This window comes from Panthera tigris, chromosome B3 (genome assembly GCF_018350195.1).
Source record: "Panthera tigris isolate Pti1 chromosome B3, P.tigris_Pti1_mat1.1, whole genome shotgun sequence".
Lineage (NCBI taxonomy): Eukaryota > Metazoa > Chordata > Mammalia > Carnivora > Felidae > Panthera > Panthera tigris.
Genome location: NC_056665.1, coordinates 62,950,104 through 63,238,461, shown reverse-complemented (window position 1 = coordinate 63,238,461; position 288,358 = coordinate 62,950,104). Strand labels below are relative to the sequence as shown.

At 41.1% G+C, this 288,358-nt stretch overlaps 2 protein-coding genes and 3 pseudogenes across 8 annotated transcripts; 2 read left to right on the top strand and 3 right to left on the bottom strand.

Moving 5' to 3' along the window:
• Positions 1–68,923: 68,923 nt before the first annotated feature.
• Positions 68,924–84,693, top strand: THBS1 (thrombospondin 1). The gene is made up of 22 exons (XM_007081643.2): positions 68,924–69,086; positions 69,680–69,775; positions 70,032–70,591; positions 71,517–71,592; positions 71,892–72,091; positions 72,204–72,326; positions 73,239–73,332; positions 74,783–74,956; positions 75,253–75,429; positions 75,727–75,900; positions 76,154–76,281; positions 76,393–76,545; positions 76,913–77,131; positions 77,586–77,693; positions 78,211–78,370; positions 78,484–78,602; positions 79,882–80,116; positions 80,298–80,525; positions 80,696–80,967; positions 81,401–81,498; positions 81,603–81,742; positions 82,579–84,693. The coding sequence occupies exons 2-22, from the start codon at positions 69,709–69,711 to the stop codon at positions 82,584–82,586; spliced, it is 3,513 nt and encodes a 1,170-aa protein (XP_007081705.2). The 5' UTR covers positions 68,924–69,086; positions 69,680–69,708; the 3' UTR covers positions 82,587–84,693.
• On the bottom strand, positions 72,339–280,231 carry FSIP1 (fibrous sheath interacting protein 1). Of its 7 annotated transcripts, none has more exons than XR_006218675.1 (14): positions 280,052–280,231; positions 274,665–274,797; positions 267,730–267,913; positions 263,441–263,595; positions 261,995–262,088; positions 239,927–240,025; positions 237,494–237,618; positions 234,657–234,767; positions 227,596–227,754; positions 211,269–211,409; positions 98,013–98,523; positions 83,670–83,755; positions 72,726–72,840; positions 72,341–72,508 (listed from the first exon to the last, which is right to left on the bottom strand). XR_006218675.1 is itself a non-coding variant. In XM_042989175.1 (13 exons), exons 2-13 carry the CDS (start codon positions 274,788–274,790, stop codon positions 72,823–72,825), a joined length of 1,809 nt encoding a protein of 602 aa, XP_042845109.1. In that variant the 5' UTR covers positions 274,791–274,797; positions 280,052–280,231; the 3' UTR covers positions 72,339–72,822. The 7 variants fall into 7 exon arrangements, 4 of the variants coding, with proteins under 4 accessions (XP_042845109.1, XP_042845113.1, XP_042845112.1 ...); XR_006218676.1 differs by lacking the exons at positions 72,341–72,508; positions 72,726–72,840 and adding exons at positions 84,707–84,766; positions 88,767–88,852 and having other exon boundaries at positions 83,728–83,755; XM_042989175.1 differs by having other exon boundaries at positions 72,339–72,840.
• On the top strand, positions 89,669–90,541 carry LOC102958361 (annotated as a pseudogene).
• Positions 164,289–164,421, bottom strand: LOC122240014 (annotated as a pseudogene).
• Positions 236,015–236,333, bottom strand: LOC107179583 (annotated as a pseudogene).
• Positions 280,232–288,358: the final 8,127 nt, after the last annotated feature.

Genomic DNA, 288,358 nt, shown 5'->3' with positions numbered 1-288,358 from the left:
CCAGATGGAAAAGACAAACCAATAGCTCTTACAATCTCACAGGGGGCTGGATTTTAAAAGAACAGGAGATATGCACCTAGGTGATTCAGTTGGTTAAGAGTCTGACTTCCACTCAGGTCATGATCTAGCAGTTCGTGAGTTCAAGCCCTGTGTCAGGCTCTGTGCTGACAGCCCAGAGCCTGGAGCTTGCTTGCTTCAGATTCTGTGTCTCCCTCTCTCTCTCTGTGACCCTCCCCCACTTGTACTCTCTTTCTCTCAAGAATAAACATTAAAAAAAATTTTTTTAATAAAAAAAAGGGGGAGGGGGCACCTGAGTGGCTCAGTTGGTTACGTCTGGCTTCAGCGCAGGCCATGATCTCGCAGTTGGTGGTCTCGAGCCCCACATCAGGCTCTGTGCTGACAGCTTGGAGCCTGGAACCTGCTTCGGATTCTGTGTCTCCCTCTCTCTCTCTGCCCCTTCCCTGCTCACACTCTGTCTCTCTGCCTCCCAAAAATGAATAAACATTAAAAAAATTTTGTAATAAAAAAATATAAAATAATAATAATAATAATAAAGGGCAAGAGATACAAGGACTCCAAAATCCTGGCGTGGGGCTCTTACATAAAAGTCCCTCTCAGAAGCTCAAAACTCCATTTAGCTAGATGCAGTGATCGCCTGAGGAGACCCAGAAGGGCTTAGACCCATTATGAGCGGTAAAAGCAAAGGAAGACATGATAAGCCAGTCAAGGCCGCGTCTATCAGCCTAGCAGGTTTTCTTTTCACTCAGGCTCATGAACAGAGTTGTAAATGCCATTGCAACTTTTCTCCTCCAAGGTTTTTCAAGAGTCCTTGGTGTTACAGGAGTATAAATATGCCAATTTTATAAAGACATTGAGACAAAGTGACAGGCTCACTTGAGAATTTTCTCAGGAAATTAGGAAAAGAACTTATGTTGAACCACGCCATTTGCTCTGGAGTCAGGAACTCATATTGGAATCTGAGGACTACTACTTAGACCTTAGTTTACTCTTCTGTAAAATAGTATGATTGAGAATATCGGTTTCATATAGACATTGTTAGGATTAAATGAGATGATGTGGTAAAAGGGTATGGCAGTCAGGGTCCCGTCAGGGGACAGAAACCAGACAATATGGTTCTAAGAATAAAGGAGGTTGTTTTGTTTTGTTAACGTTTATTTATAAATAAATTTATAAATAAATAAACGAGCAGGGACGGGGCAGAGATAGAGGGAAAGAGAGAATCCCAAGCCACAAGCACAGAGTCCAACACTAGGTTCAAATGTGGGACCCAAGGAATTTAACAAAAAACCCCTACCCCTGGACAAGCAGAGCAAGACTAACTCCATTTTGTGCTACACCCATCTCATGTATAACCCCCACCCTAGTCAAGCCATTGAGCACACCCTTACTGGAAACTGGCTCATATAGGAGTGCAGAACCCCTAACCGCCAAAGAATGTAAACCCCACCTTTTGCCCGCCAAACTTGCACGCCAGTTCTGACCAGAGTGATAGGCTAGTTCAAATAGTTACTATAGGGTAAATTGTAATTCAGTTGGCCACCTGCCTGAGTGTGGACTGGCATGACTATGCAACTTTCTGTGTGTGTTACAATCTCATTGGCCACTGGCCCCTATAAAACTGCTACGCCTCTTAACCTAGGGGTCCAAGTCCCTGCTCCGCTGTGTTGGGTATACTTGGGCCCAAGCTCGAGCTTGCAAATAAACCCTCGTGCGTTTGCATCGGTATCGGCTCCTTGGTGGTCTCTCGGATTCGAAATCGGGAGCATTACAAAAACTCACAGACCCTGAGATCATGACCCAAGCCAAATATCAAGAGTCAGACACTTAACCAACTGAGTGACCCACGCGCCCCTAAGAAGTTTTAATACAAAGAATTAACTATAGTTAACATAGGGGTCCCCAGGGTGGCTCAGGCGGTTAAGCGTGGACTTTGGCTCAGGTCATGATCTCATGGTTCTTTCGTTAAAGTCCCACGTGGCGCTCTGTGCTGACAGCTCCAAGCCTGCTTCAGATTCTCTGTCTCTCTCTCTCTCTCTCTCTCACACTCTCTCTCTCTGCCCCTCCCCCACTCGTGCTGTCACTCTTTCAAAAAAAATTAACTTAAAAAAAATTAACTATTTACAGGAGATTACTAAAAGAGAACTCTAAAGAACACCCTAGGTCTGAATGAAAGAACCTACAGGGCTTGAGACCCAATTCCAATGTGGAGTAGAGAGGCATTCCTCTACACAAAAAGCAATTATTTTTTCATTTTTAATTTTTTTTATTTCAGAGAGAGACAGCACAGGGGGGCGGGGGGAAGAGAGAGAGAAAATCCCGAGCAAGCTCCAAGCACAGCACAGAGCCAGAAACTGGGCTCAATTCCACAATCCTAGGATCATGACCTGAGCCAAAATCAGGAGTTTCAGTCAACCGACCGCACCACCCAGGCACCCTGAAAAGCAACTCTTCTTAATTAATCCTACAATTCAAGTCAAATCTGACATTATCTACCTGGTGATAGCCTAAGAATCCACAGCTTAAGGGCTCAGTCCCACAAGACTACCCCTCCCTGACTTCACACACCAGTCACAAGCCCAGGTTGAGCTTCAGACCCACTGGCTATAAATCAGAAGTTCTCACAACCCCCTCCTTGGGTTTGATTCATTTGCAACTCCTAGAACTCAAAGCAACAATTTACTTACTAGATCTCCGGTTCATTATAAAGGGACAGAACTCGGGAGCAGCCAGATCGAAGAGGTGCCTCGGGCAGGGTATGAGGAAAAGGGATGGAGTTGCCACGAGCACTGCAGGCACACCACTCTCCCCCTCTACATGTGCACCGAGGCGGAGGTTCTGTGAACCCCGTCCTTTCCGGGTCTTACGGAGGCCTCGTTCAGTAGGCACAATTGATTAAATCAGTGGCCCTTGGCTGTGGCTTCGACTTCCGGCCCCTCCCCCCCACCCCAGAAACAGAGTGGGACTGAAAGTTCCACACCTGTATTCAATGTTGCACTTCCCCCGTCCCCCTCCCCCGCAGCCATCCCCCTTATGTGCTTACCAAAAGTCGCCTCATTAACATAAACCCAGCTGTGGTGGAAAGGGGCTTTTCTTTTTAACACTAAATTTATTGTCAAATTGGTTTCCATAAACACCCAGTGCTCATCCCAACGGGTGCCCTCCTCAATGGAAAGGGGCTTGTTATGAATAATAAGGCTCCCATTTCACTTTTGTGGTTCCAAATGAAGCGTTTTCAGGAACTGAGGACAAGAGACCAAACATTATAACAGAAGATGCTTCACTGCTCTTATCACTCAGGAAATTCCAAGAGTTTTGGGAGCTGTGAACCAGGAACCATGGGCGATGACAAAATACAAACAAGAAACAGGTTTTGATCATCTGAATCACCAAATATATATTTCTGATAAACCACAGTACAGCAGAACGTGAGGAAAGAACAATCTTGGAAGAGACAACACTTTCCCCAGGCTGGGATTCCGGCCACACTGGGGAGGACGTGACTGCAGCCCATGGAGGGCGGAGAGGCTGTTAGCCAGAACTGGTCAGCAGGCGGCAAGGCAGCCAACCACAAGAAGAAAACCTCCCTCCCCACGAAACGCTACCAGTCGGGGAACCGCAAACTGGAAAGTGAGCACCAGGGCGGTGTCCAGGTGCTACTGGCCACTGCATACACTTGGGAGCAAGCCAAAATTAGCACCCCAGAGCCAGGGGGAAAGCCCTCCCGGGTTCCTCCAGGGCTCTCTGACAGGTGGAAGTGAAAGAAGGTTCCAATATCACAAGCAGTCCCATGAAGAATGGATTTGGAATTGAGGGGCAATAAATTGATAACTGAACTAGGGGCTTCGTTCGCATCCCCCATCATTATGTCACTTTCCTGTAGAGTCATTTGCCAGAGTAAGTGGGAAGTGCAGGTGGGGCACTGAGTGCAACAGTCCGTGCCTCCCCTAAACTCGTGGTGAATTGGGTTCACGTGCTAACCTTGGAGCCAGGTGCAGATGGTTTGCAAAATGGCACCAGGTGCTAATGGGAGGCTGGAACTTTGTGCTCTAGGTGCCAGGATCTGTGGGGCTCCTGGCTGAGCTCACACACATTCTGGGGGAAAGATCCACAGCAGCATGAATCACCAGATGCAGAGCTATATAAAGCAACGCCGCTTTTAATCACAGACCCCGAAAAGCGTTGGCGGAAAAGTCTCAGCTAAAATGAAATCCACTCTAACTCCCACCTTCCCATCATTAGCCCCTGGAGATAGTGCGGGAAGATGAGGAAAGGCAGCTTGGCACCGTCATTCCTGAGCACAGAGTAACAGGACATTGACTCGCTTTGCAGCTAGACAGAAAGGAAAATGTTCATGATTGTGCGAGGATCATATTACGTTTGATAACATCTTAGGACAGCTGCAAAGATTTCTTTTTAAAGTAAGATGAATTCTTATCTTATATCTTAATCATTCTACAGTCTCAGAGTACCAAAGCCAGCATGCATCTGTTATCTATGGCTGTGTCACAAACTACCCCAAAGTGCTTAAAATAAGAACCATATGATCGCATGCCCTTGCACATAGGTCAGGAGCTTAGGCAAGACTCAGCAGGTTCAACTTATCTCTACTCCCCGTGGTACCGGTTGGGGCAAATCAGCTGGAGCTGGAGGGTCTATGATGGTCTCACTCACATGTCTGGGGTCTTGGTCTGGCTGTTAGCTGGGGTGATGAATTCTTGGTGCCTCTCTCCACCACCCCTCCTCTTTAGTAAGATAGCGAGAACTTCTTTACATGTTGGCCGGGTTCTGATAGGAAAAGTAGAAGCTGCGAAACGCTTTAAGGTCTCAATTTGGAAGCCCCCTGGAACATCATTTCCTTCATGTTCCATTGGTCAAAGCAAGTCCCAAGGCCAGCTGGAGTCAGAGGGCGGGAGAGAAGCCCTGCTCTTGATAAGAGAGCAGCAAAGGCATGTTGCAAAGGGCATGAAGCTAGGGAAGGGGGTCCCTCGCGGGGCCACTTTTTACAGTTTGCTCCAGACTGCTTGTCACAGGAAAGAACAATCTGACATAATGGAGAGGGAAGTGGGACAGACAGCTGATGGTGAGATCCAAGCCTACTCTCTGCCTCTTGCTATTAGTGAATGGCCTCAAGCAAGTGACCTCCCAAGTTTCTTAAAATAAGAACTTTTATAACAGGGATGCGCAGTGATTTAGTTGGAAAGAATGACATGAGACAAATAAAATTAAACCACATTGAAATGGTGGGGTGTGATACACTTTTAACAATTTTGAATCCATATACTAATTCTGTATTATTTGTACCCTTCCTCCTCCTTTTAAAAAAAAAATTTTTTTATGTTTATTTATTTCAGAGACAGAGAGACAGAGCACAAGCAGGGGAGGGGCAGAGAAAGCCAGAGATAGACTCTGAAGCAGGCTGCAGGCTCTGAGTTGTCAGCACAGAGCCAGATGCAGGGCTCAAACCCACAAACCATGAGATCGTGACCTGAGCTGAAGTCAGACACTTAACGGACTGAGCCACCCAGGTGCCCCTATCCTTCCTCCTTCTAAAGGTGTTCAGTGCAAATGGCAGGTGACAGCAGAGGGAACTTCCGCATCCCAAAAAGAACGGTCTCAGCTAACAGGCCTAGGTTTCAAGCCCTGCTCTGCCTCTAACTTGGGAAATCACCTACCTTCTCCGACTTGGAGTGTCTGCATCAGTGAAAGTACATTTTTGCGAGGATTACTGGCATTTTTTTCTTGGATTTGTGAAGATTATCATGAAAGACCTAGCACAATCAGCACCACGCCTTTTACCATTTTTCAAGCATTTAGATTGTGACTCCCAAAAACGAAACTCCTAACTTGAGCCATCAGTTTCACAAAAATGCCAGTTTATCCTGAGCCTGTGTAGCTTTTTAGGCTTAGCTCTATTTTTTAAACAAAACCAAAAAAAAAAAAAAACAAACAAAAAACCTTTATTACCTAAATTGGTTTCTGTGGCTGGGAACTCTGGCTGGGGGCGAGAGATCCCATCGCGAGGATCAGAGCAGTGGAGGCTGCCCTCAGCTCAGGCTTCAGTGTGGCCTTGCTGAGGCCTGGGTTGGTCTTCTCTCTCTAGGCCTATGGGTGGGGCAGTCACCCAGACGCCATGCCTGACCTCACTTATTCTACCCCAAGAACCGGTCTTTCTAGGCTCCATATTCCAGCCAGTGCCGAACACGACTCGTATGTGCAGAAGCGTCATATCAGGGTATTTAAGCCACACTGTCTGTCAACCCGACTGGAAAAGGTGACATCGCAGTGCTGCTGCTCCCATCGCTTGACCTGGACGTAGCTGGCCTGTTCTACTTTGTGTAGTTTTCTGTCTTCCCGGCTCACACTGTGTTCAAATCCCCACTCCTCATCCAGCCGAGTACTCTTTTCCTGTGAGTGGACCCAGCTTGGCCTTGTGACCAGCACTCAAGTCAGCTGGACTCGGCTGCTCACACAAATCGATGTGGATGGCCCTGAGCACTAGGGTCCTGGGAAAGGGAGAGAGGTCGAGGAGATGACTAATGAGAAAGGAGGGATCGTGACACGCTTGGCCTCCTCCAGCCAAGAAGAACCTAATCCTGAATGGAACTGAGGGGATGGGCCCCTAGATAAAACACGCACCAGATGTAGGCGGTTTCTGTCTGGGCTGGATATCCCACTGGAGTCCGTGGTAATGGAGCCACACGGAGGTGGAGGGGTGCCGGCTTCCCAGGGCAGGGCTTGGCAGAAAGGACCTAGGAGTTCTAAGAATTGGATTCTCATTCTGGCTCTAACGACCTATGTCTTTATCTGTACAGCAAGCCACTGACAGATCAGAGGTTCTTAATCTGGCATATGTGGACCAACAGTGTGGGTCTGTGAGTCCCCTGAAATGAGGTTCCAAATTCCTATGGGCATCCTCCATATAACTAAATCCAGTCCAAATGGTCTATGTGAACTCAATCTGTAGTATTTCAGGAGCTTTTGCCATCCTACTCTACAGACATGTTCTGAGTTTTTTCACCTCTGGGTGGGGCCTTCCTCCCACCTACAAGCTTTCATCCTATATATATACATATATGTATATATGTATATATATATATATATATATATATATATATATATGTATATATATGTATGTGTGTATATATATACATATATGTATGTATATATATGTTTATATATATGTTTATATGTATATATACATACTGTATGTATAAACATATATATGTATAAATATATACATATATACATACATATAAGATAAACTATATATAAACATATGTATATATAAACATATATATATACACACACACATGTTTTTTTAAATGTTTATTTTTGAGAGAGAGAGAGAATACAAGTGGGTTGGGGCAGAGAGAGAGGGAGGCACAGAATCCGAAGCAGGCTCCAGGCTCCGAGCTGTCAGCACAGAGTCTGACACGGGGCTCAAACTCACGAGCTGTGAGATCATGACCTGAGCCAAAGTCGGATGCTCAACCGACTGAGCCACCCAGGCGCCCCAACTTTCATCCTATATTAATCATCCAACATCCAAGCTCAAAAAGGAGGGTGTAAGGGTATCATCATGGAGAAAAACATAAGGTCAGCATTAAGTTACTGCCAGGATTGTAGAGAATTCCAATAAAATGACATAGCATGAAGATCTGGCTCAAGTCGTCACAAATATATGGTTCTTGCTAAGATCAGTTGTGCCTGCAGAATTCCTATTTGGGAAACAGAATGTTCCTGTCAGACAATTTAGCTATTCCTTCCTCAGAGAAAGCTGAAACTAAATAACCACCCACAAGAAGGTATTATAAATAAGACAGTAACATCATTAGCTTAATCCAGTACAGGGCCCTTCTAGACCCAAGCCCCAGTCAGTACTTGCTTAAGGAGAGCAACATTTTTCCAGGAAAAAAAAAAATGAGTCATGCTGATGTCACGGGACAGAATGTAATGCCGCCAGGATGTAATGTCTGTAGTGATAGGAGACCAGGGGTAGACGGCTGGGAAAAGAAAGCTCTAGAGTCCACCTGGCAAAAAAAAAAAAAAAAAAAATCCACACTGGGGTCTAGAAGCAAGCAGGCAGGTTTGCCAGAGCTTCTTTCACAACTTACTGGCAATGAGCTGAGGAAGCCGGGAGACTGGGTGTTACTGGTTTTCCCTCATTGTCAAAATCCTTGCTTTGGGGAGGAAAAGGAATGCTGAGCAAGCACAGAACCTGTCTCCACTCCAGACCAGAGCAGTTCATGCCCCCTCAGTAGAATTCGTTTTGGGATGCCCTGAATGTGCATTCATTCACCGATTCATTCCAGAAACATTCTCTGATTTTATCCACCATGTGCCATTACTGTCCAGACATGGGGGTTACAGAGATAAACTAATGTTGTCCGTCCTCAGGAACTCAGAGTCCAGGACCAGAAAAGACGACTGACCACTTGGTAGGCCTGAAACAGGTGCACTTCACCTACATGAGAAGCTGAAAATTAGCCACCGGGTTTTTCAAAATGGAGGTTTGAAAGAAAGAGAGAGGAAGGGGAGAAAGAGAAGAAAAAGTCTTCCTGGAAATTACCGAGCCCTATCATCTGCTGGCAAGAATAAAGAAAAGCAAGCTAATTTTGTGTGTGTGGCGAGGGGGGATGGTATTATGAAAATTAAACACTAGTGGGAAAGAAAATTCACCACAAAACCGTTACAAAATCCTGCATTCAGAAAACAAAGAGTCTGTGATTAACTAGGCCACAGCTCCCTTGAAAGTTGATTGTACTCAAGAACAAAATGTTTCTCTTGTGTTTTCAGCCTAGAAAAATGGGCCTTGTGCAGCAGAAGAGTGGGAGCTTAGAGGAAATGGGCAGAGAACTTCAAGGCAATAAATAATAGTTAATTTTTAGGGGCTTGTGTGCCTGGGACTATTCCAGGCAGTTTATATATACATTTGTGTGTGTGTGTGTGTGTGTGTGTGTGTGTACACACATACATTTACATATATACACACATGTGTATATATAAACTGTATATATAAACATATGTATATATAAACATGTATATATAAACATGTATGTATACATATATACATATACATACATATTGTATATATAAACATATATATGTATAAATATATACATATATACATACATATTGTATATATAAACATATATATGTATAAATATATACATATATACATACATATTAAATAAACTATATATATAAACATATGTATATATAAACATATATATGTATAAATATACACATATATACATACATATAGATGAACTATATATATAAACATATGTATATATAAACTCATGTAGTCTTCACAGTCCATAAAGTGGGTACTATTATTAGCCTCATTCTGCAGCAGGAAGAACAAGCACAGAAAGGTTAGGTAGCATGTCCAAGGTCGCATAGCTGGTCGAAAGCAGAGCTAGGAATTGAACTGAGCTTGCGCCGTGGGTCTTGGTAGCCCTGCTTTCCTGAAGCTGCAAACACGGGGAGGAGGTCTCTGCTTCTTGGCAGCATAGCCTAGTGAGGGGCCAGAAAGCCTGAGCTCGAATCCTGATGGTGTCACTCGGTGGTGTGTGATTTGGGGTAAGTTATTTAACTTCTCAAGTCACAGGAGGTTCTCATTTGTCAAAAGGCACTGGCCGTCTTCTTTAAGATTATTGGGAGGTTGTGAGGATTAAGTGATATGAAAATAAACCCTCTACCAAATTCCTTGCTTACAGGAGAGCACTTTTGCCTGACTGTGGTATACGTTCCATCAGTCGGTTGAGTGTCTGACCTTTGGCTCAGGTCATGATCTCGCAGTCTGTGAGTTCAAGCCCCGCGTCGGGCTCTGTGCTGACAGCTCAGAGCCTGGAGCCTGCTTCGGATTCTGTGTCTCCCTCTCTCTCTGTCCCTCCCCCATTCATGCCCTGTCTCTCTCTCTCTCTCTGTCAAAAATAAATAAACATTAAAAAAAATTTTTTTGTAAAAAGAAAAGGTTATTACTTAGCATTTTCCCAGAACTTTAGAACCAGAAATAACTAGATCAACATCCCAGAGATCACCTAGTCCAACACTCAGATAGTGACATTAAATCAGATCTGAGGGCCCTTTCCCTTTAATAGTCTATAATTCTTTAATACAGCATACTATTACAGACATTTTCAGTGCTCAATCTTATACCCTGCTAGATGCTTAGTGTTCGGTCAATACCCACGCAATGAATTCTGAGACTTTCCAAAGAGGCTAGGGGTACTTAACTTGGGTGCTGCACAGTCCAGAGAAGTGGGACTCTGAAATAATATGAAAAATCAGTGTGTGTCTTTTACTGGAAAACAGGCACACAGCTTGCATTATCTCCTCAAGAGTTCTGTATACATGCCTATATACATATACATATACATATATATATATATATATATATATATATATATATATTATAAGAACCATGTTTTCTATAGGTACAATGATCAAAACATACTGGTGTAGGTCCCCTTTTTGGAATCAGAATATGATGCCTATGTGGAAAATAAAAGCTTTAAGAGACTTGCAAATAATAAACTTCACCAGCCTAGCGCAGAAAAATGTGGAGTTTACTGCTGAGTTGGTCACCTGAACACAGATGTGCAAAATGCATGCACCAACGTGAAAAGGTTGTGTGAAAAGACGCGAAAAGACCAGTGTTCCAGATATTTCCTGGTTTTTGTGTTTCTAATGTGGATGTTAATAGCTCACTCTTTATGGCTGCCCTTTCATCCATTCAGAGCACATTACTTTATGCCTAACTATGGAAAAATTTGGATCCACCATTTCTTACCTAGATGCCTTAGACAAGTCACGTAACCTCTGTGACCTTCAGTTTCCTCACCTGTGCGGTGCCAGGTATTCATGACAACCACATACAGTTGCTCTGAAAACCAACAAAATAATGTAAGGAGCACACCTAACACATTGCCAAGGGTGTATTAGACACTCAACAGATGCTGAAATGAAGGCAGGAAAGAAATGTTCTTATCTTATTCTAAACCATTGAGACCAACTTAAGATTTGCAAAGTGTATTCCACAACAACTACAATGATCTCTTGAAATCTGAGGGGAATCCTCACCCACTTTCAGAGCCACTCCTAAAAGAGCCATCAGCCACTGCGTTGAAGTTCTGGTGCAGATTTTAATACATCTCATTGTATACACATATTCCCACAAGGCCAAATTTGGTGCCAGGCTTTATGTGCAAGTCACCACGATTTGTATTACATCCCCAGATTCAGTGAAGTTTCTCTTTAAAGTTGCTAATTTGAAAAGGAAGGAAGGAAGGAAGGAAGGAAGGAAGGAAGGAAGGAAGGAAGGAAGGAAAGAGGGAGAGTGGGTAGAGTAGGGTAGGGTTAAAAAAAGTTTTGTTGTCTAGCAGAATCAGGATTCAACCCAGATCTGTCTGATTTTATGCTCCATGCTCTTAAACACCAAACCATTCAGCTTCTAGAGTCATATTCCCAAACAATTTACACATTTGTTTATACTTTGTGAACAAAAGTTTCCTCCCAACTACTCACTCACTGCCACCTCCCCCTCCCCGCCATCATCCCTTTACCTCCCTCCCCACCACACACACACACACACACACACACACACACACACAGATACACAATGAGTCCTCCTCTCTCTCCCTGCCCAGGGAGGTAATTGAATGCCTCACCATGTTGCTCAGAGCCCAGACTGGCTCTAAAGGTGAGGATGCTTCCTTCTACCCTCTGACTCATGAACTCTTCTCCTTTTCTCCAGTCCTTAGTATGACTGGTTCCTGGGATTCCATCCTTCACCCAGTCTTCTTCCCACCTTACATGTTGTGCCGTGGCTCACATCTCTTTGCTCACACCTCCCAGATCTACGGACCGGGCAAGATCTCTCTCCTGGGCCTCAGGTTCCATGTCTGCAGCTGCTTTATCTCCAGTGTTTGCCTTAGTTTATTCACTGGATTGTTAGGTCCTCAAAAATAAGAACCACGTCTCATTTGCCATCATGTATCGCTCAAGGCTCACCACTACAGGAGGTATTTCATATATTTTTTAATATAATGTATGGATCAGTGAATGAATGAATAAATGTATTCAGGTAATGCCTGTTTAATGATTAACAAATTAAGGTGAAAAATATATTCAAGAGGAGAAGCTATGCATGGTTTTTTCTTCTCTTCTAGAATAGAATATGCTGGAGAATAGCCTAAGGAAACGTGTATTCCATAATATAAAACAGAGGTGCTGGAAAGTGGCATAGTCAGCTATATTTGACAGACACTTGATTTTAAAAACTTAAGCAGGTCATTTGGATCCTCTAATATGCTCACTCTAGTTCAAATGTCCAAAAGGAAATAATTTTCAGCATTTGTTAAATGTACTTGTGTAGATTTGTGTTTTGGTTTGTTTAATGCTCACCAACTGTTCTGCACACTGAGATTGCATGGATATCCAACTGGGAGACATGATGCTCCAAAATATCAGATCTTTGACTTAGTCACTACTTGTAAGAAAAGAATTTTAAAAACAAAAACAAAAGCAAAAACACTTTAACCTTAACCCAGTCCTAGTATTCAAGAGCTTTTGACCTTTTCTAAGAACCACTCACTTGATCTATGTAGACCATTGGATACAAAAGAGAATTCAGCATTGGCCTGCCGTGAGTCACACCCCAGAGGATCAGGGAGGAGATGTGGGTATGTCTCAAGGTCGCATGGGTTCTCTATCAACCCACTTGTCATGTGCGATATGGTTTTTTTTCCCTACCTCCCCAACCAGAGTGACATTTTGGTCATGAAGCCCACACGCACTGGCTCTCAACTGCAGCTCCTCTCTGGGGCCCGCCTTGGGGTGGGAGCTGCTCCTCATGCTCCAGCAGCTGCAGGAAGCACTGAGTGACATCACCTCCCCACTAAGCCAAGAAGCCTCCACAAGGTCAAGCCTGGAGCATCCATCTTTAGACAGAAAACACACAAATAATCTACCTCTTTCCGCCCTGCGGAATGAGCTCACAACTCCAGGGATCCTAGCTCTATGTGTGTGCCAGGTGAGGTCAGAATTAGCGTCCTGGCACTTCTGACACTCTGCAGGTGTTTCATTCATGGGACACCACTCAGCCCGTACCAGATGGCAGCGTGGGAGATGGACGTCCAGCTCTAGACCTTCCCTCACTTCAAGTTATAAAAGGCCTTTGGGGGACAGACTCGCCCATTTTCTTGGACTGGGTTGTATGGATGTTGCGCCAATCAGAATGGAATAGATACTGGAATAGGGTGGGGATGGAGAAGAGCTCCTCTAGAGAGTTCCCTACCAATAAAAATTCCTGGCAATTGCCTCTCTCTTCTATCATCAACTGCTATCCTCCGGATCATGGAAAATCCTGCACTGTCGGTCATATATGAGGACACAGTTGAAGAGCTCAAGGAAAGCTCATTGGCTCACTGTAATGTAAGCGGAATTCTGTTGAACAGGACAAAAGGCCCCGCAATGAGTTTGACCAGCTGGGCTCCCCGCTCCCTACCCTGCTTTTTTCCAAAGCCAAGAGACAAAGAGGGTTCAAAATCAGTGCGTATTTGAGTTCCACATGCACAAAAAAGCTCCTTCAGGAGCTTTTCTGCTAGCATTGCTGTTCAATTGCTGATACAGTTGGCCTGACTGTACCCCACTTGCTCATCACAGATAGAAAGTGGGTGTGAATGAAACCCATGTGTCTCTTTGGACTCCTCAGAAGGTTCTAGTTCGATGCTCATGTTTCAATTCCCCAGACTTTCCTCATTTGAATCTTTTTAGGGTTGAGCTTTTTCTATGTCAAGAGCCATGTGTTTATCTGCCTGATTCGGTGACTTCTCAGGGACACTCACGTGGGTACGATAGAAAGATGTAAATGAAGGAATCCCATCACACACTGAATAGCAGCACCTCATCTGATGACTGAGGCTGAGGTGGCTTTCTCAGGAAAGTAAGAGACAGAGAAAGAAAGCCAAGTGGAAGAAAGGGAAGGAAGGAGGAAAAGAAAGGAGAAAGCCCGGGCTAGTCAGGAGTCCCTTGGATTTTACTAGAAAGTCTAAAGATATGAAACCTGGTTCCTCTGAAAATGAAAGAGAATGAAAAAAGCCTCCCTGCTTCCCCCGATTTGTGTCCTGATCCCGCCAGCCTCAAGACTGAGGAGAACCAGGCAGCCACCTGGTTCTCAGCCTACAGGCCTGAATGTCTGTGAGGCAGGAGCCTCACTCCCCGTGTGGCTGCTCAGAGGGGCCCTTGGAGGATCTGCTGTGGGCGTTCAGTCCATTCCTGCCTCTGGTCAGGACTGGCCCTCAGGAAGCTGGTTCACTCCCAGGTCATTCTCTTCCGAATTTGATGAGCAATCCTCAGAAAAATGGAGGGGGATCCAAAGTTTGAGTCCTGACTTCAAAAACATGCCAACAATTTATTTTCCTCTTGGGACTTAATATGTCCTTCAGGAAACTCCAAAGGAACATGAACTCGTGAAGATTCCTGCACATGTGAGACCCCGTCTCTTCATGGCACACAAAAGCCTATACCGGGGCAGAGGGAAATGCCTAGACCTGAACAAAAGACCTATCTCTAGCTGCTGTCAACAACAGCCGGCTCATGGCAAACTGGGAAGGGCCAGAGTGAGAGTCTGAATGCCTCACTCCCAGCCTACTTGGGGCCAGCATTGTCACATCTGTTCAGCACCCATCATATCCGGCCCTCCACCGGCCCATCCATGACGCAGACGTCCCTAAGCAAGTTCATGAAGCCTCCAGACTTCTCCTGAATTTTTCTCATCCCCAAACAGAACTAAACATGCCCATTCCCAGGAATTCACCTAGCTGCTGACTTGAGAGGGCACTTGAGCAACCGTTGTTGCAATGGAGCATGTAGGGCATGGGCTTTGGAATCAGATGGCCAAGGTTCAAATCCTGGCTCTGCATTTAGTTGCTGGTAACCTTGGCAAAGTAACTTAATCTATCTGAAACTCAGCTTACCCGTGTTTGAAGTAGTGATAACAATAACAACATTGTTATGAGAATTAAATTGTGCTATCTCTTTGAGAGCAGAATCCGCTTCATCTGAGTACTCAGCCTGTAGTAAGCACTAAATAAATATTTACTGGAGGCATGCAAAATGCTTTGCCGGCATTGAGTACATAGAAGGCTGCAGTAAGTGGAGAGCAGTATCTTCCTTATTATTTTCTGCCTCTCCTCACTCGGAGGAACTTAGTTTGGCCATTGAATCAATCAGGGTCCTGACAGGAAACAGATGGTGCATTCCAGTTGAGGAGAGCTTAATGAAGCAACCATTTGGAGGGGTAGGGGCAGGATTAAGGGACCCAACCGGGAATGATCCAACATTTCAGAACTAGCAGCAACAGAAAGAATGCCACCTCCCCTAAACCTGAAGGGGAAATGCTACCAGAACCCTGAGAGAGAGCCATAGTTGAGGGGGCAGCTCCAGAGAAATTAAATGCTTCAGTGGGGGAGTGGAGCCCAAAGGGAGATGAGAGAATGAAAACCCCACCCTCTGCTCTCCCGCTGATGCCTCCCAATGGCCAAACCCAGTGCTCCCTGATGATGTCCACGCAGGTCACAGAGCTGAGTGGAGAAGGCAGGACTGCATCCAGTGGTGTAAAAGGAGAACATCTAGGACACCCATGAAATCTCCAACGGGTTTCGTTCACGTCCGTCTTTCCTAATCTACATAGGTTCTTGCGCAGATTTGTACTACAGAAGACAAGATCTTTTTCCCAAAAACAGGGGCCAACAGGAGAGTTTGAAATTTCACCTTGTATCCCTTCCTATTGGGGGAGTCTAGACATCTGGGGCCCACCTGTTCCGTGAAATCGGCTCCACAGCTGTACCGTGCCTTTGCTGCCCTTCCTCATACTATAAATGTCTGCATGTAAAATCTAGCAATGGGCTCGCTGTGCTTCAAAAAAAATGAAAGGTGAATCCAGGCATAAATAACCCACAGGTGAATTTATTTGTTAATGTTTGCAACACTTGGGTGATTCTTTAAAAATTACCTCCGCTAATATATGCAACGTTTTTAATCTACCCACATTTGCATGCCATCCATTGTATTTGTAACCTTAAATACAGCGTCACTTTTGAGACGCTGATACATCTATGGAAGGGGATATACCATGTGAGCTATGTGAGCCACCAGAAGGTCTCTGCAGAGACCACCGGGCCTTTGAAGATTAGCCGCATCTACTCTCCCAAAACTGCAGAGTGAGGGGGGTGGAGGACATCTTGCTAACTGGCATCCAGCCCGTCCACCCAACATTGGCCAGGGGACCAAGGCCTTCCGACTGGACATGGAACACATTGCTGGTATCCGGAACACATGCTAGCCCACTTCAGGGTCACTTCATCTGTTAAGTATACGCAGAGATGCATCCAGTGAGGCGATAACCATGTTAAAATGAAAGCACGCCCATGGAGAGACTGGGCTGGTTCTTCATGGGCCCTGTTTCAATCTGCTTACCTGGTCCTAAGAACGAGCAGGGTTTAGACACGAATGGTGGCAACGAAGGTAAGGATGGGGATAACCAAGAATTATGTGGCACTTATTGTGTTCTAGAGACTACAAGAAGTGCCTCACATTATCTCAAGCCACCAAACAAGCATGTGTTGTAGATTTTATTTTATAGATGTGGGAAACAAAGCCAAGCGATATTAAGTTACTTGCCCAAGATAACAGAGCTAGTGAGTAGAAGAGTCAGGATTGGAATCTGAGTAATCTAACTCCGATTGTATTTTGAACCATTGAGCAATTCTGCCTCTGATTCCGTCCCTTAAATATTCACAGAAGGGGGAAAAAGCTGGAAGAATATGCGCTTTTCAAGTTAAGAGTGGCTTTCCTCAGAGATTGAAATAATGAGTGGATTTTTCCCTCTACTTTCTACGTGTTTGCTCTTTTCCTGATTTTATTTTGGAATCAATACTTTACTTTCACACTGGTAAATATAAACTTTTTGTCAAAAAGCCATTTTAAGGGTCTGGTACCCTTATGAAAGGCTGAGTCCCATAGAGGCCATTTTCCCCTCACTACTGCAAACCCTGTGCAGAAGAGAGGCCAAGAAAAAGCCCACATATACATGGTCAACTGATTTTCAACACAAGTGCAAGTCGGTGAAGGAAGAGCAGCCTTTCCAACAAATGGTCCTGCCTCCAGCGGATAGCCGTGGAGGAAAAAGTGAAGCCTGGTCCTTGGCTCTCACTGTACATCAATAGTACCTTGGGATGAGTCACAGGCTTTCATGTAAGACCAAAAATTATAAACCTTCCAAGAGATGATAAAGGAGAAAAACTTTGTGACCTTAGGGTAGGCAAACTTTTCCTAGATGGACAACAAAAAGAATGGACCCTTCTTTAGAAATGTTTTTGGATCAATGCTACTTCATCACCGTTAAAAATTGGTATTCTTTTTTTAATGTTTATTTATTTATTTTGAGGGAGAGAGAGAGAGCGTGCCGGGCAGGGGCAGAGAGAGGGAGAGAGAATCCAAAGTAGGCTCCATGCTGCCAGCACAGAGCCCGACGTGGGGCTTGAACCCACAAACTGTGAGATCATGACCTCAGCCAAAATCACCTGGCTTAACCAGGTGAGCCACTCAGGCACCCCAAAATGGGTATTCTTAAGGCACCCGGGTGGCTCAGTTAAACATGCGACTCTTGATTTCGGCTCAGGTCATGATCTCACAGCTGTGAGATCAAGCCCCAGGTGGAGCCCCGAGTTCTAGTCCACAATGGGTGTGGAGCCTGCTTAAGATTTTCTCTCCCTCTCTGTCTCAAAAAATAAAAATTAAAATTAAAAAAAGGTTGTGGAAAAAAAAAAAAAACTTCTATTCTTTGAAAAACACCACTAAGAAACCATACCGGCAAGCCATGAGGCCAGAGAAAATTTTCAAAGCACTTGTACCCAGAATATATAAAGGACACTCAGAGCTCAATAAAAAGAAGACAATCCATTTTCTTTCGTAGGGAAAAAAAAAATTGAACAGACACTTCAAAAAAGAGGAAACATGAAGGGCCGAAAACACTTAAAAATAATGCTTAGCGTCTTTGATCAATGGAGAATTCTGAATTAAAACCACAATGAGGGGTGCCTGGGTGGTTCATTTGGTTGAACATACGACTTCGGCTCAGGTCATGATCTCGCAGTTCGTGGGTTCGAGCCCCGCGTCAGGCTCTGTGCTGACAGCTCACAGTCTGGAGCCTGCTTCGGATTCTGTGTCTCCCTTTCTCTCTGCCCTGCCCTGGCTTGTGCTGTGTCTTTCTGTTTCTCTCTCACAAATAAACAAACATTAAACAAATAAACAAAATAAAAGCTAATAAATAAATAAATAAAACAAACCACAGTGAGATGTCAGTACATATCCACTGGGATGGCTTACATGAAAAAGATCAACCATACCAAGTATTGGTGAGGATGCAGACTAACTGGAACTCAAACTACAGGTGGAAATATAAAATGACACAATGCTTTTCCGAAAACAATCTGGCTGTTTCTTCAAGGATTAAACGTGAAGCTACGACACAACCCAGCCTTTCCTCACCTAGGTATTTACCAAGGTAAATGAAAACACACGTCCACATGAAGACTTGTATGTGAATGTTCATAGCCGCTTTATGTGGAATGACCAAAACTGGAAATGTCCATCACCATGCGGCCTCTCTCTCCAATGAGATACTACTCGGCAATAAAATGGAGCAAAATACGTATACGCGCAAAACACGGACAAATCTCAAAATCGTTATGCGGCATAAAAGATGACAAACCCCCCTCAAAGAAGAATACGTACCCTATTGTTCCATTTATATGAATTCTAGAAAACCCAAAAGCACATGCAGTGACACAAAGCAGAGCGCCGGTTGCTTGAGAACGAGGAAGGAGGGAGGGATGGCAGAGGGGCCTGAGAGAACTTTTGGGGCTGACGGAAATGTCGGTTGTCTTGTCTGTGGTGATGGTTTCATGAGCATATGCATTTGTCAGTTGTTACCAAATTGTACACTAAACACATCTGCAAAGTTGCTTAAAAAAAACCAAAAAACACCATTTTGCTGAGCTCCTGGTCTTGGGACCCATTCAGCAACGGCAGCCCCCGCAGCACCCTACTTTGCCCTTCGTCCACAGCGGCCCTCGAATTCACACAGCCTCCCTGGCCCACCCTGCCACACAGCCCCTTTTATCTTGCTCTTTGCCTTACAGTCCTTTCATCCCTAGAGCCCTTTGATTTTTCCAGAGGTTTTACTACAGTGAAGGCACATGCGTGCATTTAACCTATAAGAATTCCGCTCTAGACCTGAGGTAATAAAGAAAAGCAATTATAGGCTCAAGGGATGGGGGATGGGCCAAATGGGTGGTGGGCATTAAGGAGGGCACTGGGATGAGCACTGGGTGTTTTATGTTAGTGACGAATCACTGGTTTCTACTCCTGAAACCAATACTACACTGTATGTTAACTAACTTGAACTTAAACAAGTTACAAAAAAGTAAAATCAAATCAAATCAAATTCCAAGAGAAAGAAAAAAATAAGAAAAGCAATTACAGTTTTTACAAGTAGAGAAACTGTGCACACAGCGAGTGATTCCCTGCACCTTTCCAGCCCACGAGAGTCTGAGGGGGGTGAAGGGGCTGTACTCTTCCTCCAGATTGTCCACTTGTCTCTCATTCTAGGAGAGTCTCATCACTTGAAGTGGAATTCTCGGGTTTAAAACACACGTTTCCGTATGACACAGCCTCTAAGTGCAAACCAACCATTCTGGCTTACACTCAGATGAGGCAACATTAGCCTGTCCCAGAACTAGAATCAGAGAGAGTTCTATTTTTTTTTTTTACCTTTTTAAAAAAAAAAAATTTAATGTTTATTTACTGAGAGAGAGAAAGAGAGAGAGTGCAAGCTGGGGAGGGGCAGAGGGAGAGGGAGACACAGAATCCAAAGCAGGCTCCAGCCTCAGAGCTGTCAGCACAGAGCCCAACACAGGGCTGGAACTCACCAACTGCGAGATCGTGACCTAAGCCGAAGTCGGATGCTCGACCGACTGAGCCACCCAGGTGCCCCAAATCAGAGAGAATTGTAATTGAGCTGGAATCTCCCCAGTCACAAGGTTAATTGTGCTAGACTTGATTTGCATCACAGGTGCCAGCTTTTGAACCACACGTAAGATGAAGCTTTTCTTTATCTTTTCCAATTTTCAGAACTACCCCAAGAAGTGCCTGGGGCGAGTGTTATTCCCCACACATGACAGATGAGGAAGCAGAACCTGAGTGAGATTATGACTCGCTACCTACACAGCTAATAAGGAACAGCCTCATTCCAAGAACCCACATCTTTAGACAGCAAGTGGAGGGCTCCTTGAACCCTATCACCCCTCCACAGGTTGCCACTTTTCTTATTAGGCAAGATCATCACTTAGGGCCTGGATTTGTCCTGAGTGTCAAGGAGAATCCCCCCAGTGACACTAAAGTTATTTTCACAAAGCAAACAGAAGCTCCCACTAGTAACAACTTCCAACAACTGAGTAGTGTCTTCTCTCTTAATTAAAAAGGAAATTCTGTGAATCCAAACATGGTAGCCTTGTGACTCTTAAACCTACCAGTCACGGTCAAAATTTAATTCACAACCAAGCTGTCAGTTATCCAAGCTTTGGGAGGAAGTTCATAAACCCAGAGGAGCCATCATCCTGGGGGAGTCCCGAGTGTGCCCAGAGGTCAAGAGATGGGTCTGAGCCCACTTACCACATGCCAGGCACTCCCAAATCTCCACTGACGGGGACCTGGCACCAAACAAATCATATTGAATTCCCAGGTGTGACCCAGATGAGAAACTCAAAGAATGGTTCCCTACTACAGGATGCATACACTGGAGGGGAGAGACATATGCCCTGATAGTGCTACCTACATCAGGGACATGTTTCCTGCCACAAATGAGTTTCCGTCCCATATGAAAACGCACGAGCTTAGCATGGCCAATTCATACACATAGCTTCGCAGATTTGGTAGCAATCTCCTGGTCTGAGGCTGGAGAGTTTCCATGAACTCCGATGTTTGGGCTGCACGGCTTATGCTCTTACCTTCTCTCACTAAACTCAGCCGTAGCATAGAGAGAGGCTCCAAGAATCAGGGGAAATCAGGGTGCCTGAGCTCTCCCAGCTCGTCGGGCAGAACCAGGAGGATATGTGACGGTTAAAAGAGATGCCAAGCACAGAACGCTAATTTCCCTCGTCTGCTGGTCCATGCCTCTCAGAGGGAGAGAGGAGCTCAGGAACCTTGGGGTGCAAGCACTTTGGGTCCTCATTTACAGAGTCCTGCCCAATAGACACCGGGCCTGTGGCTTCGGCTGTGGATTCGGTTTGGCCACATTATTGTCTTTTTAGGTCAAGGCATCTTTCTGCCTATACCTCCAATTTCCTCCCTTCTGGCCCAGTAGCAAACCAGGACCATAACAAACAGACCACTAATGCTCTGCAGATGAAGGAATGTCAGGAAAGTAAACAAATTTGCTTTCCCCTATTGCGTTCCTTCCCTTAAGGGAAGAAAGAGAGGCAGACTTAGAACTAAACTCAGAAATTTCCCAACAACACATATCTCACCAGCTCCTGCCAAGGATCACCGGCTTTAAAAACGCTCTGCAGGCCGGAGTTCGGACAGCTGTACGCAACTCTGTCCGGAGCTGCCGTTGAATTTTTTCAGCTGTTTTCCAGCTGCTGGAGAGGGGCATGGAATAAAACACAGAGCCCTCACTCCTTGGCCAGGTGGGAGAAGCAGAGAAAAGGAGCAGGAAAAGCACTGTGGTTTCTTTCTCAAATGTACTTAAAAAAACAAACAAATAAGGCTTTCCCTAGAGCACACACTGCTGGATTTCTCACCGAGCCTTGGACGCAGAAACTTCGGGGATGGTTCTCTGAATAGGGGGGATCGGCACCAGATCTGAACTACTGAAGGCCCCGCATCACGAAGAACTCCAGCCACCGGTAGAGGCAGCTCAAGGTCAACTTCATTTTAACAAAGGCACTGCATTCTCCAAAGCCTAAAATACTCAGTGCATGGAAGGAGAAAGTGAGGCACCTAACAGAGCTCAGTGGCTGCCCGGGGTATTCCTTCTGGTGCACTCCTAGAGCCAAGAACGAGACTCCATGCCTTTCGGACAGCCCAGCCAGGCCAACTCCTGGGCATCCTGCCCCAGAATCAGACTGACAGGGAAAATATTCTATATGGGACTTCTCAGTATTTGAGAGGTAAACTATTCACGATCCAGTTCCATGATCCATTTTTAGTCCTTCGTCATTTGCTAAGGCACACAGTCCCAGCCTGCTTGCTGCTTGGGGACACATCAAAACGATCTCTCGGTAGACAGAGACGATCCCACCAACGGCAGCCCTACCTCAGCATTGCTTCATTAATCTCCATCCACCCTCACCTGTTAGATCGCCTTGGAGTCAAATGCTCTACCACTGAGCTATACCCCCTGTAGATCGCCTTGGAAATGCGGCTCATGAATGTTGAAGAGCTGCCGGGTCAAATACAATCATTAGGTTTCATTACATGCTAGTTGGGAGTTCACGTCTTCCTCAGGTCTGGGTCTGGACTAGACCACTTTGCCACTTAGAAGGTAGGAGAGCCCTCGGGTGTCTCTCTGTAGCGCTTCCTACTAGCCCACAGCAGCGGTCGGAATTCCAATCCCGGTGTCCATCTATCACTAGTGGCAGGGGTAATGAGCAGCTGCGTCGTCCATGGTGGCATCGTTCTCTATCTTTCGTCTGTCTGCTGTCTCATGATACTCATTTGAAATAAGGGATGCTGGGTGGCTCAGTCGGTTGAGCATCCGAATTCAGCTCAGGTCATGATCTCGCAGTTCGTGAATTTGAGACCCACATCGGGTTTGCTGCTGTCAGCGCTGAGCCTGCTTCACATCCTGTCTTTCTCTCTCTGCCTCTCCCCTACTCATGAGCACATGCTCGTTCACTCTCTCTCTTTTGATCTCTCTCTCAAAAATAAATAAAACAAATAATTTTTTTAAATATAGAGGATAGCTGGGCGGCATTACCGTGTGTGCATGCATGTGTGTGTTCAGTCTAATTTAGATCTCTAATGTCTTGAGAAAAAAGATAAGTTTTTGGTAATAGTAATCCATAATTTAAAAAGTGTAAAGTTGCACTTGGATTGTGAAAGGGCTATGTATAGAAATTCATGCCATTAGTACATTTATATCTGAGTTCCTGAGCCCCAAATACCTGAAAAACTTGGCCTCCCTTGGCAAATTCACCACAGCACCAGGCTAAGTGCCTGGAGTTTGTCTCATAAGAAAATTCCTTGATATGATGAAATTATTTAAATGTGGCTATGGTACAAGCCCGGATGGCATCAGACTTCTAAATGTGACTATGGTCACCTTGGTAAAAACAAACAAACAAACAAACAAACAAAACCACTTACAAATTCTCTTTGTGAAACAGACAAGTCTACTGCCTTTGAAGGAATATCATTTCTTGCTGGATTAAAATACAGCTTTTTGGCAAAAGAGCCGCTGTTCCAAATTCTGTTAGACGGGTGCAATATTTGCCTGTATGTTTCCAATGCCTACATGAAAAGACATTTTGGTTCATGAGCCAGTGAACGTGATAACTTGAATGCTAAGTCAGGAAGGAAAAAAATGGTATTATTAGAGAGGTGGGGTTTCTGACATTTTCATGTCTTTAATTAATGCTTACACATGTTTGGAAGCAATAAATGGGCTCACAGTCAGATTCCAGAGCCCAAGCACAGTAGCCATTCCCCCTCGCACATTCTTGTCCCACATCAGGTTGCTCTCCAAAAGTTAGTGTTCATTCCTGTTTACTTGTTCTCATCAAAGGAGACTATTATTTCAGAACCTTTATCAACAATGATAAATAATGATTGTGTTCCCCTGTTTACAGGACCCGCGCTAGATTCTGGGATGCAGAGGGAAAAATACAGGCATGAGGGCATTATAGTCTTTAGAACAGCTGTCCAAATAGACAACATGCAGAAGCACAAGGCAGCCTAAGCCCAGGGCACATGCGTGGTTCAGGCAGCGTTCCTCAAAAGAGGGCTGAGGCTTCTGGAAAGCTTGCTGGAGGAAGCCTGTGCCCTTAAAGCAGAGAGAGGTACCTCCAATGACAGCACAGCAGAAGAGACTTATGGCTGGGGTTGGTAGTTTGACGATTCACATAAAGCTGGTGGTTGGAAAGTGCACAATGGATGGCAGAACTAAAGCAGCCCCTCACATGTAGGAGGAAAGAATTTACAAAGGACAGACCTAGGAGGTGAAGGCAAGAGGGTAAGTGAAGCCCCAGACCACAGAAGTCTCGTAAGCCAGGCTTGTGTGCCTCAAGTATAAATCAGATGCCACTTTATGAAGCTTCCATCAACCATCTATGAGAATTAATCCAGGAAATCTTAGTAGACTGTTTCACTTCTTTGTGTTTTTGCCTTGTTTTGTTTTTGGTGCTTTTTATTTCCCATAAGCTTTACCTTCAGGTCCCTACAGTTTGAGTTTGATAGAGTTGTCAGAAAGGAAACATAGAAGAGATTACAGGTTGTGTAGTTGCTACTAAAGATTAAAATAGGAATTCCAAAGCCTTACTCACGATAGAGCAACACCACCACTCCCAGAAACAAGCAAATTAAGGGGCAAAAACTGAATACTTTTCTTGACCAGATGAGGCACGGATCCAACTCTGGTTCTATCTTTGGTCAGTGTTTTTCCTGAAAATCTGCTTTGTAATTGGGCCCTTTATTCTCATCCTGAGAGAAATATCTAATGGATGAGGCAGCTGCATCTTTGATGTGAAAAGAGCGTACATGTATTTCCAAAGAAGCTATAATTCACAAAACGCTCAGGGGTATCCCGTTTGATCTGCACCACAGTCTCCGAGGGCAGTAAGGACAGGCATTATTATCATTCCCATTTTACAGGTGAAGCAACTGAGCTTCAGACAGAGCACTGTGACTTGCCTTAGGTCACGTAGCTGGGGACAGGCTTGCATCTCAGCCCCCTGGATCTACGGGGACTGTGCAGAAGTCTCGATCAAAATCCCACCCTCTTCTCTATGTAGCCTCTTGCTTAATATTTTGATATTAATTTCTTTTAACGTTGAGAACTCTGTGGTCTTCTCCAGACCACTTTTTAGACCATACCTATGCAAAAAGAAGAAAATTTTATGCCCGAGTCTGCAACTACCATGGTCAGAACTCCTGTTTACTACTCTAAACGCTGTGTTTTTAATCTTCCACAACACCCGTAGAATATAGGGACTGGTATCCAGATTTGGCAGATGCGAAATCAGCTTGAACAAATGTTCAATGACCAAGCTCAAATGAGCTAGTAATTGGCAAGGTAGGAATTCCCAAGACGTCAATTACACAAGCAAAAAATACCCCAGTAGAGGTGGGGGATTATGAGGTAGTGATTGTTAAGGTGTGATTTCTGGCTCCCCTGCATCAGAATCACAGAGGATTCCTATTAAGACTTCATATTCCTGATCCAGAATGTCTGAAGGCTGAGACGCAGGCCAGGGAATCTACGTCTTCACAGGCTTTCTGGAAAATCTTGGCCAATGCTCAAAGCTGGGAAATACCAGCAGGAGGCATGGTCGGAACTGTGTCCCATGACTCAAAGAACCTGGGAGAATGGAATACATGGAGGAGGTGGAGGGGACTCTGAAAGAGGCAGGAAGGAGAGAAGGAGCCTCGAGGTTTTCACCTATCAGGAAAAAAGACTAGTTTGGGTACAGGAAAAAGATCACAAAATTGAGAGGCTACTGAGCTTTCGATCAACAATCTCCATGCTTCATCTCATTTCTTCTGTCGAGGAAGGAGCCTCAGCTGGGGATGCAGATCTGCCTCTAACCCACTGTGTGGCTCTGGGCTATTCACTTGACACCTCATTTTGGCATCAGTAGAATTGAATGTGGGGCCACATGATTGCTAATACATCGTCTACTGCCAAATTTGTTTTTCTAGAGTTCCATCCTCTCCCTGTTTCAAGTCTCCATCCGTGGTTTGGTTTTAGCATTACCTTCTTTCTCCTCCAGCAAGATTCGGCAGGAATATTTTGCAAGGCTCAAGGGCCACAGAAGTCCTGTGAAGAAAACTAGCTTAAGGCCAGGTCTTGGTAGAAGGAGCTGCGCTCCAGCAGAATAAGCACTACCCTGGATGGCAAGATGCTGCCACACAGCTGTCACATCTGAGGGCACCCACTGTCCCGCAGCCACTCCTGGGAGAGTATTTCCCAAGTCCACATTTCAGTGATCCCCTGACTTTGATAAAGCCTGAACACTCATTATGATAGGGAGGCTGATGTATATCACATTGTCACTTAGTACCCCTTTGGCCAGCTGCAGAAAGCTGGAGAAACACTGCTTCAGCCATGCAGGCAAGCTGAGACAGGGGGCCCGTGGTCCTGCCATTCTGGGAGAGGCCTGATCTGATCAAGCAGAACCTGGATTAAGTGTAATGCATTCTAAGCCAAAACAATGATAAATAGTTTTCATTTTCATGGAGGGGCCTGGAACCATACATCCTCCTTGAAATGGAAAGGGAAATTTCCTTCCTAATCCCTTTTAAATTACTTTGTTCAACACATATGAAAGACATCAATCCCAACCAGCAAAGTTTCCAAGGAGTTTTGGGATTCAGCATCCTCAGCACCCAGTACTGACAGGAGAGCTGACTACTAGAATTTGAAGAACGATTTTACTCACTCGGGGTCAAAAGAAGAAAAAGGGGCACCTGGGTGTCTCAGTCAGTTAAGCATCTGACTCTTGATTTCGATTCAGGTCATGATCCTACAGTTCATGGGTTTGAGTCCCACATCAGGCTCTGCACTATCAGTGCAGAGCCTGCTTGGGATTCTCTCTCTCTCCCTCTCTCTCTGTCCCTCCCCTGCTTGCTCTCTCTCTCTCTCTCTCTCTCTTAAAAAAAATAAACTAAAAAAAAACTTTTTTGAGGAAAAAGAAAAAAAAGTCAATTCCCCTGTCTGAGTTCCCCTAGGCCATCATAACAAAACACCACAAACTGCGTGGGTTGGACAACAAAAATAGATTTTCCCCAGTCTGGAAGCTCGAAGTCTGAGAACAAGATGTCAGTAGATTGGCTCCTTCTGAGGGAGGGGCCATGAGGGAAAGATCTGTCCCAGGCCCCTCTCCTTGACTTCCAGATGGCTGCCATGCCCTTTTAACTTCACACCATCTCCCCTCTAGCTGTATTTCTGTTCCAAATTTCCCACTTTTTCCCCCTTTTCATCAGGACACCAGTCATGGACCATTAGGGTCCATCCCAATGACCTCATTTTAACTTGATTACCTCTAAGACCCAATCTCCAAATAAGGTCACATTCTGAGGTACTGGGGATTAGGACCCCAACATATCTTTTTTGGAGGTAGATACAACTAAACCCATAACACCTCTCTCCTCATAAAAGACAGCTCTAAAGGGGCGCCTGGGTGGCGCAGTCGGTTAAGCGTTCGACTTCAGCCAGGTCACGATCTCGCGGTCCGTGAGTTCGAGCCCCGCGTCAGGCTCTGGGCTGATGGCTCGGAGCCTGGAGCCTGTTTCCGATTCTGTGTCTCCCTCTCTCTCTGCCCCTCCCCCGTTCATGCTCTGTCTCTCTCTGTCCCAAAAATAAATAAAAAACGTTGAAAAAAAATTTTTTTAATTAAAAAAAAAAAAAAAAAAAGACAGCTCTATGGTTCCAAAAGAAGGAGAAGGGCAGCAGGATTGATGTGTTTTTATGGACACAGCACCCTGAGTTTGGGGTGCTGAAAGAAGGGAATAAGTCAGAGAGAATAGGATAAGCTCCAGAAAAAAATCCGGTCAGAGAAGAAGGTCCTATATAACCTACTGAGGGAATAGAAGTTCTGGGTTCCAACAGAGCATGATTTAGGTTAGCAAATTGCCAGAGCAATGGACTTCATCAATGGGTGGCCCTAAAATTCTGGAAGAGTCAGCTGTGGTGCAGGCTGTGCACAAGGACCGGGGGACCAGACCCATCTACCACCTGGCTGCAGATGGCAGAGAGGACCCAGGGCTCAATGCAAGCCCACATGCAGCTGAGGCCTTCTCCTGACCCCTGGGAGGCCCCACAACCACCTTCCTGGAGAGGAGAAAAGATAGGAGTCGAAATCTGAAAGACTGAGTATTTACCCAAAAGCAATGTTTCCCCAAAGGTGACTGTTTTAAACTAAGAGACACTTTTAAACCAGAAGAGTCTTGGATGCTTTAACTGGTAAGTTGAACATCCAAGAAAGTTTTTCTTTCCTACCCAGCTGGGTGAAGGTGCTGGATCAAGATTAGATCCATTACCAAAAAATTACAAACTATGTTTTCTTTGCACATCCAATTCATAATATGCAATTGCCAACTCCCATTGTTCCTCCAGAGGGGAAAGCAGTTACAGACTAAGCAAGGAAACTTTTTTTTAATATGAAATGTATTGTCAAATTGGTTTCCATATGACACCCAGTGCTCATCCCAACAGGTGCCCTCCTCAATACCCATCACCCCCCTTCCCCTCCCTCCCTCCCACCCCCCATCAACCCTCAGTTTGTTCTCAGTTTTTAAGAGTCTCTTATGTTTTGGCTCCCTCCCTCGCTAACCTTTTTTTTTTCCTTCCCCTCCCCCATGGTCTTCTGTTAAGTTTCTCAGGATCCACATAAGAGTGAAAACATATGGTATCTGTCTTTCTCTGTATGACTTATTTCACTTAGCATAACACTCTCCAGTTCCATCTGAGGAAACTTTTGAGGTGCAGTTGAAAATCTAGTCCCTGAGCAGAGGCGAAGATAAAATCAAGAGTGAGAGGAGCACCCATGATAGGTGGGTGAGTGTTTAGAGCCTGGGAGCATCTGTGCAGATGTTACAAGACATTGTTTCAGTGCACATGAGACCACACCTTCACCCTGACCAGTTTCCTACATACTGTCTCAACTACTTGGCTGTGACAATACCAGCCAATTTCCCCCATCCCACCTCTCCTGTGAAATCCCAAGTCCACTGTGGTCTTCCTCCTGAACCTCTCCTCCTGCCTCCCAACCTGCCTCTGGATTTTTGTCATTCCCCATTAATCTGCATTCACTCTTTTAAGAGTTCAATCCTCATTCACTTAAAACAACTGCATATTGAAAGCTTTCTCCAAACGACTTCTTTGAACCAGTCCATTGCTCTGGAAGGGAGCTTTCTTTCAGCACAAAAGCTAAGCAGGCAATAGCTTTGGGGGAAATGATGATATCAGGATTTGATGATGGAGATCATGCCAAATTTCAGCAGAGAGCCCCAGGGGGCTGAAGCGACTATGTGTTTGCTTTGGCACTGGTGTTCTCAAGCCACAGAGCACCATTTATGGAAAAGCAAATGGAAGCCAGTGGGCGAGTGAGCAGGAGAACAAGGAGGCAGTTGTGGGTATCTGACCTCAGTTCTGAAGACGGTGCCCAGGGGCACCCACCTCCATGGGCACTCACCTCCGTGAGCACTCACCTCCAAGGCAATGGAGCACAAATAAGCTCCAACTTTCTACCTTGTTCATGCCTGATGTTTTTTCCTCCCATTCTAACAGAGGACTTAAAATAACACTTAACTAATTCTGTGTCTGTGTTGGCTTATACCTTGCATGTTTGGGCCTTCCCTACTTACAGATGTGGAACCTGTGGACTGGGAGGTGTATAGCCCCAGCCTGTTGCTCCCACCTCTTCCAGAGCACATGAGCCTTCTCCCTTCAGACAGGGTTCCTCCTGCTGGGCCCCTTGTGGCAATGGCTGTGACAGCCTGCAGCTGCGGAGTCTTCTCTCCCTGCCAAAGCCCCAGTGGTCTCTCTGGTAAACAGCACTGGGGACTGAGGGGCAGGAGGACACTTCTGTGGAATCCACATATATCTGGCCCTGAGAGTCAATGTCTAATGCTCACCATCTCCCACTAGGCCTGAACACAGGGAACGAAAGGGGAGGAAACAAGAGCGACAGAGAACCAGAGGACTAGAAGAGAGGAAACCAAGAAGGGGCCCGTTGACATTTGGCAGACTTCACTCTTGTGCCCACAGACAGCCTAGCCTCCAGTGTTGTATCTCCATTTAGATGCTGTTGTATGCATCCATCTCCTCTCTAGCACAGAGGAGCAACTCAAAGGTGGAGAGGGCGATTTGTTCATCTCTGATCTCAGAGGCTTAGCATTGTGTGGTTCGCAGGTGTTCCTCATTGGCCTAGGCAGCTGACACATCACATAGCCTTCTATATGACAAATGTGCTCTGGGGTCCAAACAGCCAGCTCAGATGCCTCTGCTACTATGTGACCCCTCTCTACCTCCCCCACCCCACCACTACCACCTGTCATACATTTCACCTTGATTGGTGGGCTCTATGGCTGAGGCCACATAGTCTGAGGGACCCCAGTGTTCTCATCTGCAATGAAAGGATGGGGTTGAACCAGATCATCATCCCAGGGCCTTCCAACACCAAAGTCCTGAGGGTGTAGTACTGCAGAAACAGATTTGTCCTCATCAATCAGCTTTCTTCAGGGTTTCTACTGAGTAAGCCAATGTGTTTTATATTCCAGGGCCTCAAACACCCAGACCTGAGCAGCAGCAGAGAAACTTCCTCTCTCCCTCTCTCTCTAGGGTTTGCCTTTCCTTCAGGGCTCAGCAGAGGGACTGAGTCCTTCCAGAAGCTATTATAGCTCTTTCCACCTCTGCTTCTCCTTTGTCACTTAGCAGCAAGCACCTCAGCTTATTGTTCAAGCCTTAGCACCTTGCTACTCAAGTTGTAGACCAGCAGCCTCAGTAAAACCTGGGAGTTTGTTAGAAATACAGGCTGTACCTCAGAACTGCTGAATCAGAATCTACATTTCAATAAGATCCCCATGCTATTGTTCCATACAGGAAAGTTTGAGAAGGACTAATTTATCAGATGATTGTCAAAGCAGGTGTGATTGGAATCACCGAGGGAGTTTTAACCAAAAATATGACCCTAGGTCCCACTTCTCAAAATTCTGACTTAATTGGTTATGGGTGTGAGGTGGGCACTGAGGGTCTCAAAAGCTCCCCTAGATGACTCTAATAGAAAGCACAGCTTGAGAACCACCCCTCTCCAATTGGGTCTTCTATTCTTTCATCCAATATCCAGCTATTGAACAAAACAATTATCCCTGTTTATAATTAAGTTATAAGTAGATTTTAAATCAATGTTTGGCACTGCTAATTCTAATGAGTCCCAAGTTTATATCTTACGTCTTCCCTGGGCATGGAGGGCTAGGGAAGGGGGCTCAGACACAAGTTCAGCCTGGTAACTGACAGCTTTCCAACCACAACCTGAAATTCTCTCAGAAGACAGAGTAAGGACTTGTCCTTTCATATTTAGACAGAAACAGAATCCAGGGACGAATCAGGCAGATGACTAGCCTAATGGGCTCATTGTTGTTCCTGGTTAGAATCTATAACTCTTGAAAGGAGGATCTGAGCTCTTTCCCTCCCTTTGGATCTAGGCCCAGTAGGTAATGCACTTTGGATGAACACCCTTACCACCAGGAAGCTCTAATCACATGAGCATAGTCCAACCTGGGTCCTCTCCAAGAATGACAACACCAACTGGCAGGAGGCAGAGATAGCCAGCCACCATCTATGAAGGAATAAGCCTGGGGAAGCTGGCCAAATGAACTCTGCTTACATCACAGAAAAGTGTAAGGAAGAAGACAGTAAGACCCAGCTCAAGGTTTTCTGATTCCGAGTCCATACTAGGCCAGAGGATTCCTCTCCTTTCTCAGGGAATGGGCTGCCTGACTAGGGCCTTCCCAGATTTTTGAAGCTTGGTAGGCTTAATCCTTTATATGGAAAACTGGCTTACATTGCAATCGGAGTAGTTCATTTATAAAAAGAATTTTATAGTCCTGAAATGGGTATCCAGTGGAAATGGTAGAAAGAAGAGATCTGTCCCCAGTAATCTTTTTTAAAAGTAGAGACATTCATTTGCCAGGTACAGTTGGGTGGAAGAAGAGAGGCAACTGTGTGACCCAGAGCAGCTGTGTGACCTTAGATAAGTCACCTCCCTGATTGGGGCCTCAATTTCCCCATATGTAAAAATAGGGCTCAATTTGGATGATCTCTAACTTCCTATGTAAATATTTTATGTCCTTCTAAAGGCTGAAGCTTTCATTCCAAAGCCTTGTATTAACTGCTACAATCTCAAAATTTGATAACATGGTTCCTGATGGCTGGAGCTTGGTCCGTATTCCCATCAACTAGGAATGTGGAGAAAATTCCCGATAAGATGTAAAAGGAGATAATACAGGCAGCATGAGTTACTATCTGCCCTGACCACATGTTTTTGAAGTTCTTGACTTATTCCATTTTATTAAGCAGCAAAGACGAATGAACTCTTTGAGCTCACTCCAATCAAGCTGTCACCTCTACCTCTCCACCAAAAACGCCCTTTCAGAGGTCCCAATAACTTCACATTGTAGACTGAGTGGCGGCACAGCTTATCTTTTTTCTACACCTCCCAGTGGTATTCCTTGAAGTTGACCACTCCCTTATCCTTGAAATATATTCTTCCTCTGACTTCCAGGACAACCCCCAACACACATGCCTCATTTTACTCCTGCCTCTCTGGCTGCTCCTACTTGGTCTTCTCCACTTGTTCTCCCTGTCTTCCCAACCACTTAATGTTACAGTGCCTCTGGTCTTTCAATCTCTTCTCTTTTCTTCTACATCCACTCCTCTGCTGATCTCACCAGTCTTGTGACTTTAATACTACTAATGATTCCCAACATTACGTCTTCAGCCCTGACCTCTCCCTGCTACAGGATGCCAAGTAAGCCTGAATGGCCAGAAATGCTCTAGATGCAGGGATTTGTTTTCCTAGTATAAGAGGGATAGAAACCATCTTGAGGCTAGCTGGTTTTTTTAAGGCTTTCTTTGTAGAGAAAGATGGATATTTGCTACTTACTAAATAAGTAACATGTTTTTCAAAATTCATAGAAACTTATGAGGAACAAGACAATACTCTAGAGAAAACTGGTTTTTGTCTCAGGCACATTAACTCATTCATTCACTTGGTGCACAGGAAAAACATGCTCATGAACCTGAGGGAAACATCCTTTTGGGGAGAGGCCAGGAGACCTTGTCCTTGGGGTACCTCTGACTCAGCAATACAAGGAGGAAAGAGTAGGATGCCTACCAACTAATATTTCACGTTTGCCAAATGAGTGAATGAATGAAACAAAGAGGGCATAGTTCTGTGCTGGCAAATGAACCAAAAAGCCCATTAAAAGACAGATATTCAGCGATTATACTTTGAGCACCAAACAAATGTAAGAACCATGGTAGATTTGCAGGAGATGCAAGCTAAGGTCTCATCCTTCCTCAGGCTGTGTCACAGAGGCCCTAAAATCCTTGCCCAACAGTCTAAGTTTCTAGGATCAATGAGCCAGGCTATCACACCCTGAGAGGCCAGAGCCAGCCCTCGTTTTGTGCTACCTTCCCACCCTTTGAGCTCCTTCACCATCAGTAGCCCTCCAACGTCACAGGCCGATTTGTCCCTTCTTGCCTGAATGTATATGATTTTTTTTTCTTTTTAATTTGCAGCCTTTGAAAAATGAGTACATGAGTGAGCACAGAGCAAAGATTCTGGGAACTCTTTCTCAGAAGCCCCTTTTGAGGAAAGACTTCTAGTTCTTCTCTGCTTTCACAAGACTGGATAAAGATAGGCAAAGAGATATGAAGGAGGGGCCACATTCTCAACAAAGTTAACCTTAGATTTGATGACACTCCAATAGATCCACAAAGCTCCACCTTTGGGTGGGTTTCTGAAACATGGAATTCTACCAGGATTTCAATCCTGGCCTTGGCTTGCCTGCCAAGCCGCCCTGTACACAAAGGTGAAGAACACCTTGTGCATTGAGCCATGTGTTCCCTCCAGTCAGTGCATGAACAATGTCTGCCCACACAGATTGCCTTATTACCAGCAGGAACTCACAGAGGGGTATGTTTTCCCTTCTCCAAGTAGACAGCACAGGGGAGCTTCCCACCTCTGACCTGGAGGCTGAGCCAGGCCTTCCTCACGTTCTGTTTCCTGTGCTGAGATCCCATCAGAATAAAACACTGTAAAGGCTCTTTTATAATGGGACTGGCAAGGTTTGCCTTTATTTTTTTATAATCACTATATTTTATGGTCCTTTTAAAATCACAAAACTGAGCAGGAAAAAGGAGATTTCTTGTTTATCTACTCTATTCAACAACTGGGCTGCTGCATCTCTAGTTTTCCCCACTCTTTATTAGGAAGTGGACACTAGACATTTTTCCCGCTGTGACCAAAGCTGCAGAAAGCTCAACCTGTTTTCAATTACCCTGTTGAATGCTGCATGGTTACCTCCCTTTTTGCATGGAAGGAAACAATAGCTAATGCTTTCCAATTCTAGTGTGGCTCTTAGTCCCTCTGAAAGCAGCTGACATACATTCCAGCATAGGGTGGGTCCCCCCAAAGGGTGATTGAGGATAGAGTGTGGGACCAGAGACAAGGGAGCAAACTAAATAGGCACCCACAGTGTTAGGATCCCTTCTTACAGGTGGGGATCAGGGATGTCTGGCATATCATGATGAGGGCATTCCAACGCTGGGTCTCTAGTAGCTAAAGAACAAGATAAGCCTGTGGAGCAAAGACTTTGAGCCATACCAAAATGGCAGGGCTGAACAGGTGGTTATTTAAACTTTTAGTACCTACAAAAACCTACCTGGAGGCTATTCAAATCCATATTCCTGGACTCAACCCCTGTACTGCCTGCCTAGAAAAGGAAGTTAGTATTTGACTATAATCCAGAGTACAAAGGGGTCCAGTGAGGCCAAGAAGAAGCTCATAGAGCAGGCAGAGCATCAGGACTAAGTGATTTAATTACCTTTCCTGTTTGACTGCTACTTCCAGCAGGCCTGACCCTGTTTATGCAGTTGAACCTGTATGAAAATAGACCTCAGCTCCCTATTTTCCTTATCACATTAGCTATTGCACATTTTGGGACCCACACTTGGCTTCTTGCCCCGTTCCAACTCTTCTTAACATCTAACAATCCATCCTCCTTGTTAAGGTCTTGCCATGCTCTTGAATCTGACATTAGATGCCACGCCAGTTTTGACTTTTGCTTCCCTCTCTTCCCATTCTCAATACAGTGATGAGTTGCAAATTCCCTCCAGCCACCCAGCCTTTTGCCAACCTGTACAGGTAAACATGCCTACCCTGGTCCAAGTCAGCTCCAGATCTTCTCATTCTTGTACCTTGGCATAAGCTACATGTGCAGAAGTCCCGTGGGATTTTTCCAGCTCCAGAGGAGAATCCACATACTTACGAAGGTAAAGAGTAAGTGGGGTGTGTTTAGAAGGAGAAAGGATAGATGGCAGATAAGGAGTAGTAGCCAGAGAGAAAAGTCCACATTTTAAGGTCAGTGATAACATCCTCCTTCCAATCAGAACATTTCCAAATCCCAAATACTGTTGGGAAATGAGAGACTGATTTTTTCTGGAATCAAATAAAAGCTTTGGCATTAAGCAATAGCCAAGCATACTCTCTAACATCTTGATGGAACTACCTGGGAAGGTGGAGTCTGCAGCATAACTAAAATGTAAAAGAAAGTCTTACAAAGTTGACCATTAGTGGAAGAACTTCATTTCCTTGGAGTGGGCCAGAAATGGGCTGTGGAGGTCATACTATTGCTTAGCTTCACCTGTAATTCGAAAGCTTTGGCGTTTAGAACCAGTAGGAATTCTGAAGTCTAGTCTCCACTAGGCTCCACATGATCCCCCAACTGGCTTTGTGATCAAAGAACAAATTATGTCCCATGCAAAAACCCATCTACTAAGTACCCCACTGCAATATGACTGATAGAAAACAAATTTGATGCTCTAGGGAATTTATTTACTCTCATTCTCTCTCTCTCTCTCTCTCTCTCTCTCTCTCTCTCTCTCTCACACACACACACACAAACACATACACACACACACACACACACACACATGCACGCACACACAACTTTGAACTGCCTAAGAACAAGAACTGTTCTTTATTCAACATACTCTATGTTCCATAATTCCTGGGGAATACTTTGTACATAGTAAGCCTTTAAAAACCATGCTAATAAGCAGGATTCACTATATTAAAATAAGCAGTAATCTTGATAATCTGACCATGGGAGGATCCATGAAGGATGCCAACTACAATTATCTCCAGGGTCCCTCTCATAAGAATGTCATCCCACAGATGCCCATCTGTCCTCATAGGCCCAAATCAATCAAGCAAAAGGACTAAAAGAGACTTTTCAGGCCTTGTATCTCCTTAACCTCTTGCCAAGTTTACATGGTAGTGAGCATCTATGGCCAAGCAGTAGTCCCTGTCCATAGTCCAACCGTTGAAGATTTAGGGATTTGTAGCCTAGACCTATAACTTGCTTGGAGAGAGTGGCAGTAGTTAGGCAAGTAAGGATAGACAAGAATTATTAGTTTTACTCATTCTATCAAACTGTAGAAAAGCCATTATTTGGGGTGCCTGGGTGGCTCAGTCGGTTAAGCAGCCAACTTCGGCTCAGGTCATGATCTCACTGTCCGTGAGTTCGAGCCCGGCATCGGGCTCTGTGCTGACAGCTCAGAGCCTGAAGCCTTTTTCAGATTCTGTGTCTCCCTCTCTCTCTGACCCTCCCCTGTTCATGCTCTCTCTCTGTCTCAAAAATAAATAAATGCTAAAAAATAAAAAATAAAAAAAGAAAAAAGAAAAGCCATTATTTATCTCCCCCAAGAACCCCTTGTTGGTAAAGATTTGCAAGTGTAGGTTTGGGGTCCCTGCTGTTTTCTTCACTTTTCATAATGAGTCAACCATAGCAGATTCCCCTTCTTGGATATCAGCAAAGACTTTGGGAGAAGACTCATAGGTTTATGGGTCTGCCTCCTTTACATAAGGATGAGAGATCCCTGGAGACATTTTTCATCAGGGCTTGTCCAGGGTTCGGGCCAATCCCACTGCATTCCAGATTCCTAAGGTTTAGCTGAAAACCTTATGGGAACAGAAAGCCCTCTAAGTAGGAGAGAACCAACATCCTCACCCTAAAATATTATTGTCTTTCCTGGTAAATTTTTCTCTGATAGTTTGTCTTTTGTGAATACAGAAATAGATGACTTCCCCCAGAAAAACATTTATGCAAAATGTGTTGGGGAAAAAAAAAAAGGTTGTAAAGCCAGTCTTCTGATTCCCTAGTTTTTTGTGTCCCATAAACAATTTGAGGAAACCAAATATCACATTTTCACAAGGAGAAAAGCACCTGCCATTTTGGCAAATCAGGTGTGATACGATCTCAGAGAGCAGAGAAAGTTGCCTTGTCTTGGGTTAAAGGCCATAAGGTCAAACATAAAAGAAACAAAGATTCTGCATTGTTGAGCTGAATGGCCACCCAAAAATCCCCAAGAATGAACTTTTAACTTTCTCAATGGAAAGACAACCACAAGAAGTTTGGCAGCTCATGGAGAAAGTTCCTTCATGAATGTGTGACCTTTACAGCATTTTTATACTTCATCCTTATACAGAATTGACCCAGGGCCTGAAAGATGTGTGTCTTTTCCTGTTTTGTTTTAATTGCAGACTCAGAACACAGGGTACAGTTTTGCTTTTGTCTTTAGAGCTGTCCTTGCCTTGCCCTCCAAAGCCTGAAGCCAGCTGAGCATTTTTGGCCAGACAGAAACATTCTCCAATCCCAAGAATGCCCAGGAACCAACAGACCTAGGTGGTTCCTAAGCTTATTTCCTGTGTTCAGATTCTGGAGTGGAATCCCAGTTTGGCCTTGCTACAGAGGCTGGAAGGTAGGAAAGGTGAGAAATTCTCTAAAATGTTTCCAAGTTTTCTATTTACTGGATAGACAACAAACCAATAACTTAGGAGGAGCTAGACTGCTGGCAGCTATTTTCCAAGAATTTCCAAATAACTATGCATGGCCTAAGGGAGGGAGGTAGTAGAAATAGAGTAAGAAGGAAGGCAAAGTAAAATAAAATGATTTATTGGTGCCCTTGGCAATTTAAGGTCAGAGTGGACAGCACAGCTAAAATATATCTTGCTACTGCACTAGGGAAATGAGCTGAGGGAGGTGTCAAGGAGAGCTGCAAAGGATAGGAATTTCACTAGAAAAGCCGACTCTAGGTAACGGTGGTGCTGAGAAACTACTCCAGCAACTTGCCAGGTTATATGCTGTTTGTTTTAACTAGGACTATGAGAGAGAGAGAGAGAGAGAGAGAGAGAGAGAGAGAGAGCATGTGTGTGTGTGACAGAGAGAGAGAGAGACATATGGAGATAGGCTATACGATTGGAGGAGAAGTTAAAGGGTTGAGAAAGTCCTCTGTTCTCTGTAATTTAATTAGAGGAGGAAGAATCACTATCTGCAGTGGATAAAATAATACATCAGGAACATGAGAAGTCAAACTTTTGAGAAGTCAAGGGGGATTCAAAACCAGAGACGGGACAATGATCAATGAAAGAAACTGGCATAGAAGTGAAGTTCTTTCTTAGAGATACACAACAGACATGAGCCTCATTCCTGCTAAAGCTAATGTTCCTCCTTACTTCAAGACAATGCAGGAGTCTCTGCCTGGCAAGATAACATGGTCTCTCTCAGGATCTAGCTCATTTCTCCCACTGGCCACCAGAGAGTCAAGTTACAACCTAACCTGGCCAGGAAAGTGCTAAATCTGCAATGAGAGGAAAGCCACCATACCCTAAAGGAGCTGCAGGTCCCAGACAACATGTACCAGCAGGAGTCAGTTAACTTTAACTGGGACGGGATCCTGAGATAGTAGCATCAAAGAGAGTGGAATGCAAATTTGAATAAGGGAGAGATCATTGCTATGAAAGCACTCCCTTTGACGTAGGATTTATCAACCCTGGTAAGCACCCAAGCTGATGGTGTTAACATTCTACTAGAATGGCACTTGCAAACTAGGTAAAAGCAATGGCTCACAGTAAGTAAAACAGAAAAGTCAGACTACCATGATACATTATGGAAGAGATCTCAGATTCAAAGAAGTGGGCATGAGGTGGGGTATACAATGGACGCTGGAAAACCTAGGAGGAGATTATGTTCTGCAGGTGGCCAGGAGGACACTGCATTTACCAGAGTGATGAGAAATGTACTGTGGAGAGCAGAAGCAGTGGTGAGAAGCTTCGCAGTGACTGTCCTCTGTAGGTTGGGCTGACCAGAGCAGATGCAGACGCTGTTACAGAACTGGGCTCCCTGAAAGCAATGGAGATGAAAGGAAACAATAAACACAATACAAGGCAAATAATGGCACTTAACTGTCAGGAACAAGAAGAACTCAGTAATTGTCTTGAGCAGCAAAACTGGAGTGACAGCCAGGATGCCCAACACAGAGGGAGCTATGGAATAGTTAATAGAATGTGGAATCCCTAAGGGCAAGAAAGAGGAGTTGTCAATGCAAATATTTCTCAACTTGTATTGTCCAAAGAAACCAAGACTGGATGATCAGGAGGCTAAGGGCAAAAAGTTGTGATCTCTTGCCCAGTTTCCGGAGCTAAACCAGTTTTCAGATCTATTTTTTGGCTATAGGAGAAGCCAGGTACCCAAACAGAATGATTCTGCAATGCCACAGCAAGTGTGTGAGGTGCTTATTACCTCAGTCTTCTCTAAAGGATCTTATGGCCGTTTACTCAAGTAACCACAACCTGAGGAAAAGGGAATCTCCTAACACTTTGAAGACTGATTGATGCAGAGACATTCACCACTGTTACTATGGCAGCATGGGGGTCCTGGATGTATAGCTGATGGAGGAGAAAAAAAAAAGCCAAGCTTTGTTCAGAGATGGGTCAGCCTTATGACAAATGCAAGCCAGAAATGGACTTTAGTGTTCTCAGCCCACCCGAGATTGACCCTGACACATAGTAGTGAGAGGACATCCTCCCAATGGACTTCTGGAGATGCACTTGGTCACTCACTTTGTGAAACACATATAAACATATAAGCAATGGTAAGCAACTTGGCTGGTTGGTTAGTGACCTGAGAGGAGGAAAATTAAAAGATGAGGAACAAGTCATTCTGGGGAAGAGGAATATGGAACCAGGCATGAAGTGCAGAGATTTCTGTATCCCATGTTAATGCCCACCAAAAAGCACTCACCATGAGTGAGGCACTTTACAGTCAAGTAGACAGAATGACTTGGCTAGTTGATGTCAGACAGCCTCCCTCATTAGCCACCCCAGAGCTGATAAAACAGACATGTGAACAAGGTAGTTCATGGTGGCAAGGATACAGGCTATGCATAAATCCAGCTTACAATAAAAGCTGACATATCTACTGTTGCTGCTGAATGTCCAGACTATAAGCAACAGAGACCATTGCCAAGTCCCTGGTATACAGAACCATTTTTCAAAGACACCAACCAGCTGCTCTGGGGTGCACTAATTACATTGAACCCTTTCCTACATGAGAGGGTCAGCAATCTAATTTGAATGAAATCAGAACATATTCGGGGTATAGGTTTGCCTTCCCTGCCCAAAGACCCTCATCTAGCATCACTATCTGAGGGCTTACCTCATGTTTAGTTCACTAACACAAGATCCCACACAATATCCCATCACACCAAGGAACTCACTTAAAACAAAGGAAGAATAGTAGTGAGCACACGATCATGGGATCCACTGGTCTTGTCACATACACAGTAGCTTTTGATTCTACAGGGTGAAGAAACAGTCTTCTTAGGGTGTTACTGAAGCATATTACAGTTCATGCTTCAGGATGGGGCATCATCCTTTAGGATGCAGTGAGCCCTTTTAATCCATGAGTATTACATGGGACCATGTCTTCTCTATATAGAGTACATGGTTCCAGGTAAAAGTATGGTAGTTCCACCTACCATACCACCCAATGATCTACCCGGGGAATTCCCTCCATAAATTCCTGGCTCTGAGGATATAGAAATTCTGGCTCCAAGAACATAAATACTTCCACCAGGGGCACTGCAAGAATCCCATTAAACTTAAAACTCGGGTTGCTACCCAGGCACTTTGGACTTCTTGTGCCAAGAAATCAACAGGAAAGGAAAGACATTATCAGCCTTGCAGAGGCAACTGACCATGGTCATCAGAAGGAAGTTGGACTGTTTTTGCACAATGAGAGTAGAGAAGACTATGTTTGGCAATGAGAAGGACCTCTGGGGCCTCTCTTGGTAATCCCCTAACCAACTTCAATGATAAATGGATAAAAGCAGGAGTCATGGCTAGAGAAGAGCTTGATGACCAGAGCTTGATGATCATCTCTTTCAAGGATGAAGATCTGGGTCACCCACCAGGTAACCCTCTGGATCAGCCAAAGTTCTAGCTAAGGGGGGAGTAAATCTACAATGGGTTGTAGAGGAAGGATTTGATGAGTGTCAGGTATGCCTGAGAACAGATGCATCAATGAGCACTATAATTTCTCCCATTAAATTTCCTTTTGCATGTCTCCCTAGGAAAAGAGGTTGACCATAATTCTAGAGGACCTGTTCCCAGATAGAATGGATTTTTTATAAGAAACCAGCGACTTCAGGAGATGCAAGGGTTATCCACTTCAGTGGATGCTGTGATACATTACCTGATTCTTCTCTTCAGCTCTGAGCAATTATTCCCCCAGTTGCCAGGACCATTAGCTGCTGAATGTTAGTACTTGAGTCCTTCTCTAGGAATTGCCCTTGGCTAAAATGAGATACTTCATCTAAGGTTGTACCAGCTCCCTCTTTACAAGAGGCACCTGCAACCAATGAGTGGTCAGGCCTCAAAGGCTCAGCCCCTTTGCCTCAGTTTGGGACAATTCTAAAGGGACCTCTAAACTCCAGATCTCCCCAGGATCAGCTGAAGTCATTATTATAATACACCATAGTTCAACTTCTTCCTCTACCCAACTTCTCCCCTCACTGTCTCACAGATGTTGAGGGCACTCCCTAGTAAATTTCCTACACACAAATCTCTAGCTCAGAGTCTATTTATTTGGAGCATGATCCGAAACACAATACGCACAAAAATCCTTAAAAGCATTCACACACGTTGACCCCATAGTCTCACATTCAAGATAGTCTAAGTAAATAATGAGAGGTGAAATCAGAGTTCTGAGTTTGCTGTTGTGACATTATAAAAACTATAAAACACCTAAACATTCAATAAGAGGGGATAACTAAAATAATGATAGAGAATCCTTTGTAGCCATTACAATTCATATTTTTGAAACACATGTAGTGATGTGGGAAAATGTTCACAATATAATTTAAGTGAAAACAGTGGAATATAGAACTATAAAATTATAAATTGTTCATAAACATATCCCTTAAAGAACTATAAAGTAAGAGAAATTAGATGACCCCATGGTGCATGTATGAGGAAAATCCAAGAACACAGTCAAATTTTGTTTGGGTAGAATTCTATCTCACAGCCAGACTGACTTTTAGATAAAATAAAATACAGTGAGATCTCCAGCACTGGATATTCAAGAATGGCATAAATGACTGCTTGGCAAGCTTGATGTAGAGTGGAATTTAGTATTAATTTAAAATTTGAAGGTACCTTACGGCCATCTGGAATGCCATTCCACGGTGGGGAAGTGTCTTGGAAATGGGTGGTTTTAGTCTGCTTTCCTTTGCTTTCCCTGGGTTTGCTTTGCTTTGCTTAGTTTTTCTTAGTTAACAACATAACTCTTGAAGATGTCTGGTTTCTTTGGCTTACTTCGACAATTCAGGGAGAAGGAATTTGCTTGATCATTCCCACCTCAAAACCTTATAATCCTCAGGCCTTTATCACAAGCATTAGAGGAAAAGAATTCCAGTAAAAGAAATTCACTTAGATGACAGCACCAAGAATTTCTAGGCAATAGGAAGGAGTGACCCAGCCCTAATACTAAGGGGGGAGGGAATGCTTTTTAAAAATAAGATTTTATATTTGGATCAACTAACAGTGATGGGAAGTTATGTTTCATGTTCAAATCATCCGCTGGGCATAGTGTCTCACTTTGTAGAGCCCATCCACAACAGGGCCGTTCAGAGAATCTGACCCCATTCCACTGCCAATCCCCTGACATTTTCTAGGTCTGAATAAAAATCAAACATTCTCATTTTCCCAGTTCCTTACCCCCACCCTCAAGATAGTTCAATTGAATGCACCTGAATGCATAATTTGCAAATTATTGCATTGCACCTGAATGCATAATTTGAAGGTTTTAAGGAGTGAGATTTAAGGCAGACACATCATCCCTAACCACTGCTCCAAATTCCCATGAAGACAGCCTATTCTGAGGAAGGAGGAGACTCCATTCGTGCTCCAAGGAGAGAAGAGCCCTTTGTGTGTCTTCTTTGTGCCCTCCCTTTAGTGAGAAGCATCAGGCCCTGTTGCTGCCCTCCCTGTCCTTTCTAACCAAGGAGGTCCTGGCCTGGCCATGGATGAGGGGTCGCTCAAAGCAAACGGAGTGATTTGGTATTCTCAGTAAGTGGCCAAGGTCGTGCTGACAGTCTTTCCTTCCCTCTTCACCAGGTTGTTCTCTGTAGTGTGATTAAAAGGCAGGACTATGCCCAGGGGAACTGGTTAGAGAACTAAAAAGGATGAAGGGATCCTAAAGTAACTGCATGACGAAACAAGCAAACCAACTGAAAAATAAGGGTAGTACAGAGGACTTCATTCCTCTCCATTCATAGACCTGGGGAAATCTCTTTGCTGCAGGGCCATCAATTAAAGAAAATTCCACGTGGAACCGGAGCACCTATGTTTATTCAACACCTATTTCTAAAGCTCTCGCTCTAGGTCAGGCACTCTGCTAGGTGCTAAGGATATGGAGACCCAGACTCTGCCCTCATGGAAACTATATTCTAGCAGCTCAGAGATTTGTTAGGAGATTGCCCTCCAAACCTGGCATACAGAACGCCACCGCCAGACACAGCAGTCCTGTGGGCTCATCCATCCCTTAGATGTTCCCAGGAATCCCAAGAAAGGGAAATACCAGCCAAAAACATCCTGAGAAAAAGGGTCACCTGAAACAACTCAAGAGTATCTTCAGAGCTGCACCTGTTTCCCTCTCCTGCTCCACAAGCAGGGAGACAAGATGGAACTGGCGAGAGCAGATGTTCCAGGTGCCAAAGGAAAGCTGAAAACTCAGCTTGAGTGGCAGCCCTGGGCAAACCTGCACAAGAAGCAAAGTTGTAACCATCCCAGCTTAACCTCATTATCAATTCCCCCAGACGCTACATCCACCTTAAGCTGCCTCAAATATGCCCCAAAGCCTCCAATGAGCCCAGACGTGCCGTAAGACACGAGTGTCTGATTAAAAATACAAATGAGGTTTAACCTCACCGGGGATGCCTCAACAGCCCCCGGCCAATCCTCCACCCAGACAGGCACAAGTGGTAGAATGGAAAAAGCAGAGGTGTGGGGCCAGAGAGACCTGGTTCTCCACCCTTGTTCCACCACTCACTATCCTGTGACTGTAGGCAAGCTACTTAACCTCTTTTAAAGTCGATGTTCTTGGCCATAAACTGTGGATAATAATGCCTGTCCATATGCATTGGGGAAAAATTAAAATACAAACATGCTCTTCGTTCCTTATCGTATCCCTCCTCATCTTGTAAGGGAAATCTATAAATCTCAGCAAAAGTAAAATAAAATAAAATAGGCTTTGGCAGCAACCCCACCCCGATAGGGAGGCCCACCTGTGTTTGCTGTTGTTGGTCACCTTGGCCAAGAGGTGGGAGAGAGGACCTGGTGCAGAGGTCTGGGGCATCACCCTAGCAGGAGCCAGGCCTCTGGACAAAATGTGTGGAGGAAGCTGTCAGTATTATAGCCGCCCCCCCCCCCAAGAAATAGCATAAAAAGCAAAATGCATTCTCAGTTGCTTTAAAAAGTCCTGTGTTCTAATAGACTGTCTTGGCCATCATGAAGAGAAGAAAATAGGACTCGGCTTTATGTACGCAGGTGATGTCACTGGGATTCGCTGCCCGTTGCCTGGCAACACCTCAGGGCTGGCCTACCCCCACTGCTCCCTGGTACTCTCTACCAGGCAGCCTGTGCTCCGTCCCAAGTCAGCCGGCTCTTCCCCCACCACTGCCGAGCTTCTGTTTCCCTGTCTCTGTGCCCATCATGCTGCTCTTCTCTCCACCTGGACAGCCCTCCTTTCCCGTTTGCTCCTCACTTTCCCCGCATATACATGTTCCAGCTCAGACCGACCCTCCTCCAGTCAGAGTAAGGTAATAGAAGCCAGGGCCCAGGGTGTCTGTGGCCCAGAGCCCAGGGTTTAGCTGGAGCCAGCCAGGGTGCCGCTGTGCACACCGCCGACCTGGGACTTACTCTGGTATGTGGCTCTACACCAGGGTGCCCTTAGAACCAACTCAGGAGCTTTAAAAAACATAAAGACAGACAAAGCCCACCCCAAACCTACTAAATCAGAATACCTTGGGGGGAGGGGATGCCCGGGCATCTGTATTTTTAAATGATTCCTCCTTGGATTCTAATGTGCAGCTCTAGCTAAAAATCACTGCTCTCAGATAAGGACTCTTCTATATAAAAGAAATTGGATGCCATGGTATGACTTCAAAGACTCTACAAACAGAGCTGATGGAAAATAACACAAAAAGCAGGTGTTGGACACCCTGAACATTTACAAATCAAAGGAGCCAGGTAACAAATAGTTTGGGATGTCCAAAGACCCGGGTAAGAAATCCATGAAAGGTTTCATTATTTCTCAGGATTATTGGCTAGCAGAGGGGTGGAAAGAAGTGGAAACTGAAAATGCCTGGACATTTGTCCTGAAATTAACCAGCACCTGTAGGTCTGTACTTAGCAACAGTCATAAGTAAAAATATAATTTGTAAATATATCTAGGACAGTAGAAATCTCAGGCAAGAAGCAAAAAGGCTTGCTTAAGGACAAAGCATACAAGGACGTGAGAGCTTATTTTTTGTTTTAGGGAGGGTAAGTATGATAGGAGGAAAGAAACACAGCAGACACTGCATTTTTGGACTTGAGTTGTGGCATTTTGCACAGCAACTCACGAAACTTTAATTGCTAACGTGGTTCAAATGGCCAGAGAGAGTGAGTCACATGGGTTGAATATTAACCAAAGATTATGAAGGAAAGGTGAGACTCTGGCAAGCCTCCTACCAGAAGAGGTGCTCAGCAGGGTGTCCTGGGGTCAGTGCTTGCTCAGTTTAGATTTAATTTTACATTCTAGCTAACAACATGGAAAAGAGAACAAAAGACCCCTGAAAGAAATCTGAAGAAGATTTGTAAATGAAGACTTTGGCAAACCCCAGGGAGAAGAACAAATTCAGATGGATGAGCCTACAAGGTTTAAGCTACAGACAAAACAGCATAAAGCTGAGATTATTTATAAAAAGGCAAACTAGCTTGTTGGAGGGACATTAATCAGAAGCCCTTATCCTGCAGAAATAAAAGTACCCAAACCACAAAAGTCTCCAAACCAACAGAGGTAAGAGTGGCCAGCTCCCTGGTGAGGGAGGGTCAGGCTGTACAGGAGTCAGCAAGCTGACCCCACCCCACCCCTTGACCCATCCTTCAGGTCAGCATCAGCTACATTATGGACAAAGGGAAAGCATGCTGACTGTATTGATTACCAGCCATAGGTGGCTTCTTTCTAGAAAAATAAAATGTTACAAGATATGTCTAATGACCAAAAATAACCCACCCCAAGATCTTTTTCCCAACCATTGCCATACTTGGAACAGCATGTGCAAACAGCCAAACTCTAGAAAGTTTCCATCCTTCTACAGCAGCCTGATCTAAGAAGGAAAAAGGGAGGCTGAGTTGGCTGGTCAAGGGGAGAAAGGGCTCTCAAAAACTGCCGTGGACTGACAGCCTGCTGTGGCCATAGCCCGTGTTACACATGTAATTCACATCGCTCCGTTTAATACAACAGCAGAGCTGTGAGGCAGCTGTTTATACTGCTGAAGAGGTTAAGCGGCTTGCGTGCGAATACACATAGGGTGCGTGCAATCGGCTGTATTTGAATCTGTCCCCTGATCTCAGGGTCTGTGCTCTTTCCCTCTGCTGCCCAGTCACCCACTGTTCTCTTTAAAAGGGCTCCTCCCCCGTTTTAGTCCTGACCTCAATTCCACCTCTCTGCCTCTGTCTCTAGAGCCTTTGGATTGTTGTTGGACACTAGCACACCAACCCTTTCACTGATGCTCAGCCAATGAGTAAGCTTTTCCTTTATGTATATATTGATGGTTCCCACCAATCTCATGGCCCCTGTGGCTCACTACCATGCCAGGGAGGAGGACAAAGATCCCCTTCTTCTGGGGGTGCCTCTACTCCTTGGAACTGTTTCATGGAGAATTCTAGTGAGTCACCTTCTGGCCCAGTGGGTCAAGAATCAGGCAGAAGGAGGGGCGCCTGGGTAGCTCAGTCAGTTAAGTGTTCGACTCTTGATTTGGCTCAGGTCATGATCTCACGGTTCATGAGATTAAGCATCACGTAGAGCTCTGCGCTGACAGTGCAGAGCCTGCTTGGGATTCTCTCTCAAAATAAATAAATACACATGCAACAAAAAAGAATCAGGCAGAAGGCATTAAAAAGGAGCTATATGGTAGTTAGGCATTTAAAAGGACATGAAGGGAAATGCAGGATGCCTTAAGAAGGGTAGCTAGAGCTGTTTAGAGGGTAGACACTGGAGCTAGAGTGTCTGGGTGTATATCCTGGCTCCAACATTTTCTATATGAGTTTGAGCAATTCTCCCTGCCTCACTTTCCTCATCAGTAAAATGGGTTGTAGGGAACATTCATAGTGAAGTACTCAGAAATGCTCCTAGATGCTAGGAAAACAAAAATGGAGCAGAGGCAAAGATTCCAGAAGTCTCAAAATACATTCTAAACATCCCTCAATGAAGAATTTTCACATACTTACTTCCCTTATTTACTTCTCCAGGGACTATTCCATGTTTCTCCTGTTTTGTGTAGACCAATATACTTCTCAAGTTGTTCTTATAACTATTTATCCCAAGTGAAATGGGAAATAACCAGCAAACAAAGGGTGCACTGAAGCTGGGTGGCTGTCGGCATTGGGTCCTTTTGGGCAAAAAGAAGAAAGGAGAAATGATCAGGAAGCTGGATCCCCAAATGCCCAATCAACATCTCCAGCAATAACAGATGCTTCTTGCTGACTTTATATAAGGCTTTTATATTTGGGACCACCTGAACAAACTGAGAAGCTGCTGAGATATTGAAAATTTCAATCTGAACACAGGGTGCCTGAACCTAAGCAGAAAGAAAGAAAGAAAGAAAGAAAGAAAGAAAGAAAGAAAACAGATGAAGAAGTCCAAACAAGCCTGCTGGTGCCTCTTCTTACTACACCATTCAAAAACCATCTGCTGTGACAGCTGGTCCTGTTTCTGCCACCAAGGTGAGAAGACTGGACGAGGCCCCCTGCTTACTCAGGGGCGTGGGTCTCCCATGAAAGAGTTTCCTAGCACACAGCCTCCAACATGAGCAATAGAAAACACAGGGAACAAGGAAATGATATTGCACACGGTTTTACTTCAGCAACTGGCCCCAAAGGCAGCTTTGGATGCCATCTTTGGATTTCTTGAGATTTTCCAATGTCTAGAACATAGAAGGTTCTAAAAACATATCTGCAGGATGAAAAATCTCAAAGAACGCCTGCAAGGGTGGCCAGGTCACTGTAATCCACTCCCAGAAATAGGGAAAAAGCATTTTGCTAAACAGAGCACGCAATGATTAAGAGGCATCCCAGCATGGGACAGAGAGAACCAGACTTGGCGTCCAGCCTCAAGAGTAGTGTGTGAAAGGATTTCCCAAGGCTCTTGTTAAAAAGGCAAATCCCAGAGGCGCCTGGTTGGCTCAGTCCATTAAGCATCAAACTTCGGTTCAGGTCATGATCTCACAGTTTGTGGGCTTGAGTCCTGCATCTGCCTCTGTGCTGACAGCTCAGAGCCTGGAACCTACTTCAGATTCTGTGTCTCCCTCTCTCCCTGCCCCTCCCCCACTTATGCTCTGTCTCTCTCTCTCTCTCTCTCTCTCTCTCTCTCTCTCTCCTTCTCTCTCTCTCTCAAAAATAAATATTTAAAAAAAAATTTTTTTAATACAAATCCTAGAGTTCCACTCCCCAGGAACAAAGATTCTGGGACGAGACTCAGGAATTTGCCTTTTTTTAAAAACAAGTTCCACAGGTGATGTCAAACCAGGTGGTCTGTGATTCATATTCTAAGGAACAACTGCTCTAGGTCCCCTTTACTGGTAGCCTTACCTTGAGCTTCAAAGATGATCTGAATGCTAGCCACCTTTTCCCCATAGGAACTCCTTAGCATCTCAACAATGTGTGGATATCACAGCCTCCAAAACCTAAATGCAGATAGAAATGTTCCAGAGGAGATGGCATGGAAGTCCATTCATCAGCAAACAAGTCTCAGGTTAGCCAGATGAGGAGTTTCTGGTGGGGACGAGCAGTAAGAAAAGGGGAGTAACATTGTCCGAACCACAGCCCCTGCCCCACTAACATTCCTGTCACGTGAAGTAAGAGCCTTCTGCATGAAAGCATGTGTCCCCAGGAAAGAAAATTCCTGGAAAACATAGAGGTTTTTATTGCTTAGTTTTAGAAAGGGGACAGGGTCAATCCCTCCGTTATGATAAAATGTGGGTAAATTGAGAGCTCAGTATCCTGCAAAACATTATAAAAGTTTAATTTTATGTTATTACTGGCTTAATTCCTAATGGCAGATTTTTAAGAGGAACAAAGTAATAATGAGCATTCCCCTGAGACCTCCGACAGAGACAGAGTGGGACTTCAGAGCTGAGGGATGTTCCATGGGAAAGCCAACTGGTCTTGGAGGGTGTTTGCTTGCAGCCTTGGGTCTCAGACACACAAAATTCAAGAGTTGAGGAAACACCCCCTCCCGGGACCAGGAGTTCAATGCCTCACCAGGTGTGTGTGAGGGAGAGAAACCAAACAGGACTGAGAAAGAACTAGCAAGCTAAACTCCTAACCTTAATCCACCGAAATGAAATGCAATCTGCCCACTGATCCAGGCGAAGGGAACAGAAAGACAATGCCAGGCCCTCACCTGGAAACTGCTGGAATGCAGTCTGTCAGCATAGGGCTCTCCTCTCTGCAGCAACCTGATGCCCTACGTTCTTCTAGACCAAGAATCTTTTCTATTCTGTTCAACTGGCATTTGTTGAGTGCCTAATGGATACTCTGGGAAGTGGAGGAAACCGATCCCTTCAGCCCAGTGCACGTGAGTATACCTGGGCAGTGGCCAGCATCCTACTCAAGATAAGAAGACACCCGTAAAAGTCCCCTGTGGAATTTTAAAGAACAGTGTATGATCAGAAATTCAAATAAAAAGATCTGAAAGCACTAGCTACTTAAAAGGAATTGTATCCCAAAGTTTTTGTTGTTGTCATTTTTTGTTTTTTAATTCATCGCTTAGAGGTCCAACACATTCGTCCAAAGGGACAGTGTTACCAATCCTCAGCAGGTATAGGGTCCAAACCTAATGAAGTCAGAGTGCAGGCAAAATTATACCTGTGCAGTGAAAACAAGGAAAACATTTCTGCTACATAATTATCATTAACTTTATAATTAAAAATTATACTATAACTTTACAAAATAATTTTTAAAAACATTTAAAAGTTATCTTTAATGACGACAGCCTCAGGAAATAACATTTCATCAGAATTTGCTGAAAAAGAGGAGATTTTTATAAAAAGGAAGAGGAAACCTGGACTCAGAAGGACTTTAGATTCTTATCTCACATGCTTTTAAAAAAAAATGACACTTCCTCTTGATAAAAAATCATGCATGTTGTGGAAATGTTGAAAATTTTGAAAAACACATTAAAAATCAAAAGTAAAAAATATAGATTATACACAGCCAGCAGGATGCAACTGCTGTTAACATTCCATGGTATTTCTGTCGAAGTTTTTTATTCTAAAAATATATGCATGTGGTTTTTAATTGGAAGATATAAGCATTTTTATTATCTGCTTTTTAATTTTTTACTATAAAGTTGCCCATTTTATCACCATGTCATCAACACTGTGTTTATTAGCTTTCTTCTTAATCCTCGCCAAGTTGATAAGCCAAAAATTGTCTCGTCTTAATTTTTATTTGTCTGATCACTAGTGAGGTTGGCCTTTGCTTTCCTTTGATTTAATGACCACTTGTATTTTTTTATATGTATAAATTATGTTTTGTGTCTCCTGCCTACTTTTCTGCTGGAGTATTCATAGTTTTCTTGGCGTTGAAAAGATTAGGGATATATATGAATATCTCCTTGGCCATATATATGTTACAAATATCTTCACTGTCATTTGATTTTGACTTGGTTCATGGTGCCATTTAACTCTCAGAATCTTTAGTTTGTGTATAGTCAAATCTACCCATATTTTCCTTTTCAGTTTCTTCCTGTTTTTAAGTATAGAAACAACTTCCCCACATGATCCACCATCCAGGTTCATTTTCTTCAAGTTTTTATGATTCGATTTTTATATTTTTAAAAAAATAATGCATTTGGGGCGCCTGGGTGGCTCAGTCGGTTAAGCGTCTGACTTCGGCTCAGGTCATGATCTCACGGTCCGTCAGTTCGAGCCCCACGTCGGGCTCTGTGCTGACAGCTCAGAGCCTGAAGCCTGTTTCGGATTCTGTGTCTCCCTCTCTCTCTGATCCTCCCCCGTTCATGCTCTGTCTCTCTCTGTCTCAAAAATAAATAAACGTTAAAAAAATTAAAAAAAAATAATGCATTTACATGATTACAAGGCGAAATTTATAGCTTTATGTATACACTCAGAGGTCTTGACTCTACCCTTGCCTCCCTCAGCCCCTCACTCCCATTCTCTGGAGGTTATCATTTTTATTATTGCCTTGTTTACCCTTCCAGTGCCCCCTTTTTGCAAACTTTAAAACAATTATCTATTTGATCCTCTGGAGTTAATAGACAACATTGTATATTGAAAAGGATTGTGTTTTTCCACTAAATTTTCTAATTGGTTATGATTAATATCAGAATGTTGATTTCTGAACATTTATTTTTAATACATTCATCTTGTTGAATTTTGAATAAATTGTTAGTTTGTTGTCTTAGGTTTTTAGATAGACGATCATATCACTTTTTAAATTTATATTGATAATGTCATCTACCTCCACATAGTATATTCTTACTCTAACTCTTATTTTGTTATATTGAAATGAACCACCATGTTTCTTTGTGTAAGTTTATAAATATAACTTATAATACTACTTATGATTTTTAATCATAAGAATCTTTTACAGCTCTCAAAGATAATGGCCAATGTCATTGGAGGTGCTGTTAGCATTTATATTGGTTAGGATGGGCTAAGTTATGTTGCTTTAGTAAACAACCATGAAATCTTAAAAGCTTAGAACAATGAAGGTTTTTCTCTCACTTAGAGAAATCGTGACCATGCATCGTGGGAAGCTCAGTTCTGTGTGAGCCAGACTCCAGGCCCCATTCCATTTCCAATCACATTTTATTGGCCAAATCATGCCATATAACCATGGCTGCTTGAAAAGAACATAGAAATTCTATCCTACAATTTGCCTAAAGGAAAACAACTTGGAAATATGAGTGGACAGCACTAACAAACTACTATGTCAGTCTAAAGCACACACATCTATATACACACCCACAAATGTACGTGAATAGATTCTTCACTGTTGATGATAGTTTTTAACATGTCTTGGGGTTTGTGGGGACAGAAGTAATCCATGTTAATTGTACTAACAAACTAGATGATTTTTATATAGACTCTCTAATCCAATAATGCTCACCTTCCAATTCAAAGATTGCATTTTTAAAAAAATTTTTTTTAATGTTTATTTATTTTTGAGACAGAGAGAGACAGAGCATGAACAGGGGAGGGGCAGAGAGAGAGGGAGACACAGAATCAGAAGCAGGCTCCAGGCTCTGAGCCATCAGCCCAGAGCCCGACGCGGGGCTCGAACTCACGGACCGCGAGATCGTGACCTGAGCTGAAGTCGGACGCTTAATCGACTGAGCCACCCAGGCGCCCCAAAGATTGAATTTTTTAAATTGATGAACTGTTGGGGCTTTTACTTATTTCTTCCCTTCTCCTTAGAGAGTCTAAATTAATTAAATTTTACTATAATTTGCTGGTGGCTGATTTCCAAATTTAGGTTCATAATCATGTACAGCATAGCTAGTAATTTAATTATAAATGCAAGTAATCCCTAAAAGGCTATAGTTTGCTTCCAAATATTACTCATTTCAGAAAATTTGAGTAACCCATGCTCTAGAAAGTTCATTGCTTTACGACACTGATCGACAGATGATCACATATTCATAAACGTCCAGTAATTACTAAATAATTCAGCCTGATAAATCATTTCTAATTGTGCCTAAGTCAAAGATATTATTTAATATTTCTTCATTTGAGGTTAACTGCATTTATTATATAAAGCAACTCTTTGCCATGAGGAAAGTGGAATCATTCAATCCTCACCATCCCAAACAGAACAGGATCTTCCACTTCCATGGCCTCCATCATGCCCACGGGGTTGGCATACCTAAGACATGAAATCACATAGACATTCTCTTAGGAATCCCCCAAAACATGTCTGTGAATCAAGAGCTGGCAAATATACAATTATGGTTTCAAATCACTGGTTAGTAACACAGAAAACCTGTGTATTTTTATAGCATGCACTCCTTAAGAGATTTATCTATTGACGTTAAAATCCCCAGTAAAAGTTCTTGGTATGGAGGGTACCAGCTGTGGTAATAACATTTGTTAAGAACTTACCATAGCCCATACATCATGCTACATACTGGCCCCACCTTCTCATTAAAGCTCTCATCTACCCTAAGAAGTAGGAACTACTTACTACTTTTATTTTACCAGAAGTACACTGAGTCTAGAGAGAGTAAGGGTTTTAACCAAAGTCAGACAGCAGGAAGACCAGTTAGGAGGAATTGCAATGTTGTAAACTGTCAGGAGCTTGCAGGAGGTCACCATAGTGGAACTAGAGAGGAGGTAATTTGAGATACACTTTACAGCAACAGCATTGTTGATAGACTGAGTGTAACGGATAAAGAAGCAGCAGCAAACAGGAATGACTACCAGGAGTCTGGCTTCGGTACTATGATGATGGCACTTATTTACATGAGGAAGATTGGAAGAGAAATAAGTTGGTATGTGCCCCACCCCAAAAAAAAAAAACCCTTTATAATCGTAATACATGTAATGCATATAATACACACATATGCATATATACATTCTTTAAACATGATCCTGGAGGAGAATGTTCTTTCACTTGCTGTTTTTCATATTGTCCTAGTACAGGAGACCCTCAATCATGAGGATTTTGTTTGTTTGTGGTTTAGTTAATGATTTGGTCTGTTAAAGTAAGGCACACAATGCTGAGGAGAAATCTAGCACCAAACCACCCTTGAATGGACCCACCCCTCCTCTGGTTTCTATTAGCCTTAGCACTCAGCTAAGTTAGCATTGTTTTTAAAAGGCTATTCTTTGTTCTCCCTTGGAGTACATGTCTCACTTGTAACCCAACTATTTTTTGCCAGCCCAGAATTTTACTAAAACTGACCAAGTGCCCCGTTTTGGAAGACAATTCTGAATGCATGTTCCTAACTGTCATAGGGTGTCTTCCATTGTTTTTACCTTCATTGTTTTCCTTCACTGGTGTTGTTGACCTGTGTCTGGAAATGTCTGGTTTGTACCATTTTAATTTTATAACTTTTTGTGTCATTTTATTTAAATTTTAGGAAATAATGGATATTTCAAAGAATAAGCATTTGAACTCAATTAAAGGGTAGAATTAAACAGAGCATGGGATGACCATTTGAGTCATGACCAAAAGGGCCCAGAAAAGCCTTTCCAGTATGCTCTGCAGGGATGTCTGTCCAGGCTCCAAAACATCAAACATTTTGATACTCCCAAACAAGTTCTCGGCCACTCAAAATAAACCACCAAATCTGAGGAGATGATATACAATTAATTCTATCAGTTTTTTGGTTTACTGTAGATGTAAAACCATGTCCGGCCTTAATTTGCCTGCATATGTGAATAGCCAAAGAGCTCTCTCTGTCATGTGAAGAAAAAGGGAGCAAATCTAATCACAGGTATAAATATCCTTCTAGAACCGCACTTTAGATAGCATGGTCCATGGAACAACAGTTCCTTGGGATACTAACAAGCGTCCTGAAAGATAAAAAAGATCTGTGGTCATGTAGCTATGCTAAGTTAAATAAGTTTAAACTATGTTCTTTATATAGATTTCACTATATCTTTAACATGATGTTAATATGCATTCTGAATCTCCAATGCAATATTAAATATGCACTTAGCTGTTTCCCAAATGTATGCAATCACAGAACCCTATTTTTGAGAAATCTTTTGTGACACATATTTTGGGACTCTCTAAGGGAAAGAAAAACATAAATCAGTGTTTAGTTGAAAAGACAACCTCATTTAAAATGAGCAGATGAAGGGAAGGCCACCATTTGGATCACAGGAAACTAACTCCTCATACCTAATATGGAGCCCATTTCTCCATTTGGTCGCTAATATTAAGATTTGTCCTTGTAAGGGATTCTCAGCACCTGTAAGTAAACACCTGTAGTAAATTGACCCTTAAACATTATCATACTACCAACTGTAATGAAACCAAGTGTTGGACCAAATTCTGTTTCATATGCAGGCATTTATTAGATAAAAATTTATTAACAGCTCTTACAGCATGTTAGGTAATGCCAGAGAAGTCCTAGTTTTCTGTCTTTTTAGATGCTGTCACTAGCACCTTGAGTAAAGTGTTTCTTCAAGGCACACCTGACAACATTCCAGAGGAAGGATTCCAAAAACCTCAGAGTCCATATCAGACATCCTTCAACTAGAAATCCTTCAACTAAGTGGCTGGAGGGGCACCTGGGTGGCTCAGTGGGTTAAGCGTCTGACTTCAGCTCAGGTCATGATCTCACCCCTCGTGAGTTCGAGCGCCGCCGCATCTGGCTCTGTGCTGATAGCTCACAGCCTGGAGCCTGCTTCAGATTCTGTGTCTCCCTCTCTCGCTGCCCCTCCCCAACTCGGGCTCTATCTCTCTCTCTCTCTCTCTCTCTCAAAAGTAAATAAACATTAAAAAAAAATTAAAACAAAGTGGCTGGATACAGGACAATTGAAGAGTCAAGTCTCAGGCACTGTCCCTAAGGGAAAGACTACAGGCTTTGCTGGATTTTTATGTTCTCTTTATTACAGCTCATAGAATGGCTCTAATATTTTAGTCAATCTATGTAACTATATTAATTTTCTAGGGCTTCCATAAGAAAAGTACTACAAACTGGCAGACTTAAATAGGAGAAACTTCTTTTCTCACAGTTCTGGAGGCTAGGAGTCCAAAATCAAGATGTCAGCAGGTTTGGTTTCTCCTGAACCCTCAGAAGGCCACCCTGCTTGCTGCGTCCTCACACGTTCTATCCTCTGTTCATGCACATCCCTGGTGTCCCACCATGTGTCCAAATTCCCTCTTCTTATAAGGACACCAGTCATTGGATCGGAGCCCACTCTAAAGGGCCTCAGTTTAACTTACTCATTTCTTTAAGGGCCCTGTGCCCAAAGACAGCCACATTCTAAAACACTAAAGGTTAGAGATTCAACCCACGAATTTGGGGGAAACATGATTCAGTCCATAATAACATCCTAATTGCTGATTGCATCAAAGTGGCACATCTAACGTCCATCTTGTTAATTCGTAAGTCACTAATTTTCACAGGAAGGACCCATTACTGATTTTTACGATGCTAATCAGTAGTTTTGTCACTTCTTTACACCACTGGCTTTGCCATCAGTCAGGTACGAGGGCACCAACTGACAGAAGCTACTAGCAAGGGAGGCTGGTGAAATAAGTTTCTGGCTTTTCCACTGGGAGGTGGGGACTTATATAACTGGGCTCTTTCTTTGCAGTATCTGTATTGCTCCCCATATTTCAGCATACACAGTACGATATCACGGGTGTACCAGCTTCAACTCTAGGGGCAGCCAATTACATCGGTAGAGAAGCCACACTCAGGTCTGGTTTTACAGCAACGTTCAGGATATAACACCAAACAAATGCTCCAGCTATTCCTAAACCCAGCAGCGTCCTTACTGGAGCAACCTGGAGTGGGGTTTGGCTGTATTTTATTATTTTATTTTTTAAATTTATTTAATGTTTATTTATTTTTGAAAGAGAGAGAGAGAGACAGAGAGAGACAGAGCATGAGCGGGGGAGGGGCAGAGAGAGAGGGAGACACAGAATCAGAAGCAGGCTCCAGGCTCTGAGCCATCAGCCCAGAGCCCGACGCGGGGCTCGAACTCACGGACCGCGAGATCGTGACCCGAGCTGAAGTCGGATGCTTAACCAACGGAGCCACCCATGCGCCCGTATTTATTATTTTAAGTGGTCGTCTGCCTCCCAGAGATTTGGTGCATTACCTCACAGATAATTCTTGAAATAATTCCCATCCATGCTTAAAGTGGTCAGAATTAGTTGCTTTACAGTCAAGTCATCTACCAATTTTCGGATGTCCAGAAAGCACATACAGTGGAGTCGTCTCCTTTCTTACATAATCAATCACAGGTTGACCAGCTGGCCAGCCTACATTTAGGCATCTTGGACCCAAAGCAAGGAAGAGAGGAATTTGAGATTTATATTATATCATAACTGGAATGTACTGTAGCAATCATCTAATACAGATGAAGACACAGAGTTCTAGAGAAAAAAGATTTCTCAAGATCACACTCATGTTCATCCTCACCACCAAAAGGATGTTGTAAAGTAACCCCTGGGGCGCCTGCGTGGCTCAGTTGCTTAACCATCTGACTTCAGCTCAGGTCATGATCTCGGCATTCCCAGGTTTGAGCCCCACGTTGGGCTCTGTGCTGACGGCTCAGAGCCTGGAGCCTGTTTCAGATTGTGTGTGTGTGTGTGTGTGTGTGTGTGTGTCTCTGACCCTCCCCCACTCACACTCTGTCTCTTTCTTTCAAAAATAAACATTAAAAAAAATTTTAAGTAACTCCTATAATTCATTCCATAATTTTCAGCATAAGAATTCTTTTTCTTTAGATTGAATCTCTAAACCTATTAATGTCACACTGGAAGATGAATACAATACGTATTCCTAGTTGTTGGGGCTTTAAGTTAGGAGACAATGATTTTCTGTTTCACTCTAGACTCATAATCCATGGTGGTGGAGAGAGGTATCAAGAAAAGAAAACACAGCTGGGCCTTTACTAGAGACATGCCTGGGCCAAGTTGTGCTACCTGTGCAACCTTTCACCTTGGCAGGGATCCCCCAGCCTTGGCAGTGATTCATCAGAGGGTCATCTGGGCATGTCTTGCTCTGTCCATCTCCGTTTCACACAACAACTCAGCTAGGCTATTAAGATCAGCATCCTAATACATGGCAGTGGAAACTTCTCTGGTTGGGGGACCAAGAGGGGAACAAGACGCTTGTGCCTGAACCTGGCCCACAAGTCCTCCCCAACCAGGCCCAGCTAGCCAGCAGAGGCACTGTTGTTTTTTTATGGATGTCATCCCGGGTAATTCATTCCTCTGTGTTTGCCATTTAGCCATAACTGTGGTTGGAGAGTTTTTTTTTTTTCTTTGAGTTTTGTGTGTGTGTGTTTTAAACCTAAACTGTTCAAAGAAAATATGTGTTGTTCTTGGGCCTCTGCAAAGCATGTTTTCTGAATTAGATGCATTTTCACAGAGAATTAGTCTTAAAACCCCTGTGAGCTTAAAAATAGACCAAGAACTAACTGATTCCTCTCTCTTTGGAATTTAAAGTGTTTTTGTGAGTGGGTATCGATTTTTCTTTTGGGGGTGGGTGCAGAGGGAGTAGCATAATGAAGCAGATCAAGAAAAGAAAGAACAAAAATTTAACTATTTCCATACCGCCCATACTTTGAGACTCATGTTGATAATAAAGCTTATCCTGGATATTCATTCATTTATTCATCCACGCCTTCATTCACGAAAGTTGACCGTGTACCTATCAAGTTCAAGACACTGTGCTAAGAGAAATGGAGCATTTAAGAGCAGGATATTGATGTACAAACAAATTGAAGGTATCCTGATTTGAGCTTCTGCGATTTTTGACTAATTAAAGCTCAGGAAAAGTCGTATCTATTTTGCCAGCAAAACTGCCAACAAAGGAGTTATCAGACAGAACAATCCACAGTAAGTTTCAGCAGCCAAGAAAGCTCATTTCATTATACCCGTCCAAGGAGAAAGTTAATTACTGGCTTTGGTTAATTGCTCACCTGGCTCTGTGGTATTATCTTAACACAGAAGGCAAGAGAAGGCAAGAAAGAGTTGAAAGAACAATCCTTCCGAAATACATTGGGGAGAATCAAAACTACCGATGTTCCTCTCTGGGACCCTTATGACTGGTCAGATTCTCTTGCCCAGATCCTAAAAGGGCTTAGTGGAAGCAAAAAGGCTAGGTGTGAATGTTAATATATTAGTTAGTCTTTCTTCTGTATGGAAATGTCCAAGCCTTTCTGAACAGAGTCCTTCAAGACTCAGCTTATACATCTCTGTGACCTTGCACCCCCAAGCCTCCCCACACAACCAAGCCAGCCCAGACCCCTACTCAGCACTCCCACACATTCATGCTTACCCTTGCAGTAAGCATTGGGTATTTGTGGGTCCCTCTCCTTCACAGGCCTGGTGGATACATGGTGGGTCTTTGGCACATAGCAGGCACTCAAAAAATGATACATACTACATAGGTAATGAAATACATTTTCAGAGCATGTATGTACAGGAAAACATAAACAAACACTCTCTGTGCACACTCAAATAATAAACACTACGTTAAATGTGGTTTACATCCATAAATAGAAAAGATTTGGCAAACGGCAACAACAACAACAATAACAATGTATCTCACAGGGTGCACGTAACCTGCCACATCTTCCAAATTACCGAAAGAGAGGTAATTAGCCTAAAGGTAACTCTCAACTCTGATCACTAAGAGTATAGAGCCCATTTGTTTTTAATAGCAGGGAGCATTTAAGAACAGGATGTTGAGACACGTACACACATGCACGTTGGAGGCACCATGATTTGAGATACTGAAATCTTGGATCAGTTAAAGCTCGTGTTGATGGAGCTCACTCCTCAAACTTTGCAAGACTATCACATGTAGAAAACCTGTGACGTTATAACGAAAACTTAGACAAGTTCATCTGCAACATTAGTTGGGTCACGTAATTATTATTCTGCTCTACAGTAATGAGGTATCGGCAGTAAGCAATTCATGTAGATTATTAGAATAACTAGCAAAGCCAGGTCATACTTTCCTTTCCCCCTTCTGGCTTCATTTTTTTCTCCAATGTCTGTAGAAGTGTCAGTGTCTATGGTATTCCTGACATCGTGCACTTAGCAATGCCTACCACACATACACATAAGCACAGGCACCAAAAGACGGAGATCCTATGCCCACTGTCCTGATGATCTTTCACATGCCTGCCTCTGTTATCCTGGGGAGTGCTCCCCACTCTCCCTCCCTCCTCATTCCCTCTCAGATGCGTCTCCTCCAGGGGAAGAGTCAAGTTAGGTGGGCCTAAAACGTATATAGTTTGGGAAGTCTTACGTAGGAAAAGTATTACAAACTTATTAGTTCAAAATCAGGGGAAAACGGATGTTTGTTTGCAATGAGAAAAGTCACAGCAAACTAAAAAATACTTCACAAATACCACAAACATCACGAAACCCGGAAAAAATAATAGAGCATTTGTATTATACACTTCTGTAGTGCTTTTCCACAGACTACCTTGTGGCTCCATACATTTAAACCTTTGTTTCTGCCCCATTACACACATGTATCCCACGTCAGACACTATAGGACACACGCCACGAGGTCGCCTCTAACCCTGAACCTTCATTCTAGGACACCAGGTAGGCAATAGCAACGTTCATGGAAGCTCTTCCAATGCAAGGAGGGCTAGCAATTACTTCACTACACAAATATATCTCTCTACCACATCCCTTTCACCAGATCCAAAACCTGCCTGTGGCCACTGTAACTCTCCAACATGAGAAGTATGACAGAGGCAAGTTACGGTGAAAACGTCGGCGGCGCTGTGGTTAAAATCTTACTTCTGTTTTTTATTTTTTCTCAAATGTTTATTTATTTATTTTGAGAGAGAGAATGCAGGGGAGGTGCAGAGAGAGGGGGAGAGAGAGAGAAATCCAAGCAGGCTCTGCAGTGACAGATGAGGGACTTGATCCCACCAACTGTGAGATCATGGCCTGAGCTGAAACCAAGAGCCAGACGCTTAACCAACTGAGCCACTCAAGCACCCCTAAAATCTTACTTTTGTGCATGTTAGTGAATGTACAACCGTGAGTCATTGCTAGAGCCTCTCCAGGGCCTTGGAAGGAGCCCAGGCACAGGAGGAGCCCTGAAACTAAAGTTCCTTCAGCTTGTTGATAAATCCACCTCCATCCCCCACCCACACCTCCTACCATGAATCCAACCCTTACCTCCCAGGTTTGACAAGACCATGAGGCTCAAGGTGCCAAGCCCCATGCCTTAAGGAAGGACGGACAGACTGACAAGGGAAATAGGAAGGGGAAGCCAGAAGATGCCCTCTGCCTCGGGACACCTTGGGACAAAGAGGGATGGGGGCAGCGGGTTGAATTCTGATGGAAGTCAGGACTTCAAACTCAAGCAAGGGGACTCAAGGTCATTGCGTAATGAGCATCTAACTCATTAAGATGAGAAGGAGAAGAGAGGGGGAGGAGGCAGGGGAAAGAAGAGAAAATGAAAGAGAAGAAGGGAAGGGGAAGGAAATAAAGAAGAAAGGGAGGAAGAGAAGAGAAAAAAGAAGACATTTCTTCCGTGTACACCTCTTCCCTGGGAAGCAGCAGTGTTTATCTGTGTGTCATAATAACATTTACAAGCTTTCTTCAGACTATACACTCATCCTCTTAAATTAGAAAGAGTGAGAGTTCTCTTGGCTCGGCTCTGCAAAATGCCAGTTGTCATGATCTCACCAATAAAAAAGGGGGAAAAGGGGGAAAAAACCACCTCCCAAGAGACTGATATCGCTTAAAACAAATGCCCGGTGGCCCTGCCATTTGGTCAGTGTCCACATTCCCCAGTGGCATGTGAGTTTTTCATCCAGACTGAAATTGGACACCAATCTCCATGTCATATGCAATCTTCAAATTTCTCCACACAATAGTTGGAGTTTTCTTTATGTTTGCTTGTCTTACTCTTTTAACTGACTCTCATAATTTTCTTCCAGGAAAAAAAAAATAACAGAAAACTTGGAAAGATCACTTAATCTGGACTGCACATGTGAAGACGGTTCAGAAAATTTGAAAAATTATAATTTATAAATGGGTGGCTTGAAGTAGCATGTTGAGCCTCAGAAAAGTTAAATTCTTTGGGAGGAATGTGTTTAATCAGCATCAGGAACAAACTCCCTCACAGAAGTCCTGGAAACTATCGTTTCATAGCTTTGCAGTGTCACAGACTTCCTTAGTGACAGGGACCGCTGGAAGCCACCTACTTCCAGATCAACCACCATCCATGCCATTGGTAAAGACATCCAGAAAACATTTCACAACCCATCCCAGGAACATTCCAAAGTGTCATAATCCTCACTTTTAGGAAATCGTTATTTCCAAAGATACTGCCATTACTCCACACACGTTGTGAAAATAAATAGACCAACACCTTTACACCCTCAATAAGGAAAAAAGGTACAGAATTAAAGCACATTCTATTCCTCTGCAAGCTAATTTTTCTGTTCTTTTTCCAGGCCTTGAACCACCTGTGAGGCTCCCAGACATGACCCAGGTCCTCCCTGGGCCCTTCAGTTGTGAGCAGAACAACTAAACATCTCACTCTACAAAAGATTTGGTTGGTGATGGGTTGAAGGATTCTTTCATAGTTGCTGGAGAGCCTGCAGGTCAGATTTCCTCTAGTTCCATAAGAATCAAAGTGATTCTTAGGGGCGCCTGGGTGGCTCAGTCGGTTAAGCATCCGACTTCAGCTCAGGTCATGATCTCATGGTCCGTGAGTTTGAGCCCCGCGTCGGGCTCTGGGCTGACAGCTCAGAGCCTGGAGCCTGTTTCAGATTCTGTGTCTCCCTCTCTCTCTGCCCCTCCCCTGTTCCTGCTCTGTCTCTCTCTCTGTCTCAAAAATAAGTAAACGTTAAAAAAAAATTTTTTTTTAAAAAAAACAAAGTGATTCTCCATCGTGTCCAAGGCTGGGTAAATCTGAAGTGATGGTGCATTTCTAAAGCACTTGGCAATCCCAGCATCAAGCCAAAATGTAGCACCTCTCCCAGAAGCAGCAGTAAGTATTACAGAAAAGTCAAGGGAGAGAGTCAGGAAACCACAAGAGTCAGGGACTCTGAGGAGAACAGAAAGAAAAACAGAGGCAGCTTTGGTCAACAAGCTGTGTTCAGCATCTTCTGCTCTGCCCTTCCCTCCTCCCTCTTCCCTTCACCTCCTGGTCTCCCACCTCTCATACCCTGTTCGTAAAAGGCAAATTGGAAAGCTCTTCTGCTGATTTTAATACTGAAGCATCTTTGAAACCATATGAAATGAATCTCGAACAGCAGAGTGCTATCAAGGGAAAGACTGAGCTGGAGGTCAGGGCCCCAGAGCTGTTTTCTGAATTTCCACCACCGACAGGCTCTGTGACCTTTCTCAAGTCACTTCACCTCTCTGAACCAACTTCGTCATCTATTAACTGAGTGGCTGGACTAGATGGCTCTTTTTTCTGACTTAAAAATTTCCAGGATTTTATTTTTGGAGGGATTTCAAGCGCTGGGAAAGAAAGAAGAGACTGGGAGGGAGGAGGTGTTCTTCGGATGCATGACACTTACATCGACCGGTGATTTCCCTTCCCCTTATCTGTAAGGCTGCCTTTGGAAGTGCACCCTTCTTGTGAGGTGGCAAACACAGAAAAGAAAAAGTTCCCACACTGAAACCCAAACCAGCCCATACTCACGAATGCTCCGGAAGGACATTGAGATGATAAAGCATAAAAGTTGCGCAGAGTATAAGGTCTGAGGATCTGATGCATGACATGGTGACAACAGTTGATGCTACGATATTATATAATTGGCATTTGCTAGGAGAATAGAACATAAGTATTCTCACACGCACCAGAAAGGTAACCATGGGGCGTGATGGATGTGTTCATTAACTCGATGGAGGGAACCCTTTTGCAATATGTGCATATATCAAATCAGCAAGTTGCACGTGTGTTGCCAATATCTCATCATTTTACTTGTCAGTTTTACTTCAAGAAAGCGGAAAATAAAAGTTGGACAGAGAGAAGAGTGTGAAAGGGGAGCTGAAGAGGCTGCTGCGAAACACAAGGCTTTTCACCATCCACCCAAGTTAGCCCTGCACCCCCACCCAGAGGACCGACGGGTCTCTTGTCAAAGATGGCATTGGAGGCCTGTCATTATTTCTGCTAAGAGGAGTCCCCTCACATCCCTTTCTTGCTAACCCTCCCCACTTCCATCTCTGGGCCCAGAGGCAGAGATCTCACCACCTCGTTTTTCCATCTTCTCACCCCATGTCCTCGATTTCCTAGCAGGTCCATTTGCTAACTCCTTCCCTCGGGGTGAGCTACTCCCCAACAGCCTTTCCTTTGGGTGTATCTCAGCAGTGCCGGGTATCTGCAATTAGTGGGCTGCTGGCAAAGGCACAGGAAAAGAGAGAATGGCACAACTTCTCCAGAAAGCATTTGAATAATGTCTGTGCAGAGTCCTTAAAATATTTTATCCTATGACCTATTCTCATTTCTCTTATCCTAAAGAAGCCAGAAGAGGTGCAAGCAAAGTATGAGTGAAAAGGCAATTCAGACAGATGGAAAAGAGCTGCACGCGTTGGGACGTTTGTGGCTCTTAGTAACAGGAACAAAGTGGCTTAAATAAGCAGCACATATCCAGAGAAATCTGGAGATATGACAGCCTTCAGGACTGGTAGCCTGAAAGCTACCAAAATGTATTGAAAATGTATTCTCAAAAATGTATTCTAACATACTACATTCTTTTTATGTCTCTGCTCTTTCTTCTCCAGCGTTGGTCTCTTGCTAAGTTTGGCTCCCCTAGTGGCCAACAGCGCTTATCGCATTCTTGTTCATATCCAAATGGAACCAGAGAAAGCCTGATTTCACAGAGCTCTTTCTCAAAAATAAGAAAGCACTTTTCCCAGAAGCCTTCAGCAAACTTTTCTTTCGCCAGAATTGGATAGCATGCAAATTCCAAAATCAATCACTGTCTGGGAAGGGGACGATGGTCATGGAGAAGGCAGTTATCCTTATTGCTTCTCGGCCTTTTGGCTAAGATCAAGTGAAGGCAGTTATCCTGAAGCCAATAGTTCTACCCCTTCTTACTGAGATCAGTTCCCAGAGAGTACAGCCTCAGTCCTGTGGGGAGGGCTGCAATGTATGGGAGTTCCCTCATGCACCCCAAGAGCTACGGCATATCTACATGAAATGGCACAAGTGGTTAGGGAGGTGGTGGGTAGTCCAGTCCTTTTGTGCCATAAATTCACGTGCACACAAAGGGATTTGGCAATTCAACTATTACAGCCCTGCCCAAGCCCAAGCCTGTGGGTACTTACAATAGAGTCCTTATACATAAGAAAATAAAAGTTATTCGGAAAAACTGAACACTAAAGAACATAAGCAGATGAGTTACATGGCAGACATAATGCATGTTTCAAAGTTTCACAGAAAGAAGAAACAGTGCAACATAAAGCCACTGGAGAACATCTCATGAAGGAGGGGGATGGCTGTTTGACTGAAGAATAAGAAAAATCCGTTGGAAACTTCCCTCTGGCCCTGACCATCAAGGCAGCTGAACTGAAACAACTTTGAGCTATGAGCTAGGGAAAATATTCAGAGGCGATGAATCTGTGATGTCTTCATTTTAGAGATGCTATGATTTTGGTCTATTCTAGAATTCCACGACTTTTGGGTGCTGCTCACTTCGAAGAAATTTTCCACGGCTAAACACCTGCAATGTTATTTTTTTGAATCCCTGCACAAAATCACAGCCCACCTTGCTGTTCTTTGCTAGATAAGCAAAATTTTTTCTCAATTATCTTGCTCTCCTTAATCGCATGTCATTTTTAAACTAGGTATTACTGACAGTCCTTTCCTCCTATTTACTGGCAGTGTTTTTAGGTCAATCCCACATCCAATTAGGGGAACTTGGAAAAAGGAAATCCTACAGCAAAATGCCATATGCCTTACAATTTAATTTTAAATACATAATCCTCAAGGATGGCAACTTGGCAAAGGGAGAACTGGACCGTCTCCCTGGAACACCCATCACTCAGGTCCATGTCAGATTATTGGCCTGAAATCCCAGCATTTGTAAATGTGGATATACACACACAAGAGGGACAATATCCCCCCAATTAAAGGTGTAGGCTTTCTTACTCTTTTTTTCATTCCTGCTTCTCTCAAAGCTTCCCAGAGGTTATTTAGGTTTCTGGGGAATATGTGCAGCACACACGGAGCAGCCGGAGTGTGTGTGAGTTTCTAACAGCTGCCCAAACACCCCTTCCACCGTGATGGGTCCCTTCCAACAGAAGGACCTTTGTGACCTGAGGAAGGCCTCTGTGTTTGAGATAAATAACCCCTACACCTCTGTCAGCTTTCTTTGACAAGACAGCTCTTTCCTGCCACCATACAGGTCACCTTCGTAGCCGTAAAACATGTTGGAGGATGAAATTCTTCTTCTTGTTTTGTTGAAAGAAGCCAAGTTCCAAGAAAAATCCAGAGGGATTCCTAAGGTCCCTTAGTCACGGAAGCAGCTAGCCCTGAGGGGGGCATTCCAGGGAGCTTTTACTCTATCCTTGTGGCTAAGCCCAGGGGAGATGATTGTTTTATAAAAGAAAAGATGTATCCTGCTTCTGTGGGTTTCTTGGAGACCTTGAAGCCCCCAGCTGATCTGTATAAAAATAGCAAGTGGGCGAAAGGAATGGGGGGCGGGGGGCATCAGCATGCCATCCCTCCAAACACTGTTCCTAAGTAGCTGATATTATGAAGAATTATTGGCAATTGTAAAGAAAAAAAAAATGCCTCTCCAGGAGCAAACAGGATGCTAGCTAGCTAGGGAAGGAAAGGGACATATATGGCTGCTGCCTCTGGAATCTTCAGATCTATTTGGATGAGTCATTACCTATGACTTCCACAATAGGAATCTGATTTGAGGAATCATCCGATAGAAACTTTTATTTCTGTCTCTCAACATGTGAAATCTATCTGACTGTCAGGTTTAGTTATTATTTGAGCAACCAACAGACATGTCTTAGGAACATACTTGTCATCTTCCAGAAGCACTTGATGTATACTGAGTAACTAGAAAACACGGATGCCGCAATCTGCACACACGTGCACGTTGTCACACAACACTCCCACACAAGAAAAGCGACAGGGCCCTTGTGATGAAGGCAAAGTCGTGGGCGTTTCCAGCAGTTAGGAGTCCTGCCAGGTGTGAGGACTGAGAAGGAAGGTGAACCAAAGGGCTTTCCCCAGCCTGTGGCACAGCTCCTTATTTGGTGAGGCTACTACCTGCGTCCTGTGTCTCAGGGCCAGCCTGACAGTGCAGGGCCACAGCAGGGGAAGTGTGGCTGCTGACATCCCGGCCCTAAGAGATGAATGGAATTCCAGGCAGCTGGAGTCATGCTGGCTTGAGACGGTGGTTTGGAGACCAGACTTCCAATGACAGAAGCATTAAGCAGCCGCGCTCATGGCAATTGGTGCACCCGCAGAAATGTAACCCACACCTCGGTTTCGGGAGCTGAAAAATGAAAAGAACGTTGAGGGAGGAAAAGGGGAAATAAAATGATAGGCAGAGGGTAACGTATTACTTTCTGGGTCTGTTCTGTAAATAGTTTAAGACCCCAGAGCCAGATGGTTCCGCAAATCCTCCAACCGGGAGTCACGTTAAGAAGCACGAGTGGGCATAAAAACTGTTTTTCAAGACACAATTTCAGTTTTGGCTTGGGGGAAGAGGACAGGAGTAAGTTTCCTTAACATTCCTGACTAGAAAGAAGCCGTCCTCGCGGTGCCCTTCATCAGAATACGCATGCCGCCCCCAAGCGGCCAGCCGTGGGAACGCCGTAGCCGGGGCGAGAAGCGACCTTCTGCGCGCCAGGCAGCTGCAGAAAATGTGCCCCGACGGGCAGCGGGAACGCGAGCTCCGCTCACCGCCCTGCTGGCCGACGCGCCCCGCACCCAGCGCCCGTAGGGGGGCGGGCGAAGGGCGGGCGAGGCTGAGCGCGTGGTTGCATACCGCCCCCCCCCCGGTGGATGGAAGAGGGCCCCCAAATAACCCCAGAGGGAACTTCTTTAACGACTGGTTCTCTCTTGGCCGCATTTACCCCGTCGGACTCATCTGGCTTTGCAAAGGGTCTCGGTGCACAAGTGTCAAACGTCGCCCAGGTATTCAAGGAGACGCGTTTGCCTGAAATCCCGCCCGACGACGCCCCCCCCCCCGCCCCCACCACCACTATGGGCCCGGGAGCGGCCAAAGCCCGGTCGCCGCTCGGGGCGCTCACACCGGACTCCAGAATCCAAAGTGCCGAGCGCGAGTGCGCCAAGGCTGCGTGGGCGGGCACCTATTTTTCTGAGAAGTTCCACCGCTCCTCGGCCCCGACCCCCGCCTCCCCCCTCCCTTCACTCTCTAGCTGGAAAGTTATGCGCCAGGCAGCGGGGGGCGGAGAGAGGAACCCAGACTGGCCCCCCTCCCGCTTCCTGCCCCGCAGCCTCCCATTGGCCAGAGGAATCCCCAGGAATGTGAGCGCGCCTTTAAAAGCGCGCCGCTCCGCCGCCTCGCCAGCTCCTGCCTTCGAGCCGGCCGCAGAGTCCCGGCTCCCGCGAGCCTTTCCGGCGCTGCCTCCGACTCCGGCGGCCGCCGCCTCCTCGGGCGCCCCGCTCGCCCCGCGCCTCTCCGGGACTCGCCGCCTGTCGTTGCTCCCTAGCCGCCGCTCCGGGTCGCTGCACCCGTGTGCACACAGGTAAGGAGTCCCCAGGTGGCCGCCGAGGACCGGGTGCTGCCCTGGCCAGACACCTCGAGTTCCGAGGCTCCAGCCCCTCGTGGACCCTGGATCTCATACCTCTTCGCCTTTCCCCGCTGTCTCTCCCAGCTGATGGGAGACTTTTCTCGTGGAAGGGCTCCAGAACTATTCTTTCCCGCTTGGGGTTCACAAACCAACTCGTCAGGACGCCCCTTCCACAAGATTTTCTTTGATTCTTCCATTGCTCCCTACACCTTTTTTGTCACTCGTCTAGACCTCTAGTTCCCTGTGCCTCCCTGCACCCCCGAAACTGCGGCTCCTTGTCCTACTGTTTACCCTCGACTTGCCAAGGGAAAGTCCCCAAGTTGTTGGTCTTTGCCCCAGTGCCACCCCCCAACTTTAAAACCGTTGTCTCCTCCCCTTGATTCTTTTTCTTTCTGATGTCCTGTCCAAAGTAAATACTGTTGTCCCTCATTCCAGCAAATGTGGGGCCAAAGGGGGATCCCCCAGGGCCCTGGCCCCAAGCCCAGCCCCCAGTTTTTGCCCACCCTCCCTGCTTGGCTGCCTCTGAGGATCTGTATTTCCTGTTACAGGCTCCCTGCTGGGCACAAACAGCTCCACTATGGGGCTGGCCTGGGGACTCAGTGTCCTCTTCCTGTTGCATGTATGTGGCTCCAACCGTATTCCAGGTGAGTCTGTATGATACCTTTTGAGAGGGGAGGGAAGATGAGAAGGTGCTGGTTACCCCACGTGTGCCTCCCTGTCATGCTCTCCACTGCTAGCTGTTTCTCCCCAGAGCCCTGATTGAACATCAGAACGCAGTTTTCCTCTGACCATGGCGTTTATTTAGTGCTTTCACTGGTTGCCCAGAGTGTTCGCCCTGTCCCTTTGTCCCCATCCCTGGCCACAGCCTAGAAGGCTCATTGTATGTCCTCTGTTGAACAGAATCCGGGGGAGACAACAGCGTGTTCGACATCTTTGAACTCACGGGCGCTGCCCGGAAGGGCTCTGGGCGCCGGCTGGTGAAGGGTCCTGACTCTTCCAGCCCAGCTTTCCGCATCGAGGATGCCAACCTGATCCCCCCTGTGCCTGATGACAAGTTCCAAGACCTGGTGGATGCTGTGCGGGCAGAGAAAGGCTTCCTTCTCTTGGCCTCCCTGAGGCAGATGAAGAAGACCCGAGGCACACTGCTGGCCATAGAACGGAAAGACCACTCTGGCCAGGTTTTCAGTGTGGTCTCCAATGGCAAGGCGGGCACCCTGGACCTGAGCCTAACCGTGCAGGGGATGCAGCATGTGGTGTCGGTGGAAGAAGCGCTCCTGGCGACCGGCCAATGGAAGAGCATCACCCTGTTTGTGCAGGAGGACAGGGCCCAGCTGTACATCGACTGTGAGAAGATGGAGAACGCCGAGCTGGATGTCCCCATCCAAAGCATCTTCACCAGGGACCTGGCCAACGTTGCCAGACTCCGCATCGCAAAAGGAGGTGTCAATGACAATTTCCAGGTGAGGCCTCTTCTCCAGTTCCTGGTCCTTGGGTTCGACTGCTAGGCAGCTGACTTGTCAGGAGCGCTATAGCAGGAGAGGCAGGGTTTCCAGTATAGCAAATACTGCCTGGGGACCAAGGCAGTGGCTCCCAAACTTCAGGGCGCATCAGAAACACCTGGAGCGCTTGTTAAAACACATACTGCGGCACCCTGCACCCTACTCGCAGAGATTCAGATTCAGTGTGTCCGCGATGGGGCCTGATCATTTGCATTTCTAACAAGTTCAAAGTGAAGCTAATGTTGGTGTTCTGGGGACCACACTTCGTAAACCACTGACAGAAGCAAGCAATGGTTTTCCTAGAACTGCCTGTTCAAGCCTTAGATCCTTCATATGCTATTCGCAAGGAAAGGGCTTACTTTACATGCATTCTACCAACCGTAATGTAGCTCGTAATGGGTAGTGTGAGCATGGTATTTACCACTTTGCCATTTGATTCCTCATGGGAATGTAGCCAGTCCCAGGAGCCGCTCTCAAAACGGTTAAAATAGTGCTTATTTGCTGCCACGGCTTCTTCCTTGCTTAAACGTCTCGATCTTTGCAACCCGGGCTTTGAAACTCCCACATCTAACTCTTTGACACTGGAGAGTGTCATTATATCCTCTGTCCTTGGTGTCCGATTCCATTTCCTGTGTATCCAAGTGGGCTGAAAACTGATTTCCTTGTAAAATACTGAAGACTTGGCAGAAGACCCAATTAAGATGGTGAAGTTGTTTGGCAGTTTATGTTGGCGTGTTATTTTGACATGGTGATCTTTAAAGCGCGCTCTTTCAAACTGTTAGAGCCTCCTTTGTGTGCTTTTCCTGGCATAAACCCTCTCTCCCACCCATTTCCCCCGCCCCCACTCAACACTACTCGACAAGTAATGTGTGTTCTCTGCCCCCAGGGGGTGCTGCAGAATGTGAGGTTCGTCTTCGGAACCACACCAGAAGCCATCCTCAGGAACAAAGGCTGTTCGAGCTGTGAGTACCATTCTGTTTTGGGGGGGCATATGAGGAAATTGGGGAAGCACCACCCAAACCAAGCTGAGAAACTTAAGTAATGGTGGTCATGCTTAAATTACCCCAGGTGACCTGGTTAAAAGATACTCTTTTAGATCACTCTTGAAGGTCCCTTTTATACATGTGCCTCCCCTCCACCTGTGTCCTTCACCCCAGGTGTCCTGTGTTTACACGTAGGAACTCCAGGGGCTGGCTGGTGAGAGCAGCCGTGTGAAGACCTTCCATTACTTTCCTCATTGTATTGCTTTCTTCCTTGGCAGCTACCAACATCCTTCTCACCCTCGACAACAATGTGGTAAACGGCTCCAGCCCTGCCATCCGGACTAACTACATTGGCCACAAGACAAAGGATCTGCAAGCCATCTGTGGCATTTCCTGCGATGAGCTGTCCAGCATGGTCCTGGAGTTGAGGGGCCTGCGCACCATCGTGACCACGCTCCAGGACAGCATCCGCAAAGTGGTCAGTGCCCCTCCCCCCAGCCCTTTAGCATGAGCAGCTGAAGGTGTATCGCAGGTGACCCCAAGTGACTGAAAATGAAGTTGGGCACTAATGGCCTTTCTCTCCCTTCTAGACTGAAGAGAACAAGGAGTTGGCCAATGAGCTGAGGAGGCCTCCCCTCTGCTACCACAACGGAGTTCAGTACAGGAATAACGAGGAATGGACTGTTGATAGCTGCACGGAGTGTCGCTGTCAGGTGGGGATCATTACAGACTGAAGTACGAATTGATGGCATGTGTTTGGGGCCAGTCTCTAGGGAAATACCCAGATGGCCTGATACCAAAGTGGATTGTTCTCCAGACGCAGTTGTGACCTCTATAAAATCTTGAAACTCTCAGAATGTTTTTCAAAGTCTTAATTATACCCCAGGCCAAGTATCTGAAAGACAAGTCTGCTAAGACATCTGATCTAATTTGCCTGGTTTAGTTCAAAGGCTAACTGTTGAATGTTAGGTAAATAAGACCTGGTTGGAACATTCCTTTTATTTTCCCAGCCCCTGACCTGTATTCAGCAATGACCCCGAGATTCCCATAGTACAGTACTGGTTGTTCAAATCACTTAGCCCGACACCGTTAGGACGTAACTGTCTACTTACCTCCGATAGCACTGTTGGCGATGTCTGTCACTAGCTGTCCCGAGTGCCACTGGAAGCCGCTTGGAGGGTTTGCCTGACTCACCGAGCAAAGCCAAGCTTAAATACAAATCCAGATCTGTATGTGAAGCGGGAAAAATGCTCATTGATCTCTTCTCTATAAAGAGAACATTTTAAAATTTAAAAGCCCTGGCTGAGTTTTGAGTTCATTTTCAGACACAGATGGAAAGACTTGACTCCTGATGTTCAGTGGTTCCCTTCGGATGAATTCTTTGTGCTGTCACTTCTGCCACTATGTAGCCATCAAGAAAGACCTCTCTAGGGCATGGAGTGACAAGTAGCTAGCACTAGAATGGTCTCCACAGTATGGTGGCTACAAATAGGACAGACAGATGTACTAAAGTCCTTCCAGTAGAGCATTGATACCCAGGACCGTGTTTCTTCTTGAAATGTTACAGTATATAAACTTCTGCCTGCCACACACTTAGTAACCCATTTCTCCCTCTTGCCTTCCAGAACTCTGTTACCATCTGCAAAAAAGTGTCCTGCCCCATCATGCCCTGCTCCAATGCCACAGTTCCCGATGGAGAATGCTGCCCACGGTGTTGGCGTAAGTTCTTAAAACCTCATAACCATTCCTTAGTGACTAGCTCAGTTCTCCATAAACCCTGGACCGCTGAACAGGACACTAGAGCCCCACCCCCATTTCCATTGTGTGTTTTAATTCAGTTTCTTGTTGCAGCATCTGGTTAACTGATGGCTTGGCTGCCATATAAGCGATAATGATCTTGGTATAGCTTATTAATTTTGACTTGATGCTCTGAAGAAAGGAGAGATGAATTTGTAGCAGCACTAGCTCTAAATTGGCTGCCTTTTAGAATTCAACACGATGGCCTAGAGTTAAGAAAAATCTCAGCAGAGAAATAGACGGTCTGTAGTGCAAGCTTTGGACTTAATTGGGTCTGAAAGTTGCATCTGTCTTACCTGCAGGAATAGGAGAGAGGCCTACGAATGACAGCAGGTTCGGGGCCCTGGGAGCTTCTCCCAGACACCATACTGTTCCACGGCAGACACCCTATCCTCTGTTTTTTGTGGGCAGTATAAGTTAATCACTTTGCTGAGTCAATATTGAATGTAGTATGTACAGGTCATAAAAATGACCTCATCACAACTAAGAAATAAAGCAGGAAAGTAGCACTCACTGTACACACACACACACACACACACACACACACACACACACACACCCCTATACGTACACACTCCACACTGGCCACAGCTCAGGACAAGCAGTCTCATCGAGGCTGTGTTAACGATACTGACACTGGGATGATGGCTTGGGTAACTGCTTCTGCTCAGCATACACTTCAGGTGTGGGCTCAAGGGAACAAAGCCAGCTGGAGACTCGTGGAGTCCTGGACTTCAGTCCGGGATTGCTAGGAAGACTTCCAGCTGATGGCAAGAGAAACAAATTCTCGGTCCTGTGTCTGATACAGCTACATGCGATCCTAGTCCTGGTGCCTGGGCAGCTAGTAAACACACCCCTTGTCTTGTGAAAATCTGCGCAGAGCAGGCCCCACATGCTAGGGTAAGAGGAGCAGCGCACTGATTAACCTCATGACCGAGTTGGAGGCAGAGCCAAGAGCAGCTACGTTGCTTCCAGCTCACCTGCCAGACACATGGTCTGTGGCTCCCCTGATGTCCAAAGTGACTCGTATAAGCTGCCTGCAGATCTCCTGGTCTTGGAGGCCTGGGACTAGAAATGCCTACCAAGCTCTCTTCAGTCAGGAAAGGGAAAGCCACTGGAAATGCTGAGAAAGGAGACCCCATGAATAGGTGAACATATGCTACTGGGAGAAAGCTACGCGGTGCTGACCCAGGCTGAGGCTTCATTGACCCCAGTGCTGTAACGCAATGACAGGGGGTAAACCTTTTGGCTGTTGGCCTAAGAAACCCCTTGCCTTTCACCCTCTGGCAAAGGAAGGAGGTCCTGAGGAGCACAGTCTAAACAACAGCATATCTTGGTGATCGCACACTAAATGACCCCGCTTCCTCTGCAGCCAGCGACTCTGCGGATGATGGCTGGTCCCCGTGGTCTGAGTGGACCTCCTGCTCTGTGACCTGTGGCAACGGAATCCAGCAGCGCGGTCGCTCCTGCGACAGCCTCAACAACCGCTGCGAGGGCTCCTCCGTCCAGACGCGGACCTGCCACATTCAGGAGTGTGACAAGAGATGTGAGCATCGTGGCCCCTTAGGAGTGTGGAGAGATAACTTGTCCTTGTCCGCTTCCAGAGCATAGAGTTTAAGGGGACAGTTTCTAGATGGTCTGAATCTGAACCCCAACTCTGCCCACCTGTGCACCCCTGAACACAGCTTCCCCTCCCTGCGGCTCTTTCCTCAACTGCACATTGGGGATAATAGCTCTCGATAGGGTTATTTTAAGGATTTCACCTAGGTAATGCATTTCAAATGGTTAGCATAGAGCTTGACCCCTGGTAAGCACCCTGTAACCATCAGCTTTGCATTTTAGTTAAACAGGATGGCGGCTGGAGCCACTGGTCCCCGTGGTCGTCTTGTTCTGTGACATGCGGTGACGGTGTGATCACAAGGATCCGACTCTGCAATTCCCCTAGCCCCCAGATGAACGGGAAGCCGTGTGAAGGCGAAGCTCGGGAGACCAAGGCCTGCAGGAGAGACGCGTGCCCCAGTGAGTGAGAACGTGCCGCACCCCTGCGGACTGGGCACCCACGGCCTCCTGTTTGCCAGGCCATGGAGGGGGGAAAGGTTACTTCCTCGGGAACAAGTAGAAGCCAAGTCCTGCATGCTCAGCAGCTTCTTGTAAGAAAAAAACAGAAAACCATTTCAAACTGGCCCTCTTCACAAACGTGGTCCTCCTGTGTCCGAGTAGGAGAGGTTTCTCGGACAAAGTGAGGAGAGTCTTCTAGGAGAGGTGAGGTGTCAGAAAATGGACCTTCACTTTGGCATGTGGTTCACTTTCTTGCAGTCAATGGAGGCTGGGGTCCCTGGTCACTGTGGGACATCTGTTCTGTCACCTGCGGAGGAGGGGTGCAGACACGTAGCCGGCTCTGCAACAACCCCACACCCCAGTTTGGAGGCAAGGACTGCGTTGGTGATGCGACAGAAAACCAGATCTGCAACAAGCAGGACTGTCCAATTGGTGAGTCATGTGGCCCCGGATAAAACCACCTTGGGTTTTTTGTGTAACTGAAACCCATGGTCAGCATTCGGGGCATGCTCCGCTGTGAATGGCCCTGAGTGTTTTGACTATACTGTCCACCTGGCATTTCGGAGTCCCCTCAACAAGTGAACAGTTACATGTTCCCCACAATGTTTCACACTGTATTGTTTTGTGAGGAGCGTGGCAGTAACAGCCGCTTATACCCACCATCTGCCTGTCTCTCTCATCCCAGACGGATGCCTGTCCAATCCCTGCTTTGCTGGGGTCAAGTGTACCAGTTACCCTGATGGCAGCTGGAAATGTGGTGCTTGTCCCCCCGGCTACAGTGGAAATGGCATCCAGTGCAAAGACATCGATGAGGTGAGGAAGCGATGGCCGAGTGCCTAGATCTAAGAAAAATAGCTGAATTCGCAGTCTTCCCCTCGGGCAGCATTCCCTGAACAGTAGGCAAACTGTCATTTTCTCCCATAGTGCAAGGAAGTACCTGACGCCTGCTTCAACCACAACGGGGAGCACAGGTGTGAGAACACGGACCCGGGCTACAACTGTCTGCCCTGCCCCCCGCGCTTCACTGGCCCGCAGCCCTTCGGCCGGGGTGTGGAATATGCCACCGCCAACAAACAGGTAGAGGAGACCACACGACCAGTGTGTGTGTGTGTGTTGGGGGGGGGGGGTCCTTCACTGAAACTGCCAAGAAAGGCGGGCATGGCATTTCACAGCCTCCACCAAGAAATAGGGAAAACGCTCAGTGTCCAGTCGAGGTTTTAGAAACAGGACAGGACAACCCCATTGTAAAGCCAGCAGGGGAAAAATCGTCCATCGCGTTTGAAAATGCTGCTCTGGAACAAGTTGTGAGCTGATGGGCTAGGACACCCGCAGGGGCCAGGGAAGAGGGAGGGACAGAGTACCCCACACTCCTCCTCACTGAGGAGAGGGATCTGGGGACTCTCGAAGGCTCTGCATATGCACATCAGGATGTTGTCGCCCCCAGGTATGCAAGCCCCGCAACCCCTGCACAGATGGGACACACGACTGCAACAAGAACGCCAAGTGCAGCTACCTGGGCCATTACAGTGACCCCATGTACCGCTGTGAGTGCAAGCCCGGCTACGCAGGCAATGGCATCATCTGCGGTGAGGACACGGACCTGGACGGCTGGCCCAACGAGGACCTGGTGTGCGTGGCCAATGCCACCTACCACTGCAAAAAGGTACAGCCTGCCTCCTGAAAGAATCCACATTCCCCTGATCCATAGAAGAGGCCACGCAATTTTAAATGCCTGAAGTTTGCAAATGAAACCAACAGATGAAATTACACAAAGGCAGAACGGCACAAATCCTTAACATGAAGTCACTTGGTGCCAAGTACGTGCACAGGGCAGACCGTTTTGGCTGGTGTGCTCCAGAGTTGGTCATGTTTCTCCCAGATGCCAGTGGAGTGGGACTTGCGTTCCCAGCACGCATAAAGCGCACAGCATTTCTACAAATGATCTATGCCCCCAGGAAAATGCTTAATTTCTTGTCTTCCTGTTAAAAAATACACCCCATCAGGGAGCGCAGCATCCGACTCGCTCTCGGTGTGCTGTGTCTGGGGGCCCTGCCCCACGCGTGAGCCGAGAGTCGGGCACACGGTCTGCAGCTGTCATGTGGGTCCTCTCTTTCCAGGATAATTGCCCCAACCTTCCCAACTCCGGGCAGGAAGACTATGACAAGGATGGAATTGGCGACGCCTGTGATGACGACGATGACAATGATAAAATCCCAGATGACAGGGTAAGGATGCTTTCCAGTCGTCCTTTTCTTCTTCTACTTAGTAGGATTCAATGGAACTACAGTACATGTACTAGGAAAAACCAACCAAATGTGTATATAGAAGCTAATAGTCATTCGCTGGTAGTTGTAATGCCTAGATGCTGCCAAGAGAATATTTACATGAGGGTTTTGGTTTTTCATCTCGACCTTCCATCCCCACCCCCACTAATTTGAACAAGAAATGACAATATATAAACAAGGACCCTCTGCTCCCCAGGTATGTTTCACATTCTTACCTGAGTTGCAGGACAATTTATTTCAGCCTACAAAGAACGGGGATGGTGTCCTTATATTTCCATTTCACTGACGCACAACAAACGAGAACCTGTTTTTCATTCATTATGCTCCGGTTTTTAACTTCTACAGTGATCATGAAGTAGAAAATGTTAGATTTTTGCAGTTGTATGTAACACATATGGTTTGAGGCTGGAGCTGGCTGCATGGACAGTGTTGTAAAATACTCCCTTTTTTTTTCCAGGACAACTGTCCATTCCACTATAACCCAGCCCAGTATGACTATGACCGGGATGACGTGGGAGACCGCTGTGACAACTGCCCCTACAACCACAACCCAGATCAGGCTGACACAGACAACAATGGGGAAGGAGATGCCTGCGCCGCTGACATCGACGGGGATGGTAAGGTGCCAGGGGCCATCTTACTTCTCTGCAGCCCCGGATATGGGGGCGTGGCTTAACAAAACGTCAGAGGCTAGAGATTCCAGCCCTTACTGGTCACCTGTTCCCTGCAGGTATCCTCAATGAACGAGACAACTGCCAGTACGTCTACAACGTGGACCAGAGGGACACGGATATGGATGGGGTCGGCGATCAGTGTGACAACTGCCCCCTGGAACACAATCCAGATCAGGTAGGTGGACCCCTTGCACAGCCTCCCAGGAGAATACTGGAATAGCTCCTGTTAGGCTTCTAAGAAAACAGCACTTAAAGAGTTCAAACTGTTTTGTGCCCATGGCTCTTTGAGGTCTCCTAGCCCAGTTGTGGTATTTTCATACACACAGTTTGCCTGATGAGAGCTCCTTGCAGAGTCCCAGAGATCTTTTGTGTGACCATCTTGTAACTTCACTCTGGTCTTCTGTAAGGTCCATGTGACTTACTTTGTGTGATCTACCAGCGTCAACACAAATTACACAAAGCAAAAACCTGACTACTCTGGTAACGTTAATCGTTTCTAAGACTGAGATGGAAGACAAGATTCTTAAAAAATTAATGACCATTTTCATGGCTAAGGATAGAATCTGGCTGTTAAAAAACCTCCAACTAAAAATACTTGCAAAAGCTCAAATTCCTGTTTGCAATGCCAGCTAATTTTGAAGACTGACAGACAGATCGTTCTGTTCTCTACCTATGTGAGAGAGTGCTACAAATATACATGAGCCAGAACAGATTCCATGTCTGAAAATATTTCTTTTCATGTGTAATTGGCCATAATTTTCTAGCAATGTAAGTTAAGGCATTTCTTTTCTCAAATGCTTTGTTGTAGAAACTTAGAAACAAGATTTTTTTTTTAAGTTTATTTTGAGAGAGAGAGAGAGAGAGAGAGAGAGGGAGGGAGGGAGGGAGGGAGGGCACGAGCCCTCAGGAGAGGGACAGAGTGTGGGAGAGAGAATCCCAAGCAGGCTTTGTGCTGTCAGTGTAGAGTCCAACGTGGGGCCCTGTCCCAATGAACCATGAGATCATGACCTGAGCCAAAATAAAGAGCCAGGCACTCAGTGAACTGAGCCACCCATGCACCCCAGAATCCAGCTTTTTAAAAAAGAAAATTGTATAAGATTATAGAAATGATAGATTGAGCTTTTTCTTCATAGTGCTTATTCTTATGAGGTCCTGGAAAACAAAAAGCAATAGGATAAATAGCTTTGGGGCCAGAACAATAAAGTTCTGGATCTTTGGGATAACGTTGCAGAGCAAATGGCACGGAGGGTCCACTGTTTGTGGAGTTTGGGTCTTACCATAAATTTTATTTCTTTAATATCATTTAATCTCCTGGAAGGGTTGGCTCTCTTCTGGCAGAAACTTACAGACCTGAAACCCCACTGGCCATATTAAACATGGGAGAATCTTCTGTAAGTCATCTTTAACAGTCATGACTTACACCTCAGTTTACCATTGGCTTCTGTCTCTTTCAGCTCGACTCTGACTCAGACCGCATCGGAGACACCTGTGACAACAATCAGGATATTGATGAAGATGGCCACCAGAACAACCTGGACAATTGTCCCTATGTGCCCAATGCCAACCAGGCTGACCATGACAAGGACGGCAAGGGAGACGCCTGTGACCATGATGATGACAACGATGGCATTCCTGATGATAGGGACAACTGCAGACTCGTGCCCAATCCTGACCAGAAGGATTCTGATGGTGAGTTAGGGGAGCCACTTTAAGAGACTGACACCATGGCTCTCTCAGAGACCATAAAAGCAAAACCAAATGGAAAATTGTGAGGATGAAAACACTATATGCCAATTTAGACAAGAGAGTGAATTTCTGACACCAGCAAGATTTCAAAATTCCACTGAATTCTTGCCTTTTTTGACCTTAGGTGACGGTCGAGGTGATGCTTGCAAAGATGATTTTGACCATGACAATGTGCCAGACATCGATGACATCTGTCCCGAAAACATTGATATCAGTGAGACCGATTTCCGCCGATTCCAGATGATTCCTCTAGATCCCAAAGGGACGTCCCAAAATGACCCTAACTGGGTGGTGCGCCATCAGGGTAAAGAACTCGTCCAGACTGTCAACTGCGATCCAGGACTTGCTGTAGGTAAGGAGTTCTCCAAACAAAAGACAAGTGCATACACGGGAAAGAAGCAAATGTAAAACCTGGCACTTATGTGTCTCCCTGAAGTATTATGGATGTCTGGGAATGTAACCCAGGAGCTTGTGAAGGGCTGCAGCTGTTAACCCACATCTGGCCTCATTTTCATTTTCTAGGTTATGATGAGTTTAATGCAGTGGACTTCAGTGGCACCTTCTTCATCAACACTGAGAGGGATGATGACTATGCTGGATTCGTGTTTGGCTACCAGTCTAGCAGCCGCTTTTATGTGGTGATGTGGAAGCAAGTCACCCAGTCCTACTGGGACACCAACCCCACTAGGGCTCAGGGATACTCAGGCCTTTCTGTGAAAGTGGTGAACTCCACAACAGGGCCCGGCGAGCACCTACGGAACGCCCTTTGGCACACGGGAAACACCCCCGGCCAGGTGAGAACAAGGCTCCAGAGGAAGGTGCTGGACAAGCACTAGGGACCCTGTGCTTTGGCCAAGACTAGCCCCAGGCAGTCTTAGATATCAAGTTCTCTGCCCCAGCAACCCCAGCATTAAGTTTTGCTTTGTAAAAACCAAATGGCGGCCTCTGAGAGGGGAGCTCCCTGTAACCAAGAGTTCCCTTCAAATCCAAAGACCGTTTCAGCCTCTTCAAACAAAACTTTCCTTCCTCTTTCTGCTTCCTGTGTTTCAAGGAAACACATCATGATTCCTTGATTCAAGGCCACACATCATATGAAAGGTCTTGGAAAAAATCCAACATTGCAGACCTCTAATTTAGGCCCATTTGGTACCCTTCAAGTACTCCTTCCTATAGAATGAAATAGAAATCTTGATTCAGCCATGTTTCAACCTTTTCCTTTTCCTTCAGGTGCGCACTCTGTGGCATGACCCTCGTCACATAGGCTGGAAAGATTTCACTGCCTACAGATGGCGTCTCAGCCACCGACCAAAGACGGGTTTCATTAGGTAAGATGGTGCTGATTACATTTCACTTAGTCACACACTGATGGGGAAGGAGGAGGCGGCCAAAAATGAGGAGTGTCACTAACGAGATTTTCTCTTCCCTGCAGAGTGGTGATGTACGAAGGGAAGAAAATCATGGCTGACTCGGGACCCATCTACGACAAAACCTATGCTGGAGGTAGACTGGGGTTGTTTGTCTTCTCTCAAGAAATGGTGTTCTTCTCCGACCTGAAATACGAATGCAGAGGTAGGAGCAACGATACAGTGAACCCACATTTGACATCTCTAATTAAGACTAGTATTGAGAGTGCCCATTATGGGAGCATCTGTTTAAAAGACGGTTTTAGAGACCGGGTTATTTCTATTTTGCTGTTGAAGACCACGATAAAAACAAGGCCTATAGGCTGTGGCTTATGAAATCTGGACTCCTTGTTCAGAACCTAAGTTTGCGTAGCAGTCTCTGTGCTCTCATTCCCAGTAGAAAGATAAACTGGACAAACTTGTGTACAGTTTGGACCCCATGAATACTACTTTCAAGTTTGACCTGTTTCTGTGCCTTACACACTACTTAGTTTTATTCCCAACATTGAAGCATAAGAGGACCTGCCCAGCCTTTCCTTGTGTCTAAGGGTAGAAAGGGTATACTACTGTCAGACTGATGGGCTCAATTAATTCTCATTAGAACTTCAGTTTATTTTTAGTCTTTTTCTCTCTGTGCTTACTTGAGCCTCAAGTCCAGCGCTGGGCCTACCACACAATGTCTAATGTTTACTGGGCCAAGACCTGATGCCTACCAGGATCAGTCAGTAAAAAGACGGATTTTACTCAAGATTTAAATTATGACGTAATCTTTGAGTCTGAACGTGGAACACTCCGTAAACACTGAAGGCTTTAGAAAGCATAGTGTACATACACTCTGGAAGGTCCTGCTCCGTCAAGCTCATTAACATTTAATAAGTGGACAGTCTTAAGCTTTTGTCAGTATAAAAGTAGAGCTACGCTAAGGTTCATTTGTTAACTGTTAACGCTAGTGCCTTCATGAATGAATTGGCTTATCTATTTATGTGTTTGTTTATTGAACAGATTCCTAATCATCCAACTGTTGATCAAAAGACTGATCCTAACCAATGCTGGTGTTGCACCTTCTGGAACCACGGGCTTAAGAAAACCCCTAGGATCACTCCTCCCTGCCTTTTCTCTGCTTGCGTATCATTGTGGACTCCTAGGATATGGGACTTATCTCAAGAAAATGCCGTTTTCCAAATCAGACTCAGCATACAGCCTCTGAATGCAAAGACAATCTTCCAAGAACAGAAATAATTACATTGGTTTGCTTTCCAAAAAGCAAAAGCATCCCCCACGTCAGTGGGCAGGTGGCTGCCCCACTCTGTTTTTGTCAGGGTAGGGTGCTAGCATGAGGCCATCTCTGAGCAGTGGACTCCAAAGTGTTTTCAGGCGTGTGGGAGAAGGGAGGACTCACTAGAATTGGCAAACCACCATGCTTGACCCTTAGAAAGAGGAGGAGCAGGGGCCAAAGCCCTAAGGGGAGGGCGTGGCCCCAAGAGATGATTGTATGAAAAAAACGTGGAGCTGTTACATGTTCGTTCGGTACTAAATCATTTTCAGGGGATTGAAAGACTTGCTGGATTTCATGATGCTGACCAGTGTTAGCTGATTAACCGCGTACATAGGCACTTAAATAGAAGCAGGGAGGGGAGGGAAAGACTGGCTTTGGGACTCCCTCCCAGAACCCCATCCCTTAGACATCACCTGCAGTGGCCAAAGTAGGGAATGAGAATTAAACCATTGTAAGGCTGTGCTGGCTGCCACTGCCTGGTTACCATGAAATTGTCGGTTTTATTCCAGATGTAGCTGGTGCAGATGTAGCAGGAAAATAACAAAACCTACCATCTCAGCACCAGGCTGCCTCCAAAGAGACGGGCAGCCGGGCTTGTATTTTTATGGTTAGAAAGGCACAAAATTCTCAACTAAAACATTCCTTTTCTCTTTTTTTCTTGAGTGTCATGGACTTTTCCAACTATCTTAGACTGTAGTTTTTGGTTTTTTTTGTTTTTGTTTTTTGGGTTTTTTTTTGTTTTTTTTTGTTTTTTGTTTTTTTGGGTTTTTTTGTTTTACAAACACTTTACAATATAAAATATTTATTTTTTACTTACTCTGGAGGATCTGTCTGAAAGACTATTCATGGAACAGGAAGAAGCGTAAGGACTATCTGGATCATCTTCGTTAGGAGTCTTCATGACTGTAAGATTGTAAATACAGATTATTTATTAACTCTGTTCTACCTGGAATCTAGGTTTCACGTGGAAAGTGTTTGACAGCAGGTAGTGGAGATTTATCAGCAAATCTCTCACAAGAACGGCACAAGGAAAATCAGCAGAGCAGGCTGCTCTTTGCTTTGTGCTCAGAGTGAATGATTTGGGATTTTTTTGTCTTTTCAAGTGGAATCAGTTGCCCATTTGCTAGTGTTTGTAACTTTGAAAAAGAAAGCCAAGAGTCCTTTAATACTGTTGTACCCTATCCCTTGTGCCTATTTCCAGGGAGAAGAAAAGCATCTACACTTTTTCATTTTTCCAAAAGAGGAAAGAAAAAAAAAAAAAAGGTGAAACTTATATACAAATATTACCTCATTTGTTGTGTGACTGAGTAAAGAATTTTTGGATCAAGCAGAAAGAGTTTAAGTGTCTTACAAACTTAAAGCTACTGTAGTACCTTAAAAAAAAAAAAGTCAATGTTGTACATAGTATAAAAACTCTTTGCAGAAAAGTATTCCCAATAAGGAAATAGCATTGAAATGTTAAATACATTTTCTGAAAGTTATGTTTTTTCTATCTTATATACCATTGCTTTATTTTTATAAATTATTTTCTCATTGCCTTTGGAATAGATCTCAGATTGTGTAGATACGCTATTTAAATAATTTATCAGGAAATACTGCCTGTAGAGTTAGTATTTCTATTTTTATAAAATGTTTGCACACTGAATTGAAGAATTGTTGGGGTTCTTGTTTTTGATTTGTTTTTCGCTTGTTACCCCCCAGTTTTTACTATTTACCAATACCTTTTTCTAGGAATGTGCTTTTTTTGTACACATTTTTATCCATTTTACATTCTAAAAGCAGTGTAAGTTTGTATATTACTGTTACGTACAAGGAACGACAATAAATCATATGGAAATTTATATTTATACTTACTGTATCCATGTTTATTTGTTCTCTACTGGCTTTGTTATGAGGTGTGGGTAAACTCCATTCCTAAACCAATACAACATACACAAGACATTACAGTAAATATTAGTAACATTGACAGTTTCTATCCAATTGAAGGTGACTGATTTGCTTGGAAAACTCATTTGCTGCATTTGTGGAATAAGAACAAAACATTAGCCTGCCCTATTAAAAACAAAGCAAGGACTCAAAAGGTGGACCCCAATAGGATACAATTTTATGTTTTAGAAAGGTAATTAAACGTTGAGTCCATTTCAGAGTACAGTTCTGTTTCTAAAAAGAACAATGAAAACAAAGGGAAAAAAATATAAGCGAGGCGCACACAATGCTCACGGCTACATTTTCTGACCCATGCATGATGGCACTGGATAGGTAGCACACAATTACATGTCGTCGAGAAGCGTTAGAAGTGTGAATGAGGGAGGAACCGTCATTACCAAATTGGGCCAAACTTTATAGACATCACCTGTCAGAAGATGAATTTACCTTTGGTCAAAAACAGGACTAAAAGGATTTGGAAGAAATCCAAAAAATACATATCAAGTATCAAATTTTTAAAGAGAAGACCAAAGCATTACAATAAGCAGAACTTGAGTATGGGTGAGCTAACAATGAAAGCAAAATACTGACTAATTTCCAGTTTTAATAACAAGTACAATCAGAAATCTTGTGAGTAGGTTAAAGGTCTGGCTTTGGGGGTCCATGAAACACCACACATGACTGGCTGAGATAGATTCTCGTTGATTTTCCCTCTCATTCTAAAAATACTTCCCCCGGGGCACCTGGGTGGCTCAGTCAGTTGAGCGTCTGACTTCGGCTCAGGTCATGATCTCGTGGTCTGTGAGTTCAAGCCCCTGGTCAAGCTCTCTGCTGACAGCTCAGAGCCTGGAGCCTGCTTCAGATTCTGGGTCTCCCTCTCTCTCTGCCCCTAACCCACTCGCATTCTGTCTCTGTCTCTCTCAAAAACAAGTAAACATTAAAAGAAAAAAAAATACTTCTCCCATCTAAGGCAGCATAATCATACAGAAGTATAAATTACCAAATCATTTCATGGTGCCTAGGTGAAGAATAAAGAACTATAAGATAATCAAAAAGGGCTACAGAGTTTGGAAAACTGATCTGAAAGATAATTCTTTGAAACAGGACATCATCCCTTCTCAGAGGAGCACAAACATGGCAAGTCTTAGGAGAGAATTCTAATTCACTTTTTTTTTTTTTTTTTTAAAGTAGACTCCAGGTCCAACGTGGAGCCCAATGCGGGGCTTAAACTCATGACCCTGAGATCAAGACTGAGCTGAGATCGAGAATCTGACGCTTAACTGAGCCCCTCAGGCAACCCCAATTCACTTTTTAAGGAGCAAACCTACAGGAACTGTAAAAATCCTGATAGGACACAAAAAGTGTCCAGGAACGGGAGCTATTTTCCCAGGTATCCTTCGTGTTTACTCTGAGACTGACCTTCAAATCGGTAGATTGTACGGAAATAAAAGGCTTGTTAAGAACTAAGATTATGCCATCAAGGTGCTAAGAGAGTTTTCCTGCTAAGAGAGTTTACGATCATGTGTTTTAGAGACAATTGGATTAAAGGGCAATAAACTTTAGGTCCTGTGGGGATTTACAATAAAGGTGGTGCGGGTAGTTTTCCTGACAAGTCATAAGCAAAAAAACTTGAATTTTAAGATCCTAAATTTGTTTCTAATAGGAGCTAGCTCTTGCTCTTTCATAGTTTTTCTTCTCGATCTTGTTCTGGGGGAAAGACTCAGGTCTAGAGGGAACCTTAAAATAATAACACTGATTTTTAATAAGAACACTTTCCCCATCAGGGTAACATTTTTTTAAAAAATTCTGGAGCCTTTGCGTTGAATTATATTGTATCCCTTGAATGCACCTGATCTCATCTGAATTATATTCTAAATTTGGCTTACCAATCCTTGTTAGAAGTACCTTCAGCTGACATGCTAAGGAATGAACTATGTCACCTCTTTTCATGAAAAAAATCCATTACTTGAGATCATTCTGTATTCCTTCCCTTCTCTTAAACTCCTATAACAGAAAAGCTCAGTATGCCTCAAATACCGTTTGCAGAAACATATTAGAAAGCCATAAGCTCTCACCACCCCCAACAAAACTCCCCCCCAACAACCAGCCCCACTGCACACACTCAAATACCAGAAGCACAGAGATTTAGAAACCTGAGCTCTTCATAAAGTTTGATGGGCAAAAATGGCTCCTCTCTGTCACCACTGCAAATTCCCACCCATAACACCCCTCCCCTGACCCAAACTTTACAATGCATGTGTCATTTTTAGGAGCGTCCAACAGCACGACTTTAACATCTGCTGGTACCCTCCCCCAACAAAACTCAGCGACAAGATAAATTGCACTGTCACACATTGACATCAATATGAACCATTGTTAGTTTAATGTAGACTGAAAAAGGAGGCTCAAAAAAGAAATCGCTTATCCGTTCCTCTAAATGTAATAGCTATAGAGTTTATTTTCCAAAGTCAAGGAAATGTGATATAAGCAATCATGAACATCCTCAACTATCAGCAGATGAAAATGTGTGTGAGCAAAAAAGAATCATGCTACATACCTATTACCCCAACCTTCATTAAAGGTACCACAATAGCTAACTCACTTTTTTCATCAGAAATAAATTGGACTTAGTGCCAATTCACTGTATAAAGTGTTGACATAAAATTTTCTCATGAATCCAAGTTACTGACTTGTAACTAGACAAAACTTCTCTCTCTCTCAATAGTACCCCAGAACATTTCTTAAGTAGCTCATCTTTATTTGCTGCATTCTACTTTTTTTTTTTTTAATGCACTCTGGAGAAAAAAGTGTGAGTGTCTTCCCTTTGCCCTCTCTATGTGGTGCTTATGGCGCTTTAAGAATATCATCCATCCCTGCTGCATAAGTATGACCTTAGAAGGTCATAGAAGAGGTCATAGGAGACCTCTTCATACGGTCCTTTTGTAATAGTTGTGTATTAAGTTAACACCTAGAAAGTGGTAGTCTCTTTCTATGACATCTGTAAGTCCAATGTAGAGGAGCAAGAACAAATTATTTAATATTTTACTAATTAATTAGTATCTATCCCCTCTGGTCTCCAAGCTACTTAAATTTAGAGGGTCTACCATAGTATTCTCATTGGGAGAAAGTAGGAAGTTAGTAATTGCAGTGGATATATGTTCACTTCCTCCTCAACACTCATGGTTACTGCTGACTCTTTACGATTGCCCCTAGTTTCTAGAGGTTATTCCAGGGAGATTAACCTAACTTCCATCTAGGACAGTAAGCATGAATCCTGGACTACAGCAATCATCAGAGTCCATCCCGCAGCCACAGAATTTGCTTCAGAGAGAATGTGATTAAGGCAGTTCAATTAAAGTGAAGCACAGAACCTCTGCTCAAAATCCTGACATATAAACTCCTTCCAATCTGGATGATTTATTTGCTGCATTCTAAAAGGCAAATTCTGCAAGATGATAAATGGTAATAAAAATCAAGTAATTCAAGTAAATCAAACTCTTGCTTGAGCAAAATACCACTGCTAGTAAGGAAGCAAAGTCCATGCTAACATTGCTTTGCTGAGAAAATTCATTTCTTTCTATGGCAAGTTGTACTTAACAGGCACCAGATGGGAAGAAAGCTGGAAAATCAGGGCCCAAATAAGAATTCATAGTGATTCCATCTGTCTAAATCACAATGAAGTTGTAACATATAAAATCAAATACAAAGTCATCATAGTACTTCAACTAGTTTTAACAAAGCACACACATACATAAAATGTTGGTTTTATAACATATCCCCGATGTTGCAAGATTAGCAATAAAACACAATTTCACCAGGCATTTCAGTGAAGAAAAAAATCACTGACCAAATGCACCCCATGTCTCAAAAATATCAAAGAAGCAAAACCTAGGAAGAGAGAATCCAAATATCAAAAATCAGTATTTGAGGAATGGTCTCTATAGATGCAGTCAATGAATGTAAGAATTCAGAAAACAGTTTAATTTACCAACTTCCTTCAAAGCAAGCATGCCCAGAAAGTCATCGCTCAAGATTCTTTCCATTCTTCTGTCACATCTTCAGTCTCCTCTTCATCTGCACATTGAAAGCAATAACCACAGTTTTTAGGCGATATAACTAAAACTATAACTATTTTTCAGATGAGAGCATCCTGGATTATCCAGATGTGTCCTGTTTTTAATAACATCCTTAGAAGAGAAAAGTAGAGGTATGGGGATGCCTGTGTCATTCAGTTGGTTAAGCATCCGATTCTTCATTTCAGCTCAGGTCATGATCTCACGGTTCATGGGTTCAAGCCCCAAGTCCACTCCTTGCTGACACCTTGAGATTCTCTCTCTCTCTCTCTCTCTCCCCCACTCATACATATGCACACATACGAGCTCTCTCTCTCAAAAAATAAACTTTAATAAGAGAGAAAAGCAGAGGGAGATTGGAGAGACACACACAGAGAAAAAAGGCAATGTGAAAACAGAGACAGAGATTGGCATGATGTGACCACAGAGCAAGGAAACCAAAGAAGCAATAGCCTCTCAATAGCCTGAGACAATGGAAGAAGCAGGGAGGCATTTTTCCCTGGAGTCTCCAGGCAGAGCATGGCCTTGCTGACTCTTTAGTTTCAGACTTCAGGACTCCAGAACTTCAAGATAATTAATTTCTGTTGTAATAATTTGTTGTGGCAACCACAGGAAATGAATACAGGTATATAAATTATATGTCAGTAATGTTTTTTTTAATCTTTTAATTAATGACAAATGATCTGGAGTTTCAGAGAGTGAAGTGAGAAATGCAGTGATATTGTGAACACACGGAGAAGAAATATTGAGCAGGGAGGAAGGTGGGTTATATGAGAAACAGACCTCAATATCCCACATCTGAGATGAGGATAAGACCATGACCCAGGCCTCCGCAAGTACTATTTCTTCTATCTGGAGTGTTCCGCTTCTCGCCCACCCAGTAAAAGATCATCGTCCTTGGGGGTTCAACTTAAATGCCACTTCCCCATCTCCCCACGTTCATCATCCTGTCTGTGGTATTGCTGTGCACCTGTTCAGAAGCTCTTACTACACTTGTCTCGCCCCTGCTGTGGTTCTCTGCTTAAGTTCCTGCCTTCCTCAATGGACTATGAAATAATGCAGAGCAGTGATTAGGTCTTATTCCTTATATCCTAGAGCAATGTCCTTAATGAATGAATACAATGAGCACAATGGAACCCTGGCACAGTGATTTCAAAGCAATGGCTACACAACTGAATCACTCAACACAACTGAGTCCTCCAACACGGACTTTCAAAAAGACTGGTATCCAGTCTTTCCACCTCTGGCTGCCATAGTGAAAGGAGCTGCCGCCATCTCTGCCCGCCTACAATGGGTGGTCGTGCAGAACTGCTCCAGCTTCCTGATCAAGAGGAAGAAGCAGGTGTACATCACAGAGTCCAATAAGCTGAAGGCTCACAACTCCCTCTGCTACAAGGGGCTGATGCACCACCAGAATGTGGGCGTGGAGCCCGCAGCCAAGGGCAAAAGGGTAGTAGTGGTCGTCATGAAGCGGAAATCTGGCCAGTGAAAACCTGCCGCATCCTACGTGTGGACCACCGTCAACAAGAATGCCTGGGCCCCCGTCAGCAGCATCAGGCACATGATCCGCAAGAGCAAGTACCGCTCAGATCTGCGCATGGCTGCCATTGGCAGAGTCAGCACCAACCCCTGCAGCCACAAGCCCATGATAGTAAAGAGAAAGCAGGCCCACCCCACGAAGAGCTTCTGAGCACCTGCCTCTCATTGCCAAAGCAATGAATATGTCAACCACCGTAAAAAAAAAAAAAAAAAAAAAAAAAAAAAAAAAAATACTGATGTCCAGAGCCAACCCCTAGAAATAGATTTCATTCATCTGGGATGGAACCCAGGCACATTAGTCTGCTTTCAATCTCACCTAGTCATTCTAATATGTTACCAAAGGTAAGAAGCATTGCCTAAGGGATGGACTCAGTATAGCTTAAAATGCCAGACAGATCTGAGGCAGATACCAAGTTGAGAGATGTGAAAACCAAAAGTATACAAAGCATAGATGATCCCATACTGGCTATTTCTGTCTCCAAATAAAGCCATGCAAGAGGAGAGAACCCAAGCTAGGATATGCTTGCTCTGGGTGTCAAACAGGAAGGTTACCCAAAAGCAGTACAGGAGGGATGTTTAGAGAGGTAAAACAATCTGGAGAAGGTAGTATCTTCATTAAAATGAAATTTAAGAAGAAAAAGTAGGGATTGAGCACATTATCAAATAATTGACATTATTTTCACCATTAGTTTTTTTGTTTTTTGTTTTTTGTTTTCCCACAACCCTGGAGTAGAGTGACTAGTAGACCAGAGCTTCTCACACATTAACAAGCGTATATCACCTACTGGATCATCTTTTTAAAATGCAGAGTCTGATACAGTAGGTCTGGAGTAGGGCCTGGGACTCTGCATTTCTAAAAGCTCCTAGTGATGCCAGTATTTCTGGTCCATAGATCTAGTCTGCAGTGACGATCTTAATCTTTTCATTTTACCCAATATGAATGAAGCATTGGAATCACAAGTTCTCATTAACTGATAAAATGGTAATACATTATAATATCAAAACACTCCAGCATGCCATTGTTTACACTACTGAACAAAATGATCAAGTGGTATTTTATCAGTAGAGACAGAAAATAATCAGTGGCACATATTTATATGAAAACTCCACCTCCAATCAAGAACCGGCTGAAAGAAAATTAGGTGAAAGTAACTTGAAAAGATAAGCTTAACAAATATAAACTTACTATATCCTCAAGTTTTACATCAAAAGGTGATTACCACTGGACACTTCCAATAGAGCAGCTCTGGTATTTTGATCAAATAAATTTGGGAGGTTAAGTTACCAAGAGCATCTGAAGAGCAGTGAGTAGCCTTGCAAAAGTAATTTCGCAAACAATAACTAGGAAGCCCGAAGGCACTCACAGTTTGAGAGAAACAGAACTTCATCAAGGCAAGGATGAGTCAAGTATTTCCCTAAGAGCAAGCCAAACTATTTTTTAATGGAAAAAAAAAAAAAGGTTAGCTAATAGTGTTACTATTCTAGAATCTCAGGGCTCCACTACAAACTGGGAAGCCTGTGTGACAACAAAGAAAACTTTCTCCAAACAATCCAGTGCCTTGGGAACTGTTCAGGTGGTCTGAGTAAGGACGTATACTAACACACACCCCCTTCGAATCACCCCAACATCCTTCACAAAAGCCGATCCACCTACAACCACCTCAAGATACAATCAAGTTACAATCAATGGTGAATCACTGTATCTTACACCTGAAACTAATCCAACACCGTACGTTAACTATACTCGAATTAAAATAAAATTTAAAGGTACCTAAGTAAAAATTACAATCAAGTAAACTTGAAGCATATTCAGATGGTACATTACCACTGTTGGTAGAACTTGTTCTGAGGACCCCAAAAGAGAACATAAATGAGCTTTGTTACAACTAAGCCAAAACACCTATTTCTCAAATATGCAAGGCAAAATCTTGTAGCTTGCATTAATTCGGCAGACTGAACGCTCCACACCGGGCACTCTAATTTCAGTAAGTCAGATTCGGGCCCCGGACACAGGTATAAAACAGACCAGCAAAAAACTTCCAGATGATCCTGATGCTCAGAGCGGTTAGGAGTAATGCTCCATGGTTTGTAACAGTGCTTCTCAAACTTCACAGTGAGTATCGTTGGGCGATCTTGTTAGTAAATTATGACTTAGTAGGTTTTCTAACAAGCCCCCAGTAACTGAACCACACTCTGAGCAGCAAGGGCTTATAACCTGGGATGGAAATCCTAGGGCTCCAAATGCCCAGGCACATGAAGTAGAGAGGGGCAGACAGGGGGCCATGTCCCCCTGCATGTATGTGCTCCTTCTAAAGGGAACATCCACTCAGCTCTCCTTACTGGTTTAAGGACCTGCTGATTTATCAGGAAAGTCAGAAGCCCAGGCTTTTATAGGCAATCTCCTGATTAAATGTTCAATACATTAGTCCCTCTTATCCACAAGGAATATGTTCCAAGACCCTCAGTGCATACCTGAGATCATAGATAGTACCAAACCCTACATACACTAGGATCTTTCCTATACATCCATGCCTCTGGTAAGGTTTAATTTATAAATTAGGCACATAAAAGATTGAAATAACCAATAAAATAGAACAATGGTAACATACTGCGATCAAAGTTTTGTGCACATGGTCGCTCTCAAAATGTCTTGTACTGTACTCACCCTTCTTGTGATGATGTGAAGTGATAAGATGCTTACACGAGGAGATGAAGGTGAATGGCACAGACATTGTGACATAGTGTTGACCTACCGTTAACCTTCTGACCTACTGTCAGAAGAATCACCTGCTTCTGGAATGCTGCAGACCACAGGTAACTGAAACCACAGATAAGGAGGGACCAGTATAAGCCAACTCAGTCTAGTCACTGACCTAATTATGTGGACTCTCTCATTCGATCCTTATTGTAAGTATTAAAGCCATCTTATCTTAGATAAGGAAACCAAGGTGTAGAGAAGAGAGACTAAGTAACTTGCTTAAGATCACTGCTAATAGAGCAAGCATTCAAACCCAGATCTGCCTCACTCAGAGTCCACACTCGCAACCACTAGGTGACATCATGCAGGTGGGTGGGCACAGCAGCCCTCCCTCTGCTCCTCTATGTTCTAGTCTGGGATCCTACTACTTACCCACACTACTACAAGCTTTAACTCATTAATTTGCTCTCTGGTTTGTTCTCACTTTCAGTTTACAGTGACCAATCATCCAGTTTGCCAGAGACTAAAGGTTTCCAAGGACAAGAACCATTCAGTGGTAAAACCAGGACACTTCCTGAGCAAACCAAAACAGTGGCCCTAGTCTTCATTTAGGGTTGTTATTTTTAAAACAACCTTATCTGACTCATTTGTTACAGAAATTTTTAAAAGCACTATTCATCATATGGGTCCTATGGGAAGGAAATTGAATTTTGTTTTCCTTGAAGAGTTAGTATAGTTCTGACTTTTTTTTTTTTTTTTTTTTTTTTTGCTACGTGACAGGCTTCATGTCCCTTTTTGCCCTATTCTTTTTGTTTTTGTTATTCATATTTTCCTCTTTACTATATGAACTTCTGTTGACAAGGAGCTCATACACTTAGTGGGAAAAAGAATGCTGTCCATGCACGGATGCCTTTTGGTTTGGATTATCTGGAAAGCAAGTCAACATAAGAACTTGAGTAGGGGCACCTGGGTGGCTCAGTCGGCTGAGCATCCAACTCTCGGTTGAGGCTCAGGTCATGATCTCACGGTTCATGGGTTCCAGCCCCACATAGGGCTCAGGGCGGAGCCTCCTTGGGATTCTCTCTCTCCTTCTCTCTCTGACCGCCCCCCCAACTCCCTCTCAAAAATAAACAGTTTTTAAAAAAGATAATTTGATCAAATACTAGACTAACCATAGACCTGAAGGACTTTTTCTCTGAAGTGCCAGCACACTCCGTGGTGCCTCTGAGGTTAGGTGGTACCAAAGAACAATTACTCCCTGCTCTCCTCACACTTGGATGTGGAAAAACTTACGCTGGGGAAACATCCAGCCTCGTTCCAGTCTCCTCCACTCTCCACAAGGGAAAAGAGCCAGTTCTCTGACCAGTGAGTTTGGGGGAAGAAACAGCTCAGCTCAGCCCCTTCCTCCACAATAGTTAGCACGCCACCCCTCCCCCGCCAAGGGCACTTCTTGACTCCTCGAGGCTATTGGTTCCACATGGACAGGTTTCCACAGGTGAGGCTTGAGTCTTTTCACCTCTGCCAGTGACTGGGTGTGTGAGTTCACTTGGAGGACGTAGCATTCGGAAGACCATTTGGCTGCCTACACAGGTCACGACAACGCCCTACATTTCATCAGCAATGAAGCCAACCTCCTTATTCTGCATCCGTCACAGTCCATCTATCTCTAAGTTGGTTCCAACCTGGGTGGGGAAGAGAAAACCCTATTTATCATTCCCCTCAAGCCCCCACAGTGAGTGAGCGCAACACTGAATTTACTGGACCTTGTATCCAGAAAGCCAAATTTTATCAGTAGTTACCGCTAAGCTGAAAGCACAAGAAAAATGGAACTTTTAATACAGCTGTGAGGCAAATCCTTATTTTTCAATACCACGATTTAAACTGGACCTCAATGGCATTCAGTTTGGTTCTCTTTTTGAAGTTGTATCTGACTCTGCCTTCTAGAAGAATTTTAATACCTGTGACAGACCTCGGTTCATCAAGAAAAAGACTACTATATACAATAGTACTTGCTACTGAAAGAGAAAACGATAAATGGTTTTTCTCATTCACTCCTGCCTGTTTCTAGAAATCTGCTCTGAATCACATTCACGTGTGTCTATTTCCTAAGAAAGACCTGAATATAATGTTGCAGCTGAAAACACTGCTATTCCTCATTAAAGTTATGTCTGTAAAGGGCTTTTTGCCAAGAAAACTGGTTTGGCATTCAGTTTTGGTGTTCACTTTGGTAGAAAGCATAAAATTTCCATTTAGTATTTTAGAATAAAATTGATTAGCAAAGTACTTCGATCCTGAACACTGAGGTTAGTAAAGTGAAAAACTCCAACCTCCGATATGCTGACAGCCACTCAAAATGATCATGCAGAACCTATGCCTTACAGTATGTAATAAACAGAAACGTAACAAACAAAAATGTAATAAACAGAAAATAAAATGTGGCTCACATATTCACATGTAGGCCATCTCAAGCCTCCAAACTCACAAGAGTTGTGCTAATCGTACATTAGGGTTATCTGGTGCCTTCAGAGGCATGTTCCATGAAGTTGTAGGCAAACCCTCACAGCTTCTTTCCAGCAAGCCATGTTAAGTTCTAGTTCATTCCATCTTGTTATGTTCTGCTCAGAAGCAGATATACATCAGTGTGACTCAAGTTCCCATAGAAGCAAAGTCATAGTTTAGCAAAGTGCTGTTCTAAACCCCCTTACCAAGGGAATGGGATCCCAAATACAATAAATCACCACAAAGTTAGTAGGTTTGCCTACAGTAGACAAAGAGGAGATACTTTATCTGATGACAACCCTTTATCCAAAAAGAAAGAAAATATACTGCAATTTGAGAATAGAACAAAGTTTTCATAGTTCATTTGTTAAATGAAGATCCTTAGTGGGGATATGCATAATGCAGCCGTCTAATCGAATTGCGTATTGTAAAAATGAACTCTGCTGTTGGGTAAAAACTTCATAGCTTGTAAAATTTCATTAAAAAGGGGGGAAAGTTCCAAATATTTATAGAGAATGTGAGGCTTGCATAGTTCCCTTTTTTATTTATTTTGTGGAAGAGAGAGTACAGTGGGGGGAGGGGCAGAGAGGGAGAGAGAATCCCCAGCAGGCTCTGGGCTGTCCGCATGGGTCTCGATCCCACCACTGTGAGGTCATCACCTGAGCCAAAATCAAGAGTTGGACGCTAAACCCACTGAGCCACCCAGGTGCCCCAAGGCTTACATAGCTCTTAAGCAATACCACCTGCTTTCATTCACACTGTGAAGAATAAGCATGAACTATATTTTCAGCATATTATTCTAAAACTGGATAATTTAAACTGTTTCATTTATTAAATAAGCACTTGGTTTAGGACGGCACTTTGGACATCACAGAAGTAACAATAAATCAAAAGATAGGATCTTTGTCCTCAAAAATACTACACAATTCTAAGGAAGAGAAAGTGTGTGTGTGCATAACAACTTCACAACAGTATGAGTGAAATGATCTGATAGGGGACCAATGTTCTTGGACATTCAGAGGAGAAATCAAACGTTTAAAAGAGAGAAACAAGGAAGGTTACATTCAGAAAGGATGGGGTTGGAATTCATCTGCCATTGAAGGGGGTACCTGAACATTCTTCAGAAGAAAAGAGTAGGGGCTAATACAGGGGCAGAGGAAAGCACTGGAAATCCTTAGACCAGATTAGCCATAACCTGAATAACATTTAGAGAACTAGGTAGAGAGTGATTACAAAGAGATTGAAGTCAGACTCTGGAGGCCTTGAACATCAAGGGAAAGAATTCGGGTGTCATTCAGCGGGCAGTGGAGAGCTCAAGAAGTTTTCTGAGCTGGGAGGTGTGGCTATCAAAGCTGTACTTTGGAGGGGTTTGTTTAGTGGGGGTCAGCAGGGGCTGGAGGAGGTGAGAGATCAGAGGCGGGGAGGATGGACCAGATCAGATCAGAGGCTTTTTACTCTGGTCCAGCTGAGGCAGCAGGAAGAACAAAGAAGGGATGGGCATGGGAAACACTGCAAAAGTAGAACAAACAATACTGAAGGTTGAAGGTGGGGAGCAAAAGAGACAGGAGATTCAATGATGACTCAAACAGAACCTGGGTGAGTGAGGAAACAGAAAGAAAAGAGGAAAATCTGAGTTGAAAAGGAAAGATGAGGAAATCAGTTTGAGGCCATAACCTCATGGAGCCGGCTAGCAGGCAGTTAGAAATATGGGACTGGGGAGTTAGTTCAGAATTAATAGATTACAGATTTCATTGGTAATATATAGATAATTATAGAAAGATATAGATTTAATAGAAAATACATAATCAATAGCATTATCTACATTAGAGGAAAAGTTGAGGCTATTTAAATAGACTTAGCACATACAACACAGATTATGTTAGACTTCTAACTTAGATAAATAATTGAATATTTGTTTATGTCAAAAAATATCCATAGTGTTTATAACCTGTACCATTGTACCACTGTAAAATGCAACACCGGATCAAGACAAAATGCCTGAGTGCATACAAGTAGCTGGGATGGGAACTTGTGTAGAAACTAATAAAACCACTAATAAAATGCATTTCACATTTTACAAATTCATCCCCTGGAATAAATTCTCATCACTGAAATTTGGAAGTTAAAAGACTAAGCAAGCTATCCAAATTATTTGTATCTGTCCAAACTAAATTCTCTTTCATTCTGAAATCATCACTGTTTCCTGTATAGCCACCCAGAATATGTATTAATCACCATTAGGAATAATATATCTCATAAGAGCACTAATTCCAACCTTGATCTCATACACACGTTGATAAATTTGTTATGTTGCATGCTATTGACACCATCTATGACTTCCTATCCTGTTCTACCTTAAACTATAACACCTTTATATTGAGATGCTTAGTATTATTCACCAAAATACACATCTTCTATGCCTTACCCATTTTTGGTTTCTCTGGAGAGCTGACTTCCAGACGATGGTCTTCAGATGAAAGGCTCACATTGATGTCATACAGTGGATCATCCAAGAAAGAGGGCCTTTTCAGTCTCCCAATGCCAATAGTCTTCGACATAAAATAGTCCTTTGTGTCACTAATAACCTTGTCCTTGGGAAATTGGAGGCATCTCAAATTCTCTGCTTCGATGACAAGTGCTTGAGACGTGTAATGCCCAGTCAAGGCTTTGGTGAGATAGTAACCTGTACATGTTTCACATTCTGCATTCTCAGACATATTTGCATCTTTTACCTCTGTGCTTGTGACTTTTGTTTCTGACCCATTTAGTAGCTCAGAGAGGACAGATCTGGAAAGATGGGGGGACTGGCCTGGTGAATCCTCTACGTCTTCCCTTTCTCTTTCTGAAGAAAGTCTAATCATGGATTTTTGTCTGAGTGTGCATTCATCCAGAAGACACTTCAACCGTTCCTCAGAGAGAGGTGATGTTGAATCTAACTGATGAAACAAACCAAATGTTTTCATGGTTAGGTGATTGAGTAAACACATTTATTTTTGATAGTTTCCAGTAATACAGTATAAGTGTAAGTGCCAAGAAATCCCTTATACAAAACACTCAAATAGCAAAATCATTCATTTTAAAGTATCCACAATTTCAGGAGAAACGTACAGCATCCCCAGAGAACAGCTTTAGAATCCATCATGCCTACTAAAATCCTGGGAAAATCCCTGAAAACTGATGGAAATAAGTTACCACACCAAATTAACCACTAACACTCTCTCTACATGTGGAAGTAAGTTGAAATGGAGATATTAGAAAAGCACTTTCAATTTTATAAGTCTTAGGACATCAAGTAGGGAAGTAAGCAACCAGCCCATTGATAACCAGCTAGGAATCCTGCCATAATCTCCATTAGGTGTTTCTCTGTTTTCTACTACTCCTCAGTGTGAACCCCATCACCACCCAATTTCTTAAAAATCTGGGGGGAAAATCTCGGGCAAACAGGTCAAACTACACCTGCCCCTGGGGATTTACCACTCCTATGTCTGTCCACAACTTTGAGTGGACAATATGACTGAAGACAGAAAAGGAAGGGTGAAGGGGTGATGCATCCTGAGATGTGTAGTTGTTTCAAAACTAGATCTAGACAGAGGCCAGGGGCATTCCAATAGCAGTGCATTCTGGGAGGAGGATTTGATCACAGACATTGCATCTCTGCCTGTACAGGCTATCAGGGCTGAGCACTTCAACCAAGATCTTTAGGATTCAGAAACGTTGTTTTCTTCCGGTGATGATCTTAGGAAATTTTTTAAAAAATCAAATGAAAGTATAGAGCTATGTTTCACAAGAATTCAACTGAATAGCATGCCCCTTGAATCGCATCAATCTCAAAAGGAATAGGATTAAAATATACTGAAAAACACTGAAAATAAGTTCTCCTTCTCTAAAGAGTCAGCACTATTCCTGATTTATATAGTGGATTATTTAGGAAAACATGTATCCTCCTTTACAGGGGAATGCATTATCTAAGAATAAGAAGTCCGCATAAGAAGACCTAATCATGAATCGCAATGGCCTTAATTTCTACTTCAGTAAATTAAAACAATGCTATTGCCCTACTTAGGATCCAGTAGAATTAACCAAATATTCGACATGTATAAAGTATCAAGGAGGGAAGGTATTATTGGATAGTTAATTCCCTATTATCGTGTAATGCTTCTAAGGCAGCTAACAAAAAACAGTATGTAAAACAAGTTTTTAAAACATATTTTGTGTCTTAAAATTGCATTTAACTTCATATATTAAAAACTAGTTTTCATAGTGACAAGTACACAAGAAATTATCTGAGAATATATTCTTAATAATTATCTGGGATTCAAAATTTAGATAACTCACCCTAAGATTAATATACATGTCAGAAAATAGGAGTTGGATTATATATTAGCAAATGCTTCTTTTAATTACCAGACACTTTAGGCATCCAGATGTGGTACTTTATCCATTATTAGGAGAATTCCCTTCACCCTACTATGAAAATCTAGTCAACCAGAAAATAAAGGCAGTCCTTGAATGGTAGTAGATATTTAAAATACACTTTCAAAATCTGCTTATTTAAAATTGTTACATAAAATTGGTTACTTTTAAACTTTTTTAAGGTTTATTCATTTTTGAGAGAGAGACAGAGCACGAACAGCAGAGGGGCAGAGAGAGAGGGAGACACAGAATCAAGCAGGCTTCAGGCTCTGAGCTATTAGCACAGAGCCCAACATGGGGTTCAAACTCATGAACCACAAGATCAATACCTGAGCCAAAGTTGGACCCTTAACTGACTGAGCCACCCAGGTGCCCTACATAAAATTGCTTAAAATGGGTAGACAATTCCCTGAGATTTAGAAAGGGCCCATTGTCACCTTCACAAATCATCCTCACCAAAGGCTTATCATATGAAATTTCCAGACAGTAGGGGGGAAAAAAAAAAAAAAAACACTCCATACTAGAGGAGGATGAAGGATTATGCAAGAAGGTCTGGGGTCAGGGATGGGGGGTGGAGGGGAGAAAGAGAAGGTAGAAGACAGATAGATTATCTGATATATTTGACCACTTCCACAAATAATATTGATAAAATAGATGCTTGGTAGTTCTGATGATGTATTTGGCAAGATACACAGAAAATTAAGTAAAAGGAACAACAAAGCAATTATGGACAGACTCTGGGGAAAACAAAAAGCTCTATGAAAAGAAAGGAGAGTTAGTCTCAGATAGATAAAATAGAAAATTAAGCAAAAGAAAATAAGATAATTTACTTTAGGACAAATAAAAAGTTGAACAAGAAAGGATACCATAGGATTCTACTTGCTTTTGCTGTAAATAATATTTGCATGGCCATCATAATATAAATAGTGATGATAGAGGTAACCAAAAATTGTGATGTGACTATCTGGGGGAAATAAGAGGAGAGAGAAGGAATTTTAAGAGTTAAAGTTAAATCCTTAGCTACCATTACAGGAAGTCAACATACAACTGATATAGTAATACAATACTATTGTATTATTGATATAAAATTTTATGTTATTGTAAATTGACATAAAAGTGATCAATTAAGATAGCAAGTTATTAAAAAACAACATAGAGGTAAGCAGTAGGGGAAAATATCTAAAAGAATTAAGAGTGCTTGACTCTGGAGAACAAAAGTAAGGGGTGGGGAAGGCTGGGGCAGGGAGCTACCATTTTTGCTTACAAAATTTTAACACAACTTGTTATTTTCTTACTATAACAAAAACTAAAATTAAAATGAAACATAAAAATAGAAGTAATTTAAATCTATTCAATTTTTTTTAATAAAAATTAATTCAAAAATCAAAATCTGAAATATTACAATGAAATCTCCAACTGATTACATCTTTGGGCATCAGAAGCAAATCAGGTTTCACAGAGCCTGAAATTTATAATCTTGCAGCAGGGAAGGGGTACTTCTTTAAGAAAAGGAATACAAAACTGCAAATAGAAAATAGGTACTAGAGGAGTTCCTTTTTCTTAGAATGTGAGAAAGGTCACAACAAATGACTGGAGCCTTGGAAAGCCAAGTCCATCTCTTACATTACCTCTTTAGGTCATTTACCAGAAACGTTTATATAGAAATGTTTCCTGATTGCAACCTAGTTTCCTCTCCCCACTCAAGGCTCATACAAGTGAGGGGCCCTGAAGCTTAAGCTTCATTGGCTTCATAATAAGTCTGCTCCAAGATAAATCATAACACATCTGAGTCTGTGTGTACACAGAAATAAGCTCAACTACAATCACACTGATCCTCTGGGGGAAGCAGCCTGATGGGAAAGAAAACACCAGAGACTAGAACTTGGGCGTTGGTCCAAGCTTTACCACCTTGTAAAAGTAACCCAAGGGGCCCACCTCCTTCAGTGGCGAAAGGAGGAATTGAAGAAGATGGTCTCTAAATTAACCTAGAGCTCTAAAATTGATATTTATGAGTAACTACTCTAATAATAAAAATAAATATAAGTTTTCTGTTGACATTAGCGTATCACCTTGATAGAATTCATGAAAGCAAAACAATAACAAAAAGAGAACTTTTATTTCCTTAATTTCTTCACAATACCAATCCTGAACTCAAAAAGTCAGCAAAAATTCCCTTGTCTCAAGACCTTACAAGTAAGTAAAAGTGAACCAACTACACGAAACCTTCAAATTAAGTTAATTTAATTACAGTGTTTTCTGGGTGGCAACACAGATCAGAACTTTCAACAGGAGTCATCTTTCTCACCTTTTGATTCCCTGCAGAGACTTGCCCACAGTGTAAGCTCAGGAGCTCACTGTTGTGGGAATCAAGTGAATTAAGGTTGCTGAGTGTTTTGAAACAGCTACATACTACATTAATATAAGTTATTACAAATGCTGGACTGGACCCTATCACAAACATCCCTAATGACCCTTGATAGTTAAAGGACCATAACCCACCCCCATCATTAGGATTACTTTGAAACTCCCGAGCTTAACGAGCTCCATAACTGAGCGACTCCCAGCAAGCACAGTCAAGTAACCATCTGTTTAAGTATTCACCTCAAAGTATTCGTCTTTCACGCCAGTTCTAATTTTCCAGTATTTCATAAACAAGTTATTATTCATTCTATTCCTGTCTCTCACAAAATTCATCCTAGTGCATCTCAGTCTTCATTTTTCCAGACCAGAACCCAATCTATTTATCCTCCTTATGTGAAAGCCCCTCTGTTCCCATCTTCATTTTAGTAGCCCTTTCGTGCACCTTCTTTCTTATTTTAGCCAAAACACACACATTCCACAGTCAAAGAGGAAATACATTGGATTTTCTCAACAGAACAAGAATATAGAATACTTGTGGTGCTAGTTCTCATGCATCTTGCTGATCTTGTTGACATACCTGGTGATGTCTTACAGAACAGTAACCACTAGCATTTATTAAGCACCTACTCTGGGCCAGACACTGCTCTATGCGTATGATGTGCACGAATCCCTTTAATCTTCACAACAAACCGATGAGGTGGGTACTACTGTTATTCCTGTTTTATAGATGAAGAAAGTGAGGCACCAAGAAATTAAGTAATCTGTGCCTGGTCATACAGCTACTAAGTGGTAGACCCGGGCCGTGAATCGATGTAGTCTGGGTCCATAGCTCACATGCCTAACTACTAGGCTCCATAGCCTCTCACTGTAAGTGAGTTCTCCCTCTATCATTCCCTAAGTATCTTTTTCCCAACTGGCAGTCATTTTTCTGTCCATTCCCTCAGGTATGAAATCTCTTCCTGTAGAGGATTTTACCGAACTTTGAATTGTATCACCCAGACTACCTTAGTGTCTTATGCACACTTAAGACTGCCCTCTCTTTCAGCTCATCTCAGGAAGAAAAAAAAGGGGGATAACCCCAACTCTACTCCCAGGGTGCCCACTATTTACACTTCTCCATCCAGATAAATACCAATTTGGTGTAGGAGCTAAGTCTGATGAGGAGCACAACTTGTAATTGCTGGAGATAGATCATGGCCTCAATTGCCCCACCCTCATCCCTGCCTCTTCCCTTATGCTATATATCTGGAGTTTCCCCAGCCATAAAAATCCCTAGTTATTTGGGCACTGAATTTGTTGACAAGGCAATCAAGAATTTGTCTCTGGTGCAGATAATCAGAAATCCCACTACTGTAAATGAGCAGAGGCTATCTCGTCCTTTGATGTAAGCTTATGTGTAATGTTGGGCTTTCTGTGGGTTTTTTTTTTTTCCACAAATGGTGAGTTCCTAAGGACACACCCTATAAAGTCAATGTGGTTATCACAAGTGAGAAAACAGTTAAAAGCCAGAATGTCCTAAATGATTAACAGCAAGAATATGGATGTAAAAAATAGCTTCCAATGACATCAAGCTCTACTTCAAAATAAGCAAGTAGAAAACATTCCACCCTTTCCTTAATTGTCAAAAGTTTACAACTTTCCCTTGCAGCCACTGGCTGGCAACACATAAGTAGTAGTTTATTTTAGTAAGGTTTTTTAGCCAGAAGGAACAGCAATCCTTATCTAAGAGAAGAGAAGAGAAGAGAAGAGAAGAGAAGAGAAGAGAAGAGAAGAGAAGAGAAGAGAAGGGAAGGGAAAGGAAGGAAGGGAAGGGAAGGGAAGGGAAGGGAAGGGAAGGGAAGGGAAGGGAAGGGAAGGGAAGGGAAAGGAAGGGAAGGGAGAAGAAAAAGTCAAGCAATGATCTAATCCTTCAACTTTCTCTTGTCTGGAAAACTCTCTGAGGCAGTAGAGATGATTTGGTCTTGGATCTAAGAAATCATCTCATGGATACCAACAAGTAGGAAATGAAGGACAGAGAGACCTTTTGGGGTCGGGAGCTGGGAAGCCACAGGAACCTAGGTCATGTGCTTCATCTTTCTCTCACTGAGTCCCTGTCTCAGGGAGTCCCTTAACTCCCTGCTTGTCTGATGCATCCTCCTCTCTGCAAACAAGCTTTCTCTGCTTATTAATGCTTTCCGCTGTCTCACAACCTCAGCTTGCCTATGTAGCATGAATTGACTCTGGTTCTATTCAACATAACCTTAAGAGTCTAGCACCCACCAATGACTGACAATGATCTTTATGCGCATTGGCTCAAATTTTCAAGCAAGATGGCCTGGCTGGTCATTGACTCAATGAAGAACTGATGATATCAGCTTCAAGGGTCCATCACTAGTCCATTCACCTGTGGTGAGGGTCCCATGGTATGAACATGGTCACCCAAGTCCATGTTTTTGGCAGTGCTGTGGGTAAGGGGGATTTCTCAGAGAAGAAGATGTGAACAGAGCAGGAATCCCTGAAATAAATCTACCATATGTAGAGCACCAGAAAGAAACTTGACACTCAATGAAGTTGTATGGCCAACTTCATTGATTAGAAATCGTGGTGTTTTCAAACTTCACCAGTCTCATTCAATCTGAGTACGCCCTGAATAGTTCATTGAGAAATAAAAGTAGAATTACTCGTTGGGAAATATTCACTTGTGGATAGAATGAGAAGTTGGACTTCCAGTTAGAATACAGAGCAACCCTACTATCAAGCGCTACCCATATGCTCCCAATCAGCCCATACAGACTCAAAAAGTTCATATCACTTGCTGTGCCTCTTTGAGATGGAGCAAATCTAAAAGTCATGGGCGTAAAATGATTGGTGTTCCCTTTAATAGTGCTTCCTTTCACAGAAGGAAGGCGCTTATTCATCCTTGTCTTCCTAGCTCCTTCCCTCCGTATTCCATTCTTCCACCTTCCCCTCTTTCACTGAGGCTACCCCAATCACGCAAAGGCCAGTCTGGCAGACACAGCACTCTTAGGAGGCCACACCAGGGACCAAGGGTGCTGGGAGCCAGGTAAGCTCTGGCATACTTCTACCCAGAATAGTCACAGGTTGTCTGGCCAGAGGAGAATCTGAACTCTAGTCAAAAGGGAAGCAAAGGTCATTGCCAAAGAAACTATGTAAAACATTAGGAATGAGGGTTGAGGCAAGGCTGTAAACAGGAAAGTGAGTCAGCCCCCAGGTCAGAAGCCGGGAGGATCCGTGGCTAGAATAACACAGAGTGTGAAATAGGTCAAGGCAAGTGGCTCTGAGATGAGTTTGTGAATGATGTGGTGGTATTGGAAGGCTGCTTGTATGTGGGGCCTGGCATATCAAAGTAACCATGCAGAACAGGACATCGCCCTTGCTCAGGCCACTGATCTTCCCTGAACAGCTGGGCCAGGCAGGGCCTGGAAGGTTTTGCCCGAGGGGTTTGCCTCGTGAAAGGCTGCCATGCCCCCTGAACATTCTGTAATGGTTCTTCAACAGCCCAGCAGCCAGAGCAGGTCTCCCTGGCATCAGGAATGCAGACTTCCTGTTGTGTCACTTCGAAGATGGGAGGGGTGGGATGGCAGCGTGGTCCCAGCGTGTGAGGTAACAGTGAGCATGGATGGGAAGAGCTAGAAGCTGGAAGTGGAATCCTCAGTTCCGGCAACTTGAAAAGGGGCCAGGAACTCCGCATTAGTGGGTGACATAGTCAGAAGGGTGCAGTTGTGTTCAAAGGAAAGTTAGACCAATTTCACTACTTTGATTTCTAAAAGGATGACCTGAAAAGGGGCTCTAAGTCTTCTATTTGGTGGGAATTTTTCATTCGAGGGTTGCCAGAAGCCGCTGTTTTCTAGCAGTAGAGACAGCAAGTCTGCTCAGATCAGATTCCCCTTGTTCAGAGCAAGTTGCTGGAATGGCCCTTTTGTCACATATCTACAACTTCCTGTTCAGAAACAAGGCTCGGGTTCCAGCGCTGCAGCTAGAGGCAAGGAGCCTGGCACCCCTGCTCCTCATAGTCCCAGCAAAACGAAGCTTGGCTGGCGGGTTGCTGAAAATGAAGAGACCAAGTTTGTAGACAGAGCACTTTTTTTCTGGTGAGCTGGACCACCTACCCACCCCCATTCTCCAAGGAAATATATCCAGTACATCACTTTTAGAGCAACTAATTCCCCCTACTATGCAAGATCGCTGGTTTATTGGATAATAACGATTATGAAAATCATTTTCATGGGGCATCTGGGTGGCTCAGTCTGCTGAGCATCAGACTTGATTTCGGCTCGGGTCATGATCTCACCACCGTGAGATTGAGCACCACCTTGGGCTCTGCTCTGACAGAACGGAACCTGCATGGGATTTTCTCTCCACTCTCTCTGCCCTTCCCACCCACCCCCACTCACACACACATGTTGTCTCTCTCTCTCTCTGTCTCTTTCTCTCTCTCAAAATAAATAAACTTAAAAAAAAAAAAGAAAATCATTTGGATTTGCATGGTCTTCCCTATTTTCAGTTTGAAAGCCTATTTTTACTATGTTAGAGAGACAGACTGGGTCAAGGGAGGCCATGATGGGGTCAGAAGTCAAAGAGGCCATTAGCTAGTTAAATGCTTTAACCTGGGCCAGAGTCCAGATCAAGCCTCACCCATTGTAGGAGGTCACGTGAAAGATGAGTCAACTTAGATTAATTCAATATAATGAAAACCTAAAGAACCTCTGTATGCCCACAGGGCTCCCCCTCTAGAAATATAAGCACTTCTCTTGACATCAACTTCCCAAATGAAGAAAGGGTAACCCTAGAACTCTATCTCTGGTATCTTCAACATGCATTTTCTGGGTGAGCTGTGGTCACTACAGGAGCTCACTTAAGGCCAGGCCAAGGGAGTACATCCAACAGGTGTCAGGAAAAATAAATGATCACCCAGTCCAGAAAGGCATGGAGGAGGCCATCTACAAGAGCTGAAACAAGGTGGAGATATGGCATGGCCTACCGGCCCTACACACCTTCATCGATGGATTGAGTAAGATCTCCGGACTCTGACCATAAGTACTTTTTTCCAGAGACATGGGCCCTCAGTATGTGATCAGTGCCACATTCATCAGCTGCTCCAAGGACAGCTCTTCCTCTTGCTGTGAGAAGTATCTCACTATTGTAGCATTATCTGGGCCCTCCCTCCAATCAGAGAGAACCCTCATCTGGACCCCACCCCCATAAGAGATACCCCTTAGAGACATGCGCAGCCCTAGGAACTGGAAAGGGAGACTGAATATTTCCTTGAATGGACAAGAAGCTTCCTAGCAGCACAAGCAAGCCCAGAAACCAACCTGCATTGACATCAAAGTTCTCCGTGTGACCGGATTCAGTTTAACCATCATCCAGATCTACAGGCTTTCCTGATGCTGAACGGACCTAACACAGCTTGTGCTCCCCCAAGAGCTGCAGATCCGGATATCACTACTGATGTCAATGCCACGGCTCCTCGTGTCACCGGTGAGCACATCACGTCCCTCTGGCCTGCCATCCACAACTTCTCCTGCTGCTGAGGTGTGAGTTGCTAGCAAGGTGTGGTATGGTCAGCTGGCCACTCTTGAGCTTATGCAAACTGGATGTCCAGGTCGGCCCTTGGGGCAGACTTTGACCAAGAGGAGAGAGGATCCACTGACTAAAACCCTGTCCCCTCCTCCCTGTGGAAGGATGACCATGAAATGTAGTCACTATCATGGATTCTCTCTGAAGATAAGATCAGAGAGCATAAGATCAGACAAGCAGCTACACTTGCCAGGAAACAGCGGCCTGACCAATACTACATCTTGTATATTCCATCCTCCCTCCTTCTTCGTCTCGATCCTTTTCCCCACTTCTTCTCTAGGGTTGCTTTCGCAAGTTATGTGGGAGCATATAAGCTTTTGCCTCTGACTGTGCTGTTCCAGACTGAGACAGCCACAATATGCAAGAGCTCCCAAGTCCCGGCAGGTCTCTGGACGTGATGGGTTGAGCTGTACAGGGTGAGCCCGGGAGCACGGAGCCAAGAGCTCCACCTCAGTCTCTGCAAATTGGTCAAAGCCTCGCAGGGCAGTGCTAGCCTGGTGCAGGGACCGCAGAGCTAGGGCCAGCACTGTCAAGGCCATAGGAAGAAAAGCGATGCCTCCTTGAGGCTCATGGCTTCACAGCTGGTTCCTACTGGCACTGCTGGACGAGAGCAGGAGGCCAAGAGGCTGCATCAAAGGAGAAAAATCCTTTGGAGTCCTGGGAGGACTTCTGCCCAGGGCAGTCGGAGGTAGCATAGCTGGAGGGAGATTCTGACGTGGAGCTAAGGAGAGAAGGCCAAGGTCAATACCTTAGGTTTGAGCATCAAGATAAACAGAAGAGAAGTGACAAACACCAGGTATAAAAGACGTGATGGTATGGTGTTCGGTAATAAGGCACATTTGCTACAAAAACAAGGCGGGCCTGCCTTCATTCCATGTGGGCAGAGTCCAAGACTAGGCCTGGGGTCTGAGGGAGTTAGGCAGGAGCAGACCCTACCATGTCAGCGTCCACTGAAGGGCTAGGGCAGTGTGCAAATAGGTGACGTTCCTCTATAGCTTAGATGTGCCTCAGCGTCCCTTCTCCACGTTGCTTTCCCGTGGCCATTTGTGTTCCAGTTGACAAGTTGTGTGTCCCTTAAGCTGCATGCCATCTTTTTGAAAAGATAGAAACCCCCAGATGGAGAGGAGGTACCCTGAACAACAGGGTGGAGCAGTAGACGGAGGGTGACGTTTCTAGGTTAAAATCCCAGGTCTCTCACTCCTCAGCTGTTCTGTACTGGACACATTACCCGGGCTCTCAAAGCCTCATATATATAATACATAATATATTATTTATATACTACATATTTATTTTATATATTATGTATATTATATTATGTTTAATATAATTATATATTATAATATATATATTATTTATTTTTGAGAGCAAGAGAGACAGAGCACGAGCAGGGGAGAGGCAGAGAGACAGGGAGACACAGAATCCAAAACAGTCTCCAGGCTCTGAGCTGTCAGCACAGCCCGACGCGGGGCTCGAACTCACAGACCGTGAGATCATGACCTGAGCCAGCCAAAGTTGGAGGCTTAACCGACTGAGCCACCCCAGCATCCCTCAAAACCTCAAATTTCTAAATGGTAAAATATAAACTCTAACGACTACCTGACTCCCGACTAGCGGTGAGGAATCCTCACAACTAACGGTTTGCAACGAGCATGAGATACTGTGTGTGAAGCCAGCACCGTGCCTGATGCAGAGTAAACAGAGTTCCAGGGAAAGTCACCACATAGATAGTAGCTCTAGGCTTCAATTTGAGGAGCCAACTGCAGTAAGTGGCTAAGTGACACCTCTAGGAAGTCAGAGACTGAAGTCTGCACGTTGCACTTGCGAATTCCAAGTTCCGTTGGCCCCTACCTTTGAGGGTGTCTCTGGGAAATCAGGAATGGGGCTTCGCAAATCATCTAACAACAGTTTGCAGTGCGTCAATTGTCATGCGTACTCCAGGGATTAGTGTGGGGACTACAGCGGCCATTAGATGCTGGGAGAGGACACCCAAGAAGGACAGATCGGAGTATGAATCTCAGCCATCCCGGCAGGAAGTTTTACACTGCAGGGCAGACCCTATTAAGTCTTCGGTACCAGAGAGTAATACAGTGACCATAAAGGAGCTGGTTTCCAGGTACTTTTATCTTTGCTTGAAATAATCAATGTCAGGGCTCATGATGAGTCGTGAAGAACAGGGATATAGGGGAAGCGGGTTTGTCCCTTGCTTCCTGTGTGACACACACACAGAGGCACACACAGGACAACCCCCTCCCTTTCGCCAACCCAATCTTTTTCCTGCCCACTTCCCTAAGTTACCCTAAGATCTCATGCTGCCCCCTCAGCCCTCTCCACCTGGGCACAGCCCCCTCAAAAAGCGTCCTCGATTCCAAACCTTTTCAAATGTCCTATTGCCCTCACATCAAAACCTACCTATCCCAAGATGCGTTCCCTCATTACTCTCCCTAAGACTGAGCAATCCAGGTCATTGTGTGACCTTCCTAAGGGACAAGCTCGAATTTTACAGGAGCCTCTCCAAATCAGAATGACTTCATCAAAGGAGTGATACTAAGAATGGGAATGGGGGTCTGTAGGAGGCTGGTAGAAAGTTACGTGGGAGACACCATTTTTAGCACCCTCGAATCAGGTCACAAAGTTAGGCCTGGGTGAGTTCTATAAATGATTGGTCCTGTCAAATCTCATCAGATCTGCTTTTCCTCTTGGGTATGAACCTAGCGCCAGAGAGTTAACTCCACGTTTAACTTGCTAATCAAGGAGAGCTTTTTCTGGTCACCAACAGGCGACCTGTAGCTTTTCCCAGGATTGAGCAAGTGCTCTTGAAGCTTTACCCTGTCTAGACATGTATCCGAAACATCTAATTACAGCTGTACATTCTGTAGAGCACACAAAGCCCCACGTTATTACATAAACATGAAGCTCTCTCTTAATATTGCCGCTCAGTGAACTGTCCTTTTACATTTGCCAATCTGGAAGTGAAGCCATGCTACCACTGAGAATAAGGATAATTTACTGTGAACAATAACTTCCAAGTTTTGCTGTGACCCAAACTGTGGGAGTTAAATTCTCTACAAATCAAACAAAAAAGCCATTTGGCAAGCCATTTGGATCCGAATTCAGAAAGATCTAAATAGCTTGATGTATATTCTCTCTTAAATGGTGCACTTAATTTTCCCTTCCACAGAGCCAGAGGCTTGACGGCAGAGATAACGCTTTCCACCTGGTCCGCTGGTTGTCGGCCCCCGTGTTAGGCAGGGGTCCGGACCAGCTTGGTCATTAGCTGCACTGGGCTTGGGCCATGGAGTGGACAGGGTTTACAGTCCTGGACGATCCACCATATGCCAGGAACGCTGATACACATTATCCCATTTCATTTTCCCAGTTCCCCAATGGGAGGAACTGGGAAAGCATTCTCTACGTCAAACAGACAAGGAAGATAAGGCTCAGAGAAATTAAATGTCTTGGTCCAAGGCCCAGAACTAATAAAAAAATGAAGCCAGATTATAAAGCTAAGGCTTTTCCTACTCCTGTCTTCACACAGATGCTCAGAAGAGCTGATTAGCTTCCATTTTCCGGGGCGGGGAGCACTCTGGCAGCAGCGTGGGTCCATGACAAGCCCTTTCACTGTATTTCACCTCTGAAAATGCGATACAGCAGAGCAGCCTAATAGCCAGAATTGCCTCCGCAAAAGTAATTCATAAATGCAAGGCCGAAGTGTGAACAAGAGGCCCTCTCCAGTGAGTCACAGCTGCCCTCTGCACTCCCAAACCTGGACTGCCAGGATACATCAGCACAGCACCCTCTGTGTCTGCCTTCCCTGATGGATGCAAATTTCGCAAGGCTGGAATCAAGTCCTCCTCATCTCTGTGTCCCCCGGCCTGTCATGTAAGATGGACACACAAGGCAAAAGTTATTTGGCTACACGAAAACTTCCTTGGGTGTCCCGCCACCTTCTGCAGGGGCGACATGCTCCTATAAACCAAACTCCGGGTCTTCCTCTGTGCCCTTAATAGCCAGCGGTCCTAGAATGTGGGCCAGTCCCTCTTCTCTCCCATGAATCCTGCTCCTGCTGGGCCCCGCTCTCCCCACACAGCCTTGGAAGGAGATGGTTTAACCAACTGATGAGCCTTCACGTATGATTTGAGCAGACCAGATAATGATACTTTAATTCCTGAAGAGTTTCTTAACATTTCAGATCCCAACAAGGAGAGACAGACAAATTGGTCAAAGGGAGGAGATACTTCTGGTACTCTCCATCTCTCCCTCCACAGGCAACAACTCACCAGACTTGTGTGCAAAGATGATGCTAACAAGGATTCTCCCCCCGCCAACACCCCACCAACTTTGTGCCCACTGACCAAGGAAAAATGCTTCAGATTCAAGAAAATTCCAAGTGCAATCAAAAGCCTGTATTGGGGGCCTTTTGCTGTGATAGTCACTAGAAGTCTGACATAGAGGTTTTATTTGGTCTGCCATGGAAATAGAACAAATACTAACCGGTCTTTTTGGTTAGGTTTAATTATGGAAAACTACTCACACGCTTATAGAAGAGGGCTTCACAAGGATGCAGAAAACCATTTCTTTCCATAAGTGTCCATAGGGAAAGAGCCTTCTCAAAAGGTTCTTTATCAGTAAATAAATACCTCAAATAAACAAGCCAAAGTAGGGTCCCTACCTTTTATGGGACATAAATCATAATCATGTCACATTAACAGTCTCTCTTTCGATTTCCAGTGATGAGCTACGAAGGGCTCTGGTCTCTGCACCAGGTGAGGTGCTGAGTCACTCATTTTGAATGGAATGTGAATCTTATCAAGACTGACAAGTACGATCGATGTTCAGAGCAGTGGTGTTGTTGGAAGCATCGCCTAATTAAATATGCTAAAATATTTTGGTTCAAGAAATAGAAAAGAAAGCAGTAAGAACTTTAAACCTTTGTGCTTTCTGATTTCGTAATATAGAAAATACTATCTCTGGAAGTGAGACAAAATAACGACCAGTCTTTATTTTCTTCTAATCAAATTTCAAATTAATGTTTTAACTTCAAGTATGCAGGGTACAAACACAATTTCCCCTAAATCACTTACCACTTAATAGCGATTAATTTAAGTATGACAGGCTGAAAAATACAAAATGCATAAAAACAAAAACACAGAGAGAAATGGATTCAGAGAAGTGCTTCCACTGGCTAGATGTAAATTCCCAAACTATAATCACTATTTTAAAAAATTTTTTTTAATGTTTATTTATTTTTGAGACAGAGAGAGACAGAGCTTGAGCAGGGGAGGGACAGAGAGACAGAGAGGGAGACACAGGATCTGAAGCAGGCTCCAGGCTCCGAGCTGTCAGCACAAAGCCTGATGCGGGGCTCGAACTCATGAACCACGAAATCATGACCTGAGCTGAAGTCGGCCGCTTAACTGACTGAGCCACCCAGGTGCCCCTAATCACTATTTTTTAATGTCCAAAATCTTCCCCACATAGACTATCCTTATAAAATGCCTAAACAATTGATTAAACTTAATCAATCTAGGTTTTTATTATTAGTAAAATGTATTGTTTAGATGAATTCACTAGTTAATAACTAAGCCAGTTAACTTTTTCATAACTTGTTAAAATTAATTGTGCATTTATAAGTTACCCTAAATCTGTCATTCCATAGCATAATTACTGTGTTATAACCAACTTACCATATTAAAACTAACAACATGTGACAGGAATGCCAGTGGAGATGAAAATCTAAATGTTTTTAATAACTCTAATAAATATATGAAATGGAAGATTCATTGGAGGTTTTAATATTGTTTCAAAACTGAAACCATAGCATGTTTTTGATCTAATTTATTTCAACATACATTTCATATTTAAGTGCTAGATATTAAAATGTCAGATCAGCTGAAACTCTCAAGTTTGTTACCACCTATGCCCTCTCCAGCTACCACTCCATTTCTACTATTTTCTTTCCAATAAAACTTCTTAAAATGGTCTTACCGTCATCAGATCCCTCTCTCTCTATCTTCTGTTAAGCCCACTCCAAACAGGACCTAGTCACTAAGCCACACTGAAACTGCTCTTGTCCAGGGAACCAATGTCCTCCCCAGGTCTGAAACAGCAGTCAGTTCCCAGTCCCCATCTCTCAAGACCCCAAGCAGCATATGACATAGCTGATGACTCTCTCCTGATTTTCTTCCTTCTTCACTAGCTGCTCCTCCTCAATCTCATCAGCCAATTTTTTCTCATTTTCCCAACCTTGTGGATGGATGCCCCAAAGCTCAGTCCTTGGATGGGTTCTCTTTTCTACTTACTCACACTACCGTGGCGATCTCATGCATCTATACAGGGCTGACTCCCAAATCTATAGCTCTCGCTTGGACTGCTCCACTAACTTCAAACCGATCGATACCCCATTTCCTATTTAACATGTCCACTTAGATATGAAATACACACCTGAAATTTAACATGTCCAAAACCAAATCCCCGATCTTACCCTTAACCTCGCTCCTCCCAAAGTCTTCATTACAGTTAATAGCAGCTCCAGCTTTCCGGTTGCTTGGGTGAGAAACATGGAGCCATCCCTGGCTCCTTTCTTTCTCTCTCATGCCATACCTATATATCAGTATACTATATCTGCAAATCTTTTTTGTTCTACCTCCAAATATATCCAGAATCTAATTCATTCCCACTTCCTCCGTGCTACCGCCCTTACTCATTATCATTTTTCACCAGATTGCTACATAGCCTCCAAGCTACTCTTTCTGCTTCCCTTTGTTGCCCTACTGAGTTTTCTCAACCCAAGATGATCATATTAAAAATGTACGTTAAGGGGCGCCTCGGTGGCTCAGTCGGTTAAGTGTCCGACTTCGGCTCAGGTCATGATCCCACGGTCCATGGGTTCGAGCCCCGCGTCGGGCTCTGTGCTGACAGCTCAGAGCCTGAAGCCTGTTTCAGATTCTGTGTCTCCCTCTTTCTCTGACCCTCCTCTGTTCATGCTCTTTCTCTGTCTCAAAAATAAATAAATGTTGAAAACAAAATTTTTTTTTAATGTAAGTTAAATCACTGGCTGCTTTCCTGCTGAGAATCTTCCAATGGTCCCCAGCTCCTTCAAAGTAAAAGTCAAATTTCTTGGGGGTTTGGCTCCCCTAACCACCTCTCAGTCCTTATTGCCTGCGTCCCTCACCATTCACTCCCTCCCACCAAGCTCACTGCCTTGAGGTCCCTTGAATCTGATGGGCATGCTCCTGTCTTAGGCCCTTTGCCCTTGCTTTTCATCCTCCTGAAACGCTTTTACTCAGACATCTTTATGACTCGTTCCCTCATCTCTTTCAAGCATTGGTTCAAACGTCATCTCACCGAGCCCTTCCCTGACCTCCCTACGTAAAAGTACAACAGCGTCCACCTGTTCTTGCACCTCATATAAGGCTTCCTTGCTTTATTTCTCTCCATACATAGCACTTGCCCCTTTCCACACACTCCCCAATTCACTGGTTTGTTGCCTAACTCCTCCCACTAGAAGGCAAGCTCCACGGGACAGAGATTTTGACTAATCATGTCACTACTCTCTCCCCAGAGCCCAGAAAAGCATTTGACCTAGTAGGAACTTAACAAAGACTTGGTTAATGGATGCAATCATTTTTCTTGGAGAGTTACGTGCTGCACGTGTATGTGCATCTTTTTTTTATTCTCTGGTAAAATTTTATCTCCCACCTGATGAGTAAGATTTGCACTATTTAGAATCCTTGCTCGAATAATTTCTTAAATCATTTTTTCTTGCCTTTAGTATCATATAGTAGTGTCACAAACCAATATGCTTCTTTTGACAGTTTAGTGTTTTAAAATTCTTCTTTAATGCCTTTACGAGGAATATGTATATTTCTCTAATCACCCAGAACAAGCTTTCTCTCTATGGTCTTACCCTCATCCATTTCATACCTTTTATATACCCTTCCTGGTCTCTGAAGGAATTTCACTTGGCAACACCTGCATAAAGCATATTATAGATTTCATAAACAGCCCCACGTCCAAATGCAGCCTTCTACTTTTTTTTAATGTTTGTTTATTTTTCAGATAGAGAGTGCCAGTGGGGGAGAGGCAGAGAGAGGAGGACAGAGGACCCAAAGCAGCTCTGCACTGACAGCAGCAGGCCCGATGCAGGGCTCAAACTCATGAACCACAAGATCATGACCTCAGCTGAAGTCGGAACGTCAAACAACAGCTACCCAGGTACTGCCCCCCAACGCCCTGCAGCCTTCTACTTGAATTTATCCAGGAATTCCATTTTTTGCCCAAGACGCATAACTTTCTTACTACGTTTCCCTTTATTCATTTTCATCACCACATTAGCATCTGACCCTTCAGGACTATTTCTTACAACAAAATAAAACATCTACAATATGGTGAGCATCACTGTGTCAGGACGAAGGACCGAGAATGGAGCTTCACTGTTGCATGGATGCTGGGAGACCATCTAGATTATTTGTTTCCTTCCTGCTAGCACACAGGTATCTTATACCAGGACATCAGTAGTATCTGCTATATCCTACTCTCCAGGTCCTATTAGCATGTCACAATATATTGGACTAGAACAGTGCCCTGGGTGATGGCCAACAAACTTGTAGACAAAATGGTGACATTGAGCCGCTGCCTAAGGCAAAGCCGTGAATATATTCTGCTGCTCCTACCAGATAAAAACAAACTGTTTTCTCTGCTTATTTGCATGGAGGAAAAAAGCATGTGTCAGATTTAAAAAATTATAGCAAATATTGAGTCATATCTTGAGTTGCTCTAGTAAAGAGATTGTATCCTGAACAGAGCAAGCGTCTACTAATCTCTGTAAGATCTTACTATTTCTTTTTCCCCAGTTACTCTAATAAATGTGCTCAGGTCTGTTTGCAGGACTCTGTCTGGCAAGTTCTTGACCCTGCTTACATTTTTTTTTAATGTTTATTTATTTTTGAGAGAGAGAGAGAGAGACAGAGCATGAACAGGGGAGGGGCAGAGAGAGAGGGAGACACAGAATCTGAAACAGGCTCCAGGCTCTGAGCTGTCAGCCCAGAGCCTGACACGGGGCTCAAACTCACGGACCGTGAGATCATGACCTGAGCCGAAGTCGGACGCTTAACCGAGCAAGCCACCCAGGCGCCCCTGACCCTGCTTACATTTAAAGGATGTTGGACTTGGGGCACCTGGGCGACTCAGTTTGTTAAGTGTCCGACTCTTTTTTTAATGAATTTTTTAATGTTTATTTATTTTTGAGAAAGAGAGAGATAGATTGTGAGCAGGGGAAGGGCAGAGAGAAGTAGAAACACAGAATCTGAAGCAGGCTCCAGGCTCTGAGCTGTCAGCACAGAGCCTGGCACAGGGCTCGAATTCACAAGCCATGAGATCATGACCTGAGCAGAAGTCAGAAGTGTCCAACTCTTGATTTCAGCTCAGGTCATGATCTCATGGTTTGTGGGTTCAAGCCTTGCATCAGGTTCTGTGCTGACAACATGGAGCCTGCTTAGGGTTCTCTCTCTCTTCCTCTCTCTCTGCCCACCCCCTGCTCATGTGTGCACACGCTCTCTTTCTCTCTCTCTCTCTCTTTCTCTCTCTCTCTCTCTCAAAATAAATAAATAAACTTAAAAAAATTTCTTTGGGGTGCCTGGGTGGCTCAGTCAGTTAAGCATCTGACTTCAGCTCAGGTCATGATCTCGCCGTTACTGAGGTCAAGCCCTGCATCAGGCTCTGTGCAGACAGCTCCAAGCCTGGAGTCTGCTTCAGATTCTGAGTCTCCCTCTCTCTCGCTGCCCCTTCTCTCTCTCTCTCTCTCTCTCTCTCTCTCTCAAAAATAAATAAGCATTAAAAAAATTTTTTAATTAAATAAAAAAATAAAGGATGTTGGGCTTATGAATTAATCTCTTTCTGGGAATTAGGTGAGGGGCTATGATTTCCTAAACAGGCTAAACTCAAGCATGTTTTCCAGAAGATCCAGAGTTTGGGGTTGTAAAAATCAAGTCGCATAACTAAGTGCCTATCTATTTCAATCACAGGGATCTCATTATCAATGGCCATTTCTAAAGACCCCCTGCTGGTCATTCCAATGAAAACACCTGTCCTTCTGCCTGTCATGGTGGCCAAGCTGCGTACCTTGTCTTGTGATGGTGAGGTGCTCCTACTGAGGCTCCGTCATCCTGGGACCCTAATATCCCTAGTACCATCAGAGACTCCCACTCCAACTTGAGCATCTTCCATTAGCAACCCTGGCCTACAGAGATGGCCACTCAGTTTTCCCAAGGATGTCCCTAGGCCCCTCATCACTGTATCTCTCAAGTCCTTATTGAAGAGAGTTTCATTAAGATCCTCTCAAGGGATATAGTTAAAATATGGGGTTCAATCCCCATGATACATCCCCTCCAACAATCTTATCTCCCTGAGTATTTGAATTCCTTGCTTCTGCAGTCTATAAAGGAATTTCTAGCATCTCAGTGGGATTCAAGTCCAAGTTGTGGTCAACCAATCAAGGAAACAAGCAGAATCAGTGCCACCCATTCATGCCAGTACACTAAATCCATGACCTCTGGCTGAGTGCTCCCAAAGCAGTAAATTCAACCCATCTAAAATTCTATTCTTCTTTCTCGGGCATAGAATCTTCAAAATCCATTCTCAGATATGTTTCCCAGATTTTTTCAATATTAATTCGCAAAATCTTGCAATCATTTACCACCATAAGCCTCTTCCTAGCTCTGACTTGGTCACTGGCATTTTCAGGTATGCTGGGATCCAAGTTCATGGGGCGTAAGGGGCATAAGGAAAACTGACTTTGTCATGCAACTCCTTCCCGTGACAGAAAATTCAATCAAGGCAGGAATACCCTCATCGGAGAGGGCAGAGATGCTGCATCAGCTGGCAAGGGTAGGCTTCATGACTCTGGGGATCCAGGGTGCCCTAAGTTTACCCTACCATTCCCCTGTTCTAGTTCTCAGGGTCCTACTTTTTCTCTCTAAATGCCCAAATTCAACATAAAGGATCTGGCTGTGAATTCAACTGACACTCCAATTTGGGCAAGCCACATTTGGCTTTTGACCTTTTCAACCCTGAATGACAAAAAATATGAAATACTTTTTAGTGCAGTCACAGCAAAGTCCCTAGTTTGTAATCCATGCTTAGAGAAAAAAATTTACGAATCTGAGGTCATATTCTTTCTTTAAGCTGCTCAACACCGTTAGATGCAGCTACCACATCAGTCCAGCCCTTCAAATCCTCAGCCCTCCACAATGTATGGAAGCTCCCACCTGGTTCCCAAAAGCCTCTTGTCTTCAATGAGTACTTCTTTCTAGAAGTTCACAGCAAATATGCTGATTTGCCACTTTATGTTATGGCATGCAAGAGTCTCATCCCTTGTGTGGCTGCACTTCTCACTACCTTCAGCTCCAACTAAGCCAGACAACCAGTCCCAGCCCCACTCCCCTCATTCCTCTGTGGTTCCATTTCCTGCAGCCATTCCCGGTGTCAAATTTCATACCAATCAGCTTTCTTGGTTGCAAATAATAGAAATAACAAAACTGAGACCGGCTGCTTCAAGCAGAAATCAAATTAACTGAAACAATGTTAGCTATTCTCACATAATCACTGAGAAGGCTAGAGAAGGGCTCTGGAAAACAATCAGGAACAATAGGAGGCTACCAACCACAACCAAATTCACCAGGCATGGTTCCAGGCTGTGACCTCCTCCGGACCACTCAGCTAGCTGAGTTAACTAACTGACCAACATCACACCACCAGAGACAGGATGTCACTTCTGGAATTGCTGCCACCACTGCCTCAGGAAACGGACATTTCTATCACCACTGCTGACACTGAGTGGATTCTCCATGCTCCCTGGCCCATCCCTTAGTTCAGAGTGGGTATGCATGATAGGCTGGGTGTAGCCTATGTCCTGTGGCAAAGGCTGCTGGGAAACTGAATCGTGGGGCTTCCCAGATTCTATGATGAGAGGCAAGACCTGAATCCTGCTCAGATTCGCAAAGTGGGGACTTTCCCAAACAAGGAGAGAGGAATCATATGCCAGCCAAACAGATTTTTTAAAAAACAAATATAAGTATCCCCTATAAGTATCTTCTTTGTATTATGAGCAAACATCACTACAACAAAAGAAGGTAGATTTTTATGTGACCCAAAGTTGGAAATTTTCCATGCTAAGGGGAAAACAGTGTTGCAAAAGTTTCATTTACCTGTGGGTGTTTGGCATTTATGAAAAAGAAAAATGTCTCATGGTGAAGAAAAAGAAAGCTGGTAGAAAAAAAAAAATCAAAGTTCCCTTGAGCTTAACTACGCAAATTAGAAGATCTGGAAATAATGCTCTTGACCCCTCATTCTTTTGTCAGGTCTCACTAAGGCTGATTCATGAAAAGTATTTTAAAAATCTACTAATATTTCCTCAAGGATGTTTTAAAATTTCACAAGGAGCTACAGGAAAATATTTGCTATCAATTTGTTATGGATATGACTATCAAGGAAGAGAAAATTCTGATAATAATTTGGTTCTCCACTTCCCTTTAAACGTGTTTAAAGCACACTATAGCAGAGCACATTAAAGCAATTTGCCCTCCAAGAAGTACAATTAAGAGTAGAAATAACAGAGCAAAAACGGAGAACCAGAAATCTTACTGGAGAAGCAGAGGAGGAAATAGGTGACAGAGCAAATGAATTGGTGAGCACTTGGGTGATTATACATTGGCATTGGAGCAGGGCATTTTTTCCTCCATATTAAGAAAACAAAAGATATGGAAGGTACAGAAATACACAGAGAGCTCTCATCTTGAGCAGGAATGTATTTCCCCCTCCTGTTATAATCGCCTGAGCACTATATAAGTACTTTAATTTATCTGCTTGGTAGCATTTAAATAATTACATTCATTTCACTATGTGTGTTTTGGTTATAGACATCTGGAAGACAAAACATTTGATAAAAATGTGGTTAGATGGACCACAAGGAGAAGTGAAAGAAAAGAGGAAAAAGGAGGTAGCAAGGAGACAAAGAGGGAAGTGAAATCACTATACTCTTTTAGTATTTCCTCTGTGGATGTTCGTTTGTGTGTGTGTGTGCGTGTGCATGCGCGTGTGTGTGGTTTTGACTAACAAATTTACTCCACTTCAATTGAAACCTTAAACTTCATAACTCTGTTATTTTTTTCTTATTTCTAAGTATAAAAGCCAATACCAGTTATTCACAACAGCCAGGACAGGGAAATAACCTAAATGTCCACAGATAAAGGAAAGGATAAAGAAAATGTGGTATCCAATGGGCTCTTATTTGGCCATAAAAAGAAGGAAATCCTGCCATTTGCAACAACATGGATGGACCTTGAGGCATTATACTAAGTGAAATAAGCCAGACAGAGAAAGACAAATACTGGATGATCTCACTTATACACGAAGTCTAAAAATGCCAAACTCATTGCTGGAGGAGGTAATCAAAAGGACGTGGCCACCAGCTGACCCTGGAGCTGGACCCAGGCAATCAGTGTCTCCTCACCCCCTTCCCACCATCTTTATTCTCAGAATATACACTTTTCCCACTATTCCCACAGTGGGAGCTGTTTCGAGGACATAGCCTTGAGAGACGAAGGTGTTGTTGAGACCATCTGGACAGTAACAGGTGACTGAACCTAGTTAAGGCTTCTGTACAAACTTTAAGATTCTGTGAGATGAGCACAGACATCTTGTGGGTGACCAGAACAAGCTTCATAGATAAGCTCTCTTGTTTATTAAAACTGGCACCGGGGCACCTGGGTGGCGCAGTCGGTTAAGCGTCCGACTTCAGCCAGGTCACAATCTCGCGGTCCGTGAGTTCGAGCCCCGCGTCGGGCTCTGGGCTGATGGCTTGGAGCCTGTTTCCGATTCTGTGTCTCCCTCTCTCTCTCTGCCCCTCCTCCGTTCATGCTCTGTCTCTCTCTGTCCCAAAAATAAATAAAAAACGTTGAAAAAAAATTTTTTTTTAAAAACTGGCACCTACTGGGCGCCTGGGTGGCTCAGTTAGTTAAGCATCCAACTTTGGCTCAGGTCATGATCTCACAGTTCGTGAGTTCGAGCCCCACATCAGGCTCTGCGCTGACAGCTCGGAGCCTGGACCCTGCTTCAGATTCTGTGTCTCCCTCTCTCTCTGCCCCTCTCCCGCTCATGCTCTGTCTCTCTCTCTCTCTCTCTCTCTGTCAAAAATAAATAAGCATTAAAAAAAACTTTTTTTAACTGGCACCTACCAAACTACAGTGGCTTGCCTCTTTCTTTGGTTTCTCCTTGCTGTCTTTGTATGGGGGCTGGTTTCAGAGTATACCCAGGAAGCTCCCAAGGTTGCAAACCAACATTCACATAACAGTATGATGGTGGTTGTCATGGGCTGGGGGGTTCAAACGGGGGTGAGGAGATGTTGTTCAAGGGATACAAACTTCCAGTCATAAGACACATAAGTGCTAGGGATCCAATGTACAGCCTTGTGACTATAGTTAACAGCACTGTATTATATACTTGAAAGTTGCTGAGACAAGATCCAATTACGTGAGGTGATGAAGATGTTAACTACTTACTGTGACAATCATTGCACAAGGTACACGTCACTGTACACCTTAAGCATACACAATATTGTATGTCAATCGTATTTCAATAAAGCTGAGAGGGAAGAGCGAATGCCAGGTTAAGACCCAAAGCTATATATTCAGAAAAATGTAGGGGTGCACCTTTAGGTTTTAAATGTAGTCTATGAAGTCAGAGGGATATTGTGACACAATACTGGAGAGGGAAAAAAAAAGAAAGGAAAGGGGGAAAGAAAAGGGCAAATGCCTTCAAAATATGAGGTTAAAAATTTACCAAATCCTCTTGGTTCCCAAGTGACACCAAAACCCAAAGTGTACCACTTTACTTTCTTCTGAAGTCAAAGCTCTAGTGGTTGTTGCCAAAGCTCCAAGGCCTGCGGGGGTCCAGAGGGGTTCAAGAGGAATGATTCACAGCACTGGAGGCAATGAAGTGGAGAAAGTGTTTACCTCATGCCTCGGACAACAATTTTTTTTTTATGTGTTTCAACATAGCTGTCTTAAGTCTGCCAGTGAGTGAAAAGAAACCTAGGAAACTAACAAGCTTGGTCCATAATGAAACGAACAGTTTCATTTAAAGGCAGTAAAAGCAGTAACAACAAAAATGAATTCAGAGTTGCTATACAAAACTCTACAATTATAAATGCGTTCAAAAAGGCTAGAGTCGGGAACGAGACAAACAGGATTTTCATATCAGAACTTTGCAATGCAGTGAATAATATGCTAGGGTTTCTCATGGGGTCCTATGATTTTCTGATGTGTTTTTCTTCCTACCAATTCCACTGGGTCTCAAAGTAGCCAGCAGAGGGCGAGCACCTTTCCTGTTTTGAAATCACAAATGCAAACAGGGACACATTGTAAAGGGCGGTATATGCAATAGCATACTCTAGATATTGGCGACTATATCACAGGGACATGGAGGTATGGTTTTTTAATGTAAATCCCCAATAATTTATGAAGGGGGAAAAAAAGAAAGTCAAGAGCAACTTAATTTAGTCATAAAATGGTAGTTCCAAACCCTTCTCAAAATTAAAACAATGAAGTGTATTTTATTCTCACTGCAGCCATTTGGGCAATGGCCAAGTGAGTCTTTTCAAGCGTCATAATCCCAGCACCTAGTAGGGTGCCAGCACAGAGGAGATGCTCAAAAAATACATGTTGGTTAAATAAATGAATATTCAACACATAGAACAATAATTCAATGAATATTTAAGTGTTGACCTCATGTACATACATTACTTATACTAAAATATACTAAGTCCCCACACAATGTCGATTAAGAAATAAGCAGAGGTGGGAAAGGTGAGAAAATAAAACACAGAGGCAAAAAGAGAGAGAGACAGAGAGAGAGAGAAATATCATTTGCCTTTGGAAAATCCTAATAAGTATGCCTAATAGCATAACATAAAGGCTCACCTGGCTATGCAATTATTTTCAGGACCTGTGGTAATGATGTAGAAAGAGAGAAACCTTAGAGCTGGAAGGAGACATAGGAACCATCTAATTCAACCTCATTGATTCACAGACGGGGAATTTCCCAGAGGGTTTGAGCACCTTGCCCTAGTGTCCTGGCAGCAGAGTGCAAACTGGAACCTGTGTTCCGCACAGTCCCAAAGCCTTGCACAGTCTTGTTAGCTTGCATCAACCACACTTTTAACCATTCATAAGGAACTCAAGACTTTTCAAACCACTTCTTGGTTTGGACCGCCTCTAATTCCATTGTAACAGCAATGTGACACATTCATTCTCTACAAAACTCATGGTTTGACCGAGCCCCACGGCCATATCAGAACTCACACAGGATAGACAGAAATAGCTCGATAACAAATATTTAGATTTCCAGTCTCTCATTTCCCACTCATGAGTTAGACCATTTTTTCCCTCTCTGGCATACTTTTTACCCTACAGTCAGGTAAAATTTAATAGGCAAACTCGTTAAACTGTCTAAATGATAATACCAGGCCCCCTTAAATCCAGCTGGTTAGTGGCAGGAACCAAATGCTTGGAAGAAGGGCAGGTGATCAATTTCCACAACGGATGCTCACAGGAGTCTTTAAAATGTGGTAGAAAGGAAAGCTACATGAGAGGAAATAAAGTTGGCAGAGCTCATTCATAAAATATCCTCCTCCAAAATTCCTCTTTCCAGTTGGCATTATAGAGAACTATTTGGACGTCATCCACTGGGGTACTGCAAGAACACTGAAGTGCACATCACCTTATTTGAGTTTCTTCACCCCCAAAAGGGCTCACGGACACAAATGATTCGTTACTACAAATGAAGATCTATTACACACGTGGAAATCTTTGGAGACAAAGATGCCTCAAATAGCCACAGAGGGGTATGAGTAAAGAAGATAACACAAATACATACAGAAAATTTTTCTAATTCAAACTGAAAATGTTGTAAATGTTTTTTAATTCCCATTATCCTCCAGAAGGAGGAAAGCAGGAGTTTCTCTCTACAGGACACATCTCAGCAGCCTAAGATGTGGTATCAGCCTATTCCCACCATCAGAGCACAAAAGCAAGGTTCAGGCCCTGGTTATAGAATCAACATGGGTAGATGACGACTGCCAATTGCACCAATGAGTAAACGCTGTCACCTGCCTGTCATCGCGTCATCTATAGTAACCAGTTCTATACTAGGCAAAAAAAAAAAAAAATCCTCAAAACTGTTTACTGACTCCAATTAACAGGGTTTATGGTATTTGAAATTGAATAAGCACTATGACTAATACTGTAAAATATGACATATAAAAATGATATAAAACCATCGTGGTGTTCTATTTGACTTTCCAATGGAAGAACTATGAGTCATGGCTTCCAGTCTGTTTGCCACTTTGCCATTTACATGATTTAGGACCCAAGTCTGCTCTCCTTCCTGTGCAATGACAAAATTTCACAGGGTTAAAACACGAGCCTCGCCAACGGTGTTCCAGGGCATTTGCAGCAGCCAGCAAACGTAAAATAGGAAAAATCCAGAACTCCGAACAGATCACCCAGCTGCTAGTGCAAATTTGTGGCAACCTGTAAGCCTTAATAATATTCACCAAATGATTGATCCGTTCTTGATTACAGGGTGCTAAAAAAATGCAAATGGCGGTCACAAGATGTGGGTTGAGACCTTTGAAATCAACCCTCATTTCTTCAACCTCACATTTGATGTTTGGCTTTAAAGCCTCCAGTTTTAATGTTACACTCGTCAGAGTCAGTGAAACTGAAATGACTCATAGATACTATAACTCCATTAATATATCACCATTATACCATTCTGCAAGTACTCATGGTGCAAAAGCAGAATGCCACAGGACCAAGTAATTCAGCTGCCGATCCCTTCATGATAATGAATAAAGCAATAAGCATGCTTCCTAATTTTAATGAGACAGAAGTATGTTAATGCAAGCTCCCCTCCCCTTGCCTCTATTTTTTATTTATTTTATTGTCTTTAACCTGCTTGTGGGCCAAGAAACCAATTCCTAGCCGGGAGTAAGAGGCATTTACTAATGACCTTTCCAGCAGGGCTCACACGTATGAGTGTCTTTCTCCAGCTCACTCACAGACTTACTTACAGACTTGGGGCGGCTTTCAACAGCCCATTTCTACCTGAGGGCCTTTACTTCACTGAATTCTTTAGTGACAGTGATCTATGGAATAAAGAATGCTGCTTGGGGTAGGAATGCACACACGTTTTCAGCTATTTTATATTCAGGCCTGCTGTGACTCAGCTTGCATTTTTCATTTCTTGGGGGAAAATGTCTCATTAAAAGTAAGAAAACTCAAGAAAATCCAAAACTCCCTTTTTTTAAGGGAGATGGAGAATAAACTATCAAAATGATGTAGATTTCTCTAAGTAGTGCTAAGAATCATTAAACAACACCCATTAAGACTAAGTACATCTAAAATAAACAACATATGAGTTTATTCCTTTGGTAAAGTGCATAAATTGGTTGTTTGTTTTCATTGCGCTTGTTGACCTTCACTGAGCATATCTGTAAAATAACTTTTTGTACTATAATTTTTTTCCCAGGAGTATGGGATAGAAAATAAAAGTCCTCTAATGGAGGGGTGCCTGGATGGCTCAGTTGGTTAAGTGTCTGACTTCAGCTCAGGTCATGATCTCACGGTTCATGGGTTCGAGCCCTGCATCAGGCTCTGTGCTGACAGCTCAGAGCCTGGAGCCTGCTTCAGATTCTGTGTCTCCCTCTCTCTCTGCCCCAACCCCCCTTGCACTCTCTGTCTCTTAAAATGAATAAACGTTAAAAAAAATTTTTTTAAACAATTCCTCTAATGGAGACAATTTCTTTACATAATTGGCTTAGTCCTTAAAGTAGTTCATTCTTAGGTGGTTGTCATAATATTAAATCAATACATTCATATTCAGACTTTGCCTTTGGAGAAAGTCCTGGCAGTATAATTAATCCTTTGCACCTGAGGTCAGAAATGTGGCAAAATGAGGCATCACGTCAGGCTGGCAGAGCAAAGTTCAATTATCAAGTGGGAAAGAGAACAGAAAAAAAAAGGGTCCAATAAATGAAGTGACTGCTATTTTATTAGAACAGGGATTATATGTATAAGAAAATATCTAAAAAGCAAGTTGACAATGAGTAGCAAGAATTTTGTGTTCTTATGGGTTTCAACACAGCAGAAGTCATTAGAATAAATTAAAACGGGCTTTTTGGTTATTTTGAGTACAGTCACAATGTTACATTAGTTTCAGATATACAATTTAGTGATTTGACAAGTTTATACACTTTGCTATATTCACAAGTATAGCTACCATCTGTCCTATTACATTGCTATTATAATATCATCGACTATATTCCTTATGCTCTGCTTTTATTCCAGTGACTTATTCACTTCATAACTGGAGGCCTTAAAACTGAGTTTTTAAGTGTTGAGGGTACTTCTGGAAAATATCTGGCCACACAACCCCTAACCTTATTTCAGATGATGTTCCTATGTGGAGAGGCCCAACTAGATTAATCTGTGCATTACTAAATAGTGAGTTCTCCAAAAGGAGTGGTTTGAAAAAAATTGATGACAAAAAAAAAATGGGGAGGGGTGGAGCCCCTGAGTTGGTCAGTCAGTTAAGCACCCGACTTTGGCTCAGTTCATGATCTCGCAGTTCGTGAGTTTGAGCCCCGCGTCGGGCTCTGTGCAGACAGCTCAGAGTCTGGAGCCTGCTTCAAATTCTATGTCTCTCTCTTTCTCTGCCCCTCCCCTGCTTGTGAGCATGCTCTCTCTCTCTGTCTCTCTCTCTCTCTCTTAAAAATGAATAAACATTAAAAAAAAAAAAGGGATGAAGAACCAGATAAACAGAAAAACAGTATAGCCTGCTTTCTGATCAGAAACAAGCCTGCCCACTACCCATGAGAAAGTAGGTAATGCTTATCAGTCTCAAAAATGCCTGAAATTATTCTGGGACTTCTGGATATATCTTGAAAAAGCTGGACAATATTGCTTCTTACCTTTTGTAAGACACAGTAGATGTTACCTACAAGTGGGAACACCATGTCTGGCCCTTATTTCTGGATTTGCCTGCAACTTACTCCATACTTTACCAAAGTGCTTTTGCAAGTTACGCTTCCACATAAATATTCTTTCATAGGCAAGTTATTTAAATTGGATCTAAGCTTCAAAAATCAATGTCACATTTTTCAACCTTCCGGTTTAGTGTGGTATGCTTGGAAAACTCTGCAAAGCTAAGCAAGTGTGCCAACCATAAATGAAAATAAAGTCTGAAGGGGCAGAATGTAACTACACGGTTTACAAGCCTACAAAGGATCTAGTGTCATGAGGTTTATGAGTAACAAACCTTGGTGACAGTGATTTTCCTCGCCTAAAACTATGTCACCTAAAATAATCTGCAAGATACCCTATTATTACATCTGTATGCAGACCTCCCGTCAGGTTTTAGTACCTTAAACACTCAGTTTCTGAAATCTCCCTATACACGTGAGCCCTACAAGTGCACCTCCTCCTGGATTGCATGCTTATTTCATGCTGAATGCGCGTGCGTATAAGTGCCCCTCCTGGATTTCATGCTCATTTCATACTCAATGCACGCGCGTATCCGCAACACTTCCCCTCACTACAGGAAAGTGCATTAACCTCCAGCCGCCAGGCCTACTGTGCCATGTCCCTTACATGTCCCTACCAGTTAGGCTTGAGGGTCTCAAACAGCTGTTCCAGAGGTGATTAATGACTGGAAATGCGCAGCCCTTTCGTTTCCCTGGGGACAGGTCACCCCAGACCCTCTGTTAATACCACCAGTCAAGCTGTCCTGCTGAAGCAGCATATCATCCCCTTTCTAACGACTGCTCATTTATCAGTCAGATCTGCCAAAATGATTCTTTTCGGGCGTGCATCTGAGACACAAGAAGAGGGACCTTTGTTCTAATTGCTCATGACTTGCTCTATCGGCTCCGAGAACTCCAGAGACGTTTTGCCAAGTAGTTTCAAATTCAGAAGCTGAGAAGAGTATTTCTACTAGAGGTGAAAAGCAGCCTCTAGATACAGAATGTTCAAATCCACCCTGAAAGGCACCGTGATTTACAAGCACAGACTGAAAAGTGAGCTTAGCAGAGAGGATGTTTTGAATACGTAACTAAAGGTAAAACTATCTTATAGTTACCCTCTCTTTGTTCAGGAAACTCCTTTTCGAGGTTGGCTGCCCTCAAAAGTTGAGAAAATAAAATTACTTAATTCACGTTTTCAAATTGCTCATGTAAAATGATATAATTCCATTTCTCGTCCAGGCATCAGTGAGCTGCATAATTATCAGGCAGTCCTTGCACAAGAAGCTTTTCAAAACAAAGCTGCTGTTCAGAGGTATGGGAATAGCTCTCTGGAGGCATAATTTAGGATTTATTCCATATTGAACACGTGGCTTTGTCTTCTGGTTAAGTGAGGCTCAGATGTCCATCCCTGGACTCATTACACCTTTACCCTTTCCACACCTTTTCACAGAACCCATGACTCAACTCGTGTGTTACTCTGGTTGGGTGGTGTTTTTGAACAGTCTCAGGCCATGGGACAGTAATTTATAGCTAAAATTTCAGAACAGTGGTTCAAAAAAAATTATCACTTAAAGGCTGAAAACACACACACCAAGAATGAAGGGAGACATGTTTTTTAAAAGACTCCTTTTTTAATTTTAATTTAAAAATGCATATTTAAATGTTCTAACACTATCTGCTACGTAGAACATACAGATACTGAACGAGTATATTGTTCATAAAATGATGATAATACTGAATGGCATCTAAAGTCCGGAATACAAAAGTGAATTTATCATCACTATGTTTTACCCTTGAGTTAACTAAAAGAAGTTAGTCACTAAATGCACCATTAAATGCACATAGTAATCTATATAAAATTGTTATCCAAAACAAAAGAAGGAAAGGGAGAAACCTGGCATTGCACTGGCAGCTTAAAATTTCCTAGACAATTTTTAATTCTTTAATATAAGACATTTGCCATATGTTCACAGGGTTCACGGCTTTGTAACACTCACTACAATATAGTGTTTTCATAATTTAGGTTTGATATACATCAGTGGTTCTACAAATTTAATAATCTTAGAGGATGAGATCTATACGTCAGAATCTATTTTTTTTTAATTTTTTAAATGTTTATTTATTTTTGAGAGAGAAAGAGACAGAGCACAAGCGGGGCAGGGACAAAGAGAGAGGGAGACACAGAATCTGAAGCAGGCTCCAGGCTGTGAGCTGTCAGCACACGGCCCAATGCAGGGCTTGAACTCACCAACCACGAGATCATGACCTGAGTCAAATGAGTCACCCAGGTGCCCCTATAAATCAGAATCTTTTAAGGCTCTCCAGATGATTCTCATCTTCAGTGGCTGAGAACCACTGATGCAGACCAGTGACCTCCCAGACCTTACCTTGTTAGGAAAAAAACATATGCAGTGACTAAGAACCCAGGAAGAGCAGTTAAATACAAAATACTAATTGGGTAAAATACAAAATCTGCACTCACAAGTAAAAGTAGACTGAAAAGCATGGAATGTGTGGTGTGGTAGGTGGTTTGAGGGTGTATCAGGGAGACTTCTAGGAAAGATACATTATACATTTAATTAGAAAGGTCAATGGTCAATGAATCACAGAATAAAGGGGCAGGCTTTTCAAGACAAACCCTTAAAATAATCTGAGCATTCAAGCCACAGAGTAATAATGGACAGAATGTATCTCATTTTTACATAATTGTTTAAAAAGGAATGCTATTTAAGACTGGGACTTTTTATGGGAAGTTTTTTATTTATTTTGGTGGATTTTTATAATCGTTTATAATTGGAAAATATTTCACCCCGAAGAGAATTGACCTCTTTGGCCTAAGAGTGAATGAAAGAGAACTAAGCAGAAAATAACCAATAACTCAACTACAAAATGAAGACAAGTACGTAAGCATCTGACTGAATACTATTCTAGTCTTTTTTTTTTTTTAAGGTTTATTCATTTTTCCGCTACAGGGAGTGAGTGGGGGAGTAGCAAAGAGAGAGGGAGACACAGAATCTGAAACAGGCTCCAGGCTCTGAGCTGTCTGCACAGAGCCAGACGCGGGGCCCGAAATCACGGATGGCGAGATCATGACCTAAGCCGAAGACGAATGCTTAACCGACTGAATCATCCAGGCAACCCTTAGTCTTCTTTTTTTAAGAAAGGGAATTATGTCAACAGTCCTAAGAGTTTTAAGCAGCAAAAATATGTATAAAGAGAAGTCACATGCTTACACACATAAACAGATTTCCAAAAGGAAGATGCCAAAAACATTGGAAAGCCAGTGTCTAACCCCTCCAGCAACTCTAGCTGGTAACGTTTCCTGACAGAATAATTCATACTGAATTTCACAACCTGCAGGCATAATAAAGGACAAATACATCTTGGTAATAAAGACATAGGTTTCTGGGTAAAACATACTTCCAGTTTCTGGTCTCCAAGTACATTTTTTCCTACTTATATGATAATACTTTCCTATGCCTTTGTTCTTCAAGATATCAAAGATGGCTATGATGAATACTCTAGCTCATTACTTACATTTAAAAAGGGTTTCCTGTTTTTGTTTTTACTTACACATGTTTAAAAACCAGAATGTGACCTACTTTCTACCCACAGATGTTAGTGTTGCTTTCTGTGGCTCCTTGACTCTCACCATACACTTGGTCTCTTCCATCCCTACCTGGCTCCACACCACTCTCAGGTTATTCTTCCCAAACCACTATTCTACGGAGTCATCCTCTACCCAGGCACCAACATGAGCTCCCTGTTGAATGGAGTCCTGAATATTCAGCGTGACCCTCCATGATCTGATGATTTTGTCTTGCGAGGGCCAAAGGCAAGTTGCCCCAAGATGTGCCACTTTGGCAGGCAGATTATTTTGAGCTGAAAACAATCAAGGCCCAAAAGACTCGGTCAGAAACGTTGACCTTCCCCCTAATGGCCTAAAAGAATTTAGATAGAGAACCTGCTCCAGAAGAGAGCTATTACCAGAGATAACTACATTATAATATGAACTAGGTGTGGTAGACGGGAAAGAATTTAGCAAAGTCTGTTTGCTAAAATTCCTCTCCATGTCCTATTACTCCTGTATGGCCTAGCAAATATTTGTTTACCAAACATTTTTCCTCTTCTTGTGAATTGCTTTCCTTCCCTTTGAAATTCCCTTCCCGCCTGTCTTCAGAATCTCACGCATGTATGTATTCCCCATATGTATGCAATTAAATCAGATTTTCTCCTGTTAATCTGTCCGATGTCAACTTAATTTTAGACCAGCTAGGAGAACTTCATAGTATACAGGAAAGGCTTTCTTCCCCAACAACCGCTTCAACTTTGTGCCCATCTCTCCCAAACCTTTCATTCTAATTAAGCCAAAATCCTAACTGCTTTCCATGGAAATCGTGTTTTCACTCACCCATTCATTCGGTGAACCTCTGCTGAGCCTCAAATGAGGGCCAGGTATGGTGCTCATCCTTGGCTCCACACTTTCGTGTATCCCTATTTCTATCTATACATTCGTACCTCAGCCGCTTTTAAAAGGCTGGCTCAAGTGCCCCCTCCTGCACAAAGCTCTTCTCAGCTATGCTAACCCACCACTCAGCTTCTGTACCCTCAGGAGTCCTAAATCATCATCTCTCAATCTGAGTTCACACAGCATGGTCCTAGGATACTTTCAGAGATTCCATTCTTCAACTCAAATTGATAACTCTGGGGCAGGGGTAGGGGGGGCGGGTGTTGTTTGCTTGGTTGTAAGTTTATTTATTTTGAGAGAGCACGTGCATGAGTAGGGGAGGGGCAGAGATAGGAAGAGAGAGAGAAGTGCAAGCAGGAGCCCCACCACCAGCACGGAGCCCGAGGCAGGGATCCATCCCATGAACCTGCGAGATAATGACCTGAGCCGAAATCAAGAGTCGGACACTGGACGCTTAACCAACCGACCCACCCAGGCGTCCCTATTAACCCTGGTTTAAACAAAGTTAAATTTGTTTCTCTGCTGTGGGAATTATCAGAGCCTTTAAAAAGCTAACATTAGTTGTGAATTCCTAAGAGGGGTATATAGTAGTCAGATTTCACAAGCTTACTCGGGCATAGAGCTTATAATTTTTTACAGCTTAACTACTGATACTCCAGGGAAATCTTGTTTGGGAAATGTTCATTGTTATCTAAAATTGGGACCACATGATTTACCACATGATTTGCTGGCTCTACAGCAGTATCTTGTTATTCCTGTCCTTTCTATACATATGAATCCTTTTCAAATATCCAAAATTCTAAGTTATTCTCCCTTATCTACTAACAGCAAAGAGGTAAAGCACAAAATGCTATCTGTCTCAACCTTTGGTAAAATTTCTCCAAGATGCATTAATTTGTCTCCCTGCCTTGGTAAGCAACTAAACGAATGAGTGAATCTTTGATGACTGAGGCAAGATGAAATAATAAAAATGACGATAGCACCATCCTTAAAAATGACTTCAAGCAGACCACCCCCTTGGGCCTCAGTGTCCTCATCTAGATAATAAGGGGAATGTCCTAGTTCTAATGGTCTGTCTTCTAGCATCTCTGTTATGATTCCTTAAATGAGTATTCACTGTACAACCCTATATAGATAAGGGCAAAACAATCAGATATGAGACTGAATTCATCATTCCCAGAACATTCTTAAGACGTCTTTGTGCTGCACTTTGCTTTCTTACTATTCTAACATTAGTTTTCTTATTTTCCTCCTTTGAATAAAAACAACTCCTGTTAATTTAGGTTTCTTATGATTTGAATTTGAGTTAACAAAAGTTTCACCAGACGAGGAATGGAATGCCCCACAGCTATAATAGTAAGAACACTCTTGTGTTCTTTAATATACAATATACATCTCTGGTGATTGGTCCCACGGAGTCATAGAGGGCACTGGCCACAGAGAGAGGAACTCATTTAAGGGGGAAGGTGGGCATGTACCCAGGAAAAACACTATAGTAAGTCTCCTTGTCTACTTATAGTTCAGGTTCTAGTGGCTCAACAACTAACTAGTTCATTGGAGAACTTAGGGATTTCTAAATCAACAGATGTTAAAGTTCTTATGTTTCAAGAGCCCTTAAAAAAAATTTTTAACATAAATCCAAGATTCCAGAAATGATAGTTGATGAAACAATCTCTATTCCATTATTCTAATGAATTTTGCAATATTAGTATGGTTTTCTCACAACGTTTAAGGTAAAATGACATACAACTCAAAACTGCCTATTTTTCTTTCAACTATCATTAAACGGGGATAAACATTACATTCAGTTCAAGCTCCAATGAATGAAAACAGCATTATTTCCTTCAAGAAGCTTTAACGTGTCTGACTTTGGGCAAGCTAACTTCTCTGTACCTCAGTTTTCTCATCTGTAAGTTAGAGTTAGAATAATACCTAACTCACAGGGTTGTCATCAATATTCAAGAAAAGGATGCATTCAGGGGCGCCTGGGTGGCTCAGTCGGTTAAGCGTCTGACTTCGGCTCAGGTCACGATCTCACTGTCCGTGGGTTCGAGCCCCGCATCGGGCTCTGTGCTGACTGCTCAGAGCCTGGAGCCTGTTTCAGATTCTGTGTCTCCCTCTCTCTCTGACCCTCCCCCGTTCATGCTCTGTCTCTCTCTGTCTCAAAAATAAATAAATGTTAAAAAAAAATTTTTTTTTTAAAAAGAAAAGGATGCATTCGAAACACTTGACACATCATTGTCGCTATTGTTGTTGTTGATTTTAGTATGGTTGCTGTTACCGTTGTTTGTTTTTTACGGAAGTACAATTGGCACACACTGTTACATTAGTTTCAGGTGTACAACATAGTAATTTGACAATTCTACTTGTTATGCTATGCTCACTACATTTTTGTTTGATTGGTATTATTATTATTATTATTATCATTATTATAAAAAAGACAGAAAGGATTCTATTAAGCCTCTGGAGGAGATTACATTACTTTGATTTGAAATACAAAATCTTTCTGCACTGTTTGAAATCAACTTACAAAAATAGTTAGATCCAAGTTGGAAAAGCCCAGAAAATCTTTTTTGCCTTTCACAGTTTCCACCGCTGGACCAATCTGTCTGCCCCAGGCCATGCCATCCAAGAAGCTTAATACAATTAAATGGGGAAAGAAGTAGAATGAAGTTGAATGAGACTGGATTGAAACAGTCAGCTCAACTCTTGGTACCCAGGTTGGAGGATGAATTAAGGGGTGAAAGAAGAGATGGTTTTTTTTTTTTTTTTCTCTCCAGACAGGAGGCATGGGTTGTATTCCCATAATGTCAATAACCGGCTGTGTGACTGGAAGCAGGTCAAGAAACCACTAGACTAGATGATCTCCATGGTTTCTTTCCAAATCGGAGTCAGCCTCAAAGGCCACACTGTTGCTTTCTGTAAAGTCAAGCCTAAAGGGGAGGATCAGTGTAAATACTATCATTTTAAAAAGAAGCCCAGTGCTATTCAAGAAGGAAGCATAACTCCAGCCTGAGGCCTACAATCTCACTTTGTGTGCTCAGAGAAATGCTTCATGGGCAGATTAAAATGACACAAAGGGATACATTGGTTAAAAGCTAATTCTACACATTAGCTACATTGGGAGTTACTAACAAAGTGTTATTTCTAGATTTTGAGCTTGCATCTGTGTTTACTGAAGCAAATTCTACTTATAGAGGACCAGGGAATGTTGAAATAAAAATTTGTCGTAGATTTTGCACATGCAGGCTAACAATCAAAAGATTTCATCTACTTAAACCTTTCTTCCCATTTTTTAAAAAATCTTGGATCCTCGGGGCGCCTGGGTGGCTCAGTCGGTTATGCGTCTGACTTCGGCTCAGGTCATGATCTCACGGTTCGTGAGTTCAAGCCCCACGTCAGGCTCTGTGCTGATGGCTCAGAGCCTGGAGCCTGTTTCAGATTCTGTGTCTCCCTCTCTCCCTGACCCTCCCCCGTTCATGCTATCTCTCTCTGTCTCAAAAATAAATAAACGTTAAAAAAAATAATAAAAAATAAAAAAAATCTTGGATCCTACTTATCTAAGCAGTCTCCCTTTCCACTGGATTTCATTTAAATAACTTCAGAAACCAAAGGAAAAATAAGCTTTTCTACGAAATGGGTCACATGCCTTTTTTTCTACGTCTTCAGCACATTTCATGTGTTATAATATCTAATAATTATTAACTAATAGGAGTTCCTCAAGCAGACACTATCCTCTTTTGGATTAGCTCAAACACAACTAACTGATTAGCAACAAGAATTTATTAAGCATTAACTGTGTGTTGTGCTAGATTTTCTGGGGGAACAAGGCTCCTTAGACTCCCCACCCTCCACGATCTATAACAATTTGAGTAACATGGATGATGCAGACTAGAAACACAATGGAGCTCAGAATATTCCATTCTTTTTAACTTGATACGAGAAACAGCATCCTGGAGATTACTAAAAATGGTACAGAATTGAAAGTGTAGTTTCTGGAAAAAAAAAAAAAAAGAAAAAGAAAGAAAGAAAGTATAGCTTCTGGTCTCCAGAAGCTCACCTAGTGAGGGTTATAAATTTCAGATTCTGAATATGAGAACTTGTACTTTTTCAATAGTGTATTTTTATTTTTCCGTGTATGGTGTATAGTTATTTCCATTTTTCCAATTTTCCTACTCTCGTTTCAAATTGAATATAGGTATATAAATTAAGAAGATCACATATGTAAAACACTTCAAGATTCTTTAAAGGCATTTTAGAAGTCCAAGAATGTATATGTGGGAATGTCAAGAATGAATGTGCTTAGCAACCAGTATATAATTTCAGGTATGTGTTTCCTATTGCTTTTTCCTCTCATTCATATTTATAAGAGGTTAAGTCTTACTAATTCCAAAGGTTTCTACCACTCGTAGAGAGATTATATAAACCACTAAATTAGTTAGTGCAACAGATAACAAAGTCATCTGCTCTACCTCGGTGGTTTAAGCCCAACTTCGTGGGTTGCCTAAGAAAGAAGAAGCTGTCCTCTCACGTGCCCATGGGCCCAGGAAATGGCCTGAAAGTCACACAAATTGTCTGGAAGACATGGTTCTTAAGGTTAAACCAGAAGGGCAGCTCTTGTCATTCATCAGATTAGAAAATTATGACTTTCTCTTGTATTTGTATTGTATTTCCACAAAAGTAGAAAATTTCAAAAGAACACTAAATGAGAATACCGAAGGTCTAAAATACTACAACTGAAGGGAAACTTTAAACACATCAGCCACAGAGCAAAACTGCTTAGAGCCCCTTGACATAAAATAAATCCAGTTCAGTCTGCCCAATCAGACCCAAGACAGCCCCTGCAGAAGCTGTTAAGAGAGGAGACCAGAGCATATGTTCTCTCGGGCATACAAGTTTATGAATTTTTCACCAGTCTCAGGCACGACAGCCTCACTGGGGCTAGTCCAAAAGGACCCCACACCCATCGGGAAGACCTGTGACCAATGGCTCTCGTGACTAATGGCCTAAACAGGGAACAAAATTCCATGGCCCCCAAGTATGGTAAATGATGAATGACAAGGAAAAAACTTGCCTATTCTGACCATGCAAATTCCTTTCCTTTAAAGGGAGGCTGTTTGCCCAAAGGCTTAAAGGTGAATCACAAAACCACTCCTGTTCTAGAAAAAGACACGCTAGCTGATAAAAAGATGGTTTCTCCAATAATAAGTGAAAAACATCAAGACATTTAAGATCACATGCTATTACTTTAAGTGGGCACTCCCTATCCTTCATCAGTGTCATCAATCAAAGTATATCAGGGTATGGGAGTTTTTGTAAAACTTAAAATACAGAAAAATCCCAAGGAAATTCCACTTCATTTATGTTCTTCAAGCTACAGTTTTCTGAGTACCTGTTTTCTCCTTGTTAGCAATGTGAGAAGGAAAAGTGTATAAAAAGAAATTTAGGACATATGAGTGACTATGTTATATGAGCACTTGTCCTTCTGGAAAAGAAATTTAAACTTATAGGGAGTCTTTTTTTAAAGGTCTTCATGGATATATGCCATCCCCTTGCCCCAGCAGCAGTTGGCTTTCAATTTTTTTTTTTAACGTTTATTTCTTTTTGAGACAGAGAGAGACAGAGCATGAATGGGGGAGGGTCAGAGAGAGGGAGACACAGAATCTGAAACAGGCTCCAGGCTCTGAGCTGTCAGCACAGAGACTGACGCGGGGCTCGAACTCACGGACCGCGAGATCATGACCCGAGCTGAAGTTGGCCGCCCAACCGACTGAGCCACCCAGGCGCCCCAGCAGTTGGCTTTTAGACTCCAAAATATTGATCTAGAGACCTATTATATATCAAAAGGGCATTTCTATTCTAGACATTTTTCCAGAAAAAAAGAATGCCTTAAAATGTAACTCTTCTGGGGCGCCTGGGTGGCTCAGTCGGTTAAGCGGCTGACTTTGGCTCAGGTCATTCACGGTCAGTGAGTTCGAGCCCCGCATCGGGCTCTGTGCTGACAGCTCAGAGCCTGGAGCCTGTTTCGGATTCTGTGTCTCCCTCTCTCTGACCCTCCCCCGTTCATGCTCTGTCTCTCTCTGTCTCAAAAATAAATAAACGTTAAAAAAAAATTTTTTTTAAATGTAACTCTTCTGTTCAGATGCAATCACCCAACTATTTCTTCTGCTGATCTAACATCCCCACAAGACTGACCATTCATTCATTCATGCAGTAAACCTTTAGTGAATGCCTATCCAAAGCTCATGTAGGAATCATTTTATGGGGCCTAAAAATCCTGGATTTGAAACGTAAAACCTGTGCAACCTGAAATAAATTTCTTAAACCCCCAAGCTTCAGTGTCTCTGTCTCTAAAATACTGGTTGGTGGTGGGGCACCTGGCTGGCTTCATCGGTTAAGTGTCCGACTTCACCTCAGGTCATGATCTCATGGTTTGTGAGTTCAAGCCCCACATTGGGCTCTCTGCTGTCAGCTCGGAACCTGCCTCAGATCCTGTCTCCCTCGCTCCCTGCCCCTCCCCCACTCATGCTTTTTCTCTCTCTTTCTCTATCTCAAAAATATGCAGTTGGTTGCATATGCAATTACCCTTTAAGAGCCAAGCCAGAGAAGCACCATCCTCCTTACTCAGATGGGAGTGGGCTACATGGACCAACCTAGAGGAAGACCATGATATATTTCGGAATGCTTTTAGGATTCAACTTACAATCTCACATAGATTGTTCAATTTACCCTTCCACTGGTCCAACAATAGGATCAGTCATTGAAACAATAAAAGCAACCATTTCTATTGCATATGGAGGAGCCATAGGCCTAGACAGTGGCTGACATGCAGAGGCCTCTGAAAGCATCAATCACCGTCAGTGTCCAGGCAAACATGACTCTGTTGCTGGAAGTTGCTCACGAAGACAGTAAGAGGCAGAAATTGAATATAATACGACACAAGTGCCTAAAAATCCCAGGGGCCTCTGAATACCGTAGCTGATTGCAGGAGTGAAAGGAAGGTGGGGTTCTGTCACTCTTAGCCTGTTGCTACCGACAGACCCCCAAGTGGAAGAGTCACGTGGCAAGAATTTAACTTCTGTGTCCTTAAACACAGAATTGTCTTCATTAGCTTGGAAGAGACGTTCGGTCCCAAACTGTCCTGCTTAAGTACTGAAGTATGTCAGGTCGTTTCGAACCTTTGTTGGGGCTGCTATAGTTACATTTCACCTGAAAAGTATTCATTTTTCAAGATTAATTTCCTGAATGAAGACTTCCTTGCCTACAACCTTTTATAGTATGTAATTTTTAAAGGTCCAGTAGCATTGTTAGACTGTGAGCTAAAGAAAGACCTGGGTTATTTGCCTTTGTGACTCCAGAACCTAGTCCCTGCATAGCCTATGGGAGGTGTTTGATTTTCTACAATGCTCAAGCAGTCCTGTTGAAGAATCCCCAGTGTGAAATCAGGGAAAGGAGAGCAAGCAGTGCTTGAGCTTTGTTTGGAGGTAGTCCCTGAGATTTTTCCTGTAGAAGAAACAGACTATGAACCAACAAGGCTCAATGTCACTTTTTATCTGGGCTGCTCAGGATTTCTGGGGAAGCAGCATCCAGAACTTCCACTGTTAAATAGTTCATATTGCCCAGGCAGCTAGACAGCTAGATGTCTTCTTTAGAGACCTAACACATATCCTATCCTATAATGATAGGATAATAGGGAGCAAAAATGGGAGGGACGTGGAAGAATGAATGTGGGATGGATATTTTCTTTTTTTATTTATTTATTTTTATTTTTTTTAAATATATGAAATGTATTGTCAAATTGGTTTCCATACAACACCCAGTGCTCATCCCAAAAGATGCCCTCTTCAATACCCATCACCCACCCTCCCCTCCCTCCCACCCCCCATCAGCCCTCAGTTTGTTCTCATTTTTTAAGAGTCTCTTATGCTTTGGCTCTCTCCCACTCTCACCTCTCTCTTTTTTTTTTTTCTTCCCCTCCCTCATGGGTTCCTGTTAAGGGATGGATATTTTCCATTTGCCCTTAGAGATCCACTCCACACACTTCCCTGCATTCTATGCACCCTGGGAGGCTGACTTGTATGAGTCTCCTTGACCTCTAGCTTCCTGTCAGATTCAGTCGGTTAAGCATCTGACTCTTTGATTTTGGCTCAGGTCATGATCTCACGGTTTGTGAGTTCAAACCCCGCATTGGGATCCCCACCAACAGTATGGAGTCTGCTTGGGATCTCTCTCTCCCTCTCTTTCTCTGCCCCTCCCTGCTCGCTCTATCTCTCGAAATAAATAAACTTCAAAAAAAAAAGGTATTTGCCATGGAAATAAGTAAAGGGGCTCAAGAATATTTCAAGAGCACAATTTATAACTTCTTTACTAAAACTTCAAGAATTTCTTTCATTAAGGTAAACAGATGTGACTGTGGAAAGCCAAGGTTGAACTGCTGTACTCCAGACATAGGTAGCTTTCCTGGAACTACAACACACCCTTACCCACTTGTCACATTAAATATGGAAGACTCATTTACCAGACATCACAGCAACCAGATTACAAGATCATTAGTTATCATACATGATTTGGCACATGCTGAGTAGTGTAGCTTTGTAATGCCTTGCTAAAGCTGTCACTTTCCACAGCTTGAGTTGATATTAAATTGAAAATTTTGAACAAAGCTAGAATACCCACAGAATCTCAGAAACCTACGCTTCCTAATGATAGGAGGAAGGTGGAAAGTAGCTGGTACCTTCATGATTGCTCCCAATGTCCCCAATATAACATCTGAGCCTTCCAGATAATGCCCCAATCAGCTGTACCCCCCAAAGGAAGAGGACTGGAGAAAAGGTCAGAAACAAGACAGAAAGGTAAGAGAGTATGAAATTAGCTATGTATATTTGAAATGTAAGTCATAATTCTACTTATGGCATAAGAATATTTTTTAATGGGCATGATCTCACAGAAGGACTTCATTCTGTGCTATCCATACAACTCTGTCCATTCTTCCCCTACCTCCACTGCTGCCCTCCACCCACTCTGGCCATGCATCCCATGCTCAGATGGATCTGAGCATGCCCAGAACAGAGTCTTGACCACAGTCGACACTTATTTGGCAAATAAGTGACTATACTGTCTTCTACTACCCATTTAACAAATTCTTCTTTAAGCCTTACTATGTGCAAAGCAATACCTGTGCTAGGTACTACTGGACAAAGGAAATAAATAATCATGACCATCTTTTAGGGGTTTGGCCAGCCTAGGAGGGAGACAAAGGCACACATAAACAATGCTAATGTCAGCCGGACTATGTTAAGTGTCACAAGACAAACACAAACTAAGTACTTAAAAACAAGAGGGGACAATTCAACAACAACAACAACGATGACAACAACAACAACAACAACAACAACAAAAATCCAATCTAAAAACGGGCAAAAGACTTGAACAGACGTTTCTCCAAAGAAGATAACCAAATGGCCAAAAAGCACATGAAAAGATGCGCAGCATCACTAACCATTAGAGAAATACAAATGAAAACCACCGTGAAATACCATTTCATGCCCATTAGGATGGCCGTTCTTTTCAAAAGGAAAAGGAAAGAACAAGTGTCGGCAAGGATGCCGAGAACGGGGAACACTTGGGTATTGCTGATAGGAATGTAAAATGATGCAACCACTGCAGAAATAGCAGTTCCTCAAAACGTTAAACACAGAATTACCATATAACCTAGCAGTTCTACTTGTGGGTGAACACCAAAAGAACTCAAAGCAGGGACTCCAACAGATACTTACAGATGCATGTTAATGGCAGTATTATTCAGAAAAGCCTAAAGATGGAAGTAACCCAAATATCCATCATATATATATAAATACGTATGTGTGTGTGTGTGTGTATATGTATATGTATCATATATATATATACCACACATATGTATATGTATATATATGATATATACATACCATACATATATATGTATACACACACATATACATATACAATGGGATATTAACCAGCCTTAAAAAAGAAGGAAATTCTGACACCTGCTATAACATGGATGAACTTTGGGCACATTATGCTAAATGAAATAAGCCAGACACAAAAGAACAAATCTTTTATGTTTCCACTTACATGAGGTACCAAGGGTAGTCAAATTCAGAGAGACAGAAAATAGAATGGTGGCTGCCAGGGTCTGGAAGTAGGGGGAACTGGGGAATTATTATTGTAATGTACTCAGTTTCAGTTTGGGAACATGACAAAGTTCTGGAGATGGACGGTGGTGATCATACAACAATGTGAATGTGCTTAATACCACTGAACTGTACACTTCAAAAGGGCTAAAATGTAAGATATTTAAAGCGCACATCAGGCTGACTTGATATATGTGTACATTGTGAACAGAGCCCCAACATCTGGCTAATTAATACACCCATCACCTCACATACCTTACCATTTTATTTATCAGTTAGACCTCAATAAAGCTGAAAAATGGTTAAAATGCTAAATATCATGTTATGTGTATTTTGTCACCATAAAAAAGAAAAACAATGGGGGAGAGAAATTGTTTCTCTGTGAAGTCTTATGGGAAGGCTTGACAGAGAAGAAGGATGTTGACAGCTGGAGGGCACTGGACAAACAGAAGCAGGAAATGGGGAAGAGAGAAGGTGCCAGTAAAGGCACTTGGGTAATTAATTGGTGGCTGTCTGGGGCGGGGGAGCGGTTCAGGACAAAGTTACATGACCACAATAAGAAGTACAGATTAGAGAGGCTGAAAGAGCACCTGGGCATATTCCCAGGGCTGTAAATGCCCGACCAGAACAACTGTACCCAGAGGAAGGGAGAACATGAATAGGTTTTGAGCCCTATAAAGATGCTTTATTAGCACCAAGTAGACTGGCTTGGGACATGGAATGCATGGAGGCTAGGAAGCCAGTGAAGAGTTTGTTACAACAGTTCCGATGAGAGCATGAGGAAGGAGGGGCACCTCGGTGGCTCAGTGGGTTGAACGTCCAACTGTTGATTTCAGCTCATGTCATGATCTCATAGTTTGAGCCCCCATTGGGCTCTATGCTGATAGCATGGAGCCTCTCTCTCTCTCTCTCTCTCTCTCTCTCTCTCTCCCCGCTTCTTCTCTGTCCATCTGTCCACCTCTCTCTCTCCCTCTCTCTCCTTCTCTGTCCACCTCTCTCTCCCTCTGTCTCTCAAAAATAAGTAAATTTTTTAAAAAGGAGCACAAGGAAGGAAGGGGCTTTTACAGCATAATGCTTTATTTACCACAATGTTTCTCAGCCTTAACTCTATTGCACAGGCTGCTAGGAAATAATTTTTTAAATTAAATTATTATGATTGTAATGTTACCTAAATGTGTACGACACAGGGGCGCCTGAGTGACCCAGTCGGTTAAATGTCCAACTTCGGCTCAGGTCATGACCTTGCAGTTTGTGAGTTCGAGCCCCCCATCGGGCTCTGTGCTGACAACTCAGACCCTGGAGCCTGCTTTGGATTCTGTGTCTCCCTCTCTCTCTGCCCCTCCCCCCCTCAGAAAAAAACATTAAAAAAATTGAAAAAAAAAGAATTAGATATAAATTCCTTATACCTATAACTCCTATGAACTAAAAACCAAAACAAAGTTCTAAACCTAGACAGTCTTGTTCTAAAGCTTGGCCTCTGTCTGCCAGTAGACACTTCCTGAGGATCTCAAATGTCCTCCCTGTGAAGCGACCAACTGTGTGGGGGTGTGGCACATGAAGCAGAGGACTTGGGTTCAAAGTTGGACTCTGCCATTTACTTAGCTGGAGACTTGGGTAAATTGCTTAATCCACGTGAACCTCAATTTCTTCATCTATCAAGTAAGCAAAGTAACCGACCTCAGATAGTTTTTGTGAGAATCAAAAGAGAGTTGTGGAAAGTGCTCCGTTACCAAAGTATCTTCTAAGAAGTTCTTACTGTCACTATCTTGTGGACTTATTTTAATAGGCAAAAAAAAAAAAAAAAAACCCTAAAAAACAAAAAACCCACAAAATTTGCTGAATTAAGTGACATTTTTGTAAGTGTTCTGAACTATTAGGAGATCATAATCAAAACTGACATTTTTCTGGGAAAGAGACAATCACTTATTTTTAACTACTTATATTCAGGGGACCATGTGCCCTCATTTACAGAGGAGAAGAAAGCGGGCAGGTCGCGGGCCCACTTGTATTGGTAACAAAGGCAGCCTGAGCCCAGGCCTCCTGGGTCGCATTCTTCACCAATTTGAAGACAGACAGCTCCTGAATAGCGCTGAGAAAAAGCAAAGCAGCACCTTATTGTGGAAGGCATCATCAAGACCCTTCCGCACCCTCCACCATGGGCTAAAGTGGGTCTCAGCGCAGATTCAGCAGTTTCCGGGGAAGGTGAAGAGTCACTGTGCCTCAGGACCCTCTCTAGTGCTCTGGGTCAGAGCTCATTCTTCACCCCAGAACACAACACAAAACACAATGCAAAACAGCACCCTCACTAGGCCTCCATGTCAACTCGCGTCTGTCACATTCTGATCCGTTAGGCAGCATGATGCTATGCTTGTCCCCAAATTCCTATAACTCTCTTTTCCAGAACAATGTCTCAGGCCAAGTTTATCACATTTATATCTCTGTAAACATTGGCTTTCTCTCCCACTCTTTTTCAAAGAGAAGTCCTTTGAAAGCAGAGTGATTAGCACCAATGAAATTGTATATATACTTTCCAAAATCCTGGGGCGCCTGGGTGGCTCAGTCGGTTAAGCGTCTGACTTCAGCTCAGGTCACGATCTCGCGGTCCGTGAGTTCGAGCCCCGCGTTGGGCTCTGGGCTGATGACTCAGAGCCTGGAGCCTGCTTCCGATTCTGTGTCTCCCTCTCTCTCTGCCCCTCCCCCGTTCATGCTCTGTCTCTCTCTGTCTCAAAAATAAACATTAAAAAAATTAAAAAAAAAAAAACAACAACAATCCTATGAACTATTAGATTGTGTACACACACACATAGGCACACACACACACACACACACACACACTATTTTTTGTAAGTTTTGTACTTAAAAGCCAACTTTGAAAGACTGCGAAAAAAGTTTAAATAAAAATGCTGCTTTTTAATTTTTATCTGTTCATTTACTTCATGCAGCCATCTCTAAGAGGAGTCCCCAGCACCGAATCTGCGGCCTAAGGTTTGGGCTTTGCGCTTGGCTGGCCCCTGCCGCAGACCTCACCCAGATGCAGGACCAAGTGGACCTGGCAATCTCTGTGAAAAGCCCCCGGCACAGGTACTCAGAATAGGGGCCATGCACTAGGAGTACCTGAAAACACACGGCAGTGCTCACATCTGGATCTCGGTACTTCCCGCGGGGATGGCCGACTGTTAACATAGTAACAATGGGTCAGTCACCCGCTCCCTGTTCACCAGTGACTCCAGCTTCTTCTTCAAGTACTGTGGCTGTGACAGCGATTCCTTAGCTATCAGCTCTTCACAGTGGAGAATCACATAACAGACTCTAGAGCAGGGGGAGACGTGGCAATAATTGGCACAGGTGCTAAATCTAAGAATGGGTTCTCCGCAATCTAGTCCAGTGAAGAGCCCAGGGCATCCACTAAGGGAAAGATGGAGAAGCAGTTGCCGTGACCACTGAAACGAAATCAGCGGGAAACTGGAGGAGCCTAACACAAAATGCATTTCTTTTTTTGTATGCTTATTTATATTTAAGAAAGAGAGAACAAGTGGGGGGTGGGGCAGAGAGAGAGGGAGAGAGAGGATCGAAGCCGGCTGTGCACTGACAGACAGCAGAGCCCAATGCCGGACTCAAACTCACGAACTATGAGATCATGACCTGAGCTGAAGTCAGACACTCAACCAACTGAGCCACCCAGGCACCCCCAAAATACATTTCTTGAGTGTCTCAGCCACAAGGAAAAAAGACCTAAGTGCAAAAACAAAACTATAATCATAGCTTCTCCTATGATGAAAAGTAATAAAAGAGAGTTTGAGTAATAAAATCATCAAGAAGTAAAAAATTTGGGTTTTCAAACCCAGAGTAAGTCCAGAAGTTCACAAAATGTTTATCATGTGAGAAATCTCACCTAAGTGAAGAAACAGGGAGCAGTAGTAACCTGAATCAGGATCAACAAAGATGATCAACCAAGAAGTCTTCTTTGTAGGGGCACCTGGGTGGCTCAGTCGGTTAAGCAACTGAGGTCAGGTCAAGATCTCTAGGTTCATGGGTTCGAGCCCCAAATTGGGCTCTGTGCTGAGAGCTCTGAGCCTGGAGCCTGCTTTGGATTCTGTGTCTCCCTCTCTCTCTGCCCTTCCCCTGCTCGCTCTCTCTCTCTCTCTCTCTCTCAAAAAGTAAACATCAAAAAAAATTTTTTTAAATAAAGAAGTCTTCCATGTAGGTCAGTTTTATACGAAGGGTCTCACAACTTCAACTCAGAGAAGAGTTCAAATGAAAAAGCAGATAGAGGTTGCACAATTTACAAAAGTGGTTTTACACACACCACAGTTAATCCACATCGTCATCATGTTAAGTTGCTATGACAAAAGAGTATTAACAAACAAAAATAACTCATTTTTATTAACCTTAAGCAAAAAAAAAAAAAAAAGAATCTTACTCTATTCTTTCTGTTCTGGAAGAAAAACTTGCACACCTTTAATTCAGGAGTAAACTTCCTGTGTTTGGGGAGGCTTAAATAATGTTTATAAAAATAGCAAACAGGGGTGTCTGGGTGGCTCAGTTGGATAAGCGTCCGACTTAGGCTCAGGTCATGATCTCACGGTTCGTGAGTTCAAGCCCTGCATCGGGCTCTGTGCTGACAGTTCGGAGCCTGGACCCTGCTTCGGATTCTGTGTCTCCCTCTCACTCTGCCCCTCCCCTGCTGGTGCTCTGTCTCTCTCTCTCAAAAGTAAAATAAACATTAAAATTTTTACTCCACCATTCATCCTTCTTAAAACTAAAATGATACAGTACCAAATTCTATCAATTCTTTCCTTTACACATAAAACAAACACTGGGAGCACCCACAGCTTGTCAGTCCTATGTTAATCCTAGGGGACATAGAAGTGAAGACAACCAAAGTCTGTGCCCTCTGATCAGAAAATTAATATTAATACAAAATCACAGCCAGCAGATACTGGCTGAAGTGCTTTCATGTGACAGTACAAGAAAGTGCCAAAAATAAAGAATTATGGGTAAAAAAAAAAAGTTATCACAGAAATAGATGACTACACAAATTCATAAGAAAGACTTTACCAACAAAAAAATTCTGAAAACGCTATCAGGGTTTTGGCCACTCATCCAAGAATAGTGTATCTATTTAGTAGAACCAGTGAGAGCACAAACATGCTGGGACATAGGTTAACTTAATTTGATATTTAGCCAAAGAGTATGGACTATGTATTTTGCAATTAAATAAAATAAAATATGTGGATGCATTTCTACTCTTTAAACATTTAGGCTGTGTTCTTTTACTTCCATTTTTCAAAACAATGAGGCATCTATTAACATTGGTTATTGGAATACCATTTTAGGTAATGAAATATTAAGGATCAGTGTAAATTAACCAATATTCTACTAGGAAATTTGATTCTTCTTTCAAACTCAGCAGACATGGCATCTATTCCTTTAATCAATATAATTTATACAAACAAACAAATCTCCCCAAATTATCTGTAATTGCAAAATAGGTATATTGCATTAAAATAAGCTTTTAGGGGCACCTCAGTGGCTCAATCAGTTAAGCATCCACCTTTGGCTGAGGTTATGATCTCGCAGTCTGTGAGTTCGAGCCCCATGTCAGACTCTGTGCTGACAGCTCAGAGCTTGGAGCCTACTTCAGGTTCTGTGTTTCCCTCTTTCTCTGTACCTCCCCCCCCCCATTCATGCTCCGGCTCTGTCTCTCTCTCAAAAATAAATAAACATTGGAGCACCTGGGTGGCTCAGCCAGTTAAGCATCTGACTTCAGCTCAGGTCAGCTCAGGTCATGATCTCGCAGTCTATGAGTTCCAGCCCTGCGTCAGCTGTTCCAGTGAGCTGTCAGCACAGAGCCCGGAGCCTGCTTCAGATTCTGGATCTCCCTCTCCCTCTGCCCCTCCCCGACTTGCGCACGCATTCTCTCTCTTAAAAAATGAATAAACATTAAAAAACAAACAAACATGGCTTTCTTAAAAAATAAACATTCAAAACATTTTTTTAAATAATCAGCTTTTAAGTTAGATATAGCAACACTTAGCTCACCCCAAATAATCTAATCCCAAAATCTTGTTTATATTCAACCACTTCTTATTCAAAAGTTATATTAAAAGTCAATGGATTCCTCAAAAAGCTAAATGTAGAGTTGTCATACGACCCCAGAAATTACTCTCTGTGTATATTCCCAAAAGAACTGGTAAGTCCAGGGGCGCCTGGGTGGCTCAGTCGGTTGAGCGTCCGACTTCAGCTCTGGTCATGACTCACTGTCTGTGAGTTCGAGCCCCGCGTCGGGCTCTGTGCTGACAGCTCAGAGCCTGGAGCCTGTTTCGGATTCTGTGTCTCCCTCTCTCTCTGACCCTCCCCCATTCATGCTCTGTCTCTGTCTCAAAAATAAATAAACATTAAAAAAAAATTAAAAAAAAAAAGAACTGGTAAGTCCAAACACTTGAATACTGATGTTCATAACTCAGAAATAGCCTTACTCAGCATTACTCAGAATAGCCAGTTTATTTCCTCGTATGTAATGAACAAAAATCATTACGTGAATAAATGTGAATGCTTTGTCAGTATATATACCATTGTAACTTTCTGATTCTGAAGTTTTTACTGCACGATTACTTCCAAAATTGGAATCCCATAAGGTAGAAAATTCAGTGTCCCCGGGTCCTCTTACAATAGCAAAAATTTAATCGTAATTCTGAACTGTGTTCTGAATACGCAGTATCTCTAAGACCAAAGATTATTTCAAAACATGAGATACACACAGGTTAATGTAGGACCTCCTGACCCCATCTCCCGTCCCCACCCCCATAGAACCTCTACCCATCTATGGGAAAGGGAAAATTCACCAACCCCCAACCGACCTCGAGGGCAAGACTGACCAGGCAGCCCCAGGATCAAGAGAGGAAAGAGAGAAGGAGGGGCCTACATTTCTGCCTTGACAGCCCAGCGCCAAGTAAAAACCAGCACACTGTTGTCCTCAGCTTTGGCCAGTCCGACTGCAGCCCCAGCCTCCTCAGGGAAAACTGGAGAGAGACTGAGGAGCCAGGCAAAACGTCCTTAAGTTTTGCTGAGCTCGGGAGCTCGGGAGAGATAAAGAACATCTGTTCCCCGACCCAAGAAAGCATGCAGTAAATAGCAGAAATTTTTCGATTTTCTTCACCCCATCCATCGTACAAATAGAGTTCACGGTGACCCTTTTAATGACTCCTAAGAAATTAGTTGAACTCATTGAAAAAAATTAAACTCAAAAAAAAAAAAAAAGAAAAAAGAAGTGGGGGGAGAGCGAGAGGAAAGGAACCATTGGGTAATTTATGATGTTACAATAGTTTTGATTGACTCTAAGCCGATTCCTTGATTGTAAGTCTTGTAATCAGATTTCTTCTAGCAAACAATAACTTTTGGGATATTTTATTAAAAGTAATACACGATCTCGTCTAAATGAAAGATGGCTGATAAAAGTCTTTAAAAGATACACTACATCAGTAATAACCAACTGGCTTAAAACAAGAGTATTTAACTTAGAATAAAATTCGATTTATTTGACCTAAGAAAAGTCTTCTATAAATTTTTATCAGCTGCATCCTAAGTCTCAGTGAGTTCTCCTGTGAGAAGTGGATACTTTAATCCAAAAGCAATAATTAAGAAAATGAAGCATCTGGGGTGTCTGGGTGGCTCAGTCTGTCAAGCATCCGACTTCGGCTCAGGGCATGATCTCGCGGTCTGTGAGTTCAAACCCCTCTCCAGGCTCTGTGCTGACAGCTCAGAGCCTGGAGCCTGCTTCAGATTCTGTGTCTCCCTCTCTCTGTGCTCCTCCCCCGCTCTGCTCTGTCTCTCTGCCCCAATAATAAATAAACATTAAAAACAAATTTTTTTTTTAAAATGAAGCATCTGGAGACCTATTGGCCTTTCTAGTGAAAACCATACTAGATTGTTGGTATGTAGGTTAGGGACTTCAAAACACTAAGGAGCTAAACATTCCCCTTGGGATTTTTTCCTCCCAGTTTTCTTTACAAACTCTCTTTCTATATATAGTACAGGGGTAAAGCCCTAGTGATGCTATATCCAAGTGATGAGAAGGCCTTTTTTAGACAATAAGTGACTGGGAACTTAAGACTATGCTACAAATTTTGATTCTTCTGAGGTGACTTTAGTTAATGTAAAAAATTTCCCACTTAAATCAATCACATATTCTTTTACACAATCTTATTACTTGGATATCTTTCACACTAGGATCTCATTACATGATTACTCTGAGAAAAATTTAAGTGATATGAAGATCAGAATCTAACTCCACAAGCACTGTGTTCATGCACCTTAAGCTTCGAAGTAGCCTTTTTTTGGGGGGGGGGGGGGGCGGGCGGGGAGGCAATATTGGCAAGATTCATTTTTCCCAAACTGCTAAAATGAGACAAGGTAGACTCAAAGCACTATAGGTTTGGTTACAGATGCCAGAACTAATTAACTTACTATCTTGGTCTTTCCCTCAAGTCACACGCCAGAGAAAATTTGACTCTGTAAGAGATACAGCTTCCTAACCACCAATATTAATTTTTAGGTCATATCTAATAGAGTTCTGCCAGCTGGAAATCAATCATTTTTTCCACTGAGATGCCTGCTTTTAACAGTACTTCAGGATATAAAAATATTATTTAATCAGCCATTCAGGAGCCTGCTCTCCCGCATTCCATTAACAGCTTCTAATACAGCATAAGCATTGTAAAAGTTATGCTCTTGGACAGGCCAGGATGTCTTGGAAATTATTAGATCACCCCCTTAAAGCTACTGCAACCCAAATGAATGAGTCATACGGCTACCTGGGAGAAAATTAGTATCCCATCTTCAGAAATAAGGTTAACTACAACACTAAAAGACTGTTTCTTTAATGTTCAACTGCTTACCTCTCTTTCTGGCTGGAGAGGGGATGGAAGAAAGGGTGTGAGGAGGGAGTGAAGATCATCATTCAAATGTACTCAAGCAAAAAATGTAGGCAAGTTGTATAGGTTTTAAATTTTAATAAAGTTATATGGGTTAGCAGGAGTTCAGATGTGTCAAATGCCTAGATAAAGCAAATCAAGCCCAAAAAATACGAGCTATAAATACAAAATTTAGAAAAGTTGAAAACCCAGGATCTAAAAGGTTCTTTAGGAGATGGATTGTCATGAGTATCTACCTGAAAAGGAGAATATCTTAGCAGGTAAGATATTCTGCAATAACAGATGTTTCAGAAATTAAGGCTATGTGGTCACGTGTCCTACAACTCTCTTCCCAATTAATTTGCACAATACTACTCGCAGCTGAATAATGAGTTGGAAGCAGTGAGGTGTTCTCCAGCTTTCTACACTGACCAGTACTGGAAAATTAAACCAATCTCTCCAGTGAGACGGGGATGATTAGCTTAACATCCAGCATAGGCTATATAAGGTTAAGAAAAATCCATTAAGTGGTAGGAAAAATATAGTACAATTAATGCTTTGTATTAATTGACTTTCTTAAAAAGGTCCATTAATTGACAATAAAATCCAAGTACTATTAAACAGCACTTAGAAAAGCAAAACAATTCCTTGCTAGTTGCAAATGTAAACAAATCTGCTTAATGGCACAGAATAAGATACTATGACTCAAAATACGGCCAAAAGATTACTGTCTCACGTACACTGTCCATTTTCTCACTGACAAAGAAAAACTTGTCCAGCAAAAAGAAAACAAATGACATATTTAAAATATAACCTTAGAAAACATCCTTGCTGAACTCAAGCAAGCTCTCGTGTTAAAAATATGTTTTGATAAAATTAATTCTGCCCCAGACTTGAAAGATTCATGATGTGTAAAATAAAGATTCCTTATAGGCCTACTCTGTGGTTTTCAAATCCCCTAAACACCATGTAATAGTGACTAAACTGAATCCAACTCTTTCCCACTTGAAAATAAGTAGATCACAGCACAACACCCACTAACACTTGTACATATTTCTTCAACAAAACCCAAAGGTCCACTAACACGTTGAATTTCTAAATACACTACAAACAATTGATATCGCAACAGAAGAAACTGATTCCCCAGAGAATATAATATAATATATAAATTTAATTTGTAATAGCTACCAACAATCTCTATCTATATCTGTCAGTTTGTCTATTTGTGTTCCTACCTAGGACAAATATATCCAATTCAATACTCAGTGCAAATTAAATTCTGATATAGAGGAAAGGGAAGGTAATGAAAATTCACACTTAGGTCTCTATGGTAGCAGCAGTTATATTCAAATCAAAACAATAGGAACTGGACTTGGCACACTCATAATACATCCTTATAATATAAGGTTAGGAATGAAAATGGACTAAACCATTTTCATTGAAGGTAACTTGAGCAGAAGTAACAATGTGCAACGTATTGGAAAAATAAGGTATGAAACAAAAGGGGTTGCAGAATTAATTTCCAGGATAAAACATTGTCCAAGGGGAGATAAAAAGGAAATAGGCAAAAGTCTTAACGGGATAACTAGGCTTTAAGAATGTTTCTTCAGGCATTATCCGGTGATCCTATGTGCTATTTAAACTGTACTTCACTGGCAAGAAAAGAATTTTATGGAGATAGATATTGTGCAATGGAATGTAACAAAGTATTGTTCAAAGGTAACGTCTATTAATTTCTGTCGCTGATTTTGGATCCATTCCTAAGGGTAACTAAAAGCTTTGGGAATTGAAAACGTTAAAGGACTATTAAAAGAAATAAATGCAGAGGAGTGCAACCATGAAATAACACGCAAGAGGTGGGGGAGAGGGTCTTCACATTGAGACAGCCCTGGCAGTAAGCAGATTTTTTGTATTACTAAAATTGTATTATTCTTCAAAATCTAAAAATCATTCAGCAGTAATGGTCTTACCCGATGTAATTTATTTCATTTAAAAGCAGGCTAATGAATTGACATGTCATTGGAAAAGGGTGAGGCATTTTTTTGATGTCAACTTGCAAAAGTCTTTATGCTTAAAAAGAATTAGAATTAAGAAATCTGTTACAATTTTGGCTAAATGGGCACATCTTAAAGGATTTTTTAAAATATTTGGTATTCCTAAGACCTACATAAAATGGGTCAATAATCCATTCATTCATCAAATGGACTTGTAGTCCATCAAAACTTCAGTCCTGCATGAACCCAAACATCAACCTGCAGCCAAGAGGCCAAATAGTACTAGCCTATTCATACAGAAAAATCAAAGTAAGCAGAATTACTTTATTTTAGATTCGTGATTGTTCACCCCAACACGGCCCAGAAATCTGGCTCTGTCTCAACCAACTACGTCACACCTGCTCTTCTCTCCTTCCACCACTCCAACACACACGTGAACCTCACCTTGGCTGATGACCTCACTCGATTTTGCTGGGAAAACAAAAGCGTTTAGGTAAGAGCTCTTTTTTCTTTTCTTTTTTTTTTTTATTTGAGTAGAGTTGGCACATGTGTTACCTTAGTCTGGGGTGTGTAACACAGTGATGCCACAGGTTTGTTCGTTATGCTCTGCTCACCACAAGCGTGGCTACCATCTATCACCATGCTATGCTATTTTAGAGTACCATTGACTGTGTTGCCTATGCTGTGCCTTTGACTCTTGAGACTTATTCATTCTAAAACTGGAAGCCTATATCTCCCACTCCCCTTCACCCATTGTGCCCGTCCTCCCCTGCCGCCCCTCTGGCAACCATCAGTTTGTTTTCTGTATCTACAGACCTGATTCTGCTTTTTGTTTGTGTATTCATTTGGTGTCTTGTGTTCTTGTTTTTTTAGATTCCAGAGAAGAGCTTTGGAAAGTCCCACTCTCACAAACCATAAGAGACTCTTAAATACAAAGAACAAACTGAGGGTTGCTGGAGGGGAGGTGGGTGGAGGGATGGGTTAAATGGGTGATGGGCATTAAGGAGGGCACTTTTTGGCATGAGCACTGGGTGTCATATGTAAGAGATGAATCACTGGGTCCTACTCCTGAAACCAAGACTACGCTGGATGTTTAACTAACTTGAATTTAAATTTTAGAAATTAAAATTAAATTAAAATTAAAAAGAAAAGAACGTCCCACCATCAGATTACTAACCCTTCCATCAATTCCCATTTTCCCTTTCTCTCTGCTATTGCCAGGGAGAGGTGCTCCTCCTCCAATCAAAGCTAAGCCCCTCACCTCCGCATGTACTCTTGACCCTCCAGAAGGCATCACTGACTTGTCCAAGGGGAGAAAGCACAGAGACATCCAGAAATAACTTCCCTCCACTCTACCTTAAAAAATACTACTATTTCCTCTCCCTAAAATATAAGTTCCATGAGAGCAGAGATATTGCCTTGTTCACACTGGCTCTCCAACACACAGAGTGCTGTCATGCAGTAAGTGTGCCATAAAAATTCCTTGAATATTTGTTGAAAATTACATCCTCTTCTCCCGCCACTCCTATCGCCAGCACTAGCCAAGTAGCATGATCCCCACTACATCCAGGGAAAATTAATCACTGTATAACATTTGTATCCCTCCCACAACACAGGAGGAACTTTAAAAATATATACTCTCCCTTATTTTGACTGTCATTCCAAAACTACAAAACAAGATATTAAGAGGAGAGGCTGTGCCTTATTATTTACCACTTGTTGAATTCCAAATCCATGCCTGAATGAGTTCATAAGTTTCTTTAACTATATTGGGGGTAAAGTCCAAAACTCCTTTATGAGTTAAGTTCCAACTCATCTCCTGTTTTTTCACAAGAAATGTGTACGCTAAAATATCTGTTTAATGAATAACAACAAAAAAAGACTCTTCTTTATTTGCAACAAAAGTCATTTAGACATAAAGTTGACAAGTAAAGGACCACTTAATTTACCAGAAAGATTATCTGAGTCTGTAATGAAAACACTGAAAACTGAAAATGTTTTTCCCCCAATGCCATAGACTAAGACCATGGTGAAGTCAATTAACTAGTCTTTATCTCACCAAGACCTAGAAGACCTTTCATTGTCCACCAATCCACACCCTTAGATTTCAAGTTTTTTGCTATTGTGAAGGTGGATGATAACTTTAGTCTGTTAACAAAAGCAGAATAAAGTTTTAATTGATTAATTATACTAAAAATGTAAGGGGGGAGCGATTAATAAGAACAAACAAGATTTCCCCCCCCCCCCCCCCCCCCCCGGGTCATACCACATAGGGCTAAACAAAAGCCACTCTTAAAAAAAAAAAAAAAAAAAAAACACCCTCACAATACAATAGCTACATTTCCATGTGGATTCCTACAAGATCATGATTATGCAAGAAAAACACTGAATTCCCTTTTTTTCTTAAATTCTTGTGTTTCCCAAGAGAGGTTCCACTCTGTGAAATGTGAAATGTGAAAACGGATGCTCTTAGATGAATCTCACATATTTATTAACCAGTAGATTTAAAAATTAAATCAAGTATCAGCAATTTGGAGCTTCTGGTTAATCATGAAAAGAATAAACAGTGAAGGAAGAAACTCTACCTTAATCAACTTTGATAATCAACTCTATCGATCTATCATAGGCTGTACTGAAAATAAAATAAAGTAAAATAAAATAAAATAAAATAAAGCAATGTCTGTGTGACTAAAAACTCAGCCAGTCTCGTTTCTGGTACCATTGACATATATTGCAGAATAACATGGCCAAGACTCAGACTAACATTATCTGCAAACCGGTAAGCCTGCAATTTGCAAGAAGTAGTTTTAATATTGATAAAAAAGATACGAAAGCTTCCAAATAAAGTTACTCTTATTATGATTTCAATATTGTTATTTGCATGAAGAATCACAACTATTTTTCAGTTCACGAGTCCTGCCATTCATATACAGGAACCACTGAAATGTCAAAGACACAACCCTTAAGTTAAATTACCCATTGTGTTAATTTATTCAAAGTGAAAATAAATATCCACCTGGGAAGCTTTGTAAAGTAAATGGTTTCAAAATAAAACGCAAAGACAAAATGGCCAGCTGAACAGACTACCTACCAAAGTGAACGAAACACAAATTTTCAAATTTTTCAAATCAAATGTATAGTCCTTCTCATTTTCAGTTGAAGAAGCAAAACTGAACTTCAGTCAATCATGTCTGATTTTCAGGATGCCTTTAGAATTGAAGTCTAAGACCACAACTAACAAAAAGCAAGTACTTGGCTGCTTCGCAGCAGGATGCACGGATTCCTTTTTCTAAGAAGAATTCCAGACATTCCATGTGTTTCCTATAAAAATAGAAGATGTCCATTTTAAAGTAGCCCAGCCTGAACTCATACCAGCATAAAATGGCCAAGAAATGCACTTATTATGAGAACGTTTACATGTGCTGTTTGTTGTAAGCAAACCACCTATTTCCACTCTCCCCTCGAGCTCTTACTTATAAAACACCGGGCACTGTAAAAAGAGCTTTTGGTCCGAGGCAAAACATTAGATTAGCAAAGCTTCTAGGATGTGGATGAAGGGCTTGATTCTCCCTCTCTCACAAATCAAGTCCTTAAACATTTTTTTTTGAATAATAATATTTGAAGATATCATTTCTCATAATTCAATGGCTCGAGTAAGGAAAATAATTTTTTAAATAAATCAAAGTACCATGACTTTTTAACCTGACACAGTGACATGCACTAAAATATACATAAAAATAATAAAATGAAACAAAACATACTAGGTTTAAGAAACGGTAAGGATTTTTTTTTTTTTAATTGGAGACATCAGAGCAAAGGCCTCATTCTTAGTCTTTGTGGTAGCAAATGTGGAGCTTAATGTAGGGGGATTTACACTGACCTACGTCTAAACTTAGAGAGCCCAAACAGCGAGGTAGGAAGCACAGGCTGAACAAGAGAGACTTATGTGAGCCTTCTAAGTCCTTCACTCAAAAAGGTTCAATGACTCCCTCCCTGCCAGGACTGAGCTTGGCGGAGCCAAAACAGAACTAGTACGGAGCCCATGTGGAAATAAATCTGATAGGAGAGAAGACTGTCACACGCACACAGCAAGTAATTACCTCCTGGGATCAATCCTAAGAGGGAGTATTAGAGGAAAGTAAGAGGGTGACCCAGTCTAGTCCAGGGATTAGCAAAAGCCTTCCCAAAGGAAGAAAAATATACACCAAGTGGCAGTTAACCAGAAGGAAAGAGAAAGAGCACTACCAGATTAGGAATCAGTATGGGCAAAGGCCCAAAGCAAAAGGGCCAAAGCCTATTGGGAGACCTAGTGAGGCAGAAAGAGGGGGAAGATTTGGGTTTGGAAATGTAAATAGTGAGAGATGAGGTTGGCGGGCTCCCGGCAACCATCAATGTCAAGTATTTTGACCTTTATGAAAGTAATTGGAAGTAGGAAATAATAGGCTTGAATTTCCATAAAGAATGGGCTGAAGGTAGGCCTAACATATAACATAGACAGGTGGGAAATAGTTACCAGCCGACGGCAGTAAACCTAGAAAAATAACCGAGACTAAACCAAAAGGCTAGTAGAAGTGGAAAAGGGAGAAGCGGCAGTTTTTAATGAGCTCAGATCTGGTACTTTCATTCACCTTCTATATTGAGCTGTACCATTAAAATTCAAAAAAAGCTCTGCATAATAAGCATTCCATGAATACTTGTTGATTTAATCTGTCTTTTTCACTCCGTGCTTCTTCCTCTTTTTTTTTTTTTTTCAAAATTTTTAATGTTTATTTTTGAGAGAGAGAAAGAGAGAGACAGAGCATGAGCAGGGGAGGGGCAAGAGAGAGGGAGACCAGAATCCGGAGCAGGTTCCAGGCTCCAAGCTGTCAGCACAGAGCCCGACATGGGGCTCGAACCCACAGTGAGATCACGAGCTGAGCCGAAGCCAGATGCTCAACTGACTGAGCCACCCAGGTGCCCCCTTCCTCTCCTTTTTTTTAATAATAGCCCTTCCCATGTCTGTCTGGAATGGCCTCACACCACAGAAGCAAGTTCTTCAGAAAAGTCTGTCAATTCATTTCCTAATATATTAACACTACAGGTATGGGGGAATTATGAAAGAAAAATATGAGGGAGAAAAGTTCTCCCTGTCTTCAAGTTCAGATCTTCATTTCTCTACTGACATTTTACAGGTTGACTTGGTTTTGACATTTAAGAAAATTAGCATGTACGGTGTTTCCTGCTATGAACACCAGTGTATTATGTGCTTTCATCTACCCTGTTCGGTCAACAAATCAACTTCATTCCTTTTATTGACTGACTGACCAGAACACTGAAGGTCAGAATGAATGAGAGACTTGCCTGTCACAGAGCCAGACAGAACACAGACCGGAAGGCCAAGCCAGCTGGAATCTAAAACCTGTGCCCCTTCTTGTTGGCTATACCAGTTCTTGAGTAGCTACCATACCTGCAGCTCACTTTTTCTTCACATACACTGACACCCATTTAAGAATAATACAGCCATGGGGCGCCTGGGTGGCTCAGTCGGTTGGGCGTCCGACTTCGGCTCAAGTCATGATCTCACGGTTGGTGGGTTCAAGCCCCGCGACGGGCTCTGTGCTGTCAGCTCAGAGCCTGGAACCTGTTTCGGATTCTGTGTCTCCCTCTCTCTCTGCCCCTCCCCTGTTCACGCTCTGTCTCTGTCTCAAAACTAAATAAACATTAAAAAAAATTATTTATGAAAGAATAATACAGCCATCACAGCGTGATGTCAGTTTACCAAAGGCTAAGAGAATAGGACATATAAGTTAGTCTTCCTAGCTCTGCTCTGAATTAACCACAAGATCTTAAGCAAATTGTTTGGCCTCCATTTTTCACTGATCAGATGAAGACAACAATATGACTATATAAAATCTATGTACTGTTGTTAATAATAGTTATAAGAGTCCCATGTGGTGGAGCTCAGTCCCTCACGTCAAGAAAGACTTTCTGCCCAGCTGTGGTGAGTGTGGTCGGCAGACAGTCTCTAGCAGGTGGCTCTTCCATGGGCCTCAGCAGCGGAGAGCCTCTTACTGGAGATCACAGGTTCTCCAGGTTGGCCTGCCTTTGGTGACCGAGCAAGGCCGGTCACTTGAGCCAACATCAGCCAACATCAGCCTCCCTCTACCTAAACCTTCCCTGCCCCCCCTTCCCTTTTATAGGTGGCAATTCCTAGTAACCATCTTGCACCCCAAATTCCATCTCCACACCGATTCCAGAGAATCCAAGTTGCCTCACTCCATTGACTTTGGGAACATTAACTGGGTCAACATAAAACTTAACTGCATATTTGAAATGCCAAGAACTCAGGTTACTGTGGAGTAACTGGATTTGAAATTGTTCTCTTAATTAACAGAGGTATATTTTTATTTCACGTTTTAAGCAAATCAAGTCCTGGCAGATGCTTTTGACAAATCTCAAGTGAACGTAAATGTCATGCTTGAACATTTGACTCTTTATTCCAGATAGCTTTGTGAGGAAGTTATGAAGCTAAAAATAAAAGGATAAAATTAAAGCGGCATTTCTAGTAAAATGACAGTGTCGTGCGATGGCACTGCCGTGTCACCACACTGTATGGCAGACAGCGACCGTGTTAAAAATAGATGATATTCCTGCTGTAACCAAAACAGAAGGGAACTTACGGCCTCTCTGCAAACCCAACTCTTATACTTAGGAGTTTACAGGGAACATTTCCCTTCATATCACATGTCATATCAAAACAAAAACCTATACATCAAAAAAAAAAAGCAATAAAGCATGTATTCTCATGATAATAGATTATCTCAGGTTGTTATTCAAAGGACTTAACGTTCTCTACTTACAGAGCACAAACTTTCAACTGTCTCTTGCAAAATCAATTCCGAAATAGAAAACGGGAATTCATACCGTCAATAGGGTTACTGTTATATGTGCACGTGCAATTAAAAGAATACAAAAACAAATACAATAACCAGAAAATGTGATATTCTTCAGTCTGGTTTTCAATGCACGACACAAAGCTGGTTCTATAGCTGTTTGACATCAGCGAATAAACAATCAGCATTTTTGCCAGCAAAGCACAATACGTAAAATCAATAAGAGAAAGAAGATGCACTTATGCGTGACTGCCAAGGTGTTACGCAGTGAGAGCCATTTAATTTCAGTGCTCCTGTCAGAGCACAATCATGCTCATTCTAAGAAAGTCTTTTCCTCCAACCTTCCTGGAAACTGGAAATTAATATATTTCCCTGCTTGCTTATAGCCAATGCTACAATTTTACCTTTATCTAAATCTGGAGGTAATGTTTAAATGCTGGAATTTTAAACTATCCAGGTAAAGGAAATTTTTAAAACATTACATAGATAGCAGTGATATGAAAGGAAATCAAATCTCTAAATATATGACCACTTAATCAGATATGCAGAGAGGCCAAAAGTCCCCATATTCACTGCCCAGCATTTCTTCATTCAAACACTCTTTACTGAGCACTTATGTGCCAGTCGATGTTTGAGTGAGTAAATCTGTTCCAGTAGTGACTACTTTGTTTGGTAAACAGAAACAGAAACGCAGGAAACAAATTTGGCCCAAAAGCCCCACACATGAACACGGAAAGAAATGTACTCCCATATATGAGGAATAAATTAAGGAACCATATAGTGGATATAAACTAAAGAGTGGTGATGGTTCCTCTCCTAAGGGTGTACAAAAGAAGACCGAAGAAAGGTCAATTGGTCAATTGGTTCAGCTGGAATGCTGAACCCGACTTCTTTTATGGGCAGAAAGAGCTGTCAGCGTTTGGTCAGCTGCTATCCTAGTAAGGCTGTTCAAATGGAAAGCCTAACAGGGCTGCCATTTTACCCTGCATGTTATTCAGTGCTACCAATAAATTAAATACGCTGTAAATACTGAATGCTGAGCAATGCCAGAGAAATTCTCGGGAGTCACAAGCTTCCAAATGTATTGTAAGCACTCTGCAACATCCTTACAAACAGAATCTGAGAAGTAGGATACTGTTTTTCATTTTCAAGCTCAGTCATACTCTCGACTGAATTCGAAACAAAGCCAAATACACGCTACTTGAGCAAGAGGGAGGCTGCGAAAGCAGCACTTGGACAAACTGGCAGAAAAATGTCACCTCCCGCAGAGAAATGGAGGTGTTGAAACAGATCAGGTTGATTCTTGTTTTCATTAATGTTTAATCATTTACAGGGCAGACTTCATCTGCAATGAAAATCTGTTCATCAGGTTGAAAGATGAATGATAATTGCTTTGTGAGCATTTTAATATTAACTGGATCAAAATAGGGAACTAGCACAAGGGCAAAAACTAAAATTTGACAATTCTTCCTAAAACTTGTATCATTTTGGGGGTGTGCTGAAGAAGGAAAGAATTTTAAACAGAAAATTTTATTCTCTCACCCTTTGGTTAATTGTGTTTAATTAAATACTTGGTAAGTAGAAGAGTAAACTAACTTTTTAAGTTGAACCTCTTTTTCAAAAACTCAACTGTCTGTGTGGGATTAGGGAATCCGGGATTCATTCTCTAAAGACTATGCTAATGTTTAAGTTGGTTGTGTTTTAAAGAACCTGAAGGCTCCTGCAGACTGTTTTCATTCTATGCCACTACCCCACTCCTGGGCACAGCTACCAAATTTTAGTGCCACCCCCATAAAAGCCAAGGGAGTAAGTTTATTTTTCCCAAGGTTCAACAGAGATCTCTTGTGCTTAGTGTGAGGGCAGCGGATTCCTGCATTAATGCATATTTTTACTAAGTTCTCACTTTATTTCAGCATACTACAGATATTTTCCAAGGTTTTTATAAATGCTGTAGTTTTCTGACTTAAAAATCCAAAATATAGTCATGAATGCCACATATCTGAATACTCCACACCCAAAGTGAATAATGCGAAAATTTCTAGAAACTACCAATCGGAGCACTGAATCATCTTAGATTCAACTTTTAGTAGAAAATGGCCAAAATGGGGCACCTGGGGGGCTCAGTGGGTTGACTGTCCGACTCTTGACTTCGCCTCGGGTCATGATCTCACGGTTTGCCAGATGGAGCCGCAAGTTGGACTCTGCACAGACAGCACTGAGGCTGCTTGGGATCCTCTCTCTCTCTGTCTCCCACTCCCTCTCTCGCTTTCTCTCTCAAAATGGCTAAAGAGCATCCTAAGTTTCCAGAGCATCTCTCGCATGGGCAGGGAGCTGGCTTCCCCAAAAGGCACAGAGAATCCAACGATTCAACCACCCAGGTCCCACTGAGTTCTGGGCTCCACATACTTCCAAGTCCAAAATCCAAAAAATTAGGGACATGTAAACACTGTCCAGGCAATCGCATCCGCATAGGAAGTGGCTGCGAATGTAGGTTCTGGTCACAGAGACCAGGGGGTGCCTCCTGGTTTTGCCAGTTACTAATGGTGTGACACTGGGCCAGTTATTGAATCTCTCTAAGCCCCCGACTTAGAGGGCTGGTGTGAAGCTTAGAGGGCTGAGCTGGCGTGAAGATAAAGATCAAGGATCTGCTTTGGAAAGGTTGCCTGGGTGGCTCAGTCGGTTGAGCATCCAACTCCAGCTCAGGTCATGATCTCAGAGCTCATTAGTTTGAACCCCCATCTGGCTCTCCTCGCATCTCGTATGGGGCTCCCTGCTGTCAGCTAGAAGTCTGCTTGGGATCCTCTGCCCCGCCCCTCATTCTCTCTGCCCCTCCCCCACTTGCGCTCTCTCCTTCAATAAATAAATATTTTTAAAAATCTGCTTTAGGAAATTGGACTGGAACCTAGGGAGATTCTGAGGGTACGGCATTCAGTACGGTAGCTGCTGTGGGGGTGCTCGGTACTGGGGTGATCACTGTTAACATTGTTCTCAGCATTGAGATCAGTCCAAACACTTGTATCTGCTTAGAAAGGGCCTGGCTGTGAATGACATGACTGCCCGTCTCTCCCCTCCCCCCATTAATCGACAGAAGAGAAAAAGCACTGGTTGAAAAGGAAGGTAAGGGTATTTTGGCACTAGGCCTCTTTTCAGAACTTAGGAAATAAAATGACTGGTGCCTCTAAGCACACTCAAGGGAAAATCCAGGTCAGTAGCTTGAAACTTCATCCAGCTGCATGGAGATACAAAAATTAATTGTACATGATGCTGATATGATCATCATAGTAATAACAATCGACAACATTATAACACAACAACCTGGGAGAAAAATATCAGGCAAATTTTTTGGATTACTGATGCTCAGAGTGGTTATTCAAATTTCTAAAGACCACACAGCTGGTAAAAAGAAGAGCCAAGATTCAAATCCAAGTCTGTTTCATTCCAAATGTCCGTAACCACTAAAATACATTCCGAGTGTCCTCCCCAAAAGCTACAAACCTCATGCCCCAGCCCTACATGATAGGATGAGATGGATAGGATGGGTGGGATAGAAATTCATGGCATGTTCATTACAGAAGTGTGTGGTCTAAGTAACCGAAAGAAAGGGTCAGGCTCTCTATACACTGAAGAGCATTCCACACAAAGTGTCAACCTAGAACGAGGGCCATTTAATCATCTTGCAATGTGGGGACTAAACAATTGAGAGCACAGGATAATCACAGAGCTTTTCACTCTTAGGATGTGCAGACCCTAAAGCACATGTGAGCCATGATATTAAATCTCACAACCACAAACAGCCAAAAGGTATAGAGGAGGAACTTAACCAATAGCAGTGAAAAATGCAGCACTTGAAGAAGACTTTTTACCAACCCAGGAATAAATGCAATACAGTCTGATATAGACAAATAAGAATTTATTTTTTTTAAATCATACAATTGGATTAATCATAATTCTTCACTTGATCCTAGCCAAAAGGCCGAGAAGTGATAGATTAATCATAATTCTTAGTTCATAACACATATGCTTGTCTTTCCTTAATGGTCTATGCATGATCAGCTTTCGTATTTAATCATTTGTGTTTTTATGTATATATTTGTATGCTTTAGATACTATACTGTATGGTCATAAACTCACCACCTGACATGGGAACTGGAACATTAGCAACCACTGATGTCTCCCAAGTGCTTCTCCCTACCCACCTGTGTTAACTGTTATCCTGAATCATGTACTTGCCATTGACTGCTTTTTGTTTTGTTTTGTTTTGTTTTGTTTTGTTTTGTTTTGTTTTAAGTAGATTTACATATTTGGGGGGGAGGGGCAGAGAGAGCGGGGAAAGAGAGAACCCCAAGCAGGCTCCAGGCTGTCAGTGCAGAGCCCAACGCAGGGCTCAATCTCATGAAACCATGAGATCATGACCTGAGCCAAAACCAAGAGTTGGACGCTTAACCAACTGAGCCACGCAGACACCTCTCACTATTTTTTTTAATACATAGTTTACCCTGTGCATGTATATCTGAAAAGAATATTTTTATAGTTTTAGTATATTTAATTTAACATATTAGAAGTTTAAATGAGGGAAAAAAGATATATCAATAGATTCAGAAAAGCATTTGATAAAATTTGATGCAAATTCTTGATAAAAACAGTAATTAGGAATAGAGAAGGGAATATCCTTAACCTGGTGTATTTTTTTTTTAATCTATAACAAACATCACACTTAATTGGAAAACGTTAGAAGTATGGCCTTTGAAATCAAGAACAAGAAAACAATGGGGACACCTGGGTGGCTCAGTCAGTTAAGCATCCGCCTTTGGTTCAGGTCATGATTTCATGGCTCATGAGTTTGAGCCCCATGTCTGGCTCTGCACTGACTGCTCAGAGCCTGGAGCCTGCTTAAGATTCTGTCTCCATCTCTTTCTCTGCCCCTCCCCCACTCCCGCTCTGTCTCTCTCTCTCACTCTCAGATATAAACAAACATTAAAAAAAAAAAAGAAGAAGAACAAGAACAAGAAAAGAACGCCCATTATCATCAATTCTATTCAACATTGTCATGAAGTTCTTAACAGTACCAGGAAAAAAAGGCACAAATAATGGAAAAGAAGAAAACAAAAACGTCAATGATGATTATACACATAGAAAGCCCGAAAGAATCCACAAATAAGTTATTATTTTTTAAAAAAGAGGGACACCTGGGAGCTCAGTCGGTTAAGCGTCGGACTTCGGCTCAGGTCATGATCTCATGGTCCGTGAGTTTGAGCCCCACATCAGGCTCTGTGCTGACAGCTCAGAGCATGGAACTTGCTTCGGATTCTGTCTCCCTCTCCCTCTGCCCCTCCCCAGCTCACACTCTGTCTCTCTCAAAAATAAATAAACATTTTAAAATAAAATTTAAAATAAATTTTAAATTTAAAATAACATTTAAAATAAAAATGTTTTAAAAAGAGAGTTTAGCAAGATAGCTGGATATAAGATCCATATACAAAAACCAATCACATTTCTATACATCAGGAATAAGCAGCTAGAATACATGATTTACAAGACATGATGTATAATAGCATTAAAAATATCAAGCAACTAGGAATAAACATTTTTTTAAATAGATGGAAGATTCGGGGCACCCGGGTGGCTCAGTCGGTTAAGCATCTGAGTTCGGCTCAGGTCATGATCTCACAGTTCGTGGGTTCAAGTCCCCCGTCAGGCTGTATGCTGACAGCACAGAGCCTGGAAGCCTGCTTCAGATTCTGAGTCTCCCTCTCTCTGCCCCTTCCCCACTCAGGCCCTGTCTCTCTGTCTCTCAAAAATGAATAAACATTAAAAAAAAAAAAAAGATGCAAGATTCAAACATGTGAATATTTACACTTTATTAAAAGACACTAAAGAATACCTAAATAAATTGAGAGATATATCAGGTTCCTAAGGAACACCTAATATCATAAAGATGACATTCTTTCCAAATTCATCTAAAAATTCAATACAATGCTAATCAAAATCCTAAGAGAATTGTTTATGGAACTTAAGAAGCTGATTTGTAAGTTCACACAGAGAAGCAAAGAAAAGGCAAGTCTTCCTGAAAAAGAAGAGCCAGGAGGGGAGCTGTGCACTATCCGATATTAGGACCACTTACAAAGCTGACTGACTATGACTCAGGGTAGGGATAGACATACTGACGCATGGAACAGAAGAAAGCTCAGAAAAAATCCCAAGCACATCTATGACCTTAATATATGACAGAGGTGGTGAATTATATGATAAAAATGAAAACTGAACCTTTATTTCACATCATACAAAACCTAATTCCAGATAGATCAGAACTTAAAACACTGGAAGCAAAACTATAAAAATTTTAGTGAGGAGTATATTTTCTAATTCCTTCTGATCTTGACAGGGAAGGTTTTCTTTAAAAGAGTTCATTATAAAATATTCATGAATTTGACTCTGTTAAAAAGTAAGGACATCCAATCGTTAAAAGTCACCCTAGAAAAAGTGGAAAAAGTTGCAAACCAGGAGAGGATATCTCCTATCCATAAAGCTTCCAGAGGATTAGTATCAAGAACATACATTTTTTAAAAAATTCCTATACTAATAAGAAAAGCTGAATCAATGAGATTTTTAAAACTAGGCCAAAAACATGAACAGGCCTTTTTTAAAAGAAGGAATACATATGGCAATTGAATATGCCATACATATGAATTGAATACATATGGTATTGAATAAATATTTAACCTCGTTAGTGATCAGCAAAATACAAATGAAGACCCTTCTAAACCCACATAATTAGCAACATTCAGAAGTCCGATAGCATCAAGTGTTTAAAGAGAATATGGACAAGACTTCCAAAGTGTTTCTGGTAGGAATGTAAACTTAGGTACAACTGCTTTGGAAGACAGGATTGCATTATCTTATAAAACTGAACATTCAGACACTCTATGACCCATCAATTCTACTCCAAAGTAGAAACCAGAGGAACTCTTACACATGTAAAACACACAACACATACAAGAATGTCCACGGCAACAGCATTCATAATAACAAAAGGCTGGAAATAACCCACATGTCTATATACAAGAAAATATGTGAATAAATTTAGGTATATTCCCACTATGGAATAGTACGTTGCCCGCAAAAAGAGTGCACCATTGATGCATGAAAAATATAGATAGACCTTGGCAGCGTGATACTGACTGAAGAATTAAGCACCAAAAGATTACCAATGCTATGATACCCTTCTATCAAATATAAAATTCAAGGATGTATTGAGCCAGGCATCCACATTTTTCCACGTCCACAAACTGAAACCTCTACCTCTCTAAAAACTCATCCTAGACATACAAATCTTCAGAATTCCCACGGCATAATATGCAAACCACTCCATTTATTTCATTTGGTAAATTAAAAAATCGTACACTTCATCAACATCAAATGAAATACAAATGGATAAGACTGAAAGTATACAGTGGCAGACATTACACCATCTCTCATCACTTATTAGGCATAGTTTGCTTGCTCATTTGAGTATGGAGATCATACTAATAACTCGAGTAAACCAGAAAAACATGGTATTTAATTGTGAAAAGGCATGTTTTGGAAAACAGCTCAGTCACATAATTTATCTCGCCATACTTGGCAAGGCTACTTGTATATACAGTGCCTATCTGTAGCCAGTTTTGAGTGAAGAGGGAAGGCCATACGTTTGCCTAAAGATCACTTTTAAGTCCGGTAAGGAAATCTTTTTAGCTCCTAAATTAGAAGCCAGAGAAGCTTGGCAGCTTTCACATGTGGGAAACCTATCGAGCAGTGAATAGAATAATTATTCCCAAGGACTGAGCGTTCTGGACACAAAAATGCAGCTCAGTGCTCCATGAAAGCCACATTCGCCCTCCCACTAACTTTCAGGCAAACTAAAAATGTGGGCTTTTTTTCTTTTCTTTCTTTTTTTTTTTTTTTTACGCACCTTAATGTCATTAGTCTGTTCTGATGACAAATAATTGCTTTTCATTGCCAGATATGTAATATATTAGCTATATGAATACAACAGATTAACCTGCTGTCCTGAAAACTGCTATTTGTGTCCTGAATATTAAACCAGTGCTTAATAGGTATTGGAGAATCTGCAAATTAAATGTAATAGCATTACCATGAGTTGTTATTACCATAGATATTTAGGTTCCACTCTTATATGCCTTATCCACACTTATAAAGACTATACATAAAATAAGGGTTTTTCTCCTTTGAAAAGGAGAACAGAATACTGATAAGATAGTTTTAAGCACTGTGCCTTTAGTATTCTTTATCAACCCTTCCATGTGTCAGAGTGGTGTTCTATTCGTCAGTGGCAGAAAGTATCAAGAGACTGGGAGAAATACAGTAGGAAAGCCCCCATAAAAGTATGGAAATGAGAATACTCTACAAATGTAGATCAATGCTTTGTGACAGAAATGGGGATATTGAAATGGGTTAGGTTTTCTAAATCGATAATGTCAAAAATTATTTGGTATGTAATTCATGATATGCAGTAACCAAAACACAAATACTTTTATTTCCTATAAAGTATTCTATGACACCCTAATTCCAAAGAACACATATACACATTCCAAAACTTCTTGCATACATTGACAATGTCAGTGACATGCAAATTAACACAGCCTTTCTGGAAAGCATGAACTTGAGTTTAATCATACATATATCTCTCCCCCAACTAGACTATGAATTGAGAGCAAGAACTGTCTTCTTCCTTGCTATATCGATGTTGCTTAGGGAAACATTTTTGACTGAGTGAATGAACTTGGCATTATGTATCAAGAACCTTTAAAATTTTTTCACACTCCTTTAGACCAGTAATTCTACTCCTAGGAATTCATCCTAAGGAAATTATCAAAGACAGAAAGAGAAATATATAAGAATGTTTGTCGCAACATTCTTTCTAGTAACACAAAATCTAAGTGTCCAACAACAAGGAAATGGGTAAAATGCGGTGTATCACACAATGTAATATAGTATTAGGTAGTTATTTAAAAGCATATTCACAAAGTGTAATTATTGACAAGGGGTATTTTCATAAGATAACACTATATGTACAATCTAAATAATGTGTATATACATCTATAGACACCTAGATTCTAATTTATTGCAAAGGTATGCATGGGTATATTTGTATATACAGAAAAAGAACTTGTAGAAAGAGAATACACCAAAATGCTAAAAGTAGTTAACACATTTTGCTAATAAATACAACTTAGCAGTCCATATATTTAAAAACTTACAAAAGTAACTAAAGTTATACTTAGTAAATGAAAAATAAATAATTTAGCTAATAATAAACACACTCTTTTTTGTGTGTGTTCTATCTGTAAGCTATCCAATAATCACCAAAATGAAGCATTTGGGATTTAGTCTTATAAAGTCAGAAACAAGACATTCATAAGGAAGAGGAAAATATGTAAATACAGGTTAAACACCACAAGAGCAGCTCCACCCAAATGAGCACATGCTTTAAAAATAGTCACACACATAAAATATCTCATCGGAAAGGTAAATATCAGTGAACACTTTGTTTGAAATATAGAAGAATTCATATTTAGAGTAATGATAACAGATGCACACTTTACAAAAACGCTCGAAAATCTTTTAAAATAATAAATACAGTTGTTTCCAAGCTTTGCTTTCTAAAAATATAAATTCAGCTACCAAGCCTTATCAAGGGTGTGGGATTTTCCTCTTTCAATAGTGTTTTATGTTATTGCTACCTAAAGTCAATGACAATATGCAAACTGTGGACAAATGCAGTGGAAACGCTGTAACCCCACAGGAAGGCAATCTGAAATCACATGGCTGAGTCGGCCTCCCTCTATCCTCTGTCCATACCAAGCCACAAGGCCTGCTAAAATGAAACAGTGGAGACTAAGTTCACTGACATGCTTTTAGGTTTTTTAATTCTTCGGATATGTTCTGTTGTCGTTGTCTTTTTTTTTTTTCTTTAATTTAGGAATCGTGCCTACTTTTATAAAGGTCTCAGAAAAATTCAAAAGCAAGGATGTTAGGCTATCCATATGTGCAGGTCCCTTCTTAAGCCGAGGGTCCTCAGCTGGTTACTCTGTCTTTGAATCTGTTTCTCTCCTTGTTAGTTAAAACAAGCTCAGTAGATTCTCATGACATTTTAGGAGGTTCTACACTCAGACAGCCAACACTGGATTTTAAGAAAGATGGAAAAGAGGGGCACCTGGGTGGTTCAGTCGGTTGAGCATCCACCTTTGGCTCAGGTCATGATCTTGCAGGTTGTGGGTTTGAGCCCTGGGTCAGGCTCTGTGCTGACAGCTCAGAGCCTGGAGCTGCTTCGGATTCTGTGTCTCCCTCTCTCTGCCCCTCCCCCACTCATACTCTGTCTCTGTCTCTCTCTCTCTTTCTCAAAAATAAAAAAAAAAAAAATTTTTAATTTTAAAAAGAAGAAAGAAAGAAAGAGAAAGAAAGAAAGAAAGAAAGAAAGAAAGAAAGAAAGAAAGAAAGAAAGAAAGAAAAGAAAAAGAAAGAAAGAAAGAAAGAAAGAAAGAAAGAAAGAAAGAAAGAAAGAAAGGAAAAGATGGAGAAGAGTTCAGTATAATTATTGCAAGAGCCTGGGAGTCCAGGTAGGCTAAAAACTAAGTAACCAGGACCTCTGAATATATTCAATCAAGCTTTAGAAACCAAACAGATCAGGACAAATATCACACAGCCTTGTACATTTTTCTGAACTGTTCCCCCGCCAAACTGATATGGAAAAAAGAACCTCCAACCCAAGTAACACCCAAATTTTGGTCAGTCTCAGCTACTATTCAGTTGGGACAACCATGAAATCTAATTTCCTTTTTTTTTTTTTTTTTTTGTTTTAAGTTTATTTTGAGAGAGAGAGAGAGCGCAGGGGAGGCACAGAGGGAGGGGGAGAGAGAGAATCCCAAGCAGGCTCTGCTCCTGACATGGGGCCTGATCTCACAAAACATGAGCTCATGACCTGAGACAAAACCAAGACTGAGCTATCCAGGTGCCTCCATGAAATCTAATTTTAAAATAAGAGCTCTTCTGGGGCACCTGGGTGGCACAGTCAGTTAAGTGTCTGACTTCAGCTCAGGTCATGATCTCACAGTTTGTGGGTTTGAGCCCCGCATGGGGCTGATGTTCGAGCCCCACATCAGACTCTGTGCTGACAGCTCAGAGCCTGGAGCCTGCTTCAGACTCTGTGTCTCCCCCTCTCTGCCCCTCTCACACTCATACTCTGTCTCTGTCTCTCAATAATAAAATAACATGTTAAAAAAATTTTTTTTAAATAAGAGCTCTTCTATATCTGAGATGACACAGAGCTTGGTACAAAGATAACCCAGTTGAACAGGCTACTTTACCACCATATACAAGAAAAGCAGAGATACCAAGAAGAATATTTATGTTAAAGCATTTTAATGATTAGCCAGTGTTAAGAAATACTAATCTATTAAAAGGATTAACCCAACAATGTCATCACACGTGTTTCCCTGGCTACATAATTTTCCATTTGTCACGGGTACAAATTTTAACATTAATATTTGTAATAGCCACAAGGTACCAAAGCTATTATTTGTCATAATAAATGTTCGGCTTTTCCAGCTCTGAATCTTTCAGCACCCACCTGAATGTTTACAATCATGTAAGTGAAGTCTATACCACAGTAATCTGAAAGAGTAAAACTCTTAAGCAAGCTCCCTAGGTACTAGACTAATTTAAATGAATGAGGGGCGCCTGGGTGGCTCGGTCGGTTAAGCGTCCAACTTCGGCTCAGGTCATGATCTCATGGTCCGTGAGTTCAAGCCCCACGTCGGGCTCTGTGCTGACAGCTCAGAGCCTGGAGCCTGTTTCAGATTCTGTGTCTCCCTCTCTCTCTGCCCCTCCCCTGTTCATGCTCTGTCTCTCTGTCTCAAAAATAAATAAATGTTAAAAAAAAATTTTTTTTTAAATAAATGAATGAAATATACTTCTTTTTTTTTTTACCGTTTTTTAATATTTCCGTTTATTTTTGAGAGAGAGACAGAGCAAGTGGGAGAGGGGCAGACAGAGGGAGACACAGAATCTAAAGCAGGCTCCAGGCTGAGCTGTCAGCACAGAGTCTGATGTGGGGCTCGAACTCACGAGCTGTGAGATCATGACCTGAGCCGAAGTCAGACGCTCAATGACTGAACCACCCAGGTGCCCCTGAAGTATACTTCTTCAAACAGAGAAGTGGGGAAATTTTAAGAATGAAGCCCAGAACCTTACATCATCAGGGTAGTCTTAAAGCATAAAAAAAGTAATTTTAGTATAAAAGGAAACAGTTCTTTATAGAAAAGCTAGTAAACATCTGACATCACTATCCCAAAGAATTAGCAAAAGATAAAAACATAAACAAGTTGACAAAGAATTAGCAAAAGATAAAAATATAAACCAGTTGACAAGTTGACAAGGGTGTTTGATAAATACACATACAACAGGGCAGGAGCCAGTTCTTAAAGAGGACATATGCAGGACACCTGCCTTCCCTCAGAGACAGTGCTGTAGCTACCGTGACAGGGACTGCAAGTTGCCTCTCAAAGACTTTGACATAGTATCAGTGTTTTTAGTTGGCCATATAGCCACTCAACTAAAGACTCATTTTCCAGCCTCTCTTGCTGCTAGGAATGGCCATATAACTAAGTTTGGGCCAGTCGGTTGTGAGTATAGAAGCTATATGCAAATTCTGAGTTATGACCTTCCCCCTGGCTTGAACATGGTTGCGATGGTGACAGGAATAGCAGGCATCTTAGACCAGGGGCTGGAAACCAGGTGAGCATCAAGGTACAAGAAACCTGGGTCTCTGATAACTACGGAATGATAGTCAGCCCTGGACCTTCCATCTAGACATACACGTGGCAGAGAAATAAACTCTATCTTGTTTGCACCATGATTCTTCAGGGTTTCTCTATAAATAGCCATCCACTAAATTCTATTCCTGAAATCATTATTACACCATATATTAACTAACTTGGCTTTAAATAAAAAATACAACTAAATAAATAAACAGCCATCAATCATTAGTCAAACTAATATAAGAGCTAACATTTATTTAGCATTTACTACATATCAGACACTGTGCTAAGTGCTTTACATAATCTCTCACTCACTCAAAATAGTACTTTAAAGCACTTATGGAGTACTTATGGAGGAGAGACAGCTTATGGAGGAGAGGCAGCTTGTCTGAAGTCACTCAGCTACCAGGGCTTGGACACAGGCCTATGTGACGCTGGTGCCATGGCCAGACTCTGAACTACCACCCTCTGCCCTCTAAATTCCATTTGTCTGATATCCAGAGCAACCATGGTCCCCTCCTACAAAGCATCTCAAGCACACTGAGTTTGTCCCTCAAATTTGACTGGCATATCTTCAAGACTATGCAGAAGCAAAACTCTATAATACTCTCATTGGCCCTGCAATGATTTTTTTTTAATATGATACTTAAAAAGCACAAGCAACAGAATGAGAAAAAAAAAAGTTGGACTACATCAGACTAAAAAGCTTCCGCACAGCAAAAGAGATCAATCATCAACCAAATAAAAAGACAATCTGTAGAATGAGAAAAAAAAAATTTGCAAGCCATATATCCGATAAGGGGCTAATATCCAAAACATACAAAGAACTCATACAACTCAATATCAGACCACCAAATAACCCCATATAAAAATGAGCATTTTGGAGAATAGACATTTCTCCAAAGAAAATATACATAAGGCCAACAGGCACATGAAAAGATGCTCAACATCACAGATCATTAGGGAAATGCAAATTCAAACCACAATGACCACAGTGGAGTTACCTCAGCCTATTAGAAGGGCTAGCATCAAAAAGACAAGAGATAATAAATGCTAGTATGGATGTGGAGGAAAGGGAACTCTTGTACACTCTTGGTAGGATCATAAATTGGTGAAGCCATTATGGAAAACAGTATGGAGGAATCTCAAAACATTAAAAATGGCACAATCTTACGATCCAGCAATGCTACTTCTGAGAATATAGTAATGAAAACACTAACTCGAAAAGATTATCTGCAATCCATGTTCATAGCAGCAATATTTACAGTAGTCAAAACATGGAAACAATGTAAGTGTCCAAGTGTCCATCAATGGATGAATGGATAAATGTATGTTGTATACATAAGTATATAGAAGAGATATGCATTGGAATATATATATTGGAATATATATATTGGAATATATATATATTATATATTAATGTAATATTACTCAGTCATAAAAAATGAGGAAATCCTACCATTTGCAACAACATGGATGGACTTTGAGGGCATTATGCTAAGAGAAATAAGTCAGAGAAAGACAAATATCGTATGATCTCACACGTAGAATCTAAAACAATAACAACCAACTCATAGAAAAAGAGATCAGATTTGTGGTTACCAGAGGTGGGGGTGGGGAGGGGAAACTGAAGGAAGGTGGTCAAAAGGTACAAACTTCCAGCTGTAAGATACATAATGGGATGTAATGTACAACATGATCACTGTAGCTAACACTGTTGTATGATCTATAGGAGAGTCATTAAGAAAGTAAATCCTAAGAATTCTCATCTCGAGAATTTTTTTTTGCTTTACTTTTTTCTCCTTTCTTTTCTTTTTATTGTATCTATATGAGAAGATGAACGTTAGATGAACCCAGTATGGTAATAATTTCACACTGTATGCAAATCAAACCATCATGACACACACGGTGAACTTATACAGTAAAATGCATGTCAATAATTTCTCAACAAAACTGGAAAGACAAAACTATACACCAAATAGTTAAGAGTTTTTTGGTTTTTCGTTTGGGAGTAGTTTTGTGTTTGTTTGTTTGTTTGTTTGTTTGTTTAGAAAACAGGACATTATGGAGGACCTTTATTTTCTGCCTTATATATTTTTATAATGTTTGAACATCTTATAATGTTTTTTATAACCAGCTAGCATTACTTTTATTATCTGAAAAGGCAGTAAAGATTTTTAAATTTTTTAAATTTTATTTATTTTAATAATAAATAAATAAACTTTATTTAAATCCAAGTTAGTTAACACATAGTATAATAATGATATTGGCAGGGCGGTAAAGATTTTTTTAAAACACAGCCCAGGAATTTTCCTGTTTGGAAATTTAAAAATGTGTAATTGAAGGCGTGCCTGGGTGGCTCAGTTGGTTAAGCGTCCGACTTTGGCTCGGGTCATGATATCACAGTTTGTGAGTTCGAGCCCTGCATCTGGCTCTGTGCTGACAGCTCAGAACCTGGAGCCTGCTTTGGATTCTGTGTCTCCCTCTCTCTCTGCCCTTCCCCTGCTCATGCTCTATCTCTCTCTCTGTCTCTCAAAAATAAATAAACATTAAAAAATTTTTTTTAATTAAAATGAAAATTAAACAAATAAAAATAAAAATCTGTAATTGTCAGTTATAAAGAAAAAGTGCCAAAGTGCTAGAGAAATGTAATGATGTGGATGAAATGTTCTAAGAAAAACAAACTCAGATTTTTAAAAATCAATTTTCAGCCATATTATACTAACATAGATATACAGCAGCCTACAACACTAACTATAGGGTAACATGGGAAGAAAGTTAAGTGAGAAAAGTTAGGCAGAAATAATATAAAGGTAAAAGAGATCGCATGAAAAGAATTACAGAGGTGTGATAAATGTACAAAATGTGTGGGCTAGAGATGGGCTAAAAGGTTTTTTCTGAGCTTCCTAGAAGACAGGGCAAAAAGGTGCTCAGAATGTCAATCAGATCATAGAAAGTGAGCCATTAGAAGGAAGCACAACTGATTTTGGCACCAGAACCCACTGAGATGCCTCTCTGGCAAGTCCACAGCAGGAAGGTACTTTTTCACATAATGAATTGTGTCTCCAAACACATGAAAGATTCTTGAACTTTGGGGCCCATTTTCAAATACAGAAGTTCAATAATTTTAAGGCCAAAATTTGAATAACTTAAAGCTGAAAGACAAGCACATTACACAGAAGCTGAAATAAAATGGTCCCGATACAGTTACCGGACCAGTTTCTAACCACCTTCTCCTTTATATAAATGATATAGTGTAATTTACTTTCCATAATTTACTTTCCTTGCAGATGCCAATATCCTAAATATTAGTGACCCATTTTTAAATATGCAGCACTAAAATCATTATGGTCTGACATTTTTATAGGCTTATAAAACACATTTTGTTCCAACTGTTTTTATTAGGAGAAATGTGGCCTGCTGAAAACCAAAACCCACATATTTTACTTTGAAAAAAAAAAAAGGCAGCTGGAAATATAAAACCCCACACATTTGCTTTTAACACTGCTTGGGAACTAAAACCTATAATGTGAACTTGACGTCTATTAATGGGTTGCTCAAAGAAACTGAGACTATGTTTTCACAGAAAGCAGCACTCAGCTCATGCCACAACCCATGGTATTCTCACTGCTCCCCAGCAAGGGGGTGAGTGGGGTGGCCATGCCTGCTGAGGCTCCCCGGATGAGGGCCTGCTTTCACAGGCATCTCTGTACCGTTGTGTCTTCAGTCTCAAGAATACAGAAACAAATTCTTTGGAATTTAGCCTCTGGGGAGGCAAGCGAATTATGTTAACCACATGCAAACATTTATATTACTCTCCGGTTTATTTCCATTACCTTCCCCCTGAAATTGCAATTTAAAATCAGATCTTAGAAGACTACATATGACAAGACATCCATAGTTTTTCCTTTTCGTGCCTCATGAAAGGACAAAATTTGTGAAACCAATTATTTAATATCATTTAAAGTTCAGCACTGTAATCACAGATGTATTGAAGTGAATATTTGTTTCTTAAAACACAATGTATCCCCAACTCTCCTGCTATAAATTAAATGTCAAGCACAAATGGAGGAAGGAGATAGTCAGAAGTAACTCTGACATTTGGAAATGAGGGGGGAAAAAACTCTTGGAACAAAGAAGTGATTTTAGCAATAACGGGATGAGTCAACGTATAAAAATTAATCCTGGTCCACGATTAGGGGATGAAAAAGAATGAAACTAAGTATAAGTAGACAGTAGATATAACTAGATAGGAGGGGGTGGAGGCAAAGTAAATCGGCAGCAGAGGCCTGGTTGGTCTGAGTGGGTTCTTGGAGAACAGGTCAGCAGAAGCTAATGGGATGGTTAACAGTCGAATGAGCCAAATGATTTCCAACACATCCCAAACACAAGTCTATATAAGCTCTCTGCTAGTTGTTCCTTTAGTACATGTTTCCAGTTGGAACTTCAAAACCTTACATAAACCACGACCAAGTGGGGTTTATCAAAAGAATGCAAGACTGGTTGAATATGCAAAAATCAGTGCAATCTACCAGATTAGCAGTCCAAAGGGGAAAATATGTATATGATCCTATCAACTGATGCAGAAAAGCATTTGACAAAATTCAGCATTTGTTCACGATAAAAACTCAGCAACATAGGGAACTTCTTCAACCTGATAAAACCTGCAGCTAACATCATACTTAATGGTGAAAGATTGAATGGTCCCCCCCCAAGATCAGAAACAAAGCCAAAATATCCACTCTCATTACCCCTATTTGACATTGTATGGGAAGTTCTGGCCAGTATAAGAAAAGAGGCAAGGAAAAGAAATAAAAGGCATACAAATTTGCAATAAAGAAATAAAGCTAATCCTACCCACAGACAACATGAATGGCTATGGAAAAAATCCCAAGGAATCAGGAGAGGGGGGAAAAAAAGCTCCTGGAACAAAGAAGTGATTTTAGCAATAACAGGGCGAGTCAACATATAAAAATTAATCCTATTCCTATATACTCTAGCAATGCACAATTAGAAACCAACATCACGTCACTCACAAAACTTCCAAAAGATGAAATACTTAAGTATGAATCTAAAATATGTACAAGATCTGTATGTTAAAGACTACAAAATCCTGCTGAAAGAATCTTTTTAAAAAGACCAAAATAAACATAAAGGCAGATCAAGTTGATGGACTGGAAGATACAACATAACAAAATTCATAGAACCATATGTGGGGGAAAAAAAAGTCATTTTTCTGTATGTTAATTAAAAATGAAACACCTTTAAAGACACATTTGAGACCATTTAAGCTTAAGAAATTACTGTTAATTTTGTTAGGTGGATAATGGCATGGTGATTATATTTCTAAAAATTCCTTATCAATTACAGATTCTCACACTAAAGTATTTATGGGTGAAATGACCTGATGTCTTAGGTATGCTTTAAAATAACTCCAAGTGGGATAGGGTCAGGAAGGGGGACATGACCTTGATAACTGTTGAAGCTAAAGATGGGTGACAGGTACCTAAGTTTTCATTACACTCTTCTGACTACATTGTTGTTTGTGTTTGAACTTTCCATCCTAAATCGTTTTTTAAAATAAACTAAATTAAAAAATAATAATAAACTAAAAAACAACTAAATAATAATAATAATAATCTAAAAAATAAACCAAACGTGATTCAGCGAGGACATTAAGGTGTATGGGCAACATTATTCAAAAGTTGGGGAACAGAAATTCTGGCTGTGATTCCTGTCTGCCTCACTCACCATTGTATCCTTCATGCCAAACACAATACCTGGCACACAGGACATAGGACACAGTCCATAAATTGTTGCTGAATGAAAAACAAGTGGTAAGCAAACAAAGGGTCAACTTCAGCCCTGTAGAAGCACATAGCACCAAGAATCACAATGAATTATTTTCCTTAAGTGAAATCCAAGTAGGGGAAACTGGCTGAAAATCTTTCTTGAAATGTTCAAAATCCAGATCCATCCCTCATTCCTTCCCTTCCAAAATATCTCAGCCCACACTAGTTTTCTGTTTTGTGAACCCTTATAGTAAATGATCTCAACAATTTTTTAGTAAATAAAATACCGTGTTGAACTGTCCTCTTATGTCTGGTGTCTGAGCTCTGGCTTTCTCATCAGATGATGAGAATGAAAATACCTACCCTGGATTGAGTCCTCACCATATATCCAAACACTGTCCTAAACACTGTGCATTCAACCCTGGGAGATCAGTTATCCTTATCTGCACTCACAGATGAAGAAACTAAGGCATAGAGAGGTCAGGTAACTTCTCCAAGGTCATACAACTAGTAAGAAACAGAGCAGAGAACTCAACATAGGCAATTTGGCTCCATAGTTGTCTCAACAGTGCCTCTTACAAGGATCTTGAGAACCCAGCCTCCACAATACATATTTTTGTATTCTTCTCAGCAACTATCACCTAGCACAGTATTGGGCATGAAAATAGACACTTTACAATCTAAATGATTAATGTGTCATGCAGGCTCTTGCAAATTCAGAGAACATCTTTAGGGAAAATTTTTAGCTAAAGTCTGCATCATTCTAAGGAGATCTCCTGTAGTTTCTTTATGTTTTATTTAATTCCACCATAAGAATTCCCTGGACAAAATATATATAATATATATTATATATATATATATATATATATATATATATATATATGTGTATATATATATACACACACACACACACATACATATATAAAAATGTGTGTGTGTGTGTGTGTGTGTGTGTGAGAGAGAGAGAGAGAGAGAGAGAGAGATGACAAAATGTTAGTACTTAATCAGACGTTAAGATTCTTTATGAAGGGGCGCTTGGGTGGCTCAGTCATTTAAGTGACTGACTCTTGATTTTGGCTCAAGTCATGATCTCACAGTTTTGTGGGTTCAAGCCCCACATCAGGCTCTGCACACTGACTGCCTGTGGAACCTGCTTGGGATTCTCTTTCTCTCCCTCTCTCTCTGCCCCTTCCCCACTCATGCTCTTTCTCTCTCTCAAAATAAATAAATAAACTTAAAAAAAAAAAGGTTCTTTATGTAAACATTGCCGATAATGAACCCCAAAATAATACTAGTAAAAATCCTCCTAGGGAAATTTATTTTATAACCTAGTTTAAGTCCTTTACTACCAATGTTTTCCCCTACCCATGTCCCCTAAACACACACACACACACACACACACACACACACACACACACACACACACACACAGAGGAGCCTTCAAAGATTTCTTGTCACTGAGGACATAAACTCCCCAATTCCCTCTGGGAATTTTGATCATTTTTTTAATGTTTATTTTATTTTCGAGAGAGAGGAGAGACACCACAAGCAGGGAAGGGGCAGAGAGAGAGAAAGGATGTGAAGCTGGCTCCACACTGACAGTACAGAACCCAATGTGGGGCTCAGACTCACCAACTGTGAGATCCTGGCAGGAGCTAAATTCAGTTGCTTAACCCACTGAGCCACTTGATCCTTATTAATATCTCTCACTAAGTTTGTTTTGGAAAACCTCAATATTTGACACAGTTCTGGATTACATGTGGTTTAAGGATTAAGAAATGATTACAGTCAGCTATCTACGGTTCTAATGAAGTATGTGCTTGCTGAACATAGCTTATCTGAAAAAAAAATTTTTTTCTCAGAAGATGAGTTTTCCCCATTGATCTTTTTCTTCAACACTATCCTACTAAAGAAAAACTTAGCTTAAAAGAACACGAAAGGCTTTTAATGAAATTTCACTGCACCTGGCCATCATCCAAAATTTAGTGAGGTCCCACAATACACTCCGGATACTGTGCATGTCTTCTGTATATTTACATGTGAGCTCATTTCAATGAAATGGTAAACTACTAAGCTAGGATTTTCAAGTTCAATTCAAATCTTTGCTGACAAAATTAGCAAAAAGGATAGCAAAAAACATCCAGCTAATAAAATTAATTTCAAAGAATGAATTAGAAGTAGAACAGTTTTAGTGACCATAAAGCAGAAGTAAAAACATTGTCCTATCAAGGACAACATTATGCTAACTAAATTCTCCATCTGTATCTGAAAAGGATTCTGCCAGAAACCCCAGCACTACAGGCAATCTACCTCTGATACTCAAATCGCCATTGGCAAGAAAATACAGACGTGACAATGTGACCACTAGGTGGCATGTCCACACCATTTCTTTCATCCTTACACCATCTATCCGGGCTTTCCCACAAGATTCAAAACGCAAGTGTCTCACTTTAACAAAGAAAACAAATTTAGAAAACATATTTTTAATGAAACATGCTTCCTGTAACTTTCTGCATATAACGCTTTGGTATGTAATCATAAAAGGCTATCTCACCAAACTAATTGTAATTTGATGTTCTGTCTCCCTCTCTCTTTGGCAGTGTATCACTCCAATATGACAATATAGAATTGGGATAAATTTAGTTTCATTCTCTTCTGTCATAAATAGCTTCTACACATGTATAACAAGAATCCTTTCTGCCCCTCCATCATGTAAGGTGGCTAATACACGTGTCTAAATGAGAAAAATAAAATACAATAAACGGTGACCTCTATTCCTTTTCAAATCCCAGCAGATGATGGCAAATGCCAGGTGACCCAGCACCCAGGGTAGAATGTACATCATTACTCCTTCCATTTAAAAGACATTTTTAAATAGGTCTAGGCTGTGACCCTGCAGCACTCACAAAAAAATTTGTAAATTTCTCAAGACCTGGGTGGCACATTTAGCTCAAAAGGGGAAATCTGAGTAATGGGCATTTTGTTCAGTTGAAATTTTTAAAATTGTGTCTGTTGGCATGGTGCAATTTACTTGTATTTGCAAAATATCACCTCAGTTCTGTCTATTTATTTGTTTTTATTTGCAAAATACCGCCTCAGTTTCAGATGGCTGCAAATAGGCTGGATCTCAAGTAAAGGTAAAAGTTATGTGTGGCTTCTTGTAAATCTCAGTCTCTCCTTTGCCTACCCAACCTGTGTCCTCTACCTGTCAGCTTCTTGCTGGATAACACCTCCCGCTGATGACACTCAGTGCCCTTTCACCTCTCAAACTAATCAAAGAAGGGCTAGAATGAGCCCTTTCCATTCTAAAGCAAATACATGCTGGTCATTTGCAGAGTAGGTCCTTCCCTCCCATGTGGTCCCCTGACCCTTTGTTACCTGCCTTTATTTTAGCCCATAATACCTCACACTGTAACTCTCTACAAGAGGGTCTCCTCCACTGGGATAAAAGTTTGTCAAGAAAGAAGACTGGGTCTTAATCAGCATTCCCTAAACCTACTATATGTTTGTAAATAAGTTTTGTCAAAAATGCTTGTTTAATGGAGGTATCCTCTTGCCTTGCCCTATTTACATTTTAAGCCTCTTTTCTGCGGAAAGAAAGACTTTACCTCCATTTGATGCAAGAGTTATTAATTTTAGAGTTCAAGAACCAGCTTTTCTGTACATGTATGCAAGCATTTTTCTAGGAAAGAGCTTCACAGCTTTCATCAGATTCTTCAAGAGGTCTCTAATTCCAAAAATTCAAAACCGAACTATGCTAAAGAACTTTAGGTGTAAGCAATCAGAAAGGAGGCGTATTACTAGGTACAGGGGCCTTTCCACCACCCCCAGAACCATCTTATTAGGCAGCTACCTACTTTGCTCCTTGATGATGTCTACTGAATACAACATAGACCAACTTGTCCCTACTAAGAAAACCAGACCAGTTGGTTCCAAGGTTGTTACAACCATATGTAGTCACAAAATAAGCACTTTAAAGAAACCACAACTATAGGCAGACGATAATGATTAGACAATATATACAGCAAACCCTCTCATCAGAAAGATAAAGCCATACTGAAATCAAAGTATTATATTTATAATAATAACAAAAAGATTAGTTCCTTAAATGTCCAAACAAATGGTGTATATCACCAAAGTCCTCCGAGGGAAAAATACTGGAAGCAAATGTGGCATCATATGGGTACATTATTATTTTGTTTCTACCATTCATCTTCCAGTATGGGTTTTGTTAAGTCACTCATTTCTCCCGTCAGAAATAGTCTCTTCCACTCTCCCTCTAACCAACATCTAAACTGTCAATCAAAACCAACCTTCTAGGTAGGAGGCCAGCACCTGTGTACTAAGCTTTCGGGGGCAGGGTTAGATTCAGATGGTTCATAGTGGAGTTTTTCTGATGAATTATAAAATCCTGCCTTGGCCCAGTCTCAGAGACCCTTGAGCAAATGTTAGCTGAGATGTGAATGAAGCCGTGAGAAAGGACTTTTTCCAAACAGCGCAAGCCAAGCTACCCAATTTTCTGCCATGTCCCAATCCAAGCCTCAGAGGAACTCCCCACTGCATGGGGACAAAAGGGCATCCTCACCAGGAGGGGAGGAAAAGGCACCATAGAGCCAGACCACAAGAAAGAGAAGAGTTACCCAAAGCCTACTGCCACTAATTCCCGGCCACTTCTGGCCAGAGCATTGCCCCAGAGTCTACCTGCCTCTGGATGAGGAAGAGGACTGGAATAGAAAGAGAAATAGGGAGGGACCAGGCCAAGCCACTTCCCATTCCAAAGAAGTCATTCTGCCCAACTCCAGCCAGTGGAAGAAGAAAAAAAGAGAAAACGGCGTATGTTCACGTGTGATAGCTTCACCCCTAGAAAATGGGGTCCGGTCAGGGCTTCAAAGTAGAACAGTATTCCTCCTCTTTGGGAATGGAGTATCTTTCCCTAGACTGTTAGATGGAGCAGGGAAGAGGCCTTGGACTCAGACTTGAGGACAAATCTACCTAGCATGATTTCCAAGGTACTTGGGAAAGTTCCACTCCTGCCACAGACTTAGTCTCCACATGTATTCTTCATTTCACAAAGTTAATACAATCTACTATTTCTAGGCAGAGGTTAGGTATCAGGTACATTCATTCTGAACTAAATAAGACATAGCCCCTGTCCATAGCTTTATAGAAAAGCCAGACATGTGGCAGAGCAAGATTGATAAAGGACATGACACTTGGATACATCTTTTAAGGGTAAGATAGTAAAATACAGGGGGAGGAATACATATACAAAGACTTGGTTGCATGAAGAATCTTTATGTGTTTGGGGAACAGCAAGTAGTTGATGGTGGTGGGTGCACTGGGCAGACGGGGAGCTCTATAAGAGCTGGGTTGGAAGAGAGGCTGTGACTAAGGGGTTAAGGCCCATACGTTCCCAGCCAGGGAATCTGGATATTATCCTAAAGGTTACGGGGCTATTCTAATATGGGTAAGCAGGAGAATGACATTAGAAAGACCATTCTTGTAGCAGTGTGGAAATAGACTGGAGGGATGGCTATCGGAGGGCCTATTAATTTGCTGAGGCAGAAAAGGATCTGAAAGACACTGAGGAGGAAGAATCCCCTGACAGGACTTCCTTCATAACTGTGGGGTCGGAAAATATAGTCCCATCTCTTATTTTTCCAATTTGTTGTTTTTGAGACCCCAGAGATCTATGATATTAGCAGCAATTCCAGTATCTCCCCCTAGAAGCTGCTTGCCCATCCCTCCCCTCAAAGTGTTCAAGAACTCTGTGGTCTGTTCTGCTTCCAAACACCAGGCTGAAAGAGAATGGAAAGTTCGATCAGGCCACAATGGGTCCACCCTTCCAGCTGCCATGGCTCCTGGTAAAGCCACAGAGTTGCCATTTTTGTCCACTACTGCCATGAACCCTTGTGTCCCAGATTCCTGCAGAGATTACAGCAGTGCCTCATATCAGGGACCCCAGGGTACTGCTGTTTTACCTTCACTCACATATTCAGTCAAAGGACCAGTCCTGTCAGTAGGAAGGACCAGGCTCAATCAGTAGAACCTTCCCCACAAGCCTCCAGAGGCCCTAATGTTAAGTTTGGGTCACCAATTCAACTTCCTCCTTCCACCACGGTAATCTTTCCTTTAGGCTCCTTGGAATATTTCCTTGCGAGGGACCACAGCTGGGGCAACAACAGTCCTTTAGGGAGGTTCTGGTAGACGTGATCCAGGAAAGAGAAAGGGGTTAGAGTCTGGTTCCTTTTCCTCTCAGGAGGGTCCTTGGCTCCTATACTGGCAACCAACAGTGCACAGTAAAGGATACTAGCCACAGTGACTTTGTCCAGCAGCCAATCTCCAATGGCTCTTCTCCTAGAAAGAGGGTATTATATGCCTTATATTTGCAAAGCTAATAGGGTCTGTTCAAGTGTTTAGGGAAAAAGTGACTTTCTACATCCACCTGAAGAGCAATGTGCCTAGACATTTTACTCAACTTAAAAAATGGAAGAGAAGATGTGAAGTGTTTAGCCTTGGTGACCAGGCAAGTGGTGATACAACTGCCCCTGTTCAGTCAGTCCCATCAATAGCGCAGCACCTACATATAGGATATGACTTTGGGCAAATTAGAAAAGGCGCCCATCTGGGTGGAAGCAACCTTGCTGAAGGGCGTGGCCAGTAGAGCCTTATAGGTAAAGAGAATGTCTCCCCTTCCTTCAGGTGAACTCGGGAGCATGCCAGTGAGCAGGGCTCACCAAACGGGCACAGTAGATTTCAGCCCCTTCTTGTCCCCTAGCCAGACACCTCTGGGCGGTGCACCATGACCCAGGAGCCCTGCCTGAGGTTGCCATAGCTGAATATTCTTCTTCAAGAAGTGAAGTTGTGGGATGAGTCTCTGACCTTGGCAAGTGAGGGTCCTTTCTCCCCAGGCTCATCCATTAAAAAGAAGTAATCTCAATAAGGTAAGATGGGGCAGCAGAAAGGACTAAAGGGTGCGCAGTATTTTCATGGGGGCTGGGGTTGATAGGTCTCCCAACGGATGTGATGCTTACCTAGCTCTGCTCTGAAAAGAGAAAGTCTCTAGTTCTCTCACCCACTGTGAATAGCCAGTTCTCAAGGGGGCAGTCATCAGACTACTTTTTCACAATTCTTTCAACAGGCTTACAGCCCTGTGAGATAGATGATTGATAGATAGATAGATAGATAGATAGATAGATAGGCAGGCAAAAGGCATTTTTTTCCAAAGATGTATTTATTTTTGAGAGAGCTCAGGTTGGGGAGGGGCAGAGAGAGAGGGAGACAGAGGATCTGAAGCAGGCTCTGGGCTCTGCACTGACAGCAGAGAGCCCGAGATGGGGCTCAAATTTGGAACCATGAGATCATGTCCTGAGCTGAAGTCAACACTGGACAATCAACCTACTGAGCCACCAGGTTCCCGCTAGAAGGCATGTTGTTTTAAGGAACTAGAATACCAATTATTTGCCAAAAGGGGGAAAAAATCGTTTTTTATTTTATGCTGCCAGTAACATGCTAAATTTTGCAGAATGCTAGCAAGTGGTTCTCTTTAAGTGCTTCGAATTATGGTCATTTTCTATAGAATCTAACAAAAATATAAAGAATGCTGACAGGAAAAGATATTTAATCGAGAGCTTGCTAAGTACATAAGCTTAACAGTGGAGGGAACGTCCAGTGAACAAGTGACATGAAGTGGAAGGAAAGAGTTCCCCCAAAGGAAGATGAGACTTTCATTCCAACACCAGCTGCACCACAAGCTAACTGTGTGGCCTGCAGCAACCACCTCATATTAATCTCTAAATTGCCCGGTGTTGAGGGTTGTTTAAACACATAGTTTGTGTCGAAAATGATTCGCAACTATAAACCACTATTCATCTGTATTATAATTATGTCCCTACAAATTGTGGTTATTAGTTCACATCCCAAATCTACCTAAGCATTAAACACTATTTTACACATTTTAAAAGGACATTATAAAGTTTTGAATTACATTTTGGCTAGAAAAAAAATTCAGAGTTGTTTAGGGAAAAAATAATGCATCATCGACATCTTCAATTCCATGTCCTAAATAAAGGGTTTAATCCCATCATATAACACAGCAAAGCCTGTTAACCTATAAAAGGAAAGCACTAAACCCTTAATTTAAGGACTAGTTACAACTGATTAAAGTAAGGATACTTATAATTTAGTGTGTAAGAATGTATGCTGAAATATAATTAGTGCCTACGAATTAAAGCAGGATGGCTTAGGCTAATTCACAGAAAGCTATTGGAGAGACGACCCTGGGTTTTAAGAGAAAGAAAGAAAAAAAGAAAAAGAAAAGAATGATCCTTGTGTTTGCACAGCAGCTAAGCAGCTTAATGTTCCTCTAATCAATGTGAATGGAAAGAAGGGGGAGTGGGAGCCCTTTCCATCACATCAGCCCACACCCTGCCTGCAGCTCTCCCGACGTGGGTGCCAGCAGAAGGCGCTGGGCTCGGTGCCCTCCGCTCACTTCCCGGCTTAATTGATATGGTAATTAGAGCTCTGTTGCCAGAAGGGAGAGCATCTGCCAAAAGTAAAGTCCCCACAATAACAAAACTGACATATGCTGTGATATCGCCAAAGTGCTGACTAAGGAAATTCTTTTATCTCCTTTTGAAGCCATAAAGCACTATTCGTGTTATTACTAGCCGGGAATTTTTAACAGTCTTGCACTGACAGCAATTATTTAACACATGCTCAAAACAATAGTTTCACACCACTTAATAAACCTTTGAGCTCTGTGCCTTCCAATGCTCTCACTGGCTGGATTTTATGGTCTAGTAGCTCCTGAACAGCCAAGTATACACATCGCAAAAGCAGTATAAAAATGATTTGAAACAGCCTTCCTTTGTGCCCTCACAGATCCATTAAATGAACGGGGCGAGCTCCATGATCATGGGCTAATTAAAAGATTTGTCCACTTTACTCTCCATGCTGAGCTACTGCAATAAATCTCTGGGGAGGAATCAAGCTGAGGGCACAGCTGTTGACCTACCCCTATATCTAATTTTTTCTAAACATCTGCCAGAGTGAGATTTCAGTATTTTAACCATCTATTTAAGATAGGGCCGTATTATTACCTTTCTCGGGAAAAAGAATTCAGTCATTCAAGTATTTGAACACCGACTCTGCTAAGCCTGAAATAGTACGGCAACATACAAAGAGGAAAATCGAAAGCACTGCCTTCTATTATCTAATTGAGGAGCTCTGAGCATGTAATGATGGTAGAGGCCATATATGTTTACAGAACTCTCCTAGAAGTCAGGAAATGTGGGTTATGGGCAAACCATCTAAGTCCCACATCATGGTGTCCTAACCTGTAACAACAGAGGTAGTAATGATTCCACCACCAACTTCCAAGGTTATCATGAAGTTCAGAGAACCAAACTGTAGGGACGACCACTTTGCAAACTATCATGACAGGTTGGGATCTTTTTGTTTTGCACTCTGATTTAAGGACTTTAATATGTAGCCATCTTAGCCACTGAGGCCTTGTGACCTCACTCCATTTACTGTGAGTTATCACTGGGAGTTCTCTAACTCTGTCAAAAATACAGAAATCAGAACATCAAAGTTTTTTAAGAGTTATGAAATTTGTCTAAATGGAATATATGGTTTAAAATTGATGGCTACAAAACAGCAAGCATTATAATACAAAGTCAACTTTAAAAAGATCCAAATTATATACATATTAAAATTCTTAATAACTACTTAAGTTCATGTCTTAATACGTATTTATGTGCAAGGTTTGAATTACACTATGACCCATTCTTCAAAGGCATTTTTATCCAACTAATCAAAGAGTTAAAATATACCTCATGTGAGTTAGGTACCCTAGAAAATATTGTAATAAATATCTATTTTCTTAGCCCATTTTGTAATAAAGATGGACTGTCAGCGGGGCTTACATTTTCTCAGCATACAGAATTAGAGAACCATAGGGTTTAGAACACTTTGTCTTGCTTTTCTGTGGCTTGTGCTTCCCTAACATTTGTATATGTCAACATGTTACCTGTTTTCTTAAACTGCAAACAATAGCCACGCCCACTCTAAGAAAAGTCCTAGCTGCCCGCCAGGAGTTGGTCCTCGACCTCTACTATAGGATACACCATGCTGGTTATGCCTTTGGCGTTCTCTGCCAGCCAGCCCTCCAAGGCCATCTATTCCCCACTCATTTCCTCATGGCATCCAGGACCCGATTGTCCACCGCTCTGCTTGTCTCACTCCACTCTTTCTCTCTGAATACCTCAAGCTTTACCTGTCCTGTTTTCTTTCCTATCTGCCAAACTATCAAATATGTCCTTATACACTTTATCCTTCAGGATCTTAAAATTATTGTTCAGGTACTCCCATTATTTATATATGTATTTGTTTTGTGTCCCCTCTCTGACTTTAAATTCTTAGAGACATGAATTTAACATGTTACCATATTTTATAGTCAATCTTACCATGTTTATTTTCATATCCAAAAGCACGACAGTGGATGAAAACATCACTTGGTGGGTAGACTTTCCACACTACGGAAAGCCCTATTTTTTATTATTTTATTTTATTTTTAATAAATATTTTAATAAATTTTAAATTATTTAATTTAAATATATGAATAATTTAAATTTCAAAGTATTTAATAAATGTTTAAATAAACATTTTAATGTTTAATGTTTAAATAGACATATTTTATTTTATTTTACTTATTTTTATTTATTTATTTTAATTTTTTAGAGAGAGAGATATGTGAGCAGGGAAGACGGGCAGAGGGAGGGAGAGAGAGAAACGTAAGCAGGAGCCACACTTAGCCCAGCGCCCAATGCTGGGATCAATCCCACGACTCAGGGATCATGACCCGAGCTGAAATCAAAAGTCAGACCCTCAACTGACTGAGCCATCCAGGCGCCCCCAGAAAGCCCTATTTTTAACAGGTATTTCAAATCTTTTTTCCACCCCCAGCTTTACTGAGATAAAATTGACACATAGTATGATGTAATTTGAAGGTAGACAGCACGTTGATTTGATATGTTTATGTGTTCCAAAAACATTGGCTACCCACCTCTATCCCATCACATAGCTTCCATTTTTTTTCTGTGGTGAGGACACACAACATTCAAGCACGTGATTCCATCTCCGTATTGGGCAGCAAGTATTTGAAATTTTAATATCTGTTAAGAGTTCACTGACTGCTGGATGTTGCTTTGAGGAACGGTCTCAAAATTTTCTGAAGGATAGTCTTAGGACATTGATGTTGATTATATGTGTTTTCAGATAATGTAGGAACAGACTGAATAAAAAGAAACACTGCATTTGTTCATTCTCGGCTGTTAACATTAAATTAAAATATTAAAAGCAGACTCCCTCAAGAAAGTACCCTCTTCTATGTTTTTACTTGTCACTGCTTATCTAAATGTAGATCCAAAGACATGGAGCTAAGAAGAGATTATTAGCAGAAAACTTCAAAGCTAGCGCCTGGCATTTTAGCAACTGCATAATTAGATGGCGATTTCCTTGACATTACTTACTCAAAACATACTCTAGAGATGATGCAGGGCTTAGACCTGAAAGGATAGAAATACTTTTGATGGATCATTTCAAGAAACACAAAGCAAGTTACAACAGCCAACATGTATTTCTCATAAGTGACTCCATATGATAATAAGTTAGAGAAACAGCACCTTGCAAATTTTTTAAATACTGGAAAACAGTAAGTAGAGTTAGCATTTTGGAAACAGCTAAATCTGTAACATATGTGACAAAGAGCATATGTTCTAAATATAGCTTTTCAGTAAAAGAAGTGAAACACCTTAATAAAAAAAAGATACAAAGAAGGAATACAAACCACTAATTAACATATAAAAACATGTCCAAATTCATTACTAACCAAACAAATGCAAGTTAAAGCAACAATATCATTTTTAAACTATCAGGTTGGCAAACATTTTTAAATGATAATAATATTGGCATAGATGTAGCCCTCTGGATCACAGTTAGTTTAAAAGTATAAATTAAATATCATCTTTGGAGGGTAATCTGGCAACATATAACTAAATTCTTTACACATATGCTCTGACTTAACAATTCCACTCAAGAATTTATCCTAAGAAAGTAATTCAAAAAATGCGTAGACAAGGTTGCTCGCTGCATTTTGCCTTATAATTTTAAAAATATTAATTATAACTAGACATGAACAAATAGAGGACTGGCTCAAATATACACACACAGTAGCATACTATTTATAATGATGAGGTTGGTAATACTTTCTTAACATGATAATTTGCCCATGATGCATTGTTAAATCAAAGAGCAGCTATAACATGTATGCAGAGTATGATCACAGTTTTATAAAGAGGCCAAGAAACAAAAGGAGTCTGGGGGGGATGGGTATTGTAGGTGGAGGTGTGAGTATGTGGGGAGTATGTGAACAGGAAAAAATGGCAGGCAGAATAATGGCCAAGGGTTGTCTACATTTGCATGATAGGTCATCTTTGTAGGTGACATTATGGGTGATTTTTCCATTCTTCTTTATATTTTTCAGATGGCCCGAATTCTCTAAAGATCCATTTTCACTGTGAAGCTAAATTTAAATCATAACCAGGTATGCATAATTACTTCATTATTAGAGGACTCTTTCAACAAATTCTCCTTTATCTTCAGAGGCAGTCATATATTCTTTCTAGTTGGGCACAGGAGACTCCTTTGTCTTGACAAAATATGTCTCTACTTCTTGTATGTCCACAGAGACCCTTTAAAAATGTGCTTTACTGGGTGTTATACATAGGGGATGAATCACTGAAATCTGGAAATCAGTGGATTTCACTGGAATCGGTGAAATCATTATTGCACTATAAACTAACTTGGATGTTAAATAAATAAATAAATAAATAAATAAATAAATAAATAAATAAATAATTTTTTTTACTGTGCTCTAACACTCCCAGTGATAGGTATTTCAGTGGAGGCAGGAACTGAGATGTCAGAGTGTTGCTACTCATAAATAGAGTATATGATGCTGGCTGGCCAAAAAAGAAAGTAAAGAACTAGATATCCTTTGGAATAACATTAGGGAACTGGGATTAATAATAATCACATTAGCAAATAACACCCCAAAAAAGATTGTTGTGATATTCTAGCTTCTAGAATCAATACCAAACAGTTGATATCAAGCCCAACGGCTATAAAAATGAAGTAATAAAGTCTTCCCTGTGTTCCCCAAATTTGTCTTCACTCATCTTTCCCAAATTAAGGAAGAACAAAGGCCTGTAACAGCAGAATGGTAAAACAGGTTAAGTAAATTCCCACCATTTTTGATTGACATTAGGGATAATTCTAAAAAGACACAAATAGTGTCTTACTCCTTAAAATACCCAAGAGGTGAAATTGAGAGTATTAGTTCTGTTTCCAAGCTTACACATGCGGTTTCAATAAATCTTGCATTTTGATTTTCATTTGTTGGCCATACTTTTTTTAGATCGTATCTAACAGCCCAGGTCAGACTCACTTCAAAAATATAGTTGGACACTTTCCATAAGATCTTTTTCCTCACCATTGTTAGAGTCTCCTAGAAATTTTGTAATGCCTATTTCTTCCACAACCTGGAAAACTAGAAACTTTGATGAAAATTTTTACTTTTTGTTTTAGAACCAATATAGCTATACAGCACATAAATTACTTTGTTCTTTTCCAGAACTGCCTTGTCCAATACAGTAGTCACCAGCCACATATACACCTAAAATGTGGCTAGTCTGCATCATAAGTATAAAACACATATGGGGTTTCAAAATGTAATATGAAAAATGTGTGTAATGTTTCATTAATAATTTTATATGGATTACATATTAAAGCAACAATATTTTGGATATATTGGGTTAAATATGATTTCTTCTGTTTCCTTTTACCTTTTTAAAATGGCTATGAGAAGATCAAAGCTACATGAGTGGTTTATGCTGTATTTCTTTGCACAGTGCTGGTCTACAGTGTTGGTTCATCATTTCAAGATTCTTTATTTATTTTTTAAAAATTTTTTTAATGTTTATTTTTGAGAGAGAGAGAGTGTGAGTAGGGGATGGGCAGAGAGAGAGGGAGACACAGAAGCTGAAGCAGGCTCCGGGCCCCGAGCTGTCAGCACAGAGCCCAATGTGGGGCTTGAACCCACAAACCACGAAATCATGACCTGAGCCGAAGTCAGATGGATGCTTAACTGGCTGAGCCACACAGGCGCCCCTCAAGATTCTTATTACCATTTCTATAATTCTGCAAACACTCGATATTCCCTTTAAATAATGGGTCTTCACCAGGGGCAGTTTGCAGGAGGTTTGCTCCCTCCACCATATTCTGTAAAATGCCTATTGCTAATTACTCGTTTTCCTCCAAAATGACTTCTGTGTTTACTGGCACTTCCCCTGCAACATTCATCTGAGCACTCAGTGCTTCTTGCCATCAGTGTTATCCCCCTTGATGTCCTGCCCTCTGCCACATACACTTTAGCAATGGGAGAGGTTACAGTCTGCCTCTACTGGTGCTAGGTGTTTAAATTCATGTTTGAGGTTCAAACTCACGCCAAACAAGGCAGACAGATACGTTGAAGTGCCAGGGCAATTCCCCACCAAAACTCATTAATCTCTCCAGTGCGTTAGCATGTAATGTTAACCATTTTACACCCGACTGGAAGTAGGCTACTGTATCAGTTAAAACTGCTTTCATAAAAAATTAAAAAACACACAACCTTCCTCACATCACCAAGTTTAGTTTGCTATTCTAAATTAAGAACTAGGTCAGAAAAGATGCATAACATCACTAGTCACCGGGAAAATGCAAATCAAGACCACGAGATATCACTCTACAACAGTCAGAATGACTAGTACCCAGAAGACAAGAAATAACAAGCGTTGGTGAGGATGTGGAGAAAAGGTAACCCTTATGCCCTGTAGGTGAAAATGCAAACTGGTGCACCCACTGTGGAAAACAGTATGCGGGCTCCTCAAAAAATTTGAAATAGAATTACCATATGATCCAATAATGCCACTACTGGGTATTTACCCAAAGAAAGTGGAAACAATTCAAAAAGATACATTCACCCCTATGTTTATTGCAGTATTATTTATAATAGCCAAGATATGGAAGCAACCCAAGTGTTGAGTGATAAGTAAATGGATAAAGAAAATGTGGTATGGATATATATGTATACACACACACACACACACACACATATATATATATATATATATATATATATATATATATATATATAATGGAATATTACTCAGACATAAAAAGAATGAAATCTCGCCACTTGTATAAACATGGATGGACCTAAAGGGTATTATGCCAAATGAAATAAGTCAAACACAGACAAATATCATATGACTTCACTTATAGGTGAAATCTAAAAAACAAAACAAATGAACAAACAAACAGAAATAGGGACCCACAAATACAGAGAACAAACTGGTGGTTGCCGGGGGCAGGTGGATGAGGGGATGGGCAAAATGAATAAAGAGGAATGAGGGGCGCCTGGGTGGCTCAGTCGGTTGAGCGTCCGACTTCGGCTCAGGTCATGATCTCGCGGTCCGTGAGTTCGAGCCCCGTGTCGGGCTCTGTGCTGACAGCTCAGAGCCTGGAGCCTGTTTCAGATTCTGTGTCTCCCTCTCTCTGACCTTCCCCCGTTCATGCTCTGTCTCTCTCTGTCTCAAAAATAAATAAATGTTAAAAAAAAAAAAAAAAAAAGAGGAGTGGAGGTACAGGATTCCAGTCTTGGAATGAGGAAGTTACGGGAATGAAAGGTACAGCATAGAAAATATTGTCAATAGTATTGTAATAATGTTGTATGGTGACAGATGGCAGCCGTACTTACTGTGGTGAGCATAACATAATATACAGCATTGTTGAATCACTATGTTGTATACCTGAAACGAATTCAACATTGTGTATCAACTATACTTCAATCAAAGTAAGAAAGAGAATAAAAAGAAAGAATCAAACAAAGAAGTCAGAGGCAAGTAGACAAGGGATGAGCTGATGGCTTCAGGACGTCATTACTGCCCCACCTCCCTCTACCTGTGATCTCAAGATGTCACCTGAAGTGCCAGGCAAAATTGCTTTACTCCAACCCAGAAGAAGCGAAAGGATTAAGGTCAAAAGGCATATGTCAGCATCTTTCTCTTTCTCTTTTCATGAGGACATGTCGACTTCTATCCCATTGGCCACAATTGGTTTACGTAGCTACCCGTAGATACTGAGGGAATCTGGGATGGCAAGTATTTTTAACTAGGCGCTCGCTGTCCCAGGGTTTTATCAATAAGGAAGAAGGGTAAATGGATTTGGGGTAGGTCATTGGTAATGTCTACTATAGCTACATCTTTTACAATGAATACAATTGTAATTCTTTCCGAGAGATTGAAAAAATACTAGAAAGACTGAGATTACAGAAAAATCCAACACAATCCACAATCTCAATGTAGGGTACACAAATGCAAAAAGAGAAGCCTGGAGAATGTAATGTCTATTATATGAATCATGTCTTTTTACTGAACGCTTACTTGTTTGAAGCATTATCTTTGTGGGTAGTAAAAGCTCAACATAAAAGTTCAAACAACAAAAGTTCAGTCAACATACCAACAAAAACTTTTCTAAAAGCTCAGTTCATATCATATCAAACAACTGCTCAGAAAAACCTCATCGGCCTGCAATAGCTTGCTAATAAATATGACCCCATTTCACTTGTACAATTTTATTTGCCTTGTTCCCTTTCCGTCAGACGGGATAAAAGTAGACCCTTCATAACAGAAAGAGTTCTGTCCCCAAATTCCGACCTCCTGTCACAATCTGACTGAATATCAAATTCAGCATTCCACTATTACATTCATCTGAAGTATGGTTACTGTTGTCACTGGACGCCACTATCTTTTTCCTCTTTGCGAATCTTACTCACCACCACTAGAAGAGCTTTTTTAATAATAAACATGGAAGTGGTGCCTGGGTGGCTCAATCAGTTAAGCGTCCAACTTCAGTTCAGATCATGATCTCGCGGTCCGTGGGTTCAAGCCCCGCGTCGGGCTCTGTGCCGACAGCTCAGAGCCTGGAGCCTGCTTCGGCTTCTGGGTCTCCCTCTCTCTGCCCCTCCCCCCACTCATGCTGTCTCTCTCTCTCTCTCTCTCAAAAATAAATAAAATTTTTACAAATTAATAATAAACATAGAAACAGCTTTCAATACCGCATAAGCATTAAGGTCCCTGTGATGCCGGGTTGAGTTAGCTGGGCTGTGTTGGCCGTGGATGCTCAGCCAGCAGCTAGAAGCACATACTAAGTGACTCACTCCCAAACAAGAGCCCTGCAGAAGCCTGGCTCAGATTCTCACTTCAGCAAAATTTGAGTTTCTAAAATGTCATGTGTCTTTGTGTAATTAGCATAAAGTCAAAACTTTATATGATTACTCCATAAATGCTGATTTTGTTTACTGTTCCCTAAAATGGCCCTAGCTTTCCCACATCTGGCCCTTTTCCACAAAGTATCTTCTTTCTATAATGCTCCCTCCCCACTACACAGAGTGAAGCCCTCCTCGTTCCCCAAGCTTCAACGCGGATTTCACATTTTCCACAAAGCCTTTCCGGATCTCTTCCTACAATCATTTTCTAATTTGAACAAATATAGTACTTTCTTTGCACTTCTTGTCACCTGTCACTGGTTTTATTATATTTGTTTACTAGTTCTATGCTCTCCATGAGATTAAAGGCTGTACCCTCTATCTCACGTTTGACTTTTATACATACTAAATACACAGAAATTTGTTTCATTTAATTAAATCAGGATTTTCTTTTATTTCACAGAACAATTTAATCTTGCAACATTATTGACCACCATAGTTTTTCTTTCTTTCTTTCTTTCTTTCTTTCTTTCTTTCTTTCTTTCTTTCTTTCTTTCTTCCTTTTCTTTTTTTTAGGGAAAGGGCACATGCATACACATGTGAGCAGGGGGAGGAAGCAGAGGGATAGAGAGAGAGAATCTCAAGCAGGCTCCAAGCTCAGAATGGAGCCCAACATGGGGTTCAATGCCATGAACCTGGGATCATGACCTGAGCCAAAATCAAGAGTCAGACGCTCAATCAACTGAGCCAACCAGGTGCCCAGACCACCATGGTTTTTAAAATTTGATCATGAATTATGACCCTCAAAAGAATAATTAGCCCATTGCTTTCCATTTGGAGGTCCAGAGAAAAGTCTTAAAATATATCTGAGTGGATGGCTTTGAGGAGGGAAGAATGACTGTCCACAAGTACCTACACCAGGCATTCACTATTCTGCTCTGTAGCCCACTGGTGCCCCCACTCAATTCAAGCAGCAGAATCCTGTAAAGCAAAGTTTCTTGAGCTTCTGCAGAAAAATGAACAGATCTCCTGAAAGAAAAATCAGGACACAGGAATTTTGTGCCAATCCCAGGTGAGTTCCCATTTAAAACGTATCTTTAAGTAGCAAGAAGTTTTAGAATAATTAGGATATCTCAGTGTTTGGTGATCAGAGCAATTGAAACCAAAGCTGTGTTTGAAAATTGAAGCTGTGTGATTATAGTATCTACATCTTCTTTTGATTCCAATATGAGCTTAATTTCTGCCTAGAATCATCCCAAAGACATACTAATGGTTTGCTATGGATGGGAAGAAACTACAGAGAGAAAGCTTTGGCTTCTATTAGATTGAACTGTACAAAATTGCCAATACTCTTATCATTTTTGACCTATGAAAAGTGCAGTTACATACAGCTAACACTAATATTTTTTAAACTCTGGTATTTCATGTTATTTTAAAATTATATTCTAGAAATTTTGATTTGTAACAAAAAATACATAAATAATCCTTAAAAACGGATCAGGGATCAAAAGAATGAAAAGACAAGCCACAGAAGAAAATACTTACAAAACACACATCTCGTAACGTACTTGTATCTAAAATACACAACGAACTCTTAAAACTCAGCAATAAGAAAACAATCCAATTTCAAAATGGGCAAAAGATCTAAACAGACACCTTACTAAAGAAAATCTACGTATGGTAAATAAGCATCATGTTCAACTTCATAGGTCATTAGGCAATTGCAAATTAAAATGAGTCACCCCTATACACCTATTAGAAGGACTTGAATCAAAAACAATGACAATACCAAATGCTGACAAGGATGCAGAGGAAAAGAACTGTCATTTACTTCTGGTGGGAATGCAGTTGTAGAGTCACTTTGGAAGGAAGTTTGGCAATTTCTTACAAAGTCAAACATGGGTTATCATAGGATACAACAATCACATTCCTAGGTATTTACCCAAATAAGCTGAAAACTTATGTCCACGTAAAAACCTGCACCCAAATGTTTATAGCAGCTTTATTCATAATTGCTAAAACTTGTAGGCAGCGAAGATGCACTTTAGTAGATGAATGGGGTACATCCGTACAATTCATACTCTTTCTCGGAATAAAAATAAATAGCTTATTAAGCCACAAAAATACATGAATAAATCCTAAATACATACTGCAAAGTGAAAGAAGCCAATCTGAAAATTCTGCATACCATATGATTTCAATTATATGACATTCTGGAAATATGAAGACAGTAAAAATATAACATTCTGGAAAACTATGAAGATAGTAAAAAAAAAAAATCAGCAGTTGCCAGCAATTTATGGAAAGGAAGAAAGGAATGAATAGGGTGGAACAGAGAGGATTTTTAGAGAAATAAAAATATTCTGTATGATATTGTAATGATGGGTACTTGTCCTACATTTGTCAAAAGCCATGCAATGTACAATATTAAGAGTGAACCCTAATGTAAACTATGGACTTTATGGTTAATAATAATGCATCAATATTGGCTCATCAGTTATAACCAAGGTGCCAAGCAAAATGTTAATAATAGCGGAAGTGGAAGCAGGGAGTAATGGTGAGAGGGTATATGGAAATTCTCTGTACTTTTTGCTTCATTTTTTTCTGTAAACCTAAAACTGCTCAAAAATAGTCTACTAATTTTTTAAAGGCTACATACCATATAATTCCAAAAACCTTGCATTGTGAGTAACTTGTTCTGCGAGTGTTCTGCAAGACAAGCAAACATTTCTAATAAATTTTAACTTGATAAAAAAGCGATGTCTTGCAATACGAGTAGCACGTGATGCCGAATGTCACATGATCACACCTGAGCCAATGGTTCTTGAAATTCACTTTGATATACGAGTGTTTTGGATTACAAGCATGTTTCCAGAACAAATTCTGCTCACAAACCAAGGTTTCAACACATTCTGGAAAAAGCAAAACCAAAGAGAAAAGATCAGTGGTTGCTAGGGGTTCAGAGGGATAGGAGGAGGAATGAATAGGTAGAATGCTGGGTTTTTAGGGACTGAAATATTCTGTAATACGTTCTGTAATAGTAGAAGCGTGCCATCACATATTTGTTAAAATCTACAGAACTAAACAACACAAAAAGTGAGTTTTAACATAAAATATGGGCATTACTTAATGGTATCAAGATTGGTTCATCACTTGTAGCCAATGTACCACACTAACGCAAGATGTTCATAATCGGGGTAACTAGGATGGGTGTAGAGGAACTCTGTACTGTCTACATATTTTATTCTTCTTTAACCCTAGTACTGGTCTAGAAAAATAAAGTCTATTTTAAAAAATTAAACGTTTCAGGGAAGACACTTCTTTATTAAATCTGGGATGGATTCCAGTTAAGAAACTGTTCAATGTACACATTTCAAATAATAAGAGCTAACACTTTAAAAAGCTACAGTTAAGAGAAGCAGTAAGAAAAGCAGATTAACAGTTGGGTCGGAGGGGGGGAGATCTTGGAGAAACTTGGAGAAAAATAACAGAGATGCAGTCTTGCAAATGTCAGTTGTATGTGATTACACTCTATCTCTCTTCTTTCTTCTGCCCTATGATTCAGAGGCAGATAAGCTGTTCTAGAAAAGCCACATAACAATTTTCCTCTAGCTGATTTGAAAATATTGATGATGTTCTCATTATAGGGTTGATGGAAAGCTTTAGAAAAGTTACAGAAAAGTGAGAGGGAAAATAAGTGTAAATGCCAGAATCCTGTATAGGAATCAGGGAAGGTCTAACTCCAAGAATTTCCACTTTTATTATATTTTCATTTCATTGGTTCCATTTCAAATCTTCCTTTGCCATACTTTCAAAAGCCCCTTTTATTTCTTTAAATATGTTAAGCAGACTTATTTTACATTCCGAAACAGTCTGTTCCAAGCTGCAGTCTATGTGGAACTGATTCTATAATGTAATGTGTTTTTTCTATTAACTCGCGCTTGTGGTGCCTTATGTCCTCATGTATGTGTGGAGAGGGCGGTTCTTTATTGTGAGTTCGGGGTCCTTAAACTTTATTTGTAGGACCTCTCTAAGGTCTAGATTTAAACTGTGTTCTTCTAGAGAGACTTCCTTTTCCTTCGACCAGAAACCAGGAGTACTGCCAACCTAAGACCACTTTCAACTAAACATTCAACTTGAGGTTTTTCAGGCCCCATAAGTAATGTGAACTCAAACTCAAAACTTACCTCCATGCAGGTTTACAGTTAGAGATTCTCATGGGAGACTTCTTTCCTACTTCACCCACAACCAAAGCAAAGACCGCTTACACCCATCCTCACCATCCCCTCTCCACAGCAGGTTTTTTCTTGCTCACCCACTGCGGTTTTAACAGCTTGGTGAACGAACTCTGTGCAGGAGTTCTGATTTGACCTCAGCCTTGGGCCCTGTCTCCTCAGCCCCTTACACATGGTCTATTGAAATCCAGGCTTTAGGCCATTGAAGATCAACGCATATCTCAGAGACAAATGTTGGGTCCAGCGGCCACTTACCCCTTATTGTCTTGTCATTTCTCTCCTCCCAGAAATTCCCTTTTCTGCCAGCGCAGCCATGCTTTAAAAAATTACTTTAAAAAAATACATCTTATACCATATTTAGGTTGACTTTACTAAGAGGAACTTCTCTAAATCCCTAGTCTGCCATATAGCTAGAAGTAGAACTCTGTTCTACTGTTCCAAGTATGAAACTTTATATAATTCATAACCCCAGGCAGTATTTTTCAGTTTGTTTCAGGTTGTTCTGACTTTCCCCCATGGCCATGGAAATGCCAGTTGCACACAATGAATCTGGTTCTGGTCCCTGGCCTCACATGGATCAATTTGACCTCACATCAGTCAAATTTCCAGCTTCAGGTCTGCTAAGTTTTGGGTTTCTACTGCATTTCACATTTGTTCTATTGCATTCCACAGAGATAGACATCTTTCTTTGCTATTATACTGTTTTCTCAAATTTTCTATATAGTTGGAGCCAAGGTAAGTATAAACTTAGGTTAATACATGATCTTGACAAGAAATCGACATTAAACTATGTTTTTCAAATAGAACTTTCAGGTCAAATTTTATGGGAAGTTTTTTAAGGATCATATATGTTTTTTCCTAAAACACTTAGCATCTATGGTCAGTGGCCAATGATATCATGTTAATAAGACAGAATGTTGAGAACAAGAATTTTTCTAGGTGTACAATATACTGATTCACCAATTCTATGCATTACTCAGTGCTCGTCATGATAAGTGTACACTTCATCCCCTTCCCTATTTCACCCATCCCCCCCACCCACTTCCTGTCTGGTAACCAACATTTGTTCTCCATGTTTTTTTGCCTGTCTCTTTTTTCTTTGTTCATTTGTCTTGTCTCTTAAATTCCACATATGAGTGAAACCATATGGTATTTGTCTTTCTCAGTCTGACTGATTTCTTTCACTTAGCGTTATACCCTCTAGAGCCATCCATGTTGTCACAAATGAAAAGATCTCATTTTTTATGACTGAGTAATATTCCATTGGTATATATACCACATCTTTATCCACTCATCTATAGATGGACACTTGGGTTGCTTCCATATCTTGGCTATCTTTGCAATAAATAATGCTGCAATAAACATAAGGGTGCATGTATCTTTTCAAATCAGTGTTTTTATTTTCTGTAAATATCCAGTAGTGGAATTACTGGATCATATGGTAACTCAATTTTTAATTTTTTGAGGAACCTCCATACTGTTTTCCATGATGGCTATACCAATTTGCATTCCCACCAACAGTGCACAAGTGTTCCTTTTTCTCCACATCACCACTACTTGCTATTTTTCGTGGGTTTTTTTAGCCATACTGACAGATATAGAGAACAAGAATTTAATAAAATCTCCAGACCCAGTAAACTAGAGATGGAGGTCTCCATAGTTCCCTATAATATACATGAGCCAAAGGGCTAGAAACTAAAGACCAGGGCAGAACCCAGTGATATCAAGACATAACTATCCAGTAGGAACATAGGTCTGGAAGGCACAAGGTGAAGGTAAAGAGGGAAGAAGACAGCCACATCTTGGTGACTGAGACCCATGAGCTACAGTGCTCAGAACCGTGGGCTCAACATCACAGATCAGCAACGGGCCTGCACTCACTACTCCAAGTGTAGTCTGCGGACCAGTGCTAGTCCTCAAACCATTTGTAATACATCTGTCATGCAGTAAGAACCTATGCCAGAATTTAAACCAACTGTTTCACCAACAAAACTTTTCTTGATGAAGTAAAAATACATGCACTTACGTTCTGGTAGAAGTCCCCTACCCCCCACCAATAACAAACAGTTCCTTAACCATCCACATTAAAATGATTGCTTTAGACAGTCCCTGCTTTGGCTAGAGGTAGCCTTAGATTAGATAGTAACAAGAAGTAGATCCAGAATCCTGAAGGTCTGTTAAAAGAAAAACTACTGGCTGTAGCTGGTTAAGAAAAATTAAAGGATTAAAGACTACATATGAATACAAATAACATCTCTACTGGGAACTCATCATCTCCATTGGGAATAAATTCAAGAATTTATTACACTAAATGAAACTAAAAATGACCTTAAGTATGGGAAAAGAAATTAAATAGTATTACAGCCACATGTTAACAACCAAATAATAAATAATAGGTTTAATCTCAACTTCTAAAATTGTCATAAGTTTTAATTATGTATGCATTCTAATTTTATGTCAATAAATGCTATACTGGTTAAATGTGAGGGTGTGGCATATCATAATCTTTACAACACTTATTTAACTTTATATAATTATATTTAATTATATCCTTTAATAGTATATTATTTGTTTATTTCTTGAGGTATGCACACACCCTTGTTCCATGTAACCACATCCATGGCACATGGCCTCAACAAATGAACTTTGAAAACTAATCCAGCAAGCAAAAGGTGAATTATGATAAAATCTAACTAGCCTTGTTATCTATTTCTAGAGACTCTGCCCAAAAATAAAGCTTTTTAAAAAACAGATAGTATTCTAAAACAAAGTTGCCACCAAAATTTTCATTTTTAAGATGACTTTCAAGACTTACATATTATCATTCAGAAATAGTACAATACCTACCTTCTATAACAATAGCAAGTCTGCATTATAATAATGCAAATATTACAATTACATGTGAAGAATCATAATCCAGAAGAAAATATCCTAGAAATTTTTTAAAATATTTTATTATATAGGCATAATACAAAGTATATAACCCCTCTTGTCCCAAAATATATTATATATAGTTTTAATATATATAAAATATTTATTTTTTATATATTTTAAACTGAAATCTATTAACGTATTTTACAAACGTTTTTAATATGATGGTTGAAACAAAATAAGTTGATGAAAAAAAACCATCCAATTACCTTTAATATTTTATTCCCAAAGCAATAGAGCTAATTGTGCTTTCAATTTATTCTGCAACACATTTGAATACTATATATAGTTGATGACTTTAAAATGGTTACTGGCTCCATTCATTCTAGAATAATTCCTGAACGCCAGCCATGTACCTATAACTGCTACATGATGTTTCACAACCATTACATGATACTATTCAGCTGCAAAAAGTTTGACCAAGGTGCATCAGATGATGTAGAAATAAATCAGTGCTTCTGAAAATTTTGTGCTCTATTTACTTGTTTCAAAATGTGTTTCTTTCTGCCTATGATTTCTAGAATGGATTTTGTAAGATTTGTTCTACTGTTAATGTGCAAATCCCACTCTCACAATTTCACAATCAAATATTTTGCACCATCATTGCACACACCTACCAACACCTACAGAAGGAAAAATAAAGGCTGTGAACCCTATAAAAATACCAATAATTTATGTGTCAATATTATAACTTTATCTGCCTTCCTGAAAGCTGTTACAAATGACAAAGAAAGATTAAATAATATCTACAGTTCTGAACAATGACACCAAAGAGAGAGTATAATTACTTTTCCAACTCAGGCCTTTCTTAATGTATGAATACCAAAACATACTAGTTAGCCTTCCAGTTTAACCACAAACATGTCAGGTTTGTTTGGAGTTCCAGTGCATTTGGGTAAGACGTATAAATGGCTGGTAACAGTTTAAAGGCTTTAGAATGAAGCCCACATTTGTTGGTGGCCCCAAAACTTAGCTGAAAATTGGCTGACGTGAGTAGGTGTGACTTAAAGAGGCTGAATGTAATGAAATGCTCACAAGCTAAAATGTCAAAAGCATTGGGGATTGGCCCAAGTCTACCACTAACTAACTGTGAGTCTTGGAAAAATCATTTAGCTATTCAAGACCTTGGTTTCTAATCCATGGAACTGGCCCACGTGACCTGTAAGGACCCTTCAGCTCTCACATTCTATAATTCTGATTCTATGGCATGTTTAGTAATTGAAGGTAGGCCCTCCACCATTCACTGAGCAGAAGAAATCTCCAGCCTTCTGATTGGGGTCCATGTATTCTTATACCAGGTTAAACGGCAAGAGCATGTCGAAATAGGAATTGGAACACAAGGATTTATCATCCTTTGTGAACCACATTCTTATCTACAATGCTCAGCAACAAGGCTTAGAGTGCTAAACATTTCGATGCAATAATGACAATGCAGTTCACCAAACAAGGCCAAGCTCAGTGGTTTCCAGGAAACCGAAAAGGGAAAGAATGTGGAAAGAAATAGTAGAGACTTCAAATGATGAAAAAAAAAAAAAAAATGAATGAAATTCAAACTGAGAATCAAAAGAGACACAATAAAGACCTAAAAAGTGTGGTCAATGCATTTAGAATGATTAGAACCATGGAAAGCTTTTGCTAACAATACTAACAAAACATCTTTGAGAATATTTTATCATTAAAGGAGTCCATGAGATGAGATCAGCGTGATAATTCTTTCTTGGAAAATGCAAAAACTAAAATTGAATTCTTCGGATTTGTGAAAGCTAGGATTATTATGCCACTTCATTAATGGCATTTTTACCTATTTCTAGAAGCTCAAGATGTTCTTTATTTGAAAAACATCCCCTTAGTCTTATTATCAATACCTCTGAAAAATTAGACCAAACATGAATTATTACTATTTATGTAAATTACTCAAGAAGCCTATCATTACATTAAAGGGTTAAAATGTATGTAAATAAAACAATGAAATGATACAATTACCTCAATGATGAATCCCTTTCTTTAGGAATAAAGGCAATTTTTAAAATTTTTTTTCATGTTTATTTATTTATTTTGAGAGAAAGATAGCATGAGCAGGGACGGGGCAGAGACAGAGGGGGACAGAGGATCCCAAGTGGGCTCTGTGCTGACAGCAGAGAGCCCAATGTGGGGCTCAAACTCGTGAACCAGGAGATAACAACCTGAGCTGAAGTTGGACACTTAACCAACTGAACCACCCAGGTGCCAAGGAATAAAGGCAATTTAATAGAAAGTGGAAAATAATAGAACTAAGCTCTTAACATTTATATGCTATTTCCCTTCAGATTGTTGTCAGTATACACACATATATATCACATAGTTATAGTTGATACTTACCGTGTATCTAGAATTTTTATTTTTAGGTTTCAGATCACTCATTTCCAACTAAAAGTCCTTTATTGACAAAATCCTTGTATTTATCATTTTTATTATCCTACTACAGTATTAAATGGCTAAGACTGTATAAATTGCTTTGGCATTCTAATTGAGAGCATTTAAGCTGTTCCTTACTTTGTTCGGTTTAGTTTTCCTTGGCTGTTATTGCTTTGTACATATTCCTAAAAGTGGAATTGTGCAGGTCAAAAATATAAATAATGTCATAGCCATCGTCATAAAAATAGACAAACTGCTTTTCATGGGAAAAAGAACCAGTTTAAAAAGTTTCCAAAAACTGAATATTTACCCAGAAAATAGATAACACTAGTTCAGGGGTGCCTGGTGGCTCATTCAGTTAAGTGTCTGACTTTAGCTCAGGTCATTATCTCACAGTTTGTGAGTTTGAGCCCCACATCAGGCTCTGTGCTGACAGCTCAGAGCCTGGAGGCTGCTTTGGATTCTGTGTTTTCCTCTCTCTCTGCTCCTCCCCCACTCGCTCATGTGCTCCCTCTGTCTCTCAAAAATAAAATAAAATATTTTTTAAAAAAACACTAGTTCAAAGGGATATACACCCCTATGCTTATAGCCAAATTATGGAAGAAGTCCAAGTATCCATCGATAGAAGAATGGATAAAGAAGATGTGGTGTGTATATATATATATATATATATATATATATATATACACAAATATATATATACATACATATATATATATATATATATATACACAATGGAGCATTATTCAGCCATAAAAAAAAAAAGAATGAAATTTTGCCATTTTCAACAATACGGATGGAGCCAGAGAATATAATGCTAAGCAAAATAAATCAGTCCCAGAAAGCCAAGCACCATATGACTTCACTCACATGTGAACAAAACAAGTTAAGAAACAAAACAAATAAGCAAAACAAATAAGCAAAGGATTAAAAAGAGAGACAAACCAGGAAACAGACTCTTCACTATAGAGAACAAACTGATAGTTACCAGCGGGGAGGTAGGGAGGGAGATGGGTGAAATAGGTGATGAGGGTTAAGGAGTGCACTTGTCGTGATGCGCTCTGGGTGGCTTATGGAAGTGCTGAATCACTATATTGTACACCTGAAACTAATATAACACTGTATATTAACTGCATTGGAATTCAAACAAATTTTAATTTTTATTTTTTCTTTTTTTTTTAATTTTTTTTAATGTTAATTTTTGAGAGAGATAAAGTGTGAGCGGGGAGGGACAAAGAAAGAGGGAGACACAGAATCCGAAGCAGGCTTCAGGCTCTGAGCTGTCAGGACAGAGCCTGATGTGGGGCTCGAATTCACAAACTGCGAGATCATCACCCGAGCTGAAGTTGGACACTTACCCGACTGAGCCACCCAGGTGCCCCTTGATTCTAAGGCTTACCTCCATCTTCAATTTCATCCTCTCTGCTATATCTTTCCCTTTGTTATCATAGAAACAAGCATATGTAAATGCTATCTTAATAATGTTAATAAAAATAACAATACTAATAATAAACATTTAGATAGCACTTAAGACGTGCCAAGCCCTGTTCGGAGCACTTTATATACATGCTAACTAATTTAATCTTCATAACAGCCTATAAAGGGGATATTAATTATAACTATCCCATTCTACAGATCAAAGAACTAAAGCACAGAGAGGTCAAAATACCTGTCCAAGGTCACACAGCTAGTAAGTACAGAGTTGAGATTCAAACCCAAACAGGCTGCTCCAGTGTATGGCTCTTAACCACTATGTCCCATGTATAGAAGCTTACATAACAAAACTACAATGCAGGGAGGTAATATAGAGCAGACTGGGTTGAAAAGAGTCAATGGGCAAAGAAGCCCGTACGGCACCTAAAAGAACAGAGAGTGACTCTCTGAGCTAGTGGGAAAATCAGGGGACAGGTACCAGAGACCACTGTATGCAAATGACGGAGAGGTTGTCTGTGGGATCCGTCTTGTATGGCCTGTTCTATGAATATAGCTATTTTCATTTTCTCTTGATGCTATCATCTCAAATCATCTCCATACAAGGAGTCAGCTTGACAGGGGAACTCTCATCCATGGTCAAAGCCAATACTCCCAACCCCACGGGAGCCCACCAGGCAAGAAGTAAGTGGCTCAGCACAATCCCCATCCGCCATGTCATCGTGCCTACTTTCCCTCGCTCCTAACAGCTCCTAATAGCAAGATCCGGTGACACCAATACAACTACTACCACCTTCAGGCTTAGCCAAATCCCACTGCCTCGACTAAGCTTGACCGAAGCGAATGTGCATTTGCAGCTTCAGCCTACCACCTGAAACACGGAATTAAGTCATTTTTCCAGCCCTTGTTGACAGATCAAACCTAGGATTCAGGTGGTTCCAGGACTACCCCCAGGGCTCCACATTGCCCTTTTCCTCACTCTTTCCCCAGTTCATCCCTAAAATTGAATATGGCCTTTACCCATAAATCACCAATTCAATGTCCACAGATTACTGCTTTCACCCAAATCAGTGATCCTGAAACAATGTTCTCTTGTAATAGGAAGAAGAAGACAAAACTGTAAAATCAGCCGTTTCCGGAAGCTATCATACAGACAACATATTCTTTGCTCTATAGGTAGCAAGCTAACTTTTTTTATACATATGAAAGACAATCTCACATTCTCCCAAAAAGTGTTACTAAACTTCCAAAAGTAACTTTCAATAGAATATTTAAACCAATTACTACTGAACAATTGGGAAGCACACACACTAAGCTTTACATGTTATAAATGACATCATTTCTCGCCCAAAATATGCCAACATTCACAGGCAGAAGGTCATCTAGCCCTACTCTCTTGATTTTAAAGTAAGAAAACCAAGTCTTCAAGAGACTAAGTGACTTCTTCAAGGTGACGGAGTAGGCCCCTGACAACTCTGAAACAAGGAGTCAGGTCTCCAGATTCCCAATCCACAAAGTACCCAGAAGTCTATGAGGTGCAATGAGCTTCGCAGAGTTTTTTTTTTTGGGGGGGGGACAGAGAGAGACAGAGCATGAACGGGGGAGGGGCAGAGAGAGAGGGAGACACAGAATCGGAAACAGGCTCCAGGCTCCGAGCCATCAGCCCAGAGCCTGACGCGGGGCTCGAACTCACGGACCGCGAGATCGTGACCTGGCTGAAGTCGGACGCTTAACCGACTGCGCCACCCAGGCGCCCCTAGCTTCGCAGAGTTTTAAACAGACATAGTATGTTCCCTGAAAAGGACACACATGTGGTACACAACGTGATCCATTGGATATTGTGAAACTCTAAGGAGTCAAAACATAAAGACTCATATGCCAACACTCATATGCCTTTATCACACAAGTTTCTCAAAGTGTTGACTGTAAAACAATAAAGTTGAAAGTTAATCATTTCAATCCCGTCTCTTCCACTCAGTAGCTACATATGCTTGAGGAAGTTACTCAACCTCTCCACGTCTCTATTTCCTTGTCTGGAAAATGAGGATAGTAGTGTTTACCTCACAGAGTGGTTATAAAGACTAGGTAAGTTAATAAGTTACAAAGTACTTGGAACGGTGCCTGCCACTGTAGGCCCACAGTCGTTCTTCTCTACTTACATATGATTCTTTTCCACTTAGGTAACGACTAACTCTTAGTATTGATCATACTTCTGTAAATCTATCCAACCTTCATATGACACTGGAAAAATATACAAGATTTCCTAAAGGACCCAGGTTTTGAGTCAAAAATTAAATAATAATAGAGACATGGTAGAAAATAATGGATACAAGTCCAAGGCATAAGACAAATGGTGAGAAATCAGGAGAACTGAATTAGGGAGAATGACAGGCTTTGCCTGCCTTGGATTGGCAGGCATGGGGTGAGAAGTGCCAACCATTTTCAAAATGAGTCAAACCACAAACATTTTACTTACCGCATCCAGTTTGCAATGCCCTATCACTACCACAACTATTGGCCAAGAGCCTCTTTACGCTCCCTAACCATTCTTACCTCTTCCACTTCCTCCCCGTATCAATAGACTCAAGGAGAAAAAAAAAAAAAACCCTCAGAAAGTAAAAATGAAGGTCTCCCTGAAACATAATTCCCATTTAATTTCCCATGAAGAGTAAACAAAAATGAATTCTAAAGAGAAGCACAATGCATGTATTCCCCTTAGATCTGTTGCCTGACTCTCATTAGGTAGACCTAGCTGTCCTTTAGGCTGAGAGTCAGTGAAGCTGTCCATGGCTGGCAAAAGGTTAAGAGCAATTCAGCAGGACACGGTCATTAGGGGTGAAGAATCTCAGTCAGGACTGGGCCACACTCTTGGAGAGCTCTAAGGAGATCAGAATGGAATCAAAATCACTTACCTGACGCTCACTCCCATGGAACAGCATATAAAATAAAATAATAAAAGAAGAGACTGACCAGGGTTAAGCGGCTAGACAGGAGGGGACAGTGCTGACAGAAGGGTGATACAAGCAAGGACAAAAAAAAAGAGAAGATTCCAAAGAGTCATAAAGAACTGCGGCAAGATATGACAGCAAATTAGACATACTGGTTAAAACTTAATGAGGCTTGAAGATCACCCAAGATAACAGGATTTAGTAGGAGACAGAAAGTAGGTACTGCTGGCAATTAGGACAAGACCAGCCCTGGGAGAGAGGATGTAGGTGGAATCACAAGTTTAGCCTTGTCATGTTTAATTTTAGGTAAAAGCAAGTATCCAGGTGGAAGCATACTACAGGTAGCTGCAAAATCAGAATATTATGGAGCATTTCTAATGGGTTCAGAATATCAACCAACTCACAATTGTGCTAATTTAAGAGCTTTCTCTTACCCGCAGTGATATGTCTTTCAATGACAATCAATTATAACATGAAATAGGCACACAAAGGATTTAGAATGAATTAAAACTGAGTAATAATATATTATGAATTATGAACAAAAAGTGGGACTACTTAAGGCCCAAGTTCGATATATAAAGATGATTTTGTGGAGAATAACTACCAGATTTTTCCATTAAAAAAAAACATTTATGTCACTGTCAGGCACAGAATATTAGGCATATGGGTCATTATTCTGACTTCAGATAGGATTTCACAGATTTATTATATCACATAAAGTAAGTATAATAATATTACTTTAAGTTCTACGAATCATATTTTTAGCTTTTATGCAAATTCTTACTGACATATTCCCATGTCAGTTTCCTCGATGGACGTAACACATAAAACCAGTCATAAACAGTCAAAGGAAACTGGAGGCTTTTTTAAATACAATCATTGGTTACAGTTAAACTTTAAATAAAGAAGACTTACCACATTTTCCTTCATCTTTCTCAGTTTGTCATCTATCTCTCTCAGCCGGTTTTGCTGATCCCGTTGCTCTTTGGTGTTCCGAAGTACCTTTTCTCCTGGAGTTATTTCCATATTTTTATCATCATCATTAAGGTCAGGTTCCTAATCAAAAAAAAAAAAAAATTCACACACAGGCTGGAAATGTACCATTACATGCCGCCCCAAAGCAAATGAACTTTAAAGGTTTGGCTTTGCTTCTCAAACAATATTTCTTCCCTTCAAAATGATATTCAGGGGTACCTGGGTAGCTCAGCTGGTAGAGTGTCTGACTCTTGATCTCAGGTCTTGATTTCAGGGTCATGAGTTCAAGCCCTGCAATAGGCATGGAGCCTACTTTTAAAACAAATTATATTTATAATTCCCTAAACTCTTCCTCTTTGAAGGAGAAGGGTCCAACTATACATAAAACAAGTAGGAAAATAAACTCAATCATTTGGAAATCAAGAAGTTAGAGTGGAAAGAGAAGTGGCCAGGAAGCAGCAACCTGGGCTCTGGTCCCTGCTCCATACATATCAGCCCAAGATCTTGGGCAAATCACACTTTCTCTGGACTCCAAGTTCATCATATATAAATAACAAGAGAAAAAAAAAAATCCTGCCTATCCATACTATGAGAGGCAGATGTTTACTTAGTGAACTGGAATGGGCAAAGTCAGGAGTTTTGAATCCTGGCTCTACCTGGCTCCTGACTAAGATGGCTTTAGGGAAATCAACCAACCTGTCTGAACTTCAGTTTTAGCATCTGCAAAATGATAACAACATTCGGCCCCAAAGTCATCACAGTAGGTAGTAGGCATGCAACAAATCTTAGTGGCTAACAAATGTGAGTTAAATATGTCCTCTGAAAGGAATAAAGATTACATAATGGAAGTAGTTCACTATTATCAGCAATATTTGAATGGACAGAACCATAATCTTTCAAAATTAATGGGTATAAAAATGGGTATTTGAGAGGAAGTTGGCTTTATATCTATAACTTCACTTCCTATCTTTTCTCCCACAGATCTCCTACTCTGTGCTGCCATGCAGGTAACTGACATAATGTCATAAATGTCGTGTTTGAAGTTACTCAAACCAGAACCCTCCAACACTCTCATCCCTTACAGAGCTTGTATCATGCCCATTATCTACCCCAAGTAAGAAGTACTTGTAACCAGTGTCTCCTTGAAGATGCTTGCATTTCTTGTATTTGGGGTTATTTTGGTGCCTTGGGACCTCAGCTCTGTGATGAAAAAACACTGATTCAGAAACAGTATTGATTATGCAGATTACCTGCCATTTTCTATTGAAGAGATAGGAGCAGCACTCTCTCCAGTTAACCTAAGATGAAGCTGGAACATTCATAAGACACTGAATGTCAGGGACTTTGTTAATTAGCGATTCATAAATGAAACAGAAAATTCAAATAATACAGTTTCATTTTAAGAAGAAAAGTACATTTAAAACTACACTTTACCCTCTACCTAAACTTTAAATCGTGTGATTTTAGTATGTGACATTGTCACTACTTTTAGCTCTAAATAATTTGGAACTTGTTTTGTTATTTAGTTTTTTATTTTTTATTTTTATTTTTTTAGAGAGAGAGAGCACAAGCAGGGGAGAGGGGCAGAGAAAGAGAGAGAGAGAATCTTAAGCAGGCTCCATGCTCAGCACAGAGCCCAATGCAGAGCTTGATCTGACAACCCTGGGATCATGACCTGAGCCGAAATCAAAAGTCAGACGCTCAACTGACTGAGTCACCCAGGTGCCCTGTTATATACTTTGAATTAATGGTTACTTAGCATATTTTTTTTTGTGACTGCTTCTTTTTCATAGAACTTGGATCACACCGTATTGTCATTTTCAATTTGAATTTTTTCACTTATCAATACAAATCGATTATTTTTCTATATCATTAAATGTTCCTCAAAATCAATATAATCCCATACTATTTTATTACAAATTCCATTTTTTTAAAAAAATGACGGGAAAAGTATAATTTTTTTGGAAGCTAAAAATATTTAGCCTCTGGGATAATGTCTCATTAACTTCAATTTTTTTTGAAGGGTCACCATCTCACTTCCTAATGCCTCTTAATTAAGGCCCTCCTCCCTTACTGCCTCATCATTCACCTAAATCATGGTTTTCAAACTCCAGTGGCCTTCAGACTCACCCACAGAGCCTGGGAAAACTTTCAAAGGCCCAGCCTCCACACTGGAGATTCTGATTCAATAGGGGACTGACACCCTGAATACAGCTACTTGAAAATTTGAGAACTATCTACTTAGCTTCAGCCTCTTAACTGATCTGAGGGCCACCAGTCTCCCATTCACTCCACCCTATGCAGAGATGCCACGGAGCAAAGCCACTGAGCAAAGTCCTCGATCATTCCTGGTCTGTACCCTGACTAGCTCTTCAGCCTCGTTTCCCATTGCTTGGGTCTCAGACCCAAAACCATGGCAATACTCACAACTACTAGTTCTCCACTACTCCATGCCCCTTTCCTCCAGCTGCTCGTGAAGACTCCACTCTTTTTGAACACAAATATATTTCCCCTATAAAATGTTCCCTAACACACTTAGGAAGGGCAGTTATTCTCTGGGTCATGCCACATGTTCCCTCATCGCAGTTACCACACTGTCACTGCTCAGACAGGGACCATGACTAATCCTACTCTGTATCCCAACACAAACTATAACCCTGAAGCTGTATAAGCACTGGCCAATAGACTGTACAGCTGACCCTTGGACAACATGAGTTTGAACGGCATAGGTCCACTTTCACGCAGATTATTTTTCAATAAACAGTACAGTGCTATAAATAAATGTATTTTCTCTATGGAAACAAACAGAAATGACAATACAACAATCCAAACGCTTTGGGATGCAGCGAAGGCAGTCCTGAGAGGAAAATACATTGCAATCCAGGCCTATCTCAAGAAACAAGAAAAATCCCAAATACAAAATCTAACAGCACACCTAAAGGAAATAGAAGCAGAACAGCAAAGGCAGCCTAAACCCAGCAGAAGAAGAGAAATAATAAAGATCAGAGCAGAAATAAACAATATAGAATCTAAAAAAACTGTAGAGCAGATCAACGAAACCAAGAGTTAGTTTTTTGAAAAAATAAACAAAATTGACAAACCTCTAGCCAGGCTCCTCAAAAACAAAAGGGAGATGATCCAAATAGATAAAATCATGAATGAAAATGGAATTATTACAACCAATCCCTCAGAAATAAAGCAATTATCAGGGAATACTATGAAAAATTATATGCCAACAAATTGGACAACCGGGAAGAAATGGGCAAATTCCTAAACACCCACACACTTCCAAAACTCAAACAGGAGGAAATAGAAAGCTTGAACAGACCCATAACCAGCGAAGAAATTGAATCAGTTATCAAAAATCTCCCAACAAATAAGAGTCCAGGACCAGATGGCTTCCCAGGGGAATTCTACCAGATATTGAAAGCAGAGATAATACCTATCCTTCTCAAGCTATGCCAAAAAATAAAAAGGGAAGGAAAACGTTCAGACTCATTCTATGAAGCCAGTATTACGTTGATTCCTAAACCAGACAGAGACCCAGTGAAAAAAGAGAACTACAGGCCAATATCCCTGATGAATATGGATGCAAAAATTCTCAATAAGATACTAGCAAATCGAATTCAACAGCATATAAAAAGAATTATTCACAATGATCAAGCGGGATTCATTCCTGGGCTGCAGAGCTGGTTCAACATTCACAAATCAATTAACGTGCTACATCACATTAATAAAAGAAAAGATAAGAACCATATGATCCTGTCAATCGATGCAGAAAAAGCATTTGACAAAATTCAGCATCCTTTCTTAATAAAAACCCTTGAGAAAGTTGGGATAGAAGGAACATACTTAAACATCATAAAAGCCATTTATGAAAAGCCCACAAGTAACATCATCCTCAATGGGGAAAAACTGAGAGCTTTTCCCCTGAGATCAGGAACATGACAGGCATGTCCACTGTCACCACTGTTGTTTAACATAGTGTTGGAAGTTCTAGCATCAGCAATCAGACAACAAAAGGAAATCAAAGGCATCAAAATTGGCAAAGATAAAGTCAAGCTTTCACTCTTTGCAGATGACATGATATAATACATGGGAAATCCGATAGACTCCACCAAAAGTCTGCTAGAACTGATACATGAATTCAGAAAAGTTGCAGGATACAAAACCAATGTACAGAAATCAGTTGCATTCTTATACACTAATAATGAAGCAACAGAAAGACAAATAAAGAAACTGATCCCATTCACAATTGCACCAAGAAGCATAAAATACCTAGGAATAAATCTAACCAAAGATGTAAAAGATCTGTATGCTTAAAACTATAGAAAGCTTATGAAGGAAATTAAAGAAGACATAAAGAAATGGAAAAACATTCCGTGCTCATGGGTTGGAAGAATAAATATTGTTAAAATGTCAATACTACCCAAAGCTATCTACACATTCAATGCAATCCCAATCAAAACTGCACCAGCATTCTTCTCGAAGCTAGAACAAGCAATCCTAAAATTCATATGGAACCACAAAAGGCCCCAGATAGCCAAAGTAATTTTGCAGAAGAAGACCAAAGCAGGAGGCACCACAATCCCAGACTTTAACCTCTACTACAAAGCTGTAATCATCAAGACAGCATGGTATTGGCACAAACACAGACACATAGACCAATGGAATAGAATAGAAACCCCAGAACTAGACCCACAAAAGTATGGCCAACTAATCTTTGACAAAGCAGGAAAGAATATCCAATGGAAAAAAGTCTCTTTAACAAATGGTGCTGGGTGAACTGGACAGCAACATGCAGAAGAATGAAACTAGACCACTTTCTTACACCATTCACAAAAATAAACTCAAAATGGATAAAGGAACTGAATGTGAGACAGGAAACCATCAAAACCCTAGAGGAGAAAGCAGGAAAAGACCTCTCTGACCTCAGCCGCAGCAATTTCTTACTTGACACATCCCCAAAGGCAAGGGAATTAAAAGCAAGAATGAACTATTGGGACCTCATGAAGATAAAAAGCTTCTGCACAGCAAAGGAAACAACCAACAAAACTGAAAGGCAACCAAAGGAATGGGAAAAGATATTTGCAAATGACATATCGGACAAAGGCTAGTATCCAAAATCTATAAAGAGCTCACCAAACTCCACACCCGAAAAACAAATAATCCAGTGAAGAAATGGGCAGAAAACATGAATAGACATTTCTCTAAAGAAGACATCCAGATGGCCAACAGGCACATGAAAGATGCTCAACGTCGCTCCTCATCAGGGAAATACAAATCAAAACCACCCTCAGATATCACCTCACTCCAGTCAGAGTGGCTAACATGAACAAATCAGGAGACTATAGATGCTGGAAAGGATGTGGAGAAATGGGAACCCTCTTGCACTGTTGGTGGGAATGCAAATTGGTGCAGCCACTCTGGAAAACAGTGTGGAGGTTCCTCAAAAAATTAAAAATAGACCTACCCTATGACCCAGCAATAGCACTGCTAGGAATTTATCCAAGGGATACAGGAGTACTGATGCATAGAGGCACTTGTACCCCAATGTTTATAGCAGCACTCTCAAGAATAGCCAAATTGTGGAAAGAGCCTAAATGTCCATCAACTGATGAATGGATAAAGAAATTGTGGTTTATATACACAACGGAGTACTACGTGGCAATGAGAAAGAATGAAATATGGCCTTCTGTAGCAACGTGGATGGAACTGGAGAGTGTGATGCTAAGTGAAATAAACCATACAGAGAAAGACAGATACCATATGGTTTCACTCTTATGTGGATCCTGAGAAACTTAACAGGAACCCATGGGGGAGGGGAAGGAAAAAAAAAAAAGAGGTTAGAGTGGGAGAGAGCCAAAGCATAAGAGACTCTTAAAAACTAAGAACAAACTGAGGGTTGATGGGGGGTGGGAGGGAAGGGAGGGTGGGTGATGGGTATTGAGGAGGGCATCTTTTGGGATGAGCACTGGGTGTTGTATGGAAACCAATTTGACAATAAATTTCATATATTAATAAATAAATAAATAAATAAATAAATAAATAAATGTATTTTCTCTTCCTTATGATTTCCTAAATAACATTTTATTTATCTTTCTTTATTGTAAGAATTCTGTATATAATACATATAGCATACAAAATATGTGTTAATCAACTGTTGACACTATCAGTAGGGTTTCCAGTGAACAGCAGTTAAGCTTATGGAAAGTCAGAAGTAAGAACGCAGATTTTACACTGCATTGGGTGACAGCGCCCCTCATCCCTGCACTGTTCAAAAGTCAACTGTAATCTGGTTCTCAGAACTCTGTTCACACTAATGTTTCAATGAAATTTATATTTTGTGAAGTTATTTATTTATTTATTTTGAGAGAGAGAGAGAGCATGAGCTACGAATGGGGCAAAGAGAGAGGGTTAGAGGTAATCCCAAGAAGGCTCCATACTGTCAACGCAACAAGGCACAGGACTCGATCTCACAAATTGTGAGACCATGACCTGAGCTGAAATCAAGAGTCAGAAGCTAACTGACTGAGCCACCCAGGCACCCCTATATTGTATAAAGTTTTAATGAGGACACTATTAAAAGAGTATTTCAATTTCAAGAAACGATTATTTTACATTTTGTTTTCCATAAAAGGGGACACACTTCTGGTAGCTCTCAATCTCTAGAAGCATCCAGAGGCTGAATTATTATCAGGAATATATTTAAGAACGAAACCTAATGTTAGGGAGGCATTTGGAAAAGATGGTATAAAGGTCTCTCTGCAGCTTTTTTTTAAAAAAATTTTTTAATCTTTATTTATTTTTGAGAGAGAGACAGAGTGTGATCAGGGGAAGAGCAGAGAGAGAGGGAGACACAGAATCTGAAGCAGGCTCCAGGACCCAAGCTGTCAGCGCAGAGTCTGACGCAGGGCTTGAACTCACAAACCATGAGATCATGAAATGAGCCGAAGTCAGACACTCAACTGACTAAGCCACCCGGGCACCCCTAGGTCTCTCTGAAGCTTTAAGCATCCAGCATTTCATCAACTTTTATAAAGATGTATCTACCATGAAGTAGGATACACAGTGTCTTAGTCCATCTGAGTTGCTATTATAGAAGACCACATTGAAGGTGGCTTATAAACAACACAAATGTATTTCTCCAAGATCAAGGCATTGGCAGACTTGATGTCTGATAAAGGCCTGCTTCCTGGTTCCTAGAGGACCATCTTCTTTGCTGTGTCCTCACATGGTAGAAGGGACAAGAGAGCTCTCTACGTCTTTTTTATTAGGGTACTAATCCCCTTCATGATGGCTCCACCCTTATGACCTAATCACATCCCAAAGTCCTGACCTCCAAATACCATCACACTGGGGATCAGATTTCAACATATGAATTTTGAGAGGACACAAACATTCAGTCTATAAATTATAGTGAGATGAAAAACATCCAAATTGGATTTCATTTTTAAATAGAAATCTTTTTTTTAAGAGACAGCATTTTAATAATCTACAACTATGATTTTATTTTTAGTTTTTGGGTATGTGAAGAAAAGACACAGAAAAACATTTCTAATTCAGACTTCATTTATATTTTAAATTTTGCTTATTCAAAGCCACCATTAAAACAATCCACAGGCTGAGAGTAAAATTTATAACACACAAACTGTCAAAGGACTTGTATCCAAAATATGTAAGGAACTCACACAATTCAATAATAAAATAAGGAAGAATAAATACTAAAAAAGATAGTGTAGCTTTAAAGCGACTTGGATACTTTATAAAAGAAGACACGTGAATGACAAATAAGCACGTGAAAAAGTCCTATACATCATTAAGTAATCAGGGAAATGTAAATTAAAATCACAATCAGATATCACTACACAGCCACAAAAATGGCCCAGATGAAAAATTTTGTTAACCCCAAATATTGGAAAGGTAGGGACCATGAGGAACTCTCAAGTGTTATTGATGGAAATATACAATGGTACAACCACTTTGGAAAATTGTTCGGTAGTTTCTTAAAGAGTTCAGTGTTTGTCTTTCCTATGATCCATAGTTCCACTCCTGCAACTCTATCCAAGAGAAATGAAAATGTATGACTGAAGCCTTGTACACAAATGTTCACAGCAGCTTTAGGCATATAGGCAAATGTCCATCAGCACAAGAATGATAAACAAACTATGGGAGAACACCTGACTCAAGCTAGGCCAATCAGACTCTTTCTCCTTGACCGCTGTCTTGTGGTTAGGCTCAATCAATGAACTGGAGAGCAGGAGAAAAGAGAGCTTGCAGTATCTTCCCCTTCTCCTCCCTGCTCTGGCATTAAGGTTTTGGCAGCAACATATCCCTAAGGGGCCCATCAGGAGAAATGTCTTAGATTCAACTGAATATTCATGTGCAAAGACAGAGGCCACAGGTGGAGCTAGTCTACTTAGATGAACATAGGACAGGAAACACGGCAGGGTAGTGTCAGGTACCCCTGGTCAATGGGAGTTTTTGCCACAGTCTGTGTCATGACAGTATAGGTACAAGGGCAAGGAAGTACCGTGGCTCAAAAGCTATATATCTCATAAGAACACCATCTCTTGAAATGATCCCACAGGCACACCCCCACAGTGTCCCAGCCAGGGACATGCCCAGTCTCAAGAAACACTGCACTAAGTGAGACTGAAAGTAGAGCTTCTCCACCAGGCCTTTATAATTCTCCCAATCCCTGGGTCATCTTTAGCATGAGCAAAGTTGCCTCCTAACATTGTTAACCTTCCAACTTTCATCGTATTGCCAGGGAAGCAGTTAGAAAGCTAACTACAGCTCAAATTCTCATGATGAAGGGGGAAGGATTGGTTAATCCTTTGCCTACACCTTCTGTGATTACAGTTTTGGATGGCAAAACTGTAAATGTTTGTTTATCATTCTCCCAAAGCTCCAGCTTTCCCTAAGTTCCAATACATTTTTTCTTCCCCTACCCACTGTTGCTAGTCCCTATGTGTCCTAACATCCCATATTGGCTCCTTTAAATCCATAAATAGTTCCTTAACTTACTTATCTTCAAAATCCAAGCTGGCTGTTTTCTCTTTCTTGCTCAAAATTCTAACTGGTATACCGTGTGTGTGTGTGTGCGTGTGTGTGTGTGTGTGTGTGTGTGTGTGTGTGTGTTTGCAGAGAAGTAAACTCAAAGGAAATTGAATTTGATGGTAAAAATCTTGTTTCTTTCACCTTATTTTTCTTAGATGCTTTTGTAACTCCTGAATTTTCTATAAGAAACACATATTAACTTCATAAGCAGAAGTCATATTTTATTTTTAAGAAAACAGAAATATTATTCTAGCAAGGCTATTTCTGTTCTGCTCTGACAATGTGACTCTCTGTACCCAAAGGTACTGGCCCAAAAGTTAGGTTTTAGCCCCAGTTCTACTGGTATAACCAGCTATATACTTTTAAGCAAGTCACTTTCTCTTTCTGTCTCAAGTTCTTCCAAAACACTTTCTTCCAACTCTCATATCTTATGAGTTCTGTAATTCTCTACTGTTAGACCCAAGGATATGTAACAGCCTTCCTCAGTTGTAATCTGATAGCATAACCATATAGTTCAAATATTTGAAGGATAGCAAGCAGTGAAAGATAGGCCAACAGGGAGCAAAAAAAGATAATCATTGATTCTAACAACAGCAACAAAAATCCCACTGGCATTTTCAAGAAGCTCTGTTGGTACCAGGAGAGGTTCTCTTGTCAAATCAAAGTGCCAACCAGTACTATGCGTTTTCATGATCATCAGGAAATATCTTGGGGCACCTGGTTGGCTCAGTCGGTTAAGCGTCCCACTTCGGCTCAGGTCATGATCTCACGGTTTGTGGGTTTGAGCCCCGCATTAGGCTCTGTGCTGGCAGCTTGGAGCCTGGAGCCTGCTTCAAATTCTGGGTCTCACTCTCTTTCTCTCCCTCCCCAACTCACACTCTGTGTCTCTCTCTCTCTTTCATAAATAAACATTAAAAAAAATTTTTTAAGGAAATACCTTGATTTCCTATGGTAGGAATGTTTTGAGCAGATTCTCTGACCAGCCATATCATTTCTGGTTTTCAGGCATACAGAAATGTTTTTATTCAGTAAAAGTAAAATTCAGTTCAATAAAAGCTCTCTGTGATATGCACAGAATATCCAAGGAGCCACAAAATGAGAACTGTCCCTGAGGCCAATATTTATTGATTTGACTAATTGATTGCCAACAGTTTCTAGGTTCAACCTTAGGAAAATATCTGTGGTGTTGACTGAGCCAACAGGGGTCTTTGAAACTAACTAAACAGAAAAATACAAACCTGCCTAAATAAAGCCAGCTTTCCCTGTGTTATCAAACAAAAGCTATCTTTTTCCAAAAGCAATTGCTATTTTCTGTCATCAGGTGGGTCATTTGCCTAGCAGCAGTAGAGGTAGGGAAAAAAAATCTTTCAGCCAAATTGTTTTTATCATTTTAGAATATTGCCATGAAATGAAAGAAACCTTGACTACACAGGAGACTTAACACAGAAAAATAAAAAAATATAAATATAAACTTTAATCTGTAAAACACAGGTGGTAAGAACTCCACAGATTCATTTGGGAAATGTTTGACAAGTTAGCAAGGACATTTGAAGTAATTTCTTGTTCATTTCCCAATCAAGAAATCCATACTCTTATGACATGCTTCTATAGTTTTTGGAAATGACACAATGGTCAATAAGACTTCTGTGCTTGTGACTAGCATACATAAAAAATTCCTAGATTCCTGCCCTCAACCATCATATTAAGTAATTTGACATCAAGTAGACTAGATAGCCATTACCTGAACTCTGCAAACCCCTGGACTCAGCAATAAAACATGTTATAGGATTGCATTTTATATTTCTTCAGCTTTAGCTAATGTTGAAACAGGAAGAGACAAAAAACTGTTAATTGTTGTTGTCAACAATAGTATGCTTTTGGTAAGAAAAAAGATGAATACAACTACAATTTTCCTCAATCAAATATTTGTTAGTTTTTTGTTGGCCTTACCAAAATGTGTAAAACTGAACCAACATTTTAAGAACAAAAACAAACAAACAAACAAACAAATATAAGGAAGACCTTTATATTCAATTAAACCAGTTGGTTTAAGAACAAAGAAATGCCTGGGAATGCAAGCTGGTGCAGCCACTCTGGAAAACAGTATAGAGGTTCCTCAAAAAACTAAAAATAGTACTACCCTACGACCCAGCAATTGCACTACTAGGCATTTATCCACAGGATATAGGTGTGCTGTTTCAAAGGGACACATGCACCCCAATGTTTATAGCAGCACTATCAACAATAGCCAAAGTATGGAAAGAGCCCAAATGCCCATCGATGGATGAATGGATAAAGAAGATGTGGTATATGTACGATGGAGTGTTACTCAGCGATCAAAAAGAATGAAATCTTGCCATCTGCAACTACGTGGATGGAACTGGAGGGTATCAAGCTAAGTGAAATTAATCAGAGAAAGACAAAAATCATATGACTTCACTCATATGAGGACTTTAAGAGACAAAACAGATGAACATAAGGGAAGGGAAACAAAAATCTTATAAAAACGGGGAGTGGGACAAAACAGAAGAGACTCATAAATATGGAGAACAAACAGAAGGTTACTGGAGGGGGTGTGGGAGGGGGGATGGGCTAAACGGGTAAGGAGCATTAAGGAATCTACTCCTGAAATCATTGTTGCACTATATGCTAACTAATCTGGATGTAAATTTAAAAATATATAAAATTAAATAAATTTTTTAAAAAAAGAACCAAGAAATGCCTCTTAAAATGAGTACAATTTTGAAGACCTTCTCCCAACCAGAAAAAAAAAATCTAAGCATGAACTGGAATTCTAGATTTAGTAAGACTGATTGCATGAAACATGAATAAATTACACTTCTTTACAAGAGCCAAACTGAACAGAATTTGTTATTGAATCCAGTTGCTAAGGACTTAAGAAACTGAATACCTACAGAACTCCTATATCTTAGATATTTCTGGAGAAAGCTGGAACCTAATACAGCTACAAATAAGAAATACAGTAACTAAATTATAGAACATCGCTCAATTTTATGGTGGGATTTATAACATGAGGAAAAAACTAACTGATTTGTTGGAGGGTTAGGGGATGGATGTGGAAAGGTATGCAGAGTTAAACCACAGATTGTAAGGAAAAAATGGCTTCAATTCGTTCTCTTCTGCTAAGATGAAATGAAAATAAGAAGCAGATGTCAAAACTGCAACCACGTGATATTATTCACATTACAGCCACAGCAGTGATATGCCATTCTTCCTTCTGAAGGTGACCACGTGCTTTGTTTTACACTAAGGAAATCAGACATGTGAAAGCCAACTTCTGCTTTTAAAATATTGCCATAAAGCTAAGAGCCAGGCCAAGGTATCCTATGAGAATATCCTAATCAGCAAGCCCAAAAGGAAAAGAAGATTTCTTAACTGCTCCTTTCACAACAACTCCCTTAAGCTCTGAGTCACATTTCTGGAGTCCCTCAAATTATTCTGACTCAAGTACGTTTATCATCCTCGGCTCATGTGCCTACCGACTTCGCACCTTATTAGTTGCCACAGTCAACAAGTCAGAAAGTCTGAGTGTTTCAACTTGTTTGGGAAACTGTTTTCTTGACCGAAATTTTAAAAAATCTCCAAAGGAATTTTTTAAACATCGTGCCTTCAGAAAGTAACCTTTCCCTTCTCTGCTACCACAGACTTCCTGTACTTTTCATAAGATCATTTCCATATTGTGGTACTTCTTCCACCGTGCGGTCATCCGACAACTTGTTCTAGGTCTACTCCTATCCTCCAGTACCCTACAAGCTGCTTTAAGGTCAAACGTGAAGCTGCATAAATCTGAATATTCAAGGTCAACCACCACAGCATCTCCTATGAAAGGAGGCTTTCAAAGATGTTTTGATGTCCTGTACAGGGGCTGGATCAGTAACCTAAATGCGTGCAGTAGGCTTCAGGGTCTAGCAATACGATATGGAGTCGTGAAAACTGGGGCAAACTGGAGAATTTGTGCTCCACGGAAAGCAGGAGTTGCTACTCGGATGAGTTCTGCAGTTTGCCAAGCAAGGATTCAGGTCTGAGGTTGCCAGATGTTCTATCTTCTCAAGAAAAACTAGATATTTAGAAGACATTTAGATATCTATATGAATTCACCCAATTTTTACCCATTGACTAAAAAAACTGTAAACCCTGTGTGGGCTAAAGGAAATCCACATGTGAATCAACTTTGCCCTGCAGGCCACCAATTTTCAACGTTATGCTGTATCATGGCAGCCTTCTCGGGGCCTCTAACTCCTTCTGCCTTATTTACCAGTTCCTTTTCCACCTCGTGTCCCTCACTTGTGGAACTAGACTTTCCTGATATTCCTTCTGGACGTGCTTTCTCTCTCTCCCCTGAACCCCACTGCACTTTGCTTTTATAGCTTTCTATTGTGCTTATCTATGTTGTCTTGTACCACATTTAACTATGTATATCCTGTGCCTCCCACAAGAAAATGTGTTCCTTAGGTCACTTATTATCTTTTTTACTGTTTATTTATTTTTTTGAGATGGGGAGAGAGAGAGTGGGAGAAAGGCAGAGAGACAGGGGGAGAAAGAAAAAATCCCAAGCAGGCTCCACACTGTCAGCCCAGAGCCTGATGCGGGGCTCGATACCATGAACCGTGAGATCATGACCTGAGCCAAAATCAAGAGTCAGACACTTAACCGACTGAGCCACCCAGGCACCCCAAGTCACTTATCATTATAACAATAACATCACCGGTTGAGTTTTGTGTCAGACACGCACTAAGTAAGCACTTTACACAAATCGACTCATCCAACCTTTCAAAGAGCCCTAATATGTAAGTGATGAATCATTAAATTCGACTCCTGAAATCAATACCACACTGTATGTTAATTTGAATTTGAATAAAATGTTGGAAGGAAAAAAATTTTTTTAATAAAAAATAGTAAAATATAAAAGAGCCCTAAAGAATAATAATATTATTACTATTTTATAAATAGAGAAACTAGGGTTCAGGGTGCTTCTAATTAATGCCCAAGTCCTCAGAACCAGTAAGTGGAAGTGAACTCGAACCAGAACTCGAAGTGAGGCTTTTTGACTCCATAGTTCTACACTGGCCTGACTTGTCTTTCAGCGCCCTACAATTCCTATCCAGTAAGCACTTGATTAATATTGTTGAATCAATTGCTGAAAACCAGAAATTCACATTCTACTTAAAAGACATTCTTTCATAAGGAGCATGAAGAAAAATTACTGATGAGTTAATGGTTTGCAGAAGGGTTAAAAATAAAAATAATGTGAATCTGTGCTATGAATATTTGTGGTTCAGCAACAGATTGGAGCCCATTCATCAACTGCACAGATACGCAAGGTTTAACCAAGATACTTTTCAGTGTATTTATCCAAAAAGAATTCCAATCCAAAAATAATATCTGCAAAATAATTTGCCATGTTAGCATTTCTGGCTTGAAAATTCAATGTGCAGTGCTGGCTTTAGTTAGAAATGAGGAAACGCCAAGAAGAAATTGAACAAAAGATTTAAGGAGTTTTTTTTTTTTTTTTTTGCATTCAAGAGGCATTAATTATTTCTTTTCATCAAACACGATGTTACATTTCTGTTTCTGCATCCAATGGGAATCTCAAAATGCAGTTTTCTCTTTTCTCACTAAACCTATATTGTCTCACATAAAAATATATTATCTCAGTACGTGACAACTAAGTAACATACTGGTTTTCCCTTTTAGTGTTTAAAAAAACACTGAACTATAAATGTCAATTCTGAAAGTATGATTTAAATGATGATGACAGAATCTCACCATAGTCGCTTTATTGAAATCCTAATGGCTAAACAAATTTCTGAATTCTCAGGCTCTCTTTAAACAATGACGTTTGATCGCCATTAAAAAGGTATTTTCTGTCTTTAGAATCCCTATTCAGCTTTGAGATCTCAGATACTCTTAAAATCCAACAACATAATAACAAAAAAAATCAGGTGTAACGCAAACAAGAACAAAGAGTATCCCGGAACAATTTTATTTCCACCTCTTGGCTTCCTCCTTTTGGGAAATGGCACCTAGTAACTTAAATAAACTAGCAGCACAACTAATGTCAAAGTCCTGGGGTACATTTGAGTAGGGACAGAGATTCCAATGCTCTGTTTTCCACTTTTACCCCAATCCAGAAATGAGTGGTTTCTGCTACCGCCACTCTTGCTGTGCAAAGGGCTCAGAGCAGCTGTGCCCAGGCCTTGCCAACATGACCTAAGGAAGCCAAGATGGCTCCATAAAGGTTTTGCCAGTGACCAAGTGCGAAGATATTCTTCGCAATATCTTAACACTCCTCTTTCCCTTTGAAGCAGTTTCAACTGGCCCAAAGCCAGAACCCCAACCTTCAGTTGATGGCTTAAAGACTCAATATAAAGCAGAATTATTACCTATAGAATATTTATTTTTAAACCTTTTTTAGGAACAAAAAAAATCACATGCATCTAAAATTGTACAGAAAATGATTCGGTGAAATGTCTACAAAACTGGTAGAGGGTTAACAGAATAACAAAAGGCTGGCCATTTTGTGTTTAGGTGAAAACTACCACCCAATCCTGAACGAGATCCCACGAAGTACTGAGATATGGGGGTGAAAAAAAGAATTTTCTTTTCACAAATCTGCCATTACTCTTCTGTTTTTCTAAACAGAAAACTGTAAAAGAATATTTCAGAAACTCTCCAGGAAGGAAACATGTTCCTTTCAAAATCCTCGCAGGAGAGAAGTCATCAGCATAGTGAGAGCTTCACTGCTTGATGTGAAATTAAAAGAGCTGGAAGAATATGGCATCATCAGGGACAAACGGCTGCCATTGCTAATACTTTGAACCAGAGGAATTAAGAGAAATAGAGGATGAATGAGTGCTTTACTGATTTTCTTCCCTATCCTGTCTCCTCATCGTGATCAAGAATTAGCTTAAATCATAAAGATGTAATAACAGTAAAATAAATACTTCCTAAGTGACCCTTCCCAGTAAATTATCAACTGAAAGAAAAATGAAGAGAAAGTGAAGTTACCAAAGGAAAACACACACAATGCACGCACTTACGGAAATTACTATCGTTGCGCTCGGAGTTATGAAAAAAACAACTGGGAAGAAACCTCTTTAGTTAACAAGCAAATTGTCAGATTATGTGAACTAGCTTTAACACACGAACCTGAATAGTCTGTGTATCCTTAAATTAAATCTACCTGATCGCTGTGGTTTCCATGTCTTGGAGAAAAGTCGGAAGTTGTTGGTGAGGCTGCAGAAAGTTCCTGGAGCTTTGTGTCGATTTCGGCAAGCTGCTGGTGCTGGGTGACTGCAAATGTATATCCTTCTCCTGGGACCAGCCAGCCAGACTGATCACCCTAAAAGGAAACAAGAGTCACCGGGTCATTCCCATGCTACACTTTTTCCAAAATATCCCTTTCAGACTGCTACATCAATGCTCAGGACTTCACACACACATACACAAACACACATACACAAACACACACATTACAAAAAAACTCACAAAATTAACATTGGGATAGTGAAAGAAAAAAATTAGTAGTTTATTGTTTCATTATCTGCCAAATCTGTATAAAGTATATTCTACATTGTTTGGGGTTTTTTTTTCCCCCTGTGGAATAAATCTCTTGGCCTTGCAGTCTGGTTCTTATAACATTCTCATTTCTCCATTTTGAAAAAGTAGTCTGTAATATGTTAAATAGGAATAAATCATGTTTACCCTATAATCGACATGGTATTTTCAAGATTTGTTCCTGAAAAGTAACATAGGGTCTATAAATGCAGTTGTTTGGGTTTCACGAGCCTATTTATCATCTAACTCCTTATTCAACTAATATTCATGTCATAATGGGTTAAAACCCACTCATAACATCCACTCAAACATCTTGTGCTCAGTGCCCACTGAACATAGACACTGCACTGGGCACTGGTAATTCAGTAGGAATCTCACAAGCTCTGCCCTTAGGGAGTTCTCAATCTTCTGGTAGCAAAGATTTTAACAAGGTATGAAGAGTGCTGGTAAGCCAAGGCACCATGGGGACCAGTGAGGGTCAACTAACCTTTATGGACATGAAGGAGCAGAGAGACAAAGTGGTTGGAGAAGGCTTCCTGGAGGAGATAATCAATCTTAATCACATCTTAATCAAGGAAACAACATGGCTGGCTATGCATTTTAAAACTGGAACTTGCACGGGCAAGACTGGAAACAGAAAACCCAGTTAAGAAGCAAAAGCCATAATCTGGAACAAAAGTGATGAGCTCCTAAACTAAGGAATATCTCCTCGGAATACAGAACATAGAGCAGATTCCAGAGATACTTACTTACAAAGTAGAAATTACAGAATCTGGAGATAATTTGATGGAAGCGTGGAAGGAGAAGTAAGGATCAAAGATAAAAACCAAATTCTGGATTTTGAGAACTAGGGGTATAGTGATCCTATTGACCAACCTAGGGAATACAGGAGACATAATAGGTTTGAGGAATAAAATGGTGAATTCTGTTTAAGACCTTCTGATATTCACAGATGTCCCTAGGATATCCACAGATTATGTTAGGTAGTTAAATATATCAAAATAGAGACGTAGATTGTATATAAATATTTTAGACTCACCCACCGATCTATAGTGGTTCCAACTGTTGAACCATGGGAATGGGTGAGGCCACACAGAGAAACATGTAATACAAGGACAGAAAAATCATGAAAACACTAGGAGTAAAGGGGCAAGTGGAGGGTATGGAAGGTTAAGAATTTCATACACTTTGGTTTCATGACTCTAATACCAGGAATCAATCCCTAGGCAGTAATCAGAAGAGATACATGCAAAAACTTATGCAGAAAGAATTACATGTCTCCCCCTGACCCCGGCATCCATTGTCCCTTCCTGTTTCGGTGAAACCAAACACTGCATGAGACTTGGTAGGAGACAAAGCCCCATCAGACACCCCTTCCCTCACCCACTGGCATCAAGAAGACAAGCAAATGACCTAGAATCAGCCGATCAGAAGCGAATGCCCTGGACTTGGACTCCCGAGGGAGAGAGAGACACAGAGATGCAAAGATACAGGGGAAGTGAGGCAGTGATTGATGGTGACAGCAGTGACCTGGAGGACCCAGTGTTGATAGCAGTGAGGGTGGCAATGGTGATCATCTAGCAGGGGTGTCTCGTGGCTGTGAGGCAGCCCCTAACCAGCCTGTTTCCAAGGAGTTTCTGAAGCCATGTTTCTGGGTACCTTGATATCTACCCGGGTTAGAGATGTGTTTCTCCAAACTTCCCACCGAGTCTGTGGGCTATCCAAGTTTCCCAATACATTTATTCCTTTTTTTTTTTTCAACAAAGTCCATCTCTGTCCCTCGCAACCCAGAACATGGACTCAGATATTTTTTGGCATGTCATTTACAATAAAGAACAATTGCAAAAGTCCCAAGTGTCTAAAAATAGGGAAAAGTGAATAGATTGTAGTCTATCCATACAAGGATATGATACAGTAATAAACATTTAAATACACTTATAAGTTGGGATATGAAAGCTATATATAATTATAAGAAAATATATTACTTAATTGGTCACAAATAAGAAACTCCAGTTAATTTTTCCTAAATAAAAGGGATATAAATACTGTACAATCTAAGTGAGAAATAATAGGGAGTCACAAAAAAATAAAACTATGGAACCAATGACTAAACATTGGTCAATAAATTTTAAATTCTTGTTTGAACGGAATTCTTTTTTAATGACACTGGGAATAAAAAGGATGTCAGATTAAATTCAACAGAAATGTAAATGTTTCATGCACTATGCTGTTACAGAGGGAAATTATATGTAATATGTAGTAGATGGCATCATGTTTTTCCATCTAGCACTTTCTAGACACCCTTGCTAGGTGTGGGAAATTTCAAGCTTTTAGAAGTCTTACCTCCCTAAGACAGAACCCAGAAAATGCTCTTAACCACCTTCCTTTACAGCAACGGGCTCAGGTTTGTAACCAAGGATCTACAACCGAACTCACACATTCAATACTGATTTAGATACGAGTAATTTGAGATATGATGTAAAACCCATTTTGGCAGTAGAGACGTTTGGTTTTGTGCCATTCATTGCAAGGGTAAATTCCCAATACAGAAGGAAATCTTTTAAAAATTTTAAGTATCCTAGAGAGATTCAAGAGAATATCTCACCAACACAATTAAACATGCCACCATAAAGAACCACCCAAGAGCAAGAGTTCTGAAGAATTAAAACATAATTATCACCCTAGTCATCATCTTTCAGGTGTATCGGCTTATCAGAGATGGGGGAACAAAGAAAAGGACACACAGTGTCAAAGATACAGCAAATCTGAGGAAGGGCAAGAAGTTTGGTATGGTTTAAGAATATCGTAGATGGATCCCTTCCTCAAAGTGTTCCTAAATTCTTCCTGCCACGCTTCCTAACTTCTTCCTCTGAATCTGCTTCAACATGTGCCACAATCTATCTGGTTTTATAAAATTGCTGTATAAAATGTCTATCCCTGACACCAGATAATAAGACGCCACCTTTCCCCTCAGATGATGCACACAAAACTCTCAGCAAATATTAGTTTACAAAACAAAACAAAAAAAAAAACTGTAAAAATAACAACAATCTCAAAGAGGGCTACATAGCTAAATAGCAGAATAGATGTGGTTGAAACCCAACTTGGAAAACTATGAAATGAGCTTACATAAGCAAAATGACAAAAAAAGATGAAGGTTATGAGAAAAATATTATTGGACCTGGAGGAGAGATAGAGGAGGTTCTCTCCCCACCTATATGCTTGTACACTGACTGATCTGATCCCCTTTTCCAATTTCCTTTTTCCCTGCCTTTCTCTGCTATTAAAATAAGAAAGTAAGATACCTGAATCCCTAGTCTCACTTGCAGTGATGTATGAAATGAATGTGGCTACATGACACATCTTGGCTGATGAGCCACAGGTGGAAGTCCCAGGGACACCATCCCTTCCCAAATGAAACACAAAGCCTCAAAGGAGTGTCCCTTTTACCCTTCCCCCTTCCCTCTTCTTTCTGCCTGGAAAAATGGACACATTATCTACAGATATAGTAGCAATCTTGCAAACCTAAAAACAAAACCATACCAAGAATACAGAACAGGAATAAAGAAAGACACTAGCTGGAGCAAAATTGTTACTGAAGCAAAATACACTCCTTACTTGCTTTTTTTAAAAAAAACTTTTAATGTTTATTCTTGCAAGAAAGAGACAGAGTGTGAGCGGTGAAGGACACTCAGTCAGTTGAGTGTCCGACTTCGGCTCAGGTCATGATCTCATGGTTCATTGGGTTCGAGCCCCACATCGGGCTCTGTGCTGACAGCTCAGAGTCTGGAGTCTGCTTCAGATTCTGTGTCTCCCTCTCTTTTTGCCCCTCCCCTGCTCTTGCTCTGTCTCTCTCTCTCTCCCTGTCAAAAGTAAATAAACATTAAAAGAATTTAAGAAGTTATTGTATGTATCAATCATTTGCTGAAAACAAAAAAAAGAAATAGGAATTTTTCAAACCATGAGAGGAAAATGGGGAGAAATTAAGAAAACAAAATAAATCTAATCAATGAAATGTCAAATAGACTGTCCAAAAAAGGCCCAAACATTATCAGTGGTCATAATAAACATATAAATTAAATAACCTCATTAAAAGATTAAGGAAATAATAACAAAAGATAGAGAAACAATTACGGACACAACAGCAACAACAAAAACCCAGCTGTACGATAATTTGTAAATAATCTACCTAAAAACAGAAGTAAATGATAGAAAAAGAGTTTAAGGGGCTCCTGGGTAGCTCAGTCAGTTAAGGTGTTGACATCAGCTCAGGTCATGATCTCACGGTCACGGGTTCAAGCCCCGCATCAGGTTCTGTGTTGACAGCTCAGAGCCGGAAGCCTGCTTTGGATTCTGTGTCTCCCTCTCTCTCTCGGCCCCTCCCCTGCTCCTACTCTGTCTCTCTCTCTCCCTCAAAAATAAATAAACATTAAAAAAAATTTAATAAAGGAGGGACAAGGCATAAATACTAACAGAAATAATATTTAAAAGGCAACATTAATAATAAAAATTTTGTTAAATCATTTCTAGGAAGAAACATGGCACGCCCCACCCCCCACCAGCCACAGGCATTGCTGCAATTGAGCAGTTTTTGGACCTAGAGTCAAAACTACCCTCTGCACCTACCTCTCTGAGGTTGGTCTAGATGCAGAACCTGAGCTAGGGATTCTGGTTCAGGTGACTTGTTGAGGGAGTGCTCTCAGAAGAGAGAGGTTGACTGGAGTTCTCCCAGGAGAACTCCACCTCAGGAGAAGGGATAGGGGATGATGGAAGCAGGCTAGGACAAGAGAAACAAAACCAGGCAAGGAGGTGGTGTCAGGTGAAGCCCAGCTGACCCCTGGGGAAGCTCTTAGGGACAAACTGCAGCATAGAGCTAATCCCATCTTGAGTTGGGAGGGGGTGGAGATGGAGACAGGCTGCCATCCTAGGCAGTTCAGCCCCCATCTAGCCCATGGCAATACTCTACGGAAAAAGGCAGCTATGCACCCTTGGTGCAGGGCAGGGGGCCGGATGCACGGAAGGGACTAGGTAAAAGGGATCTGGGCAGGGTGCCAGCAGCACTCACTACACCTCGCCTCCATAAACATAGGGAAAGAAGAACTAGATACAGGGCTATGGGCTTCAAGGTACACAGGAGAATACATTTCTTTGTGGAACTAAAGAATCTTGCTGTAAGTTTAGTATGCAAACAAGTGCAAACGCTGAGCCACCGCACCCCTTAGATGACCAGCCCAAGCCCTACAAACACCCACACCTGCACCCTGGATTGCAGGCTGTTCTCCTCCTTGGACTGAGTCTGTGCCCCCTCCAGACTCTTCAGGGACCTGGATGCTCAAGGTTAACTGGGCAGGAGCATGATGGTGCTCTTTAGGAGTCTTGAGGACTACACCAGTGTAGGAATAATAAGAAATATTCAAAATAAAAAGAGACAGGGAAACATATTTATATGTCATTAATGACTAAGCCCATTACATCACAGGTAGCAGTTATAACTGTGAGAGCTGATGTGTAGTGACTCTTATAATAACATAAAATAATCCTCTTCAGAGTCAGTAATGAATTGACCAAGAAAAAAATCTGAATATTTTAATGAAAATAAATTTGTAAAACAGGATTTTTTTAAAAGACAGAGAACATTGTCCCATAATTTAAAAACTTATTGTAGGGGCGCCTGGGTGGCTCAGTCGGTTGGGCGGCCGACTTCGGCCCAGGTCATGATCTCGCGGTCCGTGAGTTCGAGCCCCGCGTCAGGCTCTGTGCTGACAGCTCAGAGCCTGGAGCCTGTTTCGGATTCTGTGTCTCCCTCTCTCTGACCCTCCCCAATTCATGCTTTGTCTCTCTCTGTCTCAAAAATAAATAAACGCTAAAAAAAAATAAAATAAAATAAAAATAAAAACTTATTGTAAATGTGTGCTAATGTCAGTGACATGATAAAGAAAATAAATAAAAATTAAGAAGCGTAGAGGTCTCCCATCCAAGTACTAACCAGGCCAGACCCTGTTTAGCTTCAGAGATCAGACGAAATCAGGCACGTTCTTGCAGTGGATGGAACTAGAGAGTATTATGCTAAGTGAATAAGTCAGTCAGAGAAAGACAAATACCATATGATTTCATTCATATGTGGGATTTAAGAAACAAAGCAAATGAACGTAAGGGGGGAAAGAGAAAACAAACCATAAAACAGGCTCTTAACTATAGAGAACAAACTGAGGGTTGCTGGAAGGGAGGGGGTCAGGGGGATGGGTTATACAGGTGATGGGGATTAAGGAGGGCACTTGTGACGAGCACTGGGTGATGTAGGGAAGTGCTGAATCACTACATTCTACACCTGAAACTATATTACACTGTATGTTAACTAACTGGAATTTAAATAAAAAATTGAAACTACAAAAAAAAAAGGAAAAGAAGAATAACAACAAGAAGGAGAAGAAGGAGAAGGAGGAGAAGGAGGAGAAGGAGAAGGAGAAGAAGGAGAAGAAGGAGAAGAAGGAGAAGAAGGAGAAGAAGGAGAAGGAGAAGGAGAAGGAGGAGAAGGAGGAGAAGGAGGAGAAGGAGGAGAAGGAGGAGAAGGAGGAGAAGGAGGAGAAGGAGGAGAAGGAGAAGAAGGAGAAGAAGGAGAAGGAGGAGAAGGAGGAGAAGGAGAAGGAGGGGAAGGGTAGAAGTCACTGAATATCAGAGCTTACGTACCTCAGGACTGGACAGCCCCGAATCTTTGTCATCTAAGTCCTTCAAAAGTTCAGTCAGCCTTTTCTTCTCTCTGTCAATCATAAGCACTGGCATTCCTGAATCCTTAGCCAACTATATAATGTAATAATAAAAAAAAAAAGGAAATATTCAAAGCAACTCATGTTCAGGAAAATAAAAGTGGGCCCTGAGGTTTCTATGGTACAGACACACTAAGGTAAAAGTTGTGAGATTAGGCATTTTTCATTTGTGAGGTACATTCCAGCTATAAGCCGGCCCTCATGTTAGCCATTTCAACAACACTTTATTTAAAATATAAAACAATAAAACACATGGGAAGTTTGCAAACCTCTCATTATATATCAATGTAATAACTTATCTGCTGAGGTATTTGGAAGGATCTTGCCACTTCCTATGTGGCATATATCTACTGAAAGAAACTGCTTTTATTTATTTGTTTTTATCTGTGATTTTTAATTATCTTAAGCTTTATTACATAATTTACACATGTGTGCTGATGGCATATGTCCTCTACTTTAATCCTTCTAATGAGTTGGCAAAAGCACCATTAGCAATCACACATATGTGGTATTTCTACAGTTGCGTTATTGAAGGGCTGTTTAAAAGACAATCCTGAATTATAACTTAGTCTGACTGAGCGAAGAATTCGCAAGCAAAGTTCGCTACTATAGTGTGGCAGGTCACACTAAATTTTAAAAATATCTGGCCTTACAGCTCATCTATAAAATGTGAGAAGTGTTAAATATTCTTTGTTTGGTATTATACATAAGCCACATGAAAATGTGTTTAATTAAGCAAAAGGTAGCATTTTAGATGCCGTGAACTTTAATTAAATCGGCAGTTAGGACCAAAAAGATAAAGTGGACATTGCCAGCTTCACCCCTGGCCTTTTACAGGCTAACTAACACAACATTAAAACCCAGCTGAGTCTTGCTATTTGTTGGGAGAGTAAAGGGATTTCCTCAGTATTTAAATAAATATAACAAGTTATATAATTCTAAGTATTAAACCCATCTCCTACAGGTTTAGAGATGGCGGTTACCATCTCTGTGAAAAGTTGAACATTACCAATCGATTCCAACCCTATCTTTCAAAGGGGAAAACAGGGACAGCACTGCTAATTCTGGTAATTCTGAACCAGGATTACTATCCAAGTTCAAAAAGCTGATCAGATTCACTTAACCACAAGCCAATCGTACTTAAATCAGGACTGTCCAAAAGGAATAGTCTGTCAGCCATTCCTGATCCAAACTCTGGTGCCTGAGATCAATTTAAATATGGTACACATAAAAGAAGTCATGAGACATTTGTTTCTGTAATAAATAAGCAGTGGCCAATGATTACTCCTTAGTAGCTTTTTTGAGATAAACTATCAAGTCTGTCCTCTCCCTTTGTCTTCTTAAAGCCAGCGAAGATCAGTTTTCTTCCAGGGATGTACTTCTTGGGATTCTCCAACTACTCCGTCAGTGTCTCCTATCCCCAGGTGATGTCTTTATTCTTGTTGGCATCCGTGTAAGAAACTCCAGGGGACTGACTTGTCTCTCACCCAAACAGACCATGGGGATTTGTCTCATTCTTGTGCGTCCCTCTCCTTTCCATGGTATGGCACTGGGCACGCTACTGAACAAAGTTCTTCTTGCCCTTCGCAACATCATCCATCATAAAGTCACTCTTTCGTCGCACCCAAAAAGAAGTGCCCGCTTGCAAGCTGCACATCCTGCTCTCTCCTAAATGAAATTGCTTTGACATTTCAAGAGCGTCATATCAGGAATTTGAACAAAGATTCAGCGACTGTTGTTAAAAGGGGAAAAGGGAAATCTATGGGGGGGGCTGCTGTGTAAGCAAGAACCCCGGGTGTGGGGAAAACGCTACTGTTCTTGACAAATTAAATAAATCAACATAAAATGGGCCAGCACAGAGAGATCAGGTTGGAAGTTTCCTTCAGATCAGACGAACATAAAGAGAAAAACCAGAGGCCCAGAGGCCAGTCCTGGCAGTGGCACATTGACCCACAAATCTAGTCTACCTGGAAATGACGTGGCAGTTGTGGAAGAAGCATCAGACTTGAACTGGGAGGAATTATTTAACTCTCTGCTCTTATGAATAACTTTACACTCACCAATGCAGTTTTCTAGTAACCTGACTGCCTGAGTGGTTTGCCACAAGCCTTCTGCCCACTGCACCTACATTTCTCACCATAAATTAATTAATCAGCATTTTGGTCTAATAGGGGAACCCCTTTTTCCTTGCTTAGTTTGCCTTGAGGACACCAAGTCAGGCTGTAGGGTCTGGAAGATCAAGGTTGAAATAATCAAGGCAAGTGACAAGTGATAGGCTTCCTGGAGGCTCAGCTGGAGGGGTCAGGGGACAGACAACCAACTGGCCTCTCCAGCTGTGCCAGGAGCATTTTCCATGCAAATTTCTAAATGCACCAGCTATAACATCAGTCTCATTACTTTCAAAAGCCAATTTTACTAATATGCAATTTAAAATCTGGGAAGCATTGTCTGACGCTATTACCTAAATAAATGTTTTTTCAAATTGCAGGAACCGGATTCATTTCTGGGTAGTGAAATAAACGTATTGAGTTGCAGCTAGCATTTCTAAAAGAGGTAGAATAAGATAGGATGGAATTAAAACTAGTAAAGTTAAGTACTGGTCCATAAAATTTTTCTTTCATTTATATAGACTGTTTCAATTACATACATATGTGTCATGATCAAAAAAAAAAAAAGATTTAAAGACACTGAACACAACTGTTTTCATTTTCATAACTCATTTAATCCCATATTCTGGTTTCTAAATTTCTAAGTACATACCTCAATGTTTCGTTTAATAAAATCCTGGCTGTGTTTACCCCTGAGCTTAATCTTTTCTGTATTTGAGAAAGGTTTCTTTTCTGCTCTGATCAATGACTCATTTCCTTCCACATCATAGGTAAAATCTAATATTAAAAAAAGTTCAAAATTTTTCATAATTATAATTGTCCATTATGCTACAATTTTACCTTATGCATACATTTAAAATATATAACACACATAGAAAAACTTCCAAACTCCAAATCCAGAAACCTAATATATATATGGAGATTTATTCTTATGGGTGCAAAAGATATAATACATGTACACACTCACACACATGAATATTACTCAGCCATAAAAAATAGTAAGATCTCGCCATTTACGACAACACTTAGGAATTATGCTAAGTGAAATAAGTCAGACCAAGAAAGACAAATACCATATGATTTCGCTCATATGTGGAATCTAAAAAGCAAAACAAATGGATAAACAAACAAACAAAAAGCCAAATTAGACCTATAGTATGGAGAGCAAAGTGATGGTCTCCGGCGGGGGTGGGGGGCGGGTAGGAGATGGGCAAAACAGGTGAAGGGGAGTGGCAGATACAGGTTTCCAATTATGGAATGGATGGGTCACAGGGATGAAAGGCACAGCGTAGGGAATCGAGTCAATGACATCATGATAGCGTGGCATGGTGGCCGAGGGAGCTACACTTGTGGTGAGTGTGGATTAACATATAAACCTGTCAAATCACTATGTGGTACATCTCAAACTAGCATAACATGTGTGCCACCTATATTCAGAGGAAATTAATTAATTAATACAATATATTTTATTTTAGTCTTTATATGAAACAAAACTTCCCCAAAAGACTAGAGTCATCTATCCTGTGATTCTATTAATATGCCAGCACCCTCTCTGAACAGTAAGTGTTTGTTCACACCTGTCTTTTAAGCAAGGTCTGGGCATAAGTGTCCTGGATGTTCCACATCCCATCCGCACAAAGCCTTACAGCTTATCTCACTTTGTCAGTTTTTCTCAACCTTTGAAAAGAGGCCTGAGTCACCTTCCGACCCTGGGTGCTCAAAACAAGGGTGAGGAAAATACTTGTGGACTCTTATTCCCTTTACTAAATATCTTTCTTCACTGTCGTCATGTTCAAAGCATTTAAAGCAAGATCATGTGAAAGCTTCTTTAAAGCTCTAAAAACAGTCATAGGGAAGACTTTTCTTAAGTGACAAATGGAATCTACCCTACAAATCAGGACAAATGGCCACATTAAAGTCCTAGAGGGAAAAACACCAACCAGTAGCTCAACACAGAAAAGGTTTACTTAAAAGTTATCTCTGCCTTATAAGAGAGGGTACATCAATAAAAAGGACTAAGGGAGCTAGTAAGTTGGCATATTTATAGCTAATTATCAAAGATTCAACACAAATTTAATAATTAAAGAATATATTTTGATAACAATACCTAGAAAGAACCGGGAAGAGAGTAAGGTCTCTGGATTTAAATTCTTTTCAAACAAAAATAAATTTGGGTAAGAAAAAAGTTTCACTCAAATTTAAGTTACAAGTGTCTAGGCAAATAAATCTGGGCTTTATAATTGGGATTTCATTTCTTTAATCAATGTTTCTTAATCAACTACCAATAGTTAAAGTACGAGTTACTTTTTTGGTGCATGGCCTCCTTAGATACAAAACAGAACTTTTCCCCATATTACAACTTGTACATAGCCTTTTGAGCTGAAATATATAGTCTATTCATTCCGTCAAAATTTCATATACTCTTAAAAATACAATATTAAGATAACATATTAAATGCATCCACATCTACATTTATAATGATTTCTTTAAAATACACTTTCAATAAACTATAGTAAAAACATTGGACTGTCTGGTCAGAACTGTCTCACTAGAAATGTCCTCTTCTCCCCATCCTGATGGTGATCAACAGGAACAGAAGTTTCCATGTTTCTACAGTAACCCAAACCCTTGCTCGGTTTGATGAGTTGGTTGGACCAGTGATAAGCATTTAACCCAAGCTGGATCAGTTGGTATCTTCTCTGCAATTCTGGCATTGAGTTTCCCTCTCAATGACTAACCACAGAATATGCTTTTGGGAATCAAAAAAGCTGTCTACCTCCAGGATTGTTTCCATAAATTTTCTTTTTTGCTTAAGTTAGTTTTCCATTACTTGCAGCCAGCTTTTCTTTAACTCTTTATCATATAAAATTTTAAATATCCAAAAGTAGAATGAATGCTATGATAAACCCTCAACAACTAACTTCAACAATGATTAATGCATGACCAATCTTGTTTCATCTTGATTCATTCAGTCACTTTCACCTGCCTCTGGATTAATCAGATCAAATCATTTCATTTGTGAATATTTCTATATATAGCTATATTTCTTGTGACGATATGCAAAGTCACACAAATTAAAACATACCTTGATTGACATTCTGTTTACGGTTTTCATATTCTTCTGGAGGGACTTGAGTGTGAAACACTGAGAAAAAGGTGTCTTCATGCTCGTAGCAAGAAGGATCTGTTGATTTAAAAACTCACTTGTTCAATACACAAAATAAGTGGGAAAGTGTCTAAATTAACAACTGTTTAAAAGTAAGATCTAGTATTCTCTGCAATATTCCTCAATCCCCTCCACATATACATTTCTTAAAATGTCACTTCCAAGTAGAAATTATATTTGTACACTTTAGCCATTGAAATGAACAGGAGAAAATCCAGATATCAAAAAGCATCTGGATATCAAAATCCAGAGTCAAAAAGCATTTCCCTAGAACTTCTGTGCAAATAAGATGTACAAGTGTGCTAAAATATCGCTTTAACTCCCTGGAATTAATGTATCCAAATCCCAACATTCGTAATATAGAGAATATGCACAGAGTAACTTTGTATTTTTCTTTTTGTTTTAGGTCCCCAAAGTAAAGATTTCAGATATAGGGTTAGTCATCAAGATAAAAGCATTGTGTTAGGAATGCAAGCTGGTACAGCCACTCTGGAAAACAGTATGAAGTTTCCTCAAAAAACTAAAAGATAGAACTACTCTTCAACCCAGCAACTGCACTGCTAGGCATTTATCCAAGGGATACAGGTGTGCTGTTCCGAAGGGACACATGCACCCCAATGTTTATAGCAGCACTATCAACAATAGCCAAAGTATGGAAAGAGCCCAAATGTCCATCCATCGATGGATGAATGGATAAAGAAGATGTGGTATACAATGGAGTATTACTCAGCAATCAAAAAGAATGAAATCTTGCCATTTGCAACTACGTGGATGGAACCTGAAAGTATTATGCTAAGTGAAATTAGTCAGTCAGAGAAAGACAAATATCATATGACTTCACTCATATGAGGACTTTAAGAGACAAAACAGATGAACATAAGGGAAGGGAAACAAAAATCATATAAAAACAGGGAGGGGGACAAAACAGAGGAGACTCATAAATATGGAGAACAAACAGAGGGTTACTGGAGAGGGTGTGGGAGGGGGGATGGGCTAAATGGGTAAGGGGCACTAAGGAATCTACTCCTGAAATCATTGTTGCACTATATACTAACTAATTTGTATGTAAATTTTAAAAATAAAAAATTAAAATAAAAAAAGAAAAGAAAAGATAAAAGCATGTGTTTGAAAGAGAAAACCAGAAGACTCTTAGCAATTAGGTTTCTTCCTTTTAGGATTTACACTCTTGGGCTTACACCCATAAAGAAATTAGGAAATTGTGTTTTTCAACTCGTTTCAATGTAATTTATTTTATTTTCTCCTATTTAGCTAATTGAGACATTAAGATATTTGTAAGAAACTGCTAACATAAATAAGTATCCTATTTTTTTAAGTCTCTTTCTATGTCTTAACGTGAGAAACTGCCAGGTTGTGGCAAAGAAATATTTCTGCTTTCGAAACATGATAAATCTTAAAGATATTACAGGATCCACCACCTATCTTTAAAGCAAACTTGATTCAAGCACCTCTTTGAGATGATACAGGCAAAGGAAGTACACAGAAGAAACATTCACCCTAACATACAAATATCACCAAATTCAAAACATACAACTTCTGATAGTAAAAAGAAATGTATCAATTCCAGTTCCCTAATTTGGAATTCATAATAATGTAGCATTGTTGGAATTGTCATTCCAATTTTAATCCCACACAATCTTTGAAGAGGAGTTAATCTAGCAAATCAGTGGTATAAGCCTAGAGTGGAAGAGGGATAAGCTACATTTGTGGAAAAGACAAAAAGGTTTAAAGTTCTTGTCAAGTGGTAGTATATTTACTTTTGATCCCATAATTCCTTCTTAATAGGAGTTTCACTCACTTTTACACTGAAGCATCTATAAAGATGCAAAAATATGAAATCTTGCAATACTAAAAACTATTACAGCATAGTGATATTTGGAGATTTTTAAACTAAGGCCTTTTCCGAGGCTAAAATTATTCTCGTGACTCTGTGGCTCTTTACCCATATTCTCAGCGGTATTCTGTATATTCAGTACCTCAGAGAGAAAGTAAGTACAGCCTAGAACAAAGGCCTGATAGCTCAGCTTTGAGTTTAAAAGACAACAGTTTTGGAAGTCTGGTATTCAGTTGCAGAAGCTTAACTCCTCAAGAGAAAAAAACAAAAAGCATCTTCTGAATTTCCAAATTCCTCCTTTAGAAAGCTCTTCCTTACAGTAAGGAAACAACTGATTACTGTAAACGAAATGTCAGAACTAGAAAACAGCCATTGGGGGTGGGGGGTGGTGCCTGGGTGGCTGAGTCGGTTAAGTGTCGGACTCTTGATTTTGGTTCAGATCATGATCTCACGGTACATGGGATAGAACCCCAAGTCGTGCACTGACAGTTCAGAGCCTGCTTAGGATTCCCTCTCTTCCTCTCTCTCTTCTCCTCCCCTGCTCATGCATGTGTGCACTCGCTCTCTCTCCCAAAATAAATAAATAAACTTCAAAAAGAAAAGAAAAGAGCCATTGGGTAACCATCATAATAATACTAGATTCAGATAAGAATCACCAATAGATGATAAGAGCAGCAGGTGAAACTTTGAAGAATGACAGAATAGCTTCAGAGTATATCTCCACGAGAGAACTTACTCAGTAAAAAAGGAAAAATACTAACTTTACACTGGAGAAACCTGGAAGACACCACTTCAACCAAGTGATCAAGGTTAACCTTACAGTGATGGGACAATCGACATCATGCACTTTCTGCTAGGATCCCTGGAGGACACAGTGGGATTCCTGCCCAAAATGTATAACATGAACCTAAGCTTGTGGAAATGTAAACAAACCCAGACTGGGGAACAACCTACAAAATATCAGGCCTATGGTCTTCAAAAACGCCAATGTCGTAAAACACAAAGAATGACCAAAGAAACATGACAACTAAATTCTTTTGTTACAAAGGATTTTAGCGGGACACTTGGCAAAATATGAATAAGGCCTGTAGATTGAATAATAGTATTGAATCAACATTAATTACCTGATTTGTGCATGTGTGTGTGAACACGTGTCCTCGTGTGAAGAGAGACAAATCTATACCGAGAGAGACAGAGACAGAGACAGAGGAGGATGTGGTAAAATGTTAACACTTGGAGAATCTGGATAAAGGGTCTTGAAAACTCTTTGTACTTTTCTTGAGACTTGACATCTGAAATTATATCAAAATTAAATTTAATAGGAAATTTTTAATAATTGCTCTCCTCACTAGAAACATTTATTCGGGGGGAGTTGGGGGAATCTCCCTTCAGAGATCAAGAGCCAGAGTGTGAGGGACTGAGCACATTTTAAATAAGAGCCTTACAAGAGAAAGATTGCAGGATGTGATTTTAAGTTGTTTCCTGCCTCCTAAGGAAGAAATCAAAGCCCATCCCACACGGTGCAGAAGGACCCAGAAGAGCACCGGAGGAAATGAGTTTAGAGTAGATACAAGTGACACAAGTGTGAAGCTGCTTCGTGGTACACATTCCCTTGGAGGTGGGTGAAATCCTGAAGTTGGATTGAGACACCCCCCCACACACACCCAAAGAAAACGAGGAAAGCCAGGTGCCTCGCTGCACACTTGGAACTCTGAAAGAAGACTCCACACACAGTGCTCCACATTTACACATGACAGCTGCAAAGCAGCAAAGGCAGTGTGCCACGTTTAGAGGGAGACAGGGCCTGAAATTCATTTTCTCTCTCTCTCTCTCTCTCCCTCTCCCTCTCTCTCTCTCCCTCTCTCTCTCTCTCTCTCTCTCTCTCTCTCTCTCTCTCTCTCTCTTTCACACACACACACACACACACACACACACACACACACTTCCTCATGGCTGGCCTATGGCATGGAGATCTAGAAATTCTCACTTACCCCTGTGAACTAGATGAAGCCCTCCCCCATTGCATATCATTATGCCAACCAAAAATGCACATACCCAAATGTCCCTTACAATTGAGAACTATTCTATTAGACTATCATTTCAATAAATTCAAAATATCAAAGCAATGACCATAATATTATACGTTGCCATATTAGCTTTTAAAATATAGGGCTTATAAAAAATTCTAGAGAACAAGGGAAAGGCACCATCATTTTCCACTGAACTATTAGATCAATAAGGAAACAAGAACACAATAACAATAGAGAATAGTGAGAACACCATAAAGAATGCACTTGAGAGATAAAGTTATTTTAAGAAATAAATTCATAGCAATGATGCTTTTATCATATTGTTACAGACTGAATTGTATCCCTCCAAAATCTGTAGGCTGAAGCCCTAACCCTCAATGTGACTGTACTTAACAGGGCTGTTAAGGAGGTAATAAAAGCTAACTGAAGTCACTGGATGGGGCCCTAATCTAATAGAATTTATGGCCTTCCAAGAACAGGAAAAGAAACCAGAGATAACCTTTACCACTTCCGCCACTTCTCTGGAGCACAGAGAGAAGGCCATGAGGACACAGTGAGAAGGTGGCCATCGGCAGGCTGGGAGGAGCGACCGCACCACAAAATGAATTTTCCAGTATCTTGATCTTTGACTTCTAACCTCTAGAGCTGTGAGAAAATAAGTTTCTGCTGTTTTTAAGCCACCCAACCTGTGGTATCTTTTTATGGCAGCTCTAGCAGACTAATATACAGATTTTAAGGAAAAATAAAATAAGCTTAACTAACTTGACTAAAGAAGCTAGAGAAAACAATAGCAAGGTCAAAAAAAGAAATAAGAAAGAAATGAGCTAGAATTAGCAAAGAAATTCAAAGCTGGCTCTTGAAGGTAGAAAAATCTACAAGTGTAATTTTAAAAAGAGAAAACACTAATTGTAATGAAGATGACATATTTTGATGAAAGAATAAACACGCAGATCACTGAAACAGAAGAGAGAGTTCAGAAATAGACCCACAAAAATATAGTCAATTGATCTTTAACAAAAGAGCAAAGGCAATTCAATGGAGAGAGGATGATCTCTTTAACATGGTGCTGTAATAACTAACTAGATGTCCATGTGAACAGGAAAGAAAAGAAAAGAAAAGAAAAACAAAACCAAAAACAAGGGAAGGGAAGGGAAGGGAAGGGAAGGGAAGGGAAGGCAAGGCAAGGCAAGGCAAGGCAAGGCAAGGCAAGACAAGACAAGACAAGACAAGACAAGACAAGACAAGACAAGACAGAGAAGGGCACACAAGACCAGACAAGACCAGACCAGCTCTAGACATCTTACACTTTTCACAAATACTAACTCAATTGAATTACAAACCTAAATGTAAAATACACAACTACAAAACTTCTAAAAGAAAATATAGGAGAAAAAGCCATGTGATCTTGGGTTTGGGGATATGTTTTCATATATAACACCAAAAGTATGATACATGAAAGAACAAAATTGATATATTGAACTTCATTAAATTAAAAACTTCTGCTCTACCTAAGACACTGTAAAGAGAATGAAACAACTAGCCACAGGCTTAAAGAAATTATTTACAAAACACATATCCAAAATATACAAAGCACTTAAAAAGAAGAAGACAATAATCCCATTTTTTCAACTTTTTTAACAGTTATTTATTATTGAGAGACAGAGACAGCACGCAAGCAGGGGAGGTGCAGAAAGAGAGGGAAACACAGAATCTGAAGCGGGCTCCAGGCTCTGAGCTGTCAGCACAGAGCCCGACATGGGGCTCGAACTCATGAACCATGAGATCATGACCTGAGCCGAAGTCGACGCTTAATGGACTGAGTCACCCAGGAGCCCCACAATAATCCAATTTTTTAAATGGGCAAAATATCTGAACAGACAACTCAGTAAAGAAAATATACAAATAGCAAATAAGCATCTGGAAAGATACCATCATTTGTCATTAGGGAAATGCAAATTAAAACAACAATAAGATACTACTATCTACCTATTAGAATGGCTAACATACAAAAAACAATACCGATTGCTGCCAAGGATGCAAAGCAACAGGAACTCTCATTGTTTGCAGATAGGAATATAAAACTGTACAGCTAACTTGAAAGACAGGCAGTGTCTTTCAAAGTCAAACAGTGTTACTATATGTTTCAACAATCCTGCTCCTAGATATTTACCTAAATGGAAATTTTACGTCCACAAAAATACCTGCATACCATGTGTAAAGCAGTTTTATTCATAATCACCAAAAACTGGAAGCAATCAAGACGCCTCTCAATAGGTGAAGGTATAAACAAACTGTGGTACATCCATAAAATGAAATACTATTCAGAGACAAAGAAAGTAAGCAGCTCTCAAGCCACAAAAAGACATCAGATGAATCTTAAATGCAGAGTGCTAAGAGAAAGAACCCAATCTGAAAAGGCTACGTGCTGTATGATTCTAATTACATACCATTCTGGAAAAGGCAAACTACAGAGGCAGTGAAAAGACCAGAATGGCTAGGGGAGCAGGGGCAGGAGGGAGAGTTGAATGGGAAGTCACACCGGGGATTTTTCACAGGGGTAAAACTATTCTGCATGATAGTCTAATACTGGTTACATGACACCGCACGTTTGACAACCTATAACTTCACAGCACAAAGAGTAAATCTTAAGGCATGAAAGTTTTCAAACTATTATTAGAATGTGAATTAGAATTAGAATTCATATTAGATGTCATAGAATCCCAGGATGGAATGTAGAATGTGACCAAACAATCTAACTATGTTACAAATCTCTGAAGCGATCTCACTGGAGGGGGCAGAGGAAAAAGGCGTTCACCTTGAGTAACTTTGGAAATGAGTGGAGTCTGCAAGCCTAAAGGCAGTAGAGATGGCACCTGAGCACTGGACTCCAGCTGATTGTTTCCTATAGGGGTACAGGGGAACAGTTTTGATATCACTACACGTATAGTAGAAGTGAGCAATGGGTGAATGAAGGGCCAATGGTGAGAGCCAGGTTTCTCCTTGTTGGGAGTGGAGATTACAGGTAACGAAGGGGAAATGGCTAGAATGATTCATGTGGTAAAATAATAAAGTCGGAGATCTCAGTATAAACTCATGTTTAGGTTAACATAGATACAGATGGTTACACATAGAAATATTTAGGGGAGCCTGGGGGGCTCAGTCGCTTAAGCGTCCAACTCTTGATTTCGGCTCAGGTCTTGATCTCATAGTCATACCACACTGGGCGTGGAGCCAGACTGGGATTCTCTCTCTTCCTTCTCTCTCTGCCCCTCCCCTGCTCATTCTCCCCCCCACCTCAAAAAAGTAGTTTATAAAAAAAGTACTATTTAAAAATAATGCAGGGGTGCCTGGGTGGCTCAGTCGGTTGGGCGTCCGACTTCCGCTCAGGTCATGATCTCGCAGTTTGTGAGTTCGAGCCCCGCATCAGGCTCTGTGCTGACAGCTCGGAGCCTGGAGCCTGCTTGGGATTCTGTGTCTCCCTCTCTCTCTCTTCCCCTCCCGCACTCACACTCTGTCTCTCTCTCCTTCAAAAATAAATAAACATTAAAAAAAATTATAAATAATGCATGCAACAGGTTAGTATACCCACAAATATTTCCTTTCTCAGAGGCTCAGAATCAGTGACTCCCCACTAGCAACAAGCACACCCAGCATCCAGATCTTGGTATCTAATATCTTTCTCCAGTCAAAGGAACCAGGGCTCCTTGAAGAGACAACTGATTCTAGGTCTCAGATACGAAATACACAAGCTGAGTCTGGTGCATCCTGTAGTGCCAGAAAGTAAGAAAGTGTTCAACAACAACAAAACAAAACCCACAGTTGTTGAAGGCACATCAAAGGGACACAGGAGTCAACTGAAAGAGCTCCCAATGACCAAAGCTGGAAAAATTTGAGCAGCAAAATAAAGTAATATTAGATTAAAATCCAGTGTATAAAATAAATATCCACAAGTCTATATTGATATAAATAAATGATTGAATAAACAGATACATGGGAAGAAAAGACAAATCTCCCATGCAGAATAATTCAAAATAATTTATGTAAATACTCTGCCTTCAAGGAGGTGAAGCATAACTGCCCACCTCTCAAGTAAGGGCTGTGCACAGTAACTTCCTTCCAAAGAAGACAGGATGGAAAGGGGGGAAAATTGAAGAACTTCACAGTGGAGAACTCTAACAAACACCTCTTCAGCCAGGTGATCAAAGTTAACATCAACAGTGATGAGTCATGTTGACAGTTATGATGTGATGAAATGGAAATGGCATTTTAACTCTATAGTCTTCCGAGAACATACAACCCTAGTCAACCATAAGAAAAGCATGGATAAATTGCAATTTCTGGAAATTCCACATAATACTTGATCAGTACTCCTCATAACTGCCAAAGTCATCAAAAACAAGGAAAGTCAGGGGGTGCCTGGGTGACTCAGTCAATTAAGCATCCAACTCGATTTCAGCTCAGGTCATGATCTTGAGATTTGTCGGTTCAAGCCTCACAACAGGCTCTGTGCTGATGGTGCAAGACTGCTTGAGATTCTCTTTCTCTCCCTCTGTGTCTACCCCACACTCACTGGCTCACTCTCTCTCTTGCTCAAAATAAATAAATAAAACTTAAAAAAAAAAAAAAAAAAAAAACAAGGGAAGTCTGAGAAAGGGCACAGCCAAGAGTAGCCTAGGGAGACAGGATGACTAAATGCAATGTGCTCTCCTGGATGGCCCCTGGAACAGAAGAAAAAACATTGGGTAAACACTAAAGTCTGAATAAAGTGTGGGTTTTAGTTAATAATAATGTATCAATATTGGTTCATTAATTATAACAAACCTACTGTACTCTGGTAATAATAGGGGAAACTGGCTGCACGTATATGGGAAATCGTTATACTACCATCCTAATTTCTCTGTAAATCTAAAACTGTGCTAAAATAAAAAGTTAATTTTAAAAAAGAAAACATTTTAGATTAAAAGGAGAGAAGGAAAACACAAATGAAATTAGAAATAAGAATACGGAACGTAATAAACAAGGAGAATTAATCTTTTAAAATACTATACGAAATTTTTTTTAGTAAAATGTTAAATCTTGGTGAAATGGATATTTTGGAATCTCCCAGACATGGATGTATTGCCAGAATTGACTCAGAAGATGAGAAAACTGAAATATAATAGTAAATATGAAGGAAGCTAAGAAAAGAGTCGGTGAATTGCCTCCAAGAAATTATTTGAACCAGATGGTTTTTCCAGTGAAATCTTTCAAGTTTTTAGGGAACAGATAATCCCCATGTTATATAAACTATTTCAAAGCATAGAAATAAATGAACATCCAGCCCCAATCATTTTATGAAGTGAACATAACCTAACAAAGCATAGGCACACACCTCCTAACCCCACCTCTAACATCAACCCCATAACACACGTGCACATGGACACACACACACACACACACACACACACACACACAGAAAATCTCATTATAAATCTCATAAATACAGATGCGAAAATTCTGAATAAATTCAGCCATTGAAATCTGGTACTAAATTAAAAGAATAATCCTCTCTAACCAAGAAACACTGACCCAGAAATAAAAGACTTTCCTAGCATTTAAATACATTGATTTTTAAACATTAGTGTCTCAAGACAGAAAAATTTTATGATTGTTTAAATAGATAATAAAAGGCATTCATAAATTTCAACACTAAGTCTTCATGAAGTTATCAGAATGGGAATAATTATTGAAAAGGACACAAAAATTCATACACTTTCCAGGTGATCATAAACTAACAAGACTCAAAGCAAACAACTAAAGATAATTAGAATTGATCAGGTAATTTAATTATCACTGAGAGCCAGAAGAGATCAATGTCCCAACTCAAGCAGTCAGGCAGAAGAGGGCAAATCCTTCCTTCATCCATCTTTGAGTTCTATTCAGACCTTCAACAGATAGGCTGATGCCCACCCACACTGGGGAGGGTAATGTACGCAACTCAGTCTACCAGTTCAAATGCTAGTCTCTCCTGGAAACATCCTGGATGATACACCCAGAAATAATGCTTAACCCAGACATCTAGGCATCCCATGATCCAGTCAAGTTGACACATAAAATTAACCATCACAAAGACTGGATGGATGATGAAACCATTAATCCAGATAGAAGAAACACACAAAAGGAGGAACAGATTTCAACACTAGGAAGTAAGGGAGAGGGGAGAAGAAAAAGAGGAAAGCCAGAAGGAAATAACGATACCAGTAAAAATGTTACGGGTCCATGACTGGCTACCTGTGCCAGATGCTAGAGAGGTCACATAGGATAAAAATTGGAAATATGCCACCAGGTTTAGAATCTAAGAGGACTCCTGATGAGGTAGTTTCTGTTGTGTGAAAGGAGAAAATACAGACCACCGAGGAGTTGAGAAGTAAATGGAAATTGACCAGGTAGCCCCAGTAGGTGTGGATTATTCTTTCAAGAAGTCTGACCTTTAAGGAGAGGATGGAAAGTGAGTGGTACCTGTTTGGGAGCAGGGTGAAGAACCCAGGGAGGAGGTTCTATCTGTATCTTTGGCTGGTTTGATGGCTCTTTTCTGTTTTAGGACCAGAAGATTCAAACATAGTAAACTGACACAGAGAAGGAGAGATAGAAGCTCTACATGAGACACAGAATGATGGATGGGTCAGGAGCCAGGGGCAGAGTGAAAGGGATGGGACATCGTTGACCTTGGCCTTGGAGAACAGCACCTTGTCTCACTCTGAGGTAAGAAATATGGGGGATGGAGTATAGTCAGAGTGCACTTTAGGGACAGAAGGATAGAATGTGAAAGGGATTCCCACCGAGGTGATTGTTTTCTCTGGACAGTAAGCAGGCCAAAGTGAAGGACTTGCAGAAGACAGTAGGAGGTTAAACAACCAGAATAATTTGCAATAGCCACTTTGGAGAATGCAAAAGACATCAGTAGGCAATACTGAGACTGTAGCAGAGGTTAAAAGCCAAAACTCCTTAGCTATACTGGTTAACGCAAGTGATTTTCACCCTCAATCCTCTGCAAATCAGAGCTGGAGAATTTTCTTAGAATATTCAGTGTTAACACCCACGAGCAGAAGTAGCATATACCTGTATTTCACAGAAAATCACAGAGGTATTTACCGGCCATTAGAAGCTTGATTGATTAAGATGCCACTGTTGTGCTTACATGCACTTACAAATTTGGAGCTGAAAACACAAGAGGTCAGGGTAACAAAGGAAGGTAACAAAGGAAGAAGGAATGACCTCCATTAAAAACACTGATGAGGAACAATCCTATCACTGCCTCAGAGAGTACGAATTCTATCTCTATCCATCAGAGAAATTCTAAAAACTAAGGGGAAACTCCGAGTATGATAGAGTTTTGATTTTCACCAGAGTTCTCTACAAAAATGTAAAAGCAGTCCCTCAAAAATGGGGTGGAAAGACTTGTAAAATATTTCCAAGATCTCTAACAAGTGCAATATTGTCTACTTATTGTCTACTTCAAACAATACTTAAACTTGAAGTTATTAACTCTGGATTATAGAGTCAAAATGTGGTAAAAAAAAAAAAATCTAATGTGGTTTTTATCTTTCTCTTGGCATCAAGGCCCCACTTGTGTTTAGTACCTATCAATAAAACTAAATATACAACTCAACAATAAGTATCTTTTCATTTGTTTTGCTGTTGGTTCTTTGTGATGTTAGCAGGAGGCTAGGATGTATTTGGTGTTTGGGGAGCTGGAAAACAGGTTGGAAATTGTCATTGTTCCACCTGCCCAAAGTCCCTCAAATTACTCTTAAATAAAAGGCTAAGCAAATGACTAGGGAGACAAGGAAGAAAGCACCCTACTCATCCTAGGGTGCCTGGGTGGCTCAGTCGGTTAAGATCTGACTTGTGATTTTAGCTCAGGTCATGATCCCATGATTGTGAGATCAAGCCCCATGTCAGGCTCTGCCCTGAATGTGGAGCCTGCTTGAGATTCTCTCTCCCACTCTCTCTCTCTCTCTCTCTCACTGCTCCTGCCCACCAAAAGAATAATAAAAATTTTTAAAAAGAACACTCATCCTAAGAATTTCTCCCTTTTTCCAAAGGGAAAAGAGGCAGAAAGGAGGTTTGGGTATGTTTGTAGATACGTGTTTAAAGTTCAAGTTTAAATCAGTCTGGCTCTAAAGTCCACTCTTTTAAAGTGCATATTTTAACTAGATGCTGCCACCTACTGGATAATTTACAAGGGTTTGTGCTTTCCCGGTAACAAAGAAAAACTTATGGAGGGGAACAGGGCAAAAGAATTGAATTGTTTTCATAGAAACATTTTACTTGAAAACTTACAGCTATATATAGGCTTGATCAAAATAATTATTTGTTTCAATTTTATATTTTTAATTAAGATAGATAGCCAAAGTTCAGTGAATAACATGGGAAAGAAACTAATCTCAAAATAGAACAGATGTAGGTAGTTTTGCACCACTTTACAATACGTGGCTATGTTGTAATAGCAGGAATTTGAAACTGTAAAATCACTGCTATGTGGTCAAATTGGACTCTTGCATTTCTCTTCATTTCTTTCATACGTGCAGTGAAAATATTCTAATAATACCTTTCCTAAACTGAGGATTCCAAAAATTTCCTCTTCTAGAATGAAGTAATAACCATGTTATGTAAAATATGAAGAAAAAGCATGTAATCGGGCTAATGATGCAGTCCAAAGTAAATATCTCCTATGGTTTTTAAGATAGTTAGAAATCAAATTGATATGTGACTGTTACACTTATGCCTAGGATGCAAAAAAAAAAAAAAAAAAAAAAACACCAGGAAATTTCATTAAGGAATCTGCCTTCTAAAAAAGACCAGTCACCAAAAAAGCAAAAAGAATCTACTTAAATCTCAAGAGCCAGGAACACAGTAATATCATCTCTTCACTGGTGCACTAGTCCGGCGTGATCTCAAGACAGTAAGTAGCAAGAGTGAAAAGAAACAGATATTTGGTTCACCTAATAGTATCTTTTATTCCCATTTCCTTTTACATCAACCCTACTTTTGCATCTCATCTGCTCTGAGCACGATAAACACTGCCAGTACACAATAATTGACTAAGAATTCAAAATCTAAGAACTGAAACTCTAACATGATAATGTTTAAACCAGTGGTTCTCCCTGAACATAGGTTTCAGGTCCCTGGTAACTCGTTTTCAGCTCATAAAATCCAATTAATTTCCATGTCAGAACATTAGTACTAATCTAACATCAGTGTAAATGTTTGCAGGGCCTATAGTAGTCATGTGACTCCAGAGACGTGAGCTCTATAGGTTTAAGCCAAATGTACATGGCATGAGCTTTAAAAACAAAACGTATTTGGTGGGGCACCTGGGTGGCTCGGCTGGGTAAGCGTCTCTTTGTTTCAGCTGAGGTCATGATCTCACAGCTCACAGGATCGAGCCCCACATTGGGCTCCAGGCTGACAGAGTGGAGCCTGCTTGGGATTCTCTCTCTGCCCTACCCCCGCTCACTTGGTCACGTTCTCTCTTTCAAAATAAAACAAACTTTCAAAAAAATGAAATGTATTTGATAGTTCTGCTTTAATTCTGAAGAAAAGACAACAGGGCACCTGGGTGGCTCAGTCAGTTGTGTGTCCAACTCTTGATTTCGACTCAGGTCATGATCTCATGGTTCATGAGTTCAAGCCCCACATCAGGCTCTGCATTGACAGCACGGAGCCTGCTTGGTATTCCATCTCCCTCTCTCTCTGCCCCTCCCCTGCTTGCTCTCTATATCTCTATCAACATAAATTAAAAAATAAACTTAAAAAAATAAAAAATGAAGAAAAGACAACTGATAACAAAAGTCTTGCCCTGCAGGGCCAAAAGTTCCTTTAATAGTGAACTCTATGCCTGAAAGGTTAACGTCAAAAGACCCCCTTACTATTTTACAGTCCCTGCTCTGGAGTCAACCACAGGAGGTACATATGCCTCTTAGAAATGCCCCATCCATTAGAGAAATCAGCATTTAGCTCCAGCTTTCTGAAATATAGATGCTGAGATACTGTAACACCCAGTTCTTTATTTGGAAATCCATGTTCTTTATTTGGAAGTCCTGAGTCTATGAAGATACAGAATTACTGACAGACGTGAAGGAAAATATAAGAAATTGTACTTTTCAAGACAGGTTATATTCACACCACAGCCTTCAGACACTGAAGGGAGTAAAACAGCATTCTATAAATAGCCATAACCTTAGAGGTGCTTTGCAGTCTTTCTTCTTAGTGTACTCACAACTGAACAACTCTCAACGAGAAAAACAGGCTTAAGAAAAGCATGTTCTTGCAAAAAAACTTCCCGAAAAAGACAATATACCTGCCCTAATAAAACGTATTATAAAGCTACAGTAGTAAGAACAGTGCAATGCTAACATTAGAACAGATAGAAATATTATAATGGAAGAGAATAGAAATTTTGCAAACAAGCCCAATTCATAATAAAGTTAGCATTCCAAATAAATGAGGGAATGATGGATTATGCAGTAAAAGGTACTGAGGTAACCAGTGTTAAAATCAAAAACAAATAGAGAGAAACCTTAGAAATGATCTGAGCAGACAACACCAGTTTAGTCATACAAACAAAACGTAATTTAGCTTCTTTTGCAAGAGTAACTTGACCTGGATCATCTCTTGCTTAGGCCTCTAGAAATCATAAGTAAAACTTAGTGTCTTCCAAAATTGATATGAAGTAACCATTCTGCTTTATAACAAAATCCTCCTGAGCCTCAGTCCATGTTTTGGCTTCAGTGTTCCCAGTTTTGCAAGCTGACTTTTTTCACGCGTGCATGATAAACTTCTAATTACTACCATGGCGACTCTTTGATTTTATTTCTGTTATTTGTAATCTTTTGATGCTAGCTAACAAACTGGGGGTGGGGGGGTGGGGTGGGGGGAACCACCAAATCAACTCTCTACCTCATATATGACAACAAAATGACTTCAAAGTAGACTAATATTTTAATTTTCATAAAACAATAACTGTACTAAAGGAAAACACAGATACATTTTTATGTCATCTTACACTGGAAAAGGACTTTTTAAGCGGAACAACAGTCAAGGATAAAAGAAAAGAAAAGACTGGGGTGCCTGGGTGGCTCAGTCGGTTAAGCTTCCAACTTTGGCTCAGGTCTTGATCTCATGGTTCATGAGTTTGAGCCCCATGCCGGGCTCTGTGCTGACAGCTCAGAGCCTGGAGCCTGCTTCGGATTCTGTGTCTCCCTCTCTCTGTGCACCTCCCCCACTCATATTCTGTCTCTCTCTCTCTCTCTCTCTCAAAAATAAATAAACATTAAAATTTTAAAAAGAAAAAAAATGACTGATTTAGCTAACTAAAAAAATATTCAGTTTGGGAGAGCAAGAAATACCACAAAACTAAAAATAAATTAGAAATAATGTTTTTTATATTTATGACTGTCAAATATTAGTATTCTTGATATGTAAAGGAGTCCTTCTAAACAATAAAAAGGAATACTTCATTTCATAAAAGAACAATTAATTCACAAAATGGCTAAAAGAATAAATACTCAACCTCCTTGATTATCACAGAGGTATAAATTGTGACTCCATTTTAAAAAAAGCTTTAAAACAACTATTAAACCCATTGTTATGGGTATACAAAAACAATTCTCAAATACAATATTTGATTTGTATTTGATACAATATTTGTCTAAATTGGTAAAACCTTTTAATAAGTCAATATGAATAAAAATCTAGGGACACCTGGGTGGCTCCATTGGTTGAGCATCTGACTTCAGCTCGGGTCATGATTTCGCTGTCCGTGAGTTCAAGCCCTGCGTCGGGCTCTGGGCTGACAGCTCGGAGCCTGGAGCCTGTTTCAGATTCTGTGTCTCCCTCTCTCTTTGCCCCTTCCCCACTCATGCTCTCTCTCTCTCTCTCTCTCTCTCTCTCTCTCTCTCTCTCTCTGTCAAAAATAAATAAACATTAAAAAAATTAAAAATATTTTTATATATGGATACAATTTTTAAAAGGCCCAAGCCCTTTGACTAAGTGATTTCTCTTTGAAGATGTGTTCATTTCCTGTAGCTATTGTCGCAGTTTAACACAAACTTGGTCACTTAAAACAACAGAAATTTATTCTCTCACAGTTCTAGAGGCCATTAGTCCAAAGTCAGGGTGTCGGTAGGGCCACACTCTCTCCAGGGGCCCTCAGTGAGATTTCATTCCTTGCCTCTCCCAGTGTCTGGTGGCTGCCATCATCACCTTGGCTGTAGGCCACACCACTCCAATCCCTGCCTCAATCTTCATGTGGCTTCTCTTCTGTGTACCTCTTCTCCCTCTGCCTCTCTCTTATGAGGATACCTATGATGGATACCTATGAGCTCATGTAGAGCTCTCTTCCATATTCCAGGATTATGTCCTCATCTTAAGATCCTTAACTTAATCACATCTGCAATGACCCTTTTTCCAAATAAGGTAACATTCACAGCTTCTAGGAATTTGACATGGATATCTCTTGGGAGGCATTTTTTCTTTTTCAACCTAGTTGTCAACCTAATTTTTCTTTTTTTTTTTTTTTTTTTTGCTTTTGTCCTTTTCTTTTTTTTTTTTAAGAGAGAGTGTGAGAGTACTAGCAGGGGAGGGGGCAAAGGAAGAGAGAGAGAATCTTAAGCAGGCTCTAACTCAGCAAGAAGTGAGACTGGGGCTTGATCCCACAACCCTGGGATCATGACCTGAGCTAAAATCAAGAGGTGGACACTCAACCGACTGAGCCACCCAGGTTCCCCACAACCTAGCTTCTCAATTACCACAGAAGGTAACAAAGGAATAATTACTTAAGGATGTTATTGCAGCATTATGTATAACTGAAAAAAATTGAAAAAAAAGAAATAACCTAAATGTTTAATAGCAGAATTTTAGTTAAATAAATTATGGCACATCTATGTAGGGAATTAATATACAGTCATTAAAGATAATGCTGACACAGTATAAGGAATATAGTCAATGACATTGTAATAATGACGTATCAGATCAGATGATAGCTATACTTGTGGTGAACTCAGAATAATGTAGGGAGCACCTGAGTGGCTCAGTTGGTTAAGTGTCCGACTTTTGATTTTGGCTCAGGTCATGATCTCGTGGTTGGTGAGATCAAGCCCTGTGTCAGATGCACATCATCTGAACAAAGCAACCTGGGATTCTCTCTCTCCCTCTCCCTCTGTCCCTCCCCTGCTCATTCTCTCTCTCTCTCTCTCTCTCTCTCAAAATAATCTTTAAAAAAATAATAATAATAATGTATAGACATGTTGAATCGCTATGTTGTACATCTGAAATGAATGTAACATTGTATCAACTATACTCAAAATTTATTTTTTATTTTTCTTAATGTTTATTTACTTATTTTGAGAGACAGAAAGCATGAGAAGGGGAGGGGCAGAGATAGAGGTAAAGAGAGAATCCCAATGAGGCCTCGTGCTGTCAGCACAGAGCCCAACACGGGTTTGGATCTCACTAACCATGACATCATGACCGGAGTTGAAATCAAGAATCAGACGCTCAACTGACTGAGCCACCCAGGCTCCCCGACTCAAATTTTTTTTTTAAATGCTGATGCAAATCATTCCAGTTATCTATTGTTACATGAAAAAAAATCACCCAAAATTTAGGGTCATACAGTAATAATTATTGCAGGCAAGATCAACTAACGGATACTAACATTAATGGACAACAGTTTGAGGAAAGATATTTGCATAAAGTATCTCGCCCATGATATTTATTAATTATAAAAGGAAAATTAGTAACTTTACAATAGAGAAACATGGCAGACACTACCTTAACCAAGTTTTCAAGGTTACTATCACCAGTAACATCAGAACTTAACCTTAGGTACCCTGAGCGTGACTGATCGAGAGCCCATAACTTCTGGGGTATTCTTGCCAAAAATGCATTAACTCTATCTAATCAAGGGAAAACATCAGACAAACTGAAACTGAAGGATATTTTAAAAAATAGCTGACCGGTACTCTCCAAATGCATCAAGACCATGAGAGACAGGGAAAGATCGAGGAACTATCACAAATTAGAATAACTAAGAAAGAGACTTAGAAAGAGAGAGACTAAGAAAGAAAAGAGACTAAGAAGAGACTAAGAAAACAGACAACCAAGTGCAAAAGGGGATCCTGGGTTGGATACTAGAAAATAAAAAGGAAAAACCGGTGAAATTTTAAGAGGGTCTGTAGTTTAATAGAATTATACGAATGTTAACTTCTTAATGTTGATCACTGTAAAGTCAACCCTTGAACAACATGGGGGTGAGGGGTGCCAAATCCCCATGTAGTTGAAAATCCATGCATAACTTTTGACTTCCCAAAGACTCTACTAATGGCCTACTGAGGTTTTTTTGTTTGTTTAAATATTTATTTATTTTTGAGAGAGAGAGAGACAGAGCATAAGCAGAGAGACACAAGAAGACACAGAATCTGAAGCAGGCTCCAGGCTCTGAACCATTAGCACAGAGCCCAATGTGGGGCTTGAACTCACGAGCCATGAGATCATGACCTGAACCAAAGTCGGACACTTAACAGTCTGAGCCACCCAGGCGCCCCATAATGGCCTACTGTTAACCAGAAGCCTTACCAATAAAGTAAACAGTCGATTAACATACACTTTGTATGTTAAACGTATTATATCTTGTATTCTTAAATAGAGTAAGCTAGAGAAAAGAAAATGTTATTAAGAAAATCGTAAGAGGGGCGCCTGGGTGGCTCAGTCGGTTAAGTAACCAACTTCAGCTCAGGTCATGATCTCACGGTTCATGGGTTCCAGTCCCGCATTGGGCTCTGTGCTGACAACTCAGAGCCTGAAGCCTGCTTTGAACTCTGTTTCTCCCTCTCTCTCTGCCCCTCTCTTGCTCACACCCTGTGTCCCACCCTCTCTCTCAAAAATAGACATTAAAAGCACGTTTTTTAAAGAAAAGAAAATTATAAGAGACAATGCATTTATAGTACTGTGCTGTAAAGAGTCCACATATAAATGGACCCATGAAGTTCAAACCCATGTTTCTCAAAGGCCAACTGTACTATGGTTACACAAGATACTAACATCAGGGGAGGCTGGGTAAAGAGCAAACAGGAACTCTATGTACTATTTTGAAATTTTTCTGTAAGTTTAACATTATTCCACAACAAAAAGTGAAAAGAAAAAAACAAAAACAAAAAAACTTAGTGGCACAAAACAGTGACCATTTTATTATGCTTATGATTCTGTGGGTCAGTAATATGAGGGACACACCAGGAATGATATGCCCCTGCTCCACCATGAAGGAGGCCTCAGCTGGGGGGCTGCACTGGGCTGGAGATGTCTGTGGCAGCTCACCTGAGACCGTGTGTCTGGCTTTGGCTATCCTCTACATGACATTTGTTAGGAATGCAATGGCCAAGGTGGCTCCTTCTTTCACATCTCTGGTGCCGGCACTGAGATGCTGACCAGTCAGTGTATTAGTTTCCAGGGGCCGCTGTAACAAGTAACTGTGGAATGGATGGCTGAAAACAATAGCAATTTATTCTCTCCCAGTTCTAGAAGCTAGACATCTGGAATGATGATGTCCGCGAGGCCGTGCCCCTCTGAAATCTCTAGGGAAGAATCCTTCCTTGCTTCTTCCCAGCTTCTGGTGGCTCCCAACGACCCCTGCCATTCCTTGGCTTGTAACTACATTATTCTAAGCTCTGCCTTTATCTTCACATCACCTTCCTCTTAACCACGTCATTGTGTCTCTGTGTCTTCTTTTCTTACAAGAACACCAAACTTCAGCTTTAGGGCCCACCTAATCCAGTAAGATCTCATCTTAACTAATCACATCTGTAAAGATTCTATTTCCTTTTGTTTGTTTGTTTATCTATTTATTTTTGAGAGACAGAGAGAGAGAGAGAGAGAGAGAGCGAGCACGAGTGGGGGAGGGGCAGAGAGAGAGAGAATCCCAAGCAGGCTCCTGTCAGCGCAGAGCCTGACATGGGGCTCAATCTCAGGAACCATGAGATCATGACCTAAGCTGAAATTAAGAGTCAGATGCTTAACCAACTGAGCCACCCAGGCACCCCTGCAAAGATTCTATTTCTAAATAAGGTCACATACTGAGGCTCCAGGTAGACGTGACTTCTGGTGGAACACTACTGAACTCACTGTAGGTCAGAACTGGCCAGTATCACATCCTCTGGGTAGCCTTCATATGGCTTGTTTGGACTTTCTCACAGCATGGCAGCTTCAGGGTAGTCTGACTCCTTACAGGACGGCTGGCTTTCCTCTGAGTGGGCCTTCTAAAAAGAGAAGCCGAAACTGCCAGTCCTTTAACGGCAAGGGCTGGAACCGGTGGTGTAGGATTACTTCTGCTGTAATCTATCAGTCAACGTAGTCCTAGCCAGCCCAGACTGAAAATACAGGAAGAAAGAGACCCCATCCCTATCAAGGACTGGAATGAACATCATAGAAGGAAGGAACTATGGCAAACATCTTGGAAACAAACTATCACACCGTTCTGTCCTTACTGACAGCTAAGGGTGCCCATGAGATAAAAATTAGTAGGAAACAGATTACAAAACACCATATATATAATTTGATCTCATTTTTATTTTTAAAATATATATAGATATCTGCATGGAAAATGTCTCAAAAGATAAAGAGTAAACAAAAATATTAATAATGATTATCTCTGCAAGTTAAGAATTAAGGTGATTTTTTTTCTTCCAGTTTATCAATATTTTCTAATACAGATTATGCATGTATTATTTCTATAACCAAATAGAAGAAGTAGAAAGTAAATGATCTATTATTTTAATAGGCAAATCATTTTGGGTTTTTTTTTTAATGCCTTTTATTTTTGAGAGAGAGAGCATGAGTTGGGGAGGGAATGAGAGGGGAAACAGAGGATCCAAAGCAGGCTCTGTGCTGACAGCAGTGAGCCCCATGTGGGGCTCGAACTCATGAACCTTCCTGAGCCAAAGTCAGACACTCAATCAACTGAGTCACCCAGGTGCCCTTAGTTTTTGGTGTTTCAATTAGGATATATAAATGGTAAATTTCAACAAAGCCAATCTAGATATACATCTGTCTAGGAGAAACTCAGATTCATTTTTTTTTTTTTAAGTCCTTAGTCATAGAAAGGACAACCCAGATAGGGCACCCACTTCCTGGACAGAAACATTTGGTGCATTCTAAATCCAAATCCCCTGGGCCCAAGCAGCTTTTGAGCTCTCACCGCTGGATCCAGAAAGAAACAAACCTCAAGGAATTTCATTCACATCAAAACTCATGCTAACCAGCAGCAATAGTCTGAGTCAGGTTGTTGAGGCTCTGCAATGTTAGACACTCACTTTGCAAAAGACAAATGGATCCCAGGAGTCTCAGAGAAATCAGGGGCCCCTGCTTAGAGTCAGTTTCACCCCCCAACAGTATTGGATAACCACTTACGTGATGCACGCTAAAGGATTTCCAAAGCGTCCTGCCAAAAACCTAGCAACCACTTCCCAATCCCCCAAATTTTCACCACTGTATAAGGAAGTTAAAGGCTACATGACTCTATCACACTTCTTTGGGTGAAGAAGGAGGAAGAGAAGATAAAGGAGGAGGAGAAGGAGGAGGAGGAAAGGAAGAATGATAAATATACATACACACAGATGGCAAATTAGAAACATGCATAATGATTTGGCTGGTCTCAAAAACAAGACTGGAAGAGAACAGGAAATAGGACGGATTTTTATGAAAGGGATGTCAGAAGCCTGAGTGACACATCGTGGGAGGATTCTAGGCAGTTAGGAGACTGCATAGACTGGGTGTCTAGAGGCCTCTTAGAGGCACAGGAAGTAAAGGCAAAGACATATTGTGTCTATTTCCCAATTTTTCACTGCCCTGTCCCCCTCACTCTTGAACAGGTACAAACCCGAGAAGCCTCTGAAACTTACCGATGCTCAGGAAAGTTCCATATAATCCTACCTAATGTGATCATTTCCCATAGAGAAGAGTTAAACTCACAAAGAAAAAGAAAGAATAACTTAACTGGGATTTTTACTTTAATTCAAATATTCTATGACTCTGAGATTTAAAAAAAAAAAAAAGGTAAATTTTACTCACCGACAGTTTCTTCTGATGCAGCAGTCAAAGCTAGAAACTTTTTTGTATTTTCCATCTCCTCATTACTTTGCAAAGCTTCACTAGTTTTTGCAGACTAATAAAAGAGAAACAAGGAAAAGAAGGCAACTACACTTTTCGATATTTTGCACAGTTTCAACATGGATTACAAATTGTGTCATTTGTAATTCCACAATTGACCTGAACAAAAAGGGACAGGTCATTTTTATCTCTTTAAATAGGAAATCTATTAATATCTCTGTTCGCACAAATTCTAGCAATGAATAGTCCCAAACAGAGTTGTAATATATGTCTATCATTATATAATCATTATCTCACTTAAATCTTCTTCAGCTTCTGTTTAATATTTCCATAACTAATGAGTAGCCTAAAGGTCCATCATTAAATTATAGTTTCAGACATTTCAGGATTGATACTATATTTTATTATGGGTCCAATTATTATTCCTGTTTCCAAACAAGTAAAACTTTGCTTTGAGATTCAACAGGAATAAGTGATAGGCTAACTTTTTATGACAAATTTATACAAATCGTTTCTCTAGTTTAAATCACTGCATTGTGTATGGTGCTTTCTACTCCATGGTCTTCCTGGGCATCTTGTAAAAATGTATTCTTCGTCACTTCATTATTAATGCAGAGCATCATCTAGGAAATGTCCTTGAAGTCAGTCGACTGAGGAAGGAAGAATTTATCACAAACAACTCATCTGTTATTACAGTGCTCCTTACCTAAAAGTGCTCTCCTTTACGGGACGAAGTTCAAATATGAACCAATGGCTAAACGTCAAGTCAGAGCAAATATATGGTCAACTTCCACCCCTCAATACTACAGAGAATAAAGGTCCAAGAAGGCCAAGGAAAGTTAATCGAGCACTAGAGATGTACTGAGACAGAAGCAAATAGAGCATGGTCACAGACCACAAGCACTTTACAGCTTCTAAGAGATCTTGACCAGCATGTGAAACAGTGAACACCCCACTTCTTGGTCACAAAGGTTTACTTAAAAAATAATGGCAACCAGGGGATTAAATTTGTGTATATTTATGTGTTTATCTCCAAACTGTAAGCTTGCTGAAGAAGCAGCAAACAGACTTGATGAAAGTAGGGACCACATCACTTTCTGCTCCAGAAACAGAGGAACCCCAGCCTGACACTGGTAAGAGAGGTCTGCTGTGCTGCCCATGGAAAACAAACATGGCAGTGTGGTGCCTGAAATCTGGAATTCTGCAAAGTTACCTTGTCTAGTTCCAGAAAACGATCTCCCTCACCTCCCCCCCACATACACACATACATATACACACCACCATCCTACTTCTACAAAATAAATCAATAAAGGCAGACCACATTAATACTACCACAGTCCATGCTTTTCTTACTCATCTTAGAGGAAATTATTTCTTCCACATCAGCAATGGTGAGACAACTCTTACCTTAAGTTCTTCCCACAGCTTTATTCTCAGGTCTAGACCTTGCTTCTTAATTTCTTTTTCTCTGTATTGTTTCTTCACCAATATTTTATCAAGCCTCTTCATCTTCTGAATAGCATCTTGAAGTTGAGAATCTAATTCTTTTAATTCAGGTTCATCTATATTGTGTTGAAAGTAGGAATGAGCTTGAAGTTTAGTACAACCAGAAAGTTTCGTTTTGTTTTTACTGTTTGTTCTTTCATTCAACAAATGTTTACGGCTGGTGAGAATAAATGACATATTTTACAAGGTGCTTTCACACATATTTTTTCATATGATTATCGAACAACCTATGAAATATAATTATCTAACAACCCGGTTTTACAGCTGAAATAACTGTCTTTTCTTTTTTTTTCCTTTTTGAAAATTTTTTTGAGTATAGTTGACACACAATGCTACAGTTTCAGGTGTATAACACAGTGATTCAACAACTCTGTAACAGGCTATGCTCACCACAAGTATAACTACCGTCTGTCACCATACAATGCTGTTACAGTGTCATTGACTATACTCCATATGCTGTGCCCTTTATCCCCATGACTTAATAATTTCATAATTGGAAGCCTGTATCTCCTACTCCCCTTCACCCATTTTGCCCATTCCCTAACCCCCTGTTTCTGACAACCATCACTTTGTTCTCTGTATTTACAGGTCTCATTCTGCTTTTTTGTTTGTTTATTCATTTTTGGTTTTGGGGATTGCACATATAAGTGAAATCATATGGTATTTGTCTTTCTCAGTCTGACTTGTTTCAATTAGCATAATACCCTCCAGGTCCATCCATATTGTCACAAATGATAAGATCTCATCATTTTATGGCTGCCTTATGTTCCTCTGTGTGTGTGTGTGTGTGTGAGAGAGAGAGAGAGAGAGAGAGAATGTATACAACATCTTCTTTATCCATTTATCTATTGATGGACACTTGAGTTGCTTCCATATCTTGGCTATTGTAAATAACACTACAATAAATATAGGGGTGTGTATATCTTTTCAAATTAACATTTTCATTTTCTTTGGGTAAATACCCAGTACTAGAATTCCCGGATCATATGGTATTTCTATTTTTAATTTTCTAAAAAAATCCTCCATACTGTTTTCTACAGTAGCTGTACCAATTTATTTTCCCACCAACAGTACACAAGGGTTCCTTTTTCTCCACATCCCCGCCAACACTTGGAAATAACTCTCTTCTTTCAAACAGCTAATAAATTATGGTATTGAACTCATAGGTGGGTCTTATCTCATTTTCAATCCCAAAATATTTCTCCTTCATTCTGGTATACCTTCTCTATTCATAAGTAAGGAATAAGGAATAAGACAAAGACCCTATCCTAAAACTGCTTCAGACTAAAAGAGAAGGCATGTAGCTATTTGTGAAATTGATGCAGTAAAATGTAACATGTCAAGAAATGAAATGATTCCAACACAGAAAAACAAATTCAGAAAAGTACTCTATGTAACTAGACAGCTTTTATCTATGCCCCTCCCATTTGTTCTATTTTTTTTTTTTTTTGAAGTACCTAAAAATGGATAATTGGTAGTAACTTATTTAAAGCTAAGGGCTCTTTAGAACTTTCTTCACTCAAGTTTTAACTTATGATTAATGATAATGTTAATAGCAGCTAACATTTATAGAATTATCTGATATGCTCAGTGTTACGGGCTTTATTTACAGGCATTGTGTCATTTAATCCTCATCATAATCCTGTCAGGTAGTATAGTTATTGTCCCATTTTACAAATTAGTAAACTGAGAATAATTTGTAACTGAGTTACATACACGTCCAAGATGATATAAGTAGTAAATGGCAGGGCCAGTTTCCACCCAGATCTGTCTGATTTGAGAGTCAAAACTCTTCACCACCAGGTAATATGTCCTCTGAAGTCTGATGAAAGATGTTAATCTGGCAATGAGCATAAATGCTCAAATACTGAAGTCTCAGCCACTCCAGTTAACAAGTGGCATATTATGCTAAGAAAGACCAAATTTTGCAACTTTTTAAAATCCAAAGAGTCCAGTGTGTTTCCCTATAACGTACATCACTTCCTCTTCAAGGAAAAGGGGATATTTTCAGAAGGGAACTAGCTTATCCAAAAAGAATACTGATCTTATTGATAAGGAGGCTCTAGAGATCTTGTTGCTTACATATTTCAAATGCAACAGCCTTTAGTTATAATTCCCAAATGCCAACCTTGCACTCCATATACAGAGGTGGTCTATACAGCAGACATCTGGAAGTAACTCATGCAGTTCCAAAACAGTATAAATAAGTTCAGTGTAAACTGGGCCAATAGCTAATCGCAACTATAATGCCTCATTTCCTGATAACTATAATCCTGAGTCACCAGGCCCAATTTTGAGAGCAAAACTCATCCTAAATATACTCTTAAGTCACCATTTCTCAAAGTTTATGACCTCAGCTTCCCTTTACAACCTTAAACATTATTGAGAACCCAAAGTAGCTTTTATGTTATATCTATTGATAATTACCATATCGGAAATCAAAACTGAAAAATATATATTTATTTATTCATTTAAAAATAATAAACATGTTATTAGTAATTACATGCTAACATAAATATAACATTTTTTATGACAAATAAGTATAGATTCCAAAAAAATTAAGAAGGGCATTGTTTTAAATTTTTAATATCTAGCTGAACAGAAAACAGTTGGATTCTTATATCTGCTTGTATAATCTATTGCAATCTCTTGTTTCAGTTAGAATGTATGAAGAAAATCAGGCCTCATACAAATATGTATTTGGAAAGGGGAGGAGAAATTTAATAATCTTCTCAGATAATTGTGGATATTCTTCTTTGATACTACATAAAAACTCGACAAGGGGTAGTTTCTTAAAGAGTGGTTGTAATGTGAAATCCGTAACTCTATCAGTGAGCTTTTTGTATTTATTCCATTAAAATCCATGCATCTATCATTTGTGCTGAATCGATCTTTTACCCTTCATTGGTCATTTGGAAAATAGTGGTTCACTGACTTACGCAGACCTTCAAAATGTTAACACGTTTCAGGATACAGTATTTTTAAAAAACCACATTTGTTCATACTGCCATCAAATTTTATCGGAGAAGTCTAAGTCTTGGAAAGCTGTCAATCTCACAGTGGCATACACAAGTTTTCCAAAATTCTAATTTTCACTTGAAAGTCCAAATTTTATCACTGACGAAAGATACTGTCAATTATCTTCCTTGAAATGACACGCTCACTTCATCTTCAAAAAAAAAAAAAATGACTTCCAAATACCCAAGTCTGAATGATACTAGTTGGTCCATCAGTCATTCTTTCACATAAGAATGATGCTCCGTTAAAAAGCGGCCAGTTCGGTTCTCGACTTAAACTATCATACGAGTACTGTTCCTCAACACAAACTTCCCATTTTGGTGTAGAGCAGAGTTGCTATATACATACCTCCCATTTTACCTCACAGGCAATTAAACAGATGTGTATTTCAAGTCCAGGTTTCAGAGATTAACGATTTCTACTGCTCCACCAAAGATGTTCTTGAGTGACACAGGCTATTTCTTTTCCCTCCCAGGGGCTGGTCACGAAGAACACAATGACCGACTAGTACAATGTGATACACTGCCTGGATTCGTGCTAACACAGGAGCAATTTTACTCACCGTCGCTTTTGTGCCATCACCGCAAATGTCCGTGTAGTGGGCGGAAAGGCAGGTATCATTATTTCAGTATTACGATGAATTATATTACTGATATATCAATATTATGACGAAAGAAGTTTTTACTTTGCAAAATTCCTAGAAGGGGCTCAGCAATCCCCCAGGGCTCTGCACACCACATTTGGAGACATGCTCTCCACTCTGACCAGTATTAATTTAATAACCAGGGTGGGAAAAAAGGAGTCTTTTAAAATCCAAAAGTTACTAAGATCAAATGGGATTATCCTGAAAAAGGCATTTAGAAATTACGGGATACATTTTATTGTATCATTGAGACATCAAAAATATCAATAAATCCTGTCATAAGTGGCAGAAATACTTCCTACTTAACGTGAAATGACCCACAGTAACAATTTCATTAAATGAAAATTTTATTATTTTTCTACGTGTTTTTAAAGACTCAGTACTATTCTAAACAAAAGCTGGTGCTCACAAAGGTATACCTCTTTTTTTCACTAGTATTTCTTTAGCTGATAAAAAACAGATGTAACTCTAATATTTTAACTATAATGTCTGTAATTATCATTAGCCTATCACCTGGTGAGTATCCTACCTGCACATCCAGGGATTATCTGATGTTGAACCAAGTTCAGATCTTCATCTGACCCTTCTTCAGCCAATTTTGTTTTCTCAGAATCATTTTCTCCTTTATCATCACTATTGTTTCCATTTTCCTCTGCATTACTCCTCTCAGAGTGGCCCTTTATACCAGAGTTCAACTTGATTGCAGTATCAACCTAAACATTATTTCCAAAGAAATAATTTTCATAAATAGGTAAGGTTTTAAAACCTTAACATTTGTAGACTATTTTGACACTAACGTAAATACATGTGAGGACATACACACATACATACACTAGTGTTAAGCTATTCTAGAAATAGAACTTTTAATTAACTGTAAGTTAATTACGCAAATATAATAACATTTGCACCAAAAAGACATGCCCCATTCTCCAGCAAATTCCAGCGATAATGGAGGAGGGTCAGGAATCCGTCCCAGAACCCCTCTCGGCCAGCTCTGGACATGAGGCATGATGGTCCCTGCTTCTGGAGCTTACACTCAGATGGAAAGTCAAAGGTCTAGAGCTGCGCTCCCCTACAATGACCACCAGCCACATGTGGCTATTGAAGAGTTGGAAAGCAAAGAGTCTGAATCGAGATGTGTTTCTAATGATATTCTTCAAGTCAGAACCATGTGCTTTGGTAATTATTTTTATGCTATTCACAATTTTTCTGTCATTTTGGTTTCTCTTTCCATTTCAGCAATGCTCATTTTGAAAACACCAGTTTGGCACAGCTGTGTTTTCCTGAGAGAGAGCAAGAAAAGACATTCACGGCTGCATCAGGAAAAAGCAGGGATCGTAGTGCCCTGACAGCCATGAGCAGCAGTGAGAGTTACATTAGAAGTGAACATAGTCCAAGAGAGAGGCAAAACCTCAGAGAGATTCAGCCCTTCTGGAAGGAATGCATTTCCCCTCCCAATGGAGGAAACCTCTGCTCCAGGCCATCAGGGCTCAGCCCTTGGAAGGTGGTCAACTCTCGGCCACTGGAATCTGTGTCCCCTTCTGAATCTTCAGGGCAGAAGGTGGATCGTGTGGAGAATTAAACTGCCAGGGATACAAGACTGCACGCGAGCATCTCTGTTTACCTAGACTAGGACATAAGTCCCAGCGGAACTGAGCTGAGTCAGTGGTATAATGATCAGAGGCAACATTTACTGAGGAATTCCTACTGGCCAGGGCCTGTGCTAAGTACTTTATACACACGGCCTCATTCACTCCTCAATGACACTATGGTATAAGCATTACTAGATCCAGCATAGAATGAAACTAGCTGAAGCCCAATTTATAAATAAGCAAAACAATGCCTCCTCTATGTGATCTGGGAGGTGTTAAAGAGGGTTCCCTGTTCAAAAACATACTCTGTGAAAGGCCAGGTTAAAGCCTTAAATTCCATAATAACCAGTAAATCCTTAAGGCTATATAGTTCTGTGAAAATCTTGAAATTGTTAGAAGAGATCACATGAGCCCTGATGCTTATTTATATCTTGGCATAAATGAACTTGGCTGACTTTTCCCTGAGAATGGTTCTTATATAGGGAAATATAGAATATATAACACATAACTAGATATTAGCAATATACTTGGATGGCACACTTCAGGACACAAAAAGACTCTCACATATATCATCCCACATGATTCTCTTAGAATGAGCAGGAAGCAATGAAGTAAAAAGACAAAACTGGAGAACAAATGGCAATCTTGGCCCATTTTACAATTTTACCCAAATTCCCCCACTTCATTAGCACCAACCATCTTTAGTTTATTTGAAAATAAACTAAAAAGAGCTTCCGGAAATTAAAAAGATATCATTAAATTTAAAAATTCAGTGGATCAAAGAGCAGATGTGACACAGCGTAAGAAAGGATTCAAAAAATTTTAAATATATGTTAGAAATTCCCCCAGGATGAAGCACAGCAAAATAAATGAATAGAAAATATTTAAAAAAAAAAAAGATGAGAGACATAAAGATAGAAGGGAAAGTTTCAAACAGACACTTAATGTGACTTTCAGGATGATGAAATAGAAAAAACAGTGGGCAATACTAGAAACTTTTGAAAAAAACAATGGTTGAATATTTTTCAAAATAAACAGAACACACAAATCCTCAGAGTGAAGAAGGACTAGTCTCCAGAAGTATAAAATAAACAAATCCATACACCGGTGAGTAATAGTAGATACTGAACACAAAGAGAAAAAAAAAAATTAAAGCAACCAGAGAAAAGTATCTAAATGAGACAGCCCACAGTGTAATGAATATCGGATTTCCAAAAGCCTTCTCACTGACAACAAGAGAGGCCAAAATCACCTAAATGTAAAGCATAAAACTATAACACTTTCAGAAGAAAACATAGGAAAAAAATTTCTGGAACCGTGGGTTAGACAAAGAGTTCTTGGATACAACCAAAAAACAAAAACAAAAACAAACAAAAACAAAAAACGAGTCTCAAAACAATGTTGACAAAGTGCACTTAACAACATTTAAAATGTTTGCTTTTCAAAACACATGGTTAAAAGAACGAAAAGTCAAGCTACAGACGAGGAAAAAATATTTGCAAATCACGTATCTAAGAAAAGACTCTATCTCAAATATGTAAAGAACTCTCAAAAGTTAACAATAAGAAAGACAAGTCTAAAAGGCAAAAAAATAAAAAATACAATACCTTTTCCAAAAAAGATACGTGGGTTACAAATAAGCACCTGAAAGCTCATTTATCATTATTAGTCACCAGGAAGATGGGAGTTAAAACCACAATGAGATACTACCATATGCCTATTAGAATAGCTTTTTTAAAAAACTAACAATATCAACTTCTGTGAAGATCCAGAGCAGCTGGAATGCTCCTATATTTCTCATGGGAATAGAAAACAATTTTGCAATTTCTTATAGTGAAACCTATACCTACCATACAACCCAGAAATCCAACACCCAGGCATTTACCCAAGAGAAATAAAAACCTACTCTCCCATAGGAAAAAAAAAAAAAATTCAGATACACCTGGATGGTTCAGTTGGTTAGACGTCCGACTTCAGCACAGGTCATGATCTCATGGTTCCTGAGTTTGAGGCCAGTGTGGGGCTCTGTGCTGACAACTCAGAGCCTGGAGCCTGCTTCGAATTCTGTGTCTCCCTCCCTCGCTGCCCCTCCCCCATTGTCTCTCTCTCTCTCTCTCTCTCTCTCTCTCAAAAATAAATAAACATTTAAAAAGTTTTTAAATAAAAAAAATTCAGTATACAAATATTAATAGCAGCTTTATTCATAATCACCAGAACCTGAAAACAACCCAAATGTTGCTCAACATGTGAATGTGTAAACCAACTGTGGTATATCCACACAATGGAACACTAATCGTCAATAAAAAAGGAGTGAACAATTGATATATGTAACAATAGAGGAGTCTCAAATGCATTGTGCCAATAAACAAAAACCAGACTCAAAAGCTGCATACTTTTTAATTCCATTCATATGATTTTCTGGAAAAGGAAAAACAATAGGTATAAAGAACAGATCTGGGGTTTCCAAGATTAAGAGTAAGGGAGATTGAGTAGAGGCAAAGAGGTAGGTAGCATGAAGGAATTTTTGAGGGGTGATGGAACTGTCCTATATCTTGATTGTGATGGTATCACTCTACACATTTGCCAAACTCAGAACTATACACTGAAAAAGAATAAATTTTACAGTGTATAAAAATTTTAAATTAGAAACAAAAGTCAATGAGATACAATGTTAATAGTTAAGATTTAATATCGCAAAGTCACAAACTGTCTCCAAATTCATCTATAAATTCAAAGTAATTTCAGTCAAAAGTCCAAGAGTAATTTTTGCAAGGCCTGAAAAAACAATCTAAAATACAAAAAGAACAAAAAGGACAAGAATAGCTAAGACAGTTCTAGAAAAGAATAAGATGGAGAGACCCATCCTACCAGATATCAAGAAATATTACACAACTAACAAGCGTTAACCCACAATAATGATGCAGGATTAGATGAAACAAAACAGAGAGCTCAGCTAGAAATGGCATTTTAACAAGCCACCTGTGGTTCTGGATGCACGTTAGAATCATCCAGTTTGACATATCTGCACAAGATTTAGACTGCAGACGTGAGGGAGAAGCCATCTTCCCAAGCTCCTGATAGGAAGGTGGCAAGAAATCTCAAAGGCTGTCATCTCTGTATGTCCAGTCACCAGTTTTGTGGTTCTGAGGGACTTGTGGCAGCATCAGAGGCAGAAGCTTTCTGATCTCTGGATTTCAGCCATGGAGGTGTGACCTAGGAACTAACAATCCAAGAGAAGTTTCCTCCCATGATTCCCTTTCCCGCTGGCCCTCCACTGATGCTGGCCTTCCACTGATTTTGAGAAACTGAATTTCTATTATTTAATCCCTGTCTGCTGGAAATGCCTAGAGTGGTCTCTAGTTCCTGCACTAAATCATAACAAATGCTTTAAGAGTTTCGTAAGGTAGAGTCTGGTCCATAAATCAAAAGAATGAATGAGTGGGGATTCATGAGCCTGCAAAGATTTTTTTTACCATAAGGTTTCAAATTTTTGTTTACCACAAGCTTAAAACTAGTACCACATTGCAGATGAAAAAACTGATTCTTAAAAAAAAAACATCAAGTTTAGATATTTTAAGAAAAGAAAAATAGACCACTAAAGAAAAGGAAAGGAAATCATGGCCAGGTAAGGTACCGACTAAATATACATTACATGGTCTTTAACCCGAACTATACTTTTTAAATCACTGAAACTTTTTGGTTAGTATCCAAAATCTATAGAGAACTTATCAAACTCAATACCTAAAAACCAATAATCTAGTTAAGAAATGGGCAGAAGACATGAATAGATACTTTTCCAAAGAAGACATCCAGATGGCTAATAGATACATGAAAAGATGCTCAACATCACTCATCATCAGAGAAACACAAATCAAAACCACAATGAGATACCACCTCACACCTGTCAGAATAGCTAAACTTAACGACACATGAAATAACAGGTGTTGGCGAGGAGGTGGAGAAAGAGGAACCCTCTTGCACTGTTGGTAGGAATGCAAACTAGTTCAGCCGCTCTGACGAACAGTGGGAAGGTTCCTTAAAAAGTTAAAGATAGAATTACCCTATGATCCAGCAATTGTACTACTAAATATTTACCCAAAGGATACAAAAATACAGATTCAAAGTGGTACATGCACCCCAATGTTATTAGCAGCACTATCAACAATAGTCAAACTATGGAGAGAACCCGAATGTCCATCAACTGATGAAGGGATAAAGAAGATGTGGTACATATATACAATGGAATATTACACAGCCATCAACAAGAATGGCGAATCTTGCCATTTACAACGACATGAGTGGAGCCAGAGTGTATTTTGCTAAGTGAAATAAGTCACTCAAAGACAAATACCATATAATTTCACTCATATGTGGAATTTAAGAAACAAAGCAGATGAAGATATGGAGGTGGGGGAAGAGAGGGAAACAAACCAGAAGAGACTCTTAAAGATAGAGAACAAACTGAGGGTTCATGGAGGGAGGTAGGTGGGGGTTGGGCTAGATGGGTGATGGGTATTAAGGAGGGCACTTATGATGAATGCTTGGATGTTATACGTAAGTGATGAATCATTGAATTCTACTCCTGAAACCAATATTGCACAGTACGTTAACTAGAATTTTTTAAATTTTTTTAATGTTTATTTTTGAGAGAGACAGAGACAGAGCATGAGTGGGGGAGGGGCAGAGAGAGAAGGAGACCTAGAATCCGAAGCAGGCTCCAGGTTCTGAGCTGTCAGACTGAGCCACCCAGGCACCCCTAATTAACTAGAATTTAAATAAAAATTTGAAAAGAAAAAAAAAAAAAAAAGGATAGGACCCGAATCCAATAAGACTGGTGTCCTTATAAGTAGAAGAAAAAACACCAGGAGTATGGGAGCATGGAGAAAAAGGCCCTGTGAGGATAAGAGAGAAGCTGACCATCTGCAAGTCAAGGAGAGAGGCCCCAGGAGAAACCTAACCTCTTGGCACCTGGATCTTGGACTTCTAGAACCATGAAAAAATACGTTTTTGTTGTGTAAAAAAAATTAAAATTAAAAAATAAAATTACTGAAACATCTTCATATTAAGAGTCAGTGTTGGCACAGTAGATATTGGAATACAAAGATTTCTTCTTTTTAATTTTTTTTTACATTTATTTTTGAGAGACAGAGCACAAGTGGGGGAGGGCCTGAGAGCGAGGGAGACACAGAATCCAAAGCAGGCTCCGGGTTCTGAGCTGTCAGCACAGAGCCCAACGCAGGGCTCAAACTCACAAACCGTGAGATCGTGACCTGAGCCAAAGTCGGACGCTTAACCGACTGAGCCACCCAGGCACTCCTGGAATACAAAGATTTCTTATGAAAAAAAAGAAAAAAAGCTTACAGATGAGCATTAACAAAGCATAACTGTGAACAAATAAGCCACACTCCAAAGAAAAATAAAAGAAGGAGGGGGAGCAGGAGGTAAAGAAAGACACAGAATTTTCACATTAAATGGTCTAAAGTAAAATCCAAGAAGAAATCTGTGAGTGTTCCCAGACACACCCTCTAAAGAGGATCCTTTAGGGGCGCCTGGGTGGCTCAGTTGGTTAAATGACCAACTTCAGCTCAAGTCATGATCTCACAGTTCGTGGGTTCAAGACCCGAGTCAGGCTCTGTGCTGAAAGCTTGGAGCCTGGACCCTGCTTCAGATTCTGTGTCTCCCTCTCTCTCCACCCCCTCCCCAGATCATGCTCTGTCTGTCTGTCTCTCTCTCTCTCTCAAAAATAAACACTAAATAATAATAATAATAATTTAAAGAAGATCCTTTAGATGGGATGTTAACTACAGCCTTGGTTTATCAATTGCTAAAGTTCGGGAGAAGGACTTAACATTATTTCTAAATAGCAAACTACCATGAAGGATGCTGGTTCTGGTGAGAGCACTTCCAAAGAAGCATTTGAACCTCTGCTCCCAGGACGCGTTCTTGAACTTGAGGCTGGTTTTGAAATTCCATCTAAGTTTCCCTTTATAATATCCATTGATATCCTGAAACAAACAAAAAATTAAAGCAAGTTATATCTTATATGTATAAATGTTTCATGAGTGCTAATGCGCAATTAACTCAGAACCTTTGTTAATAAGGATTACGTTGCTACCAAAGTCACACTACCCTAATTTCATCAAAAGATGTCTGTGGCCACAGGTTTTATGTTACTATTGGTGAAAAACATTCTAGCCAGGATGTTGGACAAAAGAATACAGACTGCTATCTCAATGGCTTCCTATGTCTCAGAAAGAAACATTTACTTTGTCCTTGGCCTGAGAAGATACTCAGGGAGCACCATGCCTCTCAACCTAGATTCACGCTTCATCGTAATGATTTGATAAAACCTCAACTTTTTTCTGGTTTTGCCTACCTTATTTTACTAGCGCTTCCTGTTCTAGCTCACCTTTCAGCCTAGGTTTTCCTCTCAGCTCTGATTTCTCCTCTCTCCTTTGGTGCCACATTTTTATGGAGTACCTATCTCCAGGTCACTGCTCTTTTCCTATCAATCCTCCACTTTTAAAACCCATGATTCTACCTCACCCTCAGAAACAAGAGGAAAAAACCTACTTTCTCTGACAGAGGACAGACACTTATTACCTGGCCACTCACATTGCCAATTTCTATTTTTCGTGTGACACCATCCACAGGCTTGTCATCACTGTGGCTCCCTATTCCCAGTGCTGTTTTCTGAAGCAGGAATTATTAGGCAGGATGGCTTAAACTAGTAGGAGAACAAGGGCATTGCAGGCACACTGATCCTTCCAAACTGTGCATTTGATCAGGACTGTTTCAGATTTGCTCAGTAATGGTGGGGTATCATGCATGCTGAGAAAATGGAAGAAATAGAGAGAATTCCAGGTTCTGGCTTGTCATACTTTACACGTAAACAGATCTCCCAACAATCCTTCCGTAAATTTCATAATTTCACTAGCTTTCTAATTATGAATTAAACCATTTCTCTCATAACAGCAAGAGGAAAGGCAATTGGGCCTCTGGCCCAAGCAAGTGTAACAATGTCCTTTTTGTACCCTACAAAATGATTCATCTCTCTTTCTTTCTTTGAACAGCAGAGGAAGAGTCCAGGGAAGTTTTGGACACAGGAGGAAGCACAAACAGAAACAACCTGATGTTCCTCCAAAGCACACAGAGGGATAATATGATTTGGCCTCCAGCCATTCAGTGTGCCAAAGCTGACGCTTAAGGGATCAGCAGGTCAACTCTTTCCATCTTAGCAAATGAAAAAGGCATTGATCTCCACATTATTCAAACTCTGCAAAAGGATTTGGGCTCACTCAGGAAGGCGCTGACATTATTATTGTGGGATGACGGATCACCCTGGCCCATCACGTCACAATCAAAAAGCATAAGTCACCAAAAGGCCAAATGTCTTGTAAATGCCATAAGCAGCCTGTCAAGGGAGACTTATTGTAGCTTACAGAGGGAGCAATGAGATGGAAGCATTTGCAGAGCCAGGATAATACCTGTCAGGAAGGGGAATAGAAGCACAGGGAACCGTCAATGACATGGATCAGCGACAAGGCTCCAGAAACCTTGCAGTTTGCTTTAGTAAGAAGTTTGTTCTATTATGTTTGCTCCGGAAAATAATAAATTAAACAAAATACAGTTCCCAGGATGGGTGGGTATATAACTGAACAATCTTAGGACTTCGCCCATGTAGAAAAACGTAGTGGAGGAGGGGCGTTGAATTAGGATCTTAAAGATGTGCTTGAGTGTTAAAGAAGAAAGCACAGTAGCCCCAGAGAAACTCCACAAGAAAAATAAAGCGTTGTCAGAGAAAGTAATCAAACGATAAATACTTATTACAGAAGCACTAAATGTTGATTTAACCAAAACTGTGCCTTACCTATATTGAGTGTATGTAGGGAGGAATATGCAAAAAGAGAGGGAGTATAAAATATCTAATCTGTCATGATAGGAAATCAAAGAGAACGTCCAAAAACTGACAAAACCAAGCAATCGTCAAATAAACATAATATTTACAAGTTCATAATGGTTGCTTCTGGAGAGTAAGACTAGGAATTGCTTCTCTTTTCTTCCTTTGTAAATGTTATAGCAGAGTTTGCCATTTTTTACTATACCACTTTAATAAAAGTAAAAATTGATTTTTTAAATAAAAAATAAATGTGAAATAAGAAATCCCCAAGGGAGTAGAAGGAAACATAAAGATAATTCCTGTAATAATAAGTTAATGACTTATTAAACATAAGAGTGTAAATCAAAAAGGAAGAGACTAATAGTTTTGATTACATAACATTTAATGCTCTTGAATGGAAAACAAACTAACTAAAAAGAACTCTAAAGTAAATTAAAAGGCACCAGAGAAACTGGGGAAATTATATGCAACACAGATAATACACAAAAGGTTAATGAATTTACATACTTAAAGAACTCTTACCAATCAGTAAGAAAAAGATATATTCCAATAGAAAACTAGTTAAGGACATAAACAGGGAATTCAGAAAGAAAGAAAGAAAGAAAGAAAGAAAGAAAGAAAGAAAGAAAGAAAGAAAGAGGAAGGAAGAAAGAGGGAGGAAGGAAGGAAAGAGAGGAGAGAAATGTCCGATTCTCTAATTAAAGGAATATACAGAAAAGGATCTGATAGATGATCACAAGTCAAGGACTGAACAGAGGTGGGTTCTTATGGATTGGCGGATTCATGGATATTCTTGGTCTTTTATTTTACCTTTGGCTTATCTGTATTTTCAGATTCTCTACTAAGTAGATCTTGAATTCATAATTATTTATTGTAGAAAAATTTCTAGAACATATTAAAGTGTATTCAAAAATAAATAAAAATCACCCAAAATTCACCACTCTGAGTTAACATCGTTAGCATATTTCTTTTCCATTTTTCCTCTATATGTTTCCACCAAAATTGGACTCATATGTTTCTCACTTAACATGATAAGATGAGCATTTTCTTATTGCATTAAAGATATTTCAAAAATAAAATATGATTCACTTCGGGGCGCCTGCGTGGCTCGGTCAGTTAAGCGTCTGACTTCAGCTCAGGTCATGATCTCATGGTTTGTGAGTTCGAGCCCCACATCAGGCTCTGTGCTGACAGCTCAGAGCCTGGAGCCTGCTTCAGATTCTGTGTCTCCCTCTCTCTCTGCCCCTCCCCCATTCATGCTCTGTCTCTCTCTCTGTCTCAAAAATAAATAAACGTTAAAAAAATTAAAAAATATATATATATGATTCACTTCATGATATTCCTTTAAAGGGCTGATATATGACCAGATTCTAAATTATAACAAATCATTACTACCACATACCAACTTTTTATAACATTCATTTCAAACAAGATTAATTTAAACCTTTTCATACAGGCTTGTGAGAAATGCAACCACCAAGGATCATTTAAAACCAAAATGGGGACACATGGCTGCCATAATTTGCTACTTTTGGATGAAAGGAAGAATTGAAAGAAAATGAATCCTCCTCTGTTTAGAAATAATAAATAGCCAGGCTTTTTTTTAAGTGGAATTATATTTATTTTCATGATTTTAATGTCTAAAAATTATTTCGTTAGGTTTTTTTTTTTTACTTTATACATTTATGATGTAAGAAAGACTTGCCCATGCGAAGGAAAAAGTCAAATAATATAGAAGAATATAAAACTTATTTTTAAGTGTTTTTTTTTTTAATTTCTTTTGAAAGAGATAAAGAGCAAGTAGGGGAGGGGCAGAAAGAGAGGGAAACTGAATCCCAAGCAGGCTCTGCGCTGTTAGCTCAGAGCCAGATGCAGGGCTGAACCCACAAACCACGGGATCATGACTTGAGCCGAAGACAAGTCTTGCACACCACCGACTGAGCCACCCAAGCGCCCCAGAATACAAAACTTTTTAAAGTCAAAAATTTCCTGGGCACCTGCGTGTCTCAGTCAGTTAAACCACCCACTCCTGATTTGAGTTCAGGTCATGATCTCAACAGTGTGTGAGATCGAGCCCCACATCGAACTCCACACTGACAGCGGGGAGCCTGCTTGGGATTCTCTCTCTCTCTCCCTCTCTCCCTGCCCCTCCCCTGTTCGTGAATGCGTGCACTTTCTCTCTCTCTCTCAAATAAAGAAACATTAAAAAAAAAAAAAAAATGAAGTCAAAATGTTCCTCACCCCAAGAACCACTTGGAATAGATTGGGAGGGGGGGGGGGTCTCACTTTTTTTTTTAGGCATATGCAAACCTATCCTTTTTACCTACCTACTCCTCCCCAACACACACACACACACACACACACACACACACACACACACACAAATGACACACACACAATTTTAAGTTAACCCCTTTGTACGAATCTTTCTTTAGTTACATTTACATACCCAGAAGATAAACTATGCTGAGTCAAAGAATTCTTGTGTTTCAAATTTTGGTAGGTTGCCACACTGTCCACCAAAAAGGCTGTACCAAATTACACTACTACCAACAGGGTATGATGAAAGTTCCTCTTTCCCCATTCTGGCCTGGGGTCAATCTAAGTGTCAAAGGTATCTGTGAGTTTGATTTACATTTCTTTAATTACCAGACAAGGCTTCAGTCAAGTGTTTACTGGTCACCTTTTCTTCCCCTGTAGCATGCCTATATATATCCTTTGCTATTTGAGGTCTATTTTAAATGACTGGCGATTGGTTTTAATTATAACGTTTAATTTTTTTTAATGTTTATTTATTTCTTAGACAGAGCATGAGCAGGGGGAGGGGCAGAGAGACAGAGACATAGAATCTGAAGCAGGCTCCAGGCTCTGAGCTGTCAGCACAGAGCCCAATGTGGTGCTCGAACTTCCGATCCTGAGATCAAGACATGAGTCAAAGTTGGACGTTAAACAGACTGAGCCATCCAGGTACCCCATAACTTTTAGCTCTTAAGGAACAGAAGGCACAGGACAGGGGGAGTCAATGATACGAGGTCCTAAGGTCAGGAAAAGTTTGCAGCAGGCTCCAGGAAATCCTGGAGACGCAGTCTTCGTGGAGGCAAATGCTTGGGTCGCCGTAGGGTGGCCCCCGTAGGCCCCGCCCAGCCCGGCTGAGCCCGCCCCCCTGCTGGCCCTGCCCCCTCGCGCTAACAGCCAGTCTCCGGGCCCAGCAGCCGGACACGACTCCGTCCCGCCCTCTCATTGGCCCTGCCCCTCTCCCTGACAGCCCAGGGGCTGTCCCTGACACGACACCGCCTCGCTCACTCTTCCGCCAGTCGCGCGGCGTTAAAGGTGGTGTCCTAACAGGTGCGGTGCCTTACCTTCGCGGCGGAAACTCTGGGAGCCAGTCACCAGACAGCAAAGCATTGACGGGCGCAGAAGCGCGCCGGCTGACAGCGTCACCCCCTGTCCCCCAAAGGGGAGGGTTCTTTCCCGTCACCGCAGCTTTTCTGGAAGGGGAAGGAGCTGTGCGTCTAAAGCCCTCCTGCCTCCAGGGACGCTGTTCCCCTGGCAACCAGAAGCACGAAGCTTCCGGTATCGCGATAAGAGAAAAGGGCTGTACCATGCGGAAATGAGATGTGGGGGGGGTGGGAGGGGCCAAGGGCGGCGAGGAAAGCTGAGGGGAGTCCCGAGAGCTGGGGCAGTCTTGCTGTTTCCTCCGCCTATCCGAGGGCAGTGTGGCTGGGGAGTGGATCGTTCGTATTCACTTTGAACTCGGAAGGAGGATGTCTGGATGCTTATGTGGCTGTCTACCATTAGTATGATGATGCTCTGTAGGTCTGGCATCCTCCCTGAGCTCAGTTTCCTCCTCTGTAAAATGGGAATGACAGTAATTCCTCACAAGATTGTTGTGCAACCCAAAAAGATTACGTGAAGTTCTTGCTAAATTTTGGATTTCATTTAAATAAAAAATACTAGTTTTGCAAAGTTGGGCTACAGTCCAAACTAGTAATGATTTTTATTTGCACTTTCTTTTGGGGGGGATTCGCTCATCTTCGGCACATAAAGACTATTTCCATGGGTTCCCAAACTGATTTTCTTCATCCCAGCACCATCAAATTTCTGCTTTCTAGTATGGACAGCACTTTACAGTTTACAAGGCATTTCCCCATACACAGCCCCTTTAGTCTTGTTACTTTAGGTAGATAGCATGTGTATTCTTTGAGTGTTTTTCAGTGAAGCAAATAGACAAAGGTAAAGTGAGTTGGTCAGGGAACCACAGCTACAATCTAGGGCGGTGCTGGGTTTAAAACCTGGCGGTAAATGCCGTCTATATAGTACTGAATCCTGCGTTTCTATCTCCAACACGGACTTCTCCCCTGAACTCCGCACGTTTATCTAACTGACTATATGACATCTCCACTTAGATGTAAGAAGCATCTCAAACGTAACATGTCAAAAAACAAACCTCTCCACGATCACACCCACTACCACTCCACTCTCTTATCTATCTCAGTAAATGGTAACTCCTTCCTGCCAGGCTCAGACCAAAACACCTCGAAGTCATCCTCAGTTCCTATTCCTCCATCCATTGATTGATGCTACAATCGGTTTGTTATAAACCCTACCAGCTTTACATCTAAAATATATCCAGAGATGGGGCGCCTGGGTGGCTCAGTCGGTTAGCGGCCGACTTCGGCTCAGGTCATGATCTCCCGGTCTGTGAGTTCAAGCCCCGCATCGGGCTCTGTGCTGACAGCTCAGAGCCTGGAGCCTGTTTCAGATTCTGTGTCTCCCTCTCTCTGACCCTCCCCCGTTCATGCTCTGTCTCTCTCTGTCTCAAAAATAAATAAACGTTTAAAAAAATTAAAAAATAAAAAATAAAAAAAATAAAATATATCCAGAGTCTAACTACTGCTCACCACCTTCCGTGCTTCCATACTGGTCCATACTGCCATCACCTCTCACCTAGATTTTTGCAACAACCTTCTTCCTAACTTTCCTTGCCTCTACTACTTTCAAACAGCAGCCTGAAAGATGCTTTCAAATCCAAAGGCAGACCATGTCACTCCTCCGCTCAGGACACTCCGTGGCTCCTCTGCTTCACGCACTCTTTACAATGCCCACAGGTCCTAAATGACCAGGCTCTATGTTTTCTCTCAGACTTCCAGTCCTACCATCCTCTCCCTGGTAAGCTTAGCTCTAGCGTCACTGTCCTTGTTAGTGTTTCTGCGCAGGAATTTCTTCCCAGCTTTTTTCAGAAAATGTGTATGTTTTTCCAAATTAAAAAAAAAGAAGTTGAGAAATTAGAAGAAGTATATTCTAATTCTCCTATGAAAATTAAAGTTTATCAATCAACATAGAAATGTTGCTGAAGAAATCCTCTGATGTCAAGGTGAAACCAAAAGCAGGAAATGCGAGCACTGTGTCAGAAGTTAAGGTCAACATTCTCGGAACCTGGATTGGAGCATGTCACAATCTGATTTGTCAGTCTTGCGTGGAACTGGTGCCATTTTCCACATGTGTGTTCCCGGCCCTGTCTGCTGCTGAGTCATTCTTGCAAATAAAATAAATATTAATAAGTTGATATTCATGGTATATTTTATACAAATTCTATGAATTGTGTTCCAAGAAATAGCAAGTTTTGACTCAAAAGTGAGTCCTTCAATTGGCAATTCCCACCCTATGATTCTGCAAAGTGCTGTTAACCTCACTTGAAGATTTGTATGTTACGTTATTCAAATGGTACCCAATCATGTTCTCTGTGTTCTCCAGTATTTGAATATTTGCTACAGGCTACAGTTCTTATAAACACTTTTATAAAAATGATTCAGATAGCCTGATAACAAGAATATGAAGAAGGTTGAAAATATTTTAAGAATAACTTAAGGCTTTGAGAATTGCTGGAAATTTTGATTTCTTGTTTCTGCATCCCAAAGATCAATATGTTGGGAATTTGGAACACTATTTTTTGTTGTTGTTCCTCCAAGATGGAATAACCTCCCACCACTCCCCTAACCCCCACCACGTGCATGCGCGCACACACACACTCAAACACACTCTAGCCCTCTGCTTCCTCTGCCAGGAATACAGTTGCCCAGCTATCCACATGGCTCACTTCCTCTATTCCCTCAGGAATAGAGCCTGCTTCCTCAGGCAGTTCTTTCCTGACCACCCTATATAAAATAATAATCCCCAGCTCCACATTCCTATCCTCTGTTCCCTTGACTCTGTTTAGTTTTGTTCATTTGTTGTTTTTTTAAATAAAGAGGAGAGATGACACCATTTGTATTCTGATACTAAATAGCTGGGTTATCTTAGGCTAATCTGTTAAACTTTTGTGGGCCATAATTTCCTCATTTGAGAAATGTGGACTAGTTTTTCTGTTGTTCCTTTAAATTTTTTGTATGCTTTTTTTTTTTTTTTTGAGAGAGAGAGAGAGAGACAGAGTGCCAGTGGGGGAGGGGCAGAGAGAGAGGGAGATACAGAATCTGAACCAAGCTCCAGACTGTGAGCTGTCAGCACAGAGCCGGACTCAGGGCTTGAACTCACGAACCGCGAGATCATGACGTGAGCCCTCTGGACGCTTAACCGACTGAGCCACCCAGGTGCCCCAAATGTGGACTAGTTTTACAGTTCTTAACTCTACTGCATTGGAATCACCTGAGGAGATTTCATAACATACTGATTGTGGGGCTGTATCTGAGAGCAAATGAACCTACAATTTCTAGGGCTTCTCAAACTTTAACGTGCAGATAAATCAACTGAGGCTCTTGTTAAATGCTGATTCAATGTGTCAGGTGGGACCCAAGATTCTAACAGGCTCCCATGTGATGCCAATGCTTCTTATCCACTGGCTACTCTTGGAGTAGCTGGACACTAAACAAACTCCAAGTGTCTGCACAATTGTAATATTCTGTGAATAAAGGCCATTCTTTCCATTTGTATTTTTGGTGACTAATGGTGCTCTTCAAGAGAATAACATATTTCAGATTTCTTGGGGATGTGGGGAGAGAAAATCAACTTAAGAAAAATCAAGGCTATGACCCATCTGCCTTTTTTTTTTAACTTTTGCTTTTAAAATATATACAACAGGAGATACCTAAGAAGCAAGTGAAAAGAAAATTCAGGCTCAATAGAAACAGTGTTTCTTCACTGTAACTTTACCATTAAAAGTAAGTCCCCACTGACTTCATTTCGCAGGAAACTCATCTCATTTTCTGTCATTGTCACTTTCTTTATTTACCTCCTGCTATTACCTGTGAACTGCAGAGAGGCTATATGCGCCTTGAGGGCAAATTTTAACAAATTGTATATGTCGTGTGTTAGTACACAATACACTGTGTCTTTGTTGTTAATTTCCTGACTTCTGTCAGCTATTGCAGGTGACGCCCTCAAAACGGTTCATATTCAGATACGTCAGAGAGCACCCTGTGCTGTTTTCTGAAGTGTTGTGTTCAAAAAGCAGACAGGGGCGCCTGGGTGGCTCAGTCGGCTGAGCGTCCGACTTCAGCTCTAGGTCATGATCTCGCAGTTCATGAGTTCGAGCCCCACATGGGGCTCTGTGCTGACAGCTCAGAGCCAGGAGCCTGCTTCGGATTCTGTGTCTCCCTCTCTCTCTGTCCCTCCCCTGCTCATGCTCTGTCTCAGAAATAAATAAACATTAACTTTTTTTAATTTAAAAAACATTTCTAAAAAAACAAACAAAAAGCACAGACACATTCTAGAAAGTATTGAAAGCCTTTCAATAATTCATGAAGATTTCTACTAGAGTCAAGATATTTTAAGTTAAAATGTCCCTGTCTCATTACAGGTTGGTGACCTAGGGCAGTGTTGGTTTCAAAGTTGGTTTTCGTTTTCAATCTCTCTCTACCCTTGACCTTCTCCTGCTAAGTGGAGTCAGATTTGAATGAATGAGAGAGAGCCCGCATTGTATTCCATCTGGGACCCAGCTGCCATTCCAGCTTTGTTGCCCCAATTTCCCTTTTCTTACCATAAGCTTCAGCAAAATGTGACAGCACACTTGGGAGTGGAACCTCATTAAGCCTTCTATCATACATTCTATAAACTAGACTCAACAGCCATTTCTTTTGGAAGGAAGTTAAAAGCGTGTGCCGCTGAACAGCTCCCATATCCTGTGAGTTTATGGCTCAGTGTTATTTAAAAATAACATTTACTGAGCATTTAGGACATACCTTAGATGTATCATCTCACTTCATAACCTCCTATGAGGTGGCACTATTATTATGCAGATTTATAGTTGAGAAGCAGAGCACAGACAGGTTAAGTAATTTTTCTGAGGTCACTCAGAAACTAAGACTGGTACTGAGGTTCCAAGCCAGTTCCAAAAGCCTGCTCTCTTCACCTCCTCACTGGACTAAATTCAAGAAAAGAGGCTATTTGTATCCACTAGATGGTGCTGACTGTCTGTTAAAAAAAAAAAAAAAAACTCGCAGAAATTCGCTTTTCTTGGATTTTTAGGTGTGATTCAAGAAGCCGCTGCACCCAAATATCCTGTATGTTTGAACTGTGTTAGGATCCATCTTTAAATAGTCATCCGGGGCACCTGGGTGGCTCAGTCGGTTCAGCGGCCGACTTCAGCTCAGGTCATGAGCTCGCGGTCCGTGAGTTCGAGCCCCGCGTCAGGCTCTGTGCTGACAGCTCAGAGCCTGGAGCCTGTTTCAGATTCTGTGTCTCCCTCTCTCTGACCCTCCCCTGTTCATGCTCTGTCTCTCTCTCTGTCTCAAAAATGAATAAATGTTTAAAAAAATTTAAATAAATAAATAAATAAATAGTCATCCAAACTGGAAAAGTAAAAATTAAATCTCAAAAGAACAGAATGGGGTTTTTTTAATAACTTAGTGTATATTATTACTATCTAATATCAAATGACCATTAGTGACTTTGAAAGACTGAAGTTCTCATACCTTTGTATTTATATAAAATCTGCAGACTTAAAAAGAAGTCCATATTTTATTTCATTTGCCCCTTTTATATGGACTGCACTCCCTCCCACACCTCCCAATCCTGCTCGGCCATGGTGCCATCCACATAACCAAGAGACGTGAACAGGGAAGTAAATAAAGCCTTGAAGAACGAACAGTAAGTTCTGAAGCAGGTGACCCTATTTTTACTCAAAGTAAAATGCACTTTAAGTTTAGTACATGTTTAGTATATTTCTAGTACTTCAAAGTTATGAAATAAATTTGCTAAAAATGGATTCTCAGATTTTATTGTTTATAGGGATTATTTTATGTTTTATTTAAAATGTTCATTATAGGGGCACCTGGGTGGTTCAGTCAGTGGAGCACCCAGCTTGGGCTCAGGTAGTGGTCTCAAGGTTCATGAGTTCAAGCCCAGCATCAGGCACTACATTGGCAGCTCAGAGCCCGCTTTGGATTCTCTTTCTCTCTCTCTCTCTCACAAATAAATAAACATTTTTAAAAAATAAAATAAAATGTTCATTTTAGTCCCTATTCCCTGACTTGGTAGGTCTGGGGTCAAGCGCAGGAATCTGCATTTTAACAAACCCCTCGGTGATCCTGGTGCAGCTGAACCATGAATTTGCTTTGAAAACCACTAACTTAAAAACCTTGTTTCAAAGAGTATATGGTGATGAGGCCACTTCTCTGCGAGGCACCATGGACCCCCCTAGAGCTGCGCAACCCAGAGACATTCAGTACCTCCTTGGTAAATATTAATCAAGAAAACTGGAGAATGTTCTCCCTTCCCATTTCCTTGATTCACAACCCTTTCCTCCCTCTTCCCGTCTACCGTGGAGTGCTTCGCAGCCTGAAGTGCTAGAGAATGTCCCCCTTTTAAAAATCGAGGGGGAAGTAAGTTTGCCATTTGTCCATATCTTGTTAGCCTAAATACATAATGATATCCCTTGAAATTTTTAAGCGAAAGGAGTTAACCCAGGTGTTGTCATATGACCTTGTTTAACTTGTTCAAATGATATGAGTTTCGGCATGGGGGAGGGGGCGCGGAGAAAACTAAACTATGCCAGGAGATCGTGGAGATGCATAGAAATCAACACACAGGGGCTCCTGGGTGGCTCAGTCAGTTGAACGACCGACTTCGGCTCAGGTCATGATCTCAAGGTTTGTGAGTTCGGGCCGCACGTGGGGCTCAGTGCTGACAGCTCAGAGCCTGGAGCCTGCTTGAGATTCTGCGTTTCCCTCTCCCTCTGCCCCTCCCCCACTCATGCTCTGTCTCAGAAATAAACATTAAAAAAAATTTTTTTTTTGAATCAACACACATACACACACAAACAGTGTGGCTTTACGTTCATGACCCAGAAAGCTAATAGAGGCTTTTTCTTTTTAAGATAGTAAGACAAATAAATCATGAAGACATCTTCTAAAATCCAGAATGTTTTTTGATTTTTTTTTTTTTTTAATCTCAGTTCTGCCCTCCAGAGATCATCTCTGCCAAGTGAGTCATACACCAGTAAGGGAGAAATCTGTTTCTCTTCTCAGAGAATTCCCTCGCAGTAACAGGCTGCTTCATTCTCCAGTTATATTGCTGGCTCCAAAGTTTGGTCACCTGTAGCAATTCTGGATCTGTAAAGAATTCAAGAGTTGCCAGAACATTCCCGAGGCTAGCCGCAGTTTCCATTGCTGGATGCCAGCTGAGATTACAGTGTTCTACTCCTGGCATGTTGCCTCCGCCAGCGGGATGGGTGAGACACTGCTTGTGCCTAGTAGCTGAAGAGAAGTTTAGCAATTTCTCTGTGGCAATCAATCCTGGGCGCTGAACCCTACTGCTTCTGACCATTATCCATGCATTGAGTGTCATACTTCATTCCTATCTTTGATTCCAAACCGTAACTTCTATATTGAGCTAGGTCTCTGATCCTATAGGGTTTGGGTTTGGGGGGTTTTGTTTGTTTTATTCTTTTTTAATGTTTATTTATTTTTGAGAGAGAGACAGACAGACAGACTGAGCATGAGCAGGGGAGGGGCAGAGAGAGAGGGAGACACAGAATCCAAAGCAGGCTCCAGGCTCCGAGCGGTCAGCACAGAGCCTAACATGGGGCTCAGACTCAACGCATGAACCAAGAGATCATGACCTGAGCTGAAGTCGGTCGCTCGACTGACCGAGCCAGCCAGGTGCTCCTGTCTTTTATTTTGTTTTGTTTTAAATCGGGTCTCCCGCTCTATGTATTAAAATGCATTTTTAGTATATAAATTATATAATTATGTAAATCTTTATTTTAGCACAAAAGAAAGTTAAAAGGGATTCACATACCTTTCTAGAAATGTATTCAAACCAAACTTTAAGGGTCTTAAGCGGCAATGTGGAAAAATTAGTTTTCTCAGGGTTAAGGTCTCAGAGATAAAGAAGAAATCAGTAACTAAGCACAGGGTGTTGTTCTTAGCAGCCAGGCTGACATCCTGGATTTCTTAGCATCTCACTTACTTCTAACACAATCCCTTTTCTTAGCTCATATCCAAAGGGACATTTCCATCTGAACATGCAAGGTGTTTATTACACTAGGAACTACTCAACATTTTGGTGACTATCGGATTTCTCGTTTAAACTTCTTTCTTCTGTGATCATCCAAACTCCTTATTTAACAGAAGCTGATCTATTTTCCCTTCATTTTGTCGTAACAAACTGGAATGTTCTAATTTGGCTGAAAATGTGTTTTGTGACTCGTACACTGACATAAAATCCATTTT

Excerpts from the sequence above, each read along its gene's own strand:
- THBS1 (XM_007081643.2), top strand. The coding sequence starts at position 69,709 with ATGGGGCTGGCCTGGGGACTCAGTGTCCTCTTCCTGTTGCATGTATGT. Across the intron at positions 72,327-73,238 it reads GCACGGAGTGTCGCTGTCAG|AACTCTGTTACCATCTGCAA; the intron begins GTGGGGATCATT and ends CTTGCCTTCCAG. Across the intron at positions 80,968-81,400 it reads CGGGAAACACCCCCGGCCAG|GTGCGCACTCTGTGGCATGA; the intron begins GTGAGAACAAGG and ends CTTTTCCTTCAG.
- FSIP1 (XM_042989175.1), bottom strand. The coding sequence starts at position 274,790 with ATGGATATTATAAAGGGAAACTTAGATGGAATTTCAAAACCAGCCTCA. Across the intron at positions 267,914-274,664 it reads CAGAACCAGCATCCTTCATG|GTTGATACTGCAATCAAGTT; the intron begins GTAGTTTGCTAT and ends AATAATGTTTAG. Across the intron at positions 83,756-98,012 it reads TCCAGAGAAACCAAAAATGG|TCATGAAGACTCCTAACGAA; the intron begins GTAAGGCATAGA and ends ACAATCTTACAG.